General features: G+C 42.6%; 2 protein-coding genes across 4 annotated transcripts; both read right to left on the bottom strand.

Annotated features, from left to right (window-relative positions):
- Window positions 1-36353: 36353 nt before the first annotated feature.
- On the bottom strand, window positions 36354-95288 carry LOC142384427 (plasmanylethanolamine desaturase 1). The gene is made up of 6 exons (XM_075470672.1): window positions 94924-95288; window positions 66035-66154; window positions 64691-64782; window positions 53108-53252; window positions 45685-45897; window positions 36354-41349 (listed from the first exon to the last, which is right to left on the bottom strand). The coding sequence occupies exons 1-6, from the start codon at window positions 95081-95083 to the stop codon at window positions 41225-41227; spliced, it is 855 nt and encodes a 284-aa protein (XP_075326787.1). The 5' UTR covers window positions 95084-95288; the 3' UTR covers window positions 36354-41224.
- Window positions 95289-103479: 8191 nt separating this feature from the next.
- Window positions 103480-269525, bottom strand: znf423 (zinc finger protein 423). Of its 3 annotated transcripts, none has more exons than XM_075470669.1 (22): window positions 269356-269525; window positions 244877-244939; window positions 226560-226745; window positions 194580-194757; window positions 193107-193231; window positions 192831-192912; window positions 192302-192377; window positions 191896-192170; window positions 191127-191410; window positions 189999-190370; window positions 189009-189190; window positions 187795-188334; window positions 187092-187239; window positions 185362-185922; window positions 185085-185269; window positions 184152-184573; window positions 182585-182798; window positions 180914-180998; window positions 174665-174685; window positions 123600-123731; window positions 118417-118532; window positions 103480-104449 (listed from the first exon to the last, which is right to left on the bottom strand). In XM_075470669.1, exons 1-22 carry the CDS (start codon window positions 269393-269395, stop codon window positions 104420-104422), a joined length of 4317 nt encoding a protein of 1438 aa, XP_075326784.1. In that variant the 5' UTR covers window positions 269396-269525; the 3' UTR covers window positions 103480-104419. The 3 variants fall into 3 exon arrangements, with proteins under 3 accessions (XP_075326784.1, XP_075326785.1, XP_075326786.1); XM_075470670.1 differs by having other exon boundaries at window positions 185362-185907; XM_075470671.1 differs by lacking the exon at window positions 174665-174685.
- Window positions 269526-288358: the final 18833 nt, after the last annotated feature.

The following is a 288358-nucleotide window of genomic DNA, read 5'->3' as shown; positions in this document are numbered from 1 at the left end:
CACCTTTGAATGCTCTTGGATTGAGGAAAATGTTTCATGCAATCTGTTGGTTTCCTTAACTTGGCAACCTTTTTTTGTTTTAATCAACTTTGTATTAATTGGACTAATTTGGATTTTAATTAATTGCATTTGATTGGATTGTAATTGAATTAGAATGATTTGTATTGTAATTGGTTTGAATAGGATTGTATCTTTGAAGTGCCTGAGATAACATTTGTGATGATTTGGTGCGATATAAAAATAAAACTGTAACTACCTCATCTATTTTAGAAGTAGTTTTGCTATGAGACCATAGAAGAATAACTGCCTTGGGTAGCAGTCAAAGGCACAAAGCACCAGACCTTACAGTGCCTCCTACATGTGATGGGTCCACAGAAAGGTTGTCCCATGTAGCTCCTTCAGGCCTTGGCAGATACTACCACAAACTGCCAATGACAACATATCCCCTGGGATCCTTGGGGCACTCACACCCCTCCACCTCTATAAGGTGGTGATTCATGGAGGTGCTTTTGGACGATATTTTTTCCGCTGATAGGGAAGAAGCCGAAATGAGAATTAGCACCTTCTGAGGTGCCTGAGGCCATCAGTCGGAAAAGGGTGGATTGCCTATTTCAGGTTGGGGGTGAGTCACTGTTACAAGGGGAAGAGTTTAAGTCTCTCTGGGTTTTGTTCACGAGTCGGGGGGTAGAAAGGAGCAGGAGATTGGCAGGTGGATTGGGGCAGTGTCTACAAACCTGTGGATGTTGTGCTGGTCTTTCATGGTAAAGAGAGAACTGAGTCAGAAGGCGAAGCTGTCGATTGACCAGTCCATCTACATTCCAAACCTCACCTATGCTCACGAACTTTAAGTAGTGACAGAGAGAATAAGATCACGAATACAAGCGGTGGAAATCAGCTTCCTCTGAAGGGTCTCTGGGCTCACCCTTAGGGATAGGGTGAGGACCTCGGAGCAGAGTCGCTGCTCATCTGCATCAAAAGGACTCAGTTGAGCTGGTTTGGGCATCTGGTCAGGATGCCTTCTGCATGCCTCTCGAGTGATGTGTTTTGGACATGTCATATCGGGAGGAGACCTTACGGCAGATCCAGGACCCGCTGGAGAGACTATGGCTGTGTTCGAAACTGCATACCACATACTGCATACTACATACTGCATACTACATACTGCATACTACATACTGCATACTACATACTGCAAACTACGTACTACATACTACATACTGCATACTGCATACTACATACTGCATACTACATACTACATACTACATACTGCATACTGCATACTTCCATACTGCATACTCATCGATCAGACGGTATGCAGAGCGTTTACCCACAATGCATTTCGCTCCTGCCCGAGCTGAAATCAGCCGGCCTGAAGCTAATTTCGCTTAAACTCTAAACTTTAGCAACATTTGAAACATTTTCAGGCGAGAAAGTAGTCGTTTAGATCCCCAACGTGTTGAAAACCTGAAAAAATACCGGCTATTTACAATTTTGTTCAGACAAATTCGGCGCTACTAAAGCTAGCTGTAGTGAGCAACGCACTTCCGGTTATTTTCACAAAATAAAATACCCGTTGCCTTTTATCATGGAGAAAGCCATTACCATACAATTGCTGCTTTGGTTTTGAAAACAGGAAGTGAACCTACCCTCGTTGTAGCTAGCTTGAAACTGCCATTTTGACAGGAAATGACGATCAGCGACGTCACGTTACGTTGCATCTTGGGTAGTTTCAGTATGAGTAGTAACCTCATGATGAATACCCAACATTTCGGCCAATCTAGTATGCATCCGGGAACTTTTCGCTTAATCAAACTCGAATACTCAAACATACGCAACTCAAAAAGTTAGTAGGAGTAGTAGGAGAAGTATGCGGTTTCGAACACATCTCTCAGTTGGATTGGGAATGACTCAATATCACCTTAAAAAAAAACTGGAGGAGGTGGCTGGGGAGAGGGGGTGGATGGATGGATGGACTAATAGATCATAGACTTCTTAGTGGAAATTTCAAATATCTTTGTACAGCTCCACAAGTTGTCAATAAGACCAAAACAAAAAAAGAATAATGAAAACAAAAGTCAGTTTATTGACCAGTGAATGACGTCAAGCTGGATGTCTTATCCAGCCTACGGTTTTAGACAACAGGAATACTTAAAATGGCAACAAAAAAGGACGTGACACAGGTAAAAACAATAGACTTTTTGCTGGAGCCAGTCCCTGCACACTAATTACATTCAGAATTTAAAAACAGATTTCCCACAGAGCAGTGACAAGATTTAATCAGAAATGGTGCAGTTGTGTTACCATTAGGGTTGTTGTGTTCTACCAAAAGGGTTGAGAAGCACTCCATTAGCAGGGTGAGTCACTGCAGTGTCTCGGTCACAGCCCCCCCCCCTTCGCTGTGAAAAATCACCGGCATGATACGGCAAGAAAGCTGACAGCTGTGTAAAGCAGCACACACTTACACCTGTCCAGTCACATTACAAGTCTGATTATTCCCAGAGAATACACAGCAGTGCTTCACTGTAGAAGCACTCTGCATCCTGCATTGTAAACACAGCCATCGTCCTTTCAGGCATCTCCCACACTGCAGTTCAAATCTTTCCTCTCCTGAGACTGCGATCTGCTCTTAATGTGTGGAGTGTAACACCTGAAGCAGCAGGGCACTATTTACCACTCTGTAAACAGCGGAAAACGCCTCATTGTTATTTCTTCTCCACCGTGAAATCAATTTGAATTAATTCGGCAACAGATCCCCATCCACAAAGATTCTGAAGTGAAATGCTTCCGCCGTGGAAAAACTGCCGTTGCATTCTCATCTGATAACGACGCGAAAGGTCACTTATTGGTGTTTTGATCTTAAGTCGGCAAAAATCAATACCTGCTGTCTGCCAAAGCTCAACCCTCTGATTACTCTCGAAGCACTCGTTTTCTCCAGCCTTATCCCCTATACACTGGAAAAAATGCCCCTCCAAAAATAAGTAAAAAAACAACAAATACAAGACGTTTTTGCTTGAAATAAGCAAAAAAATATCTAGTGAAAATCGGCTTGTCAAGATTTCTTGAAATAAGATGTGATATTTAGGACTTTTGAGATCTTGATCTTGAAATTAGCTTAAAAACCTCTTCAAATGTCAAAAAAAGCTAGTTTCACATATCAAAACTCAAAACAATTTGTTTTCAAGACTTTTTCATTTAACAAGATATTCCAGATGTATTGTCTTCAAACAAGTCCCTATATCTGGCTGAAATAGTACTTGTTAGGCAGTTGTGTCTTATATTAAGTGTAATGAGATACTCAATGAGACAAATATACTTGGTAAGACTTTGTTTTTTTTCCAGTGTATTTCTCTTTGTTTTATTGATCCTCTGCTGGTTATATCAGTTGTACTTCAAAGCATACAGTGAAGGGGTGGGAGCATCTGTCCCTCTGTTTCCGGACACCCCGTGTGTGCGTGCATCTGTGCGTCTCGGCTGTGAGGAGTTTTGGGGGAGCAGAAGCGAACAGGTAAAGGTCAAAGCTGACAGCCTTTTAGCGATGCTGCCAACAGCTCACAGAGGAAAACACATAGACAGACGGGTGAATGGAGGGAGAAATGTGCAGAGAAACAGACGTAAAGACTGAACGAGATGGATGGCAGGTGTGTGTGGGAAGAGAAAGGGGAGTTGGCGCAATAGCTGGCCAGATGGATGATGAATGGATGGATGGAAGATGATGATAAAGAAGAGACAGGTAATGTCAGGATGGATGGATGGATGGATGGATAGATACTAAAGCATTTGTGGGAGCTCCTAAGGTGAAAAACTGCATTTCCCTTTTTTATGTAAAACCAAAAATTAAAGTGAACACATTCAACAACAAGGATGACTAAGATACTGGAAGAATATAAATTGTATTAAAACTGTGTGTGTTTGCTTGTTCTCTGGTAGATGATGGAGTTAGGGTTACATTGAATTGTAAGCAGTGGCTTTACAGTGTGCTCACTTATTTGCAGCTGCTTGTTGTGCTGTACTTTGGGTTACTTTAGGTAAGGCAAGACAACGCAAGGCATCTTTATTTATATAGCGCATTTCATACCACAGGCAACTAAATGTGCTTTACATAAAGACAAGGCATTTAAAAAGAACAACATAAAGCAGCATAAAAACAAGCAATTTAAAGAGAATTAAAAAAAAAATAGAATAAAAATTAAAATACAGTTAAAAGCAATCAAAGAAGAGGGGAAAAAGAAAAATATAATATAAACTCAACCATAAACACACCGAAAGAGAAATGTTTTTAACCTGGATTTAAAAGTGCTCACAGTTGGGGCTGATTTCAGTTCTGCTGGTAGTTTGTTCCAGTTGTGTGCAGCATAACAGCTAAAAGCTGCTTCACCGGGTCCAGTTTGAACTCTGGGCTCCACTATCTGACCTGAGTCAGCAGATCTCAGAGCTTTACTGGCTGAAAGCGAGCGAGCGAAACTGACGCAATACGACGACGAAATTTCACGAGGGTGTCCTGATATGCAGCGTGACGATTTTGTCGGGAGTGATTCTATTGGTTCAGAGAGTGCTCACTTGAAACACCAAGTTCTCTGGCTCCCTTCGGTTCGGATCTTTGTGGTACGGGTGTTTGGGGTCATTAACCATTGGGTGCTGTTCCACGGTAAAGATCAGCTTCTCCTCGTCCATTATTCCCTGAGTGCTGCTGACCTGTTGCTAACTAGCTTGTCAACAGGAAGCAGCGTGTTCCTTTCAACCAATAAGAAGTGTTTAGGGGCGCGCCGGCGCCCCGAAATGTTGTCCAAATAGAGACAGCGCGGGCGATTTTATAAGGGGTCTGTTAGGATTTGATGTTTTTGGGTGAGTGAGCGATCTGGCTGCAGAGAGGATCTTCACTGGAGAGTGAGCCAGTTCTGAGTGGTTGCACACCTGAGGCCAATCCATCATCAAGCTGGCTGGTGCTTAAAAGAAGAAGGAAGATCACCTTGCGCCGCTGGATGATTAACCCAGACGGTACTTCCAGCCAGAACGTGTATCGAGTAGTCTAAATAAGATTTTTGAATCCTTGTGAATTCCGAACTTCTTGTGTACTTTCATGTGGAATCTACTTTTTCCCTCCAGAACAATCCGAGAGCCCAGTCTGTCCTCAACCTTCCCTCAAAGACGCAACGAGCAAACAGCTGTCTCATACCTCCTTCCTCTGCCTGCCCACTCTCCAGTGCGACGCCTCCAGCAGACTTTATCCTCCCGGACCCCTCTCTCACCCCTCCTTGGAACACCAAGGGAACCTTCTGCAGACCCTCCACATCTGTCTTCCACCCCGTCCACGTCTCCCCCTTTCAACAACCAAGTAAGCTTATCCTTCAGTCATCTGCTAAGGACCCATCTACAACCACTAATCCGTCTGCTTCCCTTCCTCAGACTTCACCACCATTTAACATCCCTTGTCCTGTTTTCTGGATCCCTGTTGTCCCAGCAATAAAAGCATTCAAATCTACTGGTTTTCCGTGTTGATTCTGCATGTGGGTCCGAAAACTTAAAGGCAACATGACAGGGTCGGCATCACTCGCGGCATGTCAGGACAGGCTGATTGAAAAGTAGGCATTCTAATCACTTTTTATCGCTTGCTCGCTCGCTCGCGTTCAGTCAGGATGAGGTGTGATTGTGGGCCGATCCGGAAGGCAGAAAAAAGGCGGAAGAGAGGAAAACCATTGAGGAGAAATTAATCTTTGCAGTCTCCAGTTTCCCAGAGCTTTATGATACAAGCCTGTTTGTCTACAGAGACAATATAAAAAAAAGATGCTTGATAGCACCAACAGCGCTGGAACCAAACATCATCAAAGCGGAGCTCCTGAATCAGCCGGTGAAATTCTCCGTGGAGATGAGACAGTTATGGACCCAGGTGGGCCGACGGTAACGGGCCCTGAGTTTCCATCGCAAGTATGCAGATGAAATACAAAGAAGGCTGCCCAGAGAGCGATCCATGGTGAAAGAGGGAACCGATGTATAAATGGATTATCATATCCGCCTGCTGTTTGAAAGACCCGCCCCAGTTAGAAGCTGTGAAATGACAACGTTTCATCAGGCTGTTGTTTTGTGTCGTGTTGGACAGCATCAACGTCAGCCTTTTTGGGTGAAATTGACATGTTTTGTGCCATGGAACAATCTATTATAGATCTGTCATGAGATCATATTAGAATGCAAGTTGCACATATCAATCCCACATGATCACAACAAATTAGCCTACCCGGAACGTGGTCATCCACGGAGTGCCACAGCCTCTGATGTGCACCCAAAGGAGGCCATACAAACTCTAACATCTCTATTAGTGTTCAGCTCGGCAGGGAAATGTAATGAAATGGTGCATTTCAGCATTAGCACCTGGATTTCCTTTTGGAAGCAGTGCATTTTAAACCAAACTACAATCTTTTCTGAAGTTAACCAAGTAGTTTTAATGCCCCATCAAACCAAATTAATCTAAAAGTTAACAGTAAAAGACACTAAATCCAACCCTGTATGCAGAGGTGGCGCTACAGGGTTGCTTGCAGTTGCTATAGCAACCCCAAGAAATAACTCAGCAACCCCAGACTTTTTGTCAAAACATATTTAAAACAATAATCCACGCTTTGCTTGACATCTTAGTAAAACGGCATTGAACACGTCCAAATAAACCTCTGGCTGAATCATATCGGTATCCGGCACCATCTCTACCATTTGTGTCATATGAATCGGACTAAGGTGCTGTTTACACATACCCGGGTATTTTGATAAACGAAGACCTTTCCTTTCGTTTGTGCCTTTCGTTTATACACAAACGGAGTTTCTTCCTCCGAAAACGAAGCTAAAAAAGGATGGCAGGATGCTAGCGTGATAACGCCATTCATTGTTTATCTGGCAAGCATGGAGGTACTAGCAGTATTTCTGTTGTTGAGAGCTATACTCGCTTGTGTGATTTTGAAAATTACAGTCATACAATGTATTGAACAACAAAGACATTTTTCACGGCTTTAGCAGTTTTATAGTCCAGCGCAACGTGTAAAAGTAGCTCAGTCTCGCTATCAGTCCACACACATGAGCCTGGCGCCATATTTTCTTCTTGAAAAGGATCCGGAAGTTCTTCCTGTCAGCGGTTCTCTATTAGGCTTCTGATTGGCTTGTGTGGAATTCTCATTGTTCTAACACTGCCAATGTCAGGCTTGGCGTAATTTAACAGCTCTTGATAGCGTATTTATGCGGATCAATGTAGACCTTGTTTTTTTTTTAAAAACGGGGCTGTGTGCACCTAGTTTTTTTTGCAAACGAAGGTTAGAAAATATGGGTTTATCAAAATACCCGGGTATGTGTAAACAGCACCTAAGTGGAATGAACGCGCATAAAAAACTTCAACTCAGGGCCGTGGGCTCTCGTTCAACACGACACAGCCTGGGACCCTCCCCCACCCAGTCGTTGGCGCATGCTTCAGAAAAATGGAAAAGTTTTTACTGTTTCGTAAAAGGCAATCAAGTTCAAACATACAGGAACCAGCTCACAGAAATACGACCCGCGATGGTGAGACTGAAGATGGGCTCGTTAGTGGATGATTTTGCTTTGAAGTAGTTAGAACTAGATTCTTTGAAATAGGTTCGGCTCATTTGCGCTAAAGGATGGGTTTATCGCGCTAAGTAGACATATTTTGTTGGTCCGTGTCAGCTGTGCAAACGTGTGCTCACACAATAATGGTGTGTCTTGAATGCTGACCTGGAGTCCCAATCCTGTATTAATGGAGAGAGTTGGCATAAGAGACGGCATTTTCACAGCAATGAATGAGATGGACAGGTATGCCTGTCAGTGGTGCGTGTGTGCTTGCGTGCGCGGACTGGGGCTGTCCTGCCCCTTGGCCTTCTATGCAGTTGCACAGTGCGACATGATACATCTGTCTGTTTGTGAGCAGTAAGCTCCGCTGATAACTTCCAAGTTTGCAGTATGCAAGGCTGAATGCATGAATATGGGTCAGTTAATGTTGCATTGCGCGCGCGCGCGGGGGGGGGGGTGCTGTTTTGACTAGCAACTCCTCACATTCATGCAGCAACAGCATAGCAACCCAACGAAAAATCGCTGGCGCCGCCGCTGCTATGAATATTTACGTCCCAAACAGATCTGAAACTCAGATTTTAAGATTCACACACCTGTAACTTTACCTCCAACCTCTTTTTGAGAAAAGTAAACACTCCAGAGGAATGTTGAAGCGTTTGAAATGTGAGACTGCTGTTATCGGGGTGTCAGGCCACCGAGTATTTCACACTGTGGCTGGAAACTGAATTAATTGTAAATGTAGTTCCAGAAGCAAGCAAAATGTGTTTCCTTGTCACAATGAAGTTGAGGTAATGCAATCGTGTCGTCTATTAACGGGTTAAATGCTAATCAACCCAAGGTTTAGAAGCCAGTGAGACTGACAACAATAGACCGTAAGTGTAAAAACTGCAGCGTTGCCCGTTTGTAGGCTGCTGTAAGCAGACACCCCTCTTCGTTCCTTTGCCTCCATTTAATTTAATTTGTTTCGCTATCAGCGATGCTGTAGCAGAAGCACAGGCGAGCCTCATCCCACAAACGGCTCCTCGGAGAGTCCAAAGAGCAGCATAGAAGAGAACGAGGCGACGTCCAGAAGCAGAAAATATGAGCAGAGGAGTGATGCAGAAAGAGGGAAAAGGTTGCAGGTGAAGGACGAGAAAAAGATGACGGAGGGAGGAAAAGAGAAATAGAAAAGGCCAATGAGCTTAAGAGAGAAAAAAGAAAAGAAAAAAGGACGTATATCAGAGGTCTCGTTTGCCCATGTGTGTGTCTTTGTCTGCACATGTGTTTGTCTGTTAAGGATGAATGCACTTACAAGAGGGGGAGACGAATGAGAGGCCCTGACTGAAGTGACACTGCATCCCTCCTCTCGTCATCTGTAACACTCAGGAGGCACCTGACGTGCACACACGAACACACACACGAACAGCAGCACTACTATAGAGAGAACTAGAAAGCAAGGGAGAACTGAGAGGTAGAATTTAACAGGGGGCGATGTTTCAATCCATGGGGAATAACGAAGACAGAAACAAGTGACATGAACATCATCAGGCTGAGACACTCAGTTCCACAGCATCAAACCACTGTTTTGTTCCACAGGGGGGGGGGGATGCATCAAAACGTGCACCAAATTATTTCACCATCTTCCTTCGGAATCTACAAAAATACACATCCCGGAAGACAGTCCAGCACGATTCAAGCAGCCTGAAAGCTTATTTTATCTCCGTTTCAGGTCCCTTTGCTGCCGCTTCCAGAACGGATACCCCGAAAATGAAATGAAGCAAAGCGGCTGATAACTGAGCACATGTTCCGACCCTTCTACGCTCCACAGATAAGATGGCAAACACCATTTACCGCTTGAGAGCACATGTTTTTTTTTTTTTAGGTTTACCGATCCAATCATGTTAAAGGGTGAACATGCAGTATATTAAAAGCAGCTTATTTTCCAGTTCATTCTTTGATCCCTGGACATGCAAAGAGGCTCCCAGTGGCAGGCTGTTACACTTCAAATTCTTAGATCAGATCTTTGCAACAATCCCACGCTCAGTTGAAGAAGTATAACTACCCAAAGAAATCAAATATCTGAGGGAGAAAGGGATGTTGATGATGTGGAAAAAAATACTTTTTTATTCTTCCGGGGGGGGGGAGCGGGGGATACTGCTACGTTTAGTGATTTTAAAGTGTTTTTCAGACTGTTGTTGCTTGTGTTTTTGGCTGCATTTTCACTTTTAGTCTTTATCTGGTCAGAGTTAGGCAAAAAAAAACAAAAAACACTTGGTTAGGATTAGGACAATATGTTCAGTTTGCAGCCTGACTCTACCTATAAAATGACATCAGATTTAATTTCTGTTCTCTTCTGAGGGAATGCTATAACTGTAACTATGGCTAAAGCACCATAGTTACAGTTAGATTATATTGCCTGTCACACTTGTGTAAATATGGCATTCTGTAAAATAGTACATTTTTGGTGTCATTTTAAGCTCTCCAACATCATCCTACAGCATTCTATTTCTCATAAGATGGTAAGGGATATTGTTCAGGCCAGGGCAGAGTGTTTTTGCATGGCAGCCTACCGGTTGAGCTCACAAAACAGTAATGAAAGAGCACAAATCCTCATTTTAAGAGGTCAAAATGGAGGAAGCAAGAAGACAGCAAAATGCATAAAGGTTTTAGTTTGAAAGGGTTTTTCTGGCAATTTCTTTTATGCCTTGACCTTTCTGTTTTGTCTGATTGTGGACAGACTCACAGCATCAAGTCAATACCTGCCATCTGGTGATCACTAATTCCATTTCCAAGCAAAGACTCTGAAAGGTTTCTTTTGGATGGCGTTTGTGTGTGATTATTGGTGTTTTCTCATTGCTTCAAATGATTGAGAGAAATATCAACATTGGTTTCAATATTTCACTGTTCCAATTCTTCAACAAGACAACGTTGGGTCTATTTCAGTTAAATTCAATTGAATAATACTTTATTAATCCCACAAAGGGAAATCATATTGCTCCACTATTGATTATTATTAAAGATATGGTTATAGATAGATAACAAATAAAATATAAATCAGTGGACAAACGTGTCCGAAGTTGAAGTGTAGCAAAGAGGAAGGTGTGACAGAAATGATCAGAGGTCGCCATCGATGGGTTGCGGTGTTGTTTTTATAGCTTAGCAACAACTCTCTCTGCAGACAACATGGACAGCATCTATGGTTTACGAGCTCTGTAATCCTCCTCCTTTACAGTTACACCTCTGACTGCAGGCTCTGTCTGCACATGGAAGCTGAGCAGAGAGGCGTTAGAGTTGTTCCTGCAGCCATGCCTTGATGAAAAAAAAAAAACACTGCCTATTTGATGTTCCTACACTCTCAGAAATAGGGGTATACAGTAGTACGAGTTCTTTTTGTCCCCTGAGGTACAATCTATACTAATGTACCCCCTAGGGTTAATTATTGGACCTAAAGGTACCGATATGTACCTTTTTTTTTTTCTACACGCTGGGGTACAGTCTGTGTTAGGCTACTTCAGTATAAGGGTATGAAATTGCCACCAGAGATACAAGATTGGTCTCTGTAAGGTACAAACCACAAGGGTACAAAACCATACCTTCCGAGGGTACTGCCCCAGTGACAAGCCATCGTACCCCTTAAGGTACAATTCTGTACTTTATTTTCTGCGAGTGTACTGTGTCCTCATTTTATCTGCCAGGGACCTCGCTCTGCCCATGATGATCAAGGGAAGAAACGGTTTAACCATTTTCTCAGTTTTATTCCTGCTCTGCATCCTAGATCATAGACAGAATGCCCAGAGCTACTGAGAGCAGCGCCATTCTGCAAAATGGAAACATGAGCTTTTATCCAATTCCCTTGATTCAGGGGGCATTAAATACCATCTACCAAAGCTATTACTTTTTCTGGCACCATCTTAACGAACATTAATCTATGCTAATCTCCTATGTTGTCTCCTTGTTTACATCTCGCAAATCCTGAAGTTCTCTACGGTCCGATTTCGCAAGTGTGACCGCCTCGTGGAATCCTCTAGAAATAAACATAATCTCATAGGCAATCTCATATGAACATTAAAAAGTAAGACTATTCATCTTCCAATAAAATTAGCTGGTTTTCTTTTGGTTATTGTTCTTGCTAAAGCCGATTTATAGTCGTCCGGGAAAGGCTACGGAGAGCCCTCTCCGTCGTCAGAAACCCTCCCGGAAACGCTCGCTCGCATGCGTTGGCCAACATTTCTATCTATCCGTCGAGGAGACGGGGACTCGCGGAGACCGCACGGGTTGTGATTGGTCGGCTAACAGCATCATTTCCGGAATCACTTTTCCGGTTTTGCTCCTTCGTCTCACAACAACAACACCGCCATGTTTGAAAGAGTTTACTGTGTGCCGGTCAACATTTGGTCAAAAATTATTTGCATTTCAAAATCAACAAGCTCCAACTCCAACAGCAGTCTTTCTCTCTCGGTCGCCATCATTCACTGTGATGAGTGGAACGGAGCCGGAAGGTAAACAATCAATCAACGACTTTCACCATAGACGTTGCGAGATTGGGTCGCCTACTGATCGGGAGGTGAACTGCCTTGCGTATCCGACAGCCCGACGGAGAACTTCGAAAGGTTTAATAGCCTCTGCGTGACCACGGAGTCGGATTGGCGGATAGCGACGGAGAAGCATACCGATGCCTTTAGAAACCGTCTTCTGTCAGCCTTCCCGTTGTACACATTGATTCATTTGCTCTTTGGCTCCCCCTACAGGTGGGTGATGTAACACCACTGTCAATAAAACAAATCTTTGTATGAAGCCCCACAAATTTGTTGTCATGGTGAGGAGGCCACAAAGACGCTATCAAAAAGCCAACAAAAATGTCAAGATTAAGATCAGATTTATTGTCATGTACAGGGAACAGAGACAGATAATTATGAAGGCTGATGCCATTCTGTCTGACAGCTCCCATCCTTTACATTCTGAGTTCCAGCTTCTGCCTTATGGCCCCCGGCTCAGACTTCCTCGTATGAAGAGCAACAGGTACAAGAACTCCTTCATCGCTACAGCTATTTCCTTTTTGAACTCAGGACAGGGTCGGAGGAGTTGTACCTGATTGGTTGATATTGTTTCTGTTTCTTGTCTCCATGTGGTGTAATTGATGTTGGCAAAAATTGATGATATGCACTGTTCGCATTTTCGCTACTTTGTAGGGGCAACAACAACTGATGTTATTTCAGCACACTGTATTATCCCTCCCTCTTAGACTTTTATTTATATGTCTTTTATGTTTTATGTCCTTTTTACTTGCTGCAACACTAATTGGGGACAAAAATAAAACTGAATCTGAATCCACAAAATTTCTCCTCCGCTTTTTACCCATCCAGGTTGGCACCTGTTGAACACACACATGCACATGGACAGGGTCACGCACTCATAGAGACAGATGCCATATACACTGGAGCGGTGGACAGCCAACCACAGCGCCCAGGGAGCATGGGGGAAAATTAAGGCTGGAAATCAAACTGTGATATCTCAGCTCCCGGGTTGTGCATTATAAAGGTCAGTATACTTAAAATCGAGTCAGAAGCAGATAATTTTAAGGTTCCTCTAGTGTTGCTTTAATGTAAGCAATAGCGTGTGGATTTAAACTTCAGCAGAAACACGGACCAGAATAAATGATTCATCAGCCCTGGTGGTGGTTGTTCAGACAGTTTTAAAAGTGCATTAGCTATATTCAATTCAGTTTTATTTACAGCGCTAAATCACAACAAAGGTCATCTCAAGGCACTTCAAAGATACAGTCCAATTTAAGCCAATTAGAATCCAATCAATTGCAATTGATATAATTCCAAATTAGTCCCATTCATACAGAGCATGAAAACCAATCCCCTGTCCTGATCGACAGTGGAAAGAAAAAACTCTCTTTAACAGGAGGAAACCTCCATCAGAGCCAGGAAAGGGCGGCCATCTTTCTCGACCAGCCGGGGGTTGAGAGGCCAGGAAAGAGGGGACAACAAGCACCGTGACACTAAGCCAAGCTTTATCTGAAAGCAGGTTTCATATTGCATTCCAAAAATAGACTTCAGGTCCCACACTAACAGTGGCTACACTGCTGTTTTGGCTTTAAGCACAGTGTCGGAATCAACAAATGAAGCTTAGATTAACGATTAAGATTGTAGCAGGACTTTGAATTACAAGCATAAAGCTGAGCGAGTCTGTTGAAAGACAAGAAGGTTGTTTTCATCTGCTCAGTTATTTGTTACAGGCTTTATGAAAAGAAAAAGGAACAATTCTCAGAGCTTGAATGAGGGCAACTGGGAGTCTTTTTCTTGGTTCTTCTTCAGAAGTGAAGAAGCATGAAGTAAGATGCATGCTCCTCAGTACGGCAGCTGCAGAACATTTCAGGCTAAGCTGGCTTCATCGGTCTGGCAGGGTGGATGTGAGCCAGAAAATGAGTTGGAGGCCGAGCAGAACTGGGGTGGACTTGGCAAGTGACACAAGTTTCTACAAAAAAATCTGAACGGGCCACTGAATGAGATACTTTAAAACCTGGGGGCACAAAACAATGTGCCGAAATTTAATTTGGTAGTGACATCAGACACCCAAAAATGTGCTCTCAAGACCAAAAAAGTGTTTTTTTCACAGTATGTTTCCTTTAAATTATTTTTGTGAGCCTTTGTTTGTCACTGTCACCCTGTTTGTGTATAAGACAGATAAAGTATGTTTGTTCTCCCTTCTCCTGTCACGTAACACTTTGATCAATCTCTGTGCTGAGTGACAGTTGCCATGACAGCTAGTCACATGATCAGAGACCACACCAGAGGTGTGAGTGTGTCAGCAAAGATACCCTGAGGGGTGACCTTGTACGACACACACACACACACACAAATACACACTTACTGTACAAACACAAATACAGCAGTGGAGAGAAATCTCTAGAGCTCTCCTGATCGCTCTACCGGGGACACAAAGATCCATAGTGATCGTATTAGTAATGAGCAGTCAGCCAATTAAGACCCAGCTTGAAGGATATTATTATTGTTCGTTTGGCTGGATCATAAAGACACACATGCATGCGCGTGAACTAATGCTGATTGTTCACATTTTTTACAAGTTGCTGTATTTGGTTTTAGAATCCTGGTTAAAAAGTCCTGATTTCTTTATATTTTCCTTCCAAGCAGCCAGACTTTCTTATAATCTATCTTTAAAGTGGTCCTGATCAATAGTTCTCCAGGCTTTCTGAAGGACATTCAAAGTGTTACTTTGGACTTTGGCTGCTTTTTCACTCTATTTCAGTCTATTTGCAGAGGAATGGTTGTTTTCATTGTTAAATCTGACCTATGAATCACTCAAGCAGAAAAAAGGCTCCTAACTCAAGGGATGAACCAGTGTTGAAGAAGCCATTTTAAATTGGATCTTTAGGCACTTTGTTCCCAGCAGCCTGTCACAGAGACACATCATTTGTTCCCATTTCTTTAGTTGCATCTGTGAAAAACAGCAAAGATAACACAGTTTGACAGACAGAAAACAGGATTTCTGCAGCAACAAGGTGATTCCCAAAGAGCTGTTAGCTGAAAACTTGGCATATCTCAGCATGGTGTGCAGTGTGTCCTTAAAACATTTGAGGAAACTGGACAAGTGGAGGACAAAAGAAGAAGAGTCAGGCCTAAAGAACTATCTACAGCAGATGAACAGGATCTGAAAGTGATGTCCTTAAGAAAGAGGAAAACATCCAGCAAAGACCTGACACAGGAGCTGAGAGATGCATCTGGACCTTCAGCTGATCCATCTGCTGTTGGCCCAAGCCTCATCAGAAATGGGCTCCATGGAAGGGTGGCTGTCAAGAAGCCGTTCTTAAGGAAGGGAAACAGGGAGAAAAGGCTGAGCTGTGCCAAAGGACACAAGAAGTGGGCTGAAAATCAGTGGCAGCAGGTCTGATGGAGGGATGAATCCTCCCCAGAGCCCGGAGCTCAACATTACTGAAGCAGTGTGGGATCATGTTGGCAGAGAACGGAACAAAAGGCAGCCCACATCCAAAGAAGAGCTTTGGGATGTCCTTCAAGAAGCCTGGAGAACTATTCCTGAAGACTCCTTAAAGAAAGGACAGAAAGCTCGTCTGAGAGGGTTCAGGCTGTGCTGGAGGAGAAAGGAGCTCAGAGCAGATGTTCACTTTAAAGCTGCTCAGAACTGAAAAAACTCTGTTTCTGCCTCATATTTACATTCATATTTGCACATTTGAATAAATCACTGCATCTATTTCCTGTTTTTTTGGCATTGTATAAAGAAATGAGGGATGGATTCGACCTTTGCACAACACTGTTTTTCTTGCATGTTTTTCACATGTTACATGCATGTATTTGCACAGCATCTGAGTATCACAGACAGAGGCGAATGGACAACCCGCCTCACTTTTGCTTTGGTAGGAAAGCAATTGTTGAGTCAGTCAATCACAGTGTGCCTGAGACTCAACTCCTGAGGTTATTAGCTTGTGATCAATCAAGCTTTCCTCTTTACTGGTTTTCTTTGCACACACACACACACACACACACACACACACACACACACACACACACACACACACACACACACACACACTCTTAATATTAGCTCTGGGAACGGAAGGTATTGGGGAGGCTGAATTACAAGAGGAGAGGAGAGGGCTAAAGAGATAGATGGAGGAGAGAAAGGCAGAGAGAGTGGTGAGTTTTGTCTCAACCTTTCTGTTTGCCTCAGCATTGATCTCTGCCTCACCTCAACACCAAGGCCAGCCCACACACACAAGCACACACATATTTGCTGAAGCCCTGGCTTCGACCGCCTGACTGGTCAAATTAAACCCAGATCACTGCAAGGCCCTAGAGACAAACACACACACACGCACACACACTGTACATGAAAGTCAGGCACTTTCAGAGATTACTAGTATACGTTTTTGCATTTTTCAAGATTTCCACTGAAACCAACAGCTCTGATTGACAGTATGAAGAAAACTGTTACGTACATACTCACAAGTATGTGCTGCTATTCTTATTAGCTATTTGCACTGGTTTCCTAACCCTTTAAAAAAAAAAAAAAAATCACAGCTTCTACTTTTATAACATCACAAAAACAAATAATAACACTCAGAAACAAGATTTAACTCTGTTCAGTGTGCATTTGGCCTGCAATCAAGCTTCTATTCAGTGTTACAATCGACTGGGCTGGTGCACAAAGCATAAAGGATTGTTTTGACCTGGTCTTATTAAACTGTGGAGCCTGGTATCTTCGGATTGATGGCATTTGTAGGCAGGTTTCCGTTCACGAGTGAAGACATTTTGAAGCGTTCTTTTGCAGAGTCGTAAACATTGAAATGTGAGTCAGAGTAGTTGCCATTAACTACTCTGAAAAGAATAAACTCGGCTGTGTTGTGTCACCAAAACGTGGCGGTATGAGCTACATTTTTAGTGGTTTGGAATTCAGTGAAAGAAGTAGTTGTCCTAATATTACTGGAAAAAAACAACAACTGTGGTGGACATTCACAGGTTCTTTTTCAGGACTTACTTTAATCTCTAGATTAGTCTATCGTGTGGTGGAAATTTTAGTAAGGCACAGTCAGTTATTTTCTGAGGAGATAAGATGCTTTTAATAATATCTTGCGAGAGAGAACAAACACAGTACAGAGTACAGAGCTGCTCTGACCACTGAGACAAAGACAATTCAGTTATAATGCAGATTCATTGCTCCTTTGATATAGTTGAGCGTTCTTATCTACTTTTCCTCCATAACTACAGCCAAGGCCACATTGACACCGCTCCCAGAACCGTCTTCCCTACTATCCTCCTTATCCTCAGATCAAGACCTCATTAACAGACTTGTGCACAACTTAACAATCTGTTGAAGAGATCCATTTATTCTGAATCAGGTGTGTTGAAGCAGGGGAACATCTAAAACCTGCAGGACAGCGGCCCTCCAGGACCGACTTTGGACATCCCTGGCCTAGAAGTTTCAGGCTGAGGCTTTAACTGGAGCCTCAACCCTGTCCAGTTCATGGCACACTGGAAAAAATGCCCCTCCAAAAATAAGTAAGAAAAACAACAAATACAAGACGTTTTTGATTGAAATAAGCAAAAATAATCTGCCAATGGAACTAGTGAAAATCAGCTTGTCAAGATTTCTTGAAATAAGATGAGATATTTGGGACTTTTGAGATAAAAGTGATCTTGAAATTAGCTTAAAAACCTTTTCAAATGTAAAAAAAAAAGCTTGTTTCATATGAAATCTGACTCAAAACTATTTATTTTCAAGATATTCCAGATGTATTTTCTTCAAATAAGTCCCTATATCTGGCTGAAATAGTACTTGTTAGGCAGTTGTGTCTTATATTAAGTGTAATGAGATATTTTGACTAGAAATGAGACAAATATTCTTGGTAAGACTTTGATTTTTTTCCAGTGCAAACCCTAACCAGGACGTCAGAGGTTAGGTTCTGGACTTTGGTTTATACAAGGTTGATACTCATACCAGAGAAAGTCCCACTGAGGAAACAAAGAACACACACACACCTGTTTACTTCAAACCGCAGCAAAGCCTCATGTCGTCTCTACTTTGTGAAAAAGCAGACAAAGATTCAAACTGAAAGCACGTGTCTGTCTGTTGGTGTATAATATACGTGAGGGTGTGTTTCAAAGCGAGTGTTGGCTGGTGCATCCGTGTATTTGTGTGTGTTTCTGAGTGTAACGTCTCCTCGTAGTTCTGCTGTGTCAGCACCTGAGACAGACAGCACTGTTGTTGTGTACCCACAGAGGAAATAAAATAACAGCCCACGTCTTTTCAGCCAGCAGACAGCTCTCTGCCGTTCTCACTCCTCCTGCGTCCTCTTCTCTCTTTGTTTAATATTCCTCGTTTCTGGCAATCCTGCCTGCATTCATTTTCTCTTCTCGTTCTCTGATCCCTCTTGTAAATTCGGTCCATCTTAGCCACTTCTTCTCTACCGTCTGAGCTCGCCGTTTTCACTCTCATTCAACATACAATTACACAAGACGCAAATTAGCAAATAATAAAAAAAACATGCCTTTGCCAATTTGTACATGCTGGTTAACCTGTCAAAACACGTACAGACGGAGACATCTGATCTTTTTGAATGTATGCACACACTTACCCACAGAATAAAACTAATTAATCATGCCAGAAACAACTCACTTTTATTACAGACCATTAAGTGAAGGCTGTTTTTGGTTAATTCTGATGTAAAATCGCTAACATTTTTGAAAAACAGCAGTGTTTTCCAGATATGAATAGAATTGATTTAGTCATTTTCATACCTACATTCAAGTTATTCATTTTTTTCTAATCACTTAATGACAATTTAGAGTCACGTAGACATCATTATATTGTCTCGGTTTACAATAGGGGCATTTTCTCATTTCAATTTTGAAGCACCCAGTTGCTTTTACATTCTCATCTAGTTTTGCTGTTGAAATGCTGCAAACAATGGAAGGATAGTGGTTAGGAGGAACAGATGGAGGAAGAGGAAGTTAAATATCTCAAAAACAAATGATGAATGGTTGAAGGAAAGAAAGAGCAGATGGGTAAAGGAAGGAATGATGGACAGCAGAGAGGTGTGCCAGGGTAAAACTACAAAAACAGGTCCAACAACACTTAATCAAAGGGAAAGAAACTGAGATTAGATTTAGAGAGCATTTTTGTAAGAGGGAAAGCAGGCATCTTAAAAGATAAAGAAACCTTTTTATAGTTTTTTTTTAATGTTTAAGCTTTATTCTGCTTCATGCGATATGAGGTACGATGCTGCCCTCTGCTGGATGTTCAGAAGAAGGGTTCCACCAACCAGGAGTCAACTGTTAACCAGCTGCCAAAAACCTTAAACCTCATCTTTAAGAACTCACAAAACTATGAATGTGAAGAAGAATGTGATGCAGTCTTACTTTGGGATCATTTTCTGTCAAATCTAATTTATGACATGACTTTTTTAATTGACTTATTTGTAAAGTGCAGGTGGGTGCAGAATATTGGTCATGTGATACGAACATTTGTTGAAATGTCAGCATTAAACATTTTTCTGACCAAAAGAAGCATGTTTTACATTTTAGAAATGACCATTTCTGTTATACTTAATGTACTGCTCTGCTGAAAATCTAGTTTTTAACCTTGTTGATATGCCCAAAAGATTTAAAATTCAATTCAGTTTATTTATATAGCGCCACATCACAGCCAAAGTCATCTCAAGGCACTTCAAAGATAAAACCCAATTCAAGCCAATTACAGTCCAAGTTTTGTAGAACAGTGATGATCCAGTCAAATCGAATTAATTCAGTTCCAATTCATACAAAGCCAATTTTTAAAAGTAGTCGAGCTAAGGAAACCAACAGATTGCATCAAAACTTCTCACAAATCCAATCTTCTGTCCTGAGCGTGCACGAGGTGGAGGTGGAACGAAAAAACTGCCTTTTAACAGGAAGAAATTTCCATCAGAACCAGAACCAGAACCAGGAAGGGCGGCCATCTGCCTGGACCGGCTGAGGGTTGAGAGGACAACAAGCACCGTAACACCAGGCCAGGGATACCTGCTGAGAGAGAGAAACACAAGTTAAAGACAACAATGATGTCACATGTACATGAAGAGGAAAGAGAGCAGAGGCAGGAGAGGTGCATCATGGGAGGTCCCCCAGCAGTCTGGGCCTATAGCATCTTAACTATGGGATGTTTCAGGGTCACCTGAGCCATCCCTAACTATAAGCTTTATGAAAAAGGAAAGTTTTAAGCCTGGTCTTAAAGGTAGAGATGGTGTCTGCTTCCTGAAGCCAAACTGGCAGCTGGTTCCACAGAGAGGGGCCTGATAACTGAAGGCTCTGCCTCCCAAACTGGCAGCTGGTTCCACAGAGAGGGGCCTGATAACTGAAGGCCCTGCCTCTCAAACTGGCAGCTGGTTCCACAGAGAGGAGCCTGATAACTGAAGGCTCTGCATCCCAAACTGGCAGCTGGTTCCACAGAGAGGGGCCTGATAACTGAAGGCTCTGCCTCCCAAACTGGCAGCTGGTTCCACAGAGAAGGGCCTGATAACTGAAGGCTCTGCCTCCCAAACTGGCAGCTGGTGCCACAGAGAGGGGCCTGATAACTGAAGGCTCTGCCTCCCAAACTGGCAGCTGGTTCCACAGAGAGGAGCCTGATAACTGAAGGCTCTGCCTCCCAAACTGGCAGCTGGTTCCACAGAGAGGGGCCTGATAACTGAAGGCTCTGCCTCCCAAACTGCTTTTAGAAACTCTGGGAACCTCAAGTAAACCTGCAGTCTGAGAGCAAAGTGCTCTGTTGGGAAAATATCCGACTGTGAGATCTTTAACATATGATGGAGCTCGGTCTGGCTGCAGCATTTCGGATCAGCTGGAGGCTTTTCAGAGCATCTGTGGGACAGCCCAATAATAAAGAATTATTCCCTCGGGATAAACAAAGCTTCTTGAATCTGGATTAGTAACAATATGCTCTAATAAATAGATAGTGTGACCTTGACCTCTGTCTGTGTTACTGCTGTATGCGTGAAAAAGGTGTTTAATCAAATTTGTCTCTATAATCAGGTTGCTTGACACATCAGACAACACCTGCACCATGCTCATAATCTGCTCTGGTTCCGATTATATTAATGAAACGCACCAAACATTAATCTCCAGTTGTATTGTGGGTAATGGAGCCACCAGATTGTGGAGGAATATCTGTAGAATAAAGAATAAATCATCTCTCGTTCTGCTGGATTGGTTTAAATCTTTGATTTGACATGTTAACATGTGATAAACTTAAGATAGTTGTAAAAAAGGAAATATGTGCATTATTATCCTGCCCCTCCACTGAAAAATGACACATTAATATTTCATTTGTTCAAAGTTTTCTCACAAGTTGTGAAGTTTTATCCGGAGGGTGCTCAAATTAAAGTTGTTTTTTATCTGCAAGGCGAGCTGACGACACTGGATCATCGTCACTGTGTGATGAACTGCGATTCTTATGACTTCCTCACTTTTAATGTGATAAATAAGGGGCTGTGATACACCACTGAGCTGGCATGATTACATCTATCAGTCCATAACTGTTCATCTCTAGCTGAGTAAAGCAAAAACATTTTTACTTGGTAAAGAGATTTCCACTTCTTTGAAGTTCAATCAGTGACTCAGTTGCATTGACTGTGAGATTTGCTGAGAAAGAAATAGAATAAAATAAATAAATAAATATATATATATACAATAGATAATAAATGATAAGCTGCAATGAATCAGTGCTGGAGAGGTTAGAAACCCTGGAAACCTCACCATTAAGAAAAATGAACAAAATTAAATGTATCTTATTAGGATAAAACAACAAATGGATAAATGAGAGAGAAAAAAAAACCAACAAAGAATAAAAACAACATCACAAAAATCAATAATCAAGCAATGAATCAAGAAATAAATTACAATAAATCAAAAGACTAAATTGCAATGGCAACTATAAACAAAAAAGAGAAGAAAAAGTATTAAGACAGTCCCACAGAGAACAGGTGATCTTTTAATTTCCTTTTATAGACGGGTAGGGAGGGAGACTGTTTGTCAGGTGAACATACCTGTTCCATAAAGTTACACCTTTATATTTGATGGAAAACTGTGCTCTAGTGGTACAACAGAGCAGCTTAGATTGTCGAGTTGTTCTGGAGTGAATGTTTGAGTTTTTTTTAAAGTATTGTTGGAAATGAGATGGAAGTTTGTGTCCCTGATACCGGACTTTGAAGACAAATATACATGTTTCCATAGTGTTAATGTTGTAAATAGACAATATCTTTGATTTGGAAAATAAAGGGGCAGATGCGGCTGTGGACTCTGAACTAGTGACTATTGTGAAAACGTTTCTGAATTAAGGGGTTGGTGGAACGTAAAAGTATTTTTGGCCAAATAAACACCAGTGAGATGTGTGAGGAGGACTTTATCACATTTAAACACATGTGGAGACGTATGACATCATCGTGCTGATGAATCAGAGCTGCATGTATGTAGGGAACGAGGTAGAAGACACTTTGGGGATGTCAGCACTTGGGCTGTAGCGATACACTAATCCAGGGGTGGCCAACCGGTCAGAGACTAAGGCTGTGTTCAACACCGCATACTTCTCCTACTACTCATACTACTCATACTCAAACTTTAACTTTTTTTAAGTTCTTGGACGCATACTAGATTCGCCGAAATGTTGGGTATGCATCATGAGGTTACTACTCATACTCAAACTACCCAAGATGCAACGTAACGTGACATCGCCGATCGTCATTTCCTGTCAAAACGGCAGTTTCAAGCTAGCTACAACGAGGGTAGGTTCACTTCCTGTTTTCAAAACAAAAGCATAAATTGTATGGTAATGGCTTTCCCTATGATAAAAGGCAACGGGTATTTTATTTTGTGAAAATAACCAGAAGTGCATTGCTCACTGCGGCTAGCTTTAGTAGCGCCGAATTCGTGGGAACAAAATTGTAAATAGCCGGTATTTTGTCAGATTTTCAACACGTTGGGGATCTAAACGACTACTTTCTCGCCTGAAAATGTTTCAAATGTTGCTAAAGTTTACAGAGTTTAGAGCTTAAGCGAAATCAGCTTCAGGCCGGCTGATTTCGGCTCGGGCAGGAGCGAAATGCATTGTGGGTAAATGTCTTCATACTGTCTGATCGATCAGTATGCAGAATGGAAGTATGCAGTTTGCAAGTATGTAGTATGCGGTTTCGAACACAGCCAACGAGCTGCATTTTTTACTGTGTTACCACAAAGAGCCGCATTATTTAGAAAAATGACCGAATTCTCTCCGTTTCATCCGTCTGTTCTTGACTCTCGTCTCGGGTCACATGATGCATCAACGCTGATATTAAACCCATGAACCAAGCAAAATGAGTCAAAAACAGACGTGTTTGGAAAGCTTCTTTCCAGTGAGGAGAGGCTGTGACCACTAAGAAAAAGAAAGCTGCATTTTGAAGGCATGTTTAAGCGTTACCACAGCGACCAGAGAGCGTCAGGAGGCAGAGAGGATGTTACGTCAGGAGGACGCTGCTAATAAAGTTACACACAAGTACACAGTGGATTCAAGTTTATTATTATGTTTACTAAATACCACAGTGTCTGTGTTGGTCGTATCGTTTTATTTTGTAGTATTTATCCGCCATACCGTGAAAATATTGTCTGACATTAAACCGGTTCGTGGAGCAAAAAAGGTTGGAGACCGCTGCCGTATTGAACTCAAACGAAGCGAACACGCACATAAGAAAGCAAAACACAAACACAAATTTTGATATGAACGCAAGAGCCTCATGCGGCTCGGGAGCCGCGGGTTGGCCACCCCTGCACTAATCTCACGATGCGATATTCAGCCAATGATTCGATTCGATACTCTTACATCATTTTCTAAAAAAAAAAAAAGGGACGTGTGATTTGACATGATTCGTCGCTGATTGGACTGGTGGTCCGACCATTGAACCGGAGGGACAACACCGCCAGACAAACAGAAACAAACAAACATGTTGCAAACGTGAGAGCTGTGCACTTTATACAACATTTTTATGAACTAATTTATCACTGTTTTGTACAATGTGAACCCCCCCAGCATTGCATTGTATTATATTAATGTTCTGTGTTTTCACTAATTGTAACTTTATAACCTTTCAATAAAGTTCGCTTTAAAAAACAATTAGTGGTGGGCCGTTATCGGCGTTAACGTGCTGCGATAATTTGAGAGTCTTATCGGGCGATATAAAAAATATCGCCGTTAATCTATTCTCAAAGTTGGGTTGGGAACTGGGTCAAAATAGGTAAGCAAACTGTGATGACTTTTACCTTGATATTTTAGCTCGGGTGTAGGCCGATGTACTTTGTCTGCCGTTAGGTGTGATGAAAACAGAAGAACGCCACTTTGCATAAGCCTGTGCTAGGCAGTTTATGGAGGTCGGGGATAGTTGACAAAATCTGCTCTGTTGGAACATAAAGCGCTCCTAATATGGTGGCCGCAGGGAGGATACTGCCCTTCGAGCATCTGCCGTGTGTTGCACATGTTGTACAGAGAGCGATTGTAATGTCACTGCGAGAAGGGGGTTTTGATGCTGCACTTGCCAAGTGTCGTAAAATGGTGGGACATATCAAACACAGTCCGGCCAACGCAGACGAGCTGAAAGTCCAGCAAACCTCCCTTGGGCAAGTTCAGGAGCCGCTCGTGCGTGAGGCGCAACAGAGACGCACTGCACACAACGCAACAGCAGCACCACCTGGCCCTCCCAACAAGTGCTGAATATGAGAAGTTGGCGAAGCTAGAGAAACTGCTGGAGCCATGCAATTTTCATGTTTAACTGAATAAACCGTTTAACACAAGTACATTTTATTGAGCATGTTTTTTTTTTTCTTCACCAAATATCAAAATAGAACAGCTTTCTCAAGCAATCAGTGATGGGTTTTGGAAACAGGAAATGAGCCCCTGGTTTAATGCACCCCCTGTATTAAGAAACCCTCAAAGACTGATTTTTAGTCATTACTTGGGTAGCACACATATTCTGAATGAGCCATTTTAATCTAGATTAATCTAGATTAATTTCAAGATTTCAGTGAGATTAATCTAGAAAAATTAATTAAAAATTAATCTATGCCCACCACTAAAAAAAATAAATAAATAATAATAATCTATACTTTATCGGGAAACAAAATATTCATATATATATATCGCAATATCGATAAAACTGCTCAGCCCTAGTCAGTACTGATTTGATTATAATCAGATTAGAGCTCCGTGACCTTGTGTTAAAGAGACGGAGCGTTTCTATCAGATTTGTTTTTAATCAGACAGAAGACATAAATGAAAGTTTTCTGGAGTTTTAACTTTCACACAACGCACGCTGGGATCTGGGTAAATATGGGCGACTTATCATGAGTCTATGCATTGGAGGCTTCAATGAATAAGAACCAATTCCTTCTTAAACTGAGGCTTTTCTGTGGTCCTCTCTGCTTGGACTTTCAGGACAGCTGAAGCTCTGCTTCCTCCATCATCCTTACAACCTTTTTATTTCCATATCAAATTGATCTTAATTACTAATTACAAGACTGCAAAGAATCTCCTTTTTATACATATGCGAGTTAAAGATGCTAGTATTACTTTAACATTCTGACTGAGCTCTGACCAACAGCAGGTAGGATGTGTGATGCACATATTTTACATTAAATCCCCTTAAACTTTAGATAATTAGATACAACCAGCAGGTGGCATCATAACAACTCCCCCTGCTGAGCTCTTCCGCATCACTGAGAAACACTTTCACATCCCCCATAACTCTTTTCACCTCAGTGCGATATGCCTGCAATCATGCTGGATCGTCAGCGTGTAAGAAAAACCACACGGACCGCAGAATTTGAACAATAAAAAGGAGAATAAGTGTATTTTAGTTTCATACAATTAATCAAATGTGTTTAGTTTCAGAGCGTTTAAAGGTTTAACTGCTGCCAAAAAGGGTCTCTATCATGTGAGCAAGACATGTGATGGAGCAAAAATCTGCCTCCCTTAGAGATAAAACTCTGTGGAAGTGAGCATAAAGGACATTTAATCATGTTGCAACGAGGGAACATCCACATACAGAGGCTGTGATGCAAATGTTCAAAGATACTAAGTTCTAAACAAGCTTGCATTTTGTTTATACGAGTCATGAGACATTCCCTTCTGCCCATCTGGGGGCAGATAGCGCTGATGATACCACCGAGGCTGTGGGACGTTCCCTTCTGAGTGCAGCTGTTATTCTCATGCATTGGTACAACAGTGGCAGCATAGGCGGTGACGCAGAAGTAGAAATGATGATGATTGTGTGAGCATAAAGGATGAAAAATTCATGTTTTTTTTCTATATGTTGTTGCAGTGATTCGCAGCGATTTTGAACAATGTGCTTCAGGAGTCAGGAGCCCGTTATGTGTGAACACAGCAGCTTACTGGCAGCAGCATTTCTGGTTGAATTTGGGGAAATAACACCTCTTAGTTCAGGTTAGAAAGCAATCACTGATAGGGCTGACATACACTCTTCTTCTTATCAAATCAAATCAAATTTATTTGTAGCACATTTCATGTACAAAACAATTCAAAGTGCTTCACATAAAATAAAAGCATTGTAGCAGGGAGTGGAAGAAGCATTAAAAATACATAAAATAATATAAAGAGAAACAAATAAAATAATTTAAATGAATTTAAAAACAAGCAACAGTCCAGATAAATTAAAAGATATCGTGCAAATTTAATGCATAGACACATGAGAACAGAAATGTTTTTAACCTGGATTTAAAAATGTCTCCATTTGGTGAAAGTTTAATCTCCACTGGCAGTTTGTTCCACTTGTTTGCAGCATAACAGCTAAATGCTGCTTCTCCGTGTTTAGTCTGGACTCTGGACTGGACCAGCTGACCTGAGTCCTTGGATCTAAGAGCTCTGCTGGCTTTATATTCTCTGAACAGATCACAGATTGTAAACCATCAGCAGGCTTTTAAAATCTATCCTGTGACTGACTGGAAGCCAGAGTAAAGATTTTAAAGCTGCTGTGATGTGTTCTTACAGCCATTTTCTTAGTGGAAGCCATTCCCTTCACATGATGTTTCCCTCCCTTTTATTTCTTTTAATTCTGTTTTATGTTTGAACGTGAGTTCAGGTCACATCTGGCTGTATGAACCAGAGCTGGCTGATTTTTAATTACCCGGGTTAATGATTCAAATCTTCGCACTGAATCATGAATCACGAGTCTGAGGTCTCCATTAACCCTGTGAGTCCTACTCAGAGTCATTTGATTAATCGCAATTACAAATGTTTACTGCGTGACAGCACAAATGAACATATTGCAATAACCATATATCAAATATCTGGTAACAAAGTAATGACATATACTAATGGTTTGGGCACCAGTGGTCTTGGAGCAGTGGACAGAGCATCAAGCATCAAGCAAAATGCTAAACAGGTCAGGATTCAAACCTGTAACAACGTAGTTTGATGGCATACGGCAAAAAAAGTCCAAATATCTGACGTCTGCACATGTTGCACAAGCTATTTTGTTCAAAAGAAAAAATTGAATAACCCATAAATGTGTTTTTAAAGTGATATAAGAATGTAAACATAATAAAAACAGCAATAAACACGAGTTCAAACAAAACAGTAAAGCATCATACAAATGTGTAAAATGAAATCAAATAAAAACAGTGCTCCCGTGAGGAAAAAAAAAAAGCCTAGATCCGCCACTCCACCAGCTCTAAAAGCCAACGAGAAGAAATAGGCTTTAAATAAAGTTTTCTAAAAAGGCTCCATCACCTGGACCTTTTAGCCTGTTTCTAGGGAAAAGCAACTGATTCTTAGGCCTCGGTGTTCTGGATGGAGAATGACGCTTCAAAAGGTGTAGTCATGTCTTTGAGACTCTTAAATTAAATATGTAGCTTTAAGGTCAATACTTATACATGGCTCACCACAGTCGTAAGGAAGGTTTAGATCTTCAACAGGGGGTCCGCAGAGGTACTGCAGGGGGGTCGCGAAATCTTTGGTTGATTAGACGATTTTTAACTTTTTTTTTTTTTTTTTTTCAAACAGTTTTTTCTCACAAATTGTGTGCACACGTGTGCCATCCACAGATGGTTTGAGGATTCATTGTCCCATCTACATGTATGTTTAAAGATAAAATCTGTGGATTATTTGAATAGCTCAGTGTTGTATGCAAGATGTTTGTTTATAAATGGCAGTGGCACGGCCACCCTGTACCTTGCACATGTTTAAAATAAAAACATGAATATATTAACCTGTGTATTATTTGAATAGCTTAGTATTGAATGTACAATAACAGAATAACTATGTTCATACATGGCACTAGGCCCTGTTAATTGTATGCCATATAAATAGTAGGGGGGTCCCTGCTCCAACTCTCCATCACTTTGGGGGTCCCTGGCCAGAAAAACGTTGAAGACCCCTGGTTTAGATTATGGTGCTGTAACTTTACAGTTATCAAAAAAGCTTAAAACAGTTAGTTATCTTGTGTCAGTGCCGTGTTAATGCTCTGTGAGGGTGCTTTAAAAAAAAGTCTTTCTCAGTTTATTCTCTGTAATATCCAATTTTATTCAATCTGTCCAGACATTAGGTCTCGAGTACCAACCTGGCAGGGTTTGCTCTTCCCAGATGTAGGGATTTAAAGATGCTATCCAGTACTTAGCTGATAAAAACTCATTCGATTGAGGAAAACCTTCATTTTGACACCAAGCAATAAATAATGCATGCTAATCTAACATAAAAATGTTTGCTGGGTCATTTTGAGTCAATCGCACTCACATCTTGTCACTCTTCTTCCACTCAGCTGCTTTAGAAAAGTCTTTTCCTTTGAGTAACTATAGACATAATCATTTTAAAGTTCAGTATCTTTGGTAGAACCCTGTTGTGTTGGGCGCCATAGACAGTAGTAAAGCCTTGTGTTAACATTAGGGCTGGGCGAGTTAACTCGTTATTATCACGTTAACTCGCTAATTATTTAACGCTGATAAATATTTTATCGCGCATTAACGCATTTTATTATTTATTTTATTATTGTAAAAGTCTGTTGCTCACAGGCTTTTATTTTGTAAAAGTCTGTTGCTGTCTGCTGTGGAACCGGAAAAGAAAGTAATCGGCGGATCCACCAAACATGGAGAAGGGTACGGAACTTTTACTCGGCCATTTTCATTTTAAAGTTCTTCCAGACGGCGGAGTCGACAGAACCAAAGTCATCTGTAAACACTGCCAAGTTGAATTGTCTTCTCAGCGTAGTAGTTCCAGTCTAAAATATCACTTAAAGGCAAAACACACAACTGATAGCAGCAAGTCATTCAAGGAAACAGACAGTGGAGCGAGGCTTCTACATAAAAACTACAGAAAGATGCTGATGTTAAAAGTGTGGTTGCACAACAAATGTTATGGCACTTTCATTCATATGGCAGCACATTTAAAATAAAACTAAATGCTAAAAACTACTTTTTAATTCATTTTTGGATTTTGCGTACAAATGCGATTAATCGTGATTAATCAGGGAAATCATGTGATTAATTAGATTAGAAATTTTAATCGTTGCCCAGCCCTAGTTAACATTAGTGGAAAACAGAGAATACATGCTTTTAAATCACCGAAAGATTTACAAAAAGAACTTAAAGAATCGTCTCTTTCTGACTGAAGTTGTGCACTGAAAGTCTCTCGAGCCTCACTTCTTCTGTCAAGTCTCTTAATTGGCCTTCTCACTTGTACAGGCACCTGCAGGTGAGGCATGCACACACACACACACACAACAGCAACAGACACGTTCTCCTTCACGTAAACACAGAAAGCTACTGCGGGGTGTGAACACACCTCCATCTTTAACGAGGAGACGCTCACACCCTGTCTGATAAAAGTCACCTGCTGCTGCACTTGCAGATGTCACCAGAGAGGAGTTGATGCTCTCTGTTACTTCCACTCGCTGACTTCACTTATTGTTTGTGACAAAACCCAATTAGACCTCCGCTGACTCCAACTGGGGTCTCAGCTCACATTACAGTGCATCCTTAAGAAATAAAAAGAAAAGGATACATATGATGTTTTTAGCTGTAAAGATTAATACAGAGAACTACTCGAAAAAAAAACTGACAACAAAGCTTAAAGGGGAAGTTCAGTTTTTCTTTTTAAACCTGGACCTCATTTCTGGCATAAAATACGTTCATCTACTCACCGATAACAGTTTGGTGAAAGCCGGCGTCCTTCGGAAGATATTTAGATCACTGGAGATCCGCGTATATCCATATTGCTAAGAGTGCAATAGTACGCGTTCAGTCATTCATTGGTCTTAAAGTATTGGTGAAATAAAGACAGATAATGCCTTATTTAGAGGCTGTATGGTCTCTGCCCTGTTCTCTCCCGTTATATGGATATACGCCGATCTCCAGTGATCTAAATATCTTCCGAAGGACGCCGACTTTCACCAAACTGATATCGGTGAGTAGATGAACGTATTTTATGCCAGAAAAAAGGTCCAGGTTTAAAAATAAAAAAAATAAAAAATTCCCCTTTAAAGAGAAGCTACTATGAATATAAAAGAAACAACAAATAAGATGCTAACTGTATTTAAAGTCCCGCTTACTGAAACTGTCAAATATGAGATTTATTTGTGAGTTGAACCTGACTGTGGGAGGGAGCATGCATGGCTGTTTGTCTCTGTGTTGGACGGTGACAGACTGGCGACCCGTCCACAGTGTACCCTGTCTCTCACCCACCGACATGTTTACCCAACTTCTTTTCAGTAGCTGCCCTTAGAGCCTTCCATCTGTGGATTTCTTGATTTATTCATGATCCGTTCTCTCTGAGGCAGCAACCACTGTTAAAAGAGGTGTGTTGTCTTCTCTCAGAGTAAATGTCATGTTTGAAGTTCTCAACAGAATTGAAGACGGATGAGGATCAGAGGTTGAGTCAGCACTTAGTCGTCTTTGAAGTCTTTCCTGCAGACTTCTTCCTGTAACCTGAAAAGCTCCTCCACCGTTAATCCTTAATGACGGCGGCCCACAGCAGTAGCACTCATCCTCCCTGCTGGGACGCCCTGTGTCCATCGGGTTGATGATTCATGCATCCATCTTCCTCAGCTTGTATCACAGGACCCTGCACTTAGATTTCAGTTCTGGAGTATGGTGGCAATGACGGATCCTCTGGTCTTGTGGACGGATCTTAATAGTTAAGCTGAACATGGAGGAAAAATTCATTGGGCAATCATTTTCAAAATTTAAAGGGCGTGGCCGTGGCGACGCCTCAAAGTTGGATGACTCGCCATCACTCGCCACAAAACATTAAGTCGCTTATAACTCCCACATACATTATCCAATCTGTCCCAAACTTCATACGGTGAATGCTGGACCCAGCCTGAACGCGTACATATAATCATAGTGACATCCACCTATAGCGCCACCTGCTAGTGGTTGGAAACGTCTTTTTTTTCCACACCTCGCATTTCATCGAACTCCTCCTACATATTTAATGGTAACAGCTCCAAACGTGGCCAGGTTACTCGGAAGACATGGGGGGGAATAATCATGGAGAAACTTTTCCAAACTCTGAATGGTGTGGGCGTGGCCAGGCGGTGAAAGTCGTGTGATGGCGTTTGAGATTGGAAAGCCTTATCATCATCGCAAAGTCATGAAACTTGGCACACACGTCCACCCTGTCGACCTCATACGTAAGTAAAGGGTATCGTGTGTGGGTGGAGCAAAATGGCTCAGTGGCGCTCCCTAGAAATTTTCAAAAACCCCTCCGCATTGGGGTTATTATGTGCTCGTACGTACGCAGAGGGTATCATGCGTGTGGGCAGAGCTGCGCGACTACGACGTCCAGCACATGCCCCAATGTGCACACATCTCGTTTTGTTTGTTCCTTTTGGCCCATTTTACTTGACGCAGTCAAGCTGCCAAACAACTATTCACACCTTAATATAAGGTGATAATCGCTTGCATCATCATACTGAATCTCAGCTGAGAATGATTATATTTAATAAGATCTCATGCTGTAAGATCAGTGGGATCACACCTCTCAGCCTCCCAGGGAAGGTCTTTCCTAGAGTGCTGGAAGGAACAGTTTAAGGATTAAGGAGGTTTTCATCCTGGTTGTTGAAAACAGGACTCTCAAGAGAACAGAGGGCGCATGCTTTGCCAGTCTTTGTGTGTTTCGTGGTCATCCAGAAGGCTTTAAACTACGTCACAGCAAAGGGGCGGAGGGTTTCCAGCCCGATAGGATTAGGATTGCATCCCTGCTTTTTTGCAGATGATGCGGTCGTGTTGGCTAAGTGGAGACCACCAGCATGCAATAGGGCAGTTTGAAGGCAGAGTGAAGCAGCTATAATGAAAATGAGGGCAGAGAGAGAGAAAGGGACGCCTAAGGGCCCAGAGCTGGGACCCTGCGTTTGGGAGCTTCAGCCTCTGCATACGGGACGCCTGCTCAACCAGCTGAGATAACCGGCACCCTTAAATCTGTACTTTTGTAACGTATTTCAATTTGATGTTCGGTTCACGTTTTGTGGGTTTGGGTGCAGAACAGAGACTTGGCAGCCAGTAATCCAGGAAAAGAATATTTAATGTGATACATTATCACACTGTCCGCCTAATTGTGAGCTGTAAAGTTCTCCTAACCTAATACTTGAAGGTGGTTAACCTTCTTTTAAATACCAAACCTTAACCAAGTAGTTTGTAATTGGTAAAACTGCAATAAAATGTCAAGTGAAAGCAGACAGAAACAAACAGAATGCAAAAAACACATTTCACAGTTAAATTACCCGGAAGCAACAGCGACTGAGTGCAACAACTGCGGGTAAGTGGCTCCGACCTTCGGCCCCTCCAACCTCCAACTCCAAGCTTTTCATGAATTACATGTGAAGCAACAGCCAATACGGGACCGTTTTCTGAAAGACTGCAACACTCTGTGCTAGTTTCATGTGCTGTAACATAAAAAAAACAGCAAAGATCACGTCTGTGGACAGAAATCTGCAGATTAAAGTGACCTGACTAGTTCACATTTTGCTATGAGATGGGTTTTTCTCCCCTGCTTTTACTATTGTTCACAGTTAGTTAGGATTAGAGTTAAAAATACAAGTTAAGGGACTGCAGAGTGAGAAAACACATTTTGGCATTGCATTGCACTAATTCTGCCCTGTGTTGTTTTATTGGTACTGGGACACTTGGACATATGGACAAACGGACCTGTTGCACACATGTGACTGATGTATGATACATAAGACCACAAACTGAATGTAGTTCTGCATGAGAGCGGAGGTAACATGTAAATAAAATGAACTATGAGACCGACGTTGTTATGATCTGGCTGATCACTTTTCACACTGTTATATAAAACCAGTGTGGTTTAAAAAAAAAAAATCTGAACCTTTTTTATTATGACAATGTGTCAGAGCTACATATTCATGTCCCTGCATCTAACTGTGTTGCCATCAAATCCTGCGTCACAGTGTGTCTGATAGAAACTTTAATAGCTGCCAGCATGACACACCGATCAGCCAAGCACATCAGCGTAGTGAGATCCAATATGTCACCACCATACAGTGTGTGTGTGTGTGTGTGTGTGTGTGTGTGTGTGTGTGTGTGTGTGTGTGTGTGTGTGAGGAAGGCTTAACAACATGCGGTGCTTGTTAGCTCTGGGTGTAACAGTGGAAGTGATGGCAGTAATGTGGGAATGACAAAAGAGCTCACACTGAGTTATACGAAGATGTGAAATGTGGCAACATGTTACATCAAAGATATGTGAGTGTGTGCCTATAGATTCTGTAAAGACTGTTTTTAAAGGGGTGTTTTACATTTTTACAATGACTAACTTTTATCAAGTCTTTTCCATCCAGTTCAAACGTATCGAAGCGGTTCGATTACTTTGCGTTTTTCTTTTAAAAGGCTTTTCTGTTTGAATATTGAGACTTGTTTTGCCGTCTTCGTGTTGGATTAGAAAGACGTTATGCATCTTACCTTAAAGCGCTGACTCAGCATGCTCAGGTTTGATGGTCTTCTTTGTCCGACTGTAGACTCAAACATAAGTACATTTGTGTATACAGAGCTATTCTTGGTCTCCTGACCTAAATCTCTAAAAAAAAAACAAGAAGCAGGCAGTTATTGTCTTCACTCCACAGACTTTTTCCTTTAAACCGTCCCTTCAGCACTACCTGAATCATTCTCTCTGCTTACCAAACTAAAAAGGATAAATGCAACTCTCCCTGAACAATGACACAGTCATTCCCCAACATGTTTCAGTCAGAACCTGTTAGTGAAACAAGCAGCAATTTGGGCAAAAAAAGGAAATCTGCTCCAAATATAAAACTGTCACAGTGAAGCGTGAATCATCACAGACATCATCAATCCTGGTGTTTTCACGTACATGAACGAGTAAGAAGTGGAACGGTCACGTAATGTGTAAGATGCACACGCTGCCTTGACTATTGCGACATAAATCTGTGAAACTCTTGCATTGCATTTCATAGAAAACATCTTCATGCTCTATTAATAAATCTAAAAAAAAACATATAATTATATTCTTGCTTAATCTAATCCTGATACATTCCCTCAAGTTAAAAAAAAAATTACCTTTTAATTGTACAGGTCAAATCAAAGCCCTTAACAAACATTTTAAAGATTATTTTCAAGATTTTGCAGCACCTTACTTTGGTAACAAACAGTAAATACAGACTCAAAATAATCATTTCACTTCCTCATCACATGAAATCAGAGGTTTTTCGATTTTAGACTCAACAAAAGTGTCACCTCTCTTAAAGTATGTTTGACATCTTATCTTACTAAAGGCGTGAAAGATATGAGAAGAACATTAAGTAACATTAGTCTTTGACCATTTTAAAGGATTTCCAGGCCCTTTACAAACCATGCATGTATGAACCAACAGCATTATGAGTCTATTCAGTATGACTCTTTAAATGTGGTCTGTAGAAAAAAAAAAAAACCTTGAAGACTGCTTATCTTGTTTTTAGACATATATAGCTCACATATAAAGCTCTTAATGACCGAGCTCCATCATATCTTAAAGATCTCATTATAAGATATTTTCCTAACAGAGCACTTCGTTCCCAAACTGCAGGTTTACTTGAGGTTCCCAGAGTTTCTAAAAGTAGAATGGGAGGCAGAGCCTTCAGTTATCAGGCCCCTCTCTGTGGAACCAGCTGCCAGTTTGGGAGGCAGAGCCTTCAGTTATCAGGCCCCTCTCTGTGGAACCAGCTGCCAGTTTGGGAGGCAGAGCCTTCAGTTATCAGGCCCCTCTCTTGTGGAATAAGCTGCCAGTAAATGTCCGGGAAGCAGACACCCTTTCCACTTTTAACACCAGGCTTAAAACTTTCCTTTCTGATAAAGCTTATAGTTAGGGATGGCTCAGGTGATCCTGAAACATCCCATAGTTAAGCTGCTATAGGCCCAGCCTGCTGGGGGGCCTCATCTGTCACACCTTTCCTCACTTTACTCTCTTTTTTCCCTGTTCAATTACTCAAATGACATTATGTATATGTGACATTATTGTGGTCATTAACTCGTGTTTCCCTGTTCCAACAGGTATCCTTTGAATGGTGTTACAGTGATGATTACAATTAATTGAATTCCAATTGGCTTGAATTGGACTTTATTATCTAAGTGCCTTGGCGCTATATAAACAAAAATTAATTGAAATGAATTGAATTGAATTAAAAGTTTCAGGATTTCACATCATTGGGTCCTGCAGGGTCGTAATGTTGTTTTCAGTGTCTGCTTGACAGCAGACACTGAAAAGGTTCATCAACTTTACGCCACAATACTGGATCGTTGTCTGACTATTTTTTCTAACTAGGGTCTCTATCTGATTTTGGGAGTTTCAGGGAAATTTAAGAATCAAAGTTAAACTGTATCCATCTTTATCTGTGATATCTGTGTTATAAAGAGGAAAGACTCAAAGCTGACACTAGAGGGTGTCGGAGGTTCAGCGGTGGCATTTAACTTCAGCATCTTAACATTTCTAACAGAAAAACATGCTCCAAGACTACTCCATATGACCCCATTTTGTGCTCTAATTTTGTCAGCAAATATTCACGGATCAACAGGTTTCTTAATGTTTTAATGCTGAAGACAGAGGGAATAAAACTGCATTAAAATCACGTGACTTCAGGGAGACGGCCTATTAGTCCTCTGAGCTCTGCAGCCGGATCAAAATAAACTGGATTCATCAGATTACATTTTATTGCAGTAGTGCTGAATGTTTTTTTTCCTCCCGCTGTCTGGATCCAAGTGTTAAAGCAAGTTTTCTTACATTTAAAATAAATAAAAGTCTAAATATAACTAATCGAGACATGTGGAGTTACTAAATCTTTATTTAAATCAAAAAGCAGATAAAAACATTAAGGCAGACGAGCAGTGAGCTGCAACATGTAACGTCATAATCCAACTATACAAGGCTTGATCCATCAATAATAAAACAATAGAAAATCATAAAGCCAGAGAAAACAATAAGATACAACGTGACAGCGAGCTTGTGAATGTGTGTGTGTGTGTGTGTGAGAGAGAGAGACTGAATGTCGGAGTTTATTTCTGAGTGTGCATGCAGGTGAGATGTGATTTCAGACATTTACTTGGTAAAACTTGTGTCACTGTTGGGTCTTTTTCATATTCACTTCACATCAGCTGACACATATCAGAACGGTGCCGTGCATTTCTCTAATGAGTCTCTCTGATGCAGGTTCAGAGGTCTGTGACATTTCTTCAGAAATGGTGGCTTTAATATTTACAGCTGCAGACAAAAAATGCACCAGAGCGCCGAAACAGTTCAAAGAGTTCATACAAGTTTCCTTCAGAAACAAAAACAATCCAAATTTCTGACATGGTCTGAGTGATTCCGGCTGCTTAAAAGATGCTTTTTTTGTAAAAGCAAATGTTTATCTAATGAGCAGCAAGCTCACTCCACCAAATCAGTCAAATGAATGAATGATCGATCAGGAAGGGCTTAAATCTCATCTGACTTTAGCAAATAAACAATAAAAATCACATATTGTTGAGTAAGAAGCTATTCCGGTCCTGAGCTGTACTGTTTTATGTGGACACGCAGGACTCTTATAGGCTTTTAGGGCAGCAAAAAGCATCCTCCAACAAACTGAACTTTGTTATAAAAGGGTTTCTTTCAAGTAAAACACAGTAACCCACCACACACTGGAAAAAATTGCTTGAAATAAGCAAAAAAATCTGCCAACGGAACTAGTGAAAATCGGCTTGTCAAGATTTCTTGAAATAAAATATGATATTTTGGACTTTTTAGATAAAAGTGATCTTGAAATTAGCTTAAAAACCTCTTAAAATGTCAAAAAAAGCTTGTTTCATATGAAATCCGACTCAAAACAATTTGTTTTCAAGACTTTTTCACTTAACAAGATATTCCAGATGTATTGTCTTCAAACAAGTCCCTATATCTGGCTGAAATAGTACTTGTTAGGCAGTTGTGTCTTATATTAAGTGTAATGAGATATTTTGACTAGAAATGAGACAAATATACTTGGTAAGACTTTGATTTTTTCCAGTGCAGCCAACACTGCTTCTTTTCTCTCCTTTAAAATGGCTCCACAATCTATCTACAAACATCCACCTTTCACCCAAACCGCCAGGTTCAATTTAGCCTCAAATATTTGAAAATGCATTAAAAGAACAAACTAAATCTGGAGAGATGACAGCATCTTAAGTATTATGTTTGCATGTTAATGTAGATGTGAAGCTACCATCAGCTTAGCTTAGCTTAGCTTAGCTTAGCTTAGCACAAAAACTGGAAACCGGAAGACAACCCCGCTGGGCTCAGGTTAAATGTAAACTACTTGATGTATGAATGTGTTCATTAGAGGGATTTAGAGGATGATTTAAGCTGTTTTCACATGAGTTGTACATCACAGCTGTTTCTGTACCACTTTGGCAGTTTATAGACTAAACAGAGGACGGAAAGCTGGCTTCAAAGAATCAGCCAAGTGACAACAACATCCTTTGTTAGATCGTTGTGTTAACAGCAATCAGACTCAGCTGTTAGGCCAGTTGAGCTTCATGAGTACTGATGATAAAGCAGCACCAGTTCTGATCCCTCGTTCCATTTCTGTACTTCCAAACAGGAAGACTGAGATAAATGTGCACAAGTCCCGCATTTAGCAGCCAGTGTGAAAAGGGTTTTAAATAGAGCAAAGGATAGCAGTTTTCCTCCATTTCAAATGGTGGATGGTGGTATCAGTGCACCATTTAGAGGCAAAGCAAACTAGACGTGACATGTTTGAAGTGAATAAACTCGGATGTTTAGCTTCGCCAGTAGGTGGTGGTATAGGCTACAATACAAGTGGCTGTAATTCAGTAGAAGAAATAGATTTCCTAACAGGATAAAAACATCTCTGGGAAGATGCTGTTCAGTCAAATTAGTTTGTCATGTTCTAAATTAGACCAGAAACAGCTGGACGGCCACGTCATATTCATTATTGCCGGGTCAGCAATTTACAAAAGGTAAACATTCATTATTCACAACTTATAAATGCTAATAAAAACCGGCTATAGAGATGTACGCCCCTTCGTTGACTGTGCCTTCGACCCCGGTTTGGCTGGAAAGTTCAAATTTGATGAAGAGCAAAGATGGAAAGAGGAGAGGAGAAAGGACAGGAATTTAACAGAAAGAGGTCAAATGGCATTATTATGGAAAGATGTTGAGCTTTTTATATTTGGACTGGAATAATTACTCTGATCTCCACTCACATTCCTAGTGGATCCACTTTATGTGAATTCAAAGTTACATATACCCCCAAACTCACGAACAGTTCTGCCGTGTTTGGGTCTAAAATCTGCCAATTAACCAGCTGGTTAATCTGCAGAATCTGAGCTTAATTTTTGTCCCAAATATCAAACCAAAAAAACATTTTACTGAATCATTTTATCAGTTGCCATGTTGAGAAAGATTGGCGTTCTTACTCTTAGATACTTTTAGCAGAAAAAGGTTGGACCGTGATTTTACAGGTTAGTGCTGCAGCGTGTGGATAAAAAAATTATCTTTCAGGTTAGTTTTTAGTTCTTTGGACACAAAAAAAAAACCTCAGCACAGTTGGGATCCTTGCAAAATGGTATCTGAACAAAACAACGACACAAATTCAACACGATGTCAGTTTTATGCTCGGCTGAGCTCACTGGCTTACTAGCTTGCATTGATTCCAGGGACATCTGATCGAACGTGTGAAAATAAATCAAACCAAATGTGCTAAAATGCATCAAATATTCCTTAAGTAAACGCACTAAAGCATCTACTACCTGCGCTACACCTACGTCAACTTGCTTAACCAACATTTACACGTGACTAAAACCACAAGAAGTTCAGCTCGGCCACTTTAATGTCTGCCAACGAAGACGGAAACCTGAAACCCACTTTTCTTTCTTCCTTCGTACACAGTATCTTACTAGATTTGTTGAAAAAACAACAGATAAAGCCATTTTAAATCTCTTTTCATTGTCACTCACTTATCACTTGGGCTAACATTTCGTAACTTCTCTGGATTCAAGTGAAATAAAGTTTCTCCAGAAACTTTCATCAACTTTTGAGGCCCATCCACGAATCAAAAGATCAGTTTAGGAGTGCTTGCATTTATACGTGCAGAAGTGTTTTAATAAAGCTCCAACAAAGGTAGCATGTGAGCGTCTTCACCTGGAAGCTTGCTGCTTATACGTGTTGTAATAGTGCGGTTACTATGGATGCATGTACTTCGTCTGCATGTTGTCATCCTGCTTTGTCTGTGAGCTCAGACTCAGATGTAAAAGATGTCAGTAGTAACTCCATCTAAGAGCTTCCAACACCAAATACAGTAATCAGATTTTCATCTTTTTGTGTGTAAATGCAAACATGAACATCTTGACCGGTGGTGAAGTTTCTAAAGGAAGCTTTCTGGAAAAAAATAAATAAATACAATAAAACATTAAAGCTGTAAGCAGCCTTGAGCGGGACCGAGATGTGCGCACGTTGGGGCATGCGCTGGACGTCGCGCAGCTCTGCCCACACGCACGATACCCTCTGCGTACGTACGAGCACATAATAACCCCAATGCGGAGGGGTTTTTGATAATTTCTAGGGGGCGCCACTGAGCCATTTTGCTCCGCCCACACACGATACCCTTTACATGCGTACGAGGTCGTCAGGGTAGACGTGTGTGCCAAGTTTCATGACTTTGAGATGATGATAAGGCTTTCAAATCACAAAAGCCATGGCACGATTTTCACCGCCTGGCCACGGCCACGCCCTTTGAGATTTGAAAAAGTTGCCCAATGATTCTTTCCCCACATGTCTTAAGAGTAACCTGGCCAAGTTTGAAGTCTGTAGCATTAAATCTGTAGGACGAGTTCGATCATATGCAAGGCGTGGAATCGGTCAAAAATGGCACGAAAACGCACTTTCCAGCCAAAATGGCCGCCTTCCTGTGAATGTGGGACCATGGCGGCATGAGACTTTTTTGTGCGTCTGGGCATGATGAATGAGTGTACCGAATTTTGTCGTCCCACGTGAAACTAACCCCAATGCGGGGACCATTTTTAAGCATCGTAGGGGGCGCTACAGAGTCAATGAGCGACTCCCAAGAAAAAAAAGTCCAGATGTTGTTGATGTGGTGGTGCTTGCAAAATTTCATGAGTTTTCGAGTACCTTTTGCAAAGAATAAGAATAACTCCTACAGATACAATAGGGTCCTTCCTGTTTCACTGCTCGGTCCCTAAAAAGAAACAAACACTTAAAAAAGACAGTGACTATGTGTGTGTGTGTGTGTGTGTGTGTGTGTGTGTGTGTGTGTGTGTGTGTGTGTGTGTGTGTGTGTGTGGCGTAAAATGCTGCCATCAGCAGGCAGCACGGTGTCACTTCTGGTGAGCCCACCCTCCAGAAACCCCCAACACCTGCACACCACCGCACCTCACTGGTTAAACAGGCCTGCAAGCCGAGCGGGAAAGAACAGCGGAGAGTTCTTTTCTGGCCTGGCACCGTTTTCTCTTCCTCTGCTCAGACGCTTGTTGATGTTCTGACTGCAGCACATCCTCAAATCATCTCCACCGACTATTCGTGCTTGTTTGCAAACACGGTTTCTTTGAATGTTTAAAGCAAGAAGCACAGAGACGTGAGTGAAAATGTGTTTGTTTTTGCATCTGCATGCCCATCCCTCCATTCATCCCTCCTGTGTCGGAGTCACTGTGTTTGTTCACGAGTCGGTCTTCTTGGCCCATGCCAGGTCATCTGATCGCGGTTTCTGCCCCGTCAAGTGTTGGATCAAGCGCTCCATCCGCCTCCAAAAACCCAGCTGGTCCAGGGGGTAGTTACACCAACCTGGGATGTAAGGAAACAGGAGGGGGAAAGAAAGGAAGGTGAAAAAGGAGAAGATTAGAGAGGAAGAAGTAAAAACATGTAAGATTAAAAAAAAGAGGAGAAAACAACAGTTTCAATTTAAAGCTGATTTCATGTCATTTTTTATCTGTTGGTGAAGTAAAGGTGCAGAAGTCGGGTTTCTTTGACCTGCTTTGAAGTGAATAAACTAGGCTGCGTCACGCCATAAGACAGCGGCTGAACAGGCTAACGTAGCGGATGCTAGCCAAAACTAAAGCTGTGGCCTTGGTCATATTAAAGAGAAATATCTCATTTAACCAGGTGCCATGGGGATGTAAAATCTGGCCAAGACACCAGCTGTTCACTTAAATATTTAAATGTAGCAAAACGTGATGGAAAAAGTTCATAATCAACATATCTATGATAAAAAAAATACCCACCGTTTCACCATAGATGCTTTCCTAAAAAGGCAAAAACCACCTAAAAAGATTTATTTGATTTTGTCTCTGAAAAATGTTCCTTTTTTTTTTCTTTGGTTTCCAACAAACATTTCCAATCCGCAACTTCAAAACGTGCTTTAATGAAAGAACTTGTGCTTGTTAATCAGGTAAAAGTGAAGCTTACAGTGTTGAGAAGGGAAACAACTTCACAAGCAGGTTGACTGATGGAATAACGGACGGAAAAAAGTAAACAGAAGCAGCCAACCAATCAGAAATGTTCTCCATTTGTTACCAACCAAGGAAATCTCAAAGGATTAAGAGACCGATGACACTAAAGTGCAGGCCTAAGCGTTTCTGACAGATCGCTCCACAGTCTCGGACCCCTGAGGGGATTCTGTTACTGTATTTAGATATTTATTTTGGCTGTGGCTCCGCCCACTGCTCCAGCTGCAGCCTCAGGGTAAATACTGGGTCAGACTGAACTCTGTCTATCCATCCCTCCTCCTTTTTGTTCATTGTGCTTTTCCCTCTTTTTTTTAAATCACCTCCTCAGTTCTTCTAACCTCATGTCTCACTCTCATCATCATACCGAGGGCTGGAGGGATGTGAGGATCCTCCCTGGAGGAATCCTTAACACACACAAACACACACACACACGTGCACACATGCTCACACACGTTAACATCTGTAGTTTTTCCAGTTCTTGTGAAGTTTCCAGAACTTTATCAGCTTTGAATGTGTGTGTTTAGGTTAAATACAGTTGGGTAAGTATGGCTGCAGGCCTAAACACATTGACAAGTACACACATGAATGTATGCATGACGATACAACACTCGCTCATCTGTGCAGAACTAAAGTGTTGCTGCTTTAGAAGCAGCGGAGCAGTCCCCTGACATTTGAGATGAAAATCCCTTTCAATTATGTTGAAATGACACATATTCAGACATATATATATATATATATATATATATATATATATATATATATATATATATATATATATATATATATAGATATATCTATCTATATATATATATATATATGTACAGAGGCAAGAAGCAAATAGAAACATCCACATGGTATCTACACTGGAAAAAATCAAAGTCTTACCAAGTATATTTGTCTCATTTCTTGTCAAAATATCTCATTACACTTAATATAAGACACAACTGCCTAACAAGTACTATTTCAGCCAGATATAGGAACTTGTTTGAAGACAATACATCTTGAATATCTTGTTAAATGAAAAAGTCTTGAAAACAAATTGTTTTGAGTCGGATTTTATATGAAACAAGCTTTTTTTGACATTTGAGGTTTTTAAGCTAATTTCAAGATCACTTTTAACTCAAAAGTCCCAAATATCACATCTTATTTCAAGAAATCTTGACAAGCCAATTTTCACTAGTTCCATTGGCAGATTTTTTGCTTATTTCAAGCAAAATCGTCTCGTATTTGTTGTTTTTCTTACTTATTTTTGGAGGGGCATTTTCCAGTGTAACGTACCTCCTGATGCTCACACATCCCATCCATCATGTGTTTGTATAGGGTGCATGCTCCAGATGCAGGGATGTGAGTGTGTGTGTCCCTTCTGTGACCCTCTCTCGTTTAGAAGACGTTAAAGCAGCCAGAGCTTCTGTTTGATTTCACTCTTTCCTTCCATCTCTCCCTTCATTTCTCCACACTCCTTCCTTTTATCCCTCTAAATCCCTGCTTCCTACCCAGCTTCGCCTCGACCCCCCCCCCCCCCCCCCCTCGTCCTCCACCCCCCTCCCCTCTGCCTGTGAAGTCCTATTTGTTAGAACAGACAGCAGGTTAGCATTAAATATACATGGGGATTGTCAGCCGGTGGCAAACACAAAGGCAGCTAGGCGAGCCCCAGTGGAATCCAAGCCGGGCCCAGGCAGCCAGGCTGCGGGAGCAGGGGGCCGACGCCGTCCCCTGTGGGCCCCCCTCGACCGCCACCAGCCCATCTGAACACCCCCCATCACACACACACACACAGGTTAGAAACTGAAGAGGAGGTCAAAGGGACGAGCACACACACAGATGCTGGAGTATGCAGATGTACGTGTGTGTGTGTGTGTGTGTGTGTGTGTGAACAGACACACAGTTTTGCTGTGCCACACATCTGTCGTCCACTGGGGCGCAGGGTGACGTATGAGCTGAATCCCCCTCGTGTACCCTCTCCCTCACCCAGATGCACGCAGAATACTGAGTGTGGATCCATTACAGAGGCCTTGGGTCTCTAAAGACCCACACACACACACGCAAACACAACATTTTCTTTTAGTTATTTATAAGAAGCCAACAGACAGACAGACAGACAGACAGACACAGCCGCCATTTTATTTGAATCTGCTGAGAACTGTGAAACAAAATTATTCTGGAATAATTGGCCTCAAATATGATCCAAAATGGCGGCCCACAACAATCACACACAGTGTTAGTGTTTGAAACAAAAGCACTTTGTGCACAGTTGCTCAATTTTGTGATTGATGCTGAACTAAAAAACAAGCAATGTTGTTTTGTCTTATTTTCAAACTGTGCAGAAACAGATTTTTCTTCTGTGTGTAACGTACACGCCCAGGTTTTACGTATCAGGACATAATGAAGAATCACCTGGTCCATAACTGCTCTTAAAATGAAGTAACTACAACCTCAGATGGACAGAAACACACGAGATATTACGCTGTGTCATTAACACTGTGTTATATAAAAAATACTAAGATGAAATGCAGAAACAAAGTGTGAAAAACTAAGTGAACCCCTGATCCAGCAGCTTCAGCAGCAGGAAGTTGAAGTAATGGTTTCCTGTGGGACGTTATCAGTCTCTCTCAGACGGTTGAGGAGGAATCTCGGCCCACTCTTCTCTCCAGCGCTGCTTCAGCTCATTGAGGTTTGCAGCTCTGGTTTCTGCACAGCTCTCTGAAGGTCCCACCACAGCATCTCAGTCAGGCTGAGGTCTGGACTCTGACTGGACCGTTGCAACACCTTGATTCTTCTCTTCTTCACACATTCTGCTGTAGATCTGCTGCTGTGTTTGGGATCTTTGTCCTGTTGATGAGCCAGTTTCAGCCCAGCTTCAGCTGTCGGACAGACGGCCTCACATCTGACTCTAGAACACTTTGGTATCCAGAGGAGTTCATGGTGGACTCAGTGACTGCGAGGTGCCCAGGTCCTGTGGCTGCAGAGCCAGCCCAGATCATCAGCCCTCCACCACCGTGCTTGACAGCTGGTGTGAGGTGTTTGTGCTGATATGCTGTGTTTGGTTTCCTCCAAACGTGCTGCTGTGCATTATGAGCAAACATCTCCACTTTGGTCTGGTCTGTCCAAAGGACATTGTTCCAGAAGTCTTGTGGTTTGTTCAGATGCAGCTTTGCAAACCTAAGCTGTGCTGCCATGTTCTTTTTAGAGAGAAGAGGCTTTCTCCTGCAGCCCTTCCACACAAGCCATACCTGTTCAGTCTGTTTCTAACTGTGCTGTCATGACCTTTAACCTTTAACATGCTAACTGAGGCCCGCAGAGTCTGAGATGTAGCTCTTGGGTTTCTGACCTTGGGGTGACCTTGCTGGGACGTCCACTCCTGGGAAGATTGACAGCTGTCCTGAATGTTTTCCACTTGTGAATAATCTTTCTCTCTGTAGAACGATGGACTCCAGATAGTTTGGAAATGGCCTCATAACCCTTCCCAGGTTGATGGGCAGCAACAATTTCTTCTCTGAGATCATTGCTGATGTCTTTCCTCCTTGGCATCGTGTTAACACACACCTGAATGCTGCAGAGCAGCAAACTGACAGAACTTTTATAATTATTCACACGGGAAAAACCTTCATACCGTCTAACAAAGGCAGCGTAGCACCACTCGACCGCACAGTAGCGAATCAGTAACAACTCATACCTGTAGTAATGCAGTAATACGTCTCATGTGGAGATACATGGTGGATGCGGTGATGTTTCCGTGGCAACACCAAATGCCAGTCCTGAAGCAGCGTGACCCAGCGTGGAAGGCCGAAGTAGGAGTGGCTCCACTTATGAATCTGATTGGTCAACGTCACAAAAACCGCCAAGGCAAAGACGTAGCAGTCCCAGGGGTAGGATGCCGCCACGGCCTCTGCAAGGTGACAGGAAACAGACGGGCATTTACACAGAAGAAGAAGAGAGTTAAACTGAATGATCAGAGGAGGACAGAAATAAGTAAAATGACTTGGAAAGAGTGTGCAAAGGCCTGTATTATAACTAAATAAAGTGAAAAAGATTTCAGAGAAATTCAGAGCTGAACAAATCATTCCAAGCTGCCTCTTTGTTTTTCCGTGTTTTCATTTCAGAGGAAAGAAAGAGTTTAGAGCCACAGGCGTTCAGGAGGATTTAAGCCAGCCTCCCATGGGGGTTTGAGCACCTCACCTCTCACCTTTAAGCCGTCACAACAGATTCCTACACCGTCTGCTCTTTACAGAGCAAGACAATGATGTTCAAATATAACCATGAGTCATCACCCCTCACCTATAAATATTTAAACACCCTCTGCAACGCCACCCGACTGAAAAAAAGAACCAAACACCATTCCTATCATGGTGTTCTGGGACTGAACGGGCTGTTTTCACGTCATGTTCAGATGCAGGTTAGGCTGGAGCTCAGCCGAAGGGTGGTGCTTTGCTGGCTGTGTTTTATACGAGGTTATACGAAGCTGCAAAGCAGCAGGATGAGTCAGAGAAAGATAAACAGATGCGTCTAACCTGGTAAAAAAGAAGGGAGGAGTCTTCCTAAATCATTTATTCAGAGTGAGGCAGCTTTTTAAAAAAAAAAAAAATCACAGTTCGCACCCATCAAGCACAGTTTAGGATACATTTACAAATATCACATGAAAAAGTGCTTTGAGCCAACAATATACGTATCAATATTCAGCAGCTGTATTACAATTTGATCTTATATGTCTTATTAAAACTAGGGCTGGGCGAGTTAACTCATTATTATCGCGTTAACTCGTTAATTATTTAACGCCGATAAATATTTTATCGCGCATTAACGCACTTTATTATTTATTTTATTTTGTAAAAGTCTGTTGCTGTCTGCTGCAGAACCGGAAAAGAAAGTAATCGGTGATCCACCAAACATGGAGAAGGGTACGGAACTTTTACTCGGCCATTTTCATTTTAAAGTTCTTCCAGACGGCGGAGTCGACAGAACCAAAGTCATCTCTAAACACGGCCAAGTTGAATTGTCTTCTCAGCGTAGTAGTTCCAGTCTAAAATATCACTTAAAGGCAAAACACACAACTGATAGCAGCAAGTCATTCAAGGAAACAGACAGTGGAGCGAGGCTGCTACATAAAAACGACAGAAAGATGCTGATGTTAAAAGTGTGTTTGCACAACAAATGTTATGGCACTTTCATTCATATGGCAGCACATTTTAAATAAAACTAAAGGCTAAAAGCTATACACTACTTTTGAATTCATTTTTGGATTTTGTGTACAAATGCGATTAATCGTGATTAATCAGGGAAATCATGTGATTAATTAGATTAAAAATTTTAATCGTTGCCCAGCCCTTATTAACACATATCACATGATGATGATAATGATGATGATGAAGCAGGGGACTATAAGCCGAGTTCTTGAAGATGTCATTGGTGGCTTTAAATTTGATTTGATGGATGACAAACATGTCAAGGCTCATGTAGGAGTAGCTGTAAACCACCTTTCTGGAATATGACAAACTCGCAAACTATTGCTGTTGACACTTTAACAGCTTTAGGATGTGACTGAGCAGCCCACATATATTCACTGGAAAAAAAATCAAAGTCTTACCAAGTATATTTGTCTCATTTCTAGTTAATATATCTCATTACACTTAATATCAGACACAACTGCCTAACAAGTACTATTTCAGCCAGATATAGGGACTTGTTTGAAGACAATACATCTGGAATATCTTGTTAAATGAAAAAGTGTTGAAAAATAAATTGCTTTGAGTCACATATCATATGAAACAAGCTTTTTTTGACATTTGAAGAGGTTTTTAAGCTAATTTCAAGATCACTTTTATCTCAAAAGTCCTAAATATCACATCTTATATCAAGAAATCTTGACAAGCCAATTTTCACTAGTTCCATTGGCAGATTTTTTTGCCTATTTCAAGCAAAAACGTCTTTTATTTGTTGTTTTTCTTATTTATTTTTGGATGGGCATTTTTGCCATTGTTCCAACACATTAGAAACAGCACAAATCTGCGCTGTTCCTCTGTCACCACTCTTGTTATTCGGTTGAGTCTTTTGTTGGTATGACTTACAGCTGTCCTCTCCATCTACCTCCACCCCTCGGTCCCTCTTTTCTGGTTAAGAATACAATCTCTTGACCCCAGTTCAAGTGCAGACATGACAGCTGGAGATGTCAGCTCGTGCTTTTCAGCTTTCCCCTTTTAACTCTCCGTCTCCGTCTTTGTCTGGTGACCGCTCGACACCGAGAGGAGCTTGATATGACAGGTTTAGATGTCATCTTACCGCTACATGACCCTCCGCTACCCCCACCCCACGCGCTTTCCCGCTTCTCCTCTCCTCCAAGCGCTCTCAGCCGCTGTCTCAAACTCTTAGCGGTGACCTCTTCAGGCGCAGACATGACAGGTGGAGATGTTACAGCGTCTCCGTGTCTGTTTTGTGACCTCATGGTTCCCTGCAGTGAGCGACATGACAAGTGTGGATGTTGCCCACAGGTGGAGCTCACCCCTGTTCCCTTCCCACTAATCTTCCCTCCTTCATCATCCTCAGTCACTCGTCCCTCTTGAGGTCCTCTTTCATTCTTCAGCGCCCATTTATTTGTCACATCCTTTCATTCATCTCTGACATTAGTAATGCGTTTTACTCTAGAGCGTTAATACAAGCCAATTTCTTTTTTTCTTATTTTGTTGACACCTGAGGTATTTAAAAGGTGTTTAATAATATAAAAAGAAAAGAAACATAGTGAAAGGAGGTTGAAAAGTTGAAGGTGGGCAGTCTCCTTACCTTGATAATTTACATTTTTTCAAACTGATTCCCTGTTCAGATGTTACGTATATGACCGCTGCCATGTTTTCTATACTCAGTCTTGATGGAAAATCACTACTAATCACAGCTAATCAGTTCATCCACAAATCAATTTTTTAATTTATATTAACTCGAGCCCTGGGTGAGTTAACTCGTTATTATCGCGTTAACGCATTAATTAGTTAACGCCGATAAATATTTTATCGCACATTAACGCATGTTTTTTTTTCTTTTTCTTTTTGAAAAACATTACATTTTGAGGGGTTTTGTGCCTTTAATGGATATGAAAGTTCAGAGAGACAGGAAGCAGGGGGCAGAGAGAGGGGGAACGACACGCAGCACAGGGCCATCTGATGCGAGACTCAAACCGGGGCCAGCTGCAGCGAGGACTATAGCCTCTTGTACATGGGGCGCCTTCTCAACCCACTACGCCACAGACCACCCCTGTTTTATTATTTATTTTATTATTGTAAAAGTCTGTTGCTCACAGGCTTTTATTTTGTAAAAGTCTGTTGCTGTCTGCTGCGGAACCGGAAAAGAAAGTAATCGGTGGATCCACCAAACATGGAGAAGGGTACGGAACTTTTACTCGGCCATTTTCATTTTAAAGTTCTTCCAGACGGCGGAGTCGACAGAACCAAAGTCATCTGTAAACACTGCCAAGTTGAATTGTCTTCTCAGCGTAGTAGTTCCAGTCTAAAATATCACTTAAAAGGCAAAACACACAACTGATAGCAGCAAGTCATTCAAGGAAACAGACAGTGGAGCGAGGCTTCTACATAAAAACTACAGAAAGATGCTGATGTTAAAAGTGTGTTTGCACAACAAATGTTATGGCACTTTCATTCATATGCCAGCACATTTAAAATAAAACTAAATGCTAAAAGCTATACGCTACTTTTTAATTCATTTTTGGATTTTGCGTACAAATGCGATTAATCAGGGAAATCATGTGATTAATTAGATTAAACATTTTAATCGTTGCCCAGCTCTAATATTAACTTTATTTATCTAAAAGAGAATCACTTAATGTAAAAGCTTCATTAATGTGAATGTCCAACGATCTAAAATAACCCATCCAGTCAGCTTTCAGGGGAGGCCTCGGAGATCAGGACTGAGCTTTAAGCGGCATTAGCAACGTGACATTTGCAATCTGATAATAAGGTCATGACAAAGGCTAGTGATATCCAGCTTCACCTTTTACCTTTCACTGTTCCTGAGTGTACCGTATGGAGTAGCGTTGGGGTGAATAACACATTTATAAGTGTCCCTTAAATTGTTTCTGGGATGTTTTCATGCATAAAGTTTTGAAACATTTCAAAGTGTTAATTAATGTTTTGTTTCAATGCTGAGCTTTAATATTACAGAATATATTACAGAGGTAATACCAATTCATATGTTGTTTTCAGCTGTTTATTTTGCCCTTTAGTCTCCTGCTAACTTGATTTTTATCAGACACGCTCAGTTCCAGCTGCTTGCGAACAGCTTAACCCCGCAGCACCGCATGCAACCTCGCCTTTAACCCAACTAACTGATGTCAACTCCCCTGCTCTCCTCCCATTAGCGACCTTTAAGCTCAAGTTGAAGTGCAGACATGACAGGTGGAGATGTCACCTCCTCAATAACAGCTTTCTCAGTTTCTCCTGCTGGTCCTCCTCCTCCTCCCGTCCCTCCCTCCCTGCCCTGCACTCGCAGGGTCAGTGGACATGATTACCAGCAAAATTGCCCCATGCCTTCCCACAACTTCACATACTTTGGCGCCGTCCAATACTCAGACCTTTGCTACGGATTGTTCAACAGTGTGTTGTTGACCTTCTGAAGTCCTTTTGTGAGCTTTGAAGGTTTTTGAAATTTAATTGTAAACATGTTGAGAGGGAACTGGATCAAATTTTGTAATTATTTCCCTCCTCCTCCTTCTGAATCTGAATGTGCCATATCCTCCCTCGCATACACGCGGTGCTTCACACTGGAAAAAAATCTAAATCTTACCAAGTATATTTGTCTCATTGAGTATCTCATTACACTTGATATAAGACACAATTGCCTAACAAGTACCATTTCAGCCAGATATAGGGACTTGTTTTAATACAATACATCTTGAATATCTTGTTAAGTGAAAAAGTCTTGAAAGCATCTTGTTTTAAGTCATATTTCACATGAAACAAGCTTTTTTTTTTCATTTGAAGAGGTTTTTAACCCTTATGCTGTCTTAACATTCTGTTTACTCCCCTTGTGGGTAAAAAATGACCCGCCCTACCAAAGCCCCAAAATAAAGCAACTTAATTGAATTTTAAATCCAAAATCTATTTTGTATGATGAAACCACCTGTTATTTATCTATTCAACTCAATTCAATACATTTTTTATCATGTATTTTTTGTTACACAATACAAAAAGACAATCACCAGTTTTCAGGATTACACTTTTTTTTTTGTTTTTTTACCACAAACCAACTGTCAGTTGGACCAACAGTTTTCTTGTTTTCTCAGTTTTCTTTTACATAATAAAGGTGTATTATTGCTATTATATAAATGTGAAGTAATTACTTCTGAATTAATTATATTGAAAGGGAAAAAAAACAGTGAACTTTTTTCTGGTGTTCAAATGTTTTCGTAATTCACGGGTCAAAAATCACCCATAAGACAATCTTTGTACCCTAGTGGTGTACAGCCCACATGGAAACATAAACAAACATAAAGTATGACTTTTTCTAATGAAAAAGGGGGTCCCTTTTAGCCTGGCTGACGCGTCCACATCTCGATGAGATGGTGGTCTGGGAACTAGGTGTGCATTTTCTCGTATTTGAGGCGTGGTTTACGAATGCCTAGAGCCGTTTATTGGGCGCTACGAATGTCTATCAAATGGCCGCTGGTTCTTCCCATGCTGCTTTGCGCGCGATTCATAGCCAATTGTATCACTTATACCAGATGACGTGTGTAGAGCGACAGAAATTCGACGAGGAAGAAGAAGACGCGTTGCTCTTTTTTAAAAGTAAACTTGCGTTCTAAGCTACTTAAAACACTTTCTAAGGCTGCATCGAACGGTAACGTTGTGTCCGCTGCCATGTTGGATTAACGCTCTACAAGCTTCGGTGTCGCGCATAGACGTCGTCATCGTCTTGCTGCCCCTCCCCCGTTCTGTGATTGGTTCCCTAACTCAGGCAAAAATAAGGGCGGTGGTTTCCAGGCTGGTCTTTGCAGTGTGAATGAAATCGCGTGCAAAGCAGCATGGGAATTCCCAGGCTAGGTCCCTTTAGGAAAAGTCATAAAATTTCAAGTTGGAAAAAGATAGTTTAAAGTGACCATCCGGGATTTTTGACACAGGACCTCATTTCCGAGTCAGCCCGGGTGTAAGAAATGTGTCCAGAACGTTTTTTTTGCATTCCATGCAGTCCTTGTGAAATCCCATATCCCTGTTGCTAAGCTAGCGAAAGTGAACAGCTATGCTCTAACCTGTCCCAAAAACAGTCTTATCCAGTTTAAACAACATTCAAAACAAAACCGTAATTATGCCAGGCTCTGAATGTAAATGTTTGTCTTCATATAATGAGGTTTGAAATAAAACTGACCTAGCACTGCCTGGATGTTAGAATGTTGAGGGACTATTTTCTCGGGGTCAGCGGAATTTTACCTCGCTGTCTTCAGTTGTGATGTAACCACACTGTCATCAACAGGGAGCCGCAAGAGAGATTGATGGTGATCAAACACAATTGCAAGGTTGGTTAACTTCCTAAACGCCCCCATCAACACATATATTTGCATCGATAACCTGCCATGATAATTGAGTTGCTTTCAGTGTTAAATAAATAGGTTTAGAGTGTTTTCGGGGCAGGCTAGAGCATAGCCGTTCACTTGCGCTAGCTTAGCAACAGGAACACGAGATTTCACAAGGACTGCATGGAACGTAAAAAAAAACACCTGGACACATTTCTTACACCCTTGCTGACTTGGAAATGAGGTCCTGTGTCCAAAATCCCGGATGGTCACTTTAAGGTATTTTTTCTACAGCTAAACATGGTAGTGGGTCACCTTTGACCCGCAAGACAACAGGAGGGTTAAGCTAATTTCAAGATCACTTTTATCTCAAAAGTCCTAAATATCACATCTTATTTCAAGAAATCTTGACAAGCCGATTTTCACTAGTTCCATTGGCAGAATTTTATTTGCTTATTTCAAGCAAAAACGTCTTGTATTTGTTGTTTTTTTACTTATTTTTGGAGGGGCATTTTTTCCATTACACTCGTGTTTCTGTGTTTGAAAAAAATTTAATTCTGCACTTGCATATGAAGACGTGTGCACGAGCTACCTGGTGTGTAAGTGAGGAACTTGTGGGCCATGTGAGCCAGCGGTAGGATGGGGATCAGGCAGTTGTCACCGTTGGTTTCAATGAAGTCATGGCGAGTGATGGCTGTGGGATCAATGTGGTGCTCCCTGAATGGTCGGATAAATGCCTGCAAAGAGACAAACAAAGAGAAAAATCAGGCGCTTTTTGTGCATTTCTCCACTTTCACTTTCTAGAACTTTTGTGTTTGTCACACGGAAATGGCTTTAAGTGAGAGGAGGGATGTTACTCTGCACTTTGATAAATCAAGTGACAAAAGACTTTGTTTCATTGTATGACCGTGTTCCAAAACTGAAATCGTTTTGGAAAATACATCAAAACTGCAGATGAAGCCATCATTTCGTTTGTTTTCTGAGGCTTATCGGACCAGATTGAAGAGGAGACTCCCAGACCTCCTTGTTCACAGCCACCTCTTCCAGCTGAGCTGTCCCTGAGTCGGCCAAGAGATGTAAACTTTAAAGCCAGTCCTGTACCTTCTCTCAGAGGGGCATCCCCATAACATTCTCCCTGGTAGGCGTTAGGGCTGTAGTGATACACTAATCTCACGATACACATCTCTTTTACAAATGTAAACGTACAGGTTTGGGTTCCTCTTCTATCCTGCGAACAACAAAGATCAATATTACATCATCAACCTGCTTGTTTTACTTGCTAAATACCATATACACAAATCCAAATTCTCTAATTCTAAACACAAACCGTCTTTTTTAATTTTTGAGAAGGAGCTCAAACAACGCATTACAACAATCCAACACTCTATAAACAGAAAAGCAATCAAAACCACTGAGCTCTGCACTTTATATCACATTTTTATGAACTAATTTATCACTGTTTTGTATAATGTGACCCCCCCCCCCCCCCGGCATTGTATTTTATTATGTTAATAATAAAAAAATAAATATATACATATTTTCTTTTTAAAATCGCTACTTTATCGGGACACAAAACATCAATATATATCGCAGTATCGATAAAATCGCTCAGCCCTAGTAGACGTCCATCATCCTTTAGGCATCCTGACCAGATGCCATAATAACCTGGCTGCTGTCGATGTGGCAGTTATTCTACTCTGAGCTAAGAAGAGTGGAAGCTTATTTTTCCTGCTTGTATTGTGTGTCACTACCCACAGCGCACGGCTTTGCCTTTAGAATCAACCCTCTCTTCCCCACAACAGACCGGTACAATGTCTGCGTCACTGCAGACATCCCGATCATCCCGTTAAAGTGATAGTTCGGAGTAGATTCACCCTAGGGTCATTTGAACCGTGACATCCAGCCAAGTAGCCCACCCGCAGTTTTTTCGATATTGGCTGAACATCAGCTGAGTTACTGAGTTATCCCGAATAGCTTAGTACAAGCGCTAATGGATCCTGGCAGTATCTCCAAAATTACCACACTAAAATCACATGCCATGACACCAAACTTCCACAGTAGTACAAATATGGTCTGTACTCACAAAACGATGCATTTGGAAGTTTGTACATAGTCCAGGAGTTTATTATTATCAACACAAGCCTGATAGCTTCTCTGCTGCTAAAGCTGCGTCGACGTCACTTCCTTGATCTGGGAGCTTTAATGTAAGATGAGGGTTGATCTACTACTGTAGACAACAAAGCAAGGCTGCTCAATTTCTCCATTGATAAAATAAATTCACAACTCTACAACATGAAAATTCATATAAAATCATGTAGAATATAGCATATACTTTGTTGTCTACAGTAGTAGATCAACCCTCATCTTACTTTGAAGCTCCCAGATCAAGGAAGTGACGTCGACGCAGCTTTAGCAGCAGAGAAGCTATTAGGCTTGTGTTGATAATAATAAACTCCTGGACTATGTACAAACTTCCAAATGCATCGTTTTGTGAGTACAGACCATATTTGTACTACTGTAGAAGTTTGGTGTCATGGCATGTGATTTTAGTGTGGTAATTTTGGAGATACTGCCAGGTTCCGTTAGCGCTTGTGCTAAGCTATTCGGGATAACTCTGTAACTCGGCTGATGTTCAGCCAAGATCGAAAAAACTTCGGGTGGGCTACTTGGCTGGATATCACGGTTCAAATGACCCTAGAGTGAATCTACTCCGAACTATCACTTTAACCTCGCACTCCAGTCAACAGCCACTCGTGAACAAGACCCCAACAAACTGAAACTTCTTAGCCTAGCAAGCCAGACCCCTACAGCAAAAAGCTGGACAGGGAGCAAATTCAATTTGCAGTCACTAGGGGCATCTAGATTTCTAGGCTAGAAACTTCTCCCTTTAAGGCAACAACTCACTGCCTACCTGGATAAGGCAATCCACCCTTTTCTGACTGAGGACCGTGTCTTCAGACTCTCAGCTGCTAACCACATCAGTTTAAAGCCAACAGGACCGAATAAGCTGCAAAAAGCAAAGATTTAATCCGAAACCAAGCCTTTCGCTGCACCCAGGATTTCTGCCAATCAAAGCTAGAAAGCAAAATCAACGAGGAAACAAGTCTGAGTATAGATTATAATTTAATATATCAATCCTTTCTTTAGCAGTAACCAGATGTAACGTTTATGCTGATGTCCGTCTTAATTTGGCTGATGATTGGAGATTTTCTTGAAATAAACACAAACCCTAAAAGTCAACCATAGACTGCTCAACTCACTTTATATTACAGTAAAAACTGCAAAGCAGAACATTGGCTGTGTTCAAAACCGCATACTTCTCCTACTACTCATACTACTCCTACTACTCATACTAACTTTTTGAGTTAGTATGCGAGTTTGAGTAAGCGAGAAGTTCCCGGATGCATACTAGATTCTCCTAAATGTTGGGTATGCATCATGAAGTTACTACTAATACTCAAACTACCCAAGATGCAACGTAACGTGATGTCGCCGATCGTCATTTCCTGTCAAAACGGCAGTTTCAAGCTAGCTACAACGAGGGTAGGTTAACTTCCTGTTTTCAAAACAAAAGCAGCAATTGTATCGTAATGGCTTTCCCTATGATAAAAGGCAACGGGTATTTCATTTTGTGAAAATAACCGGAAGTGCGTTGCTCACTGCGGCTAGCTTTAGTAGCGCCGAATTCGTGGGAACAAAATTGTAAATAGCCGGTATTTTGGCAGGTTTTCAACACGTTGGGGATCTAAACGACTACTTTCTCGCCTGAAAATGGTTCAAATGTTGCTAACGTTTACAGAGTTTAGAGCTTAAGCGAAATCAGCTTCAGGCCGGCTGATTTGGGCTCGGGCAGGAGCGAGATGCATTGTGGGTAAACACTCTGCATACTGTCTGATCGATCAGTATGCCGTATGCAGTATGGAAGTATGTAGTATGTAGTATGTAGTATGCGGTTTCGAACACAGCCACGGTTTAGTTTTTACAAAAAATATAGACAAATTCATTCTCACACCCAAAGAACAGTTTCAGAATTGTAATGGACCACAAAAGAGCAAACATACACACAAATGACCCATGAACGGCGCAGAAAAATGGAAAAATATGAGGTTTACAACATGCTCACGAACCCCACCTGCACTGTGAAGAGGCAGACACCTGTCTGTGAGAGTCTCAAATAAAAGACGCTCAGAGGAGGACAAAGAGAAGCACACACAGGATAAAGGTAATTTATTTCCCCGGGTGGAAAAAGCAGAAAAGGGAAGATTTGCATGTGCTTTCACACAGCGTGCATGTGTGAGCGTGCGCACAGGCGCTGGAGCATCAGCATGAAAACTCATTATTGTCAGGTTTGGCTGTTCGGAACAATCCCAACCGCCTATCTGTGAACATCGTTGATAGGTGCCGCTGCAAACACCGAAACTATCTGTTGATATCTTTGCAATTATGTATCCATCTCTGTTCCCGTCTGCCTCCCCCCACCTCTCCCCTCCCACCACCCCCTCCTCTCACTGCAGCCCTCAGCTAGATGAAAGGCCGGCTAAGCCGCGGAGGTCGTGCAGAGCGGGGCGGCTCTGGCGCTCCCAGTTAACGGCGGGCCACCGGTCGCTGCGTGTCCTCTAATCCCACACCGTTTAACGGCCTGGCCTGCACGACGTCCGTTAATCACCAGCTCACATCGCCCATCACCCCAGCAACCAGAGCTGCCCCACTGCTTGGGAGGATACGCCCTTCCACCCCCTTCTCTCTTTTTTTTGTCCTTCCAACCTTTTTTTTTTCCTTAAATGTTCTTCTCACTTTCTGTTAGTTTCTCTTTCCATCTTTGGGGCCAAATCTTCTGATGCTTCTCACCCTGACTCTGTTTTTAATCATGACCTTTAAGGAATTGACCTACGTCATTCAATCAACTCCCCTTAAATGCTCCTGTTGTCTTGCGGGTCAAAAGTGACCCACTACCATGTTTAGCTGTAGAAAATATACCTTAAATTATCTTTTTCCAACTTGAAATTTTATGACTTTTCCTAAAGGGACCCCTTCATTAGAAAAAGTCATACTTTATTTTTGTTTATGTTTCCATGTGGGCTGTACACCACTAGGGTACAAAGATTGTCTTATGGGTTATTTTTGACCCGTGAATTATAAAAGTATTTAAACACCAGAATTTTTTTTTGTTTTTTTCCCTTTCAATATAATTAATTCAGAAGTAATTACTTCACATTTATATAATAGCAATAATAAACCTTTATTATGTAAAAGAAAACTGAGAAAAAAAGAAAACTGTTGGTCCAGCTGACAGTTGGTTTGTGGTAAAAAAAAAAAAGTGTAATCCTGAAAACTGGTGATTGTCTTTTTGTATTGTGTAACAAAAAATACATGATAAAAAAAATGTATTGAATTGAGTTGAATAGATAAATAACAGGTGGTTTCATCATACAAAATAGATTTTGGATTTAAAATTCAATTAAGTTGCTTTATTTTGGGGCTTTGGTAGGGCGGGTCATTTTTTAACCATATGACAAGGGGAGTAAACACAATGTTAAGACCACACAAGAGTTAAATGCTCCAATCAGCCTCACTTAAGAGTTGTGTGCTTGTTAGAAATATAAGTAGAAAGATTGAAGCTGACGCTGTTAAAGGGAGAGGAGTGCAGTTAAAAGACAGGAAGGCTGGATCTTCAAACAAACACCCCGAAACTGGAAGCACATCTGGCAAATTTCAGAGTGAATTGAGCATCGTTGGGAACTAACGAGCGTGACTTTGTCCTCAAAGTGGTGTCATTAAAGGACTGCTAAGTTCTTGTTGAGTCAATTAAAGCTCATCGACGTGACGAGTAAAAAAAGATACAGCGTGGCCCGAAGCCTCGCCGAGGAATTGTTCTGAACACTGCAGGGAAACTGCAGCTCTCTTAAAGACAGCTTGCAAATCCAGAACTGTGGAGAAGAAATGACGATTATGGGTTTCTAATAAATAACATCAGCAGCATAACGTCTCTTTGTAACGTTCCTCAGCTACATTATGTTAAAATGAACGCTGATCTCGGATTGGTCAGCTTTTTCTCAGTCCTGCAGCTGCCACAGAGGTCTGATTATTTTCTTCCCTTTTTCTAAATACATCTTGTATAGATTTCTCTCAGGATACATGGACCATTTCACCCAGTATTACAAAATGTGTTTCTGAACAGGATTACCAACCATGTCTTTAAGTGCAGCAGTGTACATGTAGCAGAACAATAACTGCGTAAAGTCCTGAAACGGGAGCTGCAGACCAGAGGACTGATAAGGCAAAGATGTTTTTCAGGAGAAATTAAGTGTTTTTTTCTTCTTTTTGGCACGTGTAAAGAAACACGAGTAGACATTTACAGAGTTAAAATAGTTAAAAAACACACTTTATAAGGCTTATTTCAGCAAAGCTGAAGAAAACATTTAAAAATCACAGCCTCTGTTTGCAACCAGGAGGAATTAAAAAAAAGCAGTTTCCAGCAGCAGGGTGTTGTTTCCACTCCTGTTTATGCTGATAGGGATGGAATGGTAAAGATCTGTATTTGACAATTATGCGTACACACCATCTGCAGAAAACGGCATAAAGAAACGAAACAAATAAAGAACAGCAGTGGCTTTAAATGTTTGCTCTGGTTGTGGGACTACAAACGGCACGAACCTCAGGTGTTCTGCATCTTGCACCTCTTTTATATTTAAACTAACATTAAATGGGAGAACAGGCCCGCTTTATTCTCAGACTGTAAACACACGTGGATGCAAAACATACAACTGGAGGTGTAGTTTTTTGTCACCACACACACACAAACACACTTTATTTCTCACCTGCCTTTTGTCGCCCCTCTGTTCCCTGCAAAAGTCCATTCTTCTCCTGCAGTAAAAGTCTTTATTAGGGGTCTCCTACAGTGACCGACACGCATGCAAATCTGTGAACGCCGCTGTGCCTTTGTCCCTCGCAATTACTCCAAACCTCAATCATACATAAACATCAACCCACATAATACCTTGGGCAAACACGAGTAACACAGGAGGACAAAAATCACTGTTTTCGACTCAACTGATGTCAGAAACGGGGCACAGAAAAACAGAACGACTTCTCATAAGGAGAATTAAACACGTCCCACACAATGAGATCCGAGAGCGATGAGAGGACCAACATTAAATCATCAGCTGTAAGAGCTGATAACTCTGAACAGACTGTTAAGTGTCAATAAACAGCAGTAATGGTGCTTCACAGCCTGAAAAAACAACAGTCTGCTGTGTGGAGAGAACTCCATTAAACATATTGATTGTGGAAGCCAACAAGTGAAACCACGTTAATGCAGTTAGTTACAGCTCACTAAGACAGTCTGTGAACTTTCTGAGAAAGTGTTCCGCAGCTTCTCCTCATGGTACAGGATTCCCTGCACAGACGCCGTCTTTATTATCACTGTATAAACCTTAATATTTCCTCTCAGATGAAAGTTTTTTATCCAAGTTAAATAATAGACCTTAAAATATTCCCATTAATTTATAGACGATCGAACGGCTTTTTAAATGCTTCCTCTTAGAGGAAAGCTTATCCATGTTTCTGGTCTTATTAATACTTCACTAGGAGGAAAACTTAGTCATTTTCAAATGGTCTATTAAGACCTATTACCACTGTATCAACCTTAATATTTCCTCTCAAATGAAAGTCTTTTAAAGATTTGTTATCATTCATTATATCAACCGTTCTGTTATTAGCTATATTTTTAAATGCCTCCTCTTAGAGGAAAGCTTATCCATGTTTGTTAGCTTTTGTTAGTTTACTCAAATTACCTGTTATAGTTATACCAATCTTACTGTTAGCTAAAATTACCTGATTGATGTTCTGTATCTGTATTTCTGTGTTTGATTTTTTTAATGTTTTTATTTCTGTATTTCTGTACCTGATTGTTGTTTCTGTGTTGTAAAGCACTTTGGATCGCCTTGTTGCTGATAAGTGCTATATAAATAAATTTCACTTCACTTCACTACACTTTAAGTTACCTGAACGGGGATTTTCTCAGGTGAGGCTGCGGTTATAGAATCAGGATTTTATTAGAGCAGAGCGACAGCCTGGATCACTTTGAGTGAGTTAAACGTAGTCTTAACGGGCTGATTTTCAGTCCCAGTTTCTGACGTGTTTAGCTGTCTGACAAAAGAAATGGAAAAAAAATGTGAATGAGAGCATCTTTAATGTTAGTTCAGCTCAAAAAGATGGAACTTAGGGTCATGTACAGAGCCTCTAAAATCATTTTAGTTTAGCCGAGCGTATACATGCAGGAGTGATTCCATTCCTTGGTGTGTTATTCCAATTTTGTCTGGATGAACATGTTTACATGCTTTCTAAAAGTCTGGATATGGTCACAATAATGATTTAGTGCTTTTAAACTCCCTGGTTCGGGGCTTTTTGCTCCTCCATACTGAAAACAGAGGTTCAGGAGGCTGTCGCCGTCCCCTTAACACTCTTTTTTTTAAACATTTTTTTAATCTTTTAAAGCAGGATTGTGTGTTTTTACTGTCTGATATCTCACTCCTCTCCCACTCAGTGAGTTTCTGTTTGTGTGCACCGCTTTACCTTGAAACTGTGTTTCTGCTCTCAGATTCACTGCATCTTGTTCAAACGCTCTGCTCTCCAGTTTAAAGGCCCATTTATGCCCTACGGTAAATACGGAAACGAACGCTTTCACCCGGTTCCGGGGGTTGTTTCATTCGTCAGTTTGTCCGTAGGTCAAGAGCTTAGCAATCCGGTGAGCTCCGGGCGAAACAGAGCAATACCAGAGGAATTTGTGGGGGCAGTAGAGAGTCAGGAGCGTGTTAGCTCCGGAAGTTATGGAGGAAGAAGAAGAACGAAGAGTAGGAGATTAAAAAATTTTAAGATTTAAAAATGCCAGGTAATGGAGGAGAGGATTTGTGAGATGGTCAGGGGGTATGTACATTTGTATGACTGCAACTTCCTCAATTGACGCCATGTTTCTCAAACCCGCGGCCGACAATGACTCAATATATACCGCCCTCTAGAGGATTTCTTACGGACGTGCGCAATACAGACGGAGGCATAAACAGAAGCTCCGGGAGCAACGTATGGACTGGACAGACGAATTTCGTCCGGTTCCGTAGGGCATAAATAGGCCTTTAGCCCTCGTCCTGCATTCAGGCCTCTTCAGTTCACTCACGAAACTTATCATCTCGGATTTTCTCTGCTTGCTTGCAGATTATTCTGAATACACTTTCAAAATTCCCCTAGCCAATGAAATGTCAGGTATGTCACCACTCCTTACTGGGCGCACTCATTTCACTTCACAGCATTCCCTACAAACAATTATTGATTAACAGGCTTCAGAAGATGGTTTGCAAACATGAATCAAGCAAAATAAAAGTTTATTCCTCTGAAAAAAACATAAAGATCTTGAGTTGCAGACTACAACAAGATGATCTGAAGGCCATCTGTCATATCATTTTGATATATTGCAATTCACACCCCTGACCACTTGGTGGCGAGTGAGCATATTAATTAGCTATTGTCTCTCTTGATGCATGACCTGGTTGGCTTCACGAGGAAAAAAGTCACGGCAGCTGAGTGTCCCAATAACAATGATGTTCAGCCTCCAGAACAACATCAAAACAGCCATGAGAAATCGTCTGTCCGAGGCAAAAGTCCAAAACCTCATGACAACAGCCTCTGCAGCAATCCCACTCGAGACATTTGATCACGCACAAGCGGCCACGCAATTCATTGGAGCCAATGTGGCAACATGGAGCACAAGTAAGTAACCCTCAGAGGGTTTCCACACTGATCTACAACGGTTTAGTATAAAGATAAAGTATTAATACACATTCAGATGGGAAAGAAACATTTTCAGTGTTCACAGACACTTTCAGAAGATTGCTCCTTGTAATAATAATGACATGGTACACGAGCTCATATCCAACTTCCACAATGAGCATTTTTATGACATTTCTTTTGTGTTACAGCTGCACAAAGTTCATGTGACAAATTCCATGAATTTTAATCAAATTGTGAGTAACCCTACATCATTATTAATCATGCACTGATAATATGAGTGTAAAGAATGAATAATAATTGTTCTAATTGGGGTGTTTCAGGTCTCAAAATACACATTAGTTTAACATTTCAACTAAGTATTTATTTATGAATAATACATAGATAGAAAAATCAGTCGATGCAACACCCACACACACACACACGAAATCTTTATCCCATTAATCAAAACAAAGCTTATATGAAACAATCTGCATGCTGCACCTGAACAAGCTGATTTTAATTGGATGAAAAGAAGATAACCTTTAATTCTAATTTGCTGGTGGGAAATGTGGCAAAAATGCAGGTGCGTTAAGATTGGAAATAAGTTCCAATGTGTGAATGAAGTGTTCATACGTCTATCTTCAAACACACCTATCTAAAAAAAACCTTTGACTCTATGGTGACAGGCTGAAATCCAAGGTGAGGTCATTCACAACACGTGTGCGTGTGTGTGTGCATGTGTGTGTGTGTGTGTGTGCATGTGTGTTCTTTGGGAGTACTGAGGACCGTGGATGTTACTGTCCACAGGGAGGTCTCTCTTTGTTACTGTGACATTTAATTTCCAGGTCACTATAGCAGTCCTAAAGCTCTGAGGAAAGAGTTGAAACCACCACGTTGCCATGGTGATGCAGCCTCAGAGGAGAGGGACGCTGAGCTCGAGGGGACGGAGATACAACACAGTATCATTTCTCTTCTGTATTATTCAGTGGGTCATTAAACCGTATTTCCACACAAATTCTAATAAAGATAAAAAACCACAGAAATAAAATGTCAGAAACTTTCCTAAGTAAACTTATCTGTATATAATTAATGTGCTCAAACGACTGAGTTGAACACAGGATGAAAACGTAGAGTTGAAGGCGGAATAACATCCGAAGCTAGCGTAAAGAGGAAAATAAATGTTAAAATACTGAATCTTTATTGAGAGGGAAACATTTTCGAGCACTGAATTAATCTCAAGATCCGCCTGTGTAAAAAGACAAGGCAAGTTTACTTGTAAAGCACATTCTGTTACAGCCTTTATGTGGCTGTTAAGAGTTAAGTAAAACTTTTTTTCCTTTTCTTTGATTTCAAACCTGAGTTTTTGTCTCGATTCCTCTGAAATCCAGCTGGGAAAAAACTTTTAATCTTTCCTCTTTGTTGCCAAATACAATTATTTATGTCTGGTCTTTATTCAGTTGAAGGAACTTTAATTGAATCAAACTATTAACTTGCTTCAATCACCAGAAGAGTGACTCTAATAAAGGCACAGTCAGTTGGTGAGATGGCCTAGTAAATCTGAGTCATCTGCATAGCTGTGTTAGGAAACATTGTCGTTATGTATAATTTTTTTATTATAATTATTATTATTTTTTTTTAAATATTGTTTTGGGCTTTTTATGCCTTTAATGGATAGACAGTTGGAGAGAGAGACAGGAAGCAGGGGGCAGAGAGATGGGGAAGACATGCAGCAAAGGGCCGTCCGGTGCGGCGAGGACTGTAGCCTCTGTACATGGGGCGGCTGCTTAACCCACTACGCCACCGACCGCCCCTGTTTTGTATAATTTGACCAAGAGGAAGCATGTAGAGGTTAAATAACAGTGGTCCCAGTGTCGACCCCTGAGGAACTCCACATAATACAAGCACACAAAACAGTATCAGTCAACAGGAAATACTCACTACGGACAATCTGTGCTCCATATGCACAGATGTGGTGCCCAAAGCACACTTAGGCCCTCAAAACTACGCAACACTGGCTTTAAGATCCAATTTTGACTCTAACACGTATAGCTGGTGCTGTTTTATACTTAGTATTATTGTAGCTTCCAAGCAGGCAACTGGAGTCATTATAATCCCCTTTCCCTGAGCAAAACCTTAAGGAATTAGACCAATCAGATGACATTTTAGCTGGATTCTCTCGTTCTTAGAAGGAGGCTTCCCCCCAAGAGAAAGCTCTCCTTCATTCTGAACCGATTACAAACCACTCAGAGTTGAGAAGTGTGCAAAGATAATCTAGATGTACCCAAGATTAAGTTACGATGACTGAAAATGATCACACCATGTCCACTGACCTCAGGAAACTGAGTCATCTTGTGAAAAGAGTGGCAAATATGGCCTCTTTTAAATTTGTCTGGTTTTCTGTGAGCTTGCTCACCTTGCCAATAACAGGGATGTCCACAGATCCCCATGTATCTGCCCCCCAGTGCACCATCCCCGACGCAAAATCTGCCGTCACTATTCCCAGGACTGGCACAGAAAGGAAGAGGAGATAAACAATGAGAAACATGTCATCACAGGAGTATGCAAGACAATGAGAAAATATTTGGAAATAATACAAATGAGTTCTGTTTAGAGTTTAGTCTTTACAGAAGGAAAGATGCAAGGCCTCATGCAAGAACATTTTCTTATTTTTTTTAACTTTTTCGTACCCAGGTCTCGTACGAACACGCCACGTCAGATTCAACAAACGCTCTTAACTTGGGAAAAAGTGTGTAAAGCGAAGAAATGGGAAGTTATTACGAGTGCTGTTAATTCCGTGTCACCTGTAGTTCGTAATGTCACCGAAATAAAAAAGAAATGGTTTGATATGAAAATGGCTTAAAAATGCGCTCGATGACTGCAACTAAAGCCATGCAATCAATTGTTGCCTCATCATGACACTTTGATGGGGTGGTCCATGAGGGGGGTCTTCTGGCACCACACCTTCTGGTCTGTCTGGGCTGGTTCAGGTCGTAGGAGAGCCTTGTTTATGGCAATATTGTGCAAATCTGGCATGCCTTCTCTGGGCTATAGAGAAGTTTGCCCCCCGCTGTATGGAGACACACCCACCTGGCCTTCAGCACACCAATGGTGTGCTCCACAATAGCACGGGTGCTTTGATGCGTATATGTGTGCAGTCTATTGCTGGGTGGAATTGGGTTTGATCGGCGTGTTTCTCTCTGGAGCTGTGGCTCTAGCAAGCTGCATATTTGCAGCAGCACAGTCCTTGGCAATCTAAATCGTGATGTCAACCATGCGTCTGTCTCCGCAGGAAATCTACACATCTCGGAACACACTCTCTCTTCCAAGAGCCTGATGCGCTAAGGCATCCAAAAGTAGCAAGTCAGCCGCTGGTTACGCTTCCCATTGACCTTGTTATATCCAGTTAAATTAACCTTCAATTAGTGCATATTTTCAGTCAAACAGAATAATTTCAGCATCATTATGAGGTATAATGTATATATTTACTTCAAAGTAATTAAATATACAATCCATTAGTCAACCAAACTTGATTGGAATAACATCGGACTATTTTACGAAACTCCTACGACAGCTCTGGATCACTCGTAAATTCTGTTCGTCTCTGAATGAAAACGTAAAATACGAAAAGATTGGTGAATGTGCAAATTCTCTTTAAATCACTCGTACGAACGACTTAAGAACAAATCTGTGCGTACGAACGGTTGTTGCACGAGGCCCATCGTTTCTGTCATCACAGGCTTTCTGACTGCCAGCTCACCAATGCCAAGGATGATCTTGTCGATGTGAACGGTGGAGAAGTGCAGGAGGAGTAAGGAGAAGTTGATGATAAAAAGGAGGAGGCACAGAATCACACTCACCCACTCCTGTTGTCGTTTACCTGGAGACGAAAAAACACAATTATTTATCCGGGCACTCTGACAACACCAAGTATAGCTGCTGAGCGGTGAGAAGATGAGAGGAGACATGAGAGGAGATGAAGAAGGAAGAGAGGAGGGACTAACGAAACACTACCCTGATCCGCCCTCTTAGGACATCACCTGTTTCGTCCTAGCTCATACGCACTTATTTGTTTTCTAAATTGTCTTCCCATTTGTCTAGGTACCTAACTTACTGCACTTACTCTAGCACTAGTTATGCTCTTAGCTATTTGGTTTTGGAAGGAAATGCACTTACACTGGAAAAAATCAAAGTCTCACCAATATAGTATATTTGTCTCATTTCTAGTCCAAATATCTCATTACACTTAATATAAGACACAACTGCCTAACAAGTACTATTTCAGAAAGGTATAGGGACTTGTTTGAAGACGATACATCTTGAATATCTTGTTAAATGAAAAAGTCTTGAAAACAAATTGTTTTGAATCACATATCATATAAAACAAGCTTTTTTTTTTTACATTTGAAGAGGTTTTTAAGCTAATTTCAAGATCACTTTTATCTCAAAAGTCCTAAATATCACTAGCCTGGGTGCCAGCCGAACTTAGCCCCGCCCATAAAAGTTTTGGTCGGGAAGTTCGGTCTGGCTCTGCTCAGTTGGGAAATCATTATGCCCGACCAAGAATTGGTCGGACCAATCAGATTGCCAGGGCGGGCTTTATACGATGATGGACAGATGATCAACAGGGACATTATCGAGTACGTCACTAAAGAGCTGAACATGGCTGCCGCTGGAGAGCTAGGGTGTGTAGATTCTGCCATCGAGTCTGTTCTACAGGATCTCCACATTGCATTCATTTTGAAAGACGAACAGAGGAACGTGATAAAGGCTTTTATCGATAGAAAATATGTTTTTGCCGTCCTTCCTACAACAAGTGTGTGTTGCTTAATCTACGTCACATACTACGTTGCTCTGATTGGTTGTAGGTCTATCCAATTGAGCGAAGAGGCATTTTTTCTCCTGGTTCGGTTGAAACACGCCACATACTCAAATCTCTATTGAGCAGTATCAGACTCACATTCTGACTAGAATCGTGAGTATGACGTAGTCAGGCTAAAATATCACATCTTATTTCAAGAAATCTTGACAAGCCGATTTTCACTAGTTCCATTGGCAGATTTTTTTTCTTATTTCAAGCAAAAACGTCTTGTATTTGTTGTTTTTCTTACTTATTTTTGGAGGGGCATTTTTGCCAGTGTAGGATTTCTTGTGACCTGAAGTTCTTTTGCCTACCGATGTGGAACACACTTATTGTAAGTCGCTTTGGATAAAAGCGTCTGCAGAATGACCGTAATGTAATGTAACGACCTGGATGAGGACCCTGCAACTACAGGGAGAACAAGTCACTCCTCACTGAGGGTCAAAGGACCATTCACCCGCAAAGACTGTGTGTGTGTCCCGAGTGTTAATATGTAATCATTCAGATGAAGACAAGTGTAGTCAAGGCTGCGGGGTCGCGACCTTTCATATGTGAAACACCAATGCTGATGCAGCACAAGCCCACACACACACACATGCACAGGCTGCTTCACGAGGGATGCAGGTCTCTGCAGGGATGAGGCCAAACTCAAAGGTCAGCCGTAGCAACTTAAGGACGGACGGAGGGGCCGACTAAAACTACTCTTACACTAAACTCGCAATTCAGCAATAAGATGAGGCGGTGATGGGAGGGTCAGACTCAAAAACCCACGAGCTGCGCAGCACTGAAGATCAGAGGTGCTGAATTATTGAAAACGCACCCGAAGGGCTGATCTACGGCTCATCTAATTTTGACGAGCACCCGTATCCTTTCCTGAACGTTTCAGTCTTCCACAAACTTGTCACTTTGTTTCCTTCCTTCTCTTGCTCCGAATGGTCTGACCCGACTCGCAAAAACAAACCACAAACTACCATCTCCTGTTTTTAAGTCACTTTCTTTCATCTCTTCTGCTTCCAGCATCCTTTCAATCCCTTTGTCCTCGCCAATTTTATGCCCGTTTGAAACTTTAATGTGGTCAGATCCTAATGTATCACACAGCATTAGCAGTCTATAAGAAATTCATGACAGTTTTTTTTCTAATAAAGCACGCAGGCCTGCAGATGAGCGCTCATATAGACCTGTTTGACTATGAATATATCATCTGCCTCTCATAAGGTATGGACTGAAGTGCTCACAGGAGATTCAGAATATGGGATTATGGATATTTCACCAATCATCAAATGTGACCCTTCACCCTCCTAAAATAGACTGAACCGAAGTTGTGAAGAGACAGATGGCTAATTTAAGCGTAGGTGGAAGTTCAGCTCCTAAATGAGTTTGACTTTGCTGGTTATGTTTCTGCTTTTAGCAGTAATGGCCTTTTTTTATGGGGTGCCACCAGAGACATAAATCAGAATTAACTTCCATATACACATATGAAATTAAACTAAAAAAAAAATACTCAAAACCTTGCACAAACACTAGTGAAAAGCTCTCACATAAACTAGTGAAAACATTTACCTCATATAACCTACTCAAAAGCGCTCATACACACTAGTCAAATATTTGTGGATTTCAGTTGAAACGTACTAGTATGTGGAAGAGTTTAATTTCATATGTGTATATTGAAGTTAATTCTGATTTATGTCTCTGGTGGCACCCCATATTTTTTAGAGGAGGACGTGTTATAATCTGAGCTCTTGTGAACTGTGCAGAGGCTGCCGGGTTGGCTACATGTCTGCACATGGACCAGAGTCCACATTGCTCTGCTTTTCTACAATAGAAAGAGATCTAAAAGCTCCCCGAGTTAAGTTTCACTTTCAGGTTTTTGTCTGTTTTGAGAAGCTGCTTTTCTAGCCTGTAACCCAGTGGTTTCCTAAAGATAAACCTCACGCCTTTAAGTTTAACAAAAATCTTTTGGCAAATTTACTCATTTTCTTTTAATTCGTGCCAATCTCATATGTTTAAACTTAAAGCAGGATAAAAAGCTTCAGCTTGGTACCGCACTAAAGAAACAGAATCAACTTATCTAGTAAAGATGCCTTAATCTGTTTACTCTGTACAAAACAAATAACCAATAAAAGTATAAAGAAAACCACTTTTCTGTTGCTTTAATGATTATTTCCTCTATTTCTTAGCAGAGAGCATGGATTTCCTCATATCTCTGTGGCGTAAAGGTTCTTAAGCAGGTCCCTGCCAGCGTATCCATTTCTAAATTAATTTATAATCAACATTAATATTTAGTGTATTGATATTTTATTCAGGGTGAACATTTATTTCTCATTTTTGTGCCAACCATTAGTTAAAGGACTACATTTACTGTCACATTTTAACCAAAAGCGCCCAGTACTCTTTTTTCAAAAGGAAAAATGTATTTTGATCATGGATTGTATCATTTGTTCTGTGTCTTGCGAGTGAATTAGTCCGCCGACTTCCTGCTTTATGTCCACAGTTACAGTGATACAAACTGGCAATGTGGTACCTTCCCACAGGGCTGTGCTGAGGCATGGCAGTTTCAGTGTGTGTTTGAACATAAAACACAGTGAAATCCCGTTTTATTTCTCTGAAGAATGTTTTGTTCACAGAAAGGAGAAAACAGGGACTGCACAATACGAGGATGCAGCAACCCATTTAGACCCAGTATGTCTGAAAGCAGACACAGCAGCACGATGAGGACATCTGTCACTGATGGAGAGAAAAAGCCTTCTGCGCTGATCAAGCTACTCGACAGGCAAATGAAGAGTCACCGAGGAGAAGCAGAAATCCAGATTTACAAGAAATAAATACAACGAAATACAATCGGACTGAAGAAGGATGCAAGTTATCTTTTACCCAAGCAGCAGCTTTAAATGAATCACAAACTTTAAATATTTGAAAAGGATATTTGAACACATCTGCCATGTTGTCAGTTTGAAGGGTTAAAGGCACCGAGGATCTCCCCAAAAGGACTACAGATGCTCAAGAGCTTTTTCTGTGGATGCATATAAACCAAAGAAAAGAAAACTGAAGACCAGCTCGTTAGTATGAGATAACTCAAAATCAAGCTGTACATCTCTATCACATGCAGGCTTCATTTACCCTGAGCTTCACTGTCACTCCTGTCCTGTGAGTTTTGTTTTGGCTTTTAGAGGTCATCAATAAGACAGGATTTAGCAGCTCATACCATTGACAGCTGATGGCAAACATCTATTCAATCTGTTTGTGGGATCAGAAGGGCCTCGTCTGACTCCCTGGGTGTTAATTGCTGTGATAACCCCACAGACTGGATGCCAGCCTGGTTCTTTTGTTCAATAGCTACAAAGGTTTATGAAAAATCAGTTACATTTGTGGGGATGTTCCTGCAAATTTGCCCACCTGTTCATATAAATTACGTTCCCCACTCAACAGAGGCACTGTTGTTGCATCCGCCTCAGCGTCACTTTGCTCAGAAGACTGAAACTGGCTGGAAAACTACAAAGAAATTGGAGCGTCACTTTTTGATTTTTGTCCCAGAATGTTAAGGCAGTGCAGGCAGATCACTCTCCAGATCTGAGGCAGCTCCATGGAGACAAGTCTGGCTGTGCAAGACTAACTTGGACCATATTTGCATGACACATTAAGGACAGACCTGAATCCTACAATCAGAGTTATGCTGCATTATCATCGGGCCGCCTGACCACGGTGCTCTGGTATGAACTATTGTAGTTTCACAGCTTTAATTAAAACTCTTTACAATATGTCAGATTAAAGCGTTGATGTTTGCCGTTGTTAGATCGATTCTTTAATTGAAAGCTCAAGAACAAACCGGAGTAATCTCAAGTGAAATGAAGTCTTTCTTTCTGGCAACAAATGAAGTATTTCAGCGCTGGACTCGGTATGACAGAACTCTCGCAGGAATCCGTCACAGAGCCTCGATTTCCGGTAACATTTTGTATTTATATGTGTCATTGTTTCACACGTTGGATCCCTTATTGATCAAATATGATTGGATATGAGTAGGTTGCTTCATCATATTCTCTGAATAAGCCAAATAATGTGTGTGTGCTTCTGCACCTGGTTTCTCAGGGTTCCCTGTTTTGTCTGGATCAGTCTCAGTTAAGGTCATGTCTCGTGTCCATTCTGGATCATTTTAGGTCATGGAAAAATACAGAGACTATTTCATTCATAATGTCTAAGAACAAAGCCAATTTTAACACCGTATTAAAGGAAAGACAAAAGGATTCTAGTGCTGGTTCAGAACCCAATCCTGAACCGGATCTTGGTAATTTGTCAGCCTTAGAACAGTTTCTCATCCAGAGAGACTGATTCGAGAACAGCAGCATCTCTTTACAGGATCAGACATAAAACCTGGTCCACACATGTGACTCCCAGCTGTCCCTGATGAAAGATGACAGGTGTGAAAGAATTGAGGCAATATCTTTGATTGTGGCTAAAAACGGACAATAAAAGAGTTTCAAAGACCACCAGAAGTCTAACGGTGTTAGATGTTTAGGATGATAATCCTGCTGCCTGACTGTTGCTATGACCTGTGTCTATTGATGTGTACATAGCACAGAGAGAGCTGATGACTAATGCGACGCTTGTAACGTTGTGTAAAAACCAAATGACTTCAAATGAAGTGAAAATGGTAAAGTTTTGGACCCTCTCCGAAGACGCTCTCCATCGCTCGCATGCGTCGGCTAACATTCTTTTCTATCTATCCGTCGAGGAGACGGGGACTCGCGGAGACCGCAAGGGTTTTGATTGGTCGGCTAACAGCATCATTTCCAGAATCACTTTTCCGGTTTAGCTCCTTCCTCTCAGAACAACAACACCGCCATTTTTGAAAGAGTTTACTGTGTGCCGGTCAACATTTGGTCAAAATTATTTGCATTTCAATATCAACAAGCTCCAACTCCAACAACAGTCTTTCTCTCTCGCTCGCCATCGTTCACTGTGAGGAGTGGAACGGAACCGGAAGGTGAACTATCAATCAACGACTTTCACGATGGACGTCGCGAGATTGGGTCGTCTAAAGGCGGATTTACAGTTGATGCGTCGCTCACGGCGCAGCCGGCCCGTGACGTCAAAATGACGTTTCAGGCCTGGCGCTTGCCTTAAAAAGACGGCGCAGCGCGTTGTCGTGCACCAGTCGATTTTTGTAACTTGGCTGCGCCGAGAACGACAAACCGGACGGACCAATGTGAGACCAGGCTCAGTCAGGAGGTGCGTTTGTACAGACAGCTGTACGACACTGCAGTGAAACAGCACAGGGACCACGTAAACTCCCAAAACTGGTGGACAGAGATTGGCAGAACTTTGGGGAAAGAGGGAGAGTTCTGTAAGAATGTGTGGAAGAAGCTACGGGACAGATACCTGAAGTCAAAGAAGAGGGCAGAGACTCTGTTGATGCCGGGGGCTTCAAACCTTCACCTCTTTTAACTGAATTAAAAAATGTAATTATCCAGATACTGCAGCAGCATCATTGATGACAGTGTTCCTGCTTTTCATTGTTTTCTTCTCCACTTTCGTGGTTGTAGAGTAGCGGTAACCTTCACGTAGCAGCGACACCTCTGTGACGGAGAAAATTGCAACTACTGGCGCATCGACTTGCGCCACGAAATGGTGACGTCATCAACACCGCTCGCGCCAGCAGACGCGGCAACCGTGCTAGAGGCTTAACGTAGCGACGCCTACTGATCGGGAGGTGAACTGCCTTGCGTATCCGACACCCCGACGGAGAACCTCGAAAGGTTTAACAGCCTCTGCGTGACCACGGAGTCGGATTGACGGATAGCGACGGAGAAGCATACCAAGGCCTTCAGTGTCATCATTTCAAGTTTGAAGTGACACCATTTTCTCCAGTCTGCCCACACACACACAGGGTCAGTACAGCAACTGTTCCTGGTTCTGATCCAACGGACTCAGTCATTTCACACAAACACATTAACAGACACACCACGATGCACCAACTGACGGATTTCCGAACACATTCTCACACCCCGTTCTATCAAACACGCACATCCTCTGACACGCACACGAATCCAGACTCCATCACGCACACACCCACGGAGCCGGGCCGTGGAGCAGTGGGGCGGCTGTCAGGTGATGTGCGTCAGTCCTTGGATCCTCCGGCTCCCTGGTGAGGGGAAAGAAACTAGGACAGGCCTCCGCAGAGCACACACTCTCACACAAACACACTCACACACACACACATAAGCCCTTGTCCCCCAGGCCATGGCATTGCTGGATATCACGCACAGCTACAGACAGATACACGAAAACCGTCTCTAGGAGCATGTATGTATGGACATACGTGTGAGGACGTAAGGATAGAACTGACAGCAGACACACACACCTGGCCCGTCTTCACTTGGCACACAAACACCCAAATTACACCTAAACATGTTGGCACGCACAATCTGCACACACTCTTAGGGCCAGAGTGGAACACTCATTAATATCGTTCTGACAACAACTGGCTCCCTGGCAACCTCGCCGCCATCGCTCACCCAGCAGCACCCCCTGCCTGCAAGCATGCACGTGGGTGTGCACGGGGATTTAACCTAGGTGGAGCCGGGGGAGGGGAACGAGGGGTGCTAATAGGCTGAAATTAATCAACGCCGGCTGATTCGCCGTCTGGGGAATGAGTGGCGGGCAGCAGGCAGGAAGGCAACACGTCCTGAATACTAATGGCCGAATGGAGAGCAGAGGCAGAGAGAAGACCCCTCCATCCCGCTCTGTTCCAGGACCAGTGTCTGAAACACACCAAAACACACAGAGTCGAAGCACTTTTCAACATCTTTAAAAGGCCTGTCGGTTGATAGGACACTTTTTTTAAACTCCATCCCTGAACATTTGCTGCTTTCATTTAGGACAACATATTTTGGGCAAAACCAGGAAACACAATAGAATAGAATAGAAATAGAAAAATACTTTATTCATCCCCCAATGAGGGAAATTCAAATTAGTCAAGTAGCTTAAAAAACTATTAATATTTACAATGATTGTATATTAACAACAACAATAATAATACCAATTCAAATAAAAATACTACTACTAACTAATAATAATAATAATGATAAATAAATTCAATGGGAAGAGTCCAACAATCATTGCTGTCTGATAAAAAGGATAACAGGGTCCTCACTGAGTGGGCTAAACCCGGAACTCTTCTTTTCTCTTTTCACTCTTCACTTTCCACATTGCTCTGCTTTTCTACAATAAAAGCTGCCCAAGTTAAGTTTCACTTTCAGGTTTTTGTCTGTTTTGAGTAGCTGCTTTTCTAGCCTGTAACCCAGTGGTTTCCTAAAGGTAAACATCACGTCTTTAAGTTTACCAAAATAGTTCATTTTTTTGGCAAATTTACTCATTTTCTTTTAATTCATATCAATCTCATTCCTACAATCGTTGCTGTCTGAAAAAAGGATAGCAGGGTCCTCACTAAGTGGGCTAAACGTGGAACTCTTCTTTTCTCTTTTTGTGACCTTTCACCAACAACAAACTGGAGCAGGAGATTTAACTGTTTTCTTCTGCGTTAACACGTTTTAGTTGCGGCCGTTTTCCTTATTAAAAATAAAAAAACCTACAAAACCTCCAGGAGCCAGCTTCATCTTTCCTCAGGTGATTGTTTCACTGTAGACTGAAGCTCATTAATCCTGTTGTCAGTCCAGTCAGAAGAAAAGAGGCAGCACTGATGTTCTGTGTGAAGAACAAAGAGTAGAGAAATGAGTCTACTCAAGTTACTGGCCTTAATATCGGGTAATTAGGACACAAAATATTAGTTTGAGTATATTGCTGGCTTTTGGGTTGATGGGAGTTATCAAATCACATCCATTATCCGAAAACCAAATGAGACCCAATCCCCTTATGACCTCAATAGGGCAAATCGTGTCGGGAGACAATTCTGGGACAGTTGTCATTGCCTGCTTGGCTGTGTGCCTTTGAAGTGACATGTTGTCGGTATGCCTGGGATTCGTCAGGGTTTGCTTTGTTTAGGTTGGTATCTGTAGGAATTCTTGGATTTTTAAAAGTGCACTTGACATGTGCTTTGTGAGCAGTGAGTTCATGGCAGCTTCTCTCAGTTTGATATCGTGTTAGAAACCTAAAACCAACATGATAGAGTCTAATGAAAGGGATGCCATCAGGGAAGGTCAGAGACAGAAGAGGAGTCACACCTCATCCTGACTGAACGCGAGCGATTGATAAAAAGTGATTAGAAAGCGTACTTTTCAATGTCCCAAACAGATCAGGAGAAGCTGATTCATGCTTGAACATCTTGAGGACAAAGTCACGCTCGTTAGTTTCCAACGATGCTCAATTCACTCTGAAATTTGCCAGATGTGCTTCCAGTTTCGGGGTGTTTGTTTGAAGATCCAGCCTTCCTGTCTTTTGACAGCACTCCTCTTCCTTTAACAGCGTCAGCTTCAATCTTTCTACACCTTGAGTCATTGTCTCTAGAAACTAAAGACCAAGTCCGGAACCTCGGCGTGCTGATAGACTCAGACCTGACCTTCAACAATCATATCAAATCAGTCACCAAATCAGCCTTTTATCAACTTAAGAACATATCCAGAATTAAGGGTTTCATGTCCCAAACAGATCAGGAGAAGCTGATTCATGCTTTCATCTCCAACAGACTTGACTACTGTAAGTCTCTGACTGGACTCCCCCAAAAGAGTCTCAAACAGCTGAATTTGAATTTTAAAGACAATTTTGAACTTATTGAAATTCACATCAGTTAATTCAATCAGGTAAACAAATGATAATGTAGTTATATCATTCCATTCTTTTTTAAAAGCAGGGGACCATCAGGGGATACACTTTTCGGCAAAGATCTGCCGGAGTAGCCTATGCTTTGCCGAAAAATGCATCCCCTGCTGGTCCCGCGAATGGGGATGCATTTGTCGGCAGGCACGCATTTTTCGGCATAACACCGGAACTGTGGGTGGCTGGAACAAACGGTGGCCCCATCCCAGGCAAAGGCCCGCTGTGGCGGCCATGGAAACAAGAGGCTGAGGCAACAGACATCCACGATACTAAAGCCCCGGGGAGTTCAATGGAGGAGGAGTAGCCTGAGCTATCTGTCCATCGCTGCTGCGTAACACCGATGACAGACAGGGAAAAAGGATGCTTGGTGTGATATGTGCAGGGTTCAGCAAGCGAGCGTTGCCGCCTGACATTAGATGTCAAGGCTCAATTAACAATCAGTACGTGCACACTGGACCCTGAAAAAAGCTTTCAGGGAACAGTTGTGGCAGCTGCTCAGCGTCCCCTGCAGATGGCCAAAACCAGCCTGTTACAGTTTCTGTGGGAACTTTAAACTTTAGGGTTTATTACGGCCTTAAAAAAGGTTTCAGGTTTTACTGCATTTCATCAGCAGCACAAATCAAAAGCTGCATCTTTTCAGTGTCAGTGTCTGAGGGATCCACCTCAGTGCTGCATGTTACACACGAGTCAGCTGCCTCTGAAGTCTCGCATAATGGCTCTTAGACGTGCTTTACTCAATCATTTACCTGGCCTTTAATTGGGCTGAAGAGTGTAGGTATAGCCGTTTCTGTAGGGAGTCGTCTGCAGCTCCAAGAACTCGAACAGTTGAAGAAAACCAACGTTTGTCTGTTTGCGGATCCTTATTTCTGAAAGCTGCTACAGATTCAGCTAACCTGGTTTGTCATTCTAGTTGTATCATCATAACAATTCATTTTTAGGAGGCATGTCGTTTTGTACAGTTTCACCCGAAGTGAGTCTACATGTTTGTTTCCAGATCACTAGCTGCTGAGCTGTGTCTTCAATCTTAAAAATCTTTTTAACAGCCTTTTCATTTATCTTTGCACCTTTCAATAATTGTTGCCACTATTTTCTGTTTTCCTCTAAATGTGGAAGGAAAAGACTTTTGCACAGTCCAGAAAGCTGCTGCTAAAGTTTTAACCCGGACTAAGAGATCTGAACACATCACAGCAGTTTTAAAATCTTTACTCTGGCTTCCAGTCAGTCACAGAATAGATTTTAAAAGCCTGCTGATGGTTTACAAATCCCAGAACGGTTTAGAGCCAAAATACATCTGTGATATGTTCAGAGAATATAAAGCCAGCAGAGCTCTTAGATCCAAGGACTCGGGTCAGCTGGTCCAGTCCAGAGTCCAGACTAAACTTGGAGAAGCAGCATTTAGCTGTTATGCTGCAAATAAGTGGAACAAACTGCCAGTGGAGATTAAACTTTCACCAAATGGAGACATTTTTAAATCCAGGTTAAAGACATTTCTGTTCTCATGTGTCTATGCATGAAATCTGTACGATATTTTTTAATTTATCTGAACTGTTGCTTGTTTTTAAATTCATGTAAATTATTTTATTTGTTTCTCTTTATATGTATTTTGAATGCTTCTCCCACTTCCTGCTGCAATGCTTTTATTTTATGTAAAGCACTTTGAATTGTTTTGTACATGAAATGTGCTATACAAATAAATTTATTGAGGTACCAAACCAAGGGCAGTAAAGACTGCATTGCACGGCTTGTCGTGACCTTAAATTGTGCAACTCTCTACATTCATAAAGGTTTCCACCACAAAAGTATATCCCCATGTTCAAGTGGGGGAGAAAAAAAACAACTTTTGGACTCTGTAACCAAGTGAACAAACACAGCATGAGACAAAAGCAAGAGCACAAAGACACCAGACAACAAGTGAGGCAGCCACACTCACCCCACGCTGAATAACCACCTACAGAGCCTCAGACAAAAAGAAACTCACACACTCTGAGCAGCAGCCTGACAGCAGCTCAAAGGCTGAGTCAGAGCTGCCAGTAGACCTCAAGCATGTCTTCTTTTACTCTTTCTTTTAATTCTCCATCACCTGCAGTCTGTCTGGGAGACAGATTCCATTTACAAACACTTGTTCACTCTGATGTATAGACTGCTAACACATTAGGCACCAAATCACAGAGGGTGATACAGCAAGTCGGAGCAGAACACAGACAGCTCTGCTGCTCTTTCTGTTCTCCGTCTGTCTGTCCGTCCTGCTGCATGTCCTCATGCACCCCCCCCCTGGTTGGCTCTCAGCAGACCGACTTCAGATGGGACTCAGGGAGACTGAGAGGGGGAGACGGAGAGATGTGGGTGGTGAAAGTGGGTCACATGCTCCGAGATGAAGAATGAAAGGGGGAGACAAGAGAGAGGAAGGGAAAGAGACACTGAGGGAGAATGACAGCAACGAGGAAACATGGATGGGAACGAGCGGGGGGGTGTGTGAATTCCCTCGTTCAGAAGGAGTGAATCTGTCACAGGCCTCTTTCCCTTTCATCCCATCTCTGCGGACCGCAGAACCTGGGACACACACACCCAGCGATACACACAAAACCCACGTCAATGCAAAGTACACATACCACAGAAGAAGAAACGACACACAAACACACGTTTGACTCCATGTGGACACACACACACACACACAATCCTGCAAGACAAACTTAATAAACCCATTACCCAGTAGATTCAACAGCAACAAAGAGAGGAATGCAGCGAATGAGATTCAGTAATGGCATCCCGACACAATGGCACACACACACGTAGACAAACAGATGCATATATCCCGGCACAATAACACACACACACACATACATATGAATTTAACCCACATGAGAGGCAGTGTAAGTGGGCCCTGCTCCAGCCTCCCTCCCATGTGAAGACACACACACACACAAAGAGAAGCAGGATGGACAGATCTCATCATGTGTGTGTGCTGTATGCCATCCCTTCGTCTCCTGGGATTCCCCCAACCACCATATTCATCTGCAGCCCTCATAAGGATAAGTACACACACACACACACTCCCAGACACACACAAAGACACACCATTCCCAGCTCTTCTCTGGCGTTGGTCAAGGTCAATAACAAAATCCTGCCTGGAAGGCTCGCCTGCAGCCACAGATGCACCGTGTGTGTCTGTCTGAATTCTGTGTGCACATCATTGTGTACGACACAATCTTTAATAAAAAGCATTATTATATTCTTTTTTCTTTTTTTAGTAGAGAAACCTGTGCCTTCCCATCCAAAGCGACTGTTCTAACACACTTCCACATCTGCAACATCTATAAATCATTACCATCTCTCAGTTTCTGACAAAATGAAGAGGAACCCGCACATTCTGTTATCAAATCTAAGCGAGTCACTTTCGAGGCAGGTCGTCATATTTCTTCTGCCATCGGTACATGAATTTCTCCATTCTGACTGGCTGGAGGCAGTGACTGCACTTTGACCCCAACAGCTGCCTCCAGACCGTACCATTTAGGGGCTCCTCGAGGTTTAACTGCGGACTTCTGAGCGCCTGCATTTACACCAGTTAAAACCCTTATTTGTAAAACCAGTGTAAAGAACCTGCAGTCATCGACCAAAGGCTTTCTGCAGCAGTAGGTCACACAATCTACACAATGTACACAAGAGGACGCAACTTTGCACCGAAGAAGGGATTATTGGGGATATTTTAGCTGTATGCATCAGAAAAATAGAATCAGCTTGTTTCCATTCATTTGCAAAGCAAATCTGAAGCGATTATTTGTAAAGAAAGAAATGGGAATCAGACAGGTTTCCATTCGCTAGTTTAATGTGAATAACTTAGGTTGCATAATGTCGCTTAAACCGATAGAAGTAGTACTTGTCCTCACTGGAAACAAACCATAAGATGAAACAAAACAACAATAACTGTGGTGGACATCCTTAAGAGGAAACTGGACAGAGCTCTTTAGGAATCACTTTAATCTCAGGGAATATCTGGGATGTTATATCTGGAAAAATGATGGTCAGTCATGTGACCAAGATCAGAGACAGCTGGTGTGTCGCCTCATTTCAATCTGCCAGGTTAGACGTGATTCGCAGATATCGTTTCAATTCACCGTAACGCACATCAAGTCTTCAGAACTGGGAAAAGCCGTCTCAAGCCAGCGAACACGAGTGGAATCTTTTCAATTTTTACCACTTCCGTCCACATCTTCCAAATAAAACTCACAAAGGGCAGCGGAACCCCAGCTACAGTTACAGTCACGTTAACATATTCATCTCGTTTAAAGGGATAGTTCACTTCTTTTGACATGAAGCTGTATGACATCCCATATTAGCAATATCATTTATGAACATCTTCTTACCCCCTGCTGCGTCCTGTGAGCAGAGTTCCAGCCTCGTTTTGGTGTTGATGAAGGTAGTCCGGCTAGTTGGCTGGGGCCACAAAAATAAAGCGTTTTGCTTCTCGCTTGACGGGATATTCTCAGAGGTTTCTGCATGGGCCGGAAGAGTCTTCACATTCTACGATCTACCTTCAACAGAGGAGCTTGTAACAAAAAGGAAAGCAAGAGCAGCTAACTGATAGACAGAAATGGAGCAGTTTGCTGCGAATCAAACCACCTGGATGTGTTTTGCTGATTTATGAGAATTATACTCAGAGAACACATTTTACTCGTTGTGTTTTGGTCGATTGCAACATCACTTTAGCATTTTGGGAGTGCAGCTCAGAGAATAACGTGATCCCTCCAATTATCCCAAAGCCAGAACACCGAGTTACACCAAAGAGCGCAGAGTTCTGATTCTGCTGACTTTACCGTCACCCACTCTGGCCTCACACACACGCAGAGGTCACATGAACACACGCAGAGGTCACATGAACACACGCAGAGGTCACATGAACACACGCAGAGGTCACAGCCACATGTAGCCCATGTGACACTCGGGGACCAACGCACATACTCGAATGGTTTCTGACCCCTGACCTTTGTGGCCCTGGGGTCAGGAGCTCAGGGAGTTGGGGTGAATAACTCAACTGTCAGAAAAGAGTGATGTCACGGGAGCACGAGGTCTACGGACCAATTGGTGGATTTTTTGAGCTTTGGATCTTTCACTCGTTTCACTTTTAGTTGTTCTCAGCAGGACGAGTAAAAACTCAGCAGAGCTCCCCTCCTGTCTGAACAAAGCTTTCCATCACGGGGATATTTATTCCTCGGCTCTCTCCCCTGAGATTACACATTCCGAGATGTCTTGATGAAGATCAGTAGTTAGTGAGCTAAAGTGCGTTTTTATTTAGCACTTTTGTCACTGACATGACTCAGAAAACATGCTGACAGAATTAGGAATTAAATGGGAAAGCGCCTTGAATGTTAGAAGTGATGGTGAGACACGTTTAAAACATATCTTATATTATCTTACAGAAGAAAAGGACGATGGCTCACAGACCGACTGGATGCATAGACAGAAATATGAATAATATTCAGAACCTTTAAGATAAAATTAAGGGTTTATCACAAAGTATACAGGACATAAAAAAATGATTAAACTCAGTCCCGTGTGCAGTTCAGATCTCAATCATCTAAAATCTATATTACTGTGCAGTTGACCCATTGAGGAGAAAAGAATGTACTTTATTTAAGATTTCCATCTGTTTTTTTTTTTGCTTTTGTCTCAGAAGTTAGCGGTTACTTTAAAAACTGTAAATAAAATAAACAGCCTGGACAGCCTTTAAAGTTATCCAAATATATGCCGATGATACACTTCGGTCAGTAAGGAAACATACCTTTTGTTCATAATGTGCCTGAAGTGTGATTTGTTTTAAAGTTACAAATATGGTGAATTTAATAAAATTGTTGTTTTTGCACAAAGAGCAGCATGAGTTTTATTTCTATTTTCCTCCTGACAGAGCTATCCTCGTGGTCCTTTCTGCATATAAAAGTCTATAGAAAACTGAACAAAATGAGGTGATTCTTCCAGACTAAACATAATATAACATTTCAGATGGAAAACGGGAATATATATATATATATATATATATATATATATATTATATTAATAATATTAAAAAAAATCTGAATGTATCTGAAATACAAAACGCATCATGAATAAAAATCAAACATGTATAAAAGAAACTCCCGGCTGGGGCCTTTCTGTGTGGAGTTTGCATGTCCTCCCCGTGTATGCGTGGGTTCTCTCCGGGTACTCCGGCTGCCTCCCACCGTCCAAAAACATGCATGTTAGGTTAATTGGTGACTCTAAAATTGTCCTTAGGAGTGAATGTGTATGTGATTGTTTGTCTCTGTGTGGCCCTGTGATGGACTGGCGACCTGTACCCCACCTCTCGCCCAATCACAGCTGGGCGACCCGACCGACGGATTAAGCAGGTATAAGATGGATGTATGCATGCATGAAAGAAAACCTTGAAATAAGCATGCAACATCATGCAGTGACTGACCCTGTTAACTATTTATTCTTATAATTTCATGATGATCTGGAGATAAAACGCTTAATCTACCTTTTTATTTGTTCTCGTTATGTCTTTCTTTGACTTTTTCTCGTTGTGAATGCTCGATTTGTCACTTTGAGATTAATCTTCAATTCAATCCTAATGTCCAGCATCTTTAAACGACTAAATGACGGCTCATAACTACGTTTCATTAATAAATATAAGCAGTCAGATTGGTCTGAGTTTCCACTTTATTGATCTCTTTCAAAAATCAGACAAACGTCTCTAAGCTGAATCTTAACTGTACGTTACATCTGACTCAGTCACATTTTTAGTCCATATCTCGTATAACTATCTTAACTCATTAACCTGGGATTATAGTCACCACTTTGGTCACAGCAGCATAAGTGTTCATACAGGCGGAACTGGATTAAATTTTCTTCTTCTAACACAGTAGGTGCCCCAACATCATTAGAACAGCTTTTTTATAACTCACACAGGAGCTACACGGTTTAAACGTCTCTGCTTAACTTTTAAGCCATTTTTCGTGTTTTTTTTTTAAACAATGGCTGCATCTTCTTGGGTTTTGATGGGTCGTACAGATCTCTTGTAGAGACGGACTTGGTCGCACTCTTCCCTGCAGCTCCAGCTGTTTTTTTAAATGCACCTCTTGCTCAGCCTGTGCCCGGCTACAACAACTGAGAGGTGCACGATAAGCAGAAACAACACCAGACGCGGGGTCGTGGGCGAGAATGAGGAGAATTAAAGAGGCACTAGGGCCAACTCTGACTTTTCCTGTCGGCCTGTTTGCACAATTTAAATCAAACAGCAACTTTTAGAGGAGACATAAAGTATTTTGAGTTTTCCACATAAATATCTGCTGCATGCAGCCCCTTTGTCTCTCTTGTGAGTGAACACGGAGACAGATGATGAGGACGTGAATGTGAGTGATAGAGAAAAAAATTAGGGCGTTATTTTGCTTCTAATCTAATGACAAAAAAATTTAAATATAGGAGATGTAACAAATTCATGGCAAAGAACCGGAAACCTCCCACAACTTTAACCAACCCAATGATGATTTTTATTGTCAGCTAAAGTTTAGTCGACTTTTACGGGAGCAGACCAAGTAGTAATATAATGCATTATAATTCTAATGCAACATAAATATACCAGTCAGTGTTGATAAATGAACTAAAGGGGATAATTGTTACCGAAATATGAGGAATGATTTGCAACATCTCCCTCGGTGATTGGGAACTGTGTTCACCCTTTCAGCATCAGTGGTTCATTCACAATTAAATTAAATCAGCTTTCTGTGGCACTATAAACCGAAGTTCATGCCTTCCAAGGAGCTCCTGCACTGCTCAATGAAAGCAGGTTAACGTGCGAGTATAAGGTACGGAAGTCCAGAGCGGACATGGTACGTATAAACTTTTTTTCTGATGGTTTTCTCGAGATAACGAGTTAATTTACCGATGGTTTTCGAGATCACGAGATCTTTACTTGAATGCTCATGATCAGTTTCTCAGTGTTCTTAATGCCTTTCCAAGAACGGACTCGAGTTGAAAATGTCATATTTTGGAGAACCCGACATAGATAAAAGCATCAGATTTTACTTCTGTCGAGGTCTAACAGGCTGAAATCGTAATTTGTTTGTCTTGTAGAGATAACTTTCATATCAGCCCGCGTCCTTTAAGGAGACGGCCGTAAACAGGCGTTTACACCTCAGTGATCCTGCTGATATAGTCGACTTCATCAGTGACCAGCTGAGGGGACCAGGCCGTCTCCATGGATACCGAATGATGCACGAGAGGTGGTGTTATCGTTTTCTCGAGATAACGAGATAAATAACTCGTTATCTCGAGAAAACGGTAACGTCATGATTGGTGTGTGTTAAATCTGATTCCATTCTTCAAATGCTCGTCACACCAGCGGGATTTGCTTTGTGCATTTTCACAGCAGAATTGTTACACAAACGCTCCACATTGCATGTTCGATTCATAGGCTACTTTATTCAGTTTTCAATGAAAGGGGGGTAAAAATGGGTACACCTCTGCCAGAAATACATATAAACACATATAAACAGGGGCGGACTGGGGAGAAAAAGTGGCCTCAAAAACCATCGGTAAATTAACTCGTTATCTCGAGAAAACCCTCAAAAAAAAGTTTATATGCACCACGTCCGCTCTGGGCTTCCATAATAAAGAGAGGAGAGCTGCACAAGATTAAACGACAGATTTTATATGCCTTTCACACACTGACTCTTCAGTGTAACTAAGATCACACACACACACATTTCCTCGTCTCAATATATTTCTGGGTTCTCCGTTGACTTAATGCATTTTTCTGGCCCCCGACCAAGTCCAGCATTTGGGATCCCACAAGTATAGTGAGCTCCAGCAATTTTTGGAACCCATACGACTAATAAAACAAGTAAAAAAACACACAAATGTATATAAAAAAATAAATAACTCAAGAGATAACTGCACATGCCAACTGCTTTGTGAGACAAGACTAAGAACTAAGACGTCTCGTAAATACAGAGGAAGAGGAGAGGAAAGCAGTGGACTGTGACACTTAAGACATATGGGAGGACAGAAGAGAGACGGAGGGATGAATAGAGAGAGTTGGTGGTAGAAATGGAGAAACGCAGAAACTGAGGCAGAGGGAGATGCATCCAGCTGTTTGTCCATCCTAGCTCTGCTGTAATGAGCCCATATTTGGCTCTACGGAGCATTGCCAACGCCTCATCTAACTTCTCCAAACTCTAACAAGCCAAACTGCTATTTAGATTTACCTCCCGCCGGCGCCGAGCCGAGCCCAAACAACTAAGCACATAACAGTGTGGCGCTCCCTTAAATGGACACTTTGACATTTTGAATTTCAGCTGTTTATTTTACTTTAAACAGACACTTGTCAGCATGTGGGGAACATTTCTGCTTTTAAGTTTTCATAAAATAGCTCGGCAGCATTGTTAGCGTCACTGAGCACATCTTCCACTTGCAGCCTGCTGTGACCTTTGGCCAAAATGAAAGAAAAGCTTCTGATTCACCTGGTGAAAGCAAATCCACACACAATCATTTTCTTTTTCTTTTTTTAAACATCCAGGAAGCAACTGTCCAATCATTTTATAGTTTATCCATTAGGACTTCTGACTGTACTGCAGCCAAACAAAAAGTCTGTGTTGCTTCTGGAGATATCATTTTGAATTCCTTTAACGCATTAAAGATAAAAATCAGTGTGAAAAGACATCATTTTTTTCTTAAAATCTTGATTCAAGCCAAAAGCTTTGATCCAAAATGCATCATGCCACTAAAACAATGTATTAGTCCCCAATGTTAATCTCATTTTACCAACATTTACCCATCACTGAGACCTAAAAATGATTCCTGGTTCCCTTCGTTATTATAACTGGTAGAACAAAACAGCAACAATTTTGCTGCTGCGCCATCTGAAAGAAGCCGACTGCCCCAGTACCCCAACCCCACTGCTCTTAATGAGCAGTGGGGTTGGCAGAGGTTGTGTGTTACCTGCAGAGGTTTCTGCAGGTAACACACCTGCACAGCAGAGCAGAGAGTGGACTGAGGAGACAGCGTCCAGATGCAGTCAAACTCTGTTTGAGCTCCTCAGTGATATCAGCTTACAAGACTTCAACCTCTAATCTAAAAAAAAAAAACACACTGCAGGAAGAGGTTTTACATTTATACTTGTATGATATTGCTTTCTTATTTTTCATATATTAAGGTTATTAATTTGGCTGAGATCAGTCTATAAAGCTGCCATTGGTCAGCCTGAAAATAAGGAGCGAGCCAACGGGTTGAGTCAGTGAACCCAATGTATTATGTGTGTGCCATCTGTTTACACTCTGGCCTCATAATAGTCACATCATTGCAGTGATTTCACTGAATAAGGTGAGCAGTTTGTGGTTCAAAAACCTGGCGCACAGTGCTGAGCTGCATCTCAAATTAATATTCAGGTTCCCAGCTCTCTGCTGACATGTAGCACGAGACCAGGGGTCGGCAGGGGTGGGTATTTAATACAGGCGAACCCAATAAAACATCCATCGGTTAAAAAGTAATTAATACTCTGAGTAGTTTTTGAGAAGAATACTTTGCACAAATTTGAGTACAAATTTTCAGTACTCTTTCCACCTCTGCTTCCTATCATGTGGAACCTTATTTACGCAGTTATTTGTTTCCTAAATTATCTTTGTTTTCTAACTTGTTTTCTCATTTTCGCGGAAAGCGGAAATTTTCCGTTCCGCCACTAATTCGACTGAGACGGAAATCGAGACTCGTCAGACCAGGCAACGTTTTTCCAATCTTCTATTGTCCTGTTCTGCTGAGCCTGTGTGAATTGTAGTCTAGTACTAGAGTACTTAAGTATTTTTTTAACACTTGTACTTTTACTTGTACTTGAGTACTAATTTTCAGTTCTCTTTCCACCTCTGGTTAAAAGGGAGTTTTTTTCTCCACCGTCACCTCGTGTATGCTCAGGTTTTGATGGTTTCCTTCGTAAAGCCACGTTTTGTGAATTGGCTTTATCTACATGATAACTGCATCAAACCGTCTTATAAGGGAGAAATACACCCACAATGAACAAACTACATCTGAGAACATCTTAAGCAGAACATTTTCCTTTGTTTAAACCTTTGTGGAAACACCCAATATTTTGCATCCGATTTGAATGAATTCACTCTTAAAAAGGCTCGAGTCACAATTTTTGCAGGTTATGGATTATCTGTTTGAATGTTTGTTATTTGGCAGACTTGACTTAGTTGTCTTCTGTTGTATTTGCTCATGCTCACTTAGACCCTGTACACTTTACCACTTAATATCTCAGAGGCTAGGATACACGTGTGTCTCATATCTTCTTACAGGGGGACGAGAATAAAAACTAAATGATGGGCTCGCAGTAGAAATAAAAGCCAAGCAGTCGGCTGACAAACAGCCAGAGAGATTTCTGCAAAACGATTTGTCCTTTACGACCTTTGGAAGCGTGAGATTAACTCTGCAGACTAACAAAATGTAACTTCACCCTGTTGTGTTTTGCAGGTGCACGTGATTTACGTGCAGCCTTTCGCTGGCAGCTGCAGCTCAAAGCCTTCAGGTTTAATGACCCACCATAAACTTTACTGCTGAACATCATTGTGAAGTCCAGCAGTTTGCGTTACACCAGAACACAGGCCATATTTCAGCCTTGTTTGGGCTATTTTTACCCAAAGTCAGTCTGTGAACTAAGCTCTCCGTCTACTGAGTGAAATGGGATAAAGTGTCAGGACCCCAAATGCATGTGTGATCCTCTTAACCATCAATCAGAGCTACAACAGGCAGGCAAAGCAAACACGAGCAGAGTTCTCCATCAACATCCTTCATTTGATGTTTTGTATGCAATGGAATTTATCGGTGGTGATTTTAATTGGACAAGAAAGTAGTGATTTCCTCTTCATTCTCAGATCTAAAAAGTATATCAAGTAAATGACATCAGGGGGAGAAAGAGATAGATGGTTATAATTCTCTCATATGGAAAGCAGTTCATTCGGAGACCATTCTTCAACTTTTTAAATCCTGAAGACACGCTTTCATCCACGTGGCAGCCATTGTCGGTGGCTGCTGTTTTCAACGTAAAACCATGACGTGCCTACAGCACACTACCTGCCGCACAAACAGAATACGTATTTTTTAATAATGCCCCCAATTTCAGCCTCGAGATGGCAGGTCGAAAAATTAGTTAATTAAACCAGTTCATTCACAAATGTTGTAAAATTATGTAAAAATTAGGGCTGGGTGCGTTAACTCATTAACTGGCTAATTATTTAACGCCGATAAATATTTTTTATTTATATATATATATATATATATATATATATATATATATATTAGGGCTGGGACTTTAGCACGTTAATTTCGATTAATTAACTACACACATATTAGCGCGTTAAAAAATAACGCATTTTAATCGCACACTATAATTATTATTATTTTTTTTTTTTTTTTTAAATACAGACGGATGGAAGCGTCGACAAGAGCGTGGTTGTGTGCAGATTATGCAACAAGGAATTCGCGTATCACCGCAGCGTTTCAAGCCTCAAATATCACCTCAACGGTAAACATGTAGCAGCTAGCGTGGAAGCTAACGGGGGCCCAACGCAGCTTAACATCCAAGATTCTATATACTGTGTTTTCATGCATGCTACATTCAGATTTCAAATAGGGATATGTTCTGTGTTTGTTGAAATATTGTTGAAAATGTTAATTTTCTAAAGGATAAAGTATATGCGATTGAAATGCGATTAATTTCGATTAATTAATTTCAAAGCCTGTAGTTAACTCGATTAAAAATTTAAATCGAGTCACAGCCCTAATATATATATATATATATATATATATATATATATATACATATATTTTTTTAATTTAAATTAATTTGGGGGGCTTTTGTGCCTTTAATGGATAGGAAAGTTCAGAGCGACAGGAAGCAGGGGGCCGAGAGAGGGGGAACAACACGCAGCACAGGGCCGTCCGATGCGGGACTCAAACCAGGGCCAGCTGCAGCGAGGACTATAGCATCTGTACATGGGGTGTCTGCTCAACCCACTACGCCACGGACCACCCGTTTTATTATCTATTTCATTATTGTAAAAGTCTGTTGCTCACAGGCTTTTATTTTGTAAAAGTCTGTTGCTGTCTGCTGCGGAACCGTAAAAGAAAATAATCGGCGGATCCACCAAACATGGAGAAGGGTACGGAACTTTTACTCGGCCATTTTCATTTTAAAGTTCTTCCAGGCGGCGGAGTCGACAGAACCAAAGTCATCTGTAAACACTGCCAAGTTGAATTGTCTTCTCAGCGTAGTAGTTCCAGTCTAAAATATCACTTAAAGGCAAAACACACAACTGATAGCAGCAAGTCATTCAAGGAAACAGACAGTGGAGCGAGGCTTCTACATAAAAACTACAGAAAGATGCTGATGTTAAAAGTGTGTTTGCACAACAAATGTTATGGCACTTTCATTCATATGGCAGCACATTTAAAATAAAGCTAAATGCTAAAAGCTATACACTACTTTTGAGTTAATTTTTGGATTTTGTGTACAAATGCGATTAATCGTGATTAATCAGGGAAATCATGTGATTAATTACATTAAAAATGTTAATCATTGCCCAGCCCTATTAATAACATGCTCAACAGGGCTGCACAATACAGAAATATATTACTATCACAGAATTAAAGTAACACCAGAGAATTTGGCCATTTTTCCGCCCCTCTCTTGCTCCCCCTACAGGTAGGGAATGTAACACCACCGTCATTAAAACAACGGCAGTTTGAGCCCTGCACATCCACAGCCATACACATAAACTTAATGTCACGTTGAAGATGCGACAAAGACGCCATCAAAAGCTCAGAAGATGTCGAGCGGCCGTAAAGCAAATGAAGGTGGTCGTGAACTGTGGCATGTCGAGAGCAGCTTCAGGGCCGGGTACTTAGTCTTAAGGTTCATAAACGTGTCTATTATAGCTTTAACATTCTCGATGTTAAAGCTATAATAGACAATAGATATTTTCACAGGTGTCAAGACAATTCTGTCTTCATGAGGCTCAGAGTTGCTGGAGTCAACTAACACAAAACATTTATTCCTGCAGGTCTGCACAACATCAGAAAGCTGACAGTTTTCCCGGAAAAAAATGATACGACCGCTATTCACACCTTCTACTATGAGATCACGAGCCACACAAGGTTATGAGACATTCAGCAAAGCAAAGTTCACACGGAAGATAAAGAAGTAACATTGTGAGGCCTTCTAAGCATCCAAGGTTCCCAGCAGTACAGGAGGAGGAAGCCTCCCCCGGCACACAGTCACAGACTTCTTTTCATCTAGCATAACCTGTTGGAATAACATTTTTCCAACAACTGAGAGCTGCATTCCACTTCGAGCAACTGACCAGCAAGCACAGATGTAGAATTGGAACACAGCCTTTGTTAACACATCTGAGATTAGAGAACAATATTCAAGTATTTGATCATATTTTGCAAGTCATACCTTTATTGTATATTATATATTATGATTTTGTAATTTTCCCTAATATTGTTTAAGTTTTAGTTGTGACAGACCAACAGTAGTAACGACTTCTTCTGACCACTGAGTTTCATTCTATCAGACGAGTTATCTCAGGTTGAGTGACTCTTTTTTTTTTTTACTTTGTTTGGATTTAATAAATCTAAAAAGTATACCGATGTCCCTTTGAATTTTCATTTATTCTTTATTTTGTTGGTAATACTGATGGGAACCATAGGCGCATTCCCACTGTAGGAACCTTCTGCAGTTCCTATAACCTTTTCAGGAACGGGGCCGTTTTTGTTCCACATTCGCACATACAGGAACTCGGGACCACGGCCCTCAGTTCCTGGAACCATTTCAGCTCCTTCTCCTCAGCTGGGTCTGTTCTGGTTTCCATAGCAACACATCTGACGGAGGTGTTTGGTGGTTGGTAGCTCCGCCACCTCAGATTTCCGCTTCTTCATGTTCCTGATCTGCTCAACGTAAACAGTAGAATAACGGCTGAAATGTTTCCTCATACGACACGGACACAACCGGCGCGTGTTTAATAAGTTAAACCTCCACGTTGTGTCCTTTGTATGCAGCGCTCTGCTCTCCTTCCTTCATGAAACCAAGAAGTAACTCCTGCCCTCAATTCTTCATCTCCTGACTCTCTCTGTGAGCTCTTCCAGCCTCCATGTGATCGTCCATGATTAATATCACCATCATGCAGACCATGAACACGGTGGCCTCCCCGCTCTCCATATTAGCTTCTTGGTGGTGTTTTTTCTTCTCTCCTTACTTTTTGCCGGTTTTGTTTTGTTTTGTTTTGTTGTTGAATGTGGCGCTAAAGTAACACGACGCTGTCGCAGACGGTTGCGTCGCATCAGTCTCTATCAAGGTCCCGACTCATGTGCGAATGCAGACTGAAACAGTTCCCCTGGGGAAGGACAGTTATCAGAACTGCTCTGTCCGAATGCGGCTCATGTTGCTTTAGCAGAGCAGAGGTAATCACACACAGTAATCCTAAAATATTCAGTCCAAGGATTATCCCTCGCCTTTTCTTTAATTATTTATCATTTTCTAATTTGTTCTGTATTTCACTGTTAAACTGCAATGTATCCTGTTTAAAGTCATAAAACTGAACTGAATTAAAGTGAATGTAAACATCTGGTATATACACTGTGGGGACGTGAGGTTTCTTCTTCTTCTTCTTTCCCTTCTAAATGTGTAAGAAAAACTCAGTTTTTCTCTTTTTCTTTGCCAAGGCCCACACCAGAGTTCCAAACAAACTGTACGAATGTATCTTTTTATCCCACACTAATGAAAGGATAGTTTTGAATATCATGTTACTTTCCTGCCATCAAACATCACTCCAGAGGTTACATGCTGGCACTTTATTTCTCTGATTATATCTGGCTTGTGTAATTCATCATATTTAATCAGCACATTCCACCTGCTTCTACACACCTCAACTGTAACTTTGACATATTCAAAAACACAAAAGAGAAGATATGCAAATAGTTTGAGTTAATTGTGCAAAGCTGCCCAATTATGAGACTTCCAAACCAACCAAAAACCCCTCGTAATTATGGTCATTATCTTGAAAACAATCGTTGGAAACAGCTGTGGATGCAAGCTCGACCAGATGCCTGAAGATGGTGATCCCTCTGATGTAAATGCACTCAATAGTAGCCTAGATCCAATTCCTTTATTCAAAGCGTTTAAAAATAGGACAACTGGTCTTAAATGAAAACTGTGGTTTCAGAAGTCTTTTAGGAGTCGGGTCAGGACATCCGTTCGGTACACTGCCGGGGTCAGTGCTCTGCTAATATGAGCGCACTCATTGAGCAGGGAGGGATTTGGAATTGAGTGCCAACATAGTGACATGTGTTGTGGCCTTGCGTCAAAGTCACAATAAGGTGGTTGTTCCTTTTCTCCAATTACCATTCCGCTTTTTAGAAAGTGTCAACAAGTTGCCAGCATGGCTCAAGCAGAGGCAATTAAAATGCTCAGTGAAGTGAGACACAGGGCAGATGGTCAGGCAAGAAGTGGCGCAGGCCAGCTTGATGCACAACTGGCAACACAGGTTTCCTCTGCTAAGGTCTGGGCTGCGCTGCCATGTCCACCGCGCCAAACATCCATCCATCCACAGACGTAAAATGGCTCAATTTACAAAAGCCTTGTGGATCACATTATTTTCACCAGACAGAGTCGAGCTGCCCTGATATTTCTGCTGGGAATAACTGCTGAAATAATTCCTGAAAAGCTCGATTTAAGCAGCGAAGGAGTGAAGAAGAGGATACTCCTCAGTTTCTCTGTTTTTGATGAATGAGCAGATTTAAGTCAAAACCCTTGAAAAAAAAAAAAGGTTAATTTGAAAATGTTTGAGACAAAAAGTTAGCAGATGGGAAATGAAAGCACCCTGTATGCTCCTACAGGGTTCAGAAGTCTGATAGACGGATCCAGGAGATCAGAAGCAACTCCTGGATCTGGGTCTGTGGTAAAGTGACACTGAGCTCGTCTCCCACGTGACTCAGAGAGCTGCTTATTCTAATATCTGCCAGCCTGTTTTCCTTCTACACTTTCACTTTGAGTCTTATTTGGGTTTGAACACGAGGTGAATTTCAGCCAGGAGACAAAAAGAAAACCAGCAAACCCTGTAGACTGCAGTGATTACAGGTAAGAATACTTTATCAAAGTTGTCTTTTAAGACACAATAAACCAGCCGCAGATTTTCAAATACGCTCACCTCTCATTACATTTCTAAAGAAAACTGGATAACTTGTGAGAGGTTATAAAAGTAATTATCAGTGTTGACTCAGCTGCAGTAAAAGCTTAACATGGCTGAGGCTCTACCAACCATAGAGGCAGCCATCTTTCACAGGGATGCTTGTAAATGTCTTTCAAACCCCAGCTGCTAACTAGTGACCTCTGTTAAAATATTTTGTCTCCCAGCTCCTGCAGAAAAGACCCGACTTACATCAGGTTTATTTGACTCTAGAACACTTTGGTATCCAGAGGAGTTCATGGTGGACTCAGTGACTGCGAGGTGCCTGTGGCTGCAGAACCAGCCCAGATCATCAGCCCTCCACCACCGTGCTTGACAGCTGGTGTGAGGTGTTTGTGCTGATATGCTGTGTTTGGTTTCCTCCAAACGTGCTGCTGTGCATATGAGCAAACATCTCCACTTTGGTCTGGTCTGTCCAAAGGACATTGTTCCAGAAGTCTTGTGGTTTGTTCAGATGCAGCTTTGCAAACCTAAGCTGTGCTGCCATGTTCTTTTTAGAGAGAAGAGGCTTTCTCCTGCAGCCCTTCCAAACAAGCCACACCTGTTCAGTCTGTTTCTAACTGTGCTGTCATGACCTTTAACCTTTAACATGCTAACTGAGGCCTGCAGAGTCTGAGATGTAGCTCCTGGGTTTCTGACCTTGGGGTGACCTTGCTGGGACGTCCACTCCTGGGAAGATTGACAGCTGTCCTGAATGTTTTCCACTTGTGAATAATTTTTCTCTCTGTAGAACGATGGACTCCAGATAGTTTGGAAATGGCCTTATAACCCTTCCCAGGTTGATGGGCAGCAACAATTGCTTCTCTGAGATCATTACTGATGTCTTTCCTCCTTGGCATCGTGTTAACACACACCTGAATGCTGCAGAACTCCTGCTTTTATAGAGCTGCTCACACTGACTGATGATCAGTTAATCAGAGCTTTGATCAGCAGCTCCTGGCTGCCGCTGACCCTCTGAGTTCCCGTAGAAGCAGTGAGGGTTCACTTAGTTTTTCACACACTGTTTCTGTGTTTACTCTCAGTTTTTGTTGAATAAAAAATGACACAGTGTAAGAGGTCACATGTTGTAACTCATCTGAGGTTTTTTTTTTTTTTTTACCTAAATTTAAGACCAGATAAGGACCAGGAGAGTTTTGATGGAACTTCAGAACTGAAAGAGGCCGTACTTTGTTTTTCCCATGAATATATTCACACCCAGAACTCAGTGTCAGGTTCTGGGTTTGTACACAGAGCCGCTCTGAAGTAGAGAAGACTTTCAAAACCTTGGGACAAGCCATTCCAGGGGCCTCACATTTCCTTTGAGTTCAAATTTAACCCAGAGAACAGGCCAGACTGGTGTTCAAAGCTCTGTGTTTTGCTGAGTGTTTTTAGACAGAGTGGACATGCTGCAGCAGATATAAGAAATACAGAGAATAAAAAGATCTTCAGACCTGGTTTGCACCTGCAGTCTGAACTGTTTCCCTCTTAGAAGCAGGCCTTCACACTCTTTACTGCAACAACTCACTGCCATTATCTGACTCATTGTTGTTTTGTACAAAATACACATGAATGACAAGTCATTGATCATTTTTCTTCTCGCCGCGCTGTTTGTGAGCCAGTGCGTCTCATCAGCATCCCTCCTGTTATTATCATCCCATCAGCTCTGCTGGCATGCTGGGGCTTTCAGGCCTCCGCTGATGGCACGTCTCGTGCCTCAGCCTTCTTACACCCGAGTGACAACAACAGCACAAACAACGACAATAAACACGTTTTCACCTGGCGAGTAGAGCCTTGCCAGCTGTCGAGCTCCGGCGTGCTGCGGCCCCCACCGAGGCGCCGCGCTGCGCGCTGCCGCCCCATGCTCATTCCCGTTCGGATCCTCCTCCGCCATGGACCGGTGCCTGATGTCGGTCTCTGAGAGAAGCGACGCCGCCATAGCTCCTGCTCGCTGCCCTCCGTTTTTGGCTTTCAGCTACAGGACATGAACTGAGGGTCTGTGTGGTTGTTGTGTGCGCGTCCCGGCCCCCGGCGCTGCTGGTGGCTGAGTTACGGAGGAGGAGGGAGGCTGGATCAGCTGATGCTGGCTGCCGTTGCCGGAGCATCCCCGCACCCGGAAATACACCGACGGAGCGGCCACTTCACGACTGTTTTACCGCCACCTGTCCCCTCAATCTTTAACGGAATAAGAGAATGATCACGCATTCAGTCCCGTCTCTTGCTGCCTAACAAACTTGATCAGAGTTTAACTCCCAGGCAACTTTAGGGTCCTTCTGCTACTGTAAAAAAGTGATGGAGACGGTTACAAATAACCAACACCTGCTGTATTTAGTTAAACAGGCTGCTATGTTCAGTGATTTATTCGTATTAAAAGAAGTATTTCCCATACTTGTGCCTATGGGAGTTGGTTTAACTCATTCCGACAGAAAAACAGTTCAATGTTTGTTAGAAATGAGATGTTATGGAAGCCCGTTGCTGCTGCTGTGAAAAAAGAAAGTAAATGATGCCCCAAGTCAAAATTCTGACTTAAAGGGATATTTCGCCTCTTTTGACATGAAACTGTATGACATCCCATTTTAGCAATATCATTTATGAACATCTTCTTACCCCCTGCTGCGTCCTGTGAGCCGAGTTCCAGCCTTGTTTTCGCGTTGACGAAAGTAGTCCGGTTAGTTGGCTGGGGTTTAAAATATAAAGCGTTTTGCTTCTCAAAACAATATGCGTTTAAAAGAGTAATACATTTGCATCACAAAATTATTCTCCAGGAAAAAGTCCGACCACACAATGGCTTGGCGCTATTTTCTCTCCCTTCGTATCACTGCTGCCGCCTGCCGACAGCCACGCCTGTTACGGTGTTTGCTGCTCGGAAGCAGGGGACTGCTCGGTCTGCACTTCGGTCTGCACAGCAGGCAGTGATACGAATGTTTTGAGAAGCAAAACGCTTTATTTTTGTAACCCCAGCAAATTAGCCAGACTACCTTCGTCAACACCAAAACGAGGCTTGAACTCGGCTCAAAGGACGCAGCAGGGGGTAAGAAGATGTTCATAAATGATATTGCTAGTATGGGATGTCATACAGCTTCATGTCAAAAGAGGCGAACTATCCCTTTAACCCTTGAAGTGCAAAGTTTTTAAAAAAGAAAAACGAGATTTCAATCAGCTACAGCTTGAAAATGGCACGAGATGAAGGGAAACTGTAAATGGTAGTGAATTGAATCGCTTAATTTGCCCACGATGACGTCACTGATTCGACAACCTTTAGCGAACTTTGAACACATTCGCACATGGTTTTCTTTATTATTTCTTTTGTCATCCTTTTCTGAATTCATGTGCACAACCATGTACAAAGCAATTCCAAGTTAGGATCTTTTCTTCATGTTCGTCTTTGTCATTTTTTTCCACATAAAACAATAATAAAAAAAAAAAACAGTAAAATAAATGTCAGTAGATTGCGCCCCAGTGTTTGAGTGGCCCAGAACTGGTGTTCATATCTGATGGGTCCAATTGTTCAGAGTCCAGTCCAGGGATCATCAGTTAGGGGAAGGACAACAACTCAGTGGGGTCAGCATTTCGATAGCCAACAGGCTCAGCAAAGTTTGTAATCCACCCCGTTTACAATCTCATCGACCCGGGTTAAAATCGCTGCCCTCTCCAATGCGTCACCCTTCTTCCCATCTGACAGCAAACTGTCACTCTCTAAGGGAAATCCTCACCCTCTGAGTCTTCATCGGCAAAGATTTTAACCAAAACAGCTTCTGTTGTTAAACATTTTTGGTTCATTTTCTCAAAATTTCATCCGGACATCTTGGATAAAAATCCGTCTTGGATCCGTCTGTCAATCTCCTGCTCCATTCGTCCCTCACTCGTGAACAAGACCCCGAGATACTTGAACTCCTCCACTTGGGGGAGGATCTCATTCCCGACCCGGAGAGAGCATTCCACCCTTTTCCGGCTGAGGACCATGGTCTCGGATTTGGAGGTGCTGATTCTCATCCCAGCCGCTTCACACTCCGCTGCGAACCGCTCCAGTGAGAGCTGAAGGTCACGGTCCGACGACGCCAACAGAACCACATCGTCCGCAAAAAGCAGAGACCCGATTCTGAGGTCGCCAAACCGGACCCCCTCAACGCCCTGGCTGCGCCTAGAAATTCTGTCCATAAAAATTATGAACAGAATCGGTGACAGAGGGCAGCCCTGACGGAGTCCAACCCTCACAGGAAACATGTCCGACTTACTGCCGGCAATGCAGACCAAACTCTGACACCGGTCATACAGAGACCGAACAGCCCATATCAAGGAGTCCGGCACTCCATACTCCCGGAGCACCCCCCACAAGAGTCCCCGAGGGACACGGTCAAACGCCTTCTCCAAGTCCACAAAACACATGTAGACCGGTTGGGCGAACTCCCATGCTCCCTCCAGGATCCTGCCGAGGGTATAGAGTTTGTCCACTGTTCCACGGCCAGGACGAAAACCACTCTGCACCTCCCGAATCCGAGATTCGACTATCCGTCGGATCCTCCTCTCCAGTACCCCCGAAAAGACCTTACCAGGGAGGCTGAGGAGTGTGATCCCCCTATAGTTGGAACACACCCTCCGGTCCCCCTTTTTAAAGAGGGGGATCACCACCCCGATCTGCCAGTCCAGAGGCACTGCCCCCGATGTCCACGCGATGCTGCAGAGGCGTGTCAACACAACACAACATCCAGAGCCTTGAGGAACTCAGGACGGACCTCATCCACCCCCGGGGCCTTGCCACAGAGGAGTTTTTTAACCACTTCGGCAACCTCAGCCCCAGAAATGGGAGGCCCCACATCCGAGCTCCCCAACTCTGCTTCCTCATCGGAAGGCGTGTCGGTAGGATTGAGGAGGCCCTCGAAGTAATCCCCCCACCGACTCACGACGTCCCTAGTTGAAGTCAGCAGAGCCCCGCCCTCACCATACACGGTGTTGACGGTGCACCGCTTTCCCCCCCTGAGCCGCCGGATGGTGGACCAGAAACTCCTCGAGGCCGTCCGGAAATCATTCTCTATGGCCTCCCCGAACTCCTCCCAAGCCCGAGTTTTTGCCTCAGCAGCCGCCGAGGCTGCGTTCCACTTGGCCTGTCGGTACCAAGCAGCTGCTTCCAGAGTCCCACTGGCCAAAAAAAATCTTGTGAAATCATATCTTGAGTTAACACAGCTTGTGTTTGCGAGAGAACAACTTAATTTATTTAGTTTTCACAAGAAATCAGCCATTGTTTGTTTGCTGATGACTTGTTATTGAGAGAAAAATCAGTTTGATTAGTTGATTTTCAAGATCACAAGGTGTTTGTGGTGAGTTGTTCCTGTGTTAACACCCAATTTCATCATCATTGTTGTAGCCATAACACTTGGAGAGGCTCTATAACATTCAGTCAGGCCGTGTGTGTGTTATTCTGGGTGCTTCAATAACTAAACATACTAACCCATTATCTTGAGAAAACAAAACTGTTATCTTGTGATAACGACATAAAAAATTCTGCCATCGTGGGTAAACAGTCCTTGCTATCTTGAGATAATGACACAATCAACCCGTTATCACAACAAAAATGAGTTTAGCTGTAATTTTAACATCATTGTCTCATGATATCGAGATAACATTACTGACATTTTTTCAATTAGCCTCTCTTGGCTTCCGTATATTCAGAACGCTTCCTGTCTGATTCTATATTTACAAAAGCCAAAAAACACACTATCTTTATCTTCTTCGGTCACGTCACATCACCACACTTTGTGTTATAACATGTTGGTGACATCCGGGGTTGTCTTTGATTAAGATTAAGAGATTAAGATTAGATTTTATTGCCATGTACATGCAGGGAAATACACAAAATTCTTCCTCCGCATTTAAAGGGATAGTTCGCCTCTTTTGACATGAAGCTGTATGACATCCCATACTAGCAATATCATTTATGAACATTTTCCAGCCTCGTTTTGGCGTTGACGAAGGCAGTCCGGCTAGTTGGCTGTAAAAAATAAAGCGTTTTGCTTCTCAAAATGTATTACTCTTTTGAACGCATATTGTTTTGAGAAGCTAAACGCTTTATTTTTTACACCCTAGCCAACTAGCTGGACTACCTTTCAACGCCAAAACGAGGCTGGAACTCGGCTCACAGGATGCAGCAGGGGGTAAGTCAAATTTAATAAATGATATTGCTAATATAGGATGTCATACAGCTTCATGTCAAAAGAGGCGAACTATCCCTTTAAGTGATCCAGGTTGGCACCTGTTGAACACACATGCACAGGGTCACACACTCATGGAGACAGATGCCATATACACTGGAGCGGATGGCAGCCAATCACAGCGCCTTGCTCAAGGGCACCTCAGCCGTGGCAAGGAGGTGGACTGCCACCCTCCAGCTGTCAGTTCAAATCAAATCAAATCAAATCAAATCAAATTTATTTGTAGCACATTTCATGTACAAAACAATTCAAAGTGCGTCACATAAAATAAAAGCATTGCAGCAGGAAGTGGAAGAAGCATTAAAAATACATAAAAGAATATAAAGAGAAACAAATAAAATCATTTAAATGAATTTAAAAACAAGCAACAGTCTAGATAAATTCAAAGATATCGTGCAGATTTCATGCATAGACACATGAGAACAGAAATGTTTTTAACCTGGATTTAAAAATGTCTCCATTTGGTGAAAGTTTAATCTCCACTGGCAGTTTGTTCCACTTGTTTGCAGCATAACAGCTAAATGCTGCTTCTCCATGTTTAGTCTGGACTCTGGACTGGACCAGCTGACCTGAGTTCTTGGATCTAAGAGCTCTGATGGCTTTATATTCTCTGAACCGATCACAGATGTATCAGTTCACCAATCTTTTTGACTAACGACAGTGGGAATCAAACCACCAACCTTCTAGTTATTGGACGACCAGCTCTAACCACTGAGCCACGGCCGCCATGTGCCGACAATAAATCCACCCGATGGCGTCCGTGTGCGGTACCCCAACACCTGTAGGCTGAGCCAGAGAGCAACATAACGGCACGACCCTCGTGTTGCTTTAAAGTGTGGAACGAGATTCTCACAGTCTACATGATCACATGTCAACACTGTCATGTTCTGCATGTCGCATTAATCTTATCTGTCCTATTAACAGGAGAAGGTGTTGGTCTGTGTGTGTTTAGATATGAATAATGTGTGATGAGCTTGGGTGTGGTGAATGATGGGCGTTAACAACATGTGGATTAAGAGTCGTGCCCACATTAGTTGTCACCGTTAAAACCCAAATTAAAACATTATTTCATTGTATTGAATGGAAATCATTGAGCACAGATAAATCAATTAAAAAGTAAGTACAATCTGCCAATTATCACACATTCAAATCCATTAAATTTGAATTTGAGGTTCCTGATTTGACGCCAGTAATTAGATTCTTATTTATTTATAATAAAATGTAATCTTATTGTTACACAGTAAATTTACTGGAAGGTAATTCAATTTTTTTGAGGATTTATCCTGAAATAGAAGATGTACATCAGTGAAACTGCTGGTTTAACTTTGTATTATTTGGGATAGTATCTCCATGATTGCTCATTGATGCCAGTCCAACCTACAGAAGACTGCTTAAACTCATTCAGATCCAAAGAAACGTCGGCATGTTCTGTGTTTTCCTTTCACATCGCATGTGTTTGTGTCTTCTACCCTTAGGGTCTGATGCAAGCTCAGCGTGTTTTGCATGATTTCATCATCCTGATATTTGGGAAAATTGAATCATTTACAATTTAAGCTGAAAGTTTTAAAGCAGTCAGTAATCATGATTCTATGTTCCCATCTGCAACACAGGGTGAAAAATAGAGGTTTTAGTGGATTTTGAAAAATTAGAAGCATATTTTCAGACACCGCTTAGTTTAAGTAAATGGTTCGATCTAAATGGCTTATTTGGTCTTAATGGGATTCAGGAGTCTTCAGAAAAAAAGCAGGTTAAGTGCACTTTGGGTTGGTGTATTTCCAGTGAGGAACACATGTGCTCATAAGTGGTAATTAGGATCACAGGTGATGACAAGCTTTAAAGGATCTGGGTGTAATATCACCTATTTGTTCTGTTCTACCCCCATTAAGGCAAACCTGTTTCATTTGAACAATGCGGTCATCTTAAATGCTGCCTTCAAGTGCTCCCTGTAATTTAACAGTTGTCAGTTTGTACTTCCTAAGCCTAAAAGTTCTATATTTTTTTACAATTAATCTTCAAACCCGTCCATCCATCCATTTTCTATACCCGCTCAATCCGTCGGTCGGGTCGCGCGCGGGGGGGTGGGGGGGGGGGGGGGGGGGGCTGGAGCCCATCCCAGCGGTCTAATCTTCAAATCAATGCACAAATTCAACCATTGGATTCAAACACAACACATTCTGTACTGGCCAGCAGGGGGAAAGATCAGCTGTTTCTTTAATACTAAGGTTAATCATACCCATAGAGTAGTTATTTTTAAGTATATGAAGGCAAAAGCTGAAAGAGTTCATGGAGAGAATCATCATCCTCAGCCTCAGTGTTGTGTTTGCAAAGTAGAAAAGAGCAGAAAGCGCAGAAACTTAAAGTCTCTGCAGATCTGTGCAGCTGTACTTTACGTTGACCATGTGGTCAGAGACGCATCTTAATATGATGTTTCCAGATCCGTGCTTTCACTGAAAGTGTTAATGCAGGCAGTTTTTGGCTCACACGGTGGCCATAACAGATGGAAGTAACCGATCGAATCTTGTGTTGAGACGTCTGTGCTCTGCTGCAAAGCGCTCTCCTGCTTTGATATTGTTATTGTAATTTAGAGCTGAGGCTTTCAAAGTGTGAGGTGGGCATCCCCAGTGGGGCCATAGTTGAATAGGGAAAGGGGAGCCTCAGAAAATGCTTGATTAGTTATCAAAAGAATCATTTAAATATTTGCAATGTGGCTGGGGTAATCAGAAACTAATACATGCTTTACGACAGACCATCGAGTTTTTCATTGTAGTCTAAATATGTCCAACAGTAACACTTGCTAAGTGTCTGTGGGATTAAAAGATCTGATTGGGATCCCATTGGTACAGAGGAATTTAGCTAAACCAAGCAAAGAAGTGGAGTGTGGGATCTTATTCCCCCCTAACTTTCCCAGAGGGGAGGCTTACCATGTCCGACTTTGAAAACCTCAGACTTAGAATATTACCCCCTGACACTTGTTTGCAGGACTTATTGTCAGCTTGTTCAAAAGACTTTAGACTTTTTGTGTTTGGGGAAGCACTTTTAAGTCTTTTTCTAACATATAAAAATGTGGCAAATACACAGAAATATTTGTCACATTTTTATATGACTGAGGAAATTTACCAACAATCTTTAGCTTTCGTGTTGTTTTTCTGCTCCTTGTTGTCACCAACTTTGTTTCTGTTGCTGAATCCTTTCCAGCGTGCAGAGCAAGGCTTGGGTTGTCGTGTCCTCTAAAAAGAAGCTCCAAGCACAGAATCAGACATCAGCATGTTAATCTGGTTTAACACGGCAAACACTTCCAGTGAGTTCAGGGCCAAAGAGATAGTGTCGGTCTCTGGGTGCGAGTTAAAGGGATAGTTCGCCTCTTTTGACATAAGCTGTATGACATCCCATACTAGCAATATCGTGCGAGCCGAGTTCCGGCCTCGTTTTGGTGTTGACGAAAGTAGTCCGGCTAGTTGGCTGGGGCCACAAAAATAAAGCGTTTTGCTTCTCAAAACAATATGCGTTCAAAAGAGTAATACATTTGCATCACAAAATCGTTCTCCAGGAAAAAGTCAGAACTCACAATCGCTTGGCACTATTTTCTCTCCCTTCGTATCACTGTGTGCTGCCGCCTGCCGACAGCCGCACCTGTTACAGTGTTTGCTGCTCGGTCTACACAGCACGCAGTGATACGAAGGGAGAGAAAATAGCGCCAAGCGATTGTGAGGTCTGACTTTTTCTGGAGAACGATTTTGTGATGCAAATGTATTACTCTTTTGAACGCATATTGTTTTGAGAAGCAAAACGCTTTATTTTTGTGGCCCCAGCCAACTTGCTGGACTACCTTCGTCAACGCCAAAACGAGGCTGGAACTCGGCTTACAGGACGCAGCAGGGGGTAAGAAGATGTTCATAAATGATATTGCTAATATGGGATGTCATACAGCTTCATGTCAAAAGAGGCGAACTATCCCTTTAAAAGACTGACGTGGAAGCTCGTTGCTGTCAGTATTGTGTTTGCAGTATTTGGATGCACATGAAGACTTCCATCATATCTGGACAGTCCTGCAGCTGTTTGAGGGACGGCATCAGTATACGCAAGCAAGCAGGCGCACCCTTCTGTTTAATAAATCCACATCACACAGAACTTCTTTATTTGTCTTTTATTTATTTATTTTCTTTTTTCTGTACTAGATTATTGCAATCTGGTTAATTCACATTTAAAAAGCAGTAATTGACCAGACGCACTGAAATCGATGATATTCATTTTTACAATAACCGCAATAGGCCCCATGACTGGAAAACCCAATCCAAGAAAAAAAACAAAAAAAACAAAAAAAGAAACATCTGTATGGTTTTCTGCACTTTATTTTGTTTTGATGTCTTTTTTTCATAGTACTTACAAAAAGAAAAAATATATATAACAATCATAAAAAGGGTAGTTTTGGGGGAGGAATATTACGACTGGCAAACAATCACAACACAGCACAAGTACCTACTTACTGCCAGAAATGAAAGGTACAAAAATGAAAATAAAGAAAATAAGCGCATATGGAATGAAAGAAATTAAAAAAAATTGGCACCTATGAATACAATAAGCAACCGAGAGGACAAGAAAGCGTAGCTTTTCCTACCAATCTATCAAAAAAACAAACAAAAAAAGAAAAACAAAGGGTGTTTCCTTGCTTTTTTTCCCTCTCTTTGTTAAAAAAAAAAAAAAGCGTGACCTGGGGAGTGAATGGTGGCAGGAAATGAGGAGAGGGGGAGGAGGGAGGAGCTGGTGGGGGGGTTTGGCAGGGACAATAAAAAATACTGCACGTACAATACCTTTGTTCACCCTTCTTTTTCCTTCATCGAGCTCTTACAGTTTTCCTCTCCCTCTTTTCCCTTTCTTTATTTAATAGCATGTCCCATTAATATTCCTTTCCCCCGCTGCTCCTAATAGCCGCGCCCAGTGGCGCGATCGTTAGAGTTTTACATGTGAGTAGCAAATGACACTTTGATTGGCTGTGATGTGGAGATGGGGGCCCCCCGCCGGCTCCGGGTCGGGGGCACGGCTGAGCTGAGAGATCCTGCCGGGCCTCGGTCTCACTGCGCGTGCTGACTCAGTGTGTGGTTCTGCAGGGAGAGAGGGAGAGGGATGGATGGGGAGAAAAAGTGAGAACACATGATGAGAGAAATAATGGGCTGCATGAGCGTAGTGCTTTCCACTTGCCCCCCCACCCGACAGCAGAACAGAAAAAGAACAGAAACAAAACTGCCTCCCACAGTACAGACAGCAAGGCCTCATTCCTTTATACACAGATGAGATACAACATGAGAGAGGAAAAGAACAAGATAAAGACACAACCCGACCCTAAAACAAACTGCAAGGCGCAGAGCAGAAGCTCCAATGTGTTACTCTGTGATTTAGACATCTTTTACAGGCTTTTAACACGCTTTTTGGATGCTGACAAAAAAAATCCCGTCAGATTTCTTCTTCTTTTTGATTTTTCTTCACTCCAAAACCCAAAGTTATCACAAACAAGAGAATCTAGTCATCTGAAAGAAACACATGACATTTTCCACCGTGTAATTATTTACTGAACAAATGCCAAGACAAAACACAGAAGCAGTGTGTGAAAAACTAAGTGAACCCCCATGATCCAACAGCTTATAGAACCACCTTGAGCAGCAATAACTTGAAGTAATGGTTTAGTCTATGAGATTATGAAGTTCAAGGTGCCCAGGTCCTGTGGCTGCAGAACCAGCCCAGATCATCAGCCCTCCACCACCGTGCTTGACAGCTGGTGTGAGGTGTTTGTGCTGATATGCTGTGTTTGGTTTCCTCCAAACGTGCTGCTGTGCATTATGAGCAAACATCTCCACTTTGCTCTGGTCTGTCCAAAGGACATTGTTCCAGAAGTCTTGTGGTTTGTTCAGATGCAGCTTTGCAAACCTAAGCTGTGCTGCCATGTTCTTTTTAGAGAGAAGAGGCTTTCTCCTGCAGCCCTTCCACACAAGCCACACCTGTTCAGTCTGTTTCTAACTGTGCTGTCATGAACTTTAACCTTTAACATGCTAACTGAGGCCTGCAGAGTCTGAGATGTAGCTCTTGGGTTTCTGACCTTGGGGTGACCTTGCTGGGACGTCCACTCCTGGGAAGATTGACAGCTGTCCTGAATGTTTTCCACTTGTGAATAATCTTTCTCTCTGTGGAACGATGGACTCCAGATAGTTTGGAAATGGCCTTATAACCCTTCCCAGGTTGATGGGCAGCAGCAGCTGCTTCTCTGAGATCATTGCTGATGTCTTTCCTCCTTGGCATCGTGTTAACACACACCTGAATGCTGCAGAGCAGCAAACTGACCAAACTCCTGCTTTTATAGAGCTGCTCACACTGACTGATGATCAGTTAATCAGAGTATTGATCAGCAGCTCCTGCTGCTACTGACCCTCTTAACTCCGGTGGAAGCAGTAAGGGTTCACTTAGTTTTTCACACACTGCATCTGTGTTTTGTCTCAGTTTTTGTTCAATTAATAACGACACAGTGTAAGATGTTATGTGTATTTACCTTATCTTTGAGACTTAAGGAGCAGCTATTTTTTTTATTTTGTCCTGATACGTAAAACCTCAGAATTAAAAGGCGTTTCTCTGTTTTTCTTTGACTGCAGTTCAGTCCAGAACCAGATCATTTCAATCATACAGTGTCTGTTCTCTTTGTATTTCTTCTATTTCTGTGGGAACCAGGAGCCTCGATGTTTATTCAGATCTGCAAAACCATTGTGTCTTTTGATACTGTGATTAATATTTTACAGAAAGCGTCTCCATACCTCCGAGACGCCTACGCATCTCTCCAAAGGCTTCAGTGCACTACGCATCAACACACAACCACAATGCAAAAAACACCTTTTTTAAAAAAAAAAAAAATCTAAATTCAAAACAGCAGCGAGAGCACAAAGGGAGGCCGATGCATGGATCTCCAGGTGGAACACCAAGATTTAAACAGATTTTTATGCAAAATTAAAGATGCCACACACACAAACACACAAAAGGTTTTTTCAAAGTGAAACCAGAGAAGCATAAATGTAGGTAAACTGGAACGTGCAGGATTGTGTTATAAAAACAGAGAAAAATGTGCTTCACGCTCTCATGATCACACCCACTCACACACACATCCACAGTGGGTCCTCTGTGGCTCTTCCATATCAGCTGCAGAAGGGAACTGAACTCATGATAATCTGGATTTGCTGGTTTGGAACTTAGCTAGCATTACATCTAAAGCTGGGTAGATAGTGTGTGTGTGTGTGTAGAGGATGGGGAGATGATTGGAATGATCTCTTTGGGAATGTGTGTGTGTGTATCAGAGAAATTTCCACTAGGATGCTTTCCTCCTCCTCTCTCTTTATTTTCCCCAGACGGTGCAGCTTTCGCCCTGCGAAACATTTCCTACCTTTCCGACACACTCAAACACACACATGCACAAAGACAAATTCCCTCAGAAATCTTCCCCTATCATCCCTGCCTCCCCGTGAACACACACCCTCACGGACGCACACACAACACACACTATTCCCAGTGAGATCTTCCCAATCAACGCCCTCCCACCCCCTCAGCACCACTAAAAGCAGCTTTCTCAGATTAATCGCTCTCTCTCTCTCACAGATAGGCTCCACTACAGAAAGAAAAAACAGGACAAAAAAAGAACAGTGGATGGCAGAAGGAAAAAAGAGGAGTGGATGGGGGGATGAACAGACCAGGGAGGAGGGGAGGGGTGGATGGGGACTCCAATGTGAAGGATTATACGTGGTTTGGGGTTGATAAATACTTATTTGTCATTCTGTGGCCCTTATCTTGCTGTGCATGTTTTGTTGAGCCCTTTGGTGTGTGCGTTTCTGTGCAACAGACGGAATGTGTGTTTGTCACAAGGCTTCAGAGGCCAAGCTCGCCCGTCCAGAGGAAAGCAAAGGGTATTAATGTTGGACACCAGAGAGGCCTCTCTGCACAGGAACACAAACCCAGCACCATGCAGAGGCTCTCAGAGAAATGGGTGAGCAAACGAGCAAAAAAAAAAAAAAACCCGAACAAAACAGTGAAAATGAAGCGTCTGTTTCCGTGTGTTTGTGTGGAGGGACATCTCAATGGGAGCCACTGACCCCATTATGATAGAATACTTTATCGCTTTAACTCTGCGCTCCAGCAGTAAACTCGGAGGGAGCATTTCCTCTCACCACCAGAAGAGGTCAGGCTCATTCTTCTTTTTCTGACCTTGTGGGGCCGCAGAGACGAGAGGAGAAAATGTGTCCGGTCTCCTAAAGGAAAACCACACGTCTGGTTTTCATCTTTACGCACTCGCCTCATGCATCCAGAACTGAAGCCATATATCAGGGATTAGAAATAGTAATGGATGGTTAATAGTAAATATGCTACAGTACTGAAAAGACAGAGAAAAGGAAAGGGAGGAAGGAAAGAAAGAAGCAGACACAATCTGTGAGTCTGTTTTCCCTCAGGTTCTCTGGGTCCAACTGCTGCTTTATCGATTTGTAGATGGAGAAAGAGGAATGCAAAGGAAGGACAGAGGAAGAGGAGGGAGGGAGGCCGTGGCGACTCCCTGGAGGAGCCGGCAGAACTGCAGAGGACTGCTGGAAATAGCCCAGAACGAGAGGGAGACGAATGAAGATGAGTGGGAGGGATGGGAGACGGGCGACATGGACGGACGGATGACAGTCTGTCAAACCACACACTGGTTATTTCTCTTCATTTATATAGCTGTTTGGGGGCTCTGTATTGATTATGCAGGACTGACATCAGAGCGTGTGTGTGTGTGTGTGTCACAGTGTGACATCTGCTCCACAGCAGAGTAATTGATATATTCTACATAAAATGGGTGACAGAGCGAGTGTGAAGGGGCAGAGAGGAGGAGTCAGACAGAGACACACTTCTTATTTTTATATCAAAAGTTACAGCTAATATACACCTGCATTGTTTGGTTTTCTCCATCAAAGATCATGTCTCTAAACTGCTGAGGATGTATTAGAGAGCTGCAGGAAACCGAATGGTTCTGGTTGCACAATCAAGATTATTCTTCGGGTTAAAGTTTAGGGCTCCTTACTATGAAATCAGTTGAGGCTTTTCTGGAGACTTATTGATGTTCACTCTTCCTAATTCATCCTCTGAAGAAACTAGAAGGATAGAATAAAAGCAAACTCCATGGTTAACCCATTTGCTTTTATTGTAAATGACTGATTCTGCTCTCGTGCGTGTCGGTATCTAAATAAATAACACGTAATAATTACGCGTCTTGGAAATGTTGTGGTGATGAGTGCGTCACTCCCGCCTGGCGAGGCTGCTCGCGTGCATCAGGTCGTAATGTTTAAACAGTTTCACACAAGAGACCGTCAGCCTGCATAAAGCTAAAGTATAAAGGACCTGGAAGGCTAAGAATATACTCGCTGTGTGTTTATGGTGGCTGCCTGCATCTGGGGTGTGGAAAATATGCCCGATGCAACCGGAGGTGGAGGCCGTGCAGGTGTCAGTGTGAGCAGATATCCAGGATGAACCAGCCGGTTATAACGGACTTCACTTATAATCATGAAAATAAAACAACCTCACGTTAGAGCATCGCCACAAATGAGCTTAAGGAGATGGGAGGTGTTCAGGCTTCCTTGTTGGGGACATCAGGGCTCCACATTTACAGCTGCCCACGGCCCCGGGGCTACTGAACTCTGTGCGGAAACCCAGCTGACCACTTGTAGACCGATATGTCTGTTTTTCTCAGTCTCTCAGTCACAGAAACATTCCTGCTTCTACTTAAGAACCTGGAGAAAAAAACAAACTGAAACAAACCCTGAAAGTTCTCTCTTTACTTGACAAGAAGGGCCTACTCGATACCTAAATGCTTTATTTCCAAGAAGCACGACTGGCTTCTCTTTCTTTAATCTAAGGAATTCTGCTACATTCTACTGAATGACTTAAATAAAAACCATGGTTTGGGCTTCATTTCGCCCCGGTTTTGTTCTTGTAGCAGGGGGTGTGCGAGCTGTGGTGAGAACAGCCAGCCCAGGCCAGACCAGTCAATACAGAGGCCCGTCATTGTTTTTCCTAAACTGCTTAGAAAGAGCGAGGCTAAAGCCTGCAGAGCCACAGGCTCAGGGGAAATATGGCCCTGTCGCATTACCCATGCACAACTCTGCCACACAGAGGAACAGATTCACTGACTTACACTCACAGCTTAGAGCAAATGCACGTAAGGACACATAAAGCCAAGAAAAAAAAGAAGACAAGAATGCACAACGCTTGACACGGACTCACACAGTCTCATGGGGAGAAGGAAAGGAGGATGACAAAAGAGAGCAGGAGATGGAGATGAGAGAAAATCTAATTCTCTCTGTTTGTGCTGCGGTGATGATTCCACTGGCTGCTTCAGAGCACTGGAGGAGCAACAATCTCACCTTTAATATTCATGTGCGTATCTGTGCAAATACGCATTCATTTTAATGAAACGCACATGTGTCTGTTTGTTTGGTCTGAACTGGCAGAAATAACACATCAGATCAAAGTTCAATCAGAACGTGAGGCATCGGGCCCAATCACAAAGGCATTGTTGGTGCGACTCATCCATAATGACAACATTTCACTCTTCAGCATGCAAACGCACACTTTGCTGCTCCGTAATGATGTAACAGCTACACCTTGAAACACAGGTGCCACCTTCTCTGTTCGACACAGGAGGAGGAAGGATGCTGGAACGATGCCGTGTGTCTGAATCTGTGTCAAATATGTGTGTGTGTTCCGTCTCCATCGCTGTTTTTACCACCAAATGAAAAATCACCTTAGTGCTCTGTGGTCTTCTTTGGGTTCAGAGTATTTATAGCGCAGAGTTGACAGTCTTCCAACAACATGAGCACGTCTACGTCCGTGTGTGTGTGTGTGTGTGTGTTCGTCTGCGACGAGCAGATGGGATGTCTTAGCCCTCTTCCTCTGCTCCCTGGCTCGTCTTTAGCCCCACCCGTCCAGGACAGGATGCTACCTCGGGAGTAGATCAAAAATAAACGCACCCCCTGCCCTTAACATCCCGCCGAAGCGGATTCCCTGCCCCCCTCTGAGTCTTCCGCTTGTCTTCCGTCTCTCCTTGTCGGCATCATCTCTGTCCGTTTTCCTCCTATTGTAAACCACAATGCATGATCCTCAAAATCCTCCTCAAGAAACTTCCTTTTAGCTTCTTCTCTCTCCCGCCGAGTCCTGATGACCCACACCCAGGGTGACATCTCCGACCATGTCCTGTTTGCAGTGCCCCCCCTCCCTATCCATCTCCCACGGGGACTTCCCCTCTCCTGTTGCTCTCCTGTTGGTGCCAGGTTTGGACCGGTAAACACAACCCAAAATACACTCACAGCAGGGAGGGAACAAGCACACACAAACAGAACCTCAAACACAAACACGGATGAAGCTCCACCACAGTCGCAGTTACACAAACCAGGAAGTGACCTCACCTCCAGCAGAAATAAGTGACCATTCAGAGCCATGCCACACATCTGAGTCACACCGTTATGGGGGGCAAATGTTCCAGGGAATGGCTTTTCAAGTGCTGAGGAATGTGGTGCAGACTGTGAGGCTGACACACGAAAACACAAAGTACCGAGTACACAAGGCAACACACACTCACACCAAAAAGGTAAGAGCGTACAGACAAATTTATCCACAGACATGATCCATCCAACACGAACCAGTCAGATAACTCCTCACACCCATCCCAACCAATCCCTGAGGGGGCAGCATACTTCCATACATATTCCATGTATCGGGATGGTCGCCATCTCCAACCAGATGACCTCGAAAAGTCCGTAACTGTTACTCAGTCCTCTAAATTATCATCGTTCTGTTCATTTGTGGGAGGAGGTTCAGTGCCAGTATTTTTGCAGATTTACATATTTTCCCTTATTGTTGGCTTCGTTTTAATCTCTCCGACGCCATCGCGCTGCTTCGTGTTCATTCTGCCACTCGTTGATCAGATCGGGGCGGATTTTTAATCTAAAAAGTGGGTAATTGAGCTGCAGATAGTGTGACCCAACGAGTACAATATTAGTGGGGCTAATATTGTGTGGAGAAACCCCGAATCTTATCTTTTATTAAAGTGCAACAGCTAGTTGACGATTTGCTAGAAATGAAGGTTTAGTCGGAACCAGTCATAAATATTACGCCTTCGTAGATGTGCAAAAAGACTAAAAGACACTGATGAAAGATATCAGAAAGGCAAATGGGACAAATACACCAAATGTGGACACAAACTGATAATCTGGTTTTGTTTTAAGAGTGTAATTAATGCACAAAGACAAAGTCTGAGAGTTGCAGCCATGAGAGCATTTTGGCAGGACTGATAGAACACCACACCATGCAGAGCCTGTCCTGCTCTGTGACACATCGCCTCTGTTTACCTGTCACACACATGCGCACACACACACACACACCCACACACACACACACAACCCAAATGACAGGAACATGGTCCAAGCTGTTAGAAACCCTCCAGGTGTTGGCTCCAATAGTGTAATTCTCCTCCTCCGTCTTCATCTCACTCCGTCTTTGTGTCCTTATGCCTTCCATCAAAGCAACAAGTCCATTTATTTTTTTGTGTTGTTCCTTCCTCACTGAGCCCCACGGTGTGTGTCCTTTCACTGGTTTCAAGCCCCTCAAAGTATAAACGCAAACCCACACAGGTTCATACACAAAAAAACATAAACTTTCAACCGATTAACGAGCTCTGATTTCTTTCTTCTTTTTAAATGCTGGAAGAACAGAAAACACTTTGCATTCAGTGTGACGCTGCAACAGCTCCAGCCGCGTTAACAGCCACAATTTAAATGCAATTCATATTCAGGTGGTCAGAGAGTCTGACACGTCTGAGAACAGTCAGCTGTAACAACAAGCAGATCTTTTTCAGGCTTTACTTCTGCACTAAATTCAAAGGCAGTGATTCATTTTGCAGATTCTTTAGCTCATTTAGCTGGCAGTCTCTCTGCCTCTCCAGCTTTTGTTTTGAATCTCTTTTTGTTTCCGTCTGTCTTCTCCCTGCTGGAAAAAAACCCCTTCAGGTCTGGGGATTCGGTGAGGTAAAAATATGTGTGTGTGTGTGTGTTTGAGTCCCAGGTCCCCATTCTAATAACACAGAGTCTCCCAGTGAGCGGTGGGGCAGCTGAGTTCGCTCCCCTGGAACGCCACAGGGATCTACGGATCAAATTCATACACACACATCTATACACACACAGAGCCCAGGGACACATGCATCACAGAGTACACACTATGAATTGACACAGTGCTCACAACCGAGAGCAACAAACAGACACACACGCAAGCCTTGTTGCCAGTGCAGCCACATAGACACCTCTCCATAATTCAGTTAGAGGGAGACAATGAGGCTCTTAGATTCAGACAAAGACAAAGATAACATTATTCACAAACAGACTACTAAACACAGCTCAGTTCACATGCACACTCTGCCCTGACAGCAGGCGGCCAACGTGCCTGCCAAGTGATTCTTAAAACCAAAATGTAGATTTTTTTTCATTACAGTGCCAACATGTGAAGATTTTCTTTCACTTTTCAGGTAAAAACAACCGCTGAGGTTTAAGCTGCTGCACCTCCGACTGGTTCCAAATTACTGACATCACACTGATGTAGAACCTCTGACATTCATGCTGAACCACCCCTCGTTTCTTCATATATTGCCAAGATAACAAGAAGTAGTTGCAGAAATGGATTGTGCAAACATAAAACACAGAGTTTTTACAATTCTGAGCAGCTTTAAAGTGAACATCTGCTCTGAGCTCCTTTCTCCTCCAACACAGCCTGAACCCTCTCAGACGAGCTTTCTGTCCTTTCTTTAAGGAGTCTTCAGGAATAGTTCTCCAGGCTTCTTGAAGGACATCCCAAAGCTCTTCTTTGGATGTGGGCTGCCTTTTGTTCCGTTCTCTGCCAACATGATCCCACACTGCTTCAGTAATGTTGAGCTCCGGGCTCTGGGGAGGATTCATCCCTCCATCAGACCTGCTGCCACTGATTTTCAGTCCACTTCTTGTGTCCTTTGGCACAGCTCAGCCTTTTCTCCCTGTTTCCCTTCCTTAAGAATGGCTTCTTGACAGCCGCCCTTCCATGGAGCCCATTTCTGATGAGGCTTGGGCCAACAGCAGATGGATCAGCTGAAGGTCCAGATGCATCTCTCAGCTCCTGTGTCAGGTCTTTGCTGGATTTTTTCCTCTTTCTTAAGGACATCACTTTCAGATCCTGTTCATCTGCTGTAGATAGTTCTTTAGGCCTGACACTTCTTCTTCTGTCCTCCACTTGTCCAGTTTCCTCAAATGTTTTAAGGACACACTGCACACCATGCTGAGATATGCCAAGTTTTCAGCTAACAGCTCTTTGGGAATCACCTTGTTGCTGCAGAAATCCTGTTTTCTGTCTGTCAGACTGTGTTATCTTTGCTGTTTTTCATAGATGCAGCTAAAGAAATGGAAACAAATAATGCGTCTTTGTGACAGGCTGCTGGGAACAAAGTTTCTAAAGATAACATTTAAAATGGATTCTTTGCCAAGTTGTCTGTTAGAGACAACAGTTTTTCACCTCTTGAGTTAAGTGCCTTTTTTATGCTTTAATAATTCATAGGTCAGTGGTTTAACAAACAAACAAAAACCACAGAAAAAGCAGCCAGTGTCCAAATAAAAACTTTGAAAGTCTGGAAGTCTGGAGAACTATTGCTTAAGAACAACTTAAAGAATTACAAGGAAGTCTGGCTGCTTGGAAGGAAAATATAAAGAACATAGGAGTGGATCAACACCTTTGTACACTAATGACTGACTGTATTTAAATCTTTCCTATTTCATGTCTACATCTTAAATGTAACGTTTTCTGTCCCATTATCACGTGCATTACAGGTTTTATTGAGCCTTTCATATCTTCTATATTGCGTGCATGTATTTAGAACTCTCAAATTCAGCAGTGGTGAAGGAGATGTGGGAAATCCTGCGGAGGAAACCACACATAAACAAATGGACCCCCCCCGTCCATCCATTTACCCATCTGACCAGAGACTCTTCCATTTCACAGTGTTTAAATATTTACTACAGCTAAAGGAAATGGTGTAATCCCACAGACGCAGAGACAGAAAAAAGGGAAGCATGCAACAGTGACAGATGAAGGAAAGGGATAGGAGGAAGCATTCAGGGCAGACGCTGCGGTATAGCACCCCCTGGAGGCTGAGGGAGAATGTGAAAAATCAAAAGATCTGTCAGGGAACGCAACACAGAGCCCAACAGAAAGTAAATACTGTACAACCTTAGAAATAAACCTACGGTGCATAATGCAGATATCTGGATGATGACGCTATGTTTGGATCCAGAGTAAATCATGTATAAAGTGGTTTTTCAAAGGTTTTCTCCACACAACAGTGGAAAAACATGACTTATATTTCTCACAACTAAAACAGTTTTTGATTAAGAAACTAATAATGACAAAGAAAGAAAGAATCGATGCAAGACTGAAACTAAAATGAGAAAGTTGTGTGTGAAGTCTGGGAGTTGAAAGCAGAGACAGATCCAGAAGGACCTCACTGATCAGGGCCACAGCATTTCTTATTTACACACCCACACACACACACATGCAGACACACACCAAAACATCTCTTATTTACCAGCTTACGTCTGCACTATTTATGGGACACTGGGGAGAGGCACAGAAGAGAGGAAGAGAGGAGAGGGGCTAAAATATGCATAGGGGCTGGTTCTTCTGGGACGGATGGGGCGGGGGGAGTCAGAGATGGAGGAAGACAGGATGAGAGAAAGTGAAAACTGTGGCATGTGTGTGTAAGAGGAAGATGCAAAGATGTGACAGCAAGTGGTTGAGATGGAGGCAGAGCGAACGTGAGAACTTTGTATGCAAAGGGAGAGGCACAGATGGAAAGTGGGGCTGAAGGAGGGAAATCAGAGGGGAGACGGGATGATGCAGCGGCGTGTCCATGCTGCAGCGACCCTCGGGTCTGTGTGTGTGTGTGTGTGTGTGTGTGTGTGTGTGTGTGTGTGTGTGTGTTAGCTGGACATCATATGGTCCCTCTGAGGCCTTGAAAGAGGCCAAAGCCTTTTCTAGTTGGCCAACCAGCCTTCTTCATCCATCCCCACCTCATTAAAACACACAAGCGCACACACAAATCACCCTATTCCACGTTCTCTGGCAGATGCTGGTGCACACAGATACTCGCAAACACACAATAACAGCTAGCACTCGCATTAACCTCCATGGCTGTAGCTCTCCATCTCCCCCAGTCAGCCTTTCTGTCTAGCCCACTTAGAGAGCCCTCCCATGGGGCGATGGAGCTGTGGCAGGTCAGGCTCGGGCTGCAAGTTTTCTCACACACACACACACACACACACACACACACACACACACACACACACAAACACACACAGAGAGGCCAGGACCAGGGAGTAACAAGATGGATACAGCCAGAGTGCAGCAGTCAAAGAGTTAGTACCAAGAGCTGAGGGGAAGAAAACACGGGAATAAAACTTATTCAGCTGCAGTAATAAACAAGATATTCACAGTTTCTTTTAAGAGTTCAGTAAAGTTCAGTAACTCATGACACCACTTTCTCCACCTCCCCACAGCTAAGACTCCCGATCTTCAAAACGACTGCGACTAAACGTTAAGAAATGCTAAAGTGCAGCAATCCGGCCGCAGGACAGATGTAGCCCATCTCATCTCAGTCCAAACCCAACAGCAACGATTCCTCCTACTGCTTTTTTCAGTTTATCATTCTGTGAGGATGTTGTGACCCGGTCAAATGGCAGGAGAGAAGTCGGCTGTGATGGAGGGTAGCGGGAGTGTGTGTGAGGTGTGAGCGTTGCCTGTGTGTGGACATTAACCGACAGGGTCCAGCAGTCACCCTGCTGTTAAATGGACTGGCCAGCCATATGCCCACCACCTCTGGCACTATGTCTTTGCCACTTTATGTGTTTGAGTGAGTGTGTGCGTAGGGGCTGAAATTGGCCGTTTTAGGGATCAAATAATCACCAAAACTGTCATTATTTCTCTTATCTTGGTATCATCTTCCCCTTTAACATAGGAAGTGTTTATTGTGGGGAGATGAACACAGAATAACCCCCCCCAAAAAAACTCACCCTTAAATAGCTTAAATTAGTAAAGATGTAATGAATCACCTTTGCATCATTTAGTATGTGCAACTCCTTCACCTTTATTCAAACTGCTCCCAGCTGGACCTAACTGCTCACCATCACCTGTTAAAACACGGTAAAACTGCGCTGCAAAAGGCCAGTTTTAATAATGGAGGAGTTCGGCTGTACGAGTTCAAACTGGAAACTGCTTCTGAAGAAGTGAAGCAAAGAAGAGGAAGCATGAATTGAAACATGCGGGGTCGCCTGCAGGTGTTAAATCTCCATGAAGGTCGAGCTGAGCTGGACATCTGTGATCAGTGAGCTGCTGATCCTCCTTCTTCAGCACAGCTGTCTTCACCCTCCAACCCCACCTCACACAGAGAGCCTCGGATCCAGGGTGGCCTCACTCGGGCAAACTTTAAGTCCGCTTTTCACATGATGTATAAACGTGGCTGATGCCATTTGTCTGTTAACATTATTACATCCATTTCATGTACAGCGTTGGCCTTGGTCAGCGACAGATAATGTTGTTGAATGGTCATGTTTATGCTATGTTTATGGTTATGCATTTGGCAGGTAGGGTAAGGGGGTCTTGCCTAAGGACCCCTACTGGAGGTAGTACCTTTCATGCTGGGGATATGAACCCAGGTCACCTACATGAAAAGTGGCAATCTTACCACTACACTATCCAGTCCCTAGTCGTCATTTATCCACGAGTACCTCCAGCTAAATTCAAACAGTTTCGGGGGGGGGCGGGCATGTGTGAACGTCGGCTATAAACCTTCCACCTGGGAGGATTCACTGCTTGTGTGTGTGCTGGTTCATAGTCGACCCTGCTGACCTGCATGTTGCAGCACATCTCACTGAGTCCCCTGCTGTGACATTCATATGCAAAGACTAACCGTGGAGTCTTGACCTAAACGTCCAGGCATTCTCAAGTTATATTTCAGCGTTAATGTGTAGAAAAAAGGTCGAAGTTTCTATTTTTTACCTACTTTTTTTTTAGCTCTCAAAGATGATAATATAGATGATTTTATATCTATTACTCTTGGATTGAAGAAAAGCCCTCTCAGTATTCCATCTGTGTGGTGGAGTGAAAACACATTCCTCAGATTGGCTCTGATCTCATGAGTGTAGAGACTTCTTTATTAGCAGAGTTGCACTTGTCCTACTTGACAGCATGTCTAAAACTGACTTTTTGGATTGTTAAACACAGAAAATGATCATCAGTAGAGTCTTCTTTTAAAGCCTGTGCATTCTTTGTGTTCAATATCGGATTAAAACAATCAGCAGACTTTGACACGTTTCACAAAAACTGAGCTGCCTTCATAGTTCATCCCCACACGTGATGGCATGAAGTGCAGATTTCACCTTTAACAGGACTGATGTTTGACCTGAAGACATGACAGACCTCTATTCTGCTGCCAGGCCGGTACAAGAGATGGAAGAGGACAGATAGTTTACATCATAACAGGTCTGATCACAGCTGGGCCAGGACCCACTCCAGGGTGACATATATCCACTCACCTTATACATGCACACACACACACACACACACACACACACACACACACACACACACACACACACACACACACGACTAATGTGTCTGGATACTAATGACATGAAGCCTGCCAGAACCCTGCTAAGCTCTCATGAGGAGAGATGGAAAGAGGGTGACAGCAGAAAGGAAAGATAACAGTAAATATAAGTAACCTGCATGATGAAGATTACTGTACGTCGAAGGATGGTTGGAGCAAAGAAAAATCAGAGGGAGGCACGCAGGTTTGGAGAGATGAAAAGAAGGTGTTTTTTGGTTTGACGCCTTGGTTAAAAAGCAGTCCCCTCACAGCACATTCTTTTCCCCGATTTATCCCAGAATAGCACAAAGACGGATGAATAAATCAGGTCAGCGTCAACACAGCTTTAAAGCGAAGGTGTCCTACCTGTAGCTCTGTCTGAAAAAAGAACTTCTGCGGACACTGGGAACAGTCGTAGATCTTGTCTTCCTGACCGTGCACGGCAAAAATGTGCTGCTGCAGCTTGTTGGCCTGCACGAACACTGTGAAGAAAAACAGAAAAAGCTCCCATGAAGTCATTCACCCTGTAGTTCTCCAGGCTTTCTGAAGGTCTTTCAAAGTTTTTCTTTGGACATTGGCTGCTTTTTCACTCATTTTCAGTCAGGAATGTGTTTTTTTTTGTATGTTAAACCACTTAATACTGATGAATTATTGAGGCATAAAAAAGGAAATAAAGGTGCTCTGACCAAATATTGACTTTCATACTCGTCACAATTGTACAAACGTATTTTCGACGTAAATCGACTGTGTTTCCATTAATATTTGTAATTAAATCAAATCAAATTTATTTGTATAGCACATTTCATGTACAAAATGATTCAAAGTGCTTTACATAAAATAAAAGCATTGCAGCAGGGAGTGCAAGCATTAAAAATACATAAAAGATTATAAAGAGAAACTAATAAAATGGTTTAAATGAATTTAAAAAACAAGCAACAGTCCAGATAAGTTAAAAGATATCGTGCAGATTTCATGCATAGACACATGAGAACAGAAATGTCTTCAACCTGGATTTAAAAATGTCTCCATTTGGTGAAAGTTTAATCTCCACTGGCAGTTTGTTCCACTTGTTTGCAGCATAACAGCTAAATGCTGCTTCTCCATGTTTAGTCTGGACTCTGGACTGGACCAGCTGACCTGAGTCCTTGGATCTAAGAGCTCTGCTGGCTTTATATTCTCTGAACAGATCACAGATGTATTTTGGGCCTAAACTGTTCTGGGATTTGTAAACCATCAGCAGGCTTTTAAAATCTATTCTGTGACTGACTGGAAGCCAGTGTAAAGATTTTAAAGCTGCTGTGATGTGTTCAGATCTCTTTGTCCGGGTTAAAACTCCAGCAGCAGCGTTCTGGATGAGCTGCAGATGTTTAATGCTCTTTTTGGGAAGTCCAGTTAAAAGAGCATTACAGTGATGGAGTCTACTGGAGATGAATGCATGGATGAGTTTCTCCTGGTCTTTTTGGGAGAGGAAACTTTTAATTCTGTTGATGTTTCTGAGATGGTAAAAAAGCTGTCTTGGTGACAGCTTTGATGTGGCTGCTGAAAGTCAGATCTGAGTCTATCAACACACCGAGGTTACCAACTTGGTCAGTGATTGTAAGGGCCCGAGTCTCAAGATATTTACCAACGCTGACCCTCTTCTCTTTGCTACCAAACAGACACTGACACAGTACGTCTGCTGGGCTGCAGTCGTCTGGTGACAGAGACACATAAAGTTGTGTATCGTCTGCATAACTGTGATAAGTTTAGATAATTGCCTATTTCCCATTGTCCTGAATTTCTATGAAGAAATTGGGGAAGTTCAAGACTTTTCCAAAGTACTGTAGTTCATCAGAGCAAAAACTAAAGGATGAGGTGTCCAAATGGTGCTGAATTCAGAACAATGTCCTCCTTTAGCAGTTTCATCATAGATCCATCTAACAGCGGCCAAATGGCCTTTATTAGAATGATGAGTGACGAAAATCACTCATGAGCTGCCATTTGCTTTCCAGAATTTTTTTAAGTTTTCCTCAAACATTCATTCGTATCATATAAGATCTTCAAAGGACTTTTATCTTCCATATTGTCGGACTTCCCTTAATCACTACACATTAAAATACAGAGGTCCGTCTCTCTGGAACAATTTACCCACATCACTACAATCAATATCAACATTGTCATCGTTCAAAAAACACCTGAAAAGATTTTTAATTAGCAAAGATTTGTAACACTGTTTGGTTTCTGTTATGCACTTTTGTAACTATATTTCTTTGTGTGTAAATTGTTTATTTCTCACCTTATTTTTAATAATTTTTGCGTCAATATTTAATTTTGACACTGTAAAGATAACCATAGTTGCTTATATTGGGGAGGCATCTCTATAAGCCTTTTTTCGGCTTCCAACTTCTCCAGCACAATGTTTAATTTTACTATTATTATGATGTTTTATATGTAAAAAGTTCAAATAAAATAAATAAGATGAATAAATTACAAGAAGGGAATGTGGCTTCTTGTTGGGATCCAATCTGCAGACACCAATAATAAAGATTAGAACTTCACTATCTGCTACTGGTGAAGAATTCAGCACGAAATAACCGATTCCTCGGTAAAAATCCCCGTCCGGATTTAAAAAAAGAAGGCAGAATTAAGAGAAGGAAAGGAGCGAGACCAAGAATTAGAGGAAACAGGAAGAGGGATCCTCAGCAGAACATGTGATATTTATCAATAAATCATCTCCTATTTTCTATCTTCTGCTCCAGTGTTGTTTATCCACCCCCCTTCTTTTGCTCCCCTTTGTTTCAGTAAACTTTTGGTTTTCACTGTGAGTGTATTTGTGCTGAATTATTAAACGCTCCCCACAGGAGCGGTGCCCATCTTACTAATTCATACGCCACCAAGGAATAGAGTTAAAGTTTAAAGTGTTGCCGTGTACCTGGGGGGTGAGCACACAACACACGGCAAACCCAACAACTGAGGGAGGGAGGGACGCAAAGAGAGGGAAGGAGAGACAGTGAAGTTGTGCTGAGGGGAAGTCTGAGCACCACACATTAAATTGGTCACCCAGCATTTAGTCTGTTTCCTCCAGTGGATTGCACAAGTTGCAGGTGCTTCATATTCAACCAGTGTGCAGGTATTACTGTGTTGGCATTTGGTGCACAGTTTCTGCGGTGCTTCTTCAACAGTGGCACCCCGCAGCAATATTACTCCCACCGCACACCACTACCATTACAGTGCTTCCACTGGATAAATCATGTTGTATGTGCTCAGCCTTTTCTGAGCCCCAACAGGTGCTTGAGCTCACGAGAAAGATTTAAGTTCAGATTTTGCTTCAGCTGCAGTTTGCAGTTTCACATGAGAAGCTGTAACCACTTTTTGTTCAGTCTGTGGCTTTAATGAGAAAGTATAATCCTGGTTCTCCTGGTATACACACTTTCAAAAGAAACCCGGCTGCGCTGATATTTAACAGGATGTAAGAGCACTCGGTTTTTATCTTCCTCATCGTTTGCATCCATCAGGGAGGCGAACCCTCTGCATGAGCTGTTCACAAAAACTAAACTTCCACTCAGAGAAAACGGGCACTATGACAGTAGTTCTGATCCGTCTGGAAACTCAGTCTTTTCTCTTCGGGGTCTGTACACAGCCTGCAGCTCACAACAGGTTTTATATGAAAGGTAGAAAAAAAAAGGTTCAGGACACCTGAAGTTTGAAGAAAAAGGTGGAATAATAACTCAATTTTGCAATTAACATGTCAACATTTCATAATTTTCTATTTTCAAAGATACCAGTTTGATTATGGATTTTATGATGTAAATATTATTCAACATCTGTTTCAGCATCAGATGTCAGCATGGATTCATCATCCTTTTTTTTTTCCCACACAGGGCAACTAACATCTGGCATGAAGAAGAAATCGATGCATCTGTATGAGAGCCTCTGATGTTTCCTTTTACTTTGGACGGAATAGGACGAAGTCATTATCGGTTGTCACACCTCCTCCGAGGTATTTGACTTTTCTTTTTTTTCAGCTAGAAATCGAACGAGGCTCACAGCGGTGCTGTGATGTTTGCCTTTACAACTTTATGCATAACGCTGATGTCAGAAGCGGGTCAATAGCGTGCGGTGGCTCAGATATCAGATGTTAAGCACCTCAAGATTATCAGCTGGTGGTGCTAATTCTCCACTTGGGTGCCATTAAACCGCTGCAGAAGAACATTAAACATTAATGTTGAAATGGCTCCATTCAAACCTCAAACAGCGGACAACAAGGTGGAAACGGTGCTCAATGGTAATATCACATTTCTGTGGGTTTAATTTAGCTGCTCATACACTGGAAAAAATCAAAGTCTCACCAAGTATATTTGTCTAATTTCTAGTCCAAATATCTCATTGTACTTCATATAAGACACAGCTGCCTAACAAGTACTATTTCAGCCAGATATAGGGACTTGTTTGAAGACGATACATCTTGAATATCTTGTTAAATGAAAAAGTCTCGAAAACAAATTGTTTTGAGTCACATATCATATGAAACAAGCTTTTTTTGACTTTTGAAGAGGTTTTTAAGCTAATTTCAAAAAATAAATTTTAATTTTCTTTTATCTCAAAAGTCCTAAATATCACATCTTATTTCAAGAAATCTTGACAAGCTGATTTCCACTAGTTCCATTGGCAGATTTTTTTTTGCTCATTTCAAGCAAAAACGTCTTGTATTTGTTGTTTTTCTTACTTATTTTTGGAGGGGCATTTTTTCCAGTGTAGGACATCACCTGTTTCGTCCCAGCTTCTTACGCACTTATTTTTTTTCTAAATTGTCTTTGTTTCCTAAATTGTCTTCCCATTTGTCTAGGTACCCAACTTACCGCACTTACTCGAGCACTAGTTATGCTCTTAGCTGTTTGGTTTTGGAAGGAAATGCCCTTACAATGGAAAAAAATCAAAGTCTCACCAAGTATATTTGTCTCATTTCTAGTCCAAATACCTCATTACACTTAATATAAGACACAACTGCCTAACAAGTACTATTTCAGCCAGATATAGGGACTTGTTTGAAGAGGATACATCTTGAATATCTTGTTAAATGAAAAAGTCTTGAAAACAAATTGTTTTGAGACACATCATATGAAACAAGCTTTTTTTGACATTTGAAGAGGTTTTTAAGCTAATTTCAAGATCACTTTTATCTCAAAAATCCTAAATATCACATCTTATTTCAAGAAATCTTGACAAGCCGATTTTCATTAGTTCCACTGGCAGATTTCTTTTGCTTATTTCAAACAAATACGTCTTGTATTTGTTGTTTTTCTTACTTATTTTTGGAGGGGCATTTTTTCCAGTGTATATAAAAGTGAATGGAAAAATTGATGAAGATCATGAAAGATCAGAAGAACTGTGCACAAATGTTCCCCAAAGAACCGGTGATGTTTTCAAGGTAAAATAGCCATTTGATTTAAGTTTTTCTGGTACACTGAAAGTTACTTCCCATGATGCTGTGCATGCTATGTTTTTTTCCTTTAAATGCAGAGCAGACCACACATGTACTGTCCTTGAAGGTGAATGTGTGTGTCTCTCACCTGTGAAGCAGACGGGACACTTGAAGGTACCTCCCATGCCTTCGAAGCTGTGCTCTATCAGGTGGCAAAGCAGCTTGGCAGGTGAATCAAACATCTGGTTACACAGCTTGCACTCGTGATTGATGCCCTCCTCTGCAAATAAGAGACAGACATGCACGTGTAGGCCGAGTTAGAAAACACAAAAAGCAGAACGTATGACATTTCAGATCATTAATGTAACGCTCATAACAGATGTTTGATTCACGTGAAGATATTTCAAGCACAGTCAGATACGGAGACAAATGATGCTGTTGCGTCACAATTTACCCCAAAAAAAACCACCCGGAAACAACCGCGTTTATATGAATTTACGCCGTTGCAGCATGAGCGGAGCTTCCAGGCTTTAGTTCTATAACATCAACCGCCATTTTTCTTTACTTTGACAGGAAAATCACACGTTATGTTCAGCTTTAGTTTTACTTTCGGACCGGATCCGGTCACAGCCACTTTAACCTTTCATACACATTTCTTACTCATGCACACAACTAAAAATATTTTTTTTTAAAAACAGTTTAAAATCCAATTGTTTGGAAGATTATATCACTATCAAGCTGTCAGGATAAATAAGGGAGAGCTGAGCTGGAGACGTGATCTCATCTCACCACATTTTCAAAAAACTGTAAAAATCATCAAAAGTCCACCAAAGGCAACTGGTTTGAGCCTGTCCTCCCACCCGGTCCGGGGCTGATCTACCCCTCCTGTAGATGCCCCTTCCCTTTGCTGGTTTTCCTTGCCTTTTCTATGCTTGAATGATTCTCAGGTCAGAGTTACATGGCTTTAGAAAAACACATGCATTGAAGGACACAAAAACCACTCTGATCACTTCAGAAGACTTTAAGAGATTACAAAAACGTCTGGCTGCTTGGAAGAAAAATAAAAATAAATGAGGGATGGATCAATACTTTTTTTACTGTACTCTCTAATTAAAGGAATCTCACCAATCAGAGGCTAAAAGAGTTTAAAGTACATCCATAACAAACAGACATGGGAGTGTGTACACAACCCCCATCCGTAGTTGTGTGTCTCTGTGTCTATTTTAAGCTGCCATGAGTGACATCACAGCACCCATGGTGAAAGGCCAGATGAAGGTGGGCGTCTTAAATACAAACACACACGTGCACCCCTTGACGATCAAGTCTCCTGCCTGTTGTCCTTATCACCAGTGTACCATACAGGACCAATACCCCAGTCGTCCACACACACTGCGTGAGGCCACACACACACGCACGCCGTAGGACTGTACTGCCCGGAGACATCAGATGGTGTCTTCTGCGGGCCAATCTGTGACCCCCGTGGAGTTATGTACACATACACACCCTGACTCACAGATATACACACAGTCAATTCACAGAGAACACAATCTGTGTCTTCTTCCCTTTTTGACACTTATCTCATGTCCTGTAAGTGCGAATGCACACACACACACACACACACACACGCACACCTACACACACACACGCACACACACATCCAAGCAGTCTGTAAAACTTCAGCTGCTGAGCTGCAGGGGATTGCAGGGTTAATAACGTCTTCAATCATGCATCCATGACACCCATACTGACTAATACACACACACACACAAAGATTCCCATCTCTTCTTGCCTCAAAGGCCAACACGAGGGTGCCCTAATCCCGTCTCAATAGCTGTGGGGGAGTGTGTGTGTGTGTGTGTGGTGGGTGCCACACGGGCTTATATGGATGAGACTGTGTGCTCTATGGTCCCGATCCCCAAACAAGCCCTTTCCATGCACACACACACACACACACACGCACACACACAAACCTCAAAGGCTGCTAGGTTGTGTGGGGCGCCAGTGTGTCCGAGACACACTGAGACAGATAGAGGTTCATTATCATTTACTAGGAGATTGAAACAGCAGGAGAGAGTCACATGGAGTGAGACATGCAGAGAGAAAGAGGTAGAGAGAAACGGAGAAGGAGGGGTGTTCCACGAACATTTTGCCTCAGAAGTGAGGCTTGTATTTAACAATGCTTTTCTTCAAAACAGAAAAGTATTGTTTCAACTTCTGCAGAGGAACAAAAGCAAGAAAAGACAGATAAGGAGGCAAAAAAAGGCACATGCAGAAGGCAGAGGGTGTATACTGTGAGTAACGCCCACGCATCAGTGATCTCAGTGTTTGCATCTATAGAAAACACCTCACGGCTCTGCTCAAAAGTTGCCTCACACTCTCCCACACTGCCAGGATCTGAGGCAGCGGTCAAACATCAGCTACCTTTATATGCTCATAATGATGTGCTTGTTACGTGCACTGAAAGAGCTCAGAAAAAGACAGCTTTACTGCTCCCGTACCTTCTGAAAGCTACAAACTTACAGCAAGTTTTCAAGCTGCAAGCGCATAAAAACAGAGACCAAAACTCAAACTTTTCAAATAATGGTGCCGGTATTTGTGTCTTAATGATGCAAAGACCGTATTCTGTTTTCACAAAGAGTCCATCTGGATGGCAGCTGGGCTCAGAGGCAGAGCTGTTGTCCAACAATCAGACGGCTGGCGGTTTCATCTCAAACTGCCACATGTCAAAGTGTCCTTGGGTATTTACTGAGCCCCACAGTGCTTCCAAAGTGCTCATCAGTGTTTTACAGTGCACGATAGAGATACACTATTTGCTCCATGTGTAGAATATGAAGCGCCGTATGAATGTTTGAGGTCAAAGTGTGATATCCGCCAAACAACGATCAACAATGTGCATTTCTGAATCCTGTTCTATTGAGTGGTCTCACATTCCAACTTTTCTAAACACAAAACTCTGTATTTATGCTCATTAACAAAGGAATCACCATGAAAAAGATTGTGCACACAGAGACAGCGCTGCAACAGTTCAGCGACCACACGCCGTGCAGTGAAGTCGCCCGAAGGGGATAACCTTCAGATGACAACCAACGGGTCAGCTGACCACAGTCTGAAAGTCAAATTGGGATTTCTGATTGAAACATTTGATAAATGAGACAATTTTCTCGTAAAATAAATAAATAAATAAAAAGATTCGATCAGTACAAAAGAAAATTAGCATCTTTTATGTATGACTGCATTTTTATTTTGCGTCTGACACAGACGGCATCAACGACGACATCGGCCACAAAAAGGAAACGGTAGAAGCTAATTAACGGTCAATCAGTTACAGGGTGAACGTAAAAGAGAGAGACTGCGCATTCAAATAAAAAATAAAAAAAGCAAAAACTAGAGTGACAGTGAAAGAGAGCGAAAGAACTGAGGAGAGAACAGTGATGTGCAGAGAGATAATTGGGCTGTCCGGAACAAGGGCATGGAGAGAGGCCTCCAACGCCTGTGTGTGTGTGTGTGTGTGTCCCATGAAAGAGTTCTCTTTTCTGACAAATACATTGTTTTGATCAGTGTGTGTGGGGACGGCTGTCTCTGTGTGCCGTCCCCCTGTGAGACCCAGTTCGTGTGTGAGACCCATAGTGAGATGACAGAGTCGCAGAGCATCCTGCCGTTACGCTTTGTCTCACAGAGCACATTTGATCCGCCTGCACACCAACGAACACACACACACAACCCTGGGAGGCCTGCGCTGGGACGGAGAACACAGGGGAGAGGGATGAGAGGAGAGGCAGGGTGAAGGTTAGGACTCAGAGTTTGTTAACACCAAACTGAAAAATGGACTTTTTCTGATTTCAAACATGCAAAAAGTCAAGTTTGGGGATCAGTTTATGTCTTCACGGAGAACTTTCATTCATTAAGCATCTACACTAATTTGGCACGGGAGCACGCGTGGACTGCAAAAAAAAAAACATTTGTCGAACACTCCTTCCACTAACGATAGCGTTTCATCAAAGAAATTATATGGTGGCGTAGCCAATTAGTGAAATAAAACAGTTCAGTTCATGTGGAAAATTTGACAATTAGCAATTTTCGAGGAGAATACGAGAAGAATGGCACCCAGTTTCACAGTGTTCACCATCGTCTGGATCCTGCTGAGCACAGATTCACAGTGGGGAGTCACACAAATGAGTCATATTATTAAAGAAACATTACCAGAGAGACAACTTTCAAATGTGACTGAAAGGAGCTTAACCCCAGAGCTACTATCACTGTATGTCCAACAGTTCTCCGTCAGCATTTTTAAGGCTGACAGATAATAATTAATCCTGAATTTTTTCCACTTGTGAATAATTTTTCTCTCTGTGGAACGATGGACTCCAGATAGTTTGGAAACGGCCTCAAAACCCTTCCCAGGTTGCTGGGCAGCAGCAGCTGCTTCTCTGAGATCATTGCTGATGTCTTTCCTCCTTGGCAACGTGTTAACACACACCTGCAAACTGACCAAACTTCTGCTCACACTGACTGATGATCAGTTAATCAGTGCATTGATCAGTAGCTCCTGGCTGCTACTTAATTCCTGTGGAAGCAGCGAGCTTGGACATTTCCACACCGATTCTGTATTTTTTGGCTTAGTTTTCTTATATGAATAAAGACACGGTGTAATATGTCATGTGTCGTTCCTCTTTGGTTATGTTTGTCTAATTTAAAGACCCGATAAGAACCAGGTGATTTTTTTATGATGCCCTGATATATGAAACCTTAAAACTGAAAGAACTGCCCTTGCTTTCTTTTCCACCTAACAGTATGTTCCGGTTGTTAATGGTTGGGTGCAGGTGCACATCTATGGAATAACTGATGAGGTTTCGCTTGAGGCAGGAGAAATAGAGGAAATATAGATGATGTGAAGACAGAATGCAACGCTCTGTGTGTAAATGAGGGGAAGAAGGGAGGGCGGACACAAAGAAAAGTCCACACTGCAGTCAAGTCTCAGCGTTACAATTCCACCACCAGCGTTGTTGCACACACGACTTCGCTGCTAATGCCGTCCCTCAGTCTCATCCTCTCTCATTACCCTCCTTTCTGTCTGCTAATTGACCAGAAGAGAAAGACCAGGTGGCATCATCCCCACAACACCGACAGACACACAACCCATTTACGCTGGCCTCATCACGGACCTCTGCAACATGCAGCAGAACATAAATGAGCTCCTTGGTTTGTGTTTGGGATGGATCCCTAAGGTGCCCGCCTTTCCCACTTACACACCACACACATGCATGGATACACACATTTCTTAACCCTTTTGTAGCGTGGATGCTCGCCACCCCCCCTCCCTCCCCTACAAGCTCCCAATTTTTCTCCGTCTCTGTATGAGCTGCTGGAGGTCCCTTGGGTGTCTACCCTCCATTACTGCCCGTCCCTGCTCCTGTCAACCCCCTCCATCCCCAAAATATATGTGTGTGTGTTTGGTCCCTCGCAGTGTAAAAAGGCCTTAAACCAAGTGAGGCGATTGATGGGGAAAGACGGGGAGAGTCGGCGAGAGGAGGAGCGGTGAAGAAAAGACGGAAGAAAGGAGGCGCGGGACGACAGGATGGAGGTGGAGAGAGGAAGAAGGAGTGCAGCAAAGAGAAGAGCAGTGGACAGGAGGAAGAGGAGGAGGAGGAGCAGCATGCACCTCTCTGGGGGGCTCACTCAAGGTGTGTTACCATGGCAACCAGGGGTGAGTGGTGCTGATGGTGGGGTTCTAACGCAGGGGTGTGTGTGTGTGTGTGTGTGTGTGTGTGTGTGTGTGTGTGAGCTTGACCCATTGGCAGTGTGGGGGCTGGAGAACACGGACACACACAACCTGCTGCAGTGCTGGAGGGGTCCCAAGAGTGCCCCCACCTTTACTCACCCTCACACACACAGAAAGAATGCTGCAGTGCTGAGGTCCCGCGAGGATCCAACACCCACACACATCCTCCCTCCCTCCCTCCTCTCATCTTCCATCTTCCCTCCCTGTTTCTATCACCCTCTCGCGAGGTGATTGTTAATATTTTCATCAGTTGTTTACTCCTTCTCTTGCTGAGTGAATTTTAACATTCAGTCTGATGAAGGCTGCTCAGCTGCTCCCCTCTTGGACAGAGATTTTTCCAGATGACTCGATCTGCTGAAGAAAACTGACCGTGACCTGCTGATTCAGAGACATAAGACACCCTGAACCTCTGAGATTTAACACACAATCGCTCAGTTTTTTTCTTTGTTTTTTTTAGACACACCGTACCATGCAAAAGTTTTGAGCCACCCCTCAATTCTTTCTGTATTGCCAGGAAAGCAGGAAACAGGTGCAGTGATTCGTTGAAATGTAAATACACTAAATAAAGCAAAAACTCTGAGGAGCTCCTTTATTCTTCAACACAGCCTGAACCCTCTTAGACAAGTAGTCTTCAGGAATAGTTCTCCAGGCTTTTTCAGCTTTTTCTCCCTGTTTCCCTTCCTTAAGAACGGCTTCCTGACAGCCACCCTTCCATGGAGCCCATTTCTGATGAGGCTTGGGCCAACAGCAGATGGATCAGCTGAAGGTCCAGATGCATCTCTCAGCTCCTGTGTCAGGTCTTTGCTGGATTTTTTCCTCTTTCTTAAGGACATCACTTTCAGATCCTGTTCATCTGCTGTAGATAGTTCTTTAGGCCTGACACTTCTTCTTTTGTCCTCCACTTGTCCAGTTTCCTCAAATGTTTTAAGGACACACTGCACACCATGCTGAGATATGCCAAGTTTTCAGCTAACAGCTCTTTGGGAATCACCTTGTTGCTGCAGAAATCCTGTTTTCTGTCTGTCAAACTGTGTTATCTTTGCTGTTTTTCATTGATGCAACTAAAGAAATGGGAACAAATGATGTGTCTCTGTGACAGGCTGCTGGGAACAAAGTGCCTAAAGATCCAATTTAAGTTGTCTGTTATGTGTCGACGCAATACTGGTTCACCCCTTGAGTTTGGTGCCATTAGTGAAAAAGCAGCCAATGATCCAAAGAATAACTTTTCTATTCAAGACCACTTCAAAAGATTACTAGAAAATCTGGCTGGGGATACTCCCATTTATTAAATAAAAGCCGAGTATGAGCATGAATGAAATCCAAATTCGGTCTATGACAGCATGCAAAGAGATGGAAATTATGGTCAATATGTGGATATGATGAAGCCAAACCAGCATATAACAGAGAGCGGTAAAAAAAAAAACGTATGACCTCCCCACACCTCAATCACACTGCCCTTCCACCTTGACACCTATATAGATTTCCCCCACACCGCCACCAGTGGTAGAGCAAAATATAGGTCAGAGTGTCAATTCACATATAAACCAAACAGATTTATGAAAACTAAATAAGACAGATCCAAACTATGCCCAAACGCCAGAAAATTACAAATGGCTCCTACACAGTGCTTTCAAAGGTGTATAAAAGAGGCAGTGACAGGACAGTCTGCAGTTAGTCCAACAGAGTTTTTAACAATTGTATTCAATCATCAATGATTTCCATAAAGCAGAATCATATTTCATCAGCACATACCCTCAAACTAAAGCTAACACATTACTCCTCCACTGGAAAAAATGCCCCTCCAAAAATGCCCCTCTGCCAATGGAACTAGTGAAAATCGGCTTGTCAAGATTTCTTTAAATAAGATGTGATATTTAGGACTTTTGAGTTAAAAGTGATCTTGAAATTAGCTTAAAAACCTCTTCAAATGAAAAAAAAAAGTTTGTTTCATATGATATGTGACTCAAAACAAGATGTTTTAAAGACTTTTTCACTTAACAAGATATTCAAGATGTATTGTATTAAAACAAGTCCCTATATCTGGCTGAAATGGTACTTGTTAGGCAGTTGTGTCTTATATCGAGTGTAATTAGATACTCAATGAGACAAATATACTTGGTAAGACTTAGATTTTTTCCAGTGTCCACACGTGACTGATAAAGAGATGAGCGTGAAGTGCTGATCACCCTCCACCACATTCCTCCGTATCACATCTGACATTACACCCTGTAGTAACTATTTCCAGTGGAAACTCTGTCGCTCGCACACACACATCCGCACACAAACACACACCCAGGCAGACATTTTATTGGCAGGCGAGAACAGCATATGGTGATGGCCAGTTTGTGCACAAATTGAGCATATTTGTGTAGTGCATAAGTGCATGTGAGTCTTGGAGGGAGTTTGTGTTTGTGATGTATGTGTGTGTGTGTGTGTGTGTGTGCAGCAGCTTGGATTTTCCCTATCAGATTACATAACAGTAGGAAGCTGGAACACAGCATCTTGTCGAAGCCAAAAACCTTCTCACCAACACACATGTGTGCAAACACACATTTTTACATGGCCGTCTCACACTTTCTCCCTGGTTGTGGGTAAATTAAGTGCTACAATCACATTATGGGTTTATTTATGATATGAAGCACGACATCCTCAGCGCTGAGGGGCTCTTCTCTGTTTGTATGAATATATTGTACAATGCGACTTCCTGCTTGGAACAATTTGAGCACGAGTAACAAACTCAGAAAGAGCTGATCAATAAATGCTTCGCTGCATTGTGTTGCAAATGATTTGTTTGCTTTGGAAGTGAAACATTATCCCACCTTTTCAGGAATTTATTCTTTAAGAGCATATTTTGTGCATCTGCAGTAACCACTAACTGTGTTTGGGGCCGCCTCGGTCTGAAAGCATCTCATTCAGTGGGATGCTCAGATTCCAGGCTACTGTTATGTCACTTTGCCAGCTCACTCAGAGGGAAATTATCCAGCCCTCTTTATCTCCACCAACCCACTACCTTAGTTTGTTTTTAACGTCAAATCCTCCTGAGCTGTTCAATAATTCACAGAATTAAACTCGATAATAAGTACTTGTTTTACATCCTTTATATCCTGACCATGAAATGTGACTTCTTGGCTTTCTTTCATTTATTCTTAGTTGGAAGTTGGAAATTATTTTCTCTAATTCGAATGCAGCATCGGTTGCAGCACTGGAAACGAACCCAGGTGAAACGTTGCCCATAAAAAGCGTTCTTAACCTCTAAAAGCTGAAAACACAGAGGAATGGACCAACAATGAAGCTCAGGTTTAATTCAGCTAATGTGCGACGGAGGACCCAGACAGACCCTCCTGCCACCCACCAATCGGCTGGCTGTTTAGTTAGTCCGGTGCTCCTATCTGTGGTTCAGAGTTCAACAACATGGGGCACTTTAAAAGATGCAAGACTGTGCTTAAAAGACAGATAAATCTAATTCAACTTTAAGAAAGAAGACGGCCACTTAAAGGTAGGGTAGGAGATCCTGGATTTTGAGTCCAGCGAAGCTGCATTTTGAAAATACACCGGTAAAAAGTCCCAACCCTTTTCTTCACTTTCCCCCCGAAGGCACGCCTCTAGAGTACATGAACGCGCACGAGCACGAAGGTGCACGAGCGCTGTTCTGACAGCAAGCATTGATCGTTGCCGTATTTAGTATTTAGTATATGATAACTATACGTTTAATAATGCTAGGTGCTAGCCATGCTGGCTAGTTTAGCTTCCTGCCAAGCTTCTGGACGCGTAATTCGTTCACGGAGCAGGGTGCGCGCACAGGGGGAAGGAGGGGGAGGGAGGAGCAGATTGGAGTTTGATAGATGGCATCAGTATCCAATCATTGTGAACGGTCCGTTCACAATGATTGGATACTGTTTTTCCTAGATTGTACGTTCTAGAGGCCACTAAAACTTTTCATATTTGTGTCAAAACTTTTAATTAATTTGTTGCAATGGGGGTGTGAAGAGTATTTCAAGCAATATGTAAAAAAATGTTCCAGAAAAAGAACCCCTACCCAACCTTTAATTCAAACACTCCAGGACGCATGTACGAAGCCCACCTGCATGCTGGACAGCTGTTTTACATAAACACGGTCTCAAACAGTTCTTATCTAAAATATCTACGATCCATCTTTAGTAGTTTTTCCGGGGTGCACGGTGATGTGGTGGTTAGCAACATCAGTTTGGTGTGTGTGTGCTAGTGTGAGCTCTCAGGTTAGGTACTGTCTGCTCTTTCATAGGTTAACAACACATTTTTAAGGGTTATTAAGTGTAATGTGTACCCAAATACATTTTCGCACGGCTGCACAAAGGCACACTCAGCTCAGTAGACCAGCTTCTACAAACAGAGATGTAGAAACATGGTGAAAAGGAGAGCTGTTGTACTGCATCTCTGTAATTCTGTCTTCATCAATTCATGTTAGACATGTTAAACATTTCATTATGACCTCAGGACTGTATGAAAAAGGAACACAATGTGTTTCTTTAAGTGCCAAAACAATGCATGCAAACAGCAGAAATATTCTTTTGTTCCCTAATAAACACACACACACACCAAATACGCTCAGTGTCATCTGGAGAGCACTCGACTGTGACAACATGCAGCTGACATGTAAGCTGCATTATCATATTTAATGAGACTTTAATATTCAAACAAGAGAAACACACACATCATCACTCTGGCCTATAAATCACTGCCCACAACTTTCCCTGAAAAGGGGGAATTTTCTGCAATAAGCCCACAGAAAGCCGGGAACACACACGTGTTTATGCCAGTGCCGATACGCACACCTCTTTTTAGCTCGTTAGCAGGGATGAGAGTAATGAATGCAGAGAATATTTGTGTTTAGAATCTTAATTGAAAGCTTGAAAGTGGCCATGAGGGAATAAGACTAATCACTGTGTGTGAATAAACCATCAACACACACACACAAACATGCCTGGACAGACACAGACGCACACACACACACACACACACACACACACACACACACACACACACGCACACACACACACACACACACACACAATCATGCCACTCCCTACAGCAGCATTCAGACCTGAATTACGGACATTTTTTTATTATTCTTTCATTGTTCATTTCCATCATTGTTTTTACTTATTCTTCTCTTTATTTATTACCTGCTGTAAAGCACTTTGGTGCATCGTAAGGATTGTCTGTAAAGGGCTGTATAAAAAAGTACATTTACATTTACATCCCTTCTTCCATCCTCACTCCTCCTTTGCTTTCAATGTTTCGCACTCCTTCGCACATCTGTTTACTTACGGTTTGTTGAACACGCCAGTAGCACGAGCGTGTAGTTTGGCTGTTAGTGGTTTGCTGGTTAAAGCGACGGCAGGTTTATGGTGTGCTCAGTGCACGTTTGTATTAAGTACAGCTATCTCTATTTGCACTACATGTACTTTCCATTCAGTCACTCGTAGAAGATCTTTACAGTTATTGGCTTTAGTTTTATGATAAATAAATTAGACTAAAGGATGGAGACTTGAAAAAGACAGATTAAGATGTAATGTTACTCAAAGCTGAGAGCCAGCCCAAACATTATAATCCCCATCCAGGTCAAAAACATGTCTGCATCCTCAGCTAATCACCAAGGCAACAGTAATCAAGGCTCCGGTGTAGTTGTCAAGGTGATGGAGAAAGGGTCACCACCTACTATCTTCCTCCACCTGTGAATAAGTGAACCCCTCTGTTTCTGGAGTACACATTCTTGTTTGTTTTGTGGAGGTGTACAGGTTTACATCACAACAAAACAGAGTGTGGACATGATGTGTCTGGAGAGCAGGGACAGCTAACCTTTACCCACAAAGCCCGTTTCATTGCACCTCACTGTTGTATTTATGAGGCACAGAGACAGAACATGTGGGTTTAAGTTCATGCGCCTCTGAGCCGACAGTGTTGGAGGTCACAGGTGATTTGATGTCTGTGTGCGGTGAGAGCTGGTGAGACAAAATGCAGCTCTGGAAGTCACGGCTGTCATCAGCCTTCTGATTCTGCGGAGCCGGGATGCTACAGTACCTTCCAAAACTATCGATCCGGCCCTCATCTCTTCATATATTGCAAGAAAAATGGAAATAGTTGCATTGATTTATGAAACATGTGTAAACATAAATTCAAATAAAATATATATGGCAGAAACAGAGTTTGTTCAGTTCTGAGCAGCTTTAAAGTGAATATCTGCTCTGAGCTCCTTTCTCCTCCAGCACAGCCTGAACCCTCTCAGATGAGCTTTCTGTCCTTTCTTTAAGGAGTCTTCAGGAATAGTTCTCCAGGCTTCTTGAAGGACATCCCAAAGCTCTTCTTTGGATGTGGGCTGCCTTTTGTTCCGTTCTCTGCCAACATGATCCCACACTGCTTCAGTAATGTTGAGCTCCGGGCTCTGGGGAGGATTCATCCCTCCATCAGACCTGCTGCCACTGATTTTCAGCCCACTTCTTGTGTCCTTTGGCACAGCTCAGCCTTTTCTCCCTGTTTCCCTTCCTTAAGAACGGCTTCCTGACAGCCACCCTTCCATGGAGCCCATTTCTGATGAGGCTTGGGCCAACAGCAGATGGATCAGCTGAAGGTCCAGATGCATCTCTCAGCTCCTGTGTCAGGTCTTTGCTGCATTTTTTCCTCTTTCTTAAGGACATCACTTTCAGATCCTGTTCATCTGCTGTAGATAGTTCTTTAGGCCTGACACTTCTTCTTTTGTCCTCCACTTGTCCAGTTTCCTCAAATGTTTTAAGGACACACTGCACACCATGCTGAGATATGCCAAGTTTTCAGCTAACAGCTCTTTGGGAATCACCTTGTTGCTGCAGAAATCCTGTTTTCTGTCTGTCACACTGTGTTATCTTTGCTGTTTTTCACACATGCAGCTAAAGAAATGGGAACAAATAATGTGTCTCTGTGACAGGCTGCCTAAAGATCCAATTTAAGTTGTCTGTTATGTGTCGACACAATACTGATTCACCCTTTGAGTTTGGTGCCATTAGTGAAAAAGCAGCCAATGATCCAAAGAATAACTTTTCTATTCAAGACCACTTCAAAAGATTACAAGAAAATCTGGCTGCTTGGACGAAAAATATAAAGAAATGAGGGCTGGATACAGGACTTTTGACCAGTACTGTAGTTGAAAGCACACACTGGGACAGAGCTACGCCGCTTCTGTATGAAAACGCAAACACAGTCTTTATTTCGTGGTCTCTGTGTGAAAAAGATCGACTGACACAAAATGGACGGAGGGGGGCAGAAGTGTGTTTTGATGAACAATTCCTTAAACATTCCGTTCTGGAAAAATATCTAACAGAAACGAGAGTATTTGTGTTTACCTACCTCCATCTAATCCTACCCTGCTGTTTACTGTGTGTGTGTGTGTGTGTGTGTGTGTGTGTGTGTGTGTGTGTGTGTGTGTGCACCACATCTATCTCTACCCTTGTGTGTTTCTTTAATCTGTCCTCCCAAGGGGAGTCGGAGGGAGCTAGCAGGCTTATCCTGACTGCATCTCTGCATCCAAATACCACTAAAAAGCCAATCTCCATTCCACAACAACAACATGAACACACACATACTAACACATACTCAACACACACACACACACACACACACAGGAGAGAAAGGCCTGAGAGACATACTTAATTTTCTGTTCACCAAAACTCCACCTTAAAAGCACCTCCTCTGCTCACACAGTCTTTGTTGCATGCAATCATATCTAATAAAGCTTTAAAACGGGTGTAAAGGATATAATTAAAAAGAGATTCCTTAGAACTTTTTAAGAAAATAGATTACTAAAACTCTACGCTTTATATTTTAAAGATCGCCGGCCATGTTCCAGGTTTCAGGAACAGGAAATTACAAATTACTACGTTGAATCTGAGGATCACCTTAATGAGCAAGGAAATGTGATCAAACGTGAAACGAGAAACAAATTTATCATTAATTGCCAAAGAAAAACAGAGTCTTGATCGCTCTGTGCAGCTGTAAAAAAAAAGATGGAGGAACATAGAAGAACGAAAAGTAGAAGAGAGGAGCCGAGCCAATAAGAGCTCACAGCAGGATGCTAATAATGCAGCTCCAGCTGTTCCAGTTAACCTGCAAACTGCCCATCTGGACCCAGAGAGATATCTGGTGAGAGGCAGGCAGCGAGAGGGAGACGGGAACAGACAGACGGGAAGAAAAGGAGGTCTGGACATTCCCTCTGACATGTCAGAAAATCCTCAAAAACCCATTTTTCTTCACAAATATTCAGTTAAATACGACAAAATCGTCCTTCTTGTTCGAATGATGAAAAAAAAACTCAACTGGAAAAGATGGGGGAGTGACGCTACATCCTCAGCTGTACTGAGGTGGACAAGTAGGCATGGCGTGCACACACACACACTCACGTGCACACACAGTAAGAGTGACCTTGGTCCAGCCTGTCTGTCCTCGCCCCCTGCCCTGGCCAGCTACATCTCCCACCGAGTCACCCTTCCTGTCTTCCTCTCACTCACACACACAGACAGACAGACACCACAGTGCCGTACCAGTCCGTGCCAAACCGAACCACGCTGTGGTCATAGAAACAACACAACACACCCGAAGATACAAGGATACCAGAGCAAAGAGCAGAAATGAACAGAAGAGCGAAGGGAGCCAGATTTTTTTTTCATTGTTTCCAAAAACTAACACACCAAAATACGCTCAACTTTAACCCAAGACACACAGCTAGCCAACTCTGAGCCTCCCTAAAGCACAAGTGTATCGCCCACACACACACACACACACACATTGCAGAATAGCATGCTAATGAAGACACTAAATCACTACTAGGTCATGTGTGGAAAAGCCTGCCAGATACCTGCAACCATGGCTAGAGACCTCCCTCAGCCACAGTGTGTGCGTGTGTGTGTGTGTGTGCGTGTGTGTGTGTGTGTGTGTGTGTGTGGGTGGGTGGGTGGTTTAGCAAGTGAGATTGAGGATGCCTGTTGGCTGTAAACATGACTCCATCCAGAAAGCAGAGCAGAGACGGAAGAGGGCAGAAACACTGCAAAACGCACAGTCACAGCAGTGAGGTATTTTCAGCAGAGTCCAGGAAGAGCAACAACGGCGTGGTGGAGGAAGACAACAAAGTCTGAGGCGATGAAGTTGCACAAAGACCGACAAACACTTCCTCTTTCCTTACTTTGTGGCAAAATGAACAAACCCCTGCGGTTTGCACCCAGCGGGCGGCCTCGTTGCTCACCAGTGATTCACAGTACAGAAGGTTTCAGTTGTGGTGTGCATGCGTGAGTGTACCGATGTTAAGAACAGCTAATCAAGGTCACATTATAGTGAAAAGACATGTCCAGCTGGGTGGGCCTGTTAATGACAAACCTTCCAAAAAAGCCCAATCAGGGCTAAATCAGCAGCAGCAGCAGCATGGTCACCTTCCTGTAGGAACGCGCTGCAGATTACCTGCTCAGAGTCCCGATGAGATGCCCGACCTTGCAAGATTAGGCAGCAATATAATCTGATTATGTTCAATTACACTTGAATTATTTTGTCTCCAAGGGCAACGGCACGGATAATTATGGCTGTAAGGTGCCACGTGTTAATGGCTTATCTCCTGTCAGAAACAGAGGCACAAACAGAGAAACTACTGCACCGGAAAAACAATAAAGTTTGTGCAAACTAAACATACATCTTCAGTTCCAGTGACGGAATGTTTCGCTGGAGTCGTTTCCAGAGCAAGAGTTTGGTGCCTGTCCCTAAAAATCACACCATGGAGGATCAACCGCTTTTCCTCGCTGTCGTGTCTGTGGCTATAATTATTGATTTCATTACTAAAGAGTAAAATCCACATGCGTTTCAACTCGTATAAATGTAGATGAGGAAAAAATGGTATTACATCAAGAAGCTCCAGGGACGCAATATTTAATTTTGTTGAAGCACTTCAATCACAAATATTCTTCCTCCTTTGGATCTTTCGGATAATCTCTTAAAAAATATAGTTTTGCTTTAATCTCACATATACACGATGCATAATATATATATAGATATATATATATCTATATATATATATATATATAGATATATATATGTGTACACTATATGCTTGTGTAACCCAGCAAACAGAGACAATATTCAATGCAGTGCACTGAATCATAAAATAATAGCTTTTTTTATTGTCTTGCACACAAAAGCACAAACACATTTCTCACTTCTGACAGCCTCAAATACAAACAAATAAATAAATGAAGACAAAGTTATTAATTATTCTGAGGGAGGAATCAAATATACATGTGTCTGGAGGTTTGTGAGTGTGTATGTGCGCTGTGCAGGCGTGCACGAAGACTTCTAAACAGCTTCCCCAAAGACAGACGGAGAGCCAGACCAACAGAGCAACTGAATCAGGAAAAAAACAATGAAAAAGCATCTAAAGCTAGACAGACTGTCGCATTTAGAAAACCGGTCTGACATTCAGATAAATTACTTGCAGAAAGAAGCTAACGTGATTAGCCCATTAAGACGATTTTTCATCCTCTGGAGAAACTTGGAAACATGGAATAAAAACCATCTGAAAGCTGAAACTTGCAGGTTTTATTATAAATTATCTACTTTAAAAGCCATCTTTAAAATATGACATGTCTGTGCGTCAGTAATTCAAAAGGTTTATGTCATTTGTTTCTGAAATCATGATTTTGAGGTTGCTAAACAAAGAAATAATCTTGAATTCTGTTTTCGTTTCCCCCAGATATTGAACAATGCTTCCTCTTCTGATAGAATTGTCACCAGAGGGACTGAAAACATCGTCTCAGCACACTTAAGTATTCAGCACAATCAAATACAATCCAAATTATTACTCAGTGGAAACAAGCGTTCTTAAAACAGAAAAAGTTGGAACAGAATAGAAAATTATTTTTTCTTAAAATGTTTTTATTCTTTTATTTACTTTTATTCCATTTCAGATAGCATGAAGCCAAGATATTTCCTGTTTTCTGTTATTAGCTTGGTTTAATTTGTTTATATCCATCCGTTTTCTGCATTACAGACCTGCAACACATACCAAAAAAAGTAGGGATGTGGACATTTAGGACTAAAATGAGGTAAGATGATTCGGTCTCTCAGTCTTTGAACAGCAAAGACATGCAGAGGATCTCTAGTTTGTCAGCACATTTGTGAGAAAGTGTTTCAGTGAAGTGTTTAAAAACAATGTTCCTCATAGAAAGATTGGAAGGGATTCGCATATTTCTCCCTCTACAGTGCAGAATATCATTAAAGCATTCAAGGAATCTGGAGGAACGTAAAGGACGAGGGAGCTGAAGCTGGACACCCCTTATCTCTGATCCCTCAGACGGCATCAAGAACCCTCATTCATCAACAGCTGATAGAAGCACACGGACAAGGGATTACTGTGGGGAACCTTTGTCAAGCACTACGATACAGAGTTCCATTCACAGATGCCACTTCAAACTTCACATCACATCACACGAAATGGAGCAAAAGGAGCATCCAGCCTGCTGTCAGCAACCGGTCCCTGCAACAATAATAAAGCGTTTTGCTTCTCAAAACAATATGCGTTCAAAAGAGTAATACATTTGCGTCACAAAATGGTTCTCCAGGAAAAAGTCAGACCTCACAATCGCTTGGCACTATTTTCTCTCCCTTCGTATCACTGCGTGCTGCCGCGCCTGTTACGGTGTTTGCTGCTCTGAAGCAGGGGACTGCTCGGTCTGCACAGCAGGCAGTGATACGAAGGGAGAGAAAATAGCGCCAAGCGATTGTGAGGTCTGACTTTTTCCTGGAGAACCATTTTGTGATGCAAATGTATTACTCTTTTGAACGCATATTGTTTTGAGAAGCAAAATGCTATATTTTTGTGACCCCAGCCAACTAGCCGGACTACCTTCATCAACTCAAAAACGAGGCTGGAACTCGGCTCACAGGACGCAGCAGGGGGTAAGAAAATGTTCATAAATGATGTTGCTAATATGGGATGTCATACAGCTTCATGTCAAAAGAGGCGAACTATCCCTTTAAGTGTTGTGAGCAGGAATGGAAACGCAACAACTTATCTGGAATGTGTTGCAGGTCTGAAGTGTAAAAACAGATGTATATGACCAAATTAAATGAAGCGGAGGAGACGAACATGAAACATCTTGGGTTCATACTGTCTGTAAGAATAATGTATTTTTTCATTTGCATTTTCCACACCTTTCCAACTTTTTCCTGTTAGCTGGGGATTCAGGTAGGTAGCTGCATGTACTGCAGAGTTAATGTTTATGTGAAGGTTTGTCTTTAAATCATCGAGTCGTGACATTCATGGCAGAACTCCTGCGTCTGGAAATCTAAAATGTGTCTTTTCTGCAGCTAACAACCATAAAAAAAAGCTGATGGCTGCATGCATTTTAAACATTCAGAAACACTCACACCCCCTTAAATGCACATCCATGCACACGCATAGACAAGTGCTCGGTTAAACAGTCCTCCAGTCGACTTAAGAGAGTTCACATGCAGAGCAGAAACACAACTGGGATTCATAGTTTAGCCCTCCTCTCACTCATGGCCCCCCGACGCAGGAACACACAGATGTGTTTATATTCACAAACACTCACACGGTCTCTCACATTTTACACACTGCCGTTCTGTCTCTCTGTCAAGACGTCATGTTATATCATTAATTACATTTGACACTGCCTCTTGTGTGCGTACGCATGTGTATGTGCAGTACGTCCCTGCCGGCTCAAGAAAGAAAAGTGAGGTTCAAAGACCCCCCGCCAGAATGTTAAATCAATATTAATACATGCTAACACACGTGCGCGCTTCCACGGCGCACACACTTCTAACAAAGAGATGTCAGCGCAGTGGTTAGAGGGCATTGTTTCTTCGTCTCTGCGGTGCTCTGCTTCCATTCCATCATCCTCTCTGCTCTTTCTCCACAGCTCCTCTTCATCTTCCTCCGCCTTGCTGCTGCACTCCTCCTCTTTGGATTCTCACTTTACAGCCGAACAAAAGACGGTTCTCCCATAAGCTCTGGGTTGCTTCTGAGCCTTTGTGTAGACAAAAAACGAAATGAACTGGAGTGAACTGTGAGAAATCCGTCGTAACGTTTACGGATGTGCCACTCAGCAGTAGCTGAGCATCGTTTAACAGCGTTCCTGAAGCTGGTCAATGATTTCTTTACGCCCGCTGTAACAAGTGTGTGAGATTTAAAGCCCAGGAAGGATTTGTGGGATGGCTCGCGTCTGATTCAGCAGATGCAGGGTTATTCAGTCAGTGCAGCAATCAACAGCTGTTTGCTGCAGAGCCGAGCTGTGATTGGCTCACTTGCCTGGAGACAGGGAAAAGAGTTCTGCAAGACTAAATCAGTCAAGTCCACTCTCCAAGAAGTTTCCAAGTAACAAAAATGCTCCAAAAAGTGGGAGAAACAGGGTGTGGCACGACCGCTTTGTTGCAAACTAACACAGACTACATTTGGAGTGACAAAAAAAAAAAATGTATTAAGAATTAGTTTAGAAGATTTGTTGCTCAAATTTAGCTAAAGAGGATATTTAGCTACACATTATCTGTGTGAACTTCACCTCACACTGGAAAAAATGCCCCTCCAAAAATAAGTAAAAAAACAACAAATACAAGACGTTTTTGCTTGAAATGAGCAAAAAAATCTGCCAATGGAGCTAGTGAAAATCGGCTTGTCAAGATTTCTTGAAATAAGATGTGATATTTAGGACTTTTGAGATAAAAGTGATCTTGAAATTAGCTTAAAAACATCTTCAAATGTCAAAAAAAGCTTGTTTCATGCGACTCAAAATAATTTGTTTTCAAGACTTTTTCATTTAACAAGATATTCCAGATGTATTGTCTTCAAACAAGTCTCTATATCTGGCTGAAATAGTACTTGTTAGGCAGTTGTGTCTGATATTAAGTGTAATGAGATATTTTGACTAGAAATGAGACAAATATACTTGGTAAGACTGATTTTTTTCCAGTGCAGTGTAAGCTTAAACTGCAGCCTCTTGTATTTGTATACGACCAGAAACTGTAGGCTGAGCTCTTTGCTCTTAAAACTCTTCTGTAAATATGTCCTCTCTCCAACAAATCTTACAAAATGAGAACGTAAAATAAATGATGAGATGATCATGTGACTTTACTGTAATGTAACTGAAGCATCCAGCAGCACGTGCCTCTGTGAATCCTTTGAACTGTAGAGTTACAACAGCCAGGGAAACGGATCGTTATCCAGATTAAAATATTTGCTGTGGATCACTGATAAATAGGAAATCAATTGTGGAGACCCGGTGACAGCATCCCGGTAGATTCCAGCGGTTTGAGAGGAGCAGCCTGTCATCAGGCTCTTTTGTTCATTCCACAGTGCATGATTGTTAACAATCATGGGCTGATGTGAATCATGCACGTACACTTGTTTGCAATAACTGGAGCACACGCAAACAAGCATGTTAAAATAATTGACTAATTTGTAGGTTCACAACAGCTGGAGGTGGAGATACTAATTGCCTCTCCACCCAACCATGCTTGACCAAACATCGTCTCATGGCTGACTTCATAGGAGAGACCGTGTGTGTGTGTGTGTGTGTGTGTGTGTGTGTGTGTGTGTGTGTGTGTGTTTATATCAGAATGTCATTGTTGTCAGTTCTCTTCGTCCTTTGTCACTCTCAACCTCAAAATAACATCTGTCAGCTTCTGTACAAACACACCTGACAGGACACAGCTGATGCCCGGACACAGACACACATGCCCAGAAACTCCACCCTTCCAACCATAAACCGTGAAAGGCGGGATTTTACCGCAGAGTGTGTTTGTGTCTCACAAGAGCACATCTGGGTGTAGTGTGCTCTCCGTGCTGCAGATGTGCGTTTTTAACCGCTGCAGGCCACATCGCACCTGGACACCGCAGACACACACGGCAAAAACAAACAAACAAAAAAAAACGATCCGTGTCACCAATAAACAACCGGAAATCTGGGAGATCTGCTGGGTTTGTCACTTTGATACGGGCTCCTGTTTGATGTTTGGGAGTTAACAGTGGACATTGGACATTAGATATTAGGATATGATGCGGTGGTGCGTCGTCATACACACACAGCAAAGGGCACGGCTTCATTTCTAAATACACAGCTCCGTCTTTCTGTTCTTTTTTAATCGCACAGAACCAGAGATGCAAGAGGAAGAGGCCCTACCTGTGTGGCCGCAGGAAGCGAGGCAGAGGACCCTCCTAATGACTTAATTGAGCTAATTAACAATGATAAGACATCCAATCAGCACGCCGGCTTCCTGAAGGCTCTTGTTAGGAGCTAATTAAAGAACCAATCGCAGCAGGGGAAGTGATGGTGCTGTGTCACAGCGAAAAGGCTAAAGATTGAAAACAAGCGTTCTGTGCGACACTTTGCTTGAAGTGGGCTGTTCCACAGGCACATGAAGGGATTTACAACAACAAACACAACCGACACAAACGTGGACATCTGCACAGCAGGCCATCTTCACTCCTTAATTAGTTTAAGGCTTAATAACTGGCTGTAACGCTTGGTTTACGGAATGAAGTAAAAAGCACATCTGATTTAAAAGCACCGACTTTTTAATTGCTATCAAAGATTTCCTTCGAATGTAGCAATTTACAAATCTCACGTCTCTGTCTGCCTTTTTCGCCGATACATTTTCTCTTTTAAGACTGATACCACTACACTGTACTACTGTACTCCAAACATGTTGTTACAGCTGTTACAACATTTACATGTAAAACTCCTGCATTTTCCTGCCGTTCTCTCCTCCATCGCTCCCCAACATCCCACCATTTTCCTCTGTCCTCTCTCGACACGTCCCTCCCTCTCTGCCTTCCTCCTTCACTCCCTCCTCATCTCTGTCTTCCAGGGGTACTGTTCATGCAGTGTGGAGTCCTCTCTCTGTCTCTTTCTCAATCTGGGCTCCATGCTGCGCCGGTTTAATTGCAACAGCACCCTCGTGTGCCAGTTGGGTACTGTGTGTGTGTGTGTGTGTGTGTGTGTGTGTGAGATGGAGAAAGAGAAGGAGGGAAGAGGTGGAGAAAGAGACCTCCTCAGAGTGTTCAAGGATAAGCAGCAGGGTGCTGGGCCACCTTCCTCTCTCCTCTTCCAACTTGTTTTCATTTCCTCTCCTCACGCTCCCCCTCTGCTGCTGCCTCTGCCTTCTCCTGCTTACTTTTACTAAATGACTGAAGGAATAGCTCTTCTCATCCGTCTCCATCCACCGTCGTCAGCGCAGTGACCTCCCACATCCTCCCCCGCCCCCCCTCCTGGCTGTACCTCCCGTGATGCCCACGGAGACCTCCAGTCGGTGCTCGCTCCTCTCTTTAATCATCCGTCAAATATCAAACATTCACTCCTCTCCTGTTCCCCTCTCTACCCCCGATGAGCACTCATGCCCGACAGGCATGTACATGGACGAACACATATATCACAAGTCTGTATTCATCTGCCAGTGACCACACACATAAACACAGCTGCCAGAGGTTGTGGACTCGTGAGCATGAATTTATCAGCCTGAATTTAACTCAGTATTACGCATATTTATCTAGGTGTCAAAGACTAATGTGAGAAGATATTTGGTTATCAACATTTATTGAACATGGGGTAACATCTGAGCCGACAGCCATGGGTATCTTTCCATTACTCACACACTCATGTTGATGGAGAGCTGGTGTTTCCCACTTAATGACAGCAAAACACTCGCCCACTCCGTCTATCTGTCAGCATTGTTTGTGTGTGTGCAGTCACATCAATGTGTGTGCTTTATTAATTCATTCATCTCCTAATGTTGTGCCGCCAGGGAGACGGAGTTAGAAGGATCAGGGGAAGAGATGGAGAGTGTTTGAATGGGAGGAGGAAGAGGACTCGGAGAGATAATGAGCGAGGGGGAGAAAGGAAAAAAAACACAGACAAAGGGAAAGACGGAGAGATGAACGGGCGGTCCAAAGTGGATGAAAGATTGAGGTAACATCATTTAATCACCTCAGCTTCGGCTGCTGTTTCTAGACACACAGCACACACTTGTCTTAATGATTAGTCATTAACCAGTGAACCCACTGGCAGACGGACAGGCAACAGTAAATCTAACAAAGCTGTCATCAGTGTCTTGCAGGAACCCAGAGATCACAAACAACACCTCCGACCAAACACTGATTCATCGTCTCTGCCAACTCGGACAATCAAACGCAGGAGAATTCAGCAGCAGGGAAGCTGGACACAGACGCACAAAAAAGTGTTGTCCGCTGTATGAAGTCAGCTCCTAAAACTTTTCCTGTTTAGCTCTACTCAGAGGTATCGTGTTACAGGTCCAGTGTGAGGATTGTAGTAACATGTAGCAGCTTAAACTCCAAATACCCCCCCAGACAAATATCTCCCACCTTCCTCAAAACAGACACAAACTGACCCTCTGCCAGAAGCCTTTTCTGTCACTTTTCGACGCTTATGACAATGCTCTAAAGATGCATCTTGCCAGGTTTTCTTCTACATTTATAACTGGCTGCAAAGCTAACAGCCATCCTCCAAACCTCGTTCATTAACACGTAGGATGATAGTAATGAGAAAGTTAGAAAGGGAGCAGAGGATACTTTTCATTTATTCACTTTAATACATTGTCAGCCATTAAAAGTATTTGGCAAAAGGTTACAAAAGTATCCTGGTTAAGCTTTGCCATGGCAACACCTTTCCAAAAAGTTAGGTCTCTGTCCATTAATTACATTACATGTCAAACAGATTTAAGCTCCTCTGGGGGCACCTTCAGCCTTGAAAAGCAATCACAGAAGCATCAGTCTGGGACGATTTGGGAGCGAGAACGGGTTTTCTTAGAAGAGTGACTTCAGAAATTAAAAAGAGACTTGTCCCTTTTGGGCTACTGTAGCACCATGGCGGCGCAACATGCTGGAGAGGGCGAGAAAAGCAGCGCACAGCACTTTGGATGTTAACTGCTTTCTCTAATGTTGGGAGAATTTCATTCTACAAAACCAAAAATATCAATAACAACTTGCTATGGGTAAACTATGACTAAAATCCATATAAATAAGAAATAAAACTGCTGTAAAACAACAGTGAGTTCAGTGGGAACACAATCAAACAGTGAGCATTCAGAAGGACTCATCATGGGTCCTCCTAAATGGGGCTTGATTAGACATTTAGCTCAGTCTATTGTCCTGCCTGACGAGACAGGGTTTCCAAGCCACTAAAGCAGGGGCCTGGTCCCAATGGCCCAACCCCACAGAGCTGCTGTGATGCTAACACACTTACACTCAAGCACAGACTGTATAATGTAGAGGAGGAACCCTGGAGCTCAGCATCCTGTGGTGAAACAGGGTAAAATTGCAACCAGACGTCCAACACACACACACACACACACACACACACACACACACGCCCACTCAGGGGAACCCGTAAGCCGATCTCTGTCCACAGCTGTCCCAACACTCCGCAAAAACACAAGAAGTGTCACTTGACTGACATTCATGCAGAAACAATAAAGAGTCTGTGAGCAAAACGTGCGGGCAGACAGACGAGAGCAAAGAAGAAATGGAATTTTAAAAAAAAAACGGAGAATCAGAAGGAGGCAGGGAGACGGAGAGGTGCTGCAGCGATGGAGGGGCCCCCAGGGGCCGCTGGTGTGGGCTGGTCCATTCAAAACATGGCAGGGGGTGCATTCTTCCATCGCTCTGTCTGTGCCTGGCATTTGCCTCTTACTCCTCTGTCACACGCTCTCACACCGGGAGATGTGGACCAATAAAACAGGAAACCTGTAAATCTGTATAAGTCCTCTGTGCGTGAAGCTGGCTGTGCTCATATGTCCGTTTTTTGGCTGCAGGTGAGCTGCTCCAGACTGTGTGCCTGCGTGTTCATGGCCCAGTGTGAGCTGAATTATTTTGTCTATGTGTTTTCCACTGGGCTTTTGCCCTTTTGTATGTACAGTACAACTGTGTGGGTGTGTTTCCAAGGCAGGAGACAGAAAAGTCTGTTTAATCCACAGCAGCCTTGGACACAGCAGCACAGCATGCTAACACAACCACAACACCCGCACGGATACACACCAGTGCTTGTGTGTTAGCGCGTTTGTGTAGCTCGGGGAACTGCCTCAAAACCACACATGGGTAATCCATCCAGCACCTCACAGAGAGTGGGATGTAGCAGAAGAGAAGGTAGGAAAGATGGATAAATGTTTGGGGAGCGGGATGCATTGCTCGAAACTGTTGCAGAGACAGGAAGGTTAGAGAGTGTGTGTTCACATTCTCCTCATACACTCGCTGGTAAAAACTAGCCTCTGTTAATAACTTTAAATTTTATTAGAAAGAATGATCCATCACTGTAATCGACCAACAGCTGTAATTTCAGTCAGCCGGAACGGTGGAAAATTACAGCCTTTCAAAGTGTCAGCTGTTCATATTTCATGCTTCCCTCTACATTAAAGAGGCCATATTATCCATTTCCTCTCTTTCTTTTTTAGTGTGTTATGAATGTTTTGAGCGCGTAAAAGGCCTGTGAGGTCCACGTCAGGAGGAGTTATTTTCCTCCTCAGATATCAGAGCGGACCATTTTACTTTTTTACTGAATCATTTACATAAATCTGCCCACGGCCAGTTTTGCACGCCAAAGAATGAGCCCTCAGTCTGCTATATTTTTCCTCACAGGAGTGTCAAGTGTCATCATGGCTTCGGAGAGGCTAGATATCCAGTAGTTACTTTAGCTTTTATTGGTAATACCCCCACAACTTCCTATACAGTAATGTGCAGTCTAATAGACGTGGCTGATGTTACCATTAGCTCTGATCGTCCTTTCGAAAGCCAGATCGAAGCTGAAACATTTAAAACTCAATCAGAAACTGTGGAAACTTTAAGAAGTATCCACGTCGAATAAAAAGGCCCGGTTGGTCTTTTTTCTGTTCAGTGCAGCTTTAACTGAGGTACCTGCTTGGTGTTACCGAACATCGTCTGCAAGAACGCTTTCTAAATGTTTGCTTAAAAGCATTTTCATGACATCGTGATGTCGTGTTTTCCAGCTCTCTGCTAAACGACGGTCTTATTGTTACATCTACAGTACAAATACAGCAGAGTGATCATGAAGACATTATGGTTTGCATCGTTTTTTCTGTTCCTGGTGTCAGAAATCAGAAAATGTATGAAATATAGCCCGTTAAAACTACACGTCACTCCTAAGCGGGTTCAGACCTCCGGTATTTATTTTTCGAGGGAACACAGTGCTTGTTTTATTCATTTATCCATTCCTCACACAGCATTGGACTCAGACTGGGTGACAGACAACAAGATGTCAGCAGATGTTCACCCATTCATGTCTGTATCAGCTGCAGTCACTTTAATAACCAGAGTGTCGCAAGATTTGTTGATTTTTTACTTAATAAAGTCACAAAAAGGGCTCTGAAAAGCATCTAAATCTCTGAAAAAGCTTAGTGTGCTTCTTTCGAACACCAACAAACTGGCAACAGAACTGTTCTGAGAGTTTTGAGAAATGACTGATACTTTCTCGGATATGCTTTTGACAACTTTTGACACTTTACCACGTCAGCCTGTGTGTTTTGTTGCTACAAAAACAAACAACTTGTTCTGTGATGTGTAGTCACATCGATCCGCACAAGCGTCTCCATTCAGAGAGACGGCAGACAGGAAGTGTTCACTTTGTGGAAGGTCTCACATTCTTTGGAATTTTTGGATGAAAAGGAGGAACTGTACTTAAGGTTTGAAGAAGGCTAAACAAAGCTCTACAACTGTAGAGTCGCCATTTTTTCCTTAAGATCACAAATAAAATCTTTTATAACTTGTTAAGCTATAAGCACTAAGCCCTGCATGCTTTATTTTATGCTTATTTGTAAATGTAATCGTTGATAAAGTGTCTGTCCTTCCTCCTATCAGCCTGCAGAGCGGCAGTAATAAATCATAGAATAATCTATGTAAACAGACCTTATAATCAAAGTGCCCAAAGGTGTTTATATTTGGTCAAAGCAAAAGTCCTCTACCGTGTAATAAAGTTACGTAAATAATTACATTCTAATGGCAGTAATCCTGTAATCTAATTAGTCATTTTTAAAAGTTTCTGTCTGTAACGTTACCCATTAATACGAGCTCTTTGTGGGAGCCTATCAAATGTAAAAGTGAGGATGGGTGTGGAAAGAAGGTAAGGAACAACAAAGGCTCGGGGCCAGATTGCATCTTGTAATGGTGAGAGGACAGAGAACGCACCAAAACTCTTTCAGATTTTTCTCCCCATCGTCAGTCTTTTACTTTCATTCCAGCACATTTTCCTGAAAAGACACCAAGCAAGTCCTGGAGCCACAAACATGAAGGTTTATGTCTGTTTCACAGGAAAAGGAACAGATCACACATGTAGAAGGATCAAGGTTAAAAATGAGCGAGGAGGAAAAAACTGATTAAATGTAAAAAAAAAAAAGCAACTAACTTTATCAACATGAAGTTTTCTTGTACAGTATTAGATCTACTGGGCAGGTGATGCAGGGTTTCAAGATTATACGAGTCAAAATGCTGCTCAATGCAAGAGTTTAAATGTAAATGTGAGTGTAATAAGAAAGACGAGAGGAGGCAGAGTGAGAGGAAAAGCAGAGGGAGGCAGACAGGTATAAAACCATAATTTAACAAGAGAATAGATGGAGGAGCGATGGCGGGATGGAGCTAGGACGGAGGGGTGGGAGGACCAGAGGGGGACCTGATGAAGGGACGATGCGGGGGGCCCGAGATCTAAGACGTAGCACTCCTCCCTACACTCCTACCTAGGAAAAGAGGGATTTGCTCTCCCTAGGAGGGATGGAAAGATGGAAGGAGGTGGGGGAGGAGAGATGGGGAGAACAGGAGGACCACTGAGAGGGTGGGAGGGGGGTTTATGGAGAGAGGGTAGGGGATAAAGGCAAAACAGATCAAGAGGGAAAAAAAGGAAGCTTTATCATAAAAATCATTCTGGGAAAAAGTCCCCGCGATGCTCGCTGTGCGACTGATGCTCAGGAGACTGTTTTAATGCAGAGACGCTGAGGACGCACATCGTTTTCAAAGCAGGCAAAAGGTCTTCGCTCACAGAGAACAATTCAGTCAATCTGAACACAGTTTTAAATCTCTTGTTTCTTTTATTTGGGGGACAGTAAGAAATATGACAAAAAGGTGATGCCGACTCTGACTCGTGTGGCTTCAGCCGGCTGGAGTTTGCCTTTTATTCGGATTCAGCTTTTTTCACATGTGCCTTCGCTTCTGTGTCTGGGTGTCGCTTTATTGTTTAAAACCTGAAGAGAGGTGAAGGCATAAAGCAGCGTTTTTAATTCATCATCACAACGCTTGCATCCACGCTCATCACTATCAGACGGGCGTACTACGATGCTCGTTCATCACAGCCGAGCTTTCTTTGTTTTCGCTGCTCCACAAAAACCAAACCTCCCTCCTGAGATAACGGGAACTACGACAGCGGTTCTGATCCCTCTTTGTTAACCAGGTTTTCCTCTTCAGGCTCTCTGCTCAGTCGCATAAAAAGGCTGTTTTTATGTATCATTTGATGCCTCTTCTGCACAAAAAGCACCAAACTTTGACACTTCAGTCACGAGGAGAGCAGGTATGAATGCAGAGGTCAAAACCTGCCTGTTGTTTATGTCAAACTGCACAAAGGTTTCAACCTTTAAATGATGTGCATTTAGCTCATTTAGCTCTGACGCAGTCCCATAATAGCATGGAAATCACCCAAAGCTCAATCAATCAAATCTAAGACCAAAACAAAGTCAAATTATCTTTATCAACTGAATATTCTCAGAATTATAAACTCTGTGTAGAACAGACTCGTCAGCGAATCAGGACTAAATATAAAAACATATTGAATCTATAGCTGAATGCGTGGTTATTATGCTAACATGACGCCGCGCCTGCGGTTCGTGTAGCTCCAAAGCGAAGCTCCTTCGGTGTCATTGTGCACGGCTCAACTGGTTCAACCAGAACCCAGAGAGTTCATCTTAATTCAGGTTACTGACCAGTTATCATGTAAAACACTGAAATGATTTCATTTTGATGAATGACATGATTTCATTTCATTACTTTTAGATTATTGATTCTCTCTATTACCTGAAACAAACTGACTTTTATCCAGCATCAAACAACAGTTCAACAGTTCTGCACGACAACATTTAATGTTGTTTTAATCTGATTTAGGCGCCTGGTTATCTGTAACCAATGAGAATCAGTAAAAGGATGGTGCAGGTTATGTGTTCAGCCTACATTTCCATGAGGATCTAACAGGTTAAAACGTTCATGACAGCAAAATCTCAGGCTTTAGGCTCAATGCGTACACCCCTCCAGTAGGTCTTTCAATACAAGTCTGAACTGTTTGGCTCCAGAACAAACCTTTACCAGCTGTAACCTACAACCTTACCTTAAGACACAATTTTATTCTTTCTGCAAAACTAGTCTGTTCTGAATAATACTTTACCCAAAAAACACCATGAAATCTAACTTTTGCTTGTGTTTAGGAAAAAAAACCCAGAAAACATGTCGTCTAACAAGGACAAAGAGGTCATTTTGTAGACTACAAAACATGAATAGCTCATCCTGCACTCGGGTGTGTGTACTAATCTTGCAGCCAATGAAGAGGCTTTCTTTAATTTTGAATTTAACCAAGCTGATGTGAAATGGCGGGCACTGCCTGCTCGTGTCAACAGCACTGACCAATCAGGGTGGGCTGGGCTCCTCAGGAGAATGGCAGCCTCTCATGTCCCATACATATATGGACACGGAAAACACTTGACTTGTCGTAAGAACTTAAATTTCTCTAGTAAAAAATAGCAAAATTGAAAGCAATTTAAGGCAAAATATGGAAGGAAGACGGTCTGCACTGACATGAAACCCCCTTTAATTTAATCTGTATTACTTTTATTTATCACCTTCTTGCTTTTTATTCAACAATCAATTGATATCTTTGCATTTTTTCCTCCCAATTCCCTGAAATGGATCCATCTCTTCCTCCTATTAAACAGTCTAAATGTGTTTCTCTGAAATGTTGCTTCAATTATTTTCCAGTATACAGTATTAGCTGGCTCACAAGGGGAAACTTTCTCTAATGCCCGTTTCATTTTTGCAATGTGGTAAAAAACAATCCATTATGTGAGATGGAGAGGGCGCTTATCTTAACAGATTTCTCGCTATATGTCTATTCATTTCTGCCAACAGCGCCTATAAATAGCACTTTAAAAGAAAGGTTTGTTAACAGGTGCACGTGGACCAGGTGACCTCTCCCTTAAAACTCCACAATGGGAGTCTGGAACTATTAATTTTCCTCTTTGGTCTCTGTTCTGACTGCGCACCCCCCACCGCTTTCTTTTTGGGAAAATGCTACTGAAGTGCATTCTGGGAGATGTCATGCTTCTTTATAATCTACCAGCGGGCCATCACAGCTGCCAGTCAGCCACCCAACAGACATGTACATTCACACATGCAGAAGATGCCAAGTGGCAAAGAAAGGATTCCATGTGTTTGAAAGACCCGAGCCATGTCATACCAACACATAACGTACACAACATTTAAAAAAAAGAATCAATCTCTCATGTCCTCTTTCTCTTTCTACCTTCCTCCAGAAGCATAAGAGTTTTTCACAACCCCCTGGTGCATCTCTTCATCCCTCTCTCCCAATATTTTGCTGTTGTTCCTTCCAAACTAAAAACTCAATTAGTAAATTAGTTCCAGCTCACTAAGCGATAAACAGCAGCCTGGGAGCGCGTAAACACACACTGCACACTCCATTAGGGCTCCACAAGCACCATATAACCTCCCCCCAAAAAACCTCGGTGCGCAGGTACACACACTCCTGGAGTAACACATTTATTAACTCGCAAACACACACACCGCTACGTATGTGGTACTTAGGTCATTATCCCATTTACTTTATCTTTTAGGATTGCATCAAAGAGCACACACACACAGGCTGCACACGGATCAAAGACTGATTCGCCTTAATTCGGAGGGAAAAAGAAGAAAGAGGGTAAAAAAAAATAAGAGTGGATAAAGAGATGTTTAAATGATGAACTCTGAAAAAAATAATAAACTCTCAAAACTGAGCATCAAGTGCCTTCAAACCCCCCACAGAGTGTTCACAAAAATGTGTTTATCTGCATACTGTCACACACACAGACACACACACACACACACAACACTAAAGTACAGCTGAGCTGGTTAAAAGCAAGCTTTCATGGCCTTTAAAAATTAAACCACACACACTCAAGCTCAGTGGTGTATTTTGACAGTGTGTGATGACCGTGGGTAAAGCACTTAAGCTGCTGTAATTAGCCTGATCGCCGTGGCGACTGAAGATGCTTTCTTTCATCCCCTCACTTCAGAAACTGGCACGACGCACTAAAAAAAAAACACACACACTCACACGAGGAGAATAAACACACATGGCTGATATGTCTGTTATGCGAAAGTGCAGACCCACAGGGGAGGATGCTTTACACACCGACTCAAAAAACAAGGAGAGACAGGCTGCGACGCACACACAAAGTATGCAGGGGGGGTCACAACCGTCACAAGCTGACAAAAAGCAGCTTGATCTCGGTGATGTGCCGAAAGTTAGCCGTTTAAAGTGGAAATACACGCACCTCTCTGTTGTGCTTTTTAAAATCAGCTGCCTCTCTTTCACCTTATTTTCAGATAAGAAGGCAAGAAGTGTATTTACTAGAGATTACGCTCCATTCAAACACAGAGGGCCCGGTGTCTGTAGGTGGCACTATTTTCTCGCCTTTTCCAATTTTATGCTGATGTTTCAGCTACTCCGTCGACTTGATAGGGCCATTTTAAATCATTGAGAACTTTCACAAACCAAGTATGAATGCTCAATCAGTTTTAAAACTGAAAAGATGGAGAAAAGAAAGACAGAGAGAGGAATCAAAGCATCAGAGAGAGAGAGAGACAGGGAGGCAGTGGAGCTGAGCCAGAGCCGAACAAAGAACTACAGTAACAGTCCACTGGCCTTACAGCTGCTTTCCGCACACACTTGACACCCAGAGCCAGAGCGCAGGGAGTGTGTGTGTGTGTGTGTGTGTGTGTGTGTGTGTGTGTGTGTGTGCATGTGTGTGTGTCAGTTTGCCGATGTAAGGGTCCCCATAGCTGTCCACCCTTTCAGCAGTTGGGCTGCCAACTCATAACCCCCCAACCTCCAGCTCCTCCTGCAGAGAAGCGGGGGAAGGCTCAGAGGAGGAGGAAGGGGAGACAAAAAGGGAGAGAATTCAAATGTTTGACTGGTGTTTGCTTACGCTGTCTAACTGCAGGAGCGTGCAGCTGGGATGGTTTTATCAGTTTCAGCTGACTGTCCAAATTAAAAAAAAAAAAAAAACTTTCTGTCCAGCGTTTGGCTCTTCCTCCTTTTCAGGTGGTTTCTGTGATTTTCTGTATTTTCCTTGTTGTAAAATCCAGGTAGCTTAAAGATTCTTTGAAAAAAAGTTTCATACAAATGCAAATGGTGCTGTGAAAGTTCCCATTTCACAATTAAATACTTCCATTTCATTACAACTTGCAGCCAGGTTACCTGAGCTAAAGATCAAGTTGAAAGACTTGGAGAAGAAGGGTTTTTTCACACTGGGCCTTTCTTCAACAAAACTAAACCTCAACCATATAAACCAAAGTCTTGGTTCTACCACTTTCTCCATTTGTGTACCATCATCCAACATACATCTGGATGAATAAACAGTAGCGTGTACTTGTTTGACAGTGTGTATCATCACAACACCTTCCATGTTTCCTGACACGACAGCATAACAATTAGCTATTTTAAAAGGTCAACTGAGTTAGTGCTATCACAGCTGAGCGACCCGACGCTTTCTTAAGTGCATCACCAGTGCATTGCATTGCAATCCATCCCCATGCTGTGTCTGGTGCTTGTATATTGCAGCATTCTCCTTGAAACAGTACGCACTTTGCATGCTAGCGGGGTTTTAAACATGGTTTCTGACAGACTTTAGCTTGTAATTTTAGCTGCAGATGGAGTTTGGAAGAAGAAGAGATGAACTATTGGCATGGAAGTCTTAGAGGAGTAGATGTAAATGCACGAGCATCTGTACATTTATGAGATTTGAAAGCAGGCTGTTGATTTACCACACTTTAGCTTAATTTAAAACATGTTTTCAGTCTCAAATGATTACTGCAGAAAAACAGTAAATTAGATGGTATTAGTAATAATATTCCACAGCGATGTGTGTGTGAATGATAATGGGACTGCTGCAGATTTAGCTGAGTCGGAAAAGAGTGGGAAAAATAGTTTTTTTATCTTCTAAGATGGAGAAAACTTTGAAATGTAGGAATCAACAGAGTTGTCAAGCTAAAGCTGATAACCTTTCGAACAAATATACTCCATTAATCTATGTGTCACACACCTATACACACACACACACACACACACACACACAGAGGAAAAACCCTGCTGTCGTAATTAAAGGTGTCCTTGACAGGGAGATAGTCTGCTTTCACACTGTTGGACATTTGATCCTCAGTAGTCCTTTTCAAACACACACACACACCCTCAGCAGTTTCATGGTCCATCTGGTGAGTCAACTGACACACACTCACACTCATTCACACAGCTGGGCAAAACCTGCCTGTGCTCTGTTTGACAGAGGGTGCTAATTTCTGAATAAAGTGGTCAGTGAATGAGACACGCACGCAAACTCTGAGTGTCGTTCTGTGGAGCTTTCGGTCTTTCCGCATCTCTCCTTCATCATTTTCTAGTGAAAACACCTGGAAGCGTCGTCTTCAGCACGGAATGTGTTTGTGTTTCAGGCCGTGTCTGTGCTTTAAGCTCAGTGCTACTGCAGCGCACTGGGACCGCTGTATGCGCTCAATCTGCATGCATGCTGTGTGAGTCTGTGTGTAGGAGAGTGACAGGGAAAATGAGAGAGTAATGTGTGGGGTTGTGTAAGTGTGAGTGCAGCTGTGTACATGTGCATGTTTGGTCCAGGTGCTGGGACCTGTGTGTCCCTGGACAGGGAATGCAGGGGTCCCTGGACTCTCCTCTGCTTGCTGCTAATGAGACACACACACACTTACATACGTAGGCTCCACACCGCATCGATCAGGGTGAGGATGAGGGCTGCTCTGTGCCCTGTTAGCCCACCGCTAAGGACTTAGCGCCTCAGGGCACATCACCCACCCCCACCCACGCACAGAAACACACACGCACAGACACACAAATACATACATGCAGATAACTCATCTGAATTCAGCTCCAGGATGAGGCCTCGATGCCGCCACACATATTAAACAGGTAGAACTTACACTTCGCTATCGGATCCTATACACAGCAGCAACTGATGATGGACGCTGTAATGGCGCATTATGGCAACAGCCAACGCAAACGTGAAACAACATGTCAATAGCGCGCCCTCCCTCCTTCGTTTTGACAGGTTTATTCGATCAATTTCAGTGGAAGAGTTCACGCCTGAGGTTTCCATGCAGCATCTCACGTGTTTGTGCTTGCAGTGGACGGCGGTTTTAAGCCTGACATTTTATAACCGACGCAGGTATCCTTTATGATCTAGCACGAATAAAACCGGATGTAAGACAAAAAAGAAGCACTTTCAACGTTTAAAAAAGTTGGGATACGTTGGGCGATGCCATCTCCAGCACATCATCACATCTGTTTGTCCATGTATTTTTTTCTGTCAACAGAAGGGTGTGTAGTGAAGCATAGTTTCGCTGCATATTATGCAATTTCCATTATTATTTCTTCTTTTGCAGAGGAAACATACCTTTACTACAGGGACCGCACACACACACCGCCACACACTAAGAAGCAGCATCGTTAAAAACCATTTGCAGACATGACATTACAACATTAAGTGGCTAACGGCTACAACAGCACCAGGCTATTAAACTTTATGATCATTGTTATAGGAGACAATTATAGTTTCAACAGGAAGACAGCAGGAAAGGTGTAGAGAAGGTAATCTGGATGAACAGAAGAGTACACAGAAGTGAAATTTGATTTTTCATGAACATCCTCTCTTTCTCCAGTTTTTTGATGCTGCATTGTGTCAAATGTTTTGATGAACTGTTATAATGCTAATGAGTGGTGTGCCTGACACAGACTGAACACTGTGCAGACTGCAAAGCATGCCAGTGTCATGCATGCACTGCCTCATTCAACCTTCGACAGACGAGAAAATGTTCTGAGCATAGCGACTATACCTGAGAAGGTCTCTGGGTGAGCAAGACATTAGGTCTGCTCCTTTTAGAGTCAGAGGAAGCAAAAAGAGAAGACACGAAGCAGAGAGAGAAAGCAAAAAGGGCCAGATTCTGTGTGTAGCGGTGTATTTGTGCCTGTTTGTGTGTCCGAATAATTCAGGTCCATGGAGAGGGCAGCCTGCTGCGGTAATGAGGAGGAAATGCATTGATACCAAATATTGCTGGTGGGAAGCTATTGATCCAACAGCCGTTTGTCCAAACTTTAGTAAGGGAATCGGCACGGTCTGCAGATAATGCACTTATGATTTCTTGTGACCTGAAGTTCTTTTGCCTACCGATGTTGAACGCACTTATTGTAAGTCGCTTTGGTTAAAAGCGTCTGCAAAATGACCGTAATGTAATGTAATGTAATGTAATGATAATACAGAGAAGGGTGGAGACACAGTAAAGATGGACACTGAGTATTCTTAGAAAGGTAGAAGAGTAGCTGACAGCAGAATGGTTCCAACAGAAGCTGGCTTCATCTTTCCCGCAGGGTGGATGTGCATGGGTGGAACTGACTCAGTTAACAGAAGGAATTAACTAAAGGAGCGACGTACTTTTGAAATGAAAATTGGATAGGCTCGTTAAATGGGGCGCTAAAAAAATGACCAGGGTTTTGTTTTTGGGGAAACATCCCAATATATGCTTACCAAGAACGATTTAAAAGTACTGATAGTTAATTTAGAGACAATTTCAAATCAAATTTTGATATTAAAGGCAAAAGAAAGTCAAAACAATCGTACCCATGATGTAATTTTCTCTTTAAACTTTGAGCATTTTTACTTTTAGCCTGCTGTTTCTGATGTTATTGATAAGTATTTGATATGTCAGAGAGCACAATCAGACAAATGAATTTAATTGGTAGATGGACTAAACTTCCTTCTGTTTGACCTTATATCACACATTCCTTTATCTGTGATTCCTACTGCTGTTCGGCCTCATTGTGAACACCAGGCTGTTCCTGTAACGGCTCACAAAGACAAAAATAACGAACTGAAAACCCCTTTGAACCATCTGACCTCTCCCTTCTTGTAAAAATTTCCCATCTCCCCCTCTACTCATGGGTATATATACACACACACACACACAGATTCCCCTCTTTTCTCTGGTGTCACAGTGTCCGATATTCCAGGTTAGAGAAAACACTGGGGAAATTACACTTCTGCAGAGGCCCCAAGCAGTGTGTGTATGAGAGAGAGCGAGAGAGTCCAGTAAACTCATGGGCAAACCCATTACCTTAGGGGGGTGAACAGACAATGAATAGAGGAAAGTACCGATGGCGGGGGGGGGGGGGGCAGCTGGGACTGAAGATGAAGAAGACAGAGGAACACAAGCCAACTATGCGCTGCTATTCAACCGGTCCCATTGCTTCTCATTATGTGAGTGGGGCATTTCACATCACTGTGTCCATGATATTATCTGCTCAGATGCCTTACAAATTTAACCTGCAAACAGTACAATCACTATGCAGACATGTGAAGAACATACACCCCCCTCTTTCACTCCTGAGATGATGAGAAATGTCAGGTCTGAAAATGAGGTACATTCAACCTCAGATGAACACATGACATGTTGCACTGTGTCATTATTTATTGTACTAAAACCAAGATAAAATGCAGAAGCAGTGTGTGATAAACTAAGTCAGCAGCTTGTAGCAGCAGCTTCAGCTGCAGTGAGTTGAAGTAATGGTTTCCTGTGTGACGTTATCAGTCTCTCTCACGGTTGAGCAGGAATCTTGTTCCCACTCTTCTCTCCAGCGCTGCTTCAGCTCATTGAGGTTTGCAGCATTGGTTTCTGCGCAGGTCTCTGAAGGTCCCACCACAGCATCTCAGCACTGCGAGGTGCCCAGGTCCTGTGGCTGCAGAACCAGCCCAGATCATCAGCCCTCCACCACCGTGCTTGACAGCTGGTGTGAGGTGTTTGTGCTGATATGCTGTGTTTGGTTTCCTCCAAACGTGCTGCTGTGCATTATGAGCAAACATCTCCACTTTGCTCTGGTCTGTCCAAAGGACATTGTTCCAGAAGTCTTGTGGTTTGTTCAGATGCAGCTTTGCAAACCGAAGCTGTGCTGCCATGTTCTTTTTAGAGAGAAGAGGCTTTCTCCTGAAGCCCTTCCAAACAAGCCGTACCTGTTCAGTCTTTTTCTAACTGTGCTGTCATGAACTTTAACCTTTAACATGCTAACTGAGGCCTGCAGAGTCTGAGATGTAGCTTTTGGGTTTCTGACCTTGGTGTGACCTTGCTGGGACGTCCACTCCTGGGAAGATTGACAGCTGTCCTGAATGTTTTCCACTTGTGAATAATCTTTCTCTCTGTAGAATGATGGACTCCAGATAGTTTGGAAATGGCCTTATAACCCTTCCCAGGCTGATGGGCAGCAACAGCTGCTTCTCTGAGATCATTGCTGATGTCTTTCCTCCTTGGCATCGTGTTAACACACACCTGAATGCTGCAGAGCAGCAAACTGACCAAACTCCTGCTTTTATAGAGCTGCTCACACTGACTGATGATCAGTTAAAGGTAGGGTAGGAGATCCTGGATTTTGAGTCCAGCGAAGCTGCATTTTGAAAATACACAGGTAAAAAATCCCAACCCTTTTCTTCACTTTCCCCCGAAGGCACGCCTCTAGAGTACATGAACGCGCACGAGCACGAAGGTGCACGAGCGCTGTTCTGACAGCAAGCATCGATCGTTGCCGTATTTAGTATTTAGTTTATGCTAACTATACGTTTAATAATGCTAGGTGCTAGCCAAGCTGGCTCTAGTTTAGCTTCCTGCCAAGCTTCTGGACGTGTAATTCGTTCACGGAGCAGGGTACGTGCACAGGGGGAAGGAGGGGGAGGGAGGAGCAGATTGCAGTTTGATAGACGGCATCAGAATCCAATCATTGTGAACGGTCCGTTCACAATGATTGGATACTGTTTTTCCTAGATTGTACGTTCTAGAGGCCACTAAAACTTTTCATATTTGTGTCAAAACTTTTAATTAATTGGTTGCAATGGGGGTGTGAAGAGTATTTCAAGCAATATGTAAAAAAATGTTCCAGAAAAAGATCCCCTACCCCGCCTTTAATTACCCTCTTAATGAAACAGTGTAATATGTCATATGTTGTTGTTTATCTGATGTCTTTTTACCCAATTTAAAAACATTAAGTTAACTATAAAAACCAGATGTTTAAATATATATATATGTGATGATATAAAATACATTTGTGTTCATTTTCATTTGGAAAATCCAGCTGAGGTTTAAGCTGATATAAGCTCAGCCATAGTTATTTCCTTCTGGTCTAAAAGACTCCAACATACACAATTCACATACCACTGATACCGTTGATCTCCTCGTTTTCTGATGACTTTAACTGGGATTAACTGTCTGTTAAACCAGACAAACACTGTGGGGACTTTAGCTCCAAAGTGGTTTGAGTTAATATAAGAATGCAGCATTACTATGAAAACTGCAGTAATCCAAAACTGAAGAACAAACCATAATGTCTGCCACCAGTAGCTTCATATTCTTTGAATTACCGCTTAGTTTCCATTCATTGCGGAGTTAAAAAAAAAAAAAAACACAGTGTTTCTCTTTCTTTGTCTTTTTCTTTGTTTTAAAAAACACAGAATTGGTGATGACACAGCCAACCTTTTTCTAATCAATGCGCAGAGATATTATACATCGACTTAGAAGTGACAACGTGCAACGTATTAGACTTCATCCTGATGCTCACATTCAGTTTAAGTTTCAAATCTTAGGTGGCTAATCAATTAACTCACTGCAAGTGGGAAAATAATCGATTTTCTGCTTACAGAAAGGCAGAGAAAAAGGTGTATTCATGTTATAATAACCTTAGTTCATGTTATAAAATTGTTTTCGGTATCTTTTAACTTATCTAGACTGTTGCTTGTTTTTAAATTAATTTAAATGATCTTATTTGTTTCTCTTTAAATTCTTTTATGTATTTTTAATGCTTCTTCCACTCCCTGCTGCAATGCTTTTATTCTATGTGAAGCCCTTTGAATTGTTTGTACATGAAATGTGCTACAAATAAATTTGATTTGATTTGATTTTGATTCAAGAACCATAAAAACACAGTATCAGCACAGAATTTCACTGTGAAAGAAATGCAGAACCAACTGTGACTTGATACACATATATGTGCTTTTACCTTTCAAGCCTGGAGCAACGCAAACATGGTATCAATATTTTTAACACTTAAAAATGATGATCGTCAGGGCAAAATCAATACTTATCAATATCAGCAGAAAATGTAACTCCTCAAATGGTTTTAATTCTATGTTTTCAGCTTCTTCAGGTGCTGAGAAATATTTTTTTTTTTGGACAACTTGAAGTCACGCTAAACTGATCCATAAAAATACAGCACGATTTAAGTGCTTCTTCCGTTGCTCAGACTCTCCAACGAGTTGCAAGAAAGTGTTGAGGTAGTAATATCACGTTTTAATCAAATCGTTCTTAGACCATAAAACCTTTTACCTTCCTGGTATATAGCTGCAGTTTAAGGAAGTGCAGCAAAGTCTGGCTAAAGAAACTAAAACTAAATGGAACTGGAGAAATACTGCAACCAACCGGCTCAACTGTCTCTGGGACACACTCACAAACCCAAACGTGTCACCTGACTGGTCTCCAGCACCAATCCATGAGTGAGTGATGAAGGTGCTTTATTCTGCGCTTCCTGTGGCACTAAAAGCTCGGAATGAAAATGGAATGGCGGGAGGCGTTCCAGACTCTTTTTCCACAAAGCTTTATTGCTTTTGGCTCTGTGGTAAGTCTGACACAAAGTGGCACTGGGAATCAGACCTGCAGCCCCACTCAGAGCAGCCACAGCAGGCCGACACACTCAAACCTACACGCTTACACACCAATGCCAATCATGCCACAAACACACATACACATACACACACACACACACACACACACACACACACACACACACACACAATTGCAGTACACACAATTACTGCCAATCACTCTGTATTCACCCATTCTTACTCTGTCTTTTTCGTCATACACCCAGAAACACACACACACAACCACGCCACCCAGCATCACTCCGACCTCAGCCTCTCCTTCACCTGTACAGACCAGTAATTATAATGTGACACCAATAAGATGAAGACAGCTGCCCAGTTGCTACAGCAGAGACAGAAAGCGTGTGCGGGGATCATGTCCACATCCATGTAATCTAACATGTGTTTATGTTATAATGAGGGTGTTTCACCCCTTTAATTTGTCATTTCTAGTTGTGCTCGTACATGAGATTGTCAAAAGTTTCTTCTTTACACAAGATTACACTTTAATGTGGCTCAAAGCACTGCCGTCTGAATCGGACTGGACAGTGGTGTGAACAGCTGGTCAAACAGAGAGAAACGACATTATATGTGAGACAAGCAGAAAGTTAAAACACAGAGCATATCAGAGCAGGGCAGTCCCATCTAGGACACGCCCGACTCCTCAGCTATAAAGAAAAAACATCTGGATTGCATCCAAAAGCACCATGCATCAACACACACACACACACACACACACACTCTAATGAAGCCCCGGTAGTGACGAAGAGCAGCAGGGAGCGGCGCGGATCGCCGAAGACAAGTGTGTGTGAGCTCTTGTCGCAGAGTGTGTGCAGGCTCCTAATGTGTGTGTGGGTATGTGCGTCTCCGGCGGGATAATTACGGCGCTCCTCAGCAGCTGAGCGTGCCAGATGTACTGGGAGAAGGAGGAGGAGGAGGAGGTGGGGGAGGAAGATGAAGAGGAGGAGGAGGCACGGCACAGAGCAGAGAGGAAGCCCAGCACCAGGAGCAATGCAGCAGGGAGCATGCAGAGTTTTATGTGAATACATTAGTGTGAATGTGTTGTATGTCTATGTACTCATGTGTGTCCACCTGTGTGTGAGTGCGCATGCACATATCTGGGAACGCGTGCATACGCAGCTGAATCAGAAAATGTCTCAGTGTGTGTGTTTCCAGATGGATGTTTATGTTTGTTCCTACAAATACCGCGTGTGCGTGTGTATACATTTGGCATGACTGATTTAGTTTCTTGCCATCCACCATTAGCAGGTTGGCTCCGTCACAAATGAACGTTTCTCATCCAGGAGAGATAAGAGGATGAGGAGGGACAGGGAACATGAGATGAAGAAGTGGAGAGGGGTTACTGGGGAAGGAGAGAACTGTTTGAGGAGAGAACAAAGGCTTGTAGAAGTAAGAGAAAGGATGGACTATGTTCTGGATTTCACCTCTTCCTAAGCACGCCACCAGATCGGAAACCTTTGCAGAGCATCCAGGTGTTGGACAGCTGCAGGTGCGATGTTTTAAGCTGCGTTGGCTGCAGCCTGCAACTTATCTTCTTTATTGTGCTTTCAGTGGTTTTCAAACTGGTGCATGCGGTAAAAACCTTGAATGCCATGATGGTGAAAGATCTTAAAAAAGGTCTTTTTCTGGTGAGACAAGCAGGTGGAACATCATTTATTTCTAGATTTCTGAATTGCAGCCAACTTCTCTGAGTCATGAACTGTGCACACAGATGAAAAAAATGGGAATACTCATTCTTTTGACCAGGTTTATAAAACTGTGCATATGTAATGTTTCAGTCTTAATGAAACTATACGCCCTGCACAAACCTGATTTCTACTTCATTTTTAGATATGAATGGATATAGACACTGTCCTAATTTGTCATCTGTATATAAAAAACATTGTTTTCACCACAACAGAATATTGATGACACCAAAAAGCAACAGCACAGAAGGAGAACATTTCCCCAAATGGAAAACTCCGACCCTTATTGCAAACAGAGCAAAAGTGCTTAAATAACGGTGTGTTAGAGAGTGGAGCAGATGCCAAACGAGCTCAGAGGCAAGCATTGTGCTAACATGTTTCCTGGTGATGTCATTAGGAGAAGGAAAAAAGCCCTAAGTTCAGCTGAATTGCTTTTACTTGGAAAGAAATGCTGTTTTGTTCCGGATTTTGTCATTTTGCAGAGCTTTTACGTCCACAACATTTTTAAAAAACTGTAAAGGAGAGGTATATAATTAGAAAATACCAAGTTTATTCTATTGCAGCTTCCACGTCAGTTGATAATGACATTGGAATAAACACAGTGCTGATAATAGCAATAAAGTGAAGGAAAACTACTCTGTTACTAGTCTATAATTCTGCTTGTCACTCACAAAAATTACAGACATTTCTGTTGTTTATCATTGTGGAAGAAATATTGCAAATTGTGTAACTGCACATGGAGAATAAAGCAGAAGTATAATGGAAAGAAAGATGAGCAAGAAAAGCAAACACAGGCTAAACAAGGAGAGCAGAAAGTAAGAAATTCTCTCCATCGTGGCTGGCTTTGTCACCTTGCTCACCCAGGAGGGCCAGAGCAAATCACCTTGGGAAATTACTGAAACCGGAATGCATTGATTTATTCAGGAAGATGTGTGCACATGCCTATGTGTGTATTTTTTTGTCAGAAGGCCTTTGTACGGCAATAAAAAGAACAGTTTGGTCGACATCTGTTCAGAGACGGAAGATAAGAGCGACAGTGTTCGCCGTTGTATCAACCTTCCTCTCTTCCTCGTGCTCGTTCCTGCCTTCTCGTGTCTTCTGCCGTGTAATTAAGAGCCAGAGAAAACCCTTCAATCTCTCCCAGCATGGCTGAGCGGCCCGCCTCATGCTGTGATGTGCCTGTTTTCAAACCATCTTCCATTTCTAGAAATTCCTAGAACCGCATTCAGACTGAAACTTGATTTTAGAGTCCAGAGCTGAAAGTGGCGCCCAATCTTATGGAAAGACCAAGAATGCAAAGATATAGTAGCAAATGACTCTTTTTCTGCTTTAGAATATAACTTTGTTGACATTCGAACCCTGTCTGCATTCAAAACAAGAACAAAAAAAAAGAATTGTTGTTCTGAGATATTCTTGTGCAAAGTGACAAATTTAAGTAATTAATTCCTTCATGTCTTCAAAGCCTAACAAGCCACTGATGAACACAGCCTGATTTAAGATGGCAGTGTTAATCAGTCATAGACTATTCAGCTTCTTGGAGAGGAAAGGTGAAAACAAATCTCCAGCTGTACAACATCTCTTTCACTTTGACTAAAGTTTGGCTGTCGTGATTTTATGGTCTTTGTGCAAACAGGCCACCACTGAGACCAAAGGGACTCACACAGTTTGAAATCATTTGTGCAGCTCACCATTTCAACTCAAATGCACTTTAGAAAAGTCAGACTTCTCATGCCATATACATACATCTAGTCTACACTGCAAAATGAGTCCCTCGCATTTCTAAAAGATGCAGAAAACAGTGATCCAACTAGATTTTATGATGCTGCTTTATCATTTCTGAGGCTCTCAACCTGCTTTAATGGTTGTTTTTCTTTCTTTCTGCATGAGCAACAGTGAATCAGCTGGTATATGACATCAGTGAAGTTACAGTAAGCTAAAACAGGGAGAAAGAAGGGAAGACATCCGCGTTATCAAGTTGTCTTTTTTGTCCTGATGTGGAGAATGATGACTACAGAAGTAAATTCAATGTTTTTTAGGGCTACTAATGAGGTTAAAGGAAAAAACCTCTTTAAACCTTTTCAAATTTAGGATAAAAAACAACTTTTTTAGGATTGCTTTTAATACCCAGTAGTATGATGACACTTTTATCTTATTTTATCTTATTCGATTTTGTTATATTTTATATAGTATTGTTTTATATAGTATTGTACGTCTTCCCATTCCTTTTTTCGAACAATGTGTGGTGTTTTGTTATGTATGAGCACTTTATGTGATTTAATTTTTTATTATTATTATTTTTTTAATTTCTCTTTTTCTTTCTTTTGTATGTACAAATACTTACGTACATTTTCTTTTTTATACATGTTCGAAAAATAAAAATCTATCATCATCATTGCTTTCACTGTTCTTTTATTGTTTTTATTTGTTTTTACTTATTATTCTCTTTATTTATTACCTGCTGTAAAGCCCTTTGGTACACCGTAAGGATTGTCCGTTAAGGGCTGTATAAATAAAATACATTTACATTTACAATAAAAATAAAGATGTTATTTCAAACAGATGATGTCAACAGGTGATCGTAATCCTAATTTGGTCCAAAAGCAGCATCCACGAAAAGACTGAGTGTTTAATAACAATGTTTCTCAAGGATAGATTCAGGAGATAGATGAAGGATTTGCATATTTCAGACAGTGAGGAATATCATTATATCAGAAAAGAAGCCTGACGTTAACCTCGTCCACTTCTCTGGGCTCGGAGGCATCTGGGATGGACCATCACACAGTGGAAATGTGCACTGTGGTCAGGCCGATCAGTATTCCAGATGTTTGTTGGAAGAAATGGACGCCTCAATAAAACTCATCTGTGTTGCCATAGAAATCCAACAACTTTAGTTTCTGCAGCGAAACGCTGTAAAAGCAAACCCATCTCAGTGCGTTCATCTCTGAGAGGCACAATGTGGAGCTTCACCTGTCCATCTGACAGTCATTTACTATGCAGCTGTTCAGAAACCCATTCATAACAGACTCTCCCAGATGGGACGGATACTTGTGCATGAGCTCCCTCGCTTTCTGCTTTTCTGTCTGGCACCATCTCCCCCTCTCTGTTGGTTCAAACAAGGCTAGCAAGGTGACCCTGAATCCCAGGCTGTGTGAGTGTGTGCACGTTTGTGCGTGCACCTTTCACTGTGTGTTCCCGCTCCGCTCTGTTTATGCGTGTGCTTGTCCAGTCCCAGTAATTAACACCAGCCACTAATGAAGTCCAGCTGCTCGGCGAGAGGATGAAGCGGGAGCCAAAATCGCTCTCACCCTCTCTCCTCTGCCACGTACTGCATCCATCCAGCCACACCACCACTCACTCCCCATACAAACTATTGATCAGCTTACACTTGTGTCTTCCTCCCTCACCTTCTCCTTTCACGTCCTCTGCATCACTCTGTTTCCCTCTCCCGCTGCTCAGTTCATCTGACATCCCGACCACTTCCGTTTCTCAGGGTCATCCTGGTATCGTACCGCACGAATCCCGACTCCTTCATACCAACCTCTATCCCCTTATCTCATGTTTACAGAACATCCTTCCCTCTTGTTCTTTATTTACAATATTGTTGTGCTTCCCACTTCAGACATTTGAATATCCATTACGACCTGGTCGTGGGTTGTGAGCAGCACCCAGTGCAGATGGCCTCCTGTGATGGTGTTTCCTGACCTGGCTACTCTGTATTCAGCCACACGTTTCTAAGTTTATTTTATTTTATCCATTTATATATATATATATATATATATATATATATATATATATATATATATATATATGTGTGTGTGCATATGTCTGTTCGTGTGTATGTGCTGGGGTGGGGCGGGGGATGGGGGGTACTTTTAAACATGTATAGCACTTTGTGCTACATTTTAATGTATGAAAAGTGCTTTATAAATAAAGTTTGATTTAATTTGATTTGATTACACAGTTTTGTTTATATTACATCAGCTCATGTGGAATAAACTCCAAAACCTTTAAGAGCAGAGATAGCTCGGGAAATGTTCATTATTTTGTTAAAAAAAAAAAAGTCAAAATTGCTACAAAACTCATTACATTCATGCATATGTTATAAAGTTATTTAAGACAGACACGTTGCTTACATTCTAATCCATTAGAAAAGGATTAAATCCTTATTGTTACTATGTTATATAACTGAAGGGATGAAGTAACATACGTTGCCAGAAAACCCCGACCTTTATCTGTTTTTAGTGTAAACATTAAGAGACTGAAAGCCTGCTTATATATACTGGAAGTTCTTAAAGATTCTATTTTTACGGAGAAATAAGTGCTGCAGATGAGAGCTCCCTGCAAACAACGCTGGATTTGCCACATCTGGAACACAGGGTGTGAAGCTGCATGGCCAAGGGTCTCTGATTTCTACTTACCGATTTATGCTCGTTAGCTTTGAGAAATACTAATTATTTCTTTTTAGAAAGCGTTATATAAACTAACACAGCCCTAAAGGAAGCTCTAGAAGCAGAAAATCATAGTGTACAATCAATAATTGGTGATATTCTAGTAGTAGAAAACAAATAAAAATGTAGCTCCAATGTTTGCTAACATGTTTTGGAGGAAGATAACTGACATCTGAACTCACTTCTGATTTTATGAACTTACCGTAAAAGCATAAACTAGATAAAACAACGTGGTATTCAAAATCAAAGCCTGACTAATCAGTCAAGTATTAAAGAAGTGCTGGAAAATTTGTGCTTGAACCTTGAGAGAGGGACCGAAAACAGCAAATCAGTAGCTGAACAAACACTGTTAACGAGTTAAAACATTTGAAGCAATGTGTCTCCTGTGTTTCACTGATTGATACTTTTTAAATGCAGCAATCTGTGTTTGAGTTTGGATGACTGATGTTTGATTTCAGGTTGGGAAGGACTGCTTCCCCGTCACATGGACTCAATGGAAGAGTCAGCCATCCGACCATGAAAGCCGTCTGCAGTCCTCTCAGTCTCATTAAATCTTCATGTGTCAGAGGTGGAGGACGTATTCAGAAGCTTTACCGGAGCAAAAGTACTAAAACAACTGCTCCTTCGTGTGTTTTACAATGAAAACCGCCCACTGCGACTCCAACACTTTTACATTTAGATCGTTGTATCGTGAAAATGTAATGATAAACGGTCTCACCGCTGTAACTGTTGGTGCTCAACGTGTCAGGATGCAACTTCTGATTAGTGTCATTAACTGATTATTTTCTCAGCTGATTGATTCAGAGTCGGAAAATAATCTGAGCCGAGAGGAGAACGTTTGATTTGTGAAATAAAAAGGAACTAAACTAAAGTTGCTGCTTCAGTTTTTAGGCTTTTCGCTCAAAGAGATTAGTTACATTCTTTAAAATAAGGAGCTCGACCAGGTCATCCCCAGTTTTATGATTCATATGATCCAGTTAAACAACAGTCTGAACAACTATTTGTGCCCAAGCTACAATCCTACTTTTGCTGACTTCATCTCCTCTAAATAAAAGAGATTTACCCACCCTCCTGCATGACGTCACGTTACTAAGCTGCCTGCCTCTCCTGCGCGTACAGAAACAACCAGAACATAAAGCACGTTAAAGACACGTTAAAAACGTCAAACACAAGCATATGCTCAACGATATTTATTCACACACTCTGAGAAACTCTCTGGTGTCCTCTCTGTCTGTTTCTCTGGGTCTATCGCCCCTAAACACACACACGTGCACGCCTCAACATATTCTGTTCAAAGGCACAAGTTTGTTGCATTGCTGCACAGACCCACACCCTCTGTAACAAACACACACATCAGCTACCAGCTGTGACAGATGTGGCTGTCACAGGAGAAAATGAATTCAGAATAGTTAGTGAATTAAGCAGGGAGTTAATTGTTGCTTGGCCCCTGTTTATGAAGCGCATAAAGGCAAAGCGCCTTGTTTTTCTTGTGACAATTAGCCAGCAGAGATAGAGAGAGGAAACGTGTGTGTGTGTGTGTGTGTGTGTGTGTAATTGTCCCGTTCTCTTTAGCAGCTGGTGCAGCCACACCTGGACGGGTTGAGGAGAGGGGAATGTAAGGGGGGGGGGGGGGGGGGGGGCTTGCAGGTACAGTACAGATGCACAGCCGTCCATATTTGGCCGTTCTAACAGATAGCAGCCTAAGAAAGACGTAATCCATTCAAAACAGACAACTTCTATACATGAGTAAAGATGGCTGATGTTGCATGTACAAATATCCTCAGAGGCAAAACATAGCGCGCGCACACACACAAACCAACACTCATTATTATTTTGTGTTCTGATGCCGATCCTGGTTGGGTCTCTCCCAGTCTATTTGTCAGTGTGTCCTATTAGGTTTCCAAACAGCTTGTAATGACTGGTAATAAACAGCAGAAGAAGAGGAAGGTAAATCAAGCGAGAAGACGACAAAATGAGCCCTCCAGGGGACCACCATGCTCCCAGCCTTCAAAACACAAACACACACACACATGCAGAAATACACCAACAACCCAGTCTATGTATCCATGCGCAGTCAATAAGGCAGACAATGGCAGGTTACGGGGACTAACAAACAGTAAATGCTTTACCTAAATGGTGCCAGAGGACTTACAGGAGAATATGCAGCTCAACACAGAAGGAGGGGAAGTGCTCGAATGAATCAAACAGGGCGAGGAAATGGCTGCTGCTGAAAATATCACATATTTGCTCTCCCTATATGTAAATCAGACATGACAGAAAATACCATGACTGAAATGCATGTCAAACTTTTTACTGTTTAACTGCTATCGCCTGATAACTCTGAGGGAGGGGCCATCATTTTCCGGTTTAAACTGAGATCAGGGACAAGGCCTTACTTTGTGCACCCATGGTCAAGATTCAAATACGAATCACTGTTAAAAAGCCAAAGGTCTGATTGTATTGTCACCGAGAGGTTGATCATTTCTACCTCCACTGATGGACTGTTCAAGAGCCTGAAAACTCCTTAAAGAAAGGACAGAAAGCTGGTCTGAGAGGGTTAGGGCTATGTTGGAGAATAAAGGAGCTCAGACCAGATATCGACCTTTAAGCTTGTTAGAATAGTACAAACAAGTTTACTAAGTTTTTTTTCGTTATTTACTGTATTTACATTTAGGTTTGTATGGTTCTTGGCAATATATGAAGAAGGGAGGGGTGTCTCAAGCTTTAATCTTACACACATATCAGTATAATTTGTAAATAAAAAGATAAAAAATCTTCCAAGACTTGAAAGATAGATTTATTGATTTAACTTTAACTGCAATTGTAGCAAAAATAAACCAAAATAACTACTCGTAATTTCACTTCATGCTTTCAATGGTGACATCAATAAAACAGAGTCAGTACTGAGCAGGGTGTTGGTCTGGACTGTGATGGTATGAACACTGGAACAGATGACAGGAGCCCCTTCCTCCTGCCTTCCATCCCTCCCTCCATCCATCCTTCCTTACATCCCTTCCTCCCTCACCACCTGGAGCCAGCGAGCTGTGACACCAGAGGGAAGAAGGGAGTGATGATGAAGGGGCAAGGGACTGAAGAGACAGAGAGAGCGAAAGAGGGGACCACAGAGGACCAGATGAAGGAGAGAAGGAAAAAGGAAAGGATGGAAGTAGTGAAGATGGATCGCTTGTGAGATAAACTAAGAGCTGGTTTGGGTAAAAAAAACATGTGTGTTAGTTTAGAATTAGGTTTTAATTCATCTGGTTCATCACTGGCATTAAACATGCTTGATATTTGGAAACTATTTGGTTATATTTGGTTAGATATTTGGTTCTATCTGCAGTGTTAGCTTTAATACAGCTTTAGAAAGATGTAGTTTAGACTCATTGTATCTGTTTTGTGCTCAGCACAAGGAATAAATCGGGTGCAAGCAGAGAGTATGCAGGCAGTGGTACGGCAACAGTGACATAACCCGTTAAATAGTTTCTGTGCAGGCACGAATTAAAGTATTAGAGAGTAGAGAGGTGAGTGAAAGGTGTGTAAGAAGCTTTTACTACATTAATCTTTTTTTACAGGACACCGACGCATCAACGCGTTGAGATTTAAACTGACTTCTGTGAGCTGACAGATGGGAAAGGATTAGTTGCTCCTGCAGTAAATCACTGCTCTCCCTCCAGGGTTTTTTCACTAAGTGTTCACAAACTTCAACATACTTTCGGACAACAGAAACAATGAAAATAACCAATCTATTCTCTCTGCTCGATTCCAAACATGAGATCAGTTGGCAGCACCCTGCAGGAAGACGAAGCGCCGCCATTCCTTCAGTTCAGAGCACTGGTGCAGATACTGATGGTACCGCCCGTATCCCATTAGTTCAGGTGCAGCGGGGCAGAAATGAACCGTCGCTAGCCGGTGGCAAAGACACACACACACACACACACACACACACACACACACACACCAAAGCACATACATGACTGGGCTCTGAACCACATTATCCACCTCCACTGACTCTAAAAGCTTCTTATTCGCCTCATTAAGTCTTCAGTGACACAAAGTAACCAGACCAGACCTTGCTCACTATCAAACACACATAAGTACAGATAGGTGTGTGTCTGCGCGTATGTGTTAAGGAGAGAGGGGGTGGCGGGGGGGCACTTAGTAGCACAGAAAGACGTAAGCGCAGACACACATCGGCTCAGCCTCAGCCCATGGGACATCTGCTTAGACAGCAGACTGACATTACCAGTCAAGCGCATCACAGATTTGACTGCAGGCTAATAGACAGGCTGGAACCAGGATGGCTGTTTCAACCACCAGACAAACGTGACCTCCAGGTACAAAACCAAAGCAAACTGAGATTATTCAATGCTTTCGTCCACACAGAGGGCTTCATAGACTGTTTGTGTTCTTCATTCGAACTCAACATTAAACAGAAAGTCTGCGGTCCCAGTGATTTCTGTTCAACAGAACCAGCTTCATTCAGAGGAATTAAAAAAAGGGAGCCCCGGTCTTTGAAAAGGGACTCATCTAACAAACTGATTTCAGCCTGGACACAGAAAACATCCCAGTTTAAAAGCAGGTCCATCCCTTATCTACCGATGATAGAAATGTTTAGAATGATGATAAGAAACTGTTTGTGCAATTATTAGAGTGCACTGGTGTAAATAGGTAAGTAAAGCTCGTGCTGAGGACACATCATTAGCCACCACACTCCACAGGGAGCACTTAGATCCAGGTGAGTGGCCACTCGATACCTCCAAGGCATCTGAGTGTGCACGTGTGTGTGTGTGTGTGTGTGTATGTGTGTGTGTGTGTGTGTGGTGTGTATGAGCAGGGAAGGACAATGAAGCATGCAGCTAGCAGCAGGAATTGGGGTGAATGAGGATTTGAGGTGAGGTGAGGGGCAAAGATTTGTCTAAAATGTGTCTAATTCAATATTTTTGTCTTTTTTTTTTTTTTTTAAACACACTTTAAACTGATTTATTACGCACTCCTCTTTCTGCATTCACTTCCTGGACTGTTTTAAGCACCAAACTGCTGCCTGGAAGTTTATTTCCCACAACATGCAATGTGGATTTTAGACACGGCCGCTAACAGCTAGGGATGAACTCCTTTGTTCATCAAAACTACTGCATTGTGAATATTACTCTAAACATAATCAAAAGCAGGAGGATGTTTATGATGATGGGCAGGCAGTGAGACAGCAAAGTGCTGCCTTGCTCATAGTGTGAGCTAAGGAGACAGAAGGGGGACAAACCTTGCCGACAGGTGGGCTCTTCTACGGCCATCCGATAGGCAGGTGGGGGTGGGGGAGAGTGGAGGAGAGAATGGGCAGGATTAGTAATATGCACTGTGAACGTGGTGCGTTTGTGGGGGTGGGGGGGCAAAACGCAGCGTTACAGACAAATCAGCTCACTGTCATCAAGTAAAGAAACTGTTTTACTCACAAAGCAAATCTGAAGCAAACACTGCTGTTAATGTTTGTGGGTTCGGCCTGCAGGAAGTAAAAGTATTGAGCACTTTCTACACTCCCAGCAGCCACAGCCTCCCCTTGTTCTGGTCGTATAACTAAGGCTCTTTATGGTGCAGAAGCTGAAAGCAGCGATGATGGACGGAGAGGAGGGAGAGATGAGGTTTTAAAACTTTCACTCAAGGTGGAAGCATGAGGAGCGTGTAGATGCAAATCAAAGAGGGCAGTACAGTCAGATCACTTATTAGAGAATGGCCTCTGATTAGGCTCAATGTGGCTCTAATGTGCATGAGTGTGTGTGTGTGTGTGTGTGTGTGTGTGTGTGTGTGTGTGTGTGTGTGTTTATGAAAGTGACAAAGTGAAACAGAGTGTGTGTGTGTTTAAATGTGTTTCAAAAGTGAGGTCTCATGCTGTGAAATCTTGACTGAGGTGATTAGCAAAGCATTAGTGGCTGCATGCAACACTCTGAACATGCTGTCAAGCGGCTTACTTAGAGAAGTGCGAGTGTGTTTGTGTGTTTGTGGGGGTGGGAGGGGTCCCTTTAAAAGGTTTTAAATCCGAGCTTTTCTCTAAAATGAGAAAAATGGGATCATTCAGTCGTTTATCTGCATGTTTTAAGGGGTAATGTAAGAAATAGAAGCTAATTTTGGACTGAAAATGTGCAAAACTGGAGGATATTTCGGATTGACACACACACACATAAAGAATCTCAGCTTCACATCACACCTTCATACAGGGAGAGAACTTCTTCACGATGTGCAGCTGCACAGCAGAAGAAGATAAAGCCTGCCAAAAATCTCAGGGAGACGCTAACAAATGCACATGTACATACAAACATAAGGGGGGGGGGGTTACAATGACAAAAGCAAAGGAGTCTGGGTGAACAACCTAACCACAGACTCCAGAACAGAAACCGTGCCACTCTTCTCTTTTGGTGACGATGAAATGTGATATCTAAAAAAGATCAGATTTAGTGTTGCAGGTAATGAAACTAGATCAAACTGATTAAAAACCCAGAGGTTTACATCCACAGCCCTCTCCTGCACCTCGTTGTCGCTCCGCTCCTTCGCACCTTCTCATCCCACAAAGCCCCCCGAAAAAAACCACACATCAACACTCTCTGCGGTGTTTCCTCATTCCTGCGTCTTCAAACCCTCCCTCCTCTTTCCTCCCGCTTTACCGAGTCAAGGAGCTGGAAAAACCGAACACCTACTGCTCTGTGATTACATGCAGGTGGGTCACACCTCCAACTAACACATAAATACACGGCAAAAACACACCGCATAATCTCCAAAAACAGTCAAAACGATGGACTTTTACTGATAATAAAAGGGTCAACCCAGAAGATGCTGATGTATGAAATAATATGATAACAAATCCCAATTTCAAACCTAATTTGAATAATTCCTACAAGCGATTGTTTGGTTACATATTACATCGTATTTAAATGTATGCCGTGTGGTGGAGTTCCAGCTTTTCTCCACATGAGGAGCAAAAATCCGGCTTGGGTGGAATGGCTGAGGATTTCTGGTGTGGATCTGCCGAGCACCACCTACAGCGTCAGAGAGCCGAGCTGATGATTGCAGGAACCGAGCCTGACTGGCTGAGGCTGTGCAGACATTTTGCATGCACATCACAGGCCGGGTGAGCAGGCTCACATTAGTTTTTAGGAGACTGATAACTGCTAGGAGGGTTGGACTTTAAATTTTGGGCAAGGCTGGAGGTTTCTGCTTCAGATTAACCATCATAAAGAGTGAGGACACAGAGGCCAGTCGTCCCAGTGCAGATCAGTCCTCACAGCCAGGGTGCTGCCCCATAGTTACGTCTGCTCGTGACTACACGTCAGTACAGAGATGACAGCACATGACAAAGCCGAACAAGGCTTTTGATTTAAAAACCAGTGCATGCAACATGGTGAACAAAGCAAGAAGGAAGGGAAAGTAACTGTTAATTTCATTTTGCCCCTTTCAACTTTCTTGCGTGATTCCTCTCTCCCTCCCGCGGCGCCGCTCCTCTCTCAGCTTTCCCGTCTCCCCTGGTCTCTGCCTCTGGAGCAGAGCATTGGCCACATGGTGTTTTAATTAACTCGTGTGCTGAGTTAGAGCCAAAGCTGGCAGGAACCCACGCAGGATGTGACTATACAATCAGAGTAAAGCTGAACATGGGGCTGGTAACCAGCAGCAATTTAAGGTCTCGGTTTTCAATATGAAGTCTGGCAGTGAGGCCAGTGTGGGGTCCTACTTCATTTGAAGAAGTGATTTAAGAATTGCAGAAGACCCGACTGATCCTGTGATTGTAGAACAACGTAAATCACTTGAAAGAACGAGTCAGCACATAGTTAGTCGGTGGAGGAGACATTTTAAAACACTTGATGCTATGTACTGCCTTCTGAAATGGTTAACGCTGAACACACTCAACATGTGCAGCTGCTTTCCTAAACAATGTCGAGGAGCTATAACACTGGAAAAATGTCACCGTTGTTGAGCTCGAGTTGAACTGATTTGAGAGTAAATGATGAGATCAGTGAGAGCTTTTAATGATATAAATGTTTCCAACCAGGTGTTGAGCAAAAACTAAAATAAGCAAAAGAAAGTGAACTAAATCTGTTAGAATGGAACAAAAGAAGAATTCTTCCTCTTCCTGCCTGTATATTGCGACTCCTTCGCTCTCTGACAGTGTAATTAACAGGACCGTGAGGTGCGCAGTCTCTTACCCATGGAGCGATGTGACAATCACATTACTGGACTCGATTAACGTGCTCCTTCAACCAGTCAACTGCCAACGTGACAACAAGCGTGTGAGACTGAAAATAAACCTCTTTGTGGTCATTGCCTTAGAGCAGGGGTCTTCAACGTTTTTCAGGCCAGGGACCCCCAAACTGATGGAGAGTTGGAGCAGGGACCCCCCTACTATTTATATGGCATACAATTGTGTTTTATATTTAACGAGGCCTAGTGCCGTGTATAAACATAACTACTCTGTTATTGTACATTCAACACTAATCTATTCAAATAATACACAGGTTAATATATTCATGTTTTTATTTTAAACATGTGCAAGGTACAGGGTGGCCGTGCCACTGCCATTTATAAACAAACATCTTGCATACAACACTGAGCTATTCAAATAATCCACAGATTTTAACTTTAAACATGCATGTAGATGAGACAATGAAGCCTCAAACCATCTGTGGATGGCACACAGAAAAAACTGTTTGAAAAAAAAAAAAAAAAAAAAAATTTTTTTTTTTTTAAATGTTAAAAATCGTCTAATCAACCAAAGATTTCGCGACCCCCCTGCAGTACCTCCGCGGACCCCCTGTTGAAGACCTCTGCCTTAGAGTTCATCACCGAGACGGGAAAACATCACAAGTGACACGAGCACAGAAGCACTTATTGAAGGTGACAGCCTGTGATAAAGTGGGCGTGGGTGACCCGGGTGGTTGTGAGAGGAGGAGGCAAAGGAACATAACAGGATCAGAGCAGAACGAGGCTCATATGTGCAGCCAATGGAAGAGCTACTGGAGCTCAAATTCCTGAAAGGTTTCACTGGGGTTCAGACAGAAAGGCACCACCGGTCAGACTGCCCACGCCGACCTGCGTCCACCACCGACAGCTCCAACAAGGGGAACGTCAGCATCAACGCTGGGCTGATGAATCACAGTTTCTCTAAGTGGACGGTCAGGTCCTGTGGAAAAAAGTGGCGTCACGGTGCACTATGGGACGAAAGCAAAGTGATGGGAGCAGTGTGATGTTCTGTTGGGAAACCTCAGGTTCTTACCATTTATCTGTGTGTTTGCTTTGTACCACCTACCTAACCTGCTGCTTTGGCCTCCAGAATCTCCAGCTCTCAATCCAATTGAATATCTGAGGGAAGCGCTGGACAAACATTTCTTTCTTAAAACTTTTTTAAAGGATTCTGCTAATGACTTGGTGATCGATGCCACAGTGTACCCGCCTCGACAGGCTTTGTTTAACCAGCTGTGTTTGGTACTTTAGCTCTTTTTACAATAAGATGTCTGAAGGTGGAACTACGGAGCATGTGTGGAGGCTCCTTAGAGTTGAGCCGGCTTTATTTCAGTCTGACTTACATATTTACATCATAATAATTTATTTTTCTTTTCTCGTGTCAGTTAAATGTGCCAACTCGTTAGCCAACAACATACATTCCCACCTTTTTGATGCCTAGTCAGGCGGCTTCTCTATGTCGGCTTCCCTCTACAGTTCAGGGAACCTTTCACTAAATAACATGTTAAGCGATTTTTGGATGCAAAGAACATTTAGGTCAGAGAACATATGAATCTTTTAAAAAGCTTCCCTCCTGTCACACTTCTCTCACAATATATATATATATATATATATATACACTTTTTTCTTTGAATAAAGTACAGTTAGAAACCCATTCAGACACTACATGACCAAGAAACTAAAAGAAAAAAAAAGTGTTTGCTTCCCTGAAATTCTCGTTCTCCAGCTCGGGGGAACTGTGTCCTCTAAGTTTAATCGTAATCACAATTCATGAGCGATCTTTGTTTAATCAGACCCAATGGGTTCCATGTTTGGGACACAATTTGGTGATCGAATGTCACAGATGTGTCAGGGGAAAGAAAAGCTACAGCTGAGAGAATGATGACACATGACAATTAAGTCTCCATCACTGCTTTTTCTTTGTTAAGAGGTGGGGGGAGGAGAGGAAATATAGAAAATGTAATAATTAGAGCTGGGAAAGCTCTTAAAACAGTCTGCCTCAATTTCATATTTAATCCGCACCAGATTTTCACACAATTAGCACGTTAATTAACCCAAAACTGCCACCGCTGTGCGTGCGTGAGGGTGTGAGGTGAGGGACAGAAGGATGAGGCATCTCTTAGTGGAATATCAGGATGGAGGAATGATGAGATGGAGAAAAAAGCACAAGGATGGGAGGGTAATAACAAACAACTGGATGAAAATCAGGTCGTTTTGGTAAAAAAGCCTCATGGTTCAGGAAGGCATGACGTCTATACGAGTTATAAAGTCCTTCCGGTCAGTGTGTGTCATGCTTGCTCACATTGCTCCTTAGAATCAGAGTCGCTGCTCGGTAAACACTGACTGAGAGGTGCTAAACACGGAAACAAAGAAAATAAAACTAAACTTTTCATTTGTTTTCATTCTGTATGTGGCACGTGAGCATGTGCGCACCAGGCGGCTGCACACAGGGGAACAAAGTAAAAGTTTCTCCAGCTGTAGCTGTGTTCCCATCCTCTTCCAACGTCTCCAGACATTACCAGATGACTCAAAAAGCTACACACACTCACAAACAACCACCTCAGAGTGCATCAGAGAGCCTGCTGTCAGGTCTGGATAGGGGCCGAGGGTGTATGTTGCAGAGCATTTGTTCTCCAAAACAACTCAAGGGTCCACCTCGTTAATCTCTATGTCGACAGAGATGCTAAGGCAGCAAATTAGTAGCGGGCGCGAAAAAAAACGCTCACCGGGGAAGCGCATAAAAGAGCATCTGAACTACAAAGGTAGGTTTTAGCTAAACACATATGCCACTTAATGGAGGGGCACACACACAATTTTCTAATTAAATTAAGACTCTTTATATTGCTGCAGTAGATTTGATTCTTTGTTACTTACTTTCACAAATAACATCAAAAAAGATGCATGTGAGCAGCGCAAAGCAGTCGTACACAACAGAATATACACCGCACATACTTCCAAGGATCCAATAAAACTCGTTACCTGTCAAATATTTCAGGATAATATTCAATTATTTCATGAAATGGTGTTTTATCAAAATTTTATTTTTATAGGTCAAGCTGTCCCCCCCGGAGGTGCAGCAAAGTGGTGAACTGCACTACAGCCGGTTTGTTTCACACAAGCCACAAAAACAAAACAAAGCACTTCATTTCATCCGCCTGCCTCACACCTCTGGAGTTGTGTGGGTGTGTATGTGGGTGTGTGTATGTGTGGGTCATAGGTACGCAGTGCCATTACACAAGGTTGCTGGGATCACACTGACACACACACAGAAGGAAAAGCTCTCACTCACCGATCATGTGATTCGCGACATGAATCTGGATCTCCCTTTCCGTCTCAAACGTCATTTGACATTTAATACACTGGTAGGTCTTTTTCTAGAACAAAGAAAAACACACAAAAAAACAGGATTGTTACGACAAAATCACAAAGACTCACCCACTGAAACAAGGTCTGATGCACGCAAACAACATAAATCTGCAGAAAAAATACTAATTCAGCAAGAAAACAAACTGCTCGGAATGGAACTGGTATCACAGCTTAGCAATAACTAGCAAAAACTGAAACGATCGAATGCAAAATATGCAGTTTTTGTTTTAAAAGGGAACGTTTGCTCAATCTGCATCTTGTCCTGAAAGTCTATAAAAAAATATAAACAGAGAGACGGGATTTTAAAGTCGCGGTTTCAAAATTTCCATCGTCCCGTTCCTCCAGCGTGACCTGTTAATGAATGAGTCTACAAAGAGAGAAAGGTGTTCTGCAGTGTAAAGAAGCACTGCGGTCAGTCCGGTCGTTTATGACGGCTGAAGGAGGCCAACATCCAAAGAATGCTGTCTTCGGATCAAAAACAAGGAGAGATACGGCTTCCAGAGGGAAGGTAATCCAACATAAAGAGGCGTTCTTGTTCAAACATCTACTGGGGCACCACTCATTGTTCATAAAGGGATGCCCTCCTATTACTTCACAGAGAAGAAAAGAGCCGAGAACTACAAATTTTCTGTAAAATTAGTACTTTTGCTTCAGTGTTTATATTTAAACAAATCAAGTTTCTAAACAGGCTGGACTCCAACACCATTAAACCATCAGCATCTTAAACCGCCCGATGTTTGAGCAGATTCAGTGTGCTGCAACGTAAACACTGCAGAGAAATCAGGAAACAGGAACTGATATGGGAGGACTTAACGGAAGGAAACTTAAGGGAAGAAGCAATGAAACAGAAACACAAAGAGTGGGATGAGAAGAAAAAAAAAAAGAATCAGAGAAAACAAGGAGACGCAGAAACAAAGAGGGACGAGCCGAGGCTCCTCTTATCCATTCACAGCACACAGCGATCACTCATGCACAAACACATACGAAATACACAAAGGCCCCACTTCCACTACCTCTCTGCTGCTTCAGCCTGCAAGAATGACTACACACACACACACACACACTCTCACACTCACACTCACAGAAATCCTACTTTGTCTGCTTTGTGCTGTTAGACTAAGCAGAAACAAAGGTGCAGGTAAGACATAGGGGCCTTGGGAACCGTCTCCAACACACACACATTCATGGGTATGAGCACACACTTGTAAGTGCACGCAGTCACACACACACAGACACGCGGCAGGTCCCGGGGAGCCTGACTGTCAATATCAAGTAGAGCGAACAGCTCCCACAATGCCTCAGCACGGCCCAGCCGCAGGACGCAGTGGGGCTCGGCTGACACACACCGACACACACACACGAGCACATGTAAGCAGACTCACACACAGCGGCACCAAACAACACCTCCCACACACACACACACACACACACACATTCTCCTGCACTCCTGAAAATGTCTCCATCTGGTAAACGCTGTTCAAATATCAAAGTCATACATATACAGGTAAATGTTCCTCCTCGTGTCCGTGGCTTTACCTTCACTGCTTTCTGTCAGAGATTATCAAAGCTCGTCAGATTCAATCAAAGCTCTCACCTTGGGCGCAGGTGAAGCCTCGGCCTTCTTTCCTGCTGCACTGGTTTCAGGGCTGACCTCGGGGTGATCTGACTGGACGTGACTCTCCAAGTCCTCCAGGCTTTCAAACTTCACCCCACACTCCGGACATCTAAGCCCGGCCAAGGCCTTCTCTCCCTGCGTGTCTCCAGGCGTCATGACTCCTCCCTGGTTGGGACTCTGGCCGTTTGTGCCCCTAATTTCATCAAACATTTGATCAATTTTAGCTGATTTCAGCAACCTAAACTGACAAGAAGACAGGTGTTTGTCTGTGTGTTGCTGCATTGCATATCAATAAAGGGACGGAACAACTTTCTAAAAGCTCTTTTTCCACATGCTCTTTTTTTTTTTAAGCTAGCGTTCAGGTTTTAGCAGATGCTGCGGAGATAACCAGCATGCACTGCGTGAAAATGACAAACAAGTCAATGAATGAAGAAATAAATGAATGGATGAAAGTCAACATTTACTCGTAGTAATTTTATGAACCGTCTTCTACTGAGACAAAATGGCTTCTTAATGTATGTCTTTTTCAGTGAATACAGTGAAGTCCTCTTTACATTTGATAGTATTAAACAAGCTTGCTCAAAACGTGCCTTTGAATGCACTTTTTGGGCTCAAAGTCTTGTAGCTGTCTTGTAGCTGTCAGCGCTTATTGTGGTGACTGTAATGTAAAATGCTTTTTATCAACCAAATCACAAGAATCCCAGCTTTCCAGTGGTATGTGACATGTGCTTCAACTTATACAGAGCCGTCCACCTGTGATCAGATCACCAGGAAACAGATGTTAGCTCTGGATGTGAGCAGGGATTAAGCTAAAATAGCAACTGTTTGCTTGTGCCATCTTGGACCTCTGTTCTTTTATATTCTGGTAATAAAAAAGCTGATTTTCAGTCAAAGATGATGCTATAATGTCGCTAAGAGGATACCTTTCTCGATACTGACCAAGTCCTGAACAGAAACCTTGTGAGAAAGGCTAAAGAAGGCAGGTACTGCACTCAAATCTAAGGTAAAAAAGGTGGCGTGTGCTTTGCTGAACCTCTCAGTTGTGGTTCCAGTAACTACTAGCACAGATAATGATGATATACACGTAATATTGTATAATTCCTGGCTGATATAACTCAAAAGGTGAATGCATAAAAGTGGCCCAGCTGTAACTTGAGAGCAGAAAAATGTTGCTGCCGAAATTAACTGAAAATCTGTAAAAAAAAATTTAAAAAAATCCTAAATCTGATGTGAATTGCCTGCATATTGAAACTATGGTTAAAGGTAAACTGTTGCTGATATGAGAACTGCTAACATGAAAAACTAAAACTCTGATGCGGTTACTCTGTAAGCGTGGGAGTAGAAATGAAAGTCATGACGTTGTGTGCACGCCACACTCCCACTGTGTGGTGAGGGCTTCCAAATATCTTAAAATAAAATATCTGATGTCCTATGTACTCGTTACTGCACATGTGTGAAGGAGCCTGGGTCATGCTTTAAAGTGTCCTGCACCAGTGGGTCACTAAGCTTCCACCATATTCAGCAGGGTTGGAGGACAGCGTCATACCTGCTCATGCAGCCAGCACACAGGCCATAAGGCAGGCCGTTGACATCCAGCTTCACCAGCTCCCCTTTATTCTTGAACTCCTTCAGGCAGAAGGCGCATTTGTACAGCTTATGCTGCTGCAGCTGCCCGTTTGGGGATGACGAGGCTGAGCCGTTCCCTCCACCCGCTCCTCCGTTCCCACCCATTACTCCAGCTCCTCCCAGTGTGGAACCAGCGGAAAGCTTCTGCATGTGGAAGGTGCCGTGGATCTTCAGCTCCAGGGTGGAGGTGACGGTCTGCATGCAGACGACGCAGCGGAAGCCGGTGAGGGAGTTGCGGAGGTCGGGATGCATCTGGCAATGCTCTATGAACTCCTCCTCACTCTGCAGGGGCATCTTACAGATGCGGCAGGTTCCTGTGTCCAGGCTTTTACTGTGAGTCACCTGGAGAAGGAAGGAGTCATTCAGGAATGAGAATAGTAAAAGCACAGGGTTGGAGACAGCTTTTATCAAAACACAGAAGACTGAAGCAACTGAATTATTAAGCATTCTGGTGGAATAATTCAGAAGTTATTTACTTCTCCATTAGAATATTAACTCCACATAAACATAACGGGACAGTGTTGTCTGAATAACAGGCTGCAGCTGAACTACTTTTTGGAATGTACCAGCATTTTTACTGTGGTTTGTAGCAGCACAAATTGCCTCTCTGAGGACAATTTAACATTTTTTAAGTCTGAGTTCAAAGCATCCAAATGTGTTTCAAGATCAAAACATACAGGTACACAGACAAAGCACGAAAATGTCACAAGAGAGGAGTAAAAACACGCATCTACATAGATGCTTGTGTTGTGGTACACCTCCACTTTCAGGAAAAAAAACCCACAGTGAACCATCGATACACCAAAAGACGCGCACACAACCCCGGATGTGCAGGCCGGACAGCAGGAAGTACCTTGTGTTCAGTGAGTGTGAGCAGAGAAGGGAAACGCTCGCCACATATTGGACACATGTAGTGTTTGGCGGGACCACGGTGCGTCTGAGCGTGCTCGCGAAGTCCACTCTCCGAGAAGAAAGTCCTGGAGCACACGTTGCACTTGTGGTTCCCTTTGATGAAATCTGCCTTCTTCTTTCGAGAACCTGGTACATGCAATGATCATTTGATCTTAAAATACAGGACAAAAGGATCAAATCAACTCAAAAGTGGGATAGAGAAGAGAATCAGTTCTCACCGGCATCGTCCTCTCCCGGCCGGATGTTGTGGTCCCGCAGCCGGTGGTTCTGCAGCAGGGACTCCATGGTGTAGGCCGCCCCGCAGATATCGCAGGCGTACATGGGCTCCGAATTGTCCAGCTCCTCTTCTCCTCCGCTGGCCTCGTGGCTGTTAGCTGTATCTCCTCCCTGAGCGGATCCTCCTCCCACGACTCCGGTCTTCAGCAGAATGTTCTGCAAATCGGCTTGTTCAGCTGCTGCGACCGTTGCTCTTTCAACACCTCCGTTGCCGCTTCCTCCTCCTCGTTTGGAGGTCTGCGCCAGCCCGTTGGGCGTCCCATTCTGACTCCCGCTGCTCCCGGTTCCGCCTCCGTTGCCGGTGATGTTGCCGCCATCGAAGATGCAGTGCTTTTCTCTCAGGTGTCTTTCCAGCAGGGAGATAGCGTGGAAAGTTTTGCCACAGAAGCGACAGGTGAACTTCTTGCTGTGTGTGGTGATGTGACACTGGAGCTCCACCTCTGTTCCAAACGTCTCCCCGCAGAAGATGCACTTCCGGGGCTTCAGTCCTGTGAGATGAGAATCTAATGAAGATATGCAAATTCAAGTTCAGTCAACTTTTATACAGTGAATGTCAACTTTTTACATCATGCTCTGTTTTATCCTATGATCATTATCTTTCTATCAAAATAAAAGTCAAAGTCAAATTTATTTGTAGCACATTTTCTGTAAAAAAACAATTCAAAGTGCTTTACATAAAATAAAAGCATTGCAGCAGGGAGTGGAAGAAGCATTAAATATACATAAAAGAATATAAAGAGAAACAAATAAAAATAATTTAAATCAATTCAAAAACAAGCAACAGTCCAGATAAAGATATCGTGCAGATTTCATGCATAGACACATGAGAAAAGAAATGTTTTTAACCTGGATTTAAAAATGTCTCCATTTGGTGAAAGTTTAATCTCCACTGGCAGTTTGTTCCACTTGTTTGCAGCATAACAGCTAAATGCTGCTTCTCCATGTTTAGTCTGGACTCTGGACTGGACCAGCTGACCTGAGTCCTTGGATCTAAGAGCTCTGCTGGCTTTATATTCTCTGAACATATCACAGATGCATTCTGGGCCTAAACCGTTCTGGGATTTGTAAACCATCAGCAGGCTTTTAAAATCTATTCTGTGACTGACTGGAAGCCAGAGTAAAGATTTTAAAGCTGCTGTGATGTGTTCAGATCTCTTAGTCCGGATTAAAACTCTAGCAGCAGCGTTCTGGATGAGCTGCAGATGTTTAATGCTCTTTTTGGGAAGTCCAGTTGAAAGAGCATTACAGTAATCATGTCTACTGGAGATGAATGCATGGATGAGTTTCTCCTGGTCTTTTTGGGAGAGGAAACCTTTAATTCTGTTGATGTTTCTGAGATGGTAAAAAGCTGCCTTGGTGACAGCTTTGATGTGGCTGCTGAAAGTCAGATCTGAGTCTATCAACACTCCGAGGTTACCAACTTGGTCAGTGATTGTAAGGGCCCGAGTCTCAAGATATTTACCAACGCTGACCCTCTTCTCTTTGCTACCAAACAGAATGATCTCAGTTTTCTCTTCATACAATTGTAGAAAATTCTCTCTCATCCAGATGTTTACTTCCTCCAGACACTGACACAGTACGTCTGCTGGGCTGCAGTCGTCTGGTGACAATACAGTTCTCATATGGTCTCAAATGAGACTTCACTGTAATCCTAGAAAAAGGAGAACTGTACCTGCAAGGCCTCCTGGAAGGCATGACCTTTGGCCCAGGTGATTATGCTTGACATGAAGCTGAAGATCTGCCTCCTTCCTGAAGTCCCAGGCGCAGGCTGTGCAGCGAAACAGCTTCTTCTCGTTGCTGTGTTTCACTGCCAAATGCACCTGGATGAAAGAAGGCCAAAGTGAGAAGTGGAGCAGGATTTAAATCTGTCAATTTTTACAATCCATGCAGCACTGCACTGGAAAAATCTAAATCTTACCAAGTATATTTGTCTCATTGAGTATCTCATTACACTTAATATAAGACACAACTGCCTAACAAGTACCATTTCAGCCAGATATAGGGACTTGTTTTAATACAATACATCTTGAATATCTTGTTAAGTGAAAAAGTCTTGAAAACATCTTGTTTTGAGTCATATTTCACATGAAACAAGCTTTTTTTTTCATTTGAAGAGGTTTTTAAGCTAATTTCAAGATCACTTTTAACTCAAAAGTCCTAAATATCACATCTTATTTAAAGAAATCTTGACAAGCCGATTTTCACTAGTTCCATTGGCAGATTTTTTTGCTTATTTCAAGCAAAAAACGTCTTGTATTTGCGGTTTTTTTTACTTATTTTTGGAGGGGCATTTTTTCTAGTGTGACGGAAGTATTCTTTGTACAAAAAAAGAGGTTACCAAGCAACAAGTTGTGAGTAGCAGGTGTCTCGTTTACCTGTATGGAAACCTTGGAGTCAAAGACCTCCTGACAGAGTGTGCAGTGGTACAGGACAAACGTATGCATGTCCAGCAGGTGTTTCTGCAGGTCATCCACTGAGGAGAACTGTTTATCGCAGCTCTCGCACACATATTGCGTCGATGTGGTGGTGTAATGCACCGTCAGGTGTTGAAGCAAGGCCTCCTGGGATTCAAAGTCCTCTTTGTTGCACTGTGGGCAGGACTGGCGCCTCAACAGCATCTCCAAGTGGGACTTCAGATGCGCCTGGAAACTCTCAAAGCTGGCAAATCGAAGGTCGCACTGGTTGCACGGATAGTCACCGTTGCTCCCCATGGATGGGGTGGAGTCCCCCCCCAGTCTGTGGCGCTTCGGAGAAGAGATCTCGATATCAGAAGAGGCGGGGCTGAGGTCTGCCACCTTGGCCTGCCGTTTGTTGTTAGCCAGTGGGATGTTCTTGTGGTTTTCCTTTATGTGCTTGGTGAGCTTGAGGAGTGAGCCGAAGATAGGAGAATTGGTGCAGTAAGGGCAGGAGTAAACCTGTGCACGGACGATAACTCTTTACTTTTTTAAGATTATCATACATCAACATATACAGCAAGTGATCGAGGAGTGAAGGAAAAATCTGGAAAAGGTATGCAAGGTGGTACAGAACAGAGCAAGATAGGCAAAAATGCACCTTCAGTTGTCATACTAACAATCTAACGTGTGAAAACATGAGAAACTATGACTGAAATGTCATCAGTCAAACCCACATACAGTCATGTGAAAAGTAAACATGCATTAGATAACAATAAAACATTAATTTGGTCCTTGCCAGGTCTTAAAAAGTACAAAATACATCTCTTAGTGTTTGTTAAGAGACAATAATGATGTAATATGGTGTGTTTTTAGACCAGATCATTCTTTATCATGTCCATAAACATTGGAGTTTAAAGAGGGTGTACTTTCTTTTTTACATGACTGTATGTAAGGAAGGACAGAGCAAGAGAGGAGTTTACATACAGATTTACCTAGTTTTGATAAACTCTAATACAGATTATTCTTGGTTTGAGCACAGCCTGAACTATGCAACATGTCACACTGTGACACTAAAAAAAAAAAAAGGAAACAACTTATTGCTTATCAGACTAAAAGCTAATTAACAAAGAACAGGTAGGCTGCATTTTCTTCTCATCAAGTACGACTAAAACCGACCAATTCTTGATTCTCACCTCCATGAAGGACTGAGATGCAGCCTGCAGCACCGGAGACTCCAGTTTGGCCACTGCTCCTCCTGATGCTGCTCCTCCACCTGTGGCGGAGGTGCAGTGCGTCTGCTGAATGTGCTCCGTCAGCGAAGACTCCGTCAGGAATCCCATCGAGCACTGGTTGCAGAAGAAGGCATGGTTTCCCTCTGGGATGGTGGAGACAAATACATTTAATCATGACGCTGAACTTAAAAGTTCACAACATTTCTATACGTATCAACAGCATTTATTCAAACTTTTTCAGTTGTCTGTGCGGGATTCTGAGAACAACTGGCCCAAATCTTTGGACTGAGTTTTGATTTTAACCCTCCTGTTGTCTTGCGGGTCAAAAGTGACCCACTACCATGTTTAGCTGTAGAAAAAATACCGTAAACTATCTTTTTCCAACTTGAAATTTTATGACTTTTTCTAAAGAGACCCCTTCATTAGAAAAAGTCACACTTTATTTTTGTTTATGTTTCCATGTGGGCTGTACACCACTAGGGTACAAAGATTGTCTTATGGGTCATTTTTGACCCGTGAATTATAAAAACATTTAAACACCAGAAAAAAGTTCACTGTTTTTTTCCCTTTCAATATAATTAATTCAGAAGTAATTACTTCACATTTATATAATAGCAATAATACACCTTTATTATGTAAAAGAAAACTGAAAAAACAAGAAAACTGTTGGTCCAACTGACAGTTGGTTTGTGGTAAAAAAAAAAAAAAAAGTGTAATCCTGAAAACTGGTGATTTTCTTTTTGTATTGTGTAACAAAAAATACATGATAAAAAATGTATTGAATTGAGTTGAATAGATAAATAACAGGTGGTTTCATCATACAAAATAGATTTTGGATTTAAAATTCAATTAGATTGCTTTATTTTGGGGCTTTGGTAGGGCGGGTCATTTTTTAACCATATGACAAGGGGAGTAAACAGAATGTTAAGACCGCACAAGGGTTAAACGCACCTAAGGTGGTGGATCCTGCCATGATCCCACCAGGCAGGCAGTGGGACACTCTGATGTGCTCCTGCAGAGAGTTGATGTCCCCAAACATGTCCGGGCAGTAGTTGCAGTGGAAAGCTGTGACGTTGGTGAACTGGAGCAGGGGGAAAGCTGCAGCTACTGTCCCACCGCCGGCACGGTGAGCTTTGCGCACGTGCTCGTTGAGATTGTAAAGGGTCGGCAGAGTTTCCAAGCAGAGCTGACAGGTATGGCTCTGCTGTGGCTTATCTGCATGGATGGTCTTCAGATGAATCTCCAACACAGCCAGACTGTGGAAGTCTCTCTTTGAGCAGTAAGGGCAAGAGTACGTCACTTTGCCCCAATTCCCTCCCCCACCTGTGGGGACGGAGATTGCTTTAGTCATACACAAACATAGCTGAAGAATTTCGACTTAAAGGGATAGTTCGCCTCTTTTGAAATGAAGCTGTATGACATCCCATACTAGCAATATCATTTATTAAATTTGATTTACCCCCTGCTGCGTCCTGGGAGCCGACTTCCAGCCTCGTTTTGGCGTTGATGAAGGTAGTCCGGCTAGTTGGCTGGGGTTTAAAAAATAAAGCGTTTTGCTTCTCAAAACAATATGCGTTCAAAAGAGTAATACATTTGCATCACAAAATCATTCAACAAAAAAAGTCAGACCTCACAATCGCTTGGCCCTATTTCTCTCTACCTTCATATCACTACGGGCTGTGTAAACCGTGCAGACCGAAGTGGAGACCGAGCAGTAAACACAGTAACAGGTGCGGCTATAGGCAGGTGGCTGAACGCATTGATATGAAGGGAGGCAAAAATAGCGCCAAGCGATTCTGAGGTCTGACTTTTTCTGGATGAACGATTTTGTGATGCAAATGTATTACTCTTTTGAACGCATATTGTTTTGAGAAGCAAAACGCTTTATTTTCGGGACCCCAGCCAACTAGCCGGACTACCTTCATCAACACCAAAACGAGGCTGGAACTCTGGTCACAGGACGCAGCAGGGGGTAAGAAAATGTTCATAAATGATGTTGCTAATATGGGATGTCTTACAGCTTCATGTCAAAAGAAGTAAACTATCCCTTTAAATTCATTGAGTCAATGACTAACAAACCTCCAACTTGATGACCCAGGCTTAACGCCATGTCCTCTACGGTATCGGTGCCTCTTCTGCGGCTTCGTTCGCTGCCCTGGCTTTGTTTTAATGTGGAGTCGGGGGTGGAGCCTCTCTCCAGACTGGCGCTGGAGTCCGGAGTCGCCGAGCTCATGGAGGCCACGCTGCCCAGCGCGGGGTCAGGACTGGCAGCACTGTGGTTCGAGGAGTCGGGCTGACGATGACTGTCCAGGTGGCAGTAGACATCCTCCACAGAGGGGAACTGTTCTGAGCAGACAGGACATCTGGGAATACACAACACACGCACGTGAAACTCAAGTCCTCAAGCGGTGAGAAAACTTTAAAAGTTAAACTCTCCATCTTTTCATACCATCTTGATCTAGTATACAAATTTAGACCTTTACATATATGTATATGTGTGTGTATATAGAGATATACGCATTTATTTATTCACGTATTTTTCATTTATTTATCTCTTTACCACCATGATTCTTACACAAGCAATGATATTTTGTTTTGTGATTAAAAATGTCTTTTATTATTATTATTATTATCATTATTATTATTTATTTATTTATTTTTCTTCTGCCAGTTATTTATTTATTTATTTATTTATTAATAAATATTATTGCTATTATTATCGTTGCTTTTTTTTCTTGTATGTACCTTTTTTTTCTATGTTGTTCACCGTTTGTAAATTAACAAAATGTGCAATAAACATGTGTTTAAAAAAAAAAAAAAAAAAAAAAAAAGTTAAACTGTGCCTTACTTGTGTTTGCGGTTGGCATGTTGCGTTTCAATGTGTGTGAGGAGAGACGCCTCGTCCAGGAAGATCTCCGGACAGTGGATGCATTGCAGGTCGGCCCGGTCGGACAGCTGGGGGTGTCTGGTCAGGACGTGTTTCTCCAACTCGTCAGTCTGGCTGAACGTCTCCTCGCAGTAATCACACATATACAGGTCCTGCTCCAGGTCGCCCTCTCCGCCTTTCTTTCCTCCGTCTTTCTCACTCCTCAGAGCAAGATGCTCTCTGTTCTTCCGGTGCGCCTGTCAGAGTCCCACAGTCAGGCTTAAAACACAAACTCACATACCAACAGTAAACTGGGAAATATATTGGGAGGTGCATTTCTGATGTTGGGTGGTAACGGAGAGTATCAGCAGTCAGTTACATCATTTACCTGCATGTGGCTCTGCAGCGAGGACGTGGAGGAGAAACCACGCTTACACACGGTGCACTTGAATGGTTTGCTGGAGCTGGATGTGCGAATTAGAAAAAAAGTAACAAAACAAATTGAGGAAGATAATGGAGTGTTAGAATGCCCGAGCGGCCATGGAGGCAATTAGGAGAATTTCAAGAGTGCGGATCCAGACACGTTTATTTTCTTTCAATAATTTCCATACACCAACACCTACATCCACCCAGACATTTACAGACCGACCACTTATATACATTCTGGCCCAGCTAATGAGCTGGACTATACCATTTAACCCGGGTAAAATCAGCAACACACACATACCTATATCGACAACAATATTTACATAACTCATCACTACAAAATATATATAATCTTAATAACCATCAACACACCCAGACTAAACCTAATAAACACACACATATATTTTACAACAGTTAAATACATATTTATACCACATGAAGAGAAACAACCATTTCACAGGTTTCCTGATAATAGGTTGAGAGGAAGTTACCTGTGCGTCTTCAGATGGATCTTCAGGTGATCAGAGCGAGAGAACGCAGCTTCACACTCCTGGCAACTATACTTCTTATCTCCTGGATCATTTGAGAGATTGATCAGAGATGATTACTTTGAACAAAAGCTTACTTTAAGCTTCTTTACATTTAAAAAAAAAAATATTTCTTTATGCGATTTGTTTAAAAAATGATTTTTTTAACGTCATGAACCTCAGACAGTTAGCAGGTGAAAACAGCTGCAGCAGCGACACTGTGGACACGTTTGCGTTTACCTGTGTGGAGTTTCACGTGGCGGTCTCTGCTCCTCTTGTGTTTGAACAGGCGGCTGCAGAAGGTGCACTTGAAAGGCAGCTTGTCGCTGTGGATCTGCTCGTGTCGCTTCAGGTAGCTCAGGCGGCTAAAGAGGTTTCAGAAAGAGATGGAGGACGAACAGGGCAAAAATTACTTTTTATTCCGGAGCAACAAGTGAGAACTGACATCCAAGCCTCATTACAGTAAGCTGGTGTTCGCATCATCTATTTAAAAGCCAGAGTACGAGTAGAAAAGGTAAACACTGAGTTCACTGAGGGAGAGATGAGTCTTCAGAGGGTCTTGAAGGTAGAAGTACGGCCCTGTTTTTTTTTACCATTGAACCATGGAACTACAAATGAGAGCAGTCTGGACTGAGACTGCCTTGTGCATAGGGATGGCAGTAGCAGACGGCCTTTCTGAAAGGAAAGGAGCGGTTGAGAAGGAGCATAAGCCTGTTAATTTGCTGCTGTAGACCCAGAAGTCACTCTGTGAATTGAATTTGATTTCAGCGGCCGTAGGTAGCCTGCATCTGAAGGGGCTTTACTGTGCACGCCTGCTATCTAAGGCAAGAGAAAACAGCGGCCTATCCCTGTCCGGTTGGGGGTCGTCAGAGTGGGATGGTCCAAAAATGGGTTTCAGCCAGACCTACTGGCATAGTCTTGGTGGGAGATAGAGATGAAAAGGGGATTTTTTTTTCGTTGATATTGACAGACTAATTTTCTTTGATAATCAACAGTTTTCTCTTTGAGATATCAAAACCCTTTTGGAGACCAGCTGAGATTTGTGCTGCAACCATGGGGTCATTTGTGGGAAACACGGGCAGCGTTGGGTATTTTGTAGAAGAAGCTGCGCAAGACGATAACCGGACTAAAGGAGGTGGTGTACAATGAAAAGCTACAGGACCCCGGCACTGAGCCTTGGGGTGTCACTATGGAGGGCCACGGGTTACAAAGGATGGTTCAAAAAATCTAGAAATCGTTTAAAAAATAAAGAGACTCGACTTGTTTCTGTTGTTTTGGTACATCAACAGTAATCTCGCCCATTTGCAAGAGAAGTTAGAGTTATTTTCAAAAACAAGGCACACGTACTGAATAATACAGAAGAGTAATGAATAAAAAAAAGAAGAAAGAGAGAGTAAGAGATAGAACAGCTGGGTAGAAGAAGTAATATAGAGAATAATGATGATGAGTGCGTGGTGTGTTTGAGACAGCTGTTCTTAAAATGGCTCTTGACTGGGTCCCTGGAGAGGTTAGTGAGAAATGTATTCACCTCATTCCCTTTACTCTTGCCTTCCTTTTGCACATTATCATGGTAACACTGGAACTACAGTTTATTTATGTACACATAGATATTCATGAGGGGAATGTGAGGGAGCAACTGCACATCCAAATAGGAAATTTGCATTATTGTTCAATGGTGGGGAGGGGTTACTCCTGCAGCATCACAGAAGATACCTGAAGGACTTGTCACAGAACTGGCAGGGGTACGGCAGACCTGCGCCTCCTTCCTCCTCGCCACCGGTGGCCATGCCAAGGTCGCAGCAGCCATCGGGCATCTGTGAGGGCGACGCCACGTCTTTACTGGAGGGCGAGGAAGGCACCCACGACAGACCTGCCGGGTCATCGTCACCATCTGACAGGAGGGAGACACATGTGGAAAGATTTTAATTCATCTCCTGGAACATGACAGCTGCAGGATTTCAAATAAAGGGGGTAAAACATAGAGCATTAAATGATTAAGTTTCATCTTTCTTGGAAGACACAAAGCCTGTGGGAGTTAAAACGAGCAAAGAAAGGGGATATAAACAAAAAAAAGAATAATAAACACATTTATCCTGGTTACACACACACAAATACATAATAAAAATGAGGATGGCAGAGATAAAGAGAGAATGAAACAAAAAAAGAGAGATGCACTCCGGCAGTGGCAACATCTAAATAGAAAGCTCCAAGAACTATGTATCCCCGACGGAGCCCAGAAATAAGGACAGAGTGTATTTTCTCTCCCTTCATCCTCCCTCTGCAGCCATCCCCTCCCTCCATCCCTCCCATCCCTCCATCCCTCCCTAAGGACCATAGATCCGCCTCATCATATTTTCATTAGGGCCTTGGCAGATTGAAACGTCGGAAAACCGATTAGGAGATGTGGAGAGCAGAGCGGAAAGATGGCGATATTCACTCCCTTTATCTGTCATACATAGGAGATTATGCGTTGCTCCTTCCCTTTTTTCCTCTCCCTTCTTCCCCCTCCTGTGTAGTGTGGCACGGAGTTGACAAAAAGGGCCACGACTCCTTTAACAGACACTTCAGAAAGGATTTGAGGCGACAAAAGTGGGGGCTGAATAATGCTTGATATTGTTCTGTTGCTCTTTGTGCGCTCTGAAGCAGCACAGTGAGGCTATTTAGCATTTGCCTGGAAAATATAAAAGAGAGCAAAGATGAAGACAGGAGAGGCCAGTCTGTTTTTCTTTTCCTTTATCTGACAGCTACATCAACGAGGCCATCAGCAAATCAAAGAGAGAAAATAAGGGAACGGGAGGGAGAAAGAGGAAAATGTCAGAAGTGACTTGTGCTAAAATTGATTATGAAGACAAAGTTTCTGCAAAGCAAACAGGAGACAAGTTTCTCCTGATCATTTTCTATCCACGATCGTGTGTGTCTAGTCTGCCGCGTATTAAGACTTGCAGAGAGTGGGAGAGAAAAACAGATTCATGTGATGCATCGATCGTGGTGGAAACGTAGGCACTGCGATGAGCAAATAGAACTCTGCAGGAGGGGGGGTCTGACTTAAAAAACACTGTCAACGCAATTAATTATACATTTGACTGGAAGCAAGAAGGAAAATGAAAAAAGGTTTAAAAATATAAGGAATACAGAGGCCTAAAAGCGTGCACTCAATTCAACTTTTTTTTCCTCACAATACGGGAACCGCACTGGTTTAGATTGTGCTCCGAGTGGGTCCAAAGTAAGCTTTAAATCTCACTAACGCATAAACATCTTATATCCCAGGAAGGAAGGCCATCTTTAGACCAATCACAGAGTTGAGATCTCACACTTTTAAAACCCAGAAAAGGCAGATTTCAGTTTGAAGTATTATGATGATTTTATGGCAACATCTACATTTCAAAATAAAGAAAAATCTGCTATTTCGAACTGTTTATTGTGATTGTTTTTCTAGAGACTAAAGAAGACAAAGGGGTGGAAAAGTGTCTGAATCATAGCTTTACAAAAGTGTAAAAAAAAAGAACAAATATACTGTGGATGACTTGCAACCAGTGCAACCAGATGACCGGATAAAAGATCCACAGGGCCAACCGAGCCTAAACAATTTAGTTGTTTCTCAGTCTGTATGGATAACTGTGGAAATTATTGGGCTGAAACGTAAGCGTTGTAACATCACTGCTGTGGTTTGCCTGTGCTGTGATGCACACACAATGATGAGCTGGCCAGTCTATTCGTTCGTGGTGCTGAATCAAAATCACAGCAACGCAACGGAGCTTCAGCACAAAGTTTACTCACCTTTATTCGGCTTGGCAACAGAACAACAAAAACACTTAACGCCTCACAAATTTTAAGCTGCTGTTAATAATTGGAGAAAAAAAATGTATATACATATATGACCTTAAGAAGTCAAATACGATGTGACCTTTCAGTCAATAACTTGCAAATTCCTGTTTATAAATGACATTTTGAAACGTTTGTTGAACTGTTTGCTGACATTAAACTGGCAAAAATAAGGTTTGTCAACTTTGTTCTGAGGCTCCATGTGGGTGCTACTTTATTACCTTTGAGTATCCAACAGGAAAGGAAATATAAAGCAGAGGAAACGAGTTGTTTAATCGTACAAATGAGGATCGAATTAAGGTTGGTCACACCAAAAAAGTCTTGAAAATTTCTTCAGAATCAAGACGCAACCCCCTTTTAGTGGGACTGATCCATTAAGATACACGACACACACGAGTTCTTCAAAAACTACTGTCTGCATTCTTTGGGATGTTAGTAAAACAGTACCAGAGCAGTGGATGAAATGCGTTTCATCCTAGTAGATGAACCATCAGCTGGTGTTACATGTAAAACGGCGACCCAGACACCAACTGCTAACCGCCTGTAGCCTGAGAGAGCTTGTGATTCGGCCTCGAAACAAAAGACGCATCGTAAACCCTCTCACTTTTTGTCTCTTCGTTAAATCAGAAAACTTCGTTAAGACAAACACCAGACAAAGAAATACTCCCCCCAATATGATCAGAACAAAAACAAAAAGCTCAAAGACGGAAGAAACAAAGTAGCAAAGAACAAACGACAGTCTGGACACGTGTGGATCATTACGGGCATGAGTCAGTTGGATGGTAATGTTTCTGAGGTGGGAAAGTGTGTTGAAGAGACTACAGAGACTCAGTCAGAGGAGGAGGGAAAAAAAAAAAAATCACTTTTTGAGGGGGGATGGAGGGGTGTTGAGAAAGAAGGGGAGGAGAGATTAGCGTCATTAAAGAGCCCTAATCCTCTGACTAGCATGGCTGGCGCTAAAATGGAGGATCACACGGCTTTTTAACGGCGCCTTTGTCAGTTAGCCACGAGGGGACCTGGCAAGACAAGGCTGAATGGCAAACTGGGAGAAACTGACGAATGGGGAGGGGGGGAGCGGAGAAAATTTCAATGAAAAGTTAAATTAGAGAAGAGTCCTCAAGAGGAGAGAGGATGGGGAGGATGGACGGTTGATGGGGAGGAAAAGAGAAGAGGAGAAAGTGTTGGGGGGGGGAAAAGAGAAAGAAACAGGAGCAGGCGGGCGCTGACACATGCTGTTCCTACGCCCATCTCCTCCTCCTCTTCCTCCTCCTTTTTTCTGTTCTTCTCTGGCGAATGAAAACGAATGAACGGAGCAGAGTGGACCACGGGGCCCCAAACCGCTCCGCTCCCGCTTTATCTCTCACTCTGCAGTCTTCTTCTTTCCCATCCATTCCCTCTATTCTTCATCCCTCCCTCTGTCCACAGCAGTCCCTCTACTCCTCTGTCTTCATCTCTCTTCCACTACCTCCCTCCACCGCTCCCTCCCTCCGTCACCTTTCATGTTGTTACTCATTATAGCACTGACATCTCTCCCTCTGTCCCTCCAAGTCTCCAACAGTTTCTCCCCTACTGGTGTTGGCCTTCACCCCCGTGTCTCAGCCTGGACGGGACCGAGGGAGTGAAGGGGAGGGGGGGGGAGATGTTCCAGATGGACAGACTCTGAACTCCAGAGGAGAGGGAAAAGATGGCGGGATAAAGAGGAGAGGAGAGAAAAAGGAGAGAACCCGGGGGTCTAAAAGAAAAAATGGAAAAGACCAGAAAGGAACCAAATGGACCGCCTGAGTCTACCTGAAACGGCTCACACATTCAAACAACATGCACACTCCCTGCATGTCTCTCTAATAGGCCAGACAGCAAGGCAACATGTGGAGGACACAGCCTTGGTGAAACACTAATGAAGAGACGCACATGCTGATCAATTTCTCTTCATGTTTCTGCCACCTCGTCCACTCCCCCCCCGTCCAAACTCAGTCTGTCACACAGGGGTAAATTTTATGAATGAATTATACTGACAGGAGGGAGCTATTATTACCAGAAACTCCATCTCATAATATATAAAGTCGCTACGACTGCGCTAAAGTCTTGAATCACCCCTCATTTCTTTATATATTTATAGGAAAACAGAAAGTAGGCGCAGCAATTTACTGAAACGTATGCAAACATAAACGTAAATACAGTCTATAAGTTTTTACAATTCTAAGCAGCTTTAAAGTGAACATCTGCTCTGAGCTCCTTTCTCCTCCTACAAAGCCTGAACCCTCTCAGACGAGCTTTCTGTCCTTTCTTTAAGGAGTCTTCAGGAATAGTTCTCCAGGCTTCTTGAAGGACATCCCAAAGCTCTTCTTTGGATGTGGGCTGCCTTTTGTTCCGTTCTCTGCCAACATGATCCCACACTGCTTCAGTAATGTTGAGCTCCGGGCTCTGGGGAGGATTCATCCCTCCATCAGACCTGCTGCCACTGATTTTCAGCCCACTTCTTGTGTCCTTTGGCACAGCTCAGCCTTTTCTCCCTGTTTCCCTTCCTTAAGAACGGCTTCCTGACAGCCACCCTTCCATGGAGCCCATTTCTGATGAGGCTTGGGCCAACAGCAGATGGATCAGCTGAAGGTCCAGATGCATCTCTCAGCTCCTGTGTCAGGTCTTTGCTGGATTTTTTCCTCTTTCTTAAGGACATCACTTTCAGATCCTGTTCATCTGCTGGAGATAGTTCTTTAGGCCTGACACTTCTTCTTTTGTCCTCCACTTGTCCAGTTTCCTCAAATGTTTTAAGGACACACTGCACACCATGCTGAGATATGCCAAGTTTTCAGCTAACAGCTCTTTGGGAATCACCTTGTTGCTGCAGAAATCCTGTTTTCTGTCTGTCACACTGTGTTATCTTTGCTGTTTTTCACAGATGCAACTAAAGAAACGGGAACAAATGATGTGTCTCTGTGACAGGCTGCTGGGAACAAAGTGCCTAAAGATCCAATTTAAAATGTTTTGGGTTTTTTTCCTAAAGTTGTCTGCTTTGTGTCGACACAACAGTTCATCAGTTCGGAGCCTTTTTAAAGCTTGAATGATTCATAGGTCAGTATTAAGTGGCCTAAGAATAAAAAAAAAAAAACCACAAAAGCAGCCAATGTATAAAGAAAAACTTTGACAGACCTTCAGAAAGCCTGGAGAACTATTGCTCCAGAACACTTTAAAGGATTACAAGAAAGTCTGGCTGCTTGGAAGGAAAATATAAAGAAATAAGGACTGGATCGAATCTTTTCCACAGTACTGTGTAGTTTAAACACTGCATCGTATTTCCAAATATCTGACGGCATTCATCTGATCCTGATGAAATAAACAACTTGATGAACTGAGACGACACAAACACTCAACAACATTTGTTCATTTAGTTTACTCAGGAAAACGGTGTCTGCAAAATGCCTGAAATGGAAAAACAATCTATGTATGTCATGCTTTCTATACTGCTTTGATGTTTGAATCAAAGGAGCTCAGCTGGTAGCAGCAAAAAGGTTTCAGGTCCCAGCGTTGCTAACAAAAGAGCTGAAGTGATCCACTACCTACAGATAATTCTGAATTAACATGACGACTTAATAACACACCGAGTGAGCTGCAGAGTTAAGCATGCAATCAACTTTGAGAATAAAATCTTATCCTAAAAAAAAAGGTTTGATTTCATTTTTACTTCAATTTTTACTTCAGAAAAGGTCCAACAAAAATGTTGATATTCATCATTTCTTAATTGTAAACGCCATGTTCAACCTGTGTTTTTTGGTTTCCTTGTGCAAACTCTCACCATCCTCTCCACATCTCCCCTTCATGCTTCCTTCCTGCCACCCCCGCTCACCCTATCCGACCATCTCGCTCTCCTTTCTACTCCTCTGGTTGGCTATCAGTCCAAACCGGCACCTTTCCCTGCAAGACCCCTGCTGACCTCCTATCCTTCAATTTCACTCTCACTCCATCCCTCCTCTCACTGCTCCCTAGGCCCCCTCTGATGGCCCCAGGCTGCCCCAGGCGTGCACACACGCAGCCCCAGACTCACCACAGGGGGCAGAAAAACAACTTCCACCCTTGGCTTCATTCTGGCTTTCACTGTTTCATACAGTGACACACACATGCACATATAAACACAATCGGGGTACAAGTTAATATCCTATACTGAGTTGAATGTGATGAAAAACGTGGGTTTTTTTTGCTGTAATTTCTCCAGCTCCATCCTGCAGCTTGTAATAATAGTGGCTGTTTACTTTCAGGTTCAAGCTGGAAAGCATTTCAGTGGGCAACAGCTTAAATACGGAGTTCTATTTCCCTTATAAATTGTGCAATCTGCCTTCTATGATTTTCAAGAGGTGGTCCGGCAACATAACGAGGGACCATCTTATTAACTGAGAAAGTATTTGAAGCTTGTCTATTATTTCATTTGGGTGTAACACAGGAGGCAGAGCCAAAGGCATAACATGACGGTGCACGTAATAAGCCACTCGTTTGGCTTTGCTGTGGTAGAATAATCGGAGTATTTTTCCAAATACATGGAGAATTGGGACAGCCAGACAAGAAAACAGAAGAAAGATCCCTACCTGGCCGGGTGATTACCATGAGTTGACATGGCAACTAGCAAGCTCAGCACAGCTTATTGGTTGCCATGCATAATGAGAACCGCACAGTTGGACAGTTTTTTTGACAAGTCATATTGTTTGGCTGAAACTACCTGTTGTGTAGTCTATTTAATGCTGCAGGAGGAAAAGAAGTGATTCTGCTGCTGAGGGAGGAAATGCAGAAAGATTTTCATCCACAGTTCCACAGATAAAGTCAGCATAAGTGGCCTGGTTCTGACTTTCTCTCTTTAACACACAGAGTGAGAGCTGTAACACTCTACTAAATGCATTCATGATATGGTTTAGTGTTAACTGGGAGAGGCAGTCCACACATATGCACACGGCTGCAGCCCTGGCCTGTGCAGAGGACCCACAGTCCGCTGCTGCTGTCCTTGCAGCTCACATGGGATCCAGTCTGTTGGGACAAGCGCACACACACAACCACACGAGATGCAGCCAGGACTGACAGAAAGGACGATGCAGCAGGCTTTCCGGGGCGAGGACTCGATGGACAGACAGCACGCAAACATGCATTCACACACTCTGTGCAGACTGTGGGGACCCTCACCTCCTGCCCTGGGAATGGGTCCGGCTGCTTTTGGGCGCCAACTGCTCCATATGGGCAGTGTGTGTTTGTGTGTGTGTGCATATGTGTGTGAGGGCAGAAGGTTAGGGGCAGGGGGCTAAGGATGGGGGTGGGTGGACAGTGGGCTGGCAGATGACAGGTTTTGCCCCCACCACAAAAATTAAAAAACGGAATCCAACATCCAAGCTTCCTCGTGAAGTCAAGAAAAACTCTTAAACGAGCTTTTAGAGTATAAGTAACATTGATCTATGGATCTCACATTAGCTTTTCACCTCTCTGTATTAAAGGTCCAATATATGACTTCAAAAAAATAACTCTGGGTGTCACACTAAAGCAGAATAATCTTCATCAAACAGAACCTTTGAGCAAAGTGGTCTCTGGTCCTGTCCCTCTCTGTGTGGGAGGCCTTTTAGATGATGAAGGCGGTTCATTCAGTGGAGGAAAACCTTAGCTCTGTACTCCACACCGAGAGCCAACATGGACTAACATGCATGCAGGGCCGGGTCAGAACAAATAAAGAACAAAGTGGAGGAAACGTTTGAGGGTACAATAGTGAAAAGTTATGTAATGCGAGAACAAACAACAACATGTGAATCGACCTTGAGTCGACCTTGCAAGCACGAGGCAGAAAACGAGAATCCACACACTGATGTGGCTTCTCACAGATAGAAATCACTGATGAAGAAAAAGGTCTTAGCTGCTTGTTTTCTCCTCAACTGGTTGTTTAGTCTACTGATATGGATGCAATTTGTTGCTCGATAGATAGGCCTATCAGTGAATGTAATGTAACACTGTAATTTTAAAAAAAGGTCCAAAATGTTACATACAGGATTTTAAACGTTAGATAAGAATGCAAAAATCTGTGTTGCTGATCTACAGGATCTTTGATATTACCAGTAAACAAAGAAACGACATGAACAGACCTGTATGTACAAAACACACCGTCTGTCTCCCCCCCTCTCAAGCACACACCATGTGGTAGAGGAGGGCAGTCATCTGCTTCCTGTTACCACATTTCCCTCTTTAACTCATCCTCTGTTTTTTCAAACAGTTTCTCAACAAACCTTTCATCTTACCGTGCTGTTTGCATCTAATTATTTACCTCGTCTTCCCTCAAAACAGGGAGCAAGGCACCTAAACCACAAGGGTTAGTGGCTCCATTCCCTGTGTCCTGAGTTCTTCTTCTCTCCCTCCTCCTGCATCCGTCCCTCTTTCTCTCTGTGTCCATGTTGTCTGCTGTTTGTTCGCTCAGAAATGAGAACCAGCTGTCAGGCAGGAGTGTTAGATAAACAACAACACCATGCCAACACACATGTACAGTACACCACAGATGCACACAGGCTTTCGGGAGCGCGCTCGCACTGATCTCATTGTGTGCACGCCTGCAGCTATATCATCTATTTATAAGAATGAGGTTTGGTGGACGAGCAGACAACTCACTAACCCAGAAACCCATTCACCTGAGTCACATATGTGCACACTTTTACACTCTTACGTCACTCATACACACCCAAAACACAAATGTTAATGCTCATAAGAAGGCTTCTGGATGTGCCAGAAGGACCCACATTACTGCAATAATGCACAGTTATGACTGCTAAGAGATGAGTTACATTTCAAAGTATTATTAGTGGTACCTTGTGAGTACCAATAGGTAATTAGTGCCTCACAAGAACCTCATATAGGATCAAGTGTGCATTGTTCGTTTTAAATAAACTGTATCTATATTAACAGGATGTGATTGATGTATCAACAACATTACTCACAGACACACACTAAGGTCCTCCCACATTCACCTAGGCATACGTGGGACCTATAAATAAGTGATGTGGGCAGCTGGAGCGAGCTGTTCAGAACACAAACACACCATAACACACATCAGCAAACCAGCCTATTTCTCTATATTTTTAACCCAGCAAGTCTTCATCTTTTGGAGCAAAATAACTGCAGAAGTACAAGCTGCCAAGAGACGGAACGGAGTAGAGATGAGAGGCAGAGATCAGGAGAGAAAATTAGGGGAGAAAGAGACAGAGAGGCAATGAGGCTTCTGAAGTCCCAGGGGACAACAGTAGAGGGGGTCTTGTGCCCAAGGGAACCCCAAGAGCAAGCTGCGAGAGGCGGGTACCTCCAGCTCAACGCTCCCCTTCCAACCCTTCCCTTCTGGAGAACGAAATCCTGGACAGCCCCCTACTCACAGCTCCTAAACCCCCCATGAGAGGAATACATGCACACGGACACGCACACACACATAGAAGAGGAGTCCCTGGGGGCGGAGCAGAGCAGAGCAGAACACCTGGACCTGCCATTACTGACACACTCAGGGATTAGAGGCACAGACGGCAGGAGGGATGAAGAGGGAGAATGCACACTGGGATAGACAGACACACATAACATCCAGGAAGTAATATGCATAAACATACACAAACACAAACACATGCAGGCAAATACTAATGACAAATAAGTCAAAACAAATAAGTCAAAACAAAGAGATGCACTATTTCCTGCAGGAATCTGAATTCTCGGGATTGTTTGTGCGTTTCACTCGCAGTAAGTAAAAACTAACTGTACCGTGATCAATTAAAGATGGCCCTGTGTGTGAATGTGTCCATCACTTTTTTGTGAATTATCCTTGAAGCCTATTTCCTGAGTTTACCACAAATGTGACTGAATCTAAAAGTGTCTTTGCTCTTTTTTTAAATTTACCAGAAATCTCTACAGTATCGTTGGCTGACTCCAAAAAGAATGGACAATCAATACACAACGACTTTTTATTGTTGCTTAAAAACATGCAAAACATGTTGCCATTTTTTTAGTTCTTACTTCATGGAAACCTGAAACCAACATGTCCTTTTCTTTGTATGACATCAAAAGAAATCCAGCACATTTTGCCGTCTTTGTCGGTGAAGTCGTGCACTTACAAAAGCTTTCCACGGTGCACCAAGATGCCTCTGCAGCTCAGAGCCTCACAGCAAATGGACTGCATTCATCCAGTCCCGCTGACCACTCAAAACACTTTACAGTACAAGCCACATTCATCCATTCACGCAGCACTTCTTATTCCACATATGCAGAGCATCTCTCAGTCTTTTAGTACGCTGTGGGAAATGAGAGCTTCAGTATCTCCACTGAGGACTCATCAGAGGGAGGACTGGAGAAACGGGGGATCAAACAGCCAACTGGAAGCTTTTCCATTCAGCTTTGGTGGAGGTACGCCATCTCTGACTGCTCATTAACAAAAGTCACCATGTGTAGTGAAACCTGTCAAAGAGAGGGCAGGAAGCTCGAGCTGTTCTACCTATTTCATCTCTGGGTGAGAGACTGGAGTCATGAACTGATTGCACTTTTAAAGCTGACAGAGTTTCTGTGTGAGACAAGAGAACGAATCTTACACAAACATACAGACACATGCAGTCACCTCATCTCATTCAGACCATCAGGACAGAGTGTGTTTTATCTAAAGAACTACTCCTTCAAGAAGACAAGATTACCACCTGAGGGTCAAAAAAAGACTCAATGAGGAACGAGGTGGAGGAGTTAAAGGAGACTGCTGGGCGGCTTGTGTTTTTAGACACAATGGTGACACATATCAGTCTCTGTATTTTCGATGAGTAATGACAAACAAAATCTTGATAATAGATACTAAGTTTTTGCATTCTGCTTACTATCAACCATGTCAGGCGCTACTTTGAGCTGTATTTTGATACTACTGAATCCTAACTAATTATTATATCAAATTTCTATAAATGGATAGAAATTAACCACCTGTTTCTACTACTGCATGTCAAATAGAAGGACGGGATTTTACAAACATGATATCATCTGATAAGCTTGCCTTAGACACCTGCGTGCTTTGATTTTGCTTTTATTTATCAGTAAAATGGCTGAGAGAGTCGGTTCAGACGAAGAGCGAGGGGCTGTTCTGATGATGCTCTCTGACAGAAAGTAGACACAGTTTGTCCAGCATATCACTACACTGAAAACCTGTTGCTTTTGAAAAAAAAACCTGCAGAATAACTCGCTGAGTTACCAACAATCAGAAGAAGTCATGCTACACTCTTAAGTTTGCTGTATCGTCCAAAAGCATGAAAGCAAAAGAAGCGACGAAGCAAGTGAGGAGAAATATACACGCTGAAATAGTAAGGTAGAAAGAGAGGTGAGGGATACACAGAACAAAATTTAAAAGAAAGAATAAAGATACGAGAGAAGAAGAGTGATGGACATTTGAGAAAAACTATCCTGGGACACGGATAAATAAATATATTCTCTTAAAAATCAGACAAAGAGTATGAATACAAAGAGTGTGTGTTAGTATTACAGGAAACAACCAATTTATTTTATTTCATCAACAAGTAGCTGATAGTATTTTACAACAGATATACTTATGCTCGTACACGCACACGCTTCGGTGCACGGTCCGTTAGAGAAGGAAAAATCCAAAGCATCAGCATCAATGTGGAGAAGCAGAAGTTCTGAAACAAAGCGGTCAGAAAAGAGGCTCCTGTGTGAATTAAAGAGCTCACACTGGCTACAACAAAAAGTAGTGCTCAGAAACAGAGGGAGGGACGCACACAAGGAAACAAAGGTGGATGTGGTTAGAATGAAATGTGTGTGTGTGTGTGTGAAAGCTGGTGACATGAAACAGATCAAAGGGGGAGGTCGGCAGGGCAGAGAGGGAGAAAGACGGAGTGAGAGGCCAGGGGGTCCCGTAATTACAACTTACATCCGCCAAGCCCAGCTCTGAGTGTGTGTGTGTGTGTGTGTGTGTGTGTGTGTGTGTGTGTGTGTGTGTGTGTGTGTGTGTGTGTGGGCAGTCCATGGTTGTGGAATGAAGCAGGGTTCTGAGGGTAAATTGCCACGCACACACACCTCACCACTTTCTTCTTCCCACTGTGACTGCTCAACAGGAAAAAAAAAAAAGAAAAACAAAGATGCACACACACACACACACACACAGACACAGAGAACAACATAAACAGAGGTATGGAAAAGTTATAAGAATGATCACACAATCATGAGCGTTTTCCAACAAAGCGGTCCCGGTTCTGGTCCAGAGCAAAGAACCACTCGTGTCAGGGACTGAGGGTGGGCTTATAGAGACCAACCAGAGCAACAAAAATGTTGCGACTGCCTTATTCAGAGCCAGAGTATCACAAAATCTGATGAATTCAGCCACAGTTTAAAGGTCACCTCTGTCAGCTGTGAACGCAGAGCAGCATTTCTAATCACCGTTTTCAACTAAACTTGTGAATAACATTCGCAGCTACAATATCAAACAGTGTTGGGCATTTCATAGTGTGCAGCGCCGCTCAAAAATAGCGTTCAGTATCTGGAAATGTCACAGTCGGTGTCGCAGAGAGCATTCACAAACATGACTGTTGTTTTAGAAAGTGATACCAAGATATCAGTTTGAAGGGAAACGAGACAAAAGATTGACTGTCCTCCAGCACTGTGGTCATCAGAACACAGCAGAGGGAGGGTCAAAGCTGTTCTGAAGAGACATTTAAAGCTGTAGCTTTATAAATGGCAGCTACACCTGTCCTGAGCCAGAATACGCAGTGGGACCGATGGTGTCTGTGACGAAGGGGTGCAGATCGGCGACCACAGGGCGGCTCGTCTCTGCGGCAGAAAAGAGGATTGTTTGGGACCCAAACTATTGCACAATAGCACTGACTCCCAACACACTCACAGCTGTAGAGATGCAGCTGAAGGTATGCGCACACACACACACACACACACACACACACACACACACACAAAGTCATAAAAAGAGCAAAAACAAACTATCAATCACGCACACAGGCGAATAGAGCGATGAGAGCAGAAAGAGGAACATGTCTCTGACTGCGGGTTGTTGTGTTTTCATATCTTTAAACGGGACCCCCTCTCTTCACCTGCACTAATCTCTTTTTATTCCCCTCCATCTCAGCTCCTGCATCCCTCCATCCTGTCCCAATATCTCTTCATCAGCTAATTAATTAACACCTCCACTGGTCTTCCTCCCTCTTTCTCTCTATCCCTCAGTGTCCACCTGCTAGGGAGCTCAGCTGCCAAAACATGAGCCGTTACCCTCGTAAATCCGCAGTACAAAATCGTTGGCACTTTTTATTCTTACGTGGACTAACTGTGGTGTTTTTATGAGCACAAATATTTCAGTTCCATTTTGAGCAAACTTTCTTTCTTCTGTATCGTTCAGGCACACAAACACACACCTGTGTTGCTGCTCCTCCACCTGCAGGGGATTCGTCTCCCCGAGCAAGCCTTCATTCCTCCATCTTTTCTCCATCTCCTTCCCGCTCCCCTCCCCCCTCTGCAGAGGAGTAAGCTAAAAGCACAAGCATGCCCCAAAATTAATTTAAATAGAGGAATTAAATTAAAAGCAAAGCCTCGGGAGTTTTATTATGTACTAATGTTTGAACCATTAACTTGGATTGTATTACTAAAATGTGAATAATTAAGGACTGGTGGGGGCTATTATTACATCAGCAAAGAAGAGCAAAACACTTTGTAATGGATTTAATGAAACAGTCTTTGTTAAAATGGGTGAGTCCTGTATGTGAAGGTGAGTGAGCAAGATGGAAATACACCAACCGCTGCGCACTGCTACCATGGTAAACATACTGGATGCCCAAACCTGCTGTTTTCAGCATAGTAGAGTATGTTAAGCAGCTGAAAACTACTTCTCTATATATAATTATATAATTATACTTTTTTCTTAAATTTTACTCAAAACATGCTTGGAACTGAACAAATCTCTACCTCTACAGGCTTTATTCAAGACAGAAATTCGAGGCAGAGAAGCAGGTGATGTGTGAGTATAATTACTGACTATTACTAATCCTGCATTACATGTGACTGAAGCCTAGTTAGAGGTCTCAAGACAATATATGTGCGCCTTGAGATCTCAACTGGATAAGTTGTAAAACTTGATTTTACAATTAGAAAGTATTTCATATCTTAGCACAAAGGTTTGCAGCTGTCACACCCATCTATTAAAGCTCCTGTCACACAGAGGATATGCTTCAGCGCAGCATCTGAATATATAATACATCCAAACTGAAATTCTGTCCTGGACACAGTGTTTTGTGAGTTACTGTGTGTGAGATGCATAACCAGTCTGTGTAGCTGTGAGCCGCCTTCCTTCCTTAAGAACGGCTTCCTGACAGCCGCCCTTCCATGGAGCCCATTTCTGATGAGGCTTGGGCCAACAGCAGATGGATCAGCTGAAGGTCCAGATGCATCTCTCAGCTCCTGTGTCAGGTCTTTGCTGGATTTTTTCCTCTTTCTTAAGGACATCACTTTCAGATCCTGTTCATCTGCTGTAGATAGTTCTTTAGGCCTGACACTTCTTCTTTTGTCCTCCACTTGTCCAGTTTCCTCAAATGTTTTAGGGACACACTGCACACCATGCTGAGATATGCCAAGTTTTCAGCCAACATCTCTTTGGGAATCACCTTGTTGCTGCAGAAATCCTGTTTTCTGTCTGTCACACTGTGTTATCTTTGCTGTTTTTCAGAGATGCAACTATTGAAATGGGATAAATGATGTGTCTCTGTGACAGGCTGCTGGTAACAAAGTGTCTAAAGATCCAATTTAAAACTGGTTTTCTTTGCCAAGTTGTCTGTTATGTGTCGATACTTACTGTGGTTCATACCTTGAGTTGGGTGCCTTGTTCATGCATGAATCATTCATAGGTCAGTGTTAAGTGGGTGAAAAAGCAGCCAACGTCCTAAGAAAAACTTTGAAAGACCTTCAGAAAACCTGGAGAAGTTTTGCTCAAGACCACTTTAAAAGATTAAAGAACGTCTGGCTGCTTGGAAGGAAAATATAAAGAAACCAGGGCTGGATCTGCACCTCTGCAGTGTGTGCTTTAGACTTCACTTTACCTCTGATTCTTCCTTTTTAGTCAACATAAATAAACATGGTGTTTTGCAAACTGATTCTCAAAGTGAGCCCGGCGCTGCTGTAATGCACACAAACACACTCCCGATCTGAATCTTCTCACAGCCCCGTCTCGCTTCCCTTAACTTTTTCTCACTCTGCCTCTTTTCTGTGAGCTTTAGTGTGCTCGTGTGAGAGTGAGCGTGCTGCACTGCCGAATTATTAGTCTTCTTGTCGTGTCTCTGATGTGAAGCCCCCCTTATCAGCCGGCGAGCAGTCAGCCCCCCGGCCCCCCTTTGCAGCTGTCACTGCAGCCCCCCCACCAAACACGCTATTCTCCAAGGACGAACGGCCCAACACACACTCCAAATACCCACATACACTCAAAACACAGGCGCCTACAAATCTCTGCACACAAGAGTGAGCAGTTCTTGACTTACATTCACAAACCCACAGTTTTATCTGCTTGTTTGCAGGCCATGTGGCTTGGCAGCCTACGAGGGGGGAGAAATATCTTCTCACTCTCGCACCCAAAAACCCCAAATGCTCTCAACCCACCACCCATATACCCCCTAAAACCAGCCCCAGCTCCAACAGGAAGGGAAGGATGGAAGCGCAGAATTGAAGTGATGCATCTTGCTCAAACTGAGCGCCCCCTTCAGCCACCAGCAGCAGAGTTAAGAAGCGAGGCCTGAGAGAGTTAGTGAGCTGTGCGAGCATGCAGTAATAACCTAACTGAGCTGCTCTCTGAGCAGGTGAGATAAAGGAGGAGAAAAGTAGAAGAAGAAGAGTGGCAGACAGTGGCAGTAACATGCAGAGACAACTGATTGATGGATGGAGTGATGAAGAAAAGATGGAGGCAGCAGAGGCAGCTGCCATTCCACAACCCCCCCTCCCTCCCTCCCTCCCCTCCTTCTCCATCTTTTCTTCCCTTCCTTGTTTTTGTTTGTCTTGTTATGTTGTTTATTTGAGTGCCCCCTTCTTGCTGCACTCCCGGCAGGCTTCGCTCCTGACTTATTTAAAAGTGTGTTTTCTATCATATTTGAAAAATGAAGAGCAGATTGGTTAATATTTCAAGACATCCCACTTGCAGGGGTGAGGCAGAGAGAGACAAAGACGGGAGGAGAGGAAAGAGGGAATACGAAGAAGGAATCCTCTTGTTCCTTAACCCCAATACAGAGATTCATGCTGGGAGCAGAAGCACGCATGAACACACAAACCCACACCCAAAAAACACACTGGTGAAAGGCCTACTTGCAAAAATGTTCTCTTACAGTTCTGCACTGACACAAACACACATTAGGGGGCGAGAAAATCAGCATTTTGGGACACTGACACATCGAAATTGATAATGGGTTCAGTTCACTGTAACAATTACCAAAGTTGTTAGATAATTAGTCTTTCTAAAAATATTGTAACTGTAACTATACAGTAAGTCATTAACCCGCTGGGGACTATGGCACAATTTAAGATTACTCAGTGCTCAACCTCTACCATTCATGGTAAATGCCTTTTTTTTATTATTATTCTAATCCCAATCCACCTGATCCCTTAGCTCTTCCTGCAACTTTCCAACAAGTTTCATGAAATCGAGCTCAGGAGGTTTTTGCATAATCTTGCTACATCTTGTTAAGTAACATACACACAAACAAGCAGCAATGGTCATGTACCTACACCTCGCCACTTGAATCTCTAGAGGAACAATTACACTGTTACAACCTCTTTACTGCATTATCAAGACCAGGGGCGCAACTACCTACTTTCTGAGTGGTATGCAGACGCATACCCCCCCCCTTTAATACGCATTTTGCGTATAGAGTTGCGGCCATCCCATCAGCTATTTGTGTTAACAAGCAACTGAACAGGTGTACCTAATAAAGTGGCCCGTGAGTGTATAATGAATATATGTGATGAATGGCAGTGGTCCCAGCATTGAGCCCTCAGACAGTCCTACACTAATAGGTCTAAATAACTTTTAACATTGTAGGATTCACTGTGTCACAAGCTTCATGTAAACCTAGAGAAAAAGAGCTGCAAAGTGTTGCTTGTTGTCCAAGGATTCTATTCATTCATTCTTAGGCCAAAAATATATTTGCTTTTGATTATGGATACACGTGTTAATCGGGGCTGCTTCGTTTGGAGCATCCCTTGTGCACATCCTCAACAATTAGCGCTATGCGCTTGCAATTTTCTGCGCTTGCAAAGCTCATTTTTGCGTAAAAATGGTAAATTTCAGTTAATTTGTTTAACTGAAAACAGCTACCCAAAATTTAACTAGCGGAAATGTAATTTTTCCATTCCGCCACTAATTCGACTGCGACTGAAATCAAGACTCGTCAGACCAGGCAGCGTTTTTCCAATCTTCCATTGCCCAGTTCTGGTGAGTCTCAGTTTCCTGTTGTCAGCAGACAGGAGCGGCACCCGGTGTGGTCTTCTGCCGCTGTTACGTGCCTCTGTTAATGATAATTTTATTTAAACATGCACAAAAGCTGTTAAAGAAAGACTATGCCAACTCGAAATAAATTTTTCCCCCATCGCTTTGGCGCCCCCTGTAGTGCAGCGCCACATATAGTGCATACCCACTTTTTGCGCCACTGATCAAGACTTACGTAGAAAGATGGTGGGAACACAAGAACATCTTATGTTTCGTTTAACGTACATGCTGCATAATCAAACTATCACAAGAAGAAGATTTAAATATCTCTACATGGAAATGTGCTCTTAATAACTCAAGATAACAAATAAGAAAAAATTATTGTAATCGTTCTGCTTCAGGCCTCATGTCATCCAGCAACTTATGGATAAAGAAAACAGAAAAAAGTTTGTGCAACAACCTTACAGCAATCATGTGTCCACAAAGGTTCCACACAGTTGTTTCACTTCCTTTTCAACGCAGGGCACTTGCTGATACACACTTGCACAAGAAGTGCACTGCGTGCTCTCTTGATTATGTGATAATAAAAAATAAAAAAAACACACTCACACACACGCGTGTGCACACATAAACACACACTTGACAATGGCCCTCCCCTGTGACTTCCCATAGTGAAGTGAATTCCAATCAGGCAGTAAGCAGGACAGCTATTTCTAGGGACAAAGGACAGGGAGAGAAGAGAGGAGGGGTGGAAGGAGAGATGGAAAGAAGGAAGGCAGGGAGGGAACGGGGGGATGGAAACAAAGGACTCTGGTAGCACCCAGGGGAGAAGGCCCGGAGCAGCTGACGTCAGTGTGTGTGTGTGTGTGTGTGTGTGTGTGTGTGTGTTGGGGGAAGATGGGAGTGTGGGAGAGAGGCTGGCAGAGTTGGTCCTCTTGCCCCCCTGGGAGCTCTTGAGGCGTGGAGAGAACAGAGCAGAGCACGGCTCCCAGCCCCCACATAACCAGGGGCCCGTAATGAAAGCCTGGCGAAAAAACAGCCGCTAACTCACTGGACAGAACAGTTCCACAGTCAGTCGGCTGGTAAAAACTTTAGGTTTAGATACAAAAAACAAACAACAACGAGGTTATTGTAATAAACAAATCTGGTGCTCATTTAACTTAAGAGTCAGCCAAGTTTGTCCTATCGAGTGGCCTCGGATTGTTACATGAACTTTACATCCATTTCCATTCTCCCATACTTGCTTTCCCCTCATCCTCCTCTCCACTCTACTTCACCCCCCACCCCCCCCAGCCCTAACTCTCTCCCTGGAGTTGTGCTTTTCTCTGACATTTGGCTGGACAAAGGCGAGTCACACCTGAGCACTGGGTTAAAACTATTATAGGCCTTCTCCCTGTGGTACACTGCCCTTTGCCACCACTGTCTGTGACTGAAACTCTGTGTGTGTGTGTGTGTGTGTGTGTGTGTGTGTGTGTGTGTGTGTGTGTGTGTGTGTGTTGCCTGTGCACCTGGGTGTACCTTTGTATTTGACATACAGCGTACTGTTTGTTTTTGCATCCTTCATAGCACTAGATCCTGTGGTTTAAATCAATTTAAGAATCATAGAGATAAGGTGAAGTTCATTAACAGTAAAAGTCAAATGTAAAAGGACATTTTGGCTTTTAACAGAAGGTTTGTGGCCAAGCTAACCTTAATCCCAATGTTTTGTAGGCATCAGGTCAGTGTGTACAGGCTTAACTTTAATTTAGGGATCAAGGATAGTGGTCATCTGGCCCTTATAACTGCAGTAGTGGGCTGGTGACACTGTCCATGATGGAAAATAATTGAAAGTCACAAAATAGGTGATTAAATAAGTACTCTTTATATTTATTTATATTTTATTCATTTCAACTTTTTTTAACTACTCATTTTATCTGATTTTATCTATTGTTCTTATTTCTTTCTTTTTTGTTTAAAATCTAAATCATGCTTTTTATTTCTACTGTTTTAATGTCTCTGTAAAGCACTTTGAATCACCTTGTAGTTGAATTGTGCTATACAAATAAACTTGCCTTGCCTTGCCTTCATAATGTGCAATATTATTTATACTAGGCCTCTTTACTTTTTAGTACTTGCTTTTTCTCTTTTCTTTTTAATTTCTCTTTTTTAAACTTCTTGTTCATGTCTGTTGTTACGTTTCTTGCTGTGTTGCTGCTGTGGCAAGTAAATTTCCCCGTTGTGGGATGAATAAAGTATAATCTAATCTAATCTAATCTAATCTAATCTCTTGCAATAATTTGGGGTTTGAATGCACCAATGTACACATGAACATTTCAAAAGTCTCAACGAGTTATCTGCTGGATTGCTCATAAAATTGAGCCTGAGCTTCATCTAAGTCACAACTATGAGAACGACTTCTTGTATAACAGAAACCTCTGCCCTCGTGACTTCTCCAAAAGCGATTGATATTGGACATTTGGGTTGTAAAGGTTCCCTTTGATGTCAGTAAAGACTGGCTGCAGACTAACTCTGCTCTTCTCAAAAGTAATTCTTAGTTTTAACCATGTTTCAATCAATGTTTACAAGACCTTAGCCAAAACATTATAGAGCTGCACATGGATGACATTCAGGATTGCTGCTGCTGCTTGCAAAGATCTGACAAAGCTAAAGGGTGAAAAAGAAACTGAGAAAACAGCAAAACACTACCTGAGAATGGTGGTTAATGAAAGGACACCTGGATGGAAATTATTGGGGTGTGACTCAACTTTCCACAGCATCTCCTGGATGTTCCGCTGCACTTGTGGGAAATAGTTCTGTGGACAGCTGAGAGAAAGTTAAACCTTTTGGCAAAAACAGGCCCTGCACTCCAGCAGAGTAACTTTAACACCACTTTAAAGCAAGGTGGAGGGAGCACCATGGTGTGGGGCTGTTTTGCTACCTCAGAGCCTGGATACCTTTGCAATAACAGGGAAAAATTTATTTCATATTACATTTAGAATTTTTATTTGAGGATGTCAGAACAGCAGTCCAAGAAGTTGATGGTGCAACAAGGATCCCAAAGCCCACAAGAAAATGAACAATAGAGCGCTTTGAAAAGCTGAGTTCTAACATTAAACCAGCTGAGATGCTGTAGCGTGACCAGAAGAAGGATTTCTAAGCAACACATTCAAAGAAATTTTAGAAATTATGAATTGAAACTCGAGGGAGTGGAAAAAAAAAATCCTCATTATTGAGCAATTCTAATAAGCATCTATACCTGCACTGCGAGTGGTTCAATAAAGACATGCATAGTAAAATTGTGTGCTTTATTAGTTTAGTTGAACAGTTTCTGTCCATAAATGTGACTTTAAGATCAGATCTGTAAGTAAAGTTAAAATAAACAACAGGCGCCAAAATGGGACAAATGTTTGCTGCTGCAAAGGAAAGTATCAAGAAGTCATAAAGCAGGCCGTGGAACCGTTTACCTGGAAGGTTCAGAGCAAAATATCCACTGCAATTAGCTCCTGACTTCAGCAAAATATGTTGAATGAAGTGAATTACACATCCAAAGCATCAAACAGGGTGTGGGAGACATGTGAGGCAAAAAGAGAAAGAAAGAGTGGAAAAACAGAGGGAGGGAGACAAACAGGGGCTGCTTTGGGGCCAGTCGCCACAGGGTGCATGTGAGAGTGCATGTGTGTGTGTGCGTGTCTTGGGAGGGCACAGTGGGGAAGGTGGGGGGCATGGAGGAAGGGATCAGAGCTTTGGGGCCAGCTCCACAGGGAACAGAGATGATGGGGAGAGAAGGGAGGGAGGTTATGGGGGAAGGGAGAGAAAGGGTGAAAGGAAGGGATGTGGTCAGTTTTGAGTTTGAGAACTCAGCAGGGAGGGACAGCATAGAGGGAGGGAGGAAAGAAGAGACTCTGTGTCCTGTGTGCTCCGAGAGGAGAAAAGAGGCGAGGTGTGCAAAATGGAGGGAGGAGGCACGTTCCACTTGGGATGACCGAAAGAAGAAGCAGGAGAAGAAGAGACGAACAGGGAGGGAAAAATGAAAAAAGTCCCAGGTGTCAGCAGGAGGGGGGAGAAAAAGGGAAAGAAAGAGGGGGGGAGAGCATCTGGGGGTCCTGGTTGTTGGCAGGGGTGCAGGAATCCGAGGGAATGGCCTGTTCCTCATTATCCAGACACCCCCCACATATACGCGCATATGAAGGAGGCCCCCACATGGCCCCATGACGACTCTATCCTGACCCGTCCAGATAAAGACACACACATGCGGATCTATATAAATACCTAATACATACGCACACAAACTTTGGTCTACCTTCATGCTCAGGTACCTGCTGATGTATAAAGCTACATTACCCAAAGCAACACGAATACATGTACAACCCACAGCAGTTGACAAAAATACAAAAAATGAAGCACAGATGCTGCCTGCGGCCTGGGAAATTTAATTCTGATCAGTTGTAATGCCAACGATGAGGACAACCAGCTCCGTAATGCAGTTAATGTAAAGAACCCTTTATGGTTTCCACATCTGTTAGACCGGCTGGGTGTGTGTGGGTCGAAAACAAAGAAAATTCTGTCATCTGCACAAGTCCACAGGGGTCCGTGGAGACCAGTTGTTTAACGCCCTCGAGCAAGTTTGGGCCCGCAGAAACTGTACAGACTGTAAGACGTCGACTGTATGCGAGAATGAGCGGAGCATCAGTAAGGTCTGCACGGATGGAAACTGAAGTTTGAAGAGGCCTGAGTCAAACATATACCTTCGGTATGCTTATAATAGCAGGGAGAGCAGATGTTTTATAAATATAAGAAGTCATAGGTTTCAGAACGAGAACACAAAGAATATGAATCTCACTGAGGCTGTTGTACTGACGCTAGTCTTTTTCTAACTGTGCTGTCACGAACTTTAACATTTAACATGCTAACTGAGGCCTGTAGAGTCTGAGATGTAGCTCCTGGGTTTTTCACCTTGCTGGGACGTCCACTCCTGGGAAGATTGACAGCTGTCCTGAATGTTTTCCACTGGTGAAAAATGAGCTGTTCTCATAGTTAAAACCAAAATATTACCAAAAGCAACACTTATACTTTCACAGCAGAAGAATCTAGAGTTCAGTCGGTCAGAGAAGTACAGGACCTTCTGGCTGTCCTCTCAAAACCAAAAGCAAAAATCATTCAGTATCCAAACCTGAGCAGTCCGACTGGGGAGATCAAACAATTATTTATTCAGAAATATGTAAATGGATATTTCTATAATCCTGCTGAGTAAATATTTGATCAATACTCACACAAACACACTGACACACACACACACACACACACACACACAGAGTAGCAGCAAACCCTTTGGCTGATAGAATTCTAATGAATGTTTGGAAACACAGGCCATCATCTGTGTTTCTCTGCCTCACACAGTGAGCAAAATAACACACGCACATGGCAATGGGCTGTGGATTTAAGCTTCTATATGCACACACATATGGATATACTCTATAAAACAGACACACAAATATTTACTCTCAGCCAGATCTACCCACAGACACACAAGGACAAAAAGGAGAGATGAGATGAGAGAGAGAGAAAAGAAGACGAGAACAAGTAAGTTACATTTTTAATCAAGTGCTCCTTTTCCTCTGAGCAAAGTAGGGCTGAATACAAGGGGGTTAGCTGGTGCCAACAAACACACACTTTCACGTGTCCTTTGGCAAATTCTTCTTTTTCACTCTTGCATTAAGAAAGTAAAAAGGCAAGAGAGTCAAAGTAGGAGGGGAAGGAGGAAGAAGGGGTGGAGGGGGGAAATGGGGGGGAAAGAAGGGAAGAAAAGAAAGAGGAGAAGAGAGAAAACGTCCCTGCAGAGTCTTTCTCCCTTCCTGGAGCGAGCGCGGGCCCCTGCAGCGCCGCCTGTGTAATTTCCAGTGGCAGTGAATACAGGTATTAATAAAAGCCCCATGGGGAAGAGCACACAATATAACCCTACATTTTCAGGCATTATGAAAGGATGCCCCCAGGGGTCCTCGGGCTCAAATTTCTGAGATGCAGGCATTGTAAAAAAGACGCCCCCGCGGGAGGACCCCGCAATAGAAATCTGCTGAATTCAAAGCATTTCCAGAGGCCTGGTGGGAGCCATTACTCCCACCGGAGGGGAAGAGGGTTTTTTTTTTTTACCTCTCCTCTCTGCTCCCAAACACTCTCCCCCTTTTTTTTTTACCAAACATGTGTTGCTGACATGTTGACAGATTGCTCAGTGAGGTGTTTAGGTGCATGCACAAGGCACGTCTGCTGAGACACGAGCTCCATCCCTCCCTCCCTCCCTCCTTTCCTCGCCAGTTCCCAAGTTCTATCCCTCCCTCCGACTGCAAACCTCTCAGCGCGCCCAAAACTGCTCCCATCCATATTTCATAAAGGAGAAAGTAGGCTGAAAGAGAGGGAGACAGGGAGAGGATGGAAAGAGTTTAGACAAGGGGGGAGAAAGGAGAGGAGAGTGGTGGGGGAAAAGTAGGGGGGAGAGATGGAAGAAAAAAGGAAAAGGGGAAGATAAAGAGAGACAAAGCGGGATCAAGGGAGGGGAACAGGAGGAGGAGAGGACAGATAAAGAGAAATAGAGCGATGTAGAGACTGGGAGAACTCTGCAGTGAAAAATGAACCCCGTGATGAAAAATGACTTCACAACAACCCTTCTCCGTCTCACCCCCTCTCCCTCTCTCTGCATGCTGTACTCCCCCCTCCTCTTCTTCTGCTGCTCCCCCTCTCCTCTGGTGCCGGGCTCCTGCTCTCTCCCTGGAAAACCTGAGCGGCAGCCAGCTGTGTCTGTGTGTCTGTGTGTGTGTGTGTGTGTGTGTGTGTGTGTGTGTGTGTGCTGTGCACTTGTATGTATGCCAAGGGCTTAGCACAGGAATCTTCAGGCCACCCCCGGGTACAGACACACAGAGGGAGGGAAGGGAGGTGGGAGAGAGGAGGGAGGGAGGTGTGGAAAAGGGGGAGAGAGAGGGAAGAGGGGCACATAGGCAATGAAGAGGGCATGAGAAGGGGAGCAAAGAGGATGGAAGCCATCAGGGGAAAAAAAAAAAAAAAAGAGTCAAAATGAAATGAGCATGATATTTATTTTGTCAATCAGCAGCAGCTACCAGACGTGAAACGCAGTAAGTGTCAAAACTGAGTGCACGAGGCCGACTGTAATTTTGTTTCAGATTACACCCCTCCTACTTCTGCCTCTCCAGTAGAAAGTGATCTGTGGTTTTAATAAGAGTCTTGGCCTCGCAGGACTCAGCTGCTATCCTGGCGACAGATGCAGCGAGGTGTGTGCACTGTGTGTGTGTTTGTGACGGCGGGTTGCGACAGACGGTAAGAGCTGAGCTGTGGGGAGACGTCCCACCGGAGGCCAACCAGTCACCCAGGGGCCCCTGCACAAACAGATGCACTCTCCTCCCTGCTCCGTCTTCTGCTCCCGTTCTCTCACCTCCGCTCTGCACATCTCAAGTTTTGCCTCCACTTTCCATCCCTCCTCTTCAGCCCATCTTCCTCCCCCGTTATACCTTCTTTTCCTCCCTCGCTTCCCTCCTTGTCCCCCGCTCCTCCCAGCTCAACAGGCTCTCTGGTAATCTCCTCTCCCCCACTGAGAGGAAAAAGAGTAGACGAGAGTGCAGCTGTATGTGCTCAATTAACACAGACCTCACAGATACCTTTGGAAAGAATACGAACAGTATCCACTCTCTTCCTGCACACACATACGCGACTTTCTACCCACACCATCTAAGAAGCAGCTAGCTGGGTTAATGACTTGCTATTTGTCACTGACAGCAGCGGTTTCCGCCCCCCTGCCTTGACTGACAGCTCCCTCGTTTACTTGGTGCTTACCTTCTCATCACTTCTACTTCTCCCAGTGGTTTCTACTGCCATCTTTAACAATTTCTTGCCCTCTCACACTTCTCATGTGAGTGTGTGGACACTTTAACTAGTGTGTGTACGTGTGCTCAGCAGCTATTATATTTAACAAAATGGTCAGCGGCTGCACCAACGCACTGCCTTTGTGACCGTTTTAATCTTCACATTGACCCAACCTTGGAAGGTTAGAACCGTTAGGCAGCTTTTGGGTTTTCCCTGATGGGATGTGCGTGTCACTGTGTGCGTTCATATGGCAGAGCAGGGCCAGAGAATGTTCTCCATTTGATCTGTGGGAGGTTTTTCTCCGCTCCTCCTCTCCTCGGGGAGCCTATGCTCCACATTCTGACTCCTACTGAGACCCATCAACACTCTCCTGACTCACACTCTCGGTCTGTCTCTCTCACATATCCTGTGCACACACAGGATACAGACCCACATGTACTGAAATCAGCAGACATGCATCACATATTACACACTGCATAGTATGCACCACGGCGAGAGCTGAGCTGAGTGGAGCCACGTGGAACCGTTCAGCATATCAGGCGACACTAATGAAAACAAAGCAAGGAGATGTGTGTACAGTGGAAATACAGCTGCTCGATGGAGAAATCTAACAGAAACATAAGTGTTACTACTGATTACAACAACAGTGTGACAGTTGTTTGTGTGCCAAATAGAGAAAACAACATATAATCACAGAGTACAGGAAGTATATCAGTGTCACACACATGCTGAATATGTCGCCCACAATTCCAACACGGCCGTCGCACACTGGCATAAAGATGCAGCGGCACAGAATAACAATGGTGTTATAATAGAAGCATGTAATCTCCATCACACACACACACACACACACACACACACACACACACACAGCCAGCTGAGCTCTCAGACCCATGCACATTAATGTGGCATTACATTAACCAGATGTGTGAGATGTGTGGGTACTGTATGTGCGTGTTTGAGTGGGCGCACACACGTTTATGTGTCATTGATCTGCACCACTACATGTAAGTGTTTGTGTCTGTGTGTGTGTTTGTCCAATTTCCATTCAAATTAATGGCGCCTCTTTACAGGCCTTCTGCTAGAGTGGCACTGAATTACTTGGTGCTTCACTCTCGCACCTGGGACCCATTCAATGTTACAGCAGCAGCTAGCAGCTAACCTGGGACCCATTTGCTACAACAGTATAGTTAGCATTACAGACACCAGCTCTCTTCGTGCAGACAACTCTGCATTAACTAACATCGCTCTCAAGCCCCCACCTGGGACCCAGATCTCATCAGACTTTGTCCACTAAATGATCACTGGAAAAGCTGCCAACATGCGTGCAGGATGATGAAATTTCTCGTCACAGACATTCGAAGATGGATAAAATCTATCCAATTATTTCCTCCTGGTGTTAAACAGGATTCACACGTACGCCTCTCAGGCATCAACAGTCTCACTTCTCATTCACGTTGAATGAGTTTATGTCTGGTGTAGCAGAACTGAACTCCGGGTCTATTGATTTGCTTTCCTAGCGTGGCTTAAGTTTGTATCTGTTCAGCTTTTTCAAACAGCAGTGAAGGTGAACTCCAGTCAGATCTCCTGACTAATTGCTCGTCTTCCGAGTCTCAGGCCCGCTCGCCATTGATATTAAAAGATCTGCGTGAATCCTCCCTTAAAGGGGGACATCATGCTCTTTTTACAATGCTTTTTGTTCATGTTATTCAAAATGTACCACAGACATCCTGAAATCTGTTGCTGGGGACGTTCTTACCGTTTATTCTCACCTTCCAACAACAGATTCAAGTTTTCAACACACGGATTCTAAAATCTGAAGATGGAAAACAAACGCTGGGGTTTTGTTCCTCCCTCGGTTAGCGGCTTGTTTTCAGAACCCTCACATGAGTAAGCAAAAGATTCCCCAAAGACTGGGAGCAGGTTCTTATAGAGACGAGAGCTAAAACAGCTTGCTTCAGGACCTGCATCATCAGCCAGTGCAAGATAAATAAGGATTTGTTTAAAACAGAGCCACTGTGAAGGTTGCATCTTCCTTCAGACCTGCGCTGCTTTCCATCAATCTGACTGCAACTACCCCCCCGGTGCTTCTCTGCAACATTTGGCAACAGAATTCTAAGTCACTGTTTTCAGTGCAGCTAATGTCTCACCTGTTTGTCTGTTCATAAATCAATATTTTCAACTGTTCCCATCCACCAGAGTTTTGTCTAACAGAATGCTTCATATTTGTTGTGTAATTATTATTACAAACCTTAACTCCAGTGAAGCCTTACAAAGTTTGTGTATTGGTGTGGATTCTAACCTCTCAAACAGCTGTGGCAGTGGAGCCAGTGTCCTTATTCCAGTGCACATGGGCAAAATATGGCTATGGACCATCTCGATCCCGGCTGCGATGTCGTCGGATGAAAAAACAACCCGAGAAACTCAAGAGTTGATGCTGCTGCACTGCTGGCCTAAAAAAAGGCCTCGGTTTGTCTTTTTATTGTGAATGCAGAACCAGATTTGGCATGACAGCTTAAAAAAATAGAAAAGTTGACTCTGAATGTGCACTTTAACCAAAAAGTGAGCCTCTTATCATTCTTCCACAAAAGTCTTTATGTCAAGAGACTTTTTTTTTTTTTACCAAAAACGCTAAGCACACTACAGTTTGTAATCAAGGGGAAAAATAAGAACTCACTTGCGAGGCAAAATATTTTTATGAAGCAGTCAACCATCCATGTGTCATTCAGAGCATATTTCCCAAATTATTTCTTAATAAACTATGATAGAGACAGAATCTGTGACAATGTTTCAGTTCAGTTTTCCCATTTTTGGCACTTTGATTACTTTAACTAAGTCAATATTGGCCATTGCCAGCAGAAATCCTCACAGTCTAACACCTTCAAATATTTTCTTCTGTGTTTTCTGCACTTGGCACAATACATTTGGTATAAATCTTTTTTTTTTTTTTTTTTTTTTTTTAATGTCAACATGAAGACTGTACTGTCCAATCTCAGACACCCTGGCTCTTTCTGTCATTTTCAAGGGCATGTCTGCATGAAGAATGAGGAACATTGAAAGAAAAATGACTGTGTGAGAATGACTGATACCATCGCTTTAATGGACTGATGTAGACATTAAGGTAACATGTGTATAAAAAAGGTTTGTGTGTCTAACTGTGGAGATAAAGATAAGTGCAACAGTCTATGATCTCAGTGCAATATATTTCCCCAAGTAGAACAAAACCAATCTCAGCTACCAGCCTTTGGAATTAAAACGATCAATTTCAAACCATTTGCCGAACAGGTCAGCTCAGCTTTCACTTCACTTTAACATGCTGCAGGACAGATGGTAACTTTTGTATTTCAGGTGTGTAACTTGATCATGTTACACAAATCGAACCGGTCATTATACGAAGCTTATAGTTACACATCCCACTATAAAGCAACTCTGGAACAGCTGCAACCAAGGGGGCTTGAATAGTCCAGCAGCAGAGAGCGCTCACTCCGCCCTGTGCTGCAGGACGTCCACTCCAAGAACTAAAACTATTAAAAGGTGGTTCTAAATATCATTCCAACGTAAGCAGACAGTGGAGACCACACCTTTACTGTACAGCTCTGAGGCTGAGCTGCACTCCATTTTCTTATCATCACTTATTTTTCATGGAAAGTACAGATTCAAGCTGCTGAATCATGTGCTTTAATTATATTGTGTTTGTGTTTTTTTACTACTTAAATGTAAACTAACTGATTTCCAGTGAAATCACAAAGTCGATAGCAATAGGCTAACACTTATCAAATGTTTAATCAACATAACGGGACAAAAATATAGGCGCAAAATGACCTGCAACGTACGGTCAAGTTGTCTTTGGTGCAGATGTCACGTTTATTCTTAGCTGAAGTCCTCTCTGTGGGTGGAGAGATATCAGCTCTTCTCCTAACAGAGTGGTAGATGCTCCTCCTATCATGTAATTCTTGTTCTTTGACTTAAATGCATCGTCCAGTGTCCTACGTGTCCAATGACATGGATGTGTGAAAATATTCTTATATGTTACAGCTTTGGGAAGCTTTGTAAAATGGCCCCATCAGTCACCCCCCCAAACCAAGATGGCTGATGTCTTAGTGTTTGGTTTGTGATCAGGGACAAATGTCAAAGTACAAAATGCATGAACACATTAACTCTCTCAGGCAGATCCAGATTGGCGTGCGTTTATCCCCAATAGCCTTTGTGTTCCATGCGTGTTCGTGTGTGTGCATGCCATGTCCTGACTCTCTGGGGTCTCCACAGAATTTAAGAGGATTCTCTATTCTGTGCGTTTTCATTTAGCGTTCACCTCCGTAATTACCAGTGTGCAGTTGTCCCGCCGCCAGCTTCACATCCACGTACACTCTCCTGCACACAACCGTGTACACAATGACACCGACCAACACAAATAGAAACACAAGCACACAAAATCTTAAATGCAAGCGCACACAGACCCTGCAGAGCCGTGGGATTACTCTGCAATCTCAACCACTCTTTCTCCAGGGAAAAACATGTTTTATCATTTCATTTCTTCTGCGCTCCCTCTCAGCCTCGGCTCCCTCCCTCGGCTTTCTCGCTCAGCAACATGTAGCCCTCGACAGACTCCTCTGCTGAAATCACAGGCCACATCCTGCGCTTTGACAGCAGCCCTGTGCTTTTGGCTGTGTGATGTTGTCTGAGTGTGTGTCTGACTGTGACACAACAGAGACAAGTATAGCACCGTGTGTTCCATTATGGGTCAGGAAAATAAATAAAGACGTTCGCGGATTTTTTCATTTAGGAAAAAAAATAAAAAATCATGTGTAGTACAGTACACCCTCTTCAAAATCCAAGTTTTACGTATTGGTACTTATCTTTAATTGAGGTAAATACAACCTCAAATTAACAACACAAGGCATATTACACCGTGTCATTATTTACTGAACAAATACTAAGATAAAATGCAGAAGCAGTGTATGAAAAACTAAGTGAACCCCAGGATCCAACAGCATGTAAAGCAGCAGTAAGTTGAAGTAATGGTTTCCTGTGTGACGTTATCAGTCTCTCACATGGTTGAGGAGGAATCTCGGCCCACTCTTCTTTCCAGCGTTTCTGCACAGCTCTCTGAAGGTCCCACCACAGCATCTCAATCAGGCTGAGGTCTGGACTCTGACGGGACCATTGCAACACCTTGATTCTTCTCTTCTTCGCACATTCTGCTGTAGATCTGCTGCTGTGTTTGGGATCTTTGTCCTGTTGATGAGCCAGTTTCAGCCCAGCTTCAGCTGTCGGACAGACGGCCTCACATCTGACTCTAGAACACTTTGGTATCCAGAGGAGTTCATGGTGGGCTCAGTGACTGCGAGGTGCCCAGGTCCTGTGGCTGCAGAACCAGCCCAGATCATCAGCCCTCCACCACCGTGCTTGACAGCTGGTGTGAGGTGTTTGTGCTGATATGCTGTGTTTGGTTTCCTCCAAACGTGCTGCTGTGCATTATGAGCAAACATCTCCACTTTGGTCTGGTCTGTCCAAAGGACATTGTTCCAGAAGTCTTGTGGTTTGTTCAGATGCAGCTTTGCAAACCTAAGCTGTGCTGCCATGTTCTTTTTAGAGAGAAGAGGCTTTCTCCTGCAGCCCTTCCACACAAGCCACACCTGTTCAGTCTGTTTCTAACTGTGCTGTCATGAACTTTAACCTTTAACATGCTAACTGAGGCCTAAAATGCATAAAACCTTCCAAGTGAAAGAGGTTGTCCTTTCTTTATAATTCTACAGTCAGTTCAGCCCATCGAGTGGAACAAGTTCTGCAGCATTTGTATGCACTGGTGTTATTATTTATCTCTCTAACTTTAATGTGAGGCCAAGCAATGGATGTGATTCTCTGCTCGGATTGGATGTCAAACCAGTGGGTGAATAAGATTTTGCTTAGGCAGGGGTCTTACAGTCTACATTACACTGTCTCTGGAAACACTATCTTTACTAGTTTAAACAAAGCCCTTCCCTACCCCTCCCTAATTCTTCATCCCTCCATCAAAAGTAAACACACACACACACACACACACACACACACACACATACATACACATACACACACACGCCAAGAAGAAACTGCCTTGCAGTAGCAAGACAGAGAGTGTGCGTTGGCTTGTTAAGGGAGCGTTTGGATTAATCTGTAGGAACCAGATGCCCCTGCCGCGTTCCTTTCAGCCACTCCATTAATTACACAAGTACTAATAACGGCCTTTGTGTGTGTCCCTGTGGAACATATGGGTATTACTGATTCCAATAGCTATAGGTATTCAGAACAGGGGAGGGGCTGTGTCACCCAGGAAACTATAACAGCAACAATTCTACATGATGCAACTCATCTGATAACATGTCATCCTTTCCACTTAAAAACACGCAGAGTTTAATTAAAAATCTGTTCACGTGTTGAACACATGATGATGAGCAATTAGGACCTTGTTGATGAGGTATAACCAGCTAAAGTCATATCCATAACATTCAGCTGGTGACAGAAATTCAGTTGCTCTGTGCGGGTGGTTTTCTGAGAAGGGACAAAACGATGTGAAGCTACAGAAGAAAATACGAATACAAGGAGATCAAAAAGCTCACCAGCTGGACAGTGGTTGGTTCTGTGATCAGTGAGATCAGCCAAACAGTCAAAGTCCTGCTGACAGTTGTCACAGGTGAAGATGGACTCGTCGTCCAGGTCATCGTCGTGATCTCGCTCGTCACGGTCGTCGTGCTCTTCGTGTTCTCCGTCTTTGGGCTCTGCCTCTCTGTCAGCAGCAGGGACTTCTGGGAACACACAAATCACTCGTTTATTGGTCTGCCAGCATATCAGCTGTAAGGTTGAGGGAAAGATCGTTGTATTATGCACTGGGTCCTCGAGTTACTGATTGTATCGAGCATAAAAAAAAGATCTGGGTCACATTAATTCATGGTAAGTTGGTCATTCTGCTATCTTTTCATTGTTACCTGTACAGTGATAAGTGGTTGTGTCTTTACCAGCTATGTGTAACCAGTGATGAGTCCTGCGCGACCGTCACTGGTGATTATACGTTGTCTGAATGATCACGTGAGCGTTTGATGTGATGTGCGTGAATGTGTGTGTCCTGGTAGCAGACAGAGTGTGAGAGGAGACCAGTGGAGGGCTGTGTCAGCCCAATCCTCAGTGCTCCATTGTGTTTCCGTTTTCACACCTTATTATCACATTATAAACGCTGAGGATTCAATAGGACTGACACTGAAGACACTTTGGCTTGAGAAAGAAAAGGAAAGGAGAGGAAAGGAAAGGAAAGGAAAGGAAAGGAAAGGAAAGGCAGAAAAGGAAAGGAAAGGAAAGGAAAGGCAGAAAAGGAAAAGACAGGAAAGGAAAGGAAAGGAAAGGAAAGGAAAACAGAGGAAAGGAAAGAAAAGGAAGGGAAAAGAAAAGAAAAGAAAGGAAAGGAGTAAGACAAAGTGATTAAGAAATATGGAGCGGGAGGAGAATAACAAAATAGGTCAGTATAACACAATTATTTCACTGGACTGACTGTACAGTTAAATAAGCTTATACATTCAAAAGCCTGGTTAAGTTAAGTCTCTGCTTTTACGTTTCAAGTCTGGCTAATACAGAGAGTCAATAATCTCCATTTCTTTTAATTAAAATCACCAAACGTTAATGAGTGCAATTAAAGGTCAGAAGTTTTAAGCCCTGCTGTTCTGTCCGTTCAGAGCTTCAGACGTCATTTTGTGAACATGCGAGGTGGAGAAGGCCCTTCTTTTAAATCACGCTCTATTTTTAGCACTTTAATTATTGTGTTTTTAGAATAAGGGTGACCATCAAAATCAAGCCGCAAACACACACGCGAGGATCTAATTAGAGGGATTCCAATCCCTTTCTAACATTACGACCACACCAGACAGTGAGTTCAAACAGGTGGCCTGGAATTAGATTAGACTCATTTGATTAGTGATGAGGCCTTTAGAGGCTGTCCAAAAAGTGAATGAAAAATAAAGTAAATGCAGTCTGTTTTACTCTAGTTGACCACTCCCACACTCATACAGCAGCTCTTAGTCTATAAAGTCTTACAGGCTACAATATCAGAGCCAACGGGGGCTCAATGTCTCGCCCAAGGACACGTTGACATGCGGTCCAGGGAAGCCGGTAATCAGACGACCGACCGTTCGACTGTCAGATGACTGAGCTACAGCTCTCTGTAAGGTGGAGAAAGGTCCAAAAGGTCATCACTGTGGACCATTATTCAATTTTTAATTCAAACTGAGATTACATTACTGCTTTTTTATTAGGCTTAAAGGATAGTTAAATACTGTTGATGCACATTAACTTTTTAAGGGTTTTTGGGGGGCATTTCTCACAGAGTTGTTGTTGATCTAGTCAAGCTTCTTTGTCTAACTAAGGGATATTTAGGCAAAGAATGCCTCCGTATTATTTTCTTTTATTTATTGGCTTGGAAGCACAGTCGCCTCCCTACACAAATGTCCCTGGTTCGGATATCAGCCGGTGCCTTTCGGCGTGGAATTCATATGTTTTTCTTGCGCCTGCATGGAATTTCTCCATCTTAGTCCCACAGTCCAAATAAACACACACGTTTGTACTCTACTACTACTCGTTTTCCATCTTTGTTAAGCAAAAGTCACTGTAGTGAGAATAAGTGAATCAAAGTGGGACAAATCAAGTGAAGCAGTGAAGGTTCATCCCACTCCGATTTATTATGGGAGTTATGTTGGGAAAGGGGGATGCTGGGAGGTGGGGAACGAGGGACTGAGGTGATGGGGTGCTTGGTGGAGCTGCAGGAGAGGTAGACGGTGATGGAGGGATAGATGAAGGGATGGGGAAGAAGAGAGGGAGGGCGTTGGCCATCTGTCCAGTGGTGAGAGCACCGTCTGGCCAGGGAGAGAAACAAGCCCATTGGCCGAGAAAATACATGCACACTGGTGCACGGTCACATACACACCAGCGGTCCACGTCCTCACACACGTGCACGCTGGTTATTGTGCTTACATATAAAAAAAAAAAACACACACAAAGATGTGAGATGTAAATGCGCAAATGAGATAGATGTGTGTACGCTGGAGTGTGGAGATGTGAAGTTACATTGTTTGACAGAACTCGACATATCAGCAGGATGCGGCCAGTCTTCATCTGCTTTTTATTTGCTAAAAACGGTCAGCATAAAATGCTTAAATATGATTTTAACATTCCTTAGAGTTCCAAATACAGACATTTTTGAGTTCTCCTGGGAAATTTGTACAATTATTTTTTCTTTTTTTTTTTCTTTTTTTGTTGTCAGCCATCACATGCATACTTGAGCAAAGACCAGCAAAGCATCCGCAACATGCACACGCTCCCCCGGGAGTCCTGATGCCAGAGGTGAGGGCAGCGCCAACTCGAATGCATGCCAACACAACCTGCTGTCATAGCAACAGTGGGAAGAGACTGATGAAACCTCTCCATCTTGCTTCCCTCTGTCCCCATCTCTCCCTTTTTTCTCTTTCACTCTTGTTTTTCCTCATTTACTCGTCCCTTCATTTGGCCTCACGGTGCAGAGGGATAAGGACAGAGGTGGGTGTCACAGCTGGTGGGTTTCTATTTGCACATGGACCTGTATGGTACTCTGGTACCCACCCACCTCACTCCACACAGGGACAGGATAATTACGTGTCCTCTTATGGATCTCAGAGGGAAGCTGGTGATGGGGGGGGGGCTTCAAAAGAACATGGCTTCTCTGAAGATGTAGATGCTGTGGCTATAATGATCATCACCTCTCCCAGACCGACCTCCTGTCCTGGCCACGGTGTGAAAGTGTGTTTGTCACCTTATATGTGTCTGTGTTTTGTTCCTGGCATTGTTTCTTTATGAATAAAGGAAACAGATGAATTTTTAGCACCAACACACACGTGAACAGGCCACATCTGCACACCACATCTGTATTTTTAATCACAGAAAGCTTGCTAACTGAGTCCATTGTTTCATCAACACACCTGTAATGGCCTCAGTCAGACCAAAGTGTTTAGATGCATTTTTAAAGTCCAGTTTTGGTCGGACTAATACATCTTTTTTTTTTCTTCCTTGTGTCAAGTAAGCATCCTTAGATTGTCAGAAGTCATTTTTCCATTTTGATCTCTTATTTATTTTTCTGCTTTAACTTTAAGCTGCGGAAACTTGTGAAAACCTGAAATCAGGTGTGACTCTACTCTGTATGAAACCAAGTTCCCATTGTAAGGTTTTAACGGCTCATTTCCACTAATGTGTACGTTTGGTCCATAACATACGGATGATAAGTTTAACGTAAAGAACTTCACTTCAGCAGTGGGAAAGGCTAATGTTGGCTGTTCTCCTGTCCTGTTTTATAAAACATATGCACAGAATTACTGTGACAGCAATGTTATAAAAGATGTATGAAACTGAACCACTATGCATGCACAGATTACCCTAATATTTCAATACCAATGTGGGTTAACTATAACTGTGAGGTTTTCATTCGATTGTGTTCAGTCTCACAGTAAAGAAAGTCATTTGTTAGCCTTAGCGGTACTTCGTTTGTCAAACTTCCTGGCCCACCTTGTGGTCTTCCTCTGAAATCTTTTAACTTTTGTGGTGTATTTCGATGTACTCAAGGCCAATTCCAGAGGAGATGAAAAAGAAGGAAGATGGATGGAGTTTCACACATCCATAGAAGATTTCAGTTGACTCGCATACAAACACGCACATGAGTGGAAACTAAGTCCAATTTTCACATCTGAGACAAATTTGATTTCAATCAGCAGTCACCAGTGTGGACGCTTCAAAGACGTGATCTGTGAAGCTTGGGAAGATCCTCTGACAAATTTATAAGCTTTTTTTTTTTTTTTTTTTTTTTTAAATTCTGAAGCAGTCGGTGAGCAAGGAGCTACAGCCAATGAGACAGGGTCAGGGGACAGTTCAAGCTTAAAACCTGGAAAAGGAAGGTGACAAACAAACATACGGTAAACATGATGGAGAGAAGGTCACGTGACACCAACACCTTTATGATGTTTCCGTGATGCAGCATCCTGACGAAGCCCTCAGTTCTCTTATTCAAACAGGTGAGAAGAACAGACTGAACCACCCCGAACAACTTGTGTCGCGCTGCAACATTTAGGACAAGAGAGATGACCATGACAGCTGGAACTGCTGCACAATTTATGATTTATTTATTGACTTCTCAGCACAGCAGTAGATCAGCTATTGTTTACTTTGATTTAGTAATTGCATTTACAATCAGGATTATGCTTAATTAATATATCTAGAGTGTTAGCTCTGGACTGAGTATTGTTCAAATAAATAAAAAAAAAACACCTAAAAATAATTAAATGTCTGCAAATAATTCACAAATAATCTACAATCGCAGGCCTTACTGAGCTGGACGTCGCTTTGAACATCAGAAGCTTTTGATGTTTCTCCCTCATCTTTCTCTTGATTCTTACAAAGGTTCCTAACACCTCCTTTTTCCTTCTCTATGATACTTCATCCCCACCCCAGCTACACCGAAAGCAGCAGCAAGCCTACTTAATGAAGGCAGGCAACTCCCGTAGGTGCTCAGAGTGCAGAGCAGTGTGTGTGTGTGTGTGTGCTGGAGTACTGATTGAATAGTATGACCGTGGTCCCTTGCAAATAGCTCTTGCTTTCTCTCTTTCACACTCATACACACACACGTCGGTGAGATATAGCTGTAGTCACTCAGAGACACACAAGCACACAGACTCTACTGAGAACCATTATCTCTGAGTCACAGACTGTGCCTATGCCAGGAATAACTGCACATTCCCTCTCTAACTCACAAACACACACACACACATCGTGCACACAAGCCCTCCAATCTCAAGAACAGACACCGTGTTTTGTTCTTAAATCATCCACAGATGCACACACGTATTCAAAATCTTGTCCAACGGTTTACCTAAAAAGAAATGGTAAAGAACTCCAATTTTCCAACTAACCAAACAAAAATATTTTTGTTAAATTTCCCCAACAGCACAAGTGGAGTGTTTTAACCAACTCCAGAGCCCCAGAGCCCTGCTGCTGTTCATTCTATCCAAATAATGTGGACTGAATCACACTTGTGATGACGGCGAATGCAATTAAATTCAATTAACGAGCTAGTAGGACAGAAAACCAACTGCATTGTGGGTACCTAAAGACTGGCCTCAAATCTATTGTTGAGTCTGCAGGGAAAGCAATTTCTGTGTGGGGAAAAAATAAATAAAAATAAAAAAAATGGCTTTTTTGCATTTCCATGTCTACTCTGTGGTAAAAAAAAAAAATACTTTTGTGGTTAAATGTCACAACCGCGTCCTGATCAGCATGTCATTGTTGGTTGAAATATATCTATTGATACATTATTTTATGGCAAAGTGTCACATTATGTACAGTTTTATGCAACTCCTGATCCAGATCTCACTTCTTTATATTTGCTTCCAAGCAGCCAAACGTTCTTCTAATCTTTTAAAATTGTCTTGAGCGATAGTTCTCCAGCTCTTTCAAAATGTTTTCTTTGGACACTTTTTTACTCATCATCAGTCCAGTCCTCGTCTTCAGACAACAAATACAAGACATTTTTGCTTGAAATAAGCAAAAAAATCTGCCAATGAAACTAGTGAAAATCGGCTTGTCAAGAAATAAAATGTGATATTTAGGACTTTTGAGTTAAAAGTGATCTTGAAATTAGCTTAAAAACCTCTTCAAATGTAAAAAAAGCTTGTTTCATGTGAAATATGACTCAAAACAAGATGTTTTCAAGACTTTTTCACTTAACAAGATATTCAAGATGTCTTGTATTAAAACAAGTCCCTATATCTGGCTGAAATGGTACTTGTTAGGCAGTTGTGTCATATTAAGTGTAATGAGATACTCAATGAGACAAATATACTTGGTAAGATTTAGATTTTTTCCAGTGTACAATCAAGGAGAGTTGATGTATTTTATTATAAAAGCAAATAGAAGAGATATGGTCAGTTAACTGAAGGTTACAGTATCCAACATTTTTCCCAGCTTTGAAAAAGAACCAACAGGAAAAGAAGAGTGCCTGCAGCAGCAACTTTGTAGTAAATTGATACAGACGTCAGAATATTTTAAACAGAAATCCAACACACATCCTCCTGTTGTATGCAGAGGCTATCTGCAAATCATTTGTGATCAAATGTGCCATTACATAAGATATTGTGGAAACGTGGCATGCAGCCTTCCTTCTTAAATTATCCCATGACTTTGATTTAGGTATCGTTGTAAAGTGTGAGGAGTGCTGTGTCTCCTCTTGATGGGACAACATATCTCCCTGCTTTGAAGACTGAATATGGATGCAAATCCTTTTCAATAAAAGTTGAGATGAGTTTGTAATTTGCTTTGCCTTTTCCGAGTTGGAATAAATCCCCGACTTTGCTCGCTTGATGGTCACCTGGTTGGTAGCAGCTACAACTTCCCCGACTGAAAACATGTAATGTGGTTTCTCGTGTTTGGCAAGTTTCCAGAATATTTTCATTCAACCTCATAAAAGCCAAAGGGCTTCCATGTGCTAACTCTTAATGCAGACATGATTTTCCAAGTTCCTTCTTTCGAGTTCCGTCAACATTACCTTATGTAACAAAATCTGTTTTTGACATTTCTGAGTCTGTTCAGAATCTTCCATATCTCGGTGCATCTGAGATTTGATTATTTCCCCCCAACCCAATATAGAAAAGGCACCACACTAAACACTAAAGCAGCCTGTCACAAAGATACATCATTTGTTCCCATTTCTTTAGTTGCATCTATGAAAAACAGCAAAGATAACACAGTCTGACAGACAGAAAACAGGATTTCTGCAGCAACAAGGTGATTCCCAAAGAGCTGTTAGCTGAAAACTTGGCAATCTCAGCATGGTGTGCAGTGTGTCCTTAAAACATTTGAGGAAACTGGACAAGTGGAGGACAGAAGAAGAAGTGTCAGGCCTAAAGAACTATCTACAGCAGATGAACAGGATCTGAAAGTGATGTCCTTAAAGCATTACTATGTAACATTTCTACCTTCAAATAACAGCTTGAAAAAAATTGTGCGGCTGGAATGAGTTTTAAGATTACGATTGGCCTGTCTCCTATGCTCTTCGGGGGTCTGAGTTGGAAAAACTGCGCTATGTAACTTTGCTGGAGCGGCCCGGGAGCTGAGCGGAAGTACTTCGACTTGCTTTCTGGCACACCTTCCGCAAAAACAAATAGACCCCTCTCACGCTCCCAGGTACATTTGATTACGCTTACCTTCTCGGTCGACATAGCTTGCACCTTCTGACTCCTTGCTGGTTCGTCAACAAACGTGAAACGTGGAAGCGAAAGGGTGTTGTATTTACGACAGTGTAACCGTACATTACCTCCAAGCCTGTAGGGGGAGCTCCATAGTGGGCTTTTTGAGAAGTTACATTGTATTGCTTTAAGAAAGCTTTAAGAAAACTTGGCATATCTCAGCAGGGTGTGCAGTGTGTCCTTAAAACATTTGAGGAAACTGGAGTGGAGGACAGAAGAAGAAGTGTCAGGCCTAAAGAACTATCTACAGCAGATGAACAGGATCTGAAAGTGATGTCCTTAAGAAAGAGGAAAAAATCCAGCAAAGACCTGACACAGGAGCTGAGAGATGCATCTGGACCTTCAGCTGATCCATCTGCTGTTGGCCCAAGCCTCATCAGAAATGGGCTCCATGGAAGGGTGGCTGTCAGGAAGCCGTTCTTAAGGAAGGGAAACAGGGAGGAAAGGCTGAGCTGTGCCAAAGGACACAAGAAGTGGGCTGAAAATCAGTGGCAGCAGGTCTGATGGAGGGATGAATCCTCCCCAGAGCCCGGAGCTCAACATTACTGAAGCAGGGTGGGATCATGTTGGCAGAGAACGGAACAAAAGGCAGCCCACATCCAAAGAAGAGCTTTGGGATGTCCTTCAAGAAGCCTGGAGAACTATTCCTGAAGAGGGTTCAGGTTGGAAATGTATAAAGAAATGAAGGTTGGCTCAAGACTTTTACACAGTGCTGTTTATATTGTATACTCACCTGCTAGATTGGCCTGTAAAGGTTCAGCCTGGGATAATGATGCCTTATAGGTAAACCTTTAAATTAGATTCCAGAGTCATTTTAAGAGCTACCAGCTATTCTAATTTGAATGTTTTCATAAGCAGGCCTGACCGCGTGACAATATGCAACATAGATTTGGAGAAAAGTTTAAGCTTTGCGTCTCTTGAGGAAAAGCAATAAGCAATATTCTTGCTGTATCCGCCAGCCTGGGTAACCTGAGGACACTGAGCCGTTTGTTAACAGATACAAATATATGATACCACAAGAATAATGAGGTCACTTTGCATATCTGCAGAAAGATACATGCAGGAGGTGTGTGTGCAGTGTGTTAGTGCAGGTGTGTGTGTGTGTTCATGCACACCCTGGGTAATTAGATAAAGAGGAGTGAATTAGCAGAGTCCACAGAGCAGAATGATGTTACACAGCCTAACCACGCCTAGCTGAGACCCACTAATCACCACTCGTTAGCCTCACAGACGAGGACATGTGGAAGCTTGTACGTTTTCATTGCATGGGTGTATTTATTAGTTTGTCTGTGTGTTTTCTCTCATTAACCACGTTAAAATGAGTTCATTAAGGTAATTAGGAAGCTCAATAATAAGGAGCCAGAAACATAGTGGACAGGAGGGAGGAAGACAGGCAGAGCCACTGTTCCCTGTAACCTCACAGGACTGGGATGTAAAAACAAACTGAGGATGCTGGATCCAAACACACTCAGCTTAGATACACTCCATCATACAGGCTGATTCTGCTTTCACTTCCCTGCTATAAGCAGATGCCAAGTTAAGCTACTTGGGATACAAACTGGAACACTAAAATTCAAACGCACACAGTCAGCATGACCACCATACATGTCTAGATATCCTGCGGGAAGAATACTAGGGAACTAATGAACTCTGGGAAATGTTCCTGAACTGCCCCAGGGTGAGAGAAGCGCACTAACAGAGTGTGCCAGAGCTGGAGGGGGAGTTAAAGGAGAATAAAACATACCATGATCCTGCAAAGGTAAGGTAGTTATTCAAGTGTTTGATTTGGCAGACAGGAGCTGTTACTGTGACCTGTCTGGGACACTGCGGCTCAGAAAGATGTATATCTGTTGGCCAAGCATGCATAAAACACACACACATCTCTATCTACACGCCTAGAGGAGGCATCAAAGGATGGAAAAATGTGTGTTGAGCTTCCAGAAGAATGTTTAGAAACCCAACAGATTCAACACAAGCCTCTCATTCTGCTGCCTGGTTCAGATTTACAAGCACCTGACTGAGTAACATACACTCAATATGAACTACCGATGAGGTTAAAATAAGATGTGTTTAACTCATTTAGAGCATCCAATTGGGACAGAGAGTGTGTACTCGAATGAAAACAGTGTTCAGTGCTGGAGGCCTTTTAAATCTGCCACTTCTTTCCTAACAAGCCGTGTGTTCAATTACCTTCTTCCAGCAAGATTCTACCGAATGAGATTTCAATGTTTTGGCATGATCATGTTGTTAGATGAGTGCCAAGAGCAAGAAAATGCAGCTAATCCTACCAAATGCAGGGAGTTTGATCTCTTAAATTAACTTTACAGTAAACGTTGAAAGTAAAACTAGTTTGCAACCAAAACAACTCACAACGTTTATTTGATATAGGAGTTCTGTGGGGGAACTGATGACCAGGTAGAGGGAAAACTTTGGGAGGTGACACAAATAAACTTTAAAGTAAATGCCCTTAAACACCAAGCTAAGCCATCGGGAACATCTGCATCTCTTATCTTTTCGGGGTGCAACACTCCATCTGCACTGTGGGGCCACGTAAATGCACGAGTCCTGTGCACGAGAGAAAAGCATCCCGATTGGCTGTTCAGCGTAGCTGGAAAATCTGTGGTTTCCCCCACTCAGAGAGGTTTATCCTTAGTTTTAGTCTCTGCTACTTTCTATCGCACGCCAACAAAGTCTCACTCGTCATGTTCTAGAAGTAGATAAAGAATTCACTGAGCAAACGACAATGATATCATTAACAAGCACTGCTGTGTTTAGGTTTTTATCCCGTGTTGAATACAGTAAACCGATCACAGCCCCTTTAACGGAGAGTCAGGTCCTCCTGCACAGGCACTGACGACACATCCAAGCTGGCAGTTGGACGTTGTCTTTGCAGTGTGCTCGAATACTAGACAGTCACAGCACGAGGAAACCCAGCAGTGACACTTCATTGTGGTTCCTGACTTTAGTTTTGTGTTTAAGAGCCTAAAATTTGGAGCTGAGCTCCTGTACTGGAAGTCCAGGGCAGCATGTTTCTGATCATGAAAGACATCACAAAGAATGAGCAGCGACTCCATCCCAACAGTTGAAGTTTGATCGTAAACCTGATAAATCATCTGTGATATGCTGCTGAAAACATGCAGCAAGTGTTTGTAACAACACTGAAATAATCTATATTTATGTATTCATTAGTAAGATAATTGATCAAGTAATCCTCCGCTTAATGATCCACTTTTGTAAGCTGTAATCAGTAAAGTAGTTTAATTACTTCAGGGTAAAGTAACCAGTGACTGGGACTAATTGTATATTTGCATTTTCCCTTCTTACAACCACAAAATTGATTATCGATTATTTTCAGGTCCGTTGATCTCGTAAAAATTTCTTATTTCTTTGTAAATGCCAAGTCCAATAAAACAAGAAAAGAGTCCAAGTGTTTAACCAGGAGCCAGTTTCAAGCACTAATTAAATCTCACAACATGTGAACATGTTGCATTGCTGTTCCATGTCACTTATACGACTGGGTCAGCACACAGTATAAGGCATATTGAGCCATCAAGGCTAAATAACAATTAGTTTAAACACAATAAGAAGCGAGAAGACACCGTTAGAGACGATTGTACGATTCATGGCAGCAAAGACAGTTCTGTCTGAGTTGTTCTCACCAAACAGATTTGAGGATCACTGGTGTGCAACAAACACAGATGGACTGACGTAAAGCTCTCCAAAAAGCTAACGGTGGCTAACCTTGGAGATGACGCCTCACACAAGTCGTATGCTGATGAGTAAAGTTAGGATGACAAAGCCTGAAAATTAAGAATGAAGACAAAGCACGGGAGAGAGTCTCTGCTGAGCAACCTTAATCATCTTTAACTCCACAAAAGCCTCTTTGTTTACGATAACTTCTGCATTTTCTGCAGCAGAGCAAACATAAAAGAGCAAAACAACACCAACACGATCAGGAGTACCCCTCAGATTGTTCCACACATTTTGGAACTACCTCTTTGTGGCAGAAACATGCCACAACAGGGAGATGTGCGTTTTGCAGAGCTTTGCAAAGCACCAAAGTGGCTGCAGAAGCATGTTGGGACCCTAACTGTCAGCACAATGGCCTATTTGGGCTCCAAATAGGTGGTAACATACAAAGGACTGTGGACACATTTGGCACTGAGAGCACACTCAAATGCACACAGACACACACGGGCTGAACAGGTGCAGCTGGACACGACAACACAGGCCTGCTCCCCGACTCCCAGGAGAACCTCCCCACCACCCCGCTGCTACCCTCTGGCTCCTCTGTTTCTGAGCTCAGGTGTGCATGTGTGTACATTGAGCATGTGTGTGTGTTAGGTGGCTCTGAAAAAGAACTCCTCCCATGTCCCTACAACCACCTCCTGTCCCCCTATAGCCTGTGTGTAGTTGTGTTTTCACAATGCAAGGCCTCTCGCCTCTTGGGAGGGGATCTGCTGAGCTACCGAGTACACCTCACATACAAAGACATAAATATATGCACACGAATACACACACACACACACCCATGGGATGTGGTGCAGTCAGGGAGAGTAGCACCCAACACTGATGTCTGGAAAAAAGGATGATGAAAGAGCCATTAACGTCATGGAAGGAAGCACAGGAGACACAAAAACACGTACTTAACACCATATATATATATAAACACAAAGACATGGAATAACATACAAAGGAGATTACCACAGATCCGCAGAAACACATGCAAATAAGTTGAGAGCTGCTCGCTTTTTATTTTTTTGTGTGCACGCACTCCAAAACAAGGTTTAAATGGTGCAAAACAGACAAAAACACAGAAGCACTGCAATGTCGCAAGCAGACAAAAGAGTTCACACACACATCCACAGGAACTGTTTTCCTGCGGTAGCCTGGGGAAATTAAAACTACATTATGGACCTCCAGAGGGTAGCAGTGAGAGTGTAATAGAGGAAGAGGAAAAGAGAGGAAGGAAGCAAAGGAAAGATAGAAAGAGAGAGAGAGAAAGAGAATGTCCAGCATCCTGTTTGTCAGCTCTGTCCATTGGACAGATGAGGCAAGGAACCATGAGAGCAGAGAGGAAGGATGGATGGATGGATGGATGGATGGATGGATGGATGGATGGATGGATGGATGGATGGATGGATGGATGGGTGGGTGGATGGACCACCTCGAGGTCAGATCTGAATGCTCCATGTAGCAGCCTGGAGGACTCAGTCCTGACTACCTGCTCAGTGTGGCTGTGCTGTGATGCATTCACTTTGAGGAACCAATGAAATGAGAAGCTACTTGTTGTTTTGCTTGGCAGACCTGACCTTTGGGTTTCACCAAAGATGGTACGCTACAATAGAAGGGGACTCAGTTTATTTGGAGGCATCGTGGTGCCCTATCGGAAACACCAGAGAAGACATGGGTTGGCAGTCTTTATTGTTCAGACACCTGCTTTGCAAATTTGACCTTTAAAAGCTGGGTTTTGCCGCAAAACTAATTATAGTATTATTATTCTATTTTATTATCATGTTAAAGTCTGACACTGTTCCAGCCAGGGATCAGGGAGCTGACAGTCAAACACTAAATCTATTTATTTAATGTGTTTTCCCTCTATAGCACTCTTTTTTCTTTATTTCTGCAATCCTGCCCCGCGGCCTGCCCGAGTCTATGATTTATCTTTATTTCTAATATGGCTGAAAAGTGAAAGAAAGTGAATAATGTATGCTGCCATTCTGATGCTTCCACTTTGAATTATTTAGCTTCCTCTTTAGAAGAATTGCTGTCTAGTTCAAGGAAGCACGGCTGAATTATCCTGATTTTAAGACATGAGGTACGGTTAAACGGTTAAAAAACAAACTTACTCTTTTCCTTGACCTCGTTGGAAAAAGTCTTGAGCTCAAGGAAATTTATTAAGATAAATAGTTAAGGACTTAGGGAAAGGCAGCTGCGGTGCAATGACACTCTGTGATGTGGGTGTTTGCTTTAAAGGTGGCAGCAGCAAGGAATTGTGGGATAAAATGATCTCCTTTCTTAATAAAGGACGCTCCAGTGTTTCCTGTGTTAAAGAGGATAATAAAGGAAGGACTGAAGCTCTTTTCCTTATCATTTAGAGACTTTTAAAGACTATATAGAAACTGAAAGTCTATATAACCACACCCCAGTTAATGCATAGTGTAGCAGAGACAGAGAAGGGCACGTTTCAGAAGGATCTTGAGGCTAAATAGCTAAAAGCGAACTAAATATCTTCACACTGAGTCTCAGTAAGATTCAATGCTTCAAGGCTTCTTTACAGAAATTTGATTTTAACTTTTAAATTCTAGTTTTTGAGGAATCAAGGCTGATATCAGACTGATCACTGTTGGTTGGATGACTTGTTCGATTATTGCATCCCACTCCGTATCCTCAGGTTGGATGGTCTGCTTTATCCTACTGTACATTCACTGGCATATTTATAAAGTTATTCCTGGTCCAGTCCAATCAAACCCATAGACCTGCAGTCTTCACCAAAGGCACAGGAAGTTATCACCTTCTCTACCAACAGTTGTTCCATTCATCTGCCTTAAGCTTGCACTGAAGTTGGGGAAGAAAAGCAACTAAAATGCTGCTACCTTTGCATTGAATCAGCTGTAAAACAACTTGAATGCTAAGAGGTTAGTTCATTAACACATTCAAGCTTATTTCAAATAATTTGAAGAAAAGCATCTGACTGGAGGTAGTGATGGCACATCCCTCTGAGTCGCTGCCCATCTCGGAAAGGACAATACATTAAAAGATGGACTTAAACCATTCAGGTATGTCATCAATCATTTGATGCCACTTTCCTGTTCATCGAGTTGTATTTTGCTTCTCTCAGTTTTAGAATGAAGGGAGGTTAATGTTTGCTCTTTGACTTCATCATTTCATTGCTCCAGTGTGTAACTCTACAAATCAGCTTGGAAGCAGACACACAGAAAACAGATGAAGAATAAATAAGAACAATGAATAATGATGAACAAACACTTTCCTGGCATTGATGCAGGACTGCCACCTGATAGGTGCCGGTCACTGTCTCAATCTCAAGTCATATCCGTGTTAACACACACACACACACGCACACGCACACGCACACACACACACACGGCGAATAACAATAATCCAGTTGGTCTCGGTTTCTAAGTTTCAGCTTGGGGACTCGACAAACCTTTTCCATGATGACTCATTGGCTCTGTAAGTATGCGACTGTGAGTGTCTGAATGAACACACAGAAAGAGTAAGTGTGTATATCTGTGTGACTGTGCAGTCTACAGTGGAAAATCATAGTTCTACAGAAAGAAAAGATGATTTTATCGTTCTCAGTGATTATTGAACATGCTTGTAAAGTGCACTCCTGCCTGATCTGACATCATTACTCCTTCTCTAGTCTAAACTGTTCATACATGTCCTGCTAAAACCTCTAACATCTGTCTGTTTCTTCTCTCTGGGGGAGTGAGGTAACAACAAAAAAAAGGAACAACAAGGAAAGACGGGAATGAGCTGTTTTTCTGTCCCTCTGTAGTAAGGGAGGGTTTGGGGGTACCTTTAACCTCAGGGGGCTCCTCTCTGGGGAAGAACGGCCACAGAGAAAAGCAAAGGAGGGCAGGAGATCCAGGAAGGGGGAGAATAAATTGGCTCAATGCTATTTCCTTCAAGTCACCCTCCCTCTGCCTTCTCTCCAGCGGGTTTTTCCAAACTCAACACACATTTTCCAGAGAAAACGAACAACAGGCATAAAGAGTAAAAAAATAAAACTCGTGTAAAGAAAGAAGAAGGAATGGGTGGAAGATTGTAAATCTCATAGCAGGAAGGTACATTTCTCCATTCTGATTTACTTTTCTTATCTTGGCACCAGGCAAACTCCCTGGGAGAGAAGGAGACGACTTGGTTTTTTTCTTTTTAATCTGGGAAACAGGCAGCAAGTCACGCTCCCCATCCCTCTCTCACACGCACTTAATATGCACACGGATGAACGGTAAAAAGTGAAAGGACAGAAGAAGACATGACAATATTAAAGACATGAAACAAGGGCAGAAAAAAATGAGAAAATTTGATGCAGAGGACGCTGGAACTGGGAATAGATGGTAAAATCCAAATTGAAAGAGTGGCTGACTAAGGGAATATGGGACAGTGTGTTTTTTTCATGGGAGGAAGAGTTTAAGATAGGTGTGTGTGTGTGCATGGGTGTGTCATGGGACTCCAGCTTCCTGCAGGAACTGACACACACAGCAGTTCTAGTCAGCCACCCAGGACCTCAGTCAGCACCCCCCTGAACATGCACACTCTGACACGCACACACAGGCCTGTGTGGGGGCCCCTGGAGGAGAGTTAGCACAGGTTTGAAGAAGGAGGGGGGGTAAGTATGAAAGGATGGGAGGGTTCGGCACGTCATAGACACCCCAGGGGTCACACTTTCCTTTCCTCCAATCCCCGCAGAGCTCAACCAGAGACGGGGCAAGACAGGCAGAGGAGAGATAACTGCATATTTACCACATTCAGCAGTATCTTGTTTCCCTGCTGGGATCCAGTCAGAGGAAGTGTTTAACTGTTCTCTGATAGGCTGCAAACCGGAGCAGAAAAACTAACTACAGCTCACAAACACCGACAGCGGTTCGACGGTTTTGAGCCAGAATATGGAAAATGTGTGTGTCACACATGTCACTGAACAACCACAACAGAGAGGACACGGACGGGTTAACATGAAATCTCTTCTCACGCAGCTGTGATACTGATGCTAAATACCACATCCACTAATGAACATGTCAGTTTCAGACAGTTAGCATTGTTGTTCGCAACTGTTGAACTGTGAGCACAGAAAGTTGATTTCCTTATGGAAAAATGTTTAAATAGAAGAGTTTCTAGCTCCTCAAAAGGTAACACTTTCTGTTTTTTCTGAGTATCTCAGACAGAATACGGCTGCCTTTAAATATAAAAACACACGCACGTGATACAAACATTAGAACTGTACCCGCAAGCAGAAAAGCGTGCCTGTGAGGGAGGATTTCTGCTCGGCGCACACAAATGTGCTCCCACCAGCGCGGGGCTGTGATGAGTGTGCACCCGACTTCTGAGACTCTGGAGGTGGGGTCAGTCTGCCGTCTCCCCTGAACGCTCCATGTTAGTAAGCTCATTTTCAGAATCATGACATGCAGGCATGACTCCTAAAATGAACTCCCCAGCGTGGACCAATTCCTGTTTCAGAGGGCCTGGGCAAGGGAAATCAACTCTGAGGTCTGATACATTTTGCCATTATTCTCTTTCCTGCATGCATAATTATTCAATAAAACAGTTATTATAATATACCGACTCACCATTATTACAATTTCACAGCTTATGACATATATTTTGTCCATTAATATTTTCTTTATTGCCAAAGATGACAGAAATCTAGCCATTTTTGGACATTCTGCCACCCTCTCATATCTTGACCACTGTAACTTATCCTAATGGAAAACTCCGACACCAACATCTTTAAAGAGATTAAATTACAACAAGGACACTCAAGGATAATTAATAGATGATTATCTGTCATATAATTAAATGTCATAGTCATGTCAGCCGTACAAGAGGAATTGTACCCCTACTTGACATTTAGGGGCCTGTAAAAGTATGTAGCAGATTTTTTTTTTTACATTTTTTTTGGTTTTTATTTGTTTTAATACTCAAATTAAATGAAAAAAGATCTGTGACACTACTTCTAATTCTGGTGCTTCACTTCTACCACAACCACTGCTACACCTGCACACAGTAAGATTCACTTCTGTTGTTACATGTGGCAAAAGTATGAATGGATCTACTATTACCATGAAGGGAACTGCATGGTTTAACCTACAGAACTACTAATAACAATATTACAGGTACTACTACTACCCGAGCAACCATTGACATTAGTTTTACGATAACTAACACATACTAATACATATAGAATGTGCAAAGCATGTTTTGAATTACCCTCACTGACCGCGCAGCTGTGTAGAACGTTTCGATTCTTAATCACATTCATCTAAACACCTTTATAAATCTGAATCATTTCTCCTTTCATACATAAACTGTTGTTGATCTTATACAAGAGTGAGTGAGAATGATTTGAAATTTCCATCTCAGAGTGGAAACGAGAGAAGAGAAAGATGGAGAAGGGAGGTGGTGGTGGGTGGGGGCACAAATCAGAGACTGGTTTTTGAGAAACCACAAGGAAAAATAAAGATCTCAGAAAAGAACTAAATGAAAAGAAAAGCCAACCATCTCTCCCACTTCCTCCCAGGATATCACCGGACCATAGAGAGCAGTGAAAAAGCACACAAATCCCTCTCCTGCCCCCCCACCATCTCTTTCCGTTCAGGCTGACTCCAGAGACCGAGTGCTCTGTTTCTTTTCCCATCTCATCATTTCAAATCTCCTCTTTTCTCTCTTATGATTTTCCCTCCTCCTAATACCACCCTTCCGTCTCTGTTCATTAAATCTTTGTCTTTTCCACTCTCGCCTCTTTGATCTCCCTCTGAGCAGGTCGTTGTAAAATCGTGTGGATTTGAAATTACAACTGTGTGAGTAAAACCAATAGACTTTACTTTCTTTGTGCGGATCTGGAGTTCACGGGAACTCTATTAGAACGTCAGTGTGTGTGTTTGGACGCTAACCTGTCTGGACAGCCGATTCCTCCCAGGTCCCTCCACACTCCGAGGACTCTCCTTCTTCTACCGCTGAGGAGAAAACAAGGACAGGGAGAGGAAAATAACCTTAAAGAGGGTTTTATATTCAGTGTGCAACAACCTGTAAGAGCTTAGTTTTCAGATCGTGACCAAAAATGAGCTCACTCTCATTTAAAGATGCAGGGTTCAACTTCAATCCCACCATGACACCACAGTCATGAAGCATTTTACAGGCGATGCTAGCTGAAGCTAAACCGTGAGAACCCAAACTAGCATGATTTAGTTTTCTTCTTTATTTAAGAGTAATTTGAGTGAGGTTAGTGCCATCCCATAGGATGCGCTGGGTGCTGCACTCTGCTTCCGAACCGTTTCATGCTGATGGTTGAATAACGTGAGAATGTATCGGTCAGGCATGCCATCCGTGCACTCTGTGCTGAAGCTGAAACGAGTTTAACTCGGGTGCAGCCAGGCATCAAAGAGTGATCAGACGTCTAAAGTTGGCGCTCATTTTTCTGAGCTCTCTGCAACTTTCCGAAACAGGCTGTCAAATTGCTCCCTACTCAGCTTGAAGCAGATCTGGAAGCAGTCGGAGTACAGGTGCAGCTCCCGAACAAGCCTAAACTCTGCACTCCTGTCATGCCCTGAGGATAGTGTGAGCTCACAGCCTCTTAGCTGCTGCTCGTCTCCTCCTCGTGAGTAAAAGTAATGTCAAGGCTTTCCTCTGACGGTGTGAAAGAAACAGCCAGCATTCAGGTCTGCACTAAAAAACTAGAAACTTCAAATGCCAACAAACTTGAATGCAATTTGCACGTTGGAACGCTCCAAAAAGTGTTTTAATGTCCTTGGAGGAAGCAAAGATGGTGGCATGTTGTCTAATGCTGGGTCCAGCTGCTACGTTCCTGTTCTGTGAGTTAGTCCTGTGTGTGAGAACAGTTAAGTGGCTGTGCCTTGTGCTGAGTGTCATCTATAGAGCTTGACAAATACTGGCAAAAAAAAGGAGGACAGAACACAAAGATGTCATGTGTTATGTGTTCTTTTCGTCCACTGATCAAATAAACAAACTGTCAGATACAGAATACTTTTTAAAAGGAAATAGGAGTGATATATATATATATGTGAGGAAGAATACATCAAATTAAACATATTAGGCTTTATTAAGCTTTGGTAAAACTGCCACAGACATACAGTTCAACAGCTCAGAGTTCCTCCATTTCTCTGTGTTTTAGGTTTTTAGACGAAGCTCAGAACTGTTCTCAGTGCGGGCAACATTTCCCAGATGTTTACAAGTTTGTTTTTGTAATGGTGGGTTCTGGTGTTGGGAATGTGGAATTAACAACTTTCAAAGTGGAAAAACAAATAAAGAAAAGGCCAACGTGACATTGGATTTCATAGTCAGGATATAAGATATTAGAGAATCTGCTTGAAGAGGAATGATTTGCTGTTTTTAATGATGAAAATAAGGAACTTCTCATCTCAGATATAAAGTGAATGCAGCGGGATTTCAAGCCCAAGGAAGAAATAAAGACGGGGAGGACGACAACTATTCGGAGCTGGTAGTGTGGAGTAATAGTAACCTATGAATCTGACGGAGCAAAGTGACAGGGTTGTGTTATTGTTGGAGTTTTATTGAATGCAGCTACTTCAGACATCCAGATACAGGCCCTCAAGCACAAAATAAAGTTGTGTTTTTCATAAGATTATCCCTTTAAAAGCTGGGATCTGTGTATATTATGGAATGTTGCACTGGAATAGCAAAAAAAATGTGTAATGGTTTAAACTCTGTCCTTAAAAGTGCAGATTCGAGTTATTGAAGTAGATTTCTCACTTTTAATAAACTTCAGATATTCTTCCAGTCTGTTCACACACTAAAATCTGAGATACCTGTCTGTGCCACTTTGGATTTAAGAATCAGGTCTCTATAAACCACGACAGCTGTATCAGTGATTTTTATGGACTGAGTCTGCATCCAGTTGTCTGCAAATATGTACTCAAACGCTCCTAAAAAAGACTGGTTAAGGAACAAGTATGCAAGTATTGACAGTGTCCCCAGATCTCTTTGGACACATTCACACGCAGACCTGATCAGAGCAGGAATGTGATACCGACTTCCTGGGTACAACAGGAAAGAGGGAAGTACAGCTGGCACACAAACAGGAAATGGCTGCAGCAACTACACAATGGGATTTCCTTTTCACACCCTCCCTAACAGAACACATCGCACTTCTCACTTACGCACCTCTATTTCTGATCTTTGAAAGCCCTTTGCTCTCATCCTGCTCCTGCCGGCGACCTCCACCCTTCTGGTTCTTAACACCTCTGCTCGTGCTCCCTCCACGTCTTCCTAAACTCCCCCCTGACCCGCCCCATCCTCACGTTAGACCTGAGCCAAGAGCTCAAATCAAAACAAGAAGTTATAAATCAGCCAAGTGTTCCTTTTAAAAGACAAACAAAGGGTTACGGCGAGTTCTTGTTGAAGCTCAAACCCACTGAGACATAACAAAAGGTGCAGATGTTCCGTCTGATCTGGTGTTTACCAGGTAATGAAAACTGAGACGACAGATTGGCATCACACACAAAATAAGCCATTTTCACACAGACACTGAGAATTTCTATCTGAAGTAGTCAGACCGGCTGCTGACGGAATTTATCCTGCCAGCTGCCTAAAACAAAGTCAACTTGCTCTCCACTCTTTCTCAGATTTTATTACTACATTTAGAAACGAGACCGATGCCCATATTCTATCCCTGATGTGCTGGAAACCAACAGGATCTCCACTGCATCCTGTCCCATTACCAGTATGCATCTCACATCTCCCAATGTGTGGCACACTGGAATGGTTGGAAGACTGAAAATACATGAACATTTCATGTAAACCTCATCAGCAAAGCTTATGTTGAAGTAATGTCTCATATATTTATGAAAAAATGAACCGATATCAACTGGAACCCCGTTTGAATGTTGAAGATGTGATTACATCTATAAGTGGACCCTAGTTTGGCATAAAATTTCACATTCATGGCCATAAATGATGCCCAAATCTGGCCAAAATCTATCTACCATAAAAATCTCACTTTGTTGTAGATACGACACAGAGTCAAAGCGAGATTTCCACATGATCATAACAGTAAAACAAAGTGGATTCACACCATAACTTTGCTGGTAAATCATGGCACACCATCATTGGTTGTGATTACCAACACTGACAATTTCTTTTTACAATGTAACATCAAACCTGACACTTTAATTAGCTTTAATAAGACGGAAGAAACACTGGACAAAAGTCTGTAGAGCGTAATACAACTAACAACACATAAGTCTTCTATACCCAAATATCCTGAAGACTTTTTCCATCTAAAACATATACACAACTAAACTGGCTAATTACAGCATGTGTTGCCTTATTTGTTGTAAAGACAAAGTGACAGAGTGATGGATTTGGTGAGGATGCACACCGTGGAGCTGCTGTTCTCTGCAGCAGTTTTATTAAAGTAAAAAAAGAATCATCAAATGCATCCATTCCTGTGCTATTATTACCAAAAATATGATCCATTTCAAAGTAGCAAAACAAAGCCAATCAAAATGATCATCTATATTAACAAATGTTCGACCGCAGCAAATGAAATCAGATAAACTTGAAGGGGATCATCCTGTATAAAAGTCACTGCCACTTAATCGTATCTTACGCCATGTAGCAGCTAACAATGCCAAAGCCAACAGGTGCCTAGATTTCCATCCAGCCGGGCAACAGAAATTCTACTTTATTTTTTCAGAGGAAAATTAGAAAATCGAAAAGTGGAAATATGACACTGTTTGTGTTTGAGATGCCAGTCAGTTATCTGTGCCCATTTAAAGCAGCACGTTCGGCAGTTCTCCTGCATAATAAATGCAGTTATAAGGATCAAACCTTTTAGTGACAAACATTGCTTCATCGTGTTTTATTCTACTGAAGAGTATTCCCAAATTCCTGGAGAACAAGGAGATCAAAACATCAAATTGAAGGCAATGAAGGCAAAAGAGACAGCTTTATCCTAGTCTACAAGAACCAATTCAAGTGCTGAACTAAAAGTTGCCCCAGAGCATGGAGGACCATGAAAACCACAGTGATTATGGAACATTCTTCCAAATAAACATGGTTCAAATCCTGTCTTACTGCAATGTCAGCTGCTTTCTCACCACAAAAGTGTAGACAAACTAAATGATTTTCCTCCCATAACTTGCAAACAACTGTAAAAAGCTTAGACCCTGCCCTGTGTACCAACATACAGAGGCGCATGAAAGCATGAAGGAGCATGAAGGAGGATGAAGATGAGAGCTGAGCTCATCTCAAAACTCTGGTTGTGCAGCTTCCTCCCAGCAAACTCCAGTGCTCATCGTTTGATTTAAAAGATATATATGACCGACTAAAAATCTAAGGATGCAGACCTGGGCCGAGACTAAAGTATCTGAGACATCCCTTTATGTATCTGGGGCTGGAGTTGGTTCTGAAGGCGAGATCTGGACCACAGCATGCTAAAAACAAACTAATGGACACGCAGGACAACACGGACAAATGCACTCGAGATGCATTCGATTTTGAACAGAATTCCCTCCACATCGAACCCTCCCAACGTCTGCCAAACACAGCAGACGACCAGGACATAAAACAAAGTCTTTCCCCTCAGCTAATAAGAAGGCTTAACTCTGACTATTAAAGACTATATTAAGTTCTGCATTGACAATGTAGTCCCTAAGATGGTCGTTACCCACTGTCAATAACCCAATAATACCCAATAATAAGCCACACATAACCAAGGAGGTCAGAGCACGTATCCACAGAAAGAAATCAGCTCAATGTCGAGGAAGGTTGGAGATAATCACCCGTTCGCACCGGAGCAAAGTCTTCATGTCATGGATGACAAGAAACTGGGACAGCTTGAAAAAAAAAACAATCAGAATTTACAGTATTCTTACTCAGCAGTTACTGACGAGGCTGTAAATTCTCTCTGTTCTGAAAGGTGTTAAAATCCTCCCTCTGAAGGTTCAGTCTATTTTTATGAAGCTGTGTAAGAGAAAGTCAACGGGCCCCGATGGCCTGCCTGCAATTTCGTTTAAATATTGTTCTAATGAATTAGCAGATGCTCGGTATCCCATTTTTTTTTTTTAAAGTCACGGGACACGCACGCAGATCCTGAGCTCTGAAAGAGGTCAGAAAGACTTTAGACCCGTTGCTTTAACATGTGTTGAGCTCATAATGGTAAATATGATCACACCCCAGACCGGTTTGCATAAGGAGGAGGGGCGCGGTACAGAAGATGCAGCTATCAGTGTGACCCAAAGGCTCATGCTCGGGTTTTATTTGTTGATTTCAGCTCCGACGCCGTCCGTCCTCACTTCCTGGTTAAGAAACCTATTCATTTTGACATTGATTTTTTAATTATCAAATAGTTTTATTCTCTCTTAACTAACAGATTCTAAACGGTTCATTGTCTGAGGGGTGAGCTCTCCACTCACAGACAAATGCAGAAGCAGTCAGTCTAATAATCTTATTGTATCTTATTCTCAGACGGCACAATCATTTTAAGGCTGCTAGGCCCTTGTGTCTGTCATAAAGAGATTGATAACTTTAAGGTGTGGTGCGAGAGGCATCATCTCATCCTTAATACTCACAAAACCAAGAGGATATTGACCCAAGAGTTGTGGGAGTCCTCTAATGATCGGAGACAGTACTATTGAGCAAGTAAGCTCTGATAAGTACTTATTTATTTTGATTGATACTTCTCTGAGATGGAAGGATTGTGTTGACTATTTGTGCAGTAAAATGGCTGAAAGACTGCCTTTTCTTCGGAGGCCTAGATTGTTTGGAGTGAGCACAAAGATCGTGGCTATTTTTTTATCATGCATGTACTGGAAAGCCTCTTAAGATATGGAGTGACAGCCCGGTGTGGCTCTCTGCAATGTTAACACAAACTCAAGAAACTGATGAAAATGAGCATGAAAGTGATTGGCAACGATACTTACCAGTCTCTCCCATCTTCATACGAGAGTACTGTTGTAAAATTCTGACAGACCCTTCACATATTCTGTACTCAGAATGTGAATTATTACCATCTGGGAGATGTTATAGGGCCATGAAATATAAGAGCAAGCATTTCAAACAGTCGTTTCTTCAATCTTCTGAACAAACAACAGTGTTTTTTTTATCCTTTTATGGTTCTTTTACTATTTCTTTTGCTGTTGTTTTTGTTGGGGGCAATAGAGTCTCATCTTATCATCTCTCAACTCACAATCACCCATACCTTATAACCGTTTCAACGGACTGCGTTACTAAATATCTCAATACAACCAAAGTCATGCCTACAGTATCTTCAAACACATTCATTCCAAAGGCATTCGTTTAACATGATGTTTTTGCTTAACTCTTGACATACTTTACATACTGCTGCAAGAAAACAGGAAAAAGGTGCAGTGATTTATTCAAACGTGTGCAAACATAAATGTAAACACAGCATATAAGACAGTTTTAACAGTTTTAATAAGCTTATAAGTCAGTATTTGCTCTGAGCTCCTTTCTCCTCCAACACAGCCTGAACCCTCTCAGACGAGCTTTCTGTCCTTTCTTTAAGGAGTCTTCAGGAATAGTTCTCCAGGCTTCTTGAAGGACATCCCAAAGCTCTTCTTTGGATGTGGGCTGCCTTTTGTTCCGTTCTCTGCCAACATGACCCCACACTGCTTCAGTAATGTTGAGCTCCGGGCTCTGGGGAGGATTCATCCCTCCATCAGACCTGCTGCCACTGATTTTCAGCCCACTTCTTGTGTCCTTTGGCACAGCTCAGCCTTTTCTCCCTGTTTCCCTTCCTTAAGAACGGCTTCTTGACAGCCACCCTTCCATGGAGCCCATTTCTGATGAGGCTTGGGCCAACAGCAGATGGATCAGCTGAAGGTCCAGATGCATCTCTCAGCTCCTGTGTCAGGTCTTTGCTGGAGTTTTTCCTCTTTCTTAAGGACATCACTTTCAGATCCTGTTCATCTGCTGGAGATAGTTCTTTAGGCCTGACACTTCTTCTTCTGTCCTCCACTTGTCCAGTTTCCTCAAATGTTTTAAGGACACACTGCACACCATGCTGAGATATGCCAAGTTTTCAGCTAACAGCTCTTTGGGAATCACCTTGTTGCTGCAGAAATCCTGTTTTCTGTCTGTCACACTGTGTTATCTTTGCTGTTTTTCACAGATGCAGCTAAAGAAATGCGTCTTTGTGACAGGCTGCTGGTAACAAAGTGCCTAAAGATCCAATTTAAAACAATTTTAAGCAAATTCTTTGCTTATTTTGTCTGTTATGTGTAGATTCAACACAGGTACAAGGACTGGACTAAAAATTAGTGAACAAGCAGCCAATGTCCACAGAACTCTCTCTTAATATCACTTTAAAAACAAATATGAGGACCTGTGTCATTCATGGTCAGAGATTTAAATCAAAGCTTTCAGTTTCAGACAAGCGATGATTTCCAAAAAGATTATCAGCTTTTTATACATGTACAAGATGAAATTATGATGAAAAGGATGTTGTAGTGGTAGCTGGGAGTGTTCAATATATAAGTCCTAGTCGTACTGGTAGCTCTGCCTCTGATAAAAGCCCATTTTTTCTGATGAGGCTGTGGGGAATAGAGTGTGTTTTATTAGCCAAGCACACATAGCTTTATTTAGATTCCCACATCCTCCCTCTGTCCCCCTCAGAGACACGCACACCGTTATTGTGAACCCTGCACACACCAGGGGGCCTGTGTGGTGGGGGCGCATGTGGATGCATGTGTGTGGAGGCTAAGCCATGTTTAAAGTCGTGTATGATTAAAGGAGGAAGGGAGCGGAAGTGTGTATGCCACACAGTTGTTTTTAGGAAAAAACAAGCGCTCAGAAATCTGCATGTGGTCATCAGAATATAAGGGGAAGGATGTGTGTCTGTGAGGTAAAAAGCAGGGCGTTCAAGCATCCAATCAATGGCTTGGCCACCAGTTTGTGTTGCCCCTCCACTTCCCTTCACACTCTCTAGTTAGAAATAGTAAAATAAGTCCATTATCTGCCCTAAACTTGAGTTAGTTTCATACAGATTAAGACAGTTTCCTGTGTGCAGCAGAAAGGAGTTCTTGGCTGTTAGAAACCACAAATGCTGGTTGGAACGGAGAAGAGTTCTTTACGGTGCTTGCATGTCCAGTTAATGTATGTCTTCATACATGTTGCTATTTACTGAACATCCTTTCCACAACTTGGCAAGCCTGCGTGTAACATGGTCACACAAAAACACACACACACACGCAGACAGGTGTGGTGTATTTGTAGGTAAGACTGATGACAGAGATCAAAGAATCTGCTCTCAACAACATCACACCCCAACACGTTGCAGACTCAAAGCACAACTGAAAACCCTGAAGCATCACACATGTAGGAAAGAGCGTGACACGGTGCATGGAAAGGCTGCGGGGGATCCTTGGAGCATCTACACACACACACACACAGATAATATTCAGCCTTGCTTTGGCAAAAGCTTTGGTTACCCCTGAGAAATCTTTGTCGAACAAATGTGTGTTTCACCGAACAGCAAAGTCGTATTTTGATTGAAAGGGGGCTTTGCTTTGAATCGAGGTGATCTTTGATGGCCTCCTTAAGGGACGCACTCCATAAGGTGATGTTTTTACTTAATGTCTTTTTCAATTAACATCAAACTAACTTTGCACTAAGGTTAAGTACAGGTCAGCCTGTAGTAACCCCCCCCCCCCCCCCCCCCGACTGATTGTAATACCGGGACTTAAATAAAGAAAACAAAAACCAGAAGGATGTGAGTATAATATTCCCATTTTTCTACAAAGGTTTTTATGTACTTGTTCCGTTGTTTGACTGGAGTCGTCTTTGTTGTGTTCAAAAGCACTGCTTTATCCTTTTTACTGTCAACACACACTAAGCCAAGACAACAAACAAACAGAATTGCCTATTGATTTCACACTCCCAGTGAATAATCAGATGCAAACACACACACACACACACACACACAAACATTAATGCTAACTTCTACATTACAACAGCTGCAAAATGAAACAACAGAACACTCCTGTCTCTTTTGTAATGGGATGCTATGGTTCATTAAGCATACAATTATACCAGGATGTCCACAGTGACAAAACACACACACACACACACACACATTCATGCATATTAAAACAGAGCCTGACATGCAATGCAGAATTTACCAATATATAAGGATTTAAAGCTTGAAGGTTTCTTTCTTAACCAAATGAAGCGCTCACATTTTGAAGGTGTTATTATGATGAATGCATCATCTGTAAAAACGAGAAGCTGATGTTTTTAATGCTTCTGTTGTTCATCAGAGCAAATCAGACAGGAGGGGGCTGCAAAACAGCAGCAGCTGAATTAAGATATGCATCTGCATCATGATGTTAACATGTACAAATATTTACACAGTGGTTGTCGTCATTAATTATCCACGTGCACACACTCCAGCAAAGATAAACAGCACACCTCCATCGTTTCCTCCTGTGTTTCCAACCTATTTTCTCTCCTTTTCGCTCTTATTTATTCTGCTATTGTTTCTTCACTTCATCTCTTAACTGTTCCTGCTTTGATTGCTGCTCACCCTCTATGGCTGGTTCTCATTTTTTTTTTCTACTATGTTCCAGTCTTTCTTTCCCTTCATCTCTACTCTTTTTGCTTGCATCCATCTTTGTCTCTCCATCTCTTTTCTGTCCCGTGGAAGCAGCTTCACTGAGAAAATCCTTTGTCTTTCTTCCTCCTAAACAACACATGCATGCACGCAGAGTATCAGGGCCATTTATTCCCAAAGCAGCCCAAGGCTCTGGTGTTCCCAGATCTCTTTGACAAACGGGTCACTGTGGCCAATCATGCATTGGCCAGGCAGCCCTTGGAGGCGGGATGTGGGTCGGTGTCGCCAATGATAGGTGGGTTCTTCTCCCAGAGGGGCGAGCTGATTGACAACTGGTGCTGGATACAAGTCAAGAGGGTAATTGTCATCCGACTCTCTCCCTCTTTATCTGTCTCTTCTTTTTTTTCCCTTCATGCCTCCTCCCTTTCTTACATCCCCTCTCCAAACCATTTCCAAGCCCCCACAACCAGCTTTCTCCCCGTAGCTCCAGAAGGACTCTCTCATTGGCTGCCGTTCCCATCCCTCAGGAACAACTTTGTGATGCTACTGGCCTGGAGCTGATGCCAATCTACATCCCCAGCCCACCCCCAGGGATTCCCCCCACCCCAACTTCAATGGCCTGTGTCAAACACATACATCCACAAACATATCTAGTCAAGGGACAGGGACAGAAGCTGATTAACCAAATACTTTTATCAGCAGTAAAACTGCTCTCTCTGCCTGCCTGCATTCTGCACAAAACAGCCTTAAAACACACACACACACACGCACGTCCCAAACACTGAGTCACTGGCCAGAAACACCAGGCCAGTCAGAGGTTTGGGACCGTGCGGGTGTGTGTGCACGTATGCTTTTGTTTGTGAGCATGTGCTTGTGTTAAGGGACAGAGTTAGCAGAGGGCTTAGATGGATGGCAGAGAGAAAGAACAACAAGCACACAAAGCCTGGCGGACAAGCTCCATCGCCCTCTCTATCTTCCTCTTTCTGCCGCTCTTCCTCTCATCGTGTCCTCTTTCCACCCAAAATGTTTCTATCTGATTTTGTGAAAAGCTGATCCTGTGTTAGCCTCGTGCATCCGTCAGTCTGCCTCAGCTGTGCAACACTTTACAGTTCACAGGTGCGACGGTGAAATCAAACACAGGTCTGAAAATGGCTGGCTCCTTCCCACTTTACAGTTTTCTTCAATATGTCCCACTGGTACCTTAAGACACTTATTTGTTGGCGTTACGCCTTAGGCATGATGGCTACACCAATGTTTTTCAGTCTGTGGCTCTTTTTTTTTTAAAGAAGATTCATCGTCCATAAGTTTCCCTCTTCTCATTCTTCCCTCCCACATTCTTCATGCCTTAAACCATCTTCTGCTTCTTTCTGTGTATGAGGTGGTTGTAAACCGTGCTCAAACACAGGAAAAGAACACACATGACAACGCTTTCTTGCCTCCTCTTGTGCACTGATTGAGTCACCATACCAGTGGTTTGTGTGAAATGATTAACAACGTAAGTCATCATCGCAGATGTTGGAGACTTTCTTTTATCTTTTTATCCTATTCCATTAACACACACATCTGTAGTTAACAGAAAGCCCACGGCACAATCACAACTAAGGGTGGCAAATAAGAGATGCACGCACGCACACGTGCACACATACTCAAGACAAGCGCAGAGTTGATGCTCAGGACCAAACAACACAGCTTGAGATTAAAGAGCCTCTCTGATCTGACATTTGTTTTTCTGTCTGTCAGAGAGTGCGGCGGGAAGAGGAATCAATAGAAGAGACGTGTGGAGGGGGGGAAAAAAGAAAAGGAACAAGAGTGAGGAGTAAACAGGGAGCTGGGGGGGGAGGAGAGGGTAACAAAGACAGAGCAGGAAGAGAGAAAAAGAGATGGTGAGGACAAAATCACTCGTGAAGGAAGGACGAGAGGTGAAGGAGGGCAGCGAGGAGAAAAGTGAGCAGTAGGACAGAGAAGGAAAGAGAGGGCAGGAGAAGGAGAGGGAACGCATTCCTCTGGAGGACCTCCACTCTGGGGAGGCCTCCAGAAATAACTGAACTAGAAGTTTCCCCAGCAGCCTGCACTCACCAGTGCAGACTGGTACACGGGCTCAGAGTTCACCATCAGAACAGCGAGATGAGATGAGACACCATGTGAAGTGTAGCAGTTACACTTCATGCATATTCTCACGCACACATACGTACGGGGCATGAACATGAAGAGCAGACGGGGCTGGAGGGTGGAGGGGCGGGGAGGGGTACATAATTGCCTTCTCTTGTAGTACAGGCTCGAGAGTGCTTTTTGACTGAAGACACAAATTTCACGCTAAGGCATTATTTAGCTTGATACAAACTTGATTAGGCTTTACGGGAGCAGAGAGCCGGAGAGGGGGAGAAGGATGGAGAGGAAAGGGGAAATAAACAGCTTTGTGTCATGCTGCATCGCTGGCGGACAGATTAACTCACTCGTCACGCTCCTTTTGGGAGTAGCAAGAAAAATATACAGCTCACGCGTGTGCGCTCGGAGCGTGCCTCATTGTTTGTTTCTACAGACTTACAATCAGATGTTTTATGGCCATTTTTAAAACTAATCTTCTAACTCACTCTTTCAGATTTTGCCTTTTTTTCCATCCTTAATGTAAAACTGGAAATTCTCCCTACAAATTACAATGAAACCTTCAAAATAAAAGGCCCAAGTTTTTGTTGTTTTTTTAAAATAGTAAAGCAACAGATTTTTAAAAGATAAATAAATAAATGAGCTGGGAGACGAGTTGAATACGATCTAGAGTCTGCACTGACAACGGTTCCTTTGTGTTTGTTCAAAGAGATCCTCATCCCAGATTTCATTTAATGATCAGGCTGCAGGCGCTGTGCATTTAAACTCCAGTTTCACACTAACTGCTCTTTGGTAGAGGAAACTCATTGGCTCAGCGTGATGATGTCAATAAACAAGAAATGTTACAGATGTTGCTCTCCTCAGCTTGTTTGACCGAGGGAAGGAGAGGAGATCCCCAGACTGCTTATCAACTGGGTCTAAGGCAGACAAAACTTCTGCATTTTTTAAGGTGGCCAGCACTGACCGACGCACACACCTTCACACCAGGCTCATCACGCAATCCCTTATCCCCTTTCTGCTCCACCACGTTTTCTGGTTGGCATTAAGCTTTTATAGGAGACCAGAGAGGCAGCAGAAGACGCCACCTCACCTCCTCAGCCGCTGTGAAGCCCCTTCTGACTTTTTCTGAGCGACTTCATCCAGTTTTGAGCACATCTACAAATTCAAATTGTCTTCCTAAGAACTGCAGCATCCAGCATCCTTTTTAAAAAATAAAATAAAATAAAAATCAGAAACCATTCAAACTAAACCAGGTTACAGATATAAAAGAGAGAAAAGCTCTGAATAAAGTGCTTTAAGTTTTGAGTAAAACTAAATTGTGGAATTCATCCCGGTTTAATATCAAACAGATTTCTCCTCGTCTGACTTTGCTGCTCTTTGAAGACCGTTCTTGCACATCTGTATGCGTTTTAATGATGTTTCCAGCGTGTGTTATTTATACAAGAGCTTAGATTCTGTAAGCCAGCTGACGTGCACACCGTGGTTTGGACCCTAACCCTCGGCTCTTTCTGTACACGGCTGTGTGGAGCACAAATGAAGACAAAATAAAAGCAAAGATTTCAGTCTTCTTCACTCAGAAAGAACTTCTGCGATGACGACATAAACACGTGGGATGTTTGTGTTCGCGATGCGACCCATCCTGCAGGTCGTGAGCGCTGATCTAACCCAATACGATTCATGTCAGAGCCGGGATCACCAGAATCAGGGTGAAAATGTTCCATTTCGGACCACCAGCTAATCAATCGGAACAATTTGGTCATTTTGAGCACTTTGAAATGATAATTTTTAATTTATTTGATAATAATCCGCTGGTTATTGTAACTCATACTTCACCAAAGTTTTCCCAAAAAGTTAAATATTCACAACCGCTTTGTGAATTTCTACCGTATAATCAAACTCCATTTTCTTTGATTTCTCTTTTGAGTGAGAAGCCTCTTTTTTTTTTGGTCTCGCCGTCTTGCTTTTTCACTTTCTCCTGCTCCCACTCGCTCCATTGTGTGTCTCTCAGCAGGGCGCTTTTGCCTTTTGACTGGGAGGTGAAAGGAAAGGAGTTAGAAAAACCAACTGAAGACTCCAGCACTAAAAAGAACCCTTGGTGGGTCTATAGTGGTGCGCGCTACAAAGACCCGGCAGAGTGCTGGATAAAAAAGGAACACAACGCAAGCAGCTTGTGCTGCTGAAGACTTCCCGCTCAGAGGACAACGCACATTAGTTGGTTTGTTGCACATGTCTGTGCAATAAGAAAATGGCACGTTGGTACATGTATTTATGTATAAATCATGGGTATTCTAATCCAAAATTGGTAGAAAGAGCTTTTATTTCTTTTAGCTTTTCAAGAAATTATGCTCAAGAATAAAGACTCCAGACTTAAACATATCCAATCTCACACCTCAAAAGACACGGAGCAACATGTTTTCCAAGACGAAGTACAAGTTCTGCAACAGAAAATCTGGAAGAACAATTATTTAGTCTGAAAACAAGCCTGGAACAGTGACTTTTGACCCGGCCTAAGGCTCAAACTCAGGAGGTTAGGCGAGGTCAGAGCAGAAGGCACAAAGCTCACACACTCAGATTCCCTTTTCCCAAAAGTCTCCCTTTCATCAACAGCAGAGTGTGTCAGAGAGAGTGGGAGGGTGTCCCAGTAAATATATTATGCATCAGCCAGGTGTGCATAGGGGAGCTGCTAATTGCCCCCACCACTAATGTTTAATGTACAGAATAGAAAGACGAGGGGAGGAGAGTAGAGAGAGGAACAGAGGGGAGGAATGAGTTGAAGTAGGTGGAGGACAAACGGGTGATGGAGGGAGCTAACAACCAAGTAAAGAAGAGAAAGTTCATCCACCCAGAATGAGAATGCACGTCTTTCCGACGCAGATGTTCAGCACCGGAAACCTAAAACAACCTTTCTGTCTTCCAGAATGTTTTTAAAAAGGTGCATTTTTAACAGTGTAAAAAAAAAAATCAAATAATGACAACAAAAAAAAGAGCAGTAGGAGAGAACAGCTCATACCAAAGTCACCCTGATTCACATCCGAAAGGAGCTGGTTCCTCTTTTCCCCGTGCTCCAGCTTTCCAAAGGGTTTCAGAAAACTCGACTTGGTAATTTTAAAATAATAATAGAATAAAATCCCACCTACAAATGCCCAAAACACTAACAATTTTAATGGAAATGTTTGGCTTCCTTTCCACAGTTAATTTAGCCATTGGTCAGTGATTAAAGTATATTAGTGTGTGATACTGTGCAAGTGTTTAGCCATCAAAGTCAAAGTCAAACGCTTTTTACTGACATAAGTTATCAGTGCTATAAAATTCTCGCTCCCTGATGTAGAGCAACTAATAACTAATAAATTAAACACAGTATATATGGCAAAAAGAATTTGTACAATCCTAATGAGCGTTAAAGTCCATATTTGCTATGACCCCCTTTATTCCTCAAATGTTTTAAGGACACACTGCACACCATGCTGAGATATGCCAAGTTTTCAGCTAACAGCTCTTTGGGAATTACCTTGTTGCTGCAGAAATCCTGTTTTCTGTCTGTCAGACTGTGTTATCTTTGCTGTTTTTCACACATGCAGCTAAAGAAATGGGAACAAATGATGTGTCTCTGTGACAGGCTGCTGGAAACAAAGTGCCTAAAGATCCAATTTAAAATGTCTTCTTTGCTAAGTTGTCTGTTTTGTGTCGACACAACACTGGTTCATCGCTTGAGTTTGGTGCTTTTTTAATGCTTAAATGATTAATAGGTCAGAGTTAAGCGGTCAGGTTCAAGGACTGGACTGAAAATACGTGAAAAAGCAGCCAAAGTCCACAGAAAAACTTTGAAAGACCTTCAGAAAGCCTGGAGAACTATTGCTCAAGACCACTTTAAAGATTATAAGAAAGTCTGGCTGCTTGGAAGGAAAATATAAAGAAATAAAGGCTGGATCAGGACCTTTTTACATGGTGCTGCGCTGCAGTACACTGTCATGATTTATGTGAAAGGCTAAACTTGCCCAAAACTGAAAGTAATCATTAGCTGTTCAAACTAAAACTAACACAAAAGAAAAAAGCACAAGACAAATTAAACGCCATAAACAAAGCAGACAAATGTGCTGCAGGCAAAAAGTCAGCACCGAACAAAGAAATAATCATTTCGTTGGACGCTGTAAGAGATGCTGACACACACACACACACACAGAAATGTTGGAAACTTAGAAGGGCCCGTGTCTTCTGAGATCATCCAGTGGTGGGGGGATTCGGGCTTGGCAGGCAGCGTCTGGACTGACTGAGTGGGTGTGCATTTGTGCGAATGTGTATAGTCACACCAGCATCATCTTTCTCTTCTTAAAAACTGAGGACATGCACCAAGCTCAGCCATACTGCGCCTATGTGTGTGTGTGTTTGTCTCCGAGGGGGTGGGTGTGTGTTAAGGTCCAGTGAGTTTGCGGCTGATAAACGAGGCTAGCTAAGCTGCTACAATGGCACAGTGCTGGCCCATGACGCCCGCTTCTCCCACACTCTCACACACACGTGCACAGCCGCACCAGGCCGGCTGCTGATAAGGAGTTGGGGCTGGCATGCACACACCTCACAGAGGGACTTCACCCATTTCTAAACACACCACACTTCATACAATAAAAACCAAGCCAAGCATACCGGATGATATGACCTTCTCTCGTCCATTATTTTCTAGCAAAACCAATTTTTTTTGCTTTTTGACCCGATGAAGACTGATTTGTTCAGAGGTCAGTACATGCAGATTCCCTGCTCACGTCACTGGATGTTAAAACAATTAACAAAACCTTTAAATTGTTATTTCTAAGCCCCATCAATCCCTTATTTGTTTCAGAGCCATCAAAATTATACTAATTTATCATTTTACACATAAACTAAGAAACTTACATTTTCAGAAATGAATTTCTCTTAGTTTTTTTTTATTTTTTGTAACTACTTTCTGATTTTCAAGAGTATTAATAGAATTCTGTCAAAAATAAAAGCTGCTCCGTCGTGCATAGAAAATTACAGAAGCAGATCCTGCTAAATATACCTTAAACCTTCATATCTAAGAAGGGTCATTCTAACTTCCTAAATCTCTCCATCCAGGTACATCCCATGAACTTGGAAAATGGTAGTAAAAGTCAACAGATGCTTTTAAATGCAATGCAGTCCAGGACATTATCCAGCCCACTTTGACCTAGGTTAGAGGAGGAAGACCTGACCTCCCTACATGATGGTCCTCTGAGAAATACTTGTCACTTGTCAAATACTCACTTGTCACGCAAAATATCAATGTCCAATGCACAAATGTCACTTTAAACTTAACTGTGCAGAAAAGAAGCCTGATGTTAACCTGGTCCAGAGGCGGCGTCCACTTCTCTGGGCTCGGAGGCGTCTGGGACGGAGCGTCACACGGTGGAAACGTGTGCTGTGGTCAGAGTGATCGGTGTTCCAGATCTTTGTTGGAAGAAATGGAGCAAAAAGAGCATCCAGCCTGCTGTCAGCAACCAGCAACCAGTCCCTGCAGCCAGGCTCTGGGATGGGATGGGGTTGGATCAGGGCCTGAATGAGCAAAGCTCATTTCCACTTCTGTGACGGCAGCATTAATGCAGAAAATTTCACTGATATTTTACAGCAACATATTCTGCCTTCAAGACCACATATAGAGAATGATGGAGAACTTTGAAACAACCACCCCCCCGTACTGTTGCACACCTTAAGACGTGTATGCAGGACGAATGGGACAAAATAACAGCTGAAACTCAGTATACTGTATCATCAGTACATGAAGACACACTGATGATACATATCCAACCTCTAAAGTGAAAATTAACACAAGACATATAGGAATACAAGTCAGTGAGATGCACACAGTGCAGCTGTTCTTATAACGTGTACCGTCTCTATGAAACACCGTCAAAAAGCCACAACTGTTAAGCTGCTGTTAGTCTGCATCATGTTCAGAGTTATCTCCAAGTGTTTGTTTGACAAAGATGAGTTATTGAGTCGCAGGAAAGGATAATATCACATCAGGATGGTGTTTGTCATGAGAATTCCAGCCCAAGAGGGCCCTCACTTCTATCAGTTTAGGTCAAACCCAAGTATTACTGATGATATGACTGCTTAGTGTCGCAGTTTGTTCAAAGAAGCCAGAGTGAACAACACCATGAGCCTAAAGCTGGAGCAGCTAAAAGATATTCAGCCATATATCATTTCTTAGGCCTGAATTTTACTTTCTCTCTCTCAAATAAAAAAGACATAATCTACTCAGGTGTGTTCTACTCTCTGAGCTTTCAATTGTGTGGTAATTTGGTTATAATTGAGTGCAGATCCACATGAGTCCATTATATTCAACGCATGGTACCGCTGTGCTCCACCAATCACCAATTACATTAGCTTGTTTTGTCCCATTAAAAAGAAAAAAAATAATAAACAAGCACCAAAAATTCAAATCCACCCCCTGCCGATGAGTCAATGGAATTTCCAACAAAGCTTTCAGAGGGCCATTTAATGGTTCAGCAAGCCTTAATGCAAAGCCACTACAAGCTTTTATACACGACCTACTCAACGTGCCTTTACGTGTTCTGAATGCCCGATCGCTCACACAATCTATAGATGCACCAACACGGATAAAAGCAAAAGACCGAAAGATTTTTACTCCGAGATGTACCTGAAAAATAGCATTGTTGTCCTCATGTAATCCAAGCCACATGTGTAGTTTTATAAGAGCCAGTCGCCCTATGAACGTCTTTGTACTCTGCCAAAGAGTGACATTATAAACCCCTCTGATGGTAAAGCCAGATGGGAAGAAGGAGGCAGTAAGAGAAAGAAAAAGAGAGTGAAAACTGGGCCGTAAGACTAGTTTCAACAGCATTTACACAAACAGAAATGCTCAGACATGAACACACAGCACAGTGTCAGAACTGGTTTGGATGTTTCACTTTGCCTTTGCAGGGAAATCAGAATCAGAATGGATTAAACTGGTCTGGAGCTTGATTATATTTCCAGTCAATTAATCTCTACCCACATTTGCTGGGTTCGCAGCTGTTAATTTTCTAAGTCTTGAGCAGTTAACTGACAATAATTTTAACTCCAGGCAATGAATAATTACTGTCCCAGAGTTTATTATTACATTTAAGTGGCATACTTACAGGAATAACCCGTGTAAACCCAAGTAAGGTTAGTTAGTCAATCAAGTCCTTTTTTGAGCACAAACATGAAGCAGCACGAAAACATCCCTCATCTCCATACATGTTTCTATGTTTCTATGTTGCTAATTGCAGTGTTTTGTGGATTAGTGAGCAGGAGATCTTTGGTTCCAGACTCCACTTGCACTTCTTTTACTACCCTCACACTCACAATTCCTTCCTTTCCTCCTGCAGTCTCATCCGCATGTGGTAACAGTCAGGCTTTAAAAGCACATGGTTCGTGTTGGAATAAGTGTTTGATGTAGATGCTTAGATCTACATGTTACAATGTTTGTGTCTGTAACTAAAGTCTACATGGCTACAGCTTACGCATTTTAACGCTCATGCACAGCAAAGATCTGAGCAGGGAAACAGAAACGAATCCTTGTGTTAGAACAACTAAAACCAGACTTCCTGAACCCATATGAACACCCTGATAATGCTGTTGGGATCTATACATTCCTCTTGTATGTAAACAGTGGTTTGGACTCAATCTGATGTCAGCTCTGTTCACATTCTACATGTTCCCGCCCCGGGCTTTGAGCCGGTAGTAACAGAAGAAGTCAGCACACTGAGGAGGAAGAGGATAACGATGCAGGGGATGGCATGCATCTGATTTATAAAATAGAATTAAAGCGTGTAGCACTGGAGCTGGAAAGCCGTCCAATTCACCAGGCAACATGGTTCCAATTTAAAGGTAAATTATTTGTCACTTGTTTTGGTCTACATGTGACATAATGGGTCAACAAGCTGAAACCAATCGTGAGGCCTGTTCCCATCAATAAATCTATTCCCCTCCCATGCTTGTATACTGGGACCAGGGAAGGAGTCCAGTTGAATAGCCGAACTGAGCTGTAACTGCATTCTGCTTATGGAAACACACTGAGTTACTTATCGGGCAGCTTAAAACAAGCAAACACTACTTCATTAGTCCACTGACAATTTGTTCAGTCTGGAAAAACATACTCAAAGTAAGTGAAGGGCTGTAATGAGATGAGACAAAAAGAAAACAGAGAGCAAAAGCAGAAGAAAGGAGGAGATCGATCGGACATGTTTTCATCAACCCTGAAAAGCTCAGCTCAGCTCACACCAGCAGCAAAGCCAAGCTCCACTTCTCCTCCACTTGTTTAAACTGCTCATTTGGTTCCAATGACTACAAACAAAACAAATAAACCCTAAAAACTAAGTGCTCCCTTTCTCTTTCCTCTCCAATCCTCCTGCTCTCCCACATCTCCCTGTCACATGCGCTCGACTACCGTTTAATGTCCTGCAAATGAAGCGGATTTATTAATGTGTAATTAAGTAATAATCATCACTACATAATGCATGAGAGACTCAAGGGGCTGAGAGCTGAGAGGCAGAGAGATAGGATAGCGAGTCTGCCGGAGCAGACACAGAATGAGATTTTTGCTTCCTTGCCTCACTAAAGACACACATTAAAAACGGATTAATCCACTGAAATAATATTTTGATAAGAGAGAAGCCGTGCTCTTTCATTTCTTTTTTCCTCCTCGCCCCTCCTTTTCTCTCAACCCACCAGCCAGTTTCATGGCCCATCATCGTGTCATTAGTCCATGTTCAATTAACAGACTGAGATTAGTCCTGTCCCCTCACAAAGCCTAATCACTGTCAAGGCTAGAATGGTCAAGGAAATCCATCAAAAGAATACAGTCGCAGTGGTGAAACACAAATTAAGAGGACTGGGGGGGGGGGGTTTAATGGCTGTATTGAGTAGAATTTACAGTGGCTATGCTGTTTGATTGCTTACATATAAGTGTGGAAGATGTACATTTAGGCAGCTGGTCAAAATTCTAAATAGTTACGTTATGGACAGAATCACTAAAGTCAAAAATCAAACTCAGATTTTTTAGCAAGATTAGTGTGTAAAAAAAGAAAAAATTAGAACAATGTCAAACTTTACAGAGACTCGAGCTCTCAGATAACTTGTCTGGGAACATGTCAGCCGATAAATATTGCAAAGCTTTTATATATTCTGACTTTTCAAACCTTGTCCCAAAAATCAGCCTCAAGCTGAAAATTATAATAAGGATGATAAAAGGAAAAAGCTATCGTCTTCTGCCAGTTTGTGAGAAATGGAGGTTTACAGGAAGGATGGAGGTCAAACTGACCAGGTCTGCAAATCAAAAGGTCAGATTTAAAAGTAAGATTCATAAACCTTTTCTGCGTCTTCACAACATTCTAAATCAAAAGGTAACTAATAACGAACCCAACGTATTGTACAGCGAACTGATAAGGTTAAAGCATCACTTTTTACCCAAAGAAATGGGATGTGTGGAGGAACAAAGGTGAAGAAGCTTAGAGCTGAATCAATCACGCTTTGGGCTTGTGTTGCAGCCAATGGAACGGGGGACATTTCTCTGGTTGAGCAAAGAAAGGATTCAATTAAACACCAGCAAATTCTGAGAGCAAATGAAAAGAGGACGGTTTCTACAACAGGATAATGATCCAAAACACAACAAAAAAAAAATCCCCAAACGCCAAATTAAAGCTGACCAAAGCTGAAGGTTTTAAAATCATTCCAAATCTATGGTGTGGCTTCAAAAGAGCAGCAAGACGGTCAAAGATCCTGCTGAAAAAGAATCATTTTCCAACCAAAAAAAAATGGGTGAAAATAACAAAAAAAATCCCTTAAATACACTTAAAGGCTGTTATTATTATCATTATTAAAAAACAGAGCGCCCAAACTTTAGCTTCAGATACTCATCATTTTTATCATTTTAACAACTGTAAGAAGAAACTAAAAATAAATAAATATAAATATAAAATTGTGAGAAAAATGTGATTTTTTTTTCTGAAAGCTTGTCAGAAAGACCCCAATCATTTCATGAACAAATAACTGCATAACTGCTGCCTTTCCAATCAGCTAATAAGATTTTTTAAATGGCTTCATGATAATACTGTGAATGCTGCCCTGAGAAGAAAGGGTTTAGTCTGTGTTTTACCTCGATGGAACACGAGTGTAAAACATTTAATAAACATTGTTTTCTCTCCACCAAACGTCATGTTCAGAGCACAAATGAACAACTCACACAGAGAGAACCTTCCCGTCTTAGAGGGAAACACAGTATGCAAGAAAAAGTAAGAGTGAAAAGGTTTTTTAATGTCCTCGTCTTCCTCATTCAGATGAATTCTGACAAATTGGAGCGCTGATAAAAGATTGAAGCATCAGCCATCGGCTTGATGCGGAGGGCCGCTGTGAGTCTGAGCACATCTACAGCGGGAGGAATGGATGAGGTGGGACTTTGAGGCTCTTTGTTGTTGTTTTGGTATGCCTGGCTGGACAGTAAGCCAGCCAGTCAGAGTTGGGTGAGCAGGTGAAAGACAGGAGAACATGAAAACACAGATATTCCCCCGGTGATGCTCACCTCAGCCTGGCCTCCCCGAACACCTCCCCTCTCCCTACCTTTTTACCCTTCACCCCCTCTTTCTCCTCCATCTTCCCCCCATTGCCAGGTCTCGCCAAGCTGTCAGAGGGGCAAGGTGTGGATGGGAGATAGCGACGCGCACGTACACACACACAGATGAGTACACAAAACACATGGTGCTTATGCAAGCAAGACAACAAGGGCTGCGTTAGAGTGGTGGTCGTCAGCCTCAGCTTTGCTCTGCTCTGCTTCGCTTGGCTGCCTGACTAAAGCTAAGCTCTGGTTATCCAGGCTGCCGAGACCTGGCGGCCTTAGTCACACAGACACACAACACAAGCCTTCATCTTGCGAGCATAAACGCACACTCGCAGAGCAACGACGGAGAAGCAGCGGATCGACAGATTCACCGGTCCACAGTGGCCGACTTGCACTCTGACAAACTAAGTATCAGCAACACTGCAGCAGGGGGCAACAACAACTGACTTCTTCCCGTCTTTCACATACTAATTAGACAAAAATCTAACAGATATTCAGTTTGATTTGGCTTCCAGGCATCAAGACCATCTGAAAAAAGTACCAAAAATAACATCCATCATTAATAGGCAAAGTGCCAGACACATAAAACGTGTTTTTACTGCCAATTTAAAGCCAGTTGTTGATAAAAGTGGGAAGAAAAAAAACAGGAAACCGTGGTTGTAACCGAAGCCAGGACCAGGATACTAACAAATTCATCCCAATCCTCGTTTCCGTTTTGAAGACCCTCTTTTAGTGTCCTTTAGTTGCATTAAGCATGAACTGTTATTGGACAGCCATATTTATTCCACAGCTTTTTTTTCATTGCAAACACAAAGATGGGTCACATGGACCAAATGAAAACTAAAACCGACTTTACAGCAGATTCCTGAGGAGGCTGTGGAATCTGTGGCCTGTCACTGCCAATCACGTCCTCCCGCCTGCAATAACCCGGCTTGCTCGGACTGATCTATAAAACGACAGTTTTAACCTGTTTTCCTGCACATGCAGCCAACAGCAACGCATTTTAAAACCACCAACATAACCCCCCAAGAGACACAAAAACACGTTCTGTCAGTTCTTCTGGAGGCTAAATGGATCCCACCCTGCCTCCGATGAAAGTTTCATATGCTGGAGACAGACGATGCGTCCGATCTGATGAACAAAGTGGGAATAAGTGTCAGATATCTGCGTGCTTCCTCGATAGTCAGAACAGAAAAGCCTTCATGGTCTAGGAAATGGGGGAAGGGTGGTGACCACATGGTCAGCCAGTGCCATTGCCCATCTGGGTCCCATAAAGGAAACAAGGAGGCCAAGGACACCACATGCCCCCCATGCATGATGCCCACTCACCCATGCACTGCAATGAATACCACTTTATGATGATGGCGGTAACTTTGGGCCTCATTTTGCTATATTAATACTTCTTTCAAACTATCCTATTAAATTCCCACTTAGGTGGAAATCATCTACAGTGTTGCACTTGTTTTAAACATGAAGAGGGTTAAACTTCCAGCTGGGTGGGAAAGGGAAAATGACCATAAATGTTTGATCACCTGCATACCGTCATCCGGTGCGTCTCCCATAAGGGAAAGGCAGATAATTTGGATTTTGGTTTTTCTCATCTGTTTTAACGTTAGACTTGAGACGAACTGGAGCAACACAATCAAATTCCCTCAAACAAAACAGCAGCCCGCGGATTGGATGAGGCGCGCTACGGCAGCATTATTGAATTAATTCAGATTACAGGAGCCCATTAAGTGGACTACAACAAGTTGATGCAAAAAAAAAAAAAATTAAAAAAAAAAAATCACGACCCACGCTGTCAGAAGAACGATCCACCCGTGTTTCATCTTGAGCTGATAGCGTGGCAGCTCATTGAAAAGCATTACCCGAACACACAGTCAAATTTAACCTGCTTAAACAGATACAAACAATTAGTGAAGCCGCAGTAAAGCTGAGCTGAAGCAGTAATTGTCAAGGTGTGAGACTGAATTTAGGAACTACACAGACTGCTTACAGTCCTTCAGGGGGAATCAAATCTAATGATCAGGCGCGAGGCTGCAGAGTTGGGCATGAACGCCTGCTCATGGTTTTTTTAGTCGCGTTATTTCCTGAGAAAAGTGTCCGTGAACAAAGTAGCAGTTTCTTACCTTTAACGGAGCGCGGTTTGGCCTGTTTTCTTCTGGACATCTCTGCTTTCGAGCCGCTCTCTTAATCTTTCTTCTTCTTTAATTGTTTTTTTTTTTTTGTTCCGTTCCGTGTTTTCAGCTGACCATGCAGGCGGACACGGCCGGGTTATCTGTCCTCCTCTTCTTCCTCCTCCTCCTCCTCCTCCTCCTCCTCCACCACCACTTCGCTGCTGCTCCTTCGCCTGTTGCAATGCGGCAGCGTCAGTCTCTGGCTGAGAAACGACCGTTAATCCGGCGACGGCAGCCGCGCGACACCGGGACCGAGGCGGCGTGCAGGCGACGCTGCGCTCCTCCGGTGGGTCTCCGTGTCTCCGTGCACCGGAGACTCGCGCAACCTGTAGAATAAACGGGAGCAACTTCCCGGTTTTGCGAGCGTCTCCGTCGTTCCCGCGACGCCGACAGCCTTGGTTTGTTATTTTTCTTCTCTCTCCCGCAAGCGGTTTGCTTTCTCTCTCTGAGCGCTTGTGGAGCTGTGCGCGAGCTGCCACCCACGCGCGTGTCAAACACCTGAGCAGGTCCCGCGGTGCGTTAAAGAAAAGTGACAGCGGCGCCGTCCGGGTGAGAGGCGGCGATGCCACGGAGGCGCGTGACGGTCCAGGTGAGGAGAGGCGGCCGAGAGCGGGTTTCTGGTTGGTTGTTTTTTTGGAAATCGGCTCCTTCCCCTGCGCGTGTCTCGTCCTCCTCCTTAGTTTAGGGAAACTGTTTCAGTCTGTTTTGTTTTTCTTTTGCCTCCAGGAGCCGAACCGAACCGAATCTCCTGTGTTCCGTCCCGCTTTTCTACTCTAAGCTGTGGTGGTGGTGATCTGGTGGCATGGACATTGCGCTCTTGCCCTGCATCTCCACCCCGAGGGGAATACTGCTTTTACTACCCACGCTTTCTTTTTGTTAATATTTCCCAAGTGCGGATGTTTTAATAGATGCCTAATATTTCAACCAGCCTAACCCTTCGCTAGCCTCTGTCTCCCTGCTTTTTCTTTGTCCTGACTCTGGCTACCAGTCTCCCTCCTCCTCCTCTGCCTGCCTCTGCTGGCGGGGCTGCGGCGCAGACACACATAATAAAGCCAAGGCAGGCAGTGCTTGGCTGGAAATGTAGCCGCGTCCCAGCAGGGGGATGTGAGAGAAGGGTCCCGGCGGGGGAGCGCTCTGATCCCGCAGGGAGCAGCTCGGCACAGCCCGGGTTGGCTGAGGCAGAGAGGCAGGAAAGAGACAGGCTGGGCAGGCAGGAGAGGGAGGGCAGGCCGGGACAGAGTGGGACAACAGCGCCCAGCTGTGGCCAACAGGCGCAACTACACCAGGGACCGGAGTACACAGAGGGAGGAGGCAGAGGGAAACTGTGGAGTTGGATTCAATTGATGTGTGGAGGAGGTTCAGTCGTTTATTTATTCCGACAAATAACATGAGGGCTGTTGATCGGTATCAGTTATTGACCATCTCTCAAAGCTATTTGATAACATTGTCCTGTGATTAATGCTGGCAGGACGCCGGAGTTATCAGAGCAGAGGTGCAGTTTAAGTGGTGGAAAACTTACTTTGTCTTCTACAAATCTGTTGGTAGATTGGATTATCGTTTGCTTCCTTGTTGTTATTTAAAGTTTAAGCAAGTTTTGAATAAAATGACAGCAAATGTCCAAATTGCTGCAGTTACCAAAAACTGAGGTCAGCAGACGCTGCATCTGTTAGAAAGACAGATTTATTGATCCCAAAGGAAATAGTTTTGTCACAGCAGCAAGTCAAAGGGTAGTCACAGAGCAAAATTATATTACAATAAAAGAATTAACAATAAGGATAAATAACAGAACTGTATCTACACACGGTCCCAGGGTTGAATCATCACATGCTGATATTATAAACTCATTTTTCTAACAAAAATGTACTTGAGTGGGTTTAAATGTTTTGGGGCCAAAATGCAACCCAATCTCCAAATTTTCATTTTATAAGGCATCAGATTTTTTTAAAGGGGTGACAGGTGTACGTTCAGTTTAGCATCCAGGCGCAGAGCCGTGTAGTTTGGCCTCGTCGTGCTGAAATCAGCAATACCTTCCCTGGAGGAAGAAAACAAAATGCAATATTCAAGATCAATTTAAATGAATACATAGGCTGAACCCAACAAAAACACATTCAAGATTTAGGTTCAATCCAATTATGTGGATAAGGAATAGATTATGAAATCCTCAAATTCTTTGCAACCGTTTGTTAAAACACATTATTTGAACGATGTCTTTTCGTGTCGCAGACAAATGTTGGAGATCACAGAAAAAATGGCCAAAATGTGAGGCAAATCCAGGTTTTGTGTGAACGTTTCGTGGTTTGTGAGGCCAAGTTGAGGATGTGTCCTAATATCAGATGTCTAGCTCACTAGATAGAGGAGCTAAAGCCAATGAGAACACAAGAGACGGTTTCAGTGGGCATAACAGGAAACCTGGGAAAGGGAAGTCACAAACATGCAGCAAACAATGGCAAGCATGGTGAAGAAATGCTGGAGTTTGTATAAACATTTACAAGAAACAAGTAATATAACTGACTGAAGAAACAGAGAGTGTGGAGAGAAACGATCAGTTACCCTCAACGACCAGGTGAGCCAAGAGAGAGAATCAACGGGAGCCTCCTGTGTCACAGTGTAACGATAACGACGAGAGACAGACTTGTCTGCATGACCGCAGCTTGATGAAGATCTGACAGACCAGACAGGGCTTAAGTCTGGTGAAGAATCTTGTAGTGCGTGACCTCCTACCGCAGATCATTTGTACAGTGTGAACATACGAGGACTTTACACGTCCAGATCACAAGAGAAACGCATGAACAATACAATAAAAACATCAGTTACTGACTTGTTGATGATTAACATCCTTATTTGGGAGCTGTTCCACTTAGTTTATATATATATATATGTATATATTTATTTTGACTTTTTTGTGTGTGTTTTGTTTAGTTTCAGCATTAAACAACTTTTTTCAGTCTTGTGTTGCACCTCTTCACATTTCTCTCTCTTTTTCATAGGTTGATCTGAGACATTTTAATGGAATTTTATGCCATTTCTTTCTCTACATCAGGCAGACATGCATTCAGATTTGTGATGCAGAGTAGTAGCATATTGCTTTTCAACGCATATTATCTCAGTTCAAATGAGACTAACATTAGGAACAGAAGAAAATCATTGCGGATTAACTCTGTAATTATTGGTCCTCTCCCTCTTTAAAATCTCATCACCAGATTTGAGCATATTATTCAAATGCCAGACATTTTCTTCATTAATTTGCTAACATTTTGTGAGGGTTTATCAATTTACTTTTATGTGCTGGATTAATCTCCTTGTGACAGTTTCTGACAGGATTGGTTTAAGCCTATTCACTCAGACTGAGCAGAACCTATCCGTGCATAATGTACATTTTCCGCACTTTAGATTGACACCACATTAGATGTCTGCTGCTATTCGGTCATGAGCTCAGACGTGCACGGACCTTTGTGTTGTCCCATCAAAGGTTTAAAGTCTGCCGAGACGTTTCCTTAAAAAAAACATTTCTGTGTCGTCGGCTGGCCTTCGCTCTGGTGCTCAGGAAGTGCTCTGCCCCTTTCACAGTGCAAATAAACCATCCGACTCACTGTATAGACATAATTCAATTAGCCACACGTGTGTGCATTTATGTCTATATGCTTGTGTGTGTCTGTGTCTCCTTTGAAGCTCCTTTATTTCCAGTGAAGAAAAGAGGGACAATACAAAGCAAACAAAGAGGGAAAAATGAAAATCACTGGGTGCTTTGTTCTCGTCTCTCTGCTCCAGCCGAGCGCTCTCTGACCGCAGCTGAGCTTTTCCATGTACTCTCTCTCTAACTGACTTTCCCTCTCCAGTCTCTCGCCCTGGTTGTCATGGATAGCTGGGCAACGTGGAGCTCCCTGTGCTGACCAGCAGGACCGCAGATTGAGCCTCCCTGCCCCCCGCCCCATACTGTCCTCCCATGGAGAGACAGAGCAGCCTTTAAGATTGATCCCCCGCTGGGGCTCGGGAAGATGGGGGGTTCTTTTCTCTGTCCCCCCCCCCCCCCCCCCCCCTCCCTCTGCCTCACCCTCCAACCTTCACCCTTCCCTCCAAATGAAATGAGTGCACGCCAGGAGACCAGTGTGTACACTTCAATGTGTGTGTGTGTGTGCACATGCAAAGCTCCCCCAGGCTCCTGACGCTGGCATGGAGGGGCAAAAGCCCTCACTCCATGGTTGGTCCTCCCTCCACCCCTGTCGCCCCTCCTCGTTTCTGCCGGTAAATACAAAGAGTGGGAAAAAAGCCCACATTACAAGCTCCTTAAGGGTCAAGGACAGGCCCCACTCTGAATAGCTTCTAAGAGTCTTATTGTTGAATCACATAGCTAGCGATTACACCCTCTGTCATCTCCACACGGATTTGGCTTTTTTACACACACAACAAGAGAACATCAAGTAGCAGCCACTGAATAAGTCCGCCAATGGACATGCAGAGGGAATTGATACAGACAGGACATCAATGGAATAAACCAGGGGCAGATGTACCATTATGGCTCCAAAATGGGGATTTGGCTTAAAGATGTCATACCTTAACAGCAGTTGGTTTTACAGTGAAGGGGAATGTGAGAAACAGAGAACAAGGTGCCAGAACTGTTTCTTTTTAAATATATTCTGAAGATGTTGCTGTGGTTATTCTCTGCAAAACCACCTTTGATTCACCCATACATTAAGTGAATCCTGCTGCATATCATTCACTGACGGTGTCGCTTCTCCCTGAAAGTGGAAATGGTGAGATGAAAAATAATGTACATCCTCCTTTAATCATTAGATTCTATGTATCAGGACATTCTAGAAAATCATCCGATCCTTCCCAAGACTTAAAATGATGTAAATACAGCATCAGATGAACAATGACACATGATATATCACACCGTTTCATTTAATGAACAAAAACTTAGACAAAATGCATATGCTATGTGTCCATCCCAGGATCCAGCAGCTGGTAGCAGCAGCTTCAGCAGCTTCAGCAGCAGGAAGGTGAAGTTACGGTTTCCTGTGGGACGTTATCAGTCTCTCTCAGACGGTTGAGGAGGAATCTCGGCCCACTCTTCTCTCCAGCGCTGCTTCAGCTCATTGAGGTTTGCAGCTCTGGTTTCTGCACAGCTCTCTGAAGGTCCCACCACAGCATCTCAGTCAGGCTGAGGTCTGGACTCTGACTGGACCGTTGCAACACCTTGATTCTTCTCTTCTTCACACATTCTGCTGTAGATCTGCTGCTGTGTTTGGGATCTTTGTCCTGTTGATGAGCCAGTTTCAGCCCAGCTTCAGCTGTCGGACAGACGGCCTCACATCTGACTCTAGAACACTTTGGTATCCAGAGGAGTTCATGGTGGACTCAATGACTGCGAGGTGCCCAGGTCCTGTGGCTGCAGAACCAGCCCAGATCATCAGCCCTCCACCACCGTGCTTGACAGCTGGTGTGAGGTGTTTGTGCTGATATGCTGTGTTTGGTTTCCTCCAAACGTGCTGCTGTGCATTATGAGCAAACATCTCCACTTTGGTCTGCTCTGTCCAAAGGACATTGTTCCAGAAGTCTTGTGGTTTGTTCAGATGCAGCTTTGCAAACCTAAGCTGTGCTGCCATGTTCTTTTTAGAGAGAAGAGGCTTTCTCCTGCAGCCCTTCCACACAAGCCACACCTGTTCAGTCTGTTTCTAACTGTGCTGTCATGACCTTTAACCTTTAACATGCTAACTGAGGCCTGTAGAGTCTGAGATGTAGCTCTTGGGTTTCTGACCTTGGGGTGACCTTGCTGGGACGTCCACTCCTGGGAAGATTGACAGCTGTCCTGAATGTTTTCCACTTGTGAATAATCTTTCTCTCTGTAGACTGATGGTTTGGAAACGGCCTTATAACCCTTCCCAGGTTGATGGGCAGCAGCAGCTGCTTCTATGAGATTATTGCTGATGTCTTTCCTCCTTGGCATCGTGTTAACACACACCTGAATGCTGCAGAACTTCTGCTTTTATAGAGCTGCTCACACTGACTGATGATCAGTTAATCAGAGCATTGATCAGCAGCTCCTGGCTGCTGCTTACCCTCTTAGTTCCTATGGAAGCAGTAAGGGTTCACTTAGTTTTTCACACACTGCTTCTGTACTTTGTCTTAGGTTTTGTTCAGTCAGTGAGTTGTTGTTCATCTGAAGTAGTTTTTCCTACTTTTAGGACCTGATAAGGAGAAATTGATTGTTATCATGTCCAGATATGTACATAAAACCTCATAACTGAAAGAGGAGGAAATTTACTTTCTCTATTTTGTCAGTGTTGGATGTTTTCTGATGATCACAAATTAAGTGTCGCTATTTAATTCAGTTTCCAGTAAATTGGTTTTAAATTTGCACTGTATGGTGGAGCACTTCAGGCAGTGATTTTCAACCCCCAGGGAGCTAAATCATGTTTAAAATAACGATTTACATAACCTTGATTTGTATCAGAAGAATAGATTTTATTCAGTGTTTTTGTAAGCTTTGTGCATACAAGAGTCTCTGAATGGGGGGCGTGGGTGAAGAGTTGTGACCAACAACCTCATTATTCAAGGGGTCGTGACTCAAAAAGGCAGAAAACCATGGCATTAGAAAATTGATTTGTGTCTTTTATTGTGTTCGTCTTGTAAGGCAAGGCAAGGCAAGGCACGTTTATCTGTACAGCACAATTCAACTACAGGGAGATTCAAAGTGCTTTACAGACACATTAAAACAGTAGAAATAAAAAGCACGATTTAAATTTTAAACAAAAAAGAAAGAAATAAGAACAATAGATAGAATCAGATAAAATCAGTAGTTAAAATGTGATTAAGTTTTGAGCTTTATTCAAACGCAGCTGAAAATAGGTGTGTCTTCAGCCTGGACTTAAATACACTGAGTGTTTCAGCTGATCTGAGGCTTTCTGGGAGTTTGTTCCAGACATGTGGAGCATAGAAGCTGAATGCAGCTTTTCCATGTCTGGTTCTGACTCTGGGAACTGAAAGAAGACCGGATCCAGATGACCTGAGGGGTCTGGAGGGTTCATACTGGGTCAGGAGGTCACTGATGTATTCTGGATCTGGACCATTCAGAGCATTGTAAGGACGTTTCAGTAATAGTGAAACATTCTAAAATGAGTTCCTAAGACTGAGTTGAAGTGTTCTGAGGGCTTTGTGTTGAGTCTGAAGACAAATTTTAGTTTTTCATCAGCGTGGTTTGAGTTTGACTTTAAGTGCAAAATTCAAGACTTAGGAAATTCATTCACAGTTTCAAGAAATGTGTTTCAGCAATGGAGTAAAACTGTATTAGAATTAAAAACATTTTCAAACAGGCTGCTGGTTTGATGAGGAAAATCTTGTGTAAACGTTCAGAAACGCATGAAGGAAGCCACTCTTGTTTGAATCGTGAGAAGAACTCTTTGTAGTTATTATTCCATCCACACGTGACCCTTTGCAGTGAAACACTCGGCGCTGGAGCTTCGAACCACGCAGGTTGATGGACACTTTAATGACAAGACAGTGAAATGTCTCCAGTGACTACAGTGTGAGTATCCTTAGCAAAAAAAAAAAATTAGAATGAGAAGCTGAGAGTGCAGAGTCCGGGTCAGACACCACTGAGAGCTGACTGTCTCACATCGCTGTGAGTTGAGTACAAACACACACTCTCCCTCCTTTAACTCTCTGTCTTCCAGGTATGAAAGCTTGATTTTCCAGAGGTGAAGAGGAGGTGCAGTCTGTTCTCTATGCCCGCCCAAAGTGCTCTTGAACAAGGGTCCATTGTGCTGTTTTCTTGCCTGCCACCAGTGGATAGAGTTCATGTTATATTTATGTAGCCCAAAGCAGCTTCTCTCCGTAGCTTCCTTAATCACTCTCTTCTGCTGTGCTGAACTCTCACCAGCTCCACCAAGCCTGTTCCACCTCTTTACTACTGCCCTATACACTGCCTATTTTAATAAGGCTTATTCAAATATGCAACTGGTTTAAATACTAACACAAAGTGTTATTTTGTCTCCACTTATTGTGGGCTGGTGAACAGTTATGTTTGTTTCTAACTCATTTCTATTCATCAAACGTACGGCTGCAATGCAGTCCTCTGCATTATCCCAAACGTCTGTGAATTTAAATTTAAGAAATTTGTGAATGCATATGGTACGCCCAAGAATAAATAAGAAAAGAAATGTGTGTTTGTGATTGTGTGTGCTCTCTGGGTGCTGTAGCCTCTGGTGTGTGTGTTTGTGTTGGTAGGCTGCATTCATTATCTGATCCAAAGGTGAAAACGAGGGAGAACATTCAGCCTGCAGTCAGTTATTCATAAATATTCAGCGCAGACACAGAAAAAAGATCAACATTATTCTTATTATTTGTTTTGAGCATTTATTAAACCCATTCATTTACACCTTGTCTCAGCTGCCATCCTTAGTGTGTTTTAGTGTTGATGGGAGGCTGACTGACAGCATCACGGGTGTCTGTAATGCTCTTAAAGTCCTGATGCGGATTATCGTTTTTATATAACCCTGATTCAGAAAGAGTTGGGGCACTATGGAAGATAAAAAATGGTATTTTGATTTTATATAAATTAAAGATGTGATTCTTGCATCTAAGTTGACTTTTATTTCATTGCAGACAGTTTAAACCGAAGATATTTTATGTTTATTCTCATCAGCTTCCTTTCGTTTATCAGAATACAGCACTGTACAGTGGACTCACTGTGATGTTCAAGAAACTTGAGATGTTCTTGAGATGATATGAGCTTTATGACATTATCCTACTGGAAATAGCATCAGAGGATGGGTACACTGTGCTCATAAAGGGATGCACATATATATGTATATACAAGGGCTGCCAAAATAAATAAATTAATTGTAAATATGTATACACACACATACATATATTTATCTATAGATATCCGTTAACGCGTTAAATGTGACATATTTATAGAACGTGCGCACGTTAATCTTGCCTAAAACGCTAATTTTGCGTCAAAAGGTTAAATTTCAGTTAACTTGTGTTATTTTTTAGGGCTCTCAAAATGAACACAAATATACCCGGTAGCGGAACCGTGGATGTATTATATTGAGCGGAACTAGCAGAAATTTAATTTCCATTGCATTTACGCATTAGCGGAAATTTCCGTTCCGTTCCGCCACTAATTCGACTGCGAGTGAAATCGAGACTCGTCAGACCAGGCCACGTTTTTCCAATCTTCTATTGTCCAGTTTTGGTGAGCCTGTGCGAATTCTAGGCTGTTTTCGAAACCGCATACTTCTCCTACTACTCCTACTGACTTTTTTCCCAGATGCATACTAGATTCGCCGAAATGTTGGGTATGCATCATGAGGTCACTACTCATACTCAAACTACCCAAGATGCAACGTAACTTGACGTCGCCGATCGTCATTTCCTGTCAAAACGGCAGTTTCAAGCTAGCTACAACGAGGGTAGGTTCACTTCCTGTTTTCAAAACAAAAGCACCAATTGTATCGTAATGGCTTTCCCTATGATAAAAGGCAACGGGTATTTTATTTTGTGAAAATAACCGGAAGTGCGTTGCTCACTACGGCTAGCTTTAGTAGCGCCGAATTCGTGGGAACAAAATTGTAAATAGCCGGTATTTTGGCAGGTTTTCAACACGTTGGGGATCTAAACGACTACTTTCTCACCTGAAAATGTTTCAAATGTTGCTAAAGTTTACAGAGTTTAGAGCTTAAGCAAGATCAGCTTCAGGCCGGCTGATTTCGGCTCGGATAGGAGCATTGTGGGTAAACGCTCTGCATACTGTCTGATTGATGAGTATGCAGTATGGAAGTATGGAAGTATGTAGTATGTAGTATGCGGTTTCGAACACAGCCTAGTCTCAGTGTAGCATTGAGTTGCGGCCATGCGATTGGCTGATTAGCCATTTGTGTTAACAAGCAGTGTACCTGATAAAGTGGCGGGTGAGTGTATATCAATATTAAAAAAAAGTTGTGAAAGAAAAGCTTTCACGTGCAAACACATCTTAAGGTGGTGGTTGTTTCAAAGCTCTCCATCATTGGGGACTGGTCAGGACTGCAGGCAGGCCAGTCCAGCACCGTACCCTCCTCTTCCTCAGCCATGCCTTTGTTATGTGCAGACTGTGGTTTTATGGTCTTTGCCCTGGACAATGCTGTTTTTAAACCATGCAGCTTCTTTTTTTATTGTTTGTAGGAGTATATTTTTTCTATGCTGCTGTTATTTTTACTTTTATTATATTTTACCATGACAGAAGCCATTAAAGAATTTCATCGCACCAGGTAAAGGTCACGTCTCTCATTCATTCATTCATGGTGGCTGGGTTTGTAAAACACATTTCAAAGTGTCATACTTTTGCTCTGAGTTGATTAAATTTCCTACATACCTTTAAAAAAAGTTGCTGTTTTGAACGTCGTTTGTGTACCCATAAGTCCTCCATAAACGGTATCCTACTGTTTTCTCCAGAAGAAGGTTGAAAATTGCCTTTCAGTGTTGCTATTGTTCTTTTTATTCAAAGCAAAGCAAGACATTATTTATAATCACCACCTCTAATATAACTAGATATGCCTGAAGAATCAGGAACTTCCGAATGAACACAGCCAACGCCCGACTCACATCCTCTGTCAGTGCACACACTTTTGTTCGACTTAAAGCTGTGAAAGCAATTATTTAAATTGAATTCATTGGTTCAGCCAGAGGAAAGACGCATTTCTTTGTGTAAGTTTTGAACAAAAACAAAAAAAAAAAAAAAGTGAGAAAGTGTGTGTGAAAACCACGTGCAACCATACAATTTGTATTCCTGAGTGTGTCTCCATCACTCTGGGTTGTGCCTGCCTCGGTCACGAGGGGTTGAGAGAAAGAAACAGTGGCAATGTGACAACATTACAACGAAAACCAAATCGACTTTCTTTCGTTTCCTTTCTTTCTTCGTGGTCTCTGTTCTCATTGAGTACTTAGCTCCAAACAAAGCCAAGGCTCCCCCGGCAATCTCCCTCTGCTGGGAAAACACCCCCTTCTTCCCAATTTTCCTCCACCTAAACAGAAAAGAGCTCCGTTAAAGAGCGTCATTAGTGCCAGGCCATTTTTTTGTTTTCGTACTCTCAGAAGAAAGAGGAAGTGTTATCTGTGGCGGACAAACTTAACCCAATTAAGATCTGGTGGGGCGTAGGAGCTTGGCTTGGGACACGGCTGAGGCTGCCAGCTTGCCAAGCAGGCACACGGCCAGCCAGTCAGCCAGACAACCAACTAGGAAGGCAAGACGCCAGCCACCCACTCAGTCAGCAAGTAAAACAGTCAGCCAGCCAGGAAAGCAACCAGCTGCCAGTTCAGTGCGCCTACCAGCAACTCAGTGAAACATCTTAGCTGTCACAAAACCAGCCTGACACTTGGCCAGGTATCAGAAAGCCAACACCTCCGTCCCGCTGCAGGAGGCCATTTTGACTTTTATGAACCCAACTCGGGGATTTCTCGTTGACTGGATGCTCCCTGCTTTATCTACAATACGTGTATGTTTGTGTGTGCCAACTGTGGTGTAAAAAAAAAGGGGTTAATGAGGGAGTGCAGAGAAGAAACATTTCATTTACAGAGTGTTGCAGTGTAGCAATGACACAGTTCAGTAGAATTTTAGAGTTTATCCGTGCAGAGAGCAAAGAAATCACTGAATGAATCGACGATTAACGGCCTTGCATGTATTTGAGTGGCCAACACAGTTAAGATGTGACACACTGCGTTATGGGCAGGAATTTTTTTTCTTTTTCTTCTGTATGATACTGTTTTTGTTGCATCTTTATGAGCAGAGGGCTGTTTTTGCTCATGTTCAGTTATCAGCCTGGATGCAGAAATAGTACAAACAAGATCTGAGATTTAGACGTCAGACACTGAAGCTTTTATTTTATTTCCTTTGTAATTTAGCTTGTTCTTTATTGTAGGAAAGGGCTGATTACCAGAAAACAGGTAAAAATGCACATTTTGTAGATGACCTGAGATTGTTTGGTTGGTTTTCTACCTTCTGGACTTACTTTAAAGGTGCTGCACATAAAAATCTTATAATTAAGAGGCAGTTCATTTCCACCGTTGATGAGGCTGTGCTCTATTTCCAACATAATCTCATGACAGATTGGGATATATCTGTGTTTGTCTACAGCCCAAAACGTGGCACTGTTACAATACAGGCTCAAAAATGGTCCATTCTCTGTCGACTAAACAGAAACAGCTTTAGTTTTAATGGTAGAAGAGGATAGTACGTCAGTGTTGTAGAGATCACTGGTTTGAGACTTGGCCTGCAAGATGTCTACAGCAATCATTGCACTTTTCTACTTCCTTTCCATTCACAATTTCCCGCTTTTCTACTCTGGTCTCAGCTGAAAAAAAACTTAGGGTTAGGCATGAAAAATACACAATTAAAATTAAAATTCCATGTGCATGTCCCAAAATACATGAGATTGATCTGGATCTTATGGCACCTGAGAGAAAACAGGCTTTAAAACATTTTTTCAATCTAATTTTCTTGGGATCCCAAGTAAATTATCACATTATCTTAAGAAATCAAAGCTCATTTCGTTTGTGATAAGTTAATTAAGTCATCTCAAGATAACAAGTCTTGTTTACACAGGATAACGGGTTCATATATTTTGTTGGTTTGACCGAGTAAAGTTTGTTTTCTCCTCAGTGGGATGACCTGAAGAGCTGCTGCTGGCTGAAGCTTTGAATGGAGCATTTGTTAAGCATGTGGGTTTGATACATCCTCATAATCATGGTTATATAAGGTTGTACACGAATCATATGGTTTTCATATCTGGTTACAGTTTAAATCTGACTCGTCTCCTTGCTGACTTCCTGACTGAATAAAGCCAAATTTCTGAATGACTTAAAACAACATGTTGTTACCATGTATGTTACCATGTATGTTACCATGTATGTCTGTCATACGTGTTGACAAGTGTACACAGACTCTCTTCACCTGTTGTAGGTGCTTTTATTTTTGGTGCAGAGGCACATACATGCACAAACGCAGCAAAATTAACTAAATTTCATCATAACACATTTTTAAATCCAGGTTAAAAACATTTCTGTTCTTATGTGTCTATGCATGAAATATCTTTTAACTTATCTAGACTGTTGCTTGTTTTTAAATTCATTTAAATTATTTTATTTGTTTCTCTTTATAATCTTTTATGTATTTTTAATGCTTCTTACACTCCCTGCTGCAATGCTTTTATTTTATGTAAAGCACTTTGAACTGTTTGTACATGAAATGTGCTATATAAATAAATTTGATTTGATTTGATTTGGTAACAGTAGTGTTGGAGTTGGTTAAACTCTTACCTAAGTAGGTTGCTGATGTCTGTAGTCTCAAGCTGTCTCAGAGCATTTATTTACTGAATACACTGCAGGAAACTGAACTAATCGTGTAACTCTCGTCTTAATGTCTTAATTAACTTATCACATGAAAATGTGCTTTGTTAGCTTAAGATAATGGAAAAATTAACTAAAAATAAAACATTTCACAAAGTTATCTCTGTACACCTGCATAATTGACCACTGATAATTTAACATTGTGCAAAAAATTTAACCGAGCTCAGCTTTTTTTGACAGAGTTTTGAGGTTGAAGTCGTGTTGATGAGCATTTGACTCTTACTTTGTGACAGACAGGTGTTATGACCCATGGTCACCAGGCAGAATAACCACAGGAAAGAGAACAACAAACTGAAAAGAAATGACTGAAATGACCTGAGAGCTGTAAAAACCGATGGGGTTGTCGAGCCAGGTGACAGCAGGTGAGAGATTTAACAGGAAACAGGTGTGCATGAAGGCCTGGGGTTAAAATAAGGTGGCAGCAAACATTTTTAAGGACTAAAGAAAAGACAACCACACTTACACTCAGCTGTGATGTGGGTCTGAAGCTCTGGAACAACAAATGTTCCAAGAAATATTCTACAAAAAGTGCTTTATCTATTTCAGTCTTTACATGTTGTGACATGATGAAAAAGGACAGAAAAACATTAAAAAGTGAAACATTGTGTTGCCACAGGCTTCTTATACTCCTCCTGTCCTCATACTCATCCACATAAATCACAATTAGCGAAGCTGGATGAAAATAATCGAGCATCGCTATAAAAGCGGAGGCTGCAAGGAATTGTGGGATGGAATGATCTCCTTTCTCTCATCTAGGATGGTCCAGGAGATCATTAAGGAAGCTCTGGAGCTCCCTCCATTAGTATTTAGAGAATTCAAACAGCTCTTTTCATGGCTGCTACTTAGATACTTCCAGGTCATTTCACTCAGTTGAGAAGGTTCCTAAACAAATTCACTATTCAACCGGACCCCAAGAGAACTGACTGAGGACCTCCGACTAAAGCAAGGACTGAAAGTAAGTAGAAACTAAACTGAACACAAACAAAGTTTAATACAATGACACAGAAAACTAAGGACCTGGGAAACAAAAGCTAGAAAGGAAACAGGACACAAACAGAATACAAAGTCCTACGACAGCAAAACAACAGAAACTCACCAATACAAGTGGAGACGAAAGGAGAATACGTGAAGAATAAAGGTCAAAGGAAATGCCAGAACTCAAACAGAATCAAATCAAAGCACAGAGCGGAGAAAAGGAAAAATACGAGGAATAACTCAACCATAGAGCATAGAAGGAAAAACAAAGAAATTACAGTGATCAGACGAAGAAAACATGAGAAGTCAGGAAACCAAAAGGCAAAAAACAAACTAGATAAAAGCTATAAAGTAAAAACTCATCAAACATACAAGAAGAGACGAGCAGAAAATCCCTGGCTTATTAAAGTCTGTGAGTTAAAGGTTTTACTTCATGTTTCTGAACCGCTCTGCAGTCCCAAACATTGACAAGCATCTCTGAGCCCAGGACAGTTTGCAAGCTCAAACGACTGAAGGGCGATCTGCTTCACATGTGACAAAGGTCTGGTCATTTCTCTGTGTGTGTGTGTGTGTGTGTGTGTGTGTGGTGCAACAGAAGCATTGAAATGGAGTTATTTCTCAAACAGAGCATTTGCCAAACAACAAAAAAAACCTCTTGTTATATGCAAATGTGCACGGAGACTGAGACATCATCACCCCGAACACGAGAGCATACAGACACACACAGCAGCGTATTCCAAAATCATCAAACCTTCCTCCCCTGGTGCCACACCTCACACTGGCACACACACAGACACGCTCACCCCATGATCCACGCACAAGTGCCAGATACACACTCTAACAGCCAAACATGTTGATAATTAGAGCCTTGTTATTGGAAGGTGTTATCACAACAATTAACACCCTAATGTGTGTATGCATGTAGGAGTGTGTGTGTGTGTGTGTGTGTGTGTGTGTGTGTGTGTGTGCAAGGGTTCTGGTGGGTGGCGAGGAAGTGTGTGTGTGTGCATTCCATTAATTCTGCTACAGAGGCTCGGCACACACACACACACACACACACACACACACACACACACAGCGAGAGTTCGGTGTAACAATGAAACAGTTTCCCATTTGATGAAGATCCTGTGAATTCTGACACAAAGGCAGCAGGAATAGGTGGAGTGATAGATTCTGATTGATATCCAGTGGGGAGCAGAAAAAGGGGGAAGGGGGGGGGCTGGTGGGCAGGGGGTGCGAAGGGGAAACGATCATGAAGGGAACTGATCAGGGAATAATATGACCTTTTATTGTACATATTTATGCATTGTGCTTATACAGAGTCGGTACACTCATTTTTAAAGGGAACAAGCCTTGAGCCGGCGGTGTGAAGGGTTAAAACGGGAAAGACACTGAGTTGAGTGTCGAGAGAAGAATCGCCGGACACAGGGAGATGGGCAGGAGTTTTCCCACACAGGGAGAAGACATCCGGCTGGAGCAGAGATGGGGTACGAGGCTGATATCGGACCAAGGACCAATCAGCGAAAGCCAAGTCTAAACCACGGCTTTTCACCAACTTTTGGACCAATACAATTTACATCATGTTTGTTTGGCATTGTAAAAATTTACTTTGCAAAAGAGTGGTCTGGGAACACTTTTTCTGATCAGACTGCCTGGCAGAGAGAGGTCCACAGCGCCATGCGACTTAAACCTCGAACCATTTAATAAATTCTGAGCTCGACTCTCAGACAAACGAACTCGACAGAACTGAGACCAGACGGGGAACGTCAGGGGTGGACAGCAGAGCAAATAATGGAGGAGGAAGGAGAGAAGAAGGCGTGCATTCTAATCTTGCACTTGTGTCTTTTCACAAGTTTCTGCTTCAATGAAAAAGACTTGTGATGACAAATGCAAATGGAAAATAAATGACTCCACTCGAGAGGCGAGGAGGTGGAAGGAGTGCAGGCAGAGGTGGGAAAGCTGGAGGCACGGTGTTAAAGGCTAAGGGGGGGGGGAGGAGAAGATGGGGGTCATGAACAAAATGGGAGCTTGTGTTTTACTGAAGGGTGAGAGAAAATAATTTGGATACCTAGAAGAGTAACTTTTCCTGAATTCGGCCACAATCGGCCAGAATATTCAGCCATTTCCGCCTGATCAAAGTCTGTTTTGAGGTTTCTCTGCCATGTAAAATTCACACCGTAGTAGTTTGTCCCTCCATGAGACTGTAAAGCTATATGCTGCGATTCCCCGTAGTCTCAGAAAACCTGGAGGCTTGTAGAGATTTCCCAAAGCTGACAATATACTGTATACGTTTCACAATCCAGACAGAAGGTTTGTGCCACAGTGAACAATATTTCTGTACATGATGTGGCAACTTGTTCGATACTTCCTGAGAATAATCCAGAATTAGATCTGTTGTGCTGTCAGGTCTGCTCTGCACTAAAATGATCATTTCGATTCATTTCAAATACTAAAAATGAGCCTCTACTCTACTTTTACTCATAAAAGAATATCACCTCATCTGGAATCTGATGCCAGCAACATGTTTCCCACTGTGCAGCATCCCCTTTTCTTTTAACAACATCTGTAGACATCTGGGAACTGAGGAGACCAGCTGCCGGACCCTTGTCCCCTTCTTGTCTGATGGAGGATTCTAGCTGCTCTGCAGTCATGTTGGTTAAAGGTCTGGACTGCAGGCAGGTCAGTCCAGCACCCGGACTCTTCTACTACAAAGCTGTGCTGTTGGAATAGATGCAGGATGTGGTTAAAACTGGCCTTGCTAAGAGAAAAATGTAAGGAGTCACCTGGATGGGAGCAGATGTTTCTCTAAAACCTGTATATACCTTTCAGCATGGATGGAGCCTTTCCAGATGTGCCCACATAGATGTCCCCAGATTCTTTTGACAATATGTACTGTAGCTGATGGAATATTCAGTCGTCACTATTTTACACTGAGCAAAATCATTCTAAAATTGCTCCACAAGTTGACAGTTTTTTGCAGATTGCTGAACCTCTGTCCACCTTGCTTTCTGAGAGACTGCACTCTCTCAGATGCTTTTTTTTTGTTTTTTTATTATTACTCACCTGTTGCCAGCTAACCTGAATAGTTTCCCTCCAAATGTTTCTTTTTTTTTTCCAGGCTTTCATTGCTCCTGTTGCTGCCATCAAATTAAACATGAGCTAAAATGTATTTTTATAACTAAAAATGAAAAAATATCTCCCTTTAAACATGGGTTATGTTCTATCTCACATACAATATTAGTTTATGAGCTTTCCAAAATATTTCCTTTTTTTTTTTTTTTAAATCATACACAGCCTTATTAGAATTCTGAATGTATTTTGTGGATAAAAAAAAAAATGAGAAAAATATATCTATTATCCATCATATGATCTAAAAGATTAAATAAAATGTTTCCAAATACAGCACATCGGATAAAAATCAGCACTTGACAAATAAGATAAGATGCAATTTATCTCTTGTAGACATCTCTGTAAAAGCAAGAAAAATACCTCAGTAAGATGTTTAAATTATGAATTTAAGGCACTGGAATGCCAACAGTATGCTGCTTTCAAACACACACAGTGTCCAATCAGAGTGTGTGTGTGGGCTGGTGTAATGAGGTGAAGACGGCTGTCCATTACTTCCTGAGTTGATGGACTCCTCGCAGCAGCGCTCCCACAGCTGGAGGAGAGGAGGAGGAGGCACCGTGAGGCGAACGCCACACACATCCAGGCATGCTCGTGTTCTGTATGTTTGTATGAGTGCATCATTCTCTCCTCCCACTTGGACTTATATCAGTAATGATAATAATAATAATAATTCCTATGCTTTAGCGATAAAAGGTTGAAAGCCTTATAAAGTTGTGTAGTTTTACGTTGATTAACAACCGGAATTCCTCAGCAAGTTCAGGGAGTTAAACATTGAAACCTGATTGAAAGTCATTATCTGCAGTTTGATCAACTTTACAAGATTAAAACTTGAATTTCTCGTGTGCTTTAATTTGTTATCGCTTGCTGTCCTGTAGAGGTGTTCACAAGGGACTTTACATTAATTTACCTTCACACTCTGGAGTCTTCGCCTCACTTTACACCAATTCTGCACCCTGAGATTGAAGTTTTGCGACTTCCTTTTGCTCCTGAAAATTAGTCACAACAAAGCAAACACACATTGCAAAAACACGAGGGAAAAAAAGACCCAATATGACAGGCAGACCCCCGTGTGAACAAAGTGATGTATTTAAGATTAATTTAGGAAACATTAAACAAGTCTAACCTTTTCTTGAAGATATCTGTGCTTGTTAACTGAAAAGCAATACACCTGCAAGCAAGCTCATACTGCAGGTCTTCTGAAAACATCACTGCTAACTTAACATATTCATTCAGGGAAGTGTTCATATCGTAAGACCAAAAAGACGACACAGACATGAAGGAACAAACTTTATATCTCTGAGAATGATTTCCAAGAGTTGGTGTGTGTCGCCATCTAGAGTTTAAAAAGTGTAAATGTCATAAAAATGGCCCACCACATATGATCAGAATCTGGCAAAGAGTATGTTATTATAAAAGAGTTCATGAACACATATCTGATGGTAATAAACCCTTCAGACGCCTGAAA

Source organism: Odontesthes bonariensis, chromosome 7 (assembly GCF_027942865.1).
Source record: "Odontesthes bonariensis isolate fOdoBon6 chromosome 7, fOdoBon6.hap1, whole genome shotgun sequence".
Lineage (NCBI taxonomy): Eukaryota > Metazoa > Chordata > Actinopteri > Atheriniformes > Atherinopsidae > Odontesthes > Odontesthes bonariensis.
This window is presented reverse-complemented; position numbering and strand designations above follow the sequence as displayed.

What these genes read in the sequence shown, in the direction of transcription:
- LOC142384427 (XM_075470672.1), bottom strand. Translation starts at nt 95,083, where the DNA reads ATGGCGGCGTCGCTTCTCTCAGAGACCGACATCAGGCACCGGTCCATG. An exon ending in ACATCCCTGTTATTGGCAAG is followed by an intron (nt 53,253 to 64,690) that starts GTGAGCAAGCTC and finishes GTCTCTTTGCAG; the next exon opens with GCATTTATCCGACCATTCAG. An exon ending in GTATTACTGCATTACTACAG is followed by an intron (nt 41,350 to 45,684) that starts GTATGAGTTGTT and finishes CTTACATCCCAG; the next exon opens with GTTGGTGTAACTACCCCCTG.
- znf423 (XM_075470669.1), bottom strand. Translation starts at nt 269,395, where the DNA reads ATGTCCAGAAGAAAACAGGCCAAACCGCGCTCCGTTAAAG. An exon ending in CGCTGCAGAGCCACATGCAG is followed by an intron (nt 192,171 to 192,301) that starts GTAAATGATGTA and finishes GGACTCTGACAG; the next exon opens with GCGCACCGGAAGAACAGAGA. An exon ending in GTGTCCCGTCTGCTTCACAG is followed by an intron (nt 118,533 to 123,599) that starts GTGAGAGACACA and finishes TTTTCTTCACAG; the next exon opens with TGTTCGTGCAGGCCAACAAG.